This window comes from Antechinus flavipes, chromosome 2, assembly GCF_016432865.1.
Source record: "Antechinus flavipes isolate AdamAnt ecotype Samford, QLD, Australia chromosome 2, AdamAnt_v2, whole genome shotgun sequence".
Taxonomy (NCBI): domain Eukaryota; kingdom Metazoa; phylum Chordata; class Mammalia; order Dasyuromorphia; family Dasyuridae; genus Antechinus; species Antechinus flavipes.
In genome coordinates this window covers 4,043,147-4,325,986 of record NC_067399.1, presented here as the reverse complement: position 1 = coordinate 4,325,986, position 282,840 = coordinate 4,043,147, and the positions used below count along the sequence as shown (strand labels likewise).

At 51.9% G+C, this 282,840-nt stretch overlaps 5 protein-coding genes and 1 long non-coding RNA gene across 10 annotated transcripts; all 6 read right to left on the bottom strand.

Moving 5' to 3' along the window:
• Positions 1–50,458: 50,458 nt before the first annotated feature.
• On the bottom strand, positions 50,459–53,129 carry TTC32 (tetratricopeptide repeat domain 32). Of its 5 annotated transcripts, none has more exons than XM_051974103.1 (4): positions 52,879–53,129; positions 51,770–51,853; positions 51,240–51,401; positions 50,459–50,623 (listed from the first exon to the last, which is right to left on the bottom strand). In XM_051974103.1, the coding sequence occupies exons 1-4, from the start codon at positions 53,025–53,027 to the stop codon at positions 50,587–50,589; spliced, it is 432 nt and encodes a 143-aa protein (XP_051830063.1). In that variant the 5' UTR covers positions 53,028–53,129; the 3' UTR covers positions 50,459–50,586. The 5 variants fall into 5 exon arrangements, with proteins under 5 accessions (XP_051830063.1, XP_051830062.1, XP_051830064.1 ...); XM_051974102.1 differs by having other exon boundaries at positions 50,459–50,628; positions 51,215–51,406; positions 52,879–53,108; XM_051974104.1 differs by having other exon boundaries at positions 51,240–51,406; positions 52,879–53,104.
• A 2,548-nt stretch (positions 53,130–55,677) lies between these two features.
• Positions 55,678–103,485, bottom strand: WDR35 (WD repeat domain 35). Its single transcript, XM_051974099.1, has 27 exons — positions 103,300–103,485; positions 98,648–98,765; positions 95,594–95,665; positions 91,503–91,595; positions 89,583–89,711; positions 88,623–88,756; positions 87,256–87,421; positions 86,074–86,219; positions 83,929–84,054; positions 81,568–81,753; positions 80,395–80,455; positions 76,126–76,270; positions 74,553–74,622; positions 73,497–73,550; positions 71,267–71,376; positions 70,572–70,782; positions 67,801–67,881; positions 67,250–67,386; positions 66,791–66,994; positions 64,517–64,663; positions 63,874–64,006; positions 63,478–63,588; positions 60,880–61,044; positions 60,375–60,515; positions 58,883–59,039; positions 56,466–56,706; positions 55,678–56,311 (listed from the first exon to the last, which is right to left on the bottom strand). Exons 1-27 carry the CDS (start codon positions 103,321–103,323, stop codon positions 56,161–56,163), a joined length of 3,513 nt encoding a protein of 1,170 aa, XP_051830059.1. The 5' UTR covers positions 103,324–103,485; the 3' UTR covers positions 55,678–56,160.
• A 3,714-nt stretch (positions 103,486–107,199) lies between these two features.
• Positions 107,200–125,818, bottom strand: MATN3 (matrilin 3). Its single transcript, XM_051974098.1, has 8 exons — positions 125,515–125,818; positions 123,009–123,575; positions 113,585–113,710; positions 112,763–112,888; positions 111,996–112,121; positions 110,994–111,119; positions 110,431–110,541; positions 107,200–108,470 (listed from the first exon to the last, which is right to left on the bottom strand). Exons 1-8 carry the CDS (start codon positions 125,762–125,764, stop codon positions 108,415–108,417), a joined length of 1,488 nt encoding a protein of 495 aa, XP_051830058.1. The 5' UTR covers positions 125,765–125,818; the 3' UTR covers positions 107,200–108,414.
• A 10,797-nt stretch (positions 125,819–136,615) lies between these two features.
• On the bottom strand, positions 136,616–152,208 carry LAPTM4A (lysosomal protein transmembrane 4 alpha). The gene is made up of 7 exons (XM_051974097.1): positions 152,002–152,208; positions 140,525–140,645; positions 139,689–139,765; positions 139,185–139,307; positions 138,442–138,537; positions 138,060–138,158; positions 136,616–137,087 (listed from the first exon to the last, which is right to left on the bottom strand). The coding sequence occupies exons 1-7, from the start codon at positions 152,101–152,103 to the stop codon at positions 137,013–137,015; spliced, it is 693 nt and encodes a 230-aa protein (XP_051830057.1). The 5' UTR covers positions 152,104–152,208; the 3' UTR covers positions 136,616–137,012.
• Positions 152,209–220,487: 68,279 nt separating this feature from the next.
• On the bottom strand, positions 220,488–224,712 carry LOC127552318 (uncharacterized). The gene is made up of 3 exons (XR_007951326.1): positions 224,413–224,712; positions 222,694–222,822; positions 220,488–222,546 (listed from the first exon to the last, which is right to left on the bottom strand). It is a non-coding gene; the product is annotated as an uncharacterized LOC127552318 (long non-coding RNA).
• Positions 224,713–236,114: 11,402 nt separating this feature from the next.
• On the bottom strand, positions 236,115–252,916 carry SDC1 (syndecan 1). Its single transcript, XM_051973493.1, has 6 exons — positions 252,836–252,916; positions 252,273–252,578; positions 240,393–240,474; positions 238,951–239,372; positions 238,038–238,170; positions 236,115–237,481 (listed from the first exon to the last, which is right to left on the bottom strand). Exons 1-6 carry the CDS (start codon positions 252,914–252,916, stop codon positions 237,315–237,317), a joined length of 1,191 nt encoding a protein of 396 aa, XP_051829453.1. The 3' UTR covers positions 236,115–237,314.
• Between the last annotated feature and the right edge of the window lie 29,924 nt (positions 252,917–282,840).

Genomic DNA, 282,840 nt, shown 5'->3' with positions numbered 1-282,840 from the left:
GGTAAAGGGCTTGAATATAATTTTAAAATAGTCAGATACAATAAACTTCTGAAGAATATTAAATAGGTCAGAAAATCCTGGAAAGACTTACATGAATTAATGCTAAGTGAAGTGAACAGAACCAAGAGAACATGGTACATAGTAACAATAAGATCATGTGATGAGCAATCGTGATGGACTTGATTATTTTCAACAATGAGGTGATTTAAGGCAATTTCAATAGACTTGTGAAGGAAAGAGCCATCCACATCCAGAGAGAAAACTATGGAGACTGGCTGTGGATCACAACATGGTATTTTCACCTTTGGTATTGTTTGTTTGCTTGTTTGCTTGTTTTTTTTTTCTTTCTCATTTTTCTTCTTTTGATCTAATTTTTCTTGAGCAGTATGATAAATGTGGAAATATGTTTAGAAGAATTGCAAAAATAATATTAAATCAGAGTACAAATGAGTCTACCTAGATCAGTATGTCATGCAACTCATACACCATAATCAGGATGGATTTATATCAGGAATGAAGGAATGGTTCCATTTTGAAAACTAAAAACCTAACTAACCATATTAACAACAAAACCAATTAAAAAATCATATGATCATTTCAATAGATGCAGAAAAAGCTTTGCCAAAAAAAGAATATCCATTCTTATTTAAAACACTAGAAAACACAGGAGTAATATGGAGCTTTCCTTAAAATAATAAATAGTGTCTATCTAAATCCAAAAGAATTTATTTTCTATAATGGAGATAAACTAGAATCCTTTACAAAAAGATCAGAGGAGAATCAGGGATGTCCATTATCACTATTATTATTCAATATTGTACTAAAAATGAAAGGCAGAGCAATAAAACAAGAAAAAAGAAATTGAAGGATTATGCCTAGGCAAAGATGAAATAAAATTACCACTTTTTTGAAACTGGTATGATGATTTCTTAGTGAACCCTACAAAATAAAAAAAAAAAACAAATTCTTCAAAGCTGCAGGATATTAAATAATTCCACTTAAATCATCAACATTTCTTTATATTACCAACATGATCCAGCAGAAAGAGATAGCTTTTAAAGATAAATTCCATTTAAAATAATATAAAAACATAGTATAAAAGAGTTGAGTATTTACTTGATAAGGTAGAAACACCTTACGGGAACTTAAGAAACAAAACTAGAAAACATAATAAATAAAGACAGATTTAAATAATTGAAGAAATATTAATTGCCCCTGAGCATGCTGAATTGATAGAATAAAAATTACAGTATTTCTTAAATTTACTTATTATTTGCTGCCATGCATTTTATAGAGCTAGGGGAAAAAAAGATTGATCTGGAGGAATAAAAAGTCAAGAATATCAAAGAATTTTTTTTTAATTTGCAAAGCAGGAGGAGGAAAGAAGGCCCAGCAATGCCAGCTCTCAAACTATATAAGTTTGTTGTAATCATTAAACTTTCATACTAGGTAAGAAATAGACTGATCAGTAGAACAAATTAAGTACACTCTACTGTAGTAAATGTGTACAGTAACCTAGCATTTTGAAAAATCCAACGATTTCAGTTATCAAAAAAAAGAACTCAACAAAATTTAACAAAAGTTGTTGGGAAAACTGGAAAGTAATCTGGAATAAACTCAACATAGACAAACATCTTCATATCATATACCATAAAATGAGTTCAAAATTGGTATAATATTTGGACATAAGCAAATTAGTGAAACTTAACTGAAATTGCCTGTTAGATCTATGGATAGAAGAAGAGTTGGTGAAACAAAAGACAGAGAAATTCACAGGAGATAAAGTGGATCATTTTGGTTATATAATATTAAAAGTTTTTTGTACAAACAAAATCAATGCAGCTAAAATTAGAAGAAAAGCAGGAAAAAGGCACAGGAATCTTTACATTGAGTTTCTTGATAAATGCCTCATTTCTAAACGTTAAAAGAAGGTGAGTCAAACTTAAAAGAATAACAGCCAAGATATATGAATAGGCAGCTTTCAGAGGACGAAATCCAAGATATAAATAGCCATATTAAAAATACTCTAATTCACTAATCATTAGAAAAATATAAATCAAGATAACTCTAAGGTATCACCTCACACTCATAAATTTGTCCAAGATGACAAGAAAGGAAAATGACAAATGTTGAAGAGGATGTGGGAAAAGAGGTTCATTAATGCACTGTTGGTAGAGCTGTGGACTAGTCCAACAATTCTGGAAAGAAACTTATAATTGTGCCCCCAAAAGTTATTAAACAGTACATATACTCTGGCCCAGTTATATTGATAGTAGATACTACTAGGTATATCAAAAGATCAAAGAATGAGAGGAAAGACCCATAAATACAATGCTATTTACAGCACTTCTCTTTATGGTGGCAAAGAATTAGAAACTGAGGGGATGACCATCAATTGGGGAAAGGCTGAACAAGATATGGCATATGAATGTGATAGAATAATATTATGTTGTATGACATTATAAAGGGGTTGATTTCAGAGAAATCTGGAAAGGTTGTATAAACTAATGCAAAATGAAGTGAGCAAAACCAACAAAATAATTTATTCAGCAACATTGTAAAAAAAAAATCAACTTTTAAAAACTTGATAACTCTTATAAACATAATGATCAATGACAATTCCAAAGGATTGTTGATGAAACATGCTATCCAACTCCAGATAGAAAATTGATGGATTCAGATTGCAGATTAAAACATATTTTATTCTCTTTTTTTCCTTGCTTTTAATTTTCTCTCTCTCTCTCTCTTTTTGGTTTTAGAATATGAATAATGCAGATGTTTGTTTTCTATGACTATAGATACTTGTAATGGATTTTATTTTTTTCTTGCCTTTTCAACGGGTGGGGGGAAAGGAAGAGGAAGGGAGAGAATTCTGAACTGAAAATAAAATAAAATTGAATTTTTTAATAAAAAGGATCACTGAGCATGCACTTTATAAGCCATCTTGAAGTCATCAGAGACTATAACAATTGTCCTGCAGAAATAAACTTTATATCACATCTCATTGCAGGATTAAAGCTGTTTTCAATTTAACCTTAATCTCTCCTTATGTTACTATTCTTCTACCTGAAAATTTTTCAAATGAACTTGTTGGAAACACTGGTTAACTGTTCAGTAAAATTTCTGTGAGAGTGTAACAGGTGGGTTACTGTAGAAAAAGAGAAAATAACATTTGTAGAAATCATTTTCTTACTATAGTAAACATATATATGTGTGTTATATATATATACATGCATTCCTGCATATATATATGTATATATATATATATATATATATATATACATATATATATATATATATATATGCAGTTAAGAATGAAGCAATGTATGCCATTGGAATTTAAGTGCATTTATCATTTAATACAGTGCTTGTCAGCAGCCAGTAGAAGAGTAAATGGTTTATATTGTAACTAGATATTTATTTTCATTGTTTGGTTACATGGCTAAAAATAAAAAATGAATTTCCATCTCTCAGCAAGAGTTTATATAATCTTCTCTTGCCATTTTTCACTACATATTTGTATGAGCAAGCATTTTCACTTTATCCTTGTTTTAAATCAAATAAAGTGATGAACAAGACTTTTTGTTTGTGTTAAGCCAAATATTGCAAACCTTTGTTCAAATAAAAAAAAATTCAACATTGAAATTAAGTTTTTAAGTGATTATTATATTACATTAACTCCCAAGTTGTAACTCATTCAATTGAAAATGCTTTTGTATTCAACAAAATTTGTAAAATAAAGAAATTTAATAGAAAGTCTTGCAGACATATGTGGTCTTATTGGATTATTTCCTTTATTTCTTACAGAATACATGTGCCAGGATGGTGGAGCAGCAGGAAGAAATATAATTCATCTCCTCTGACACAACCTCTCCACAAAGATCTAAAAAATTATTAAACCAAGTCTGATTGAAAGAGATCTGTGGACATTGAGGACAGGGGTCTTTCCATGAGTTCACCACATAGTATATTTTAACCCTGGAGACTCGAGGATGAGCTACATTTTGTTTAAAGGAAAGAAGTTCTAGACCCATGCTGGGGAAATCCGTGCAGAGAATACAATGATGTACCAACTGACTGCACATACTCACTACTTAGATCTTAATCACAAATCTAGAATTGACTGAAGAGGGGATCTGCAACCGTGAGTGACTTTCCAGGGGAAGGCATTGGTTGTAGATCCTAGAGTGTGGACTAAGTTAGGAATAAGTTCAGAATTAAGGAACAATTATGTATCTGTGCCTCCAGGAGAGCAGCAGGGTCTCAGTTCAATCCTTCAGCCCAGGCTGAAGCCTAAAGTGGAATAATTAAGGCAGGAATACCAGATCAAAGGGCAACTATAGTATGTTACTCTGAACCTGAAGAACTCCGGACCTGGTAGATATTTACTGAGTAGACAGAAGTCTAATGGATCTCCTAACTAGGGAGAGGTCTACAAGAGTATATTTACTGAGACCCAAACCTGGCTCAGGTATTTGCTAAGAACAGGAGAGGAGTTATCACATATTACCCTGAATCAGACACTTTTAGGAGCATTGAAAATTTTCAGGTCCTCTGCCTGGTTTGTACCTAAAATCCCAAAAAAATTCAACATTCAATCTTCCAAGAAAGCAACAGGATCCAAGAGGATATGAGCTTAGACCATCCCTCCCATCCCCACAAAATAATGAAAAGATCTAGCTCTAACATAAAGTCTACAATCAAGAAGTAAGGTGGAAGAATGAGCAAATAAAAAAAGAATCTCTCCCCAAAGAACTATTATGGTGATAGGGGAGATCAACACATAAATCCAGAAGAAAAGACTTCAAAATACTTACAGGCAAAGCCTCAATGAAAAACATATATGGGCATAATTCCAACTAGAACTCTTTAAGGAGATGAAACAAAAAAAAAACTTTTTAAAAGAACAAAAAATGCTTTTAAAAACTAAATGAGAAAAGTATAAGAAAATAGGAAAATAAATTACAGCTATGAAAGAAACATTTGGAAAGAACATTAATAGATTGGAACAAGAGGTACACAATTTTACCCAATAGGAAAATAAACCTCCTCAAAAGTAGAATTGATCAAATATAAACTAATATCTCCATTCTACTTTTAAGGAAATCTGTTTTCCAGGTAATGTTAAAACTAAATCAAAATGCTGAATAAAATGGAAAAGTATCATAGCAAAAATAACTCACCTGGAAAACAGATTGGAGAGAGATAATTAAAGACTCATGGGACTACCTGAAAGCCATAAACAATAAAAAAAGAGCTTATGCATTATATTTCAAGAAATTACAAAGGAAAATGGCCAAAATTTCTTAAAACTAAAGGATAAAATATAAATAGAATCTGAACATTCTTCTAAAAGAATTACCAAAATGAAAGCTCACAGAATTATCAAAATCCAGAGCTTCCAAACAAAACAAAAAGCATCGTACACAGGCAAAAAGAAAATCTAAGTATCTAAGGAGCCACAGTTAGAATCATATAAGAACTAGCAGCCACTACTATAAAGGAACAGAAAGCTTAGAATACTTTAGAAAGAAAAAATTGCAGAATTACAACCAAAAATATCTTACCCAGCAAAACTGAATACAGTGCTACCGAGAGGAGAAATAGACCTTCAATGAACTAGAGGACTTACAAACAAAAAAGACTAGGGAAAAAACAAAAACTTGAAAAGATCAAAGTTGAATAGGAAATTTGAAATACAAATCCAGGCAACAAGAAAAGCTAAAAAAGGTAAACATAAGTAATCAACCATATGGGATGAAACAAGAATAAACTTTTTACATTCTAATATGAGGAAATGATTGGAGCAGTAGGTGACAGAGTGGATAGAGTGCTGGGTCTGAAGTCAAAAAGACTCATCTTCCTGAATTCAAATCTGGCCTCATACTCACTAGGCATGTGATCTTAGGCAAGTCATTTAACTCTGTTTGCCTTAGTAACTTATCTGCAAAATAAATGCACAAATAAAATAAAAAACAACTGGAGAGGAAAATGGCATACCACTCTACTATCTTGCCAAAAAAGCCTCAGATAAGGATATGTAGAATTAGACACTACTGAAAAACTAAAACGACAACGAATGGGAAAATGATACCTGTATCCCTTCATAACTCTATTATCATCAGAGGAATATAGTTAGAGAAACATGCTGGAAGTGTTTTTATTATGTTTTGATGATCTTTTAAAAAAAAAAAGAATGGAAATAGAGGAGAAGAGGAAAACTTGAAGAGGAGGAAGGGAGACAAAGAATGGAGTCAATTATCTCATTAAATGAGGTGCATAAGTATGAGTCTATACAAACAAGGGGAAAGAAGTGGAAGGAGAAAATGATACTTGTGCTTTACTCACATACGATGTGGTCAAACAAAGTAAGAGTATCTATATATGTACATACAGGTGAGCACAAAAAGTACATTTTACCCAACAGGGAAATACCAGGGGAAAGGAAGAAAAATGGAAGAATAAAAGGGAGTATGGATTAAGGGATGGATTCATTTTAAGAAAAATGAACTATTAAAGACTGGGTAGAAAACAGAAAGAAGGAAAAGCATAAGAAAATAAGATGTAAAGAAATATACAATAATCATAACTGTGAATGTGAATAGAATGAATTCACCCATATAATAAAAGAGGAAAATAGGAAGTAATAGAAACCAGAATCCAACAATTTGCTGTTTGTAAGAAACAGATTTAAAATGTAACAATGCACATAGACTTAAAATAATAGAATAGAGAAAAATCTATTATGCTTCAGCTAGAGTGAAAAAAAAAAAGGCAGGAGTGCAATGATCTGAAACAGAGCAACAGAAAAAATAAACTTAGTCAATAGAGACAAATAAGGAAATTATATTTTGCCAAAATGAACATAATAATGGCAAAATTACACTATACTAAAAATATATACTAAAAATATTTTAAAATAAATTTATTTGTGATTTATTATCAACAAATGTTAGATTTGTATAAGTATATACTTAGGATTGTATAAAATTTCGTGGGTGAAAAAAAGGTTGTGAGTAGAAAAAGTTTTAAAAGTCCTGCTATAGTCAATGAACTAATCGCAATAATAAACCTATTTAATATTTAGTTTTTTTAAAAAGTTAAATGAGTTACAGAAAGAAATATACAGTAAAGCTACAATAGTAGGAAACCTCAATTTACCCCATAACATACCTCAATAAATCCAAATTAAAAAAAATAGATGACGCATATGAATAGAACTTTAGAAAAGTTCGACGTGATAGACCTCTGGAGATTATTAAATGAGTCTATAAAGGAGTATTAAATATTTCTCAGCTGTTCATGGCATTTTTACAGAAACTGACCATGTAGTTGGGGGAAAAAACTCAACAAATGAATTCAGAAAAAGAGAAACATGGAAAATATTTTATATATTATAAAACAATAAAAATGATATTCAGCAAAGGATCTTTAAAGCTAAAAGTAATTGGAAACTAACTTAAACTTAAAGAATCAATGAATTAAAGAACACATTATTTAAAAAAAAACAATAATTTCATTAAAGATAATGAAAACAATGAGACAATATACTCAATTGGCTGGGGAAGGGAAGGGGGGAGGTGGGGAGTAGCCAAAGCAGGTATTTATGAGGAAATATATTATGTCTAAAGTTTTTTTTTTCAGCAAAAAGAGATAAAGCAGATCAATGAATTGAGAATGTAACCAAAAAAAAAAAAAAAAAGAAAGAAAGAAAAATTGAAAAGTTTTAAAAACCCCACTTAAATACCAGGGAGGGAAGGAGGAAGGAAGGGAGGGAAGGAAGGAGGGAGAGGAAAAGGGAGGGAGGGAGGAAGGAAAGAAGGAAAGAAAGAAGGAAAGAAGGGAGGGAGGGAAAGAAGAAGGGAGGGAGGGAGGAAGGGAGGGAGGGAGGAAAGGAAAAGAAAAGAAAAAAAATTGAATAAACTATAAAGAACCCCAGAAAAAGGGGGAAGGGGACACTTCAGGACTAGATGAAATTACAAGTAAACTCTATCAAACATTTCAATAACAATAAGTTTTAATACCACAGAAACTATTTTGAAAAAAAATAAGTAAAGAAGAAATCCTACTCAATTCCTTCTTATGTAAGTATAGCATAGATACCTATGTCAGGAAAAGTCAAAACAGAGAAAGCAAAATAATGATTAATATTCCTAATGAATACTGAAGCCAAAACTTTAAATAAAACATTAACAAGGATACTCAAGCAACCTATCATAAAGATTATATAATATAACCAGGCTGAATTTATGCCAGGAATGCAGCGTTGTTTCACTATTAGGAAAATGATAAATTTAAATGACCATATGAAAAATAACCAAATATATATATATATATGGTGATAACAATTGATGAAGAAAAAGCTTTGACAAGAAATTTTGCCCATTCATGCTTTAAAAAAAATTAGAAAGTGATTTGTTCATTGTAGAGAGCTGACACTCTTGAGTTATTGCACTGAGGTCAGTTCAAGCACTTAGGGCTAATTACTGATTGGACAATACTCTATGGGCATATGCTTGGAAAATGATCCTTCCCACTATCCTGTGCTGGCTCAATGACTGATGTATATAGAAGATTGTAGGAGGGATTAGGGGGTGGAGTAAGACTAGCCAGAGTCACTTTTTGCAGTAGACGAGGGAGAAGGTGGACACGGAGATTCTGTTTCCATCCTGTTCAATCCTGTGTTTAAAGACCAAGAATAAAGACTAAGGACTTTTGCTTATCCTGACTCCGGCTGATTCTGGGATGTCTGGGGTGCTAGCGAGGTCATCACAGTTCATGCATAGGAATAAATGATTCTTTCCTTAATATCATAAGGAGTAGTTATCTAAAACAAAGGACCAAAGTAATCCATAATGGTCATTAAGTAGTGAGCTTTCCAATGAGAAGAAAAGTTAAAACAGGGATGACCCTTAGCACTATAATGTCCTAGAAATGCTAGCTATAACAATATGTAAAGAAAAGAAATTAGAACTATTAATCACCATGCTAAATTAGATAACCATTGTTTTATCAATTTCACTGAGTTAATACCTTGTCAGAATCCTTGTTTCAGAGTTCTGGCCCATAACAATAAAACATAATAAATAAAATTTATATTAAAAGTACAACATGTTTAGTCTACCTACCAAGCCACATACAGAAACTATATGACCACAATTACAAAAATAAACTTTTTGCACAAATAAAAACATATCTTAATAATTAAAGAAATATTAATTGTTCATAGGTAGGCTAGGGCAAAATGATTAAAATGACAGTTCTGCCTAAATTCACTCATTTGTTCAGAGGCATTTAAAATATCAAAAGTTTACTTTTTAGAGCTAGAAAAAATAATAGCAAAATTCAGAGGAATAAAAAATTAAGATTATCAAGGGAATTACTGAAAAAGAGTGAGAAGAAGGGGTAGCAGTACCAGCCCTCAAACTGAATAACAAAGAAGTAATCTTCAAAACAGTATGGTACAGGATAAGATAGGGAGATGAACATGGTAGACTAATGTCTGATAAACCCAAACATCCCAATCTTTGAAGCAAGCATTCATTATTTAACAAAAACCTGTGGGAAAACTAGGAAGCAGTCTGAGAAGCCAAAATAAATATAGCTAAAATTATAAAGAAGCAAGGAAATTTGGAGGAAGGAAGGGAGGGAGGAAAGGAGGGAGGGAGGGAGGAAGGAAGGAAGTGAAGGAGGGAGGGAGAGAGGGATGGGGGGGGGAGAAAAAAATTATTAAATGTTTTTCTGAATTCAAATACAAGCAAGAAAAGAACAGTTCCTGCCCTCAAGAAGCTTGTATTCTAATGGAGAAGGTCACCATACAAAACAGAGATGAAGAGAGATATGGAGAAATGAAGGCAAGTTGGCCTGAGTTCCTTCAGATAAAAAAGGAGACTCCAGAAGGAATTCATTCATGAGAGAAGGCCAGCATCACAGAGAGATGCTCTGGGCTGAGCAGGTCATAGCTATGGTAGGATATTCTACCTTAAGCTTGAGGAAAGTTCTAAGAGGCAAGATTTGAAAGTTCAAAAAGTCAGGAAGAGGGCTGGGAGGGCCCACAGGACATAGATGTCAAAGCTGGGAGGGTCCTCAGAAGGCTGAATGTCAGAAAATGTCAGAAGTGGGTAAAAACTTCAAACACATGACATGTAATTTTAGAGATGAAAGGAACGATCTACTCCAATGTTATTTTATACATGGGGAAACTGAGGTTTGGCCAAGGTCCCATAAGTTCCTGAGCTAGGGCTAGAATCTGGGTCTTCATATTTGCAGCCCAGTGCTTCCCCATAAGGACCCTCCCTCTTGTGTTTCTGTCTAGGACCTACAAGATTAGAAACAATGAAATTTTCCATCATTTTACATGGGTTTCTTGGCTACTTTTTTAAAATAAAATCTTAAATCACTGTTGCCTGCTTCCTCTATTACCTGCAGCCCTGTCATGATGCCCGTGGAGTAACTGCTCAGATTTAAAGAGGTACCCAGGTGCTGAAAGACCTCTTCCATAGCCAGTGTATGTGTTGTCCTCAACAATCAGGCTTACACTTTGTCTGGAACACTTAAAATAATTGACTTATAAAAGAACTGGAAGGATTGGCTCTTGTCAGTTAGGACTTGAAGAGGACTGATAAAATGCCAGGTGATGGGAGAGACAAATAAAGTTTCTGAGTTAAAAAAAAAAGGGACACGATGACCATGGAAACAATAAAACAAGCCCCTGGCTCTCCTGCCAAGTGTGAGGAATGTTATTACAGCAATTAGTTCAATAATCCTGAGGCTATCGAAGGCAAGAATGTGTCTGACTGAGGAGTAGGATTCAGCCAGAGGAGCTTAAGGAAATTGGAAGGGTAAATCCCAGCATAGAGGCTCGAGGACCACTTGGGTTACAGGACATTTTGGAAAGAGTCCTGGGTTGGACACTGAGGACCAGGCTCTGATCTTGGGCGAGTGCCTTCCCCACTCGGGCTAAGTTTCTCTCTCTGAGCAATGAGGACCCCCAAGGTCCCTTCCAGCTCCAACTCCTACAATGCCAGTCTGGTTGGGACAACCTCAGTTTTGAGACCCAATACTGTGGAGAGGTATTCTGGTAGAACCCAGACCTGATTCTGATTCCAGAATCTCTGCTAAAGACCACATTTCCTCACAGAAAACCTGGAGCAAAGAGTGAAAGTTGCAAAGGGGGGAATTTTAGGTTATTTTTTTTTAGTTCCTAACAGAGATGTGTCCAAAAGTCAACTAATCAACAATTATTCATTACTGTGTGTCAGTCACTGTATAGACAAAAACAAAGAAGAAAACAATCCCTACTTGAAAAGACTGTACCGTGGACAGGCTTATATGAAATAGTTATACAGCCAAAGGACAATGTGAATAAATACAGATTTACAGTAAGCAATTAAATTCTAGGTTGTTTGGAACGGAGGGCACTAGTATTTGGATGGGGGTATCAGGAAAGGTTTCATGCAGCAGATAGTGCTAGAGCTGCTCGTTTAAGGTCAGTGCAACAGCATGTTAATGGACATGGGGATGCCAAGGTAAGGAGAAAGGAAAAGAGTAATTTGTTGGGCTGAATCAGAGAATGGGAGGGGAGTGGTGTCCAATGAAGTTGGAAAGATAGATTAGGATCAGTTTATGAAGGGCTCTGAGAGCTAAACAGAGGGGTTTCTACTTCATCCTGAGAGGAAAAGGTAGCCACTGGAGTTGTATAGGAGAGAAGGATAGTCAGATTTATACTCAAGGAAAATGACTTTAGAAGCTATGTATAAATGGACTGGAATGGGGAGCAAATTGAGGCAGGAAGATCAATAAGGAGAATGTTACAAGGATCTAGTTAAAGTATGACTGCCTGAACTAAGCTGTAGTCTTCTTGGGTAAGAGAGTGGGTCAGATGAATTGAAACAGAAATGGCAAAACTTAAAAATCAACTGGAATAATGGAAGGTAAAAGAGAAGAAAGGGGATAATGTTGGAGTTCTGATCTGAAAGAATAGATGGATAGTCCTGTCTTCAATGAGAACAAGAAAGAGGAAAAATTAGAAGTTACAATCATGTTTTAAATGTTCTGAGTTTAAGATTTCTTGGAGACACCAAGGTTAAAATTTCCAATAGGCAATTGCTGATATGGGAACCAAATTTGGGAGAGAGACTGGATCTCTAGATCTAGGAGTCATCTGCAGAGATGAGAGCTAAATCCGTGGAATTTGATGAGATTGTTAAGAGAAAGTGCATAAGAGAAGGGGAAGGGAACACCTGGATAGAACTTTGGGAACACCTACAAGAAGGAGGCATGATGTGGGAGACTGAAGAGTGGTCAGAGAAGATGGAGGAGAACCAGGAGAGAGTTGTGTTCCCCTCCCCCCAAAAAAAAAAATCTGGAGAGAACTGAGTATTCAGAAAGAGTGTTGGTTAGTTGTTGTCTCAGTAAAGATAGAATTCCTGCAGCCCACTGAAACTGAGGAACCAGTCTCAGTAGATACTTTTTTCATATAATATGTGGAAAATATAGATACAAAGTTACATTAGAATTGCCCTCCCCCCAAGAGAGAATTCATTGATTTCCCAAAAGGGGAATTCAGAAGTTACCTTGTATCTCTGGGTGATTACCTTATGTCTCTTGAGTGGCTACCTTGTATTTCTGGGTGATTACCTTGTATCTCTGGGTGGTTACCTTGTTTTTCTGGGTGGTTACCTTGTATCTCTGGGTAAGTATCCATGTCTGTGTATGAGTCACAAAGCTATTTGGAGTTGAAGCCAGCTCTTAATGACTCTAAATCCAGCTCTCTAGCCACTACATTAAGTTGATTCTCAAAAAGTAATTATTTCAAAGTTTTCAAAACTGTCTTGTAACGTTTCTTATTTTCATTTTTATTAGAGTTCTTGGAAAATTCTCTTCAGGGGGAACAGGGAGAGCTATTATTTAGAAAAGACCCCCTCCACTCTGCACTCACACATCGATAAGCCCCAAAGAGATGCTGTGGGGGCTGCCAGAAAGACTGGCAGAGAAAATGGCTCAAAATCTCAGCAAAGAGTAGATGAGCCCAGGGAGAGACAAGGGAAATCAGAGTAAATGAAAGCTGGAGGCAGCTTGACTCTAAAGGGGAGGCAGGACCCCCAAAGAGCCAAGGAGTAGAACTGGGATGGGAGGGAGAAGAAGATGAGACAAACACTCACAGACAGATCCCACCTCCCTGCTCTGTCCAGCTGTCTTCCTTTGTGGGATGTTGAATGGAAGCCCAGCTCATAAATTAGTCTCCTCTAGACTAGGCCCATGAAGGGAGGCAGCACTCTGGCCTGGAGGGCAAAAGAGCTGAGGATGCTAAAAGCAGGCAATCACTGGGAAAGCCTGGGCCCTAATCATGGGGATGGAACATCTGGCTGTCCACAGTCTTTTCTTACCAAGCAAATTAAACTCTCTCAGCCTCTCCTGGGAGGTGACTGGCGTCTAGACCAAGCATAGCCCTGGGAGGATCCCGAATCCTCAGGTCTTCTCCTTAGGCCAGTCTTGGGCTAGACCATCATGTACCCGTGTGAGGATGGCCCTGGCAATGATCCCAACAACCAGGGCACCAACCTTTGCTGAGGAGAGGCGACTCCTCCCATGCCAAGACAACTTTCGCTGTTGGGAAATCCCTCTGAACATCCAACCTCAAGCTAATTCTGCAATGTCCCCTGCTGCTCCAAAGCCAAGCAGAACAAAGCTAAGGCCCTTCCCATGAAGCCTTCAGAAAGCTGAAGACAGGGACCAGGGTTCCAGCCATCCGTGTCTTCTACAGCCAGAGCAAGATGAAGCTTAACATGAGGAGGGAAGGGGGGACAAACAGACAGGTCCAGACCAAGCTGTGAAGTAAGGAACCTGGGAGAGGAGGAGGGGGACCAGGAGGAGGAAGCAGCTGGAAAGCAGAGCAGAGGCTGAAAGCCAGGGAGGGGGAGGAGGGAGATGCAGAAGAAGAGCCTTAGTGGAGCACGGCTGTCATCTGCAGGAAGTTTTAGCCTGACCCCAGAGGACAGAACAGGAGCAAAGAGAAGAGTTACAATACGAGAAAGTCAGGAAAGTAAGATCTAGGCAAGGAGAAGCTAGCTCCCGGAGAGACTGGTCAAATCCTCAGAACCAAAGAGCAATGATGAGCTAATAAATTATAAGTTGTCCCTGAAGCGCAGGAGGGAGCAGGAGCCTAGACCACCAGCCACAGCAATGAGGGGGAGGCAGGTCACCAGGCTGGCCCAAGAATGAGCATTTTATTTTCAAAAATAGCATTGCTATGAATGTGGGTAGAGGTGGGTGGCCACCCATTCCACTTAATAGATTACAAGGAAAGGAGAAGCTGCTTCTGGAACATCCTCCTCTGTGCCTAGACTCAGCTTGATCTTGGGAGAGAAAAAGGAGCATTCAGCACAGCCCCAAGAAGCTCACAATCATCTGAGGAGATTAAAGTCCACCTCCTGCAGAGAAAGAAAAATGCCATCTGCTAAGATCCCTGTATGAACAGACTCAAAGATCAATGGACTGGAGAGATCAAGGGAGAGTGAGAGTCAGAAGGAACCTTCAAGGTCACCCTATCCAGCGTTTTATTTTATTGTATAAGAGAAGACCAAAGAGGAAAAATCACAGAAATACAAAATGAGAAAGAGGGGAAGTATCTTAGAGGTCCCTTGACTGTCCTGAAGTCACTGGCCAGGGCACAATGGGTTAACTGGAAAGCTGGGATCCACCTGGCTCCCCTGATTCCAGAGGCAGAGCTGTTTCTACTATACCATGCATGAGAGAGCTTGGGACCTTGTCAGTAGGTAGACTCCCTGCCCCATTCTCCTTTCATTCTAATCCCTCCTTCACGGAGCTGCCAAAAGGATTTTCTTTCCTAAAGCAAAGTTCTGACCACCCCATTCCCTTCCTCAATCAATGGCTCCCTATTGTTTCTGGGGCCAAATATAAACTCTGCAGTCTAGTTTTTAAAACCACTCCCAAGCTGATTCCAATCTGTCTCTCCAGCTTCAGTGGACATTCCTCCTGTTCCCACCCTCTGGGATGAAGCCTCACAGCAAGGCTTCCCCCAAGCTTCTACCTTTCATCCCTAGAGTGTGGCCCCTCCTCACCTCCATTTCAAAGAAGCTTTCTCCTGCTTTAAACTCTAGCTCCCCAAAGCCTTCCTCTTCCTTTTTAGCTACTTTGCATTGTTTGTATTTATTCTGTAAGCATCCTTGTCCCTCACACTAGAACAAAAGCCTGTTGTTTCTCCATCTTTGAATCCCAGTCCCCAAGTGCAATGCCTGCCACATAGGAGGCATGTAATCAGGGCTTGTAGACCGGACTGATGGAGGGCACCATATGTTTGCAAAAGAACAGCATGTGCAAAGAACCAAAAGTGAGAGGTGAGACAGCCCCATAAACGAAGACTCCAGCGTTGTTAGAGGAAACGTGGAGGAGACATTGGCAAGACAAATGGTGTGGAGTAGCAGGCTTCCTCTCAACTCTGGCTGGAAAGAATGAATGAACCCTAAGGCACTAGAGACATGAGAGTTCCTGTGAGCTAGTGCTGGCCCTTGGATTCATTACGTTCAAAGTCTGCTATGGATCTGATTGTCCAGGATGATTTCCCAGAGGGACAGCCTGGCTGAGAATTTCCCTCCCCGGGCTGGAAATCCAGGGCCAACTCTCCACTCCCCCAATTCTCCTTTCCTCCCTTCCTCTGTCTCTGGGTGCCCACAGCCCTTGGTGAGCTCCAGCAAAGCTGAGATGAGGGAGCCTGGACCAGCTCCCCCAAGACATCATGGGAGAGGCAGCCCCATGGCTGGAGCCTGGAAGCAGAACAGCTCTGTTGTAATTGCATGTTTCCAGACAGACATAAATACACAGATTAGCCTTTCTGCATTTTTCTCATAAAAATAACAACAGTCCTTCAGTCCTCTGGCATCCAAGCTGATACTAAGCATTGCAACCTGCTGTTGTTGGCACGGTACGGGAGAGCCGGCCCTCCCTCCTGTCACCCCAGAGGGGCTGAGCTTGGCTGCTGAGCACCTTTCCCCCCAAGCTGGACTGAGGGCTTCCATGAGAACCATTTTCAGGCTTTACTTGTTCTTTATCTGGTCTAAAAGAGTTACATAACTCAACATGCCAAGCCTGCTATCCCAGGGCAAAACCATCCATCCTCAGTTGAAAGAGGGGAGTCTGTATCCTCCATCCTCAGGTCTGTTCTCTGCTCTCCCAAAGGCCCGGGCATATCTCCTCATGAGATGGACTCTGCACCAAGGCTCTGACCACACCATGTGTGCCCTCCATGCATCTCCTGCTCTCTGGATGGATGTTCTCCCCCACTCTTCATGGGGTGACCTGTGGAAAAATGGACATTATGTATGCCTTCCGTGCATCCCATGTTCTCTGCACAAATGCCTTCCCCACTCCTCATGGGGTCAACTCATGTTCTGTACTCATCATGTGCACCTGGGAAACCTTGTTCTCTGTTTTCCATGTGATTTGATTAAATGTCTTTCTCTTTTCACTTCTGTGTCCTCTGGTAGGCTGGAAGAAAGAAAGAAAGAAGGAAGGAAAGAAAACTATCTAAGTCAGGGCCTGAGCACTATTTTCCCCAATGGCTGCTGGGTCTCAAGAGTCTCAGAACTGGATGACTCTTCTAAGCAGGGAGAACTGTGGGAACCCCAGGCCTTTCCCCACTATCCAAGATGCCCCCAAGGACACATGTGACACCATTCTGTGTCAGGCCCCAGCTCCGACCTCCTAAAGTGCTGATAACAAAATTTCTTCACATGGTCACTTTGTTCTTAATACACTGTGGAGATCATAAGCTCCCTAATAACAACTAATGATAATAGCGAACACTATGTAGTGCTTCTCATATGTCAGATACTATTCCGAGCTCTTTATAGCTAATCTCTCATTTGACATGTAGAGTAAGCTTCAAGACAAAGGGTTGTTGATTGAACAGATGATGTTGGGATGTTCTGCTCCCAGACTCTGTGAGAGCCTGATCACAAGATGGAGGAAAAGAGAGGCCCCTGTCACAGGAAGAGATGCAGTAGTGGTAGCAGATGAGGGAAGGGATATGGGGCATTGCAAGTTTCCTTACACAGAATAGCCACTAAGCTTCCTTCCTTGCCCAGAAGCAGCTGGCCAGAGTGAGAAGCCCAAAGGCCTTGGCCAGTAGCAGTCACCCCAGAAAGAGAAGAGCCTGGTCTTAGCCCATCATCTTTTGTCTGTTCCTTCAGGCCACAAGACGACCCTGAAGGCTCAGGTCCAGATTTTCCGTCTTCACCTAAAGTCCGTGGCCTTTTGGGAAGCCGAAGAGCAGCACCAAGTAAAAAATTCCCGAGTCAAGAGTGACCCTGTGTACTGCCTAGGGACTGTTGAGATCTGGGAGGGGCGGCAGGGATAGAGCTGGGTGAAAGAAGTGCCTCTGGGCTGAGAGCAAAGGGACCTGATAGTATGTCAATAAAGATGAATTAAGCACTTACTACATGCCATTATTATCTCCACTGATCCTCACAATCCTAGAATCCCCATTTTACAGATGATTTCACGTCTTCAGGTGAATGAAGGAAATGAAGAAAATAAAAAGAGGTTTTGACTTAGTCAGGATCACACAGCTAATAAGCTCTTGAGGCTGGATTTGAACTCAGAACTTCCAGATTGCAGGCCCAAGAGCTCTACCTACTACATCACCAGCTGCCTCTCTTAGTTTATCCCTAATGTCATATACATGAAAGGGCATCAAAAAAGGCTTCTGGTAGAAGAGGGATTATCACCAAGATATGAAGACAACCAGGGAAAATGAAGAAGGAGAACATCCTGAGTATAGGAGGCAGCCTGAGAAAATGGCTAAAATTTGAGGTTGGAGAGTCTTGGGGAAGAACAACTGGAGACCAGTGGCACTGAATCCAAAAATACATACTTAGTCAGAAGTAAGGTACAGGAAAACTGGAAATGTAGGAGGTGGCTTGTGAAGATTTGGAATACCAAGCAGAACATTTTGTATTTGCTCCTGAAGGTGATAGGGAGCCACTGAAATTTACTGAATTGGGATGTTTCAAGAAAATCATTTTAGTGACCAAATGAAGGATGGCCAGGGGTAGAGAGACCCTTGAGGCAGGCAGACCTCCCAGCAGCTACTGCAATGGTCCAAGTATGAGGAGATGAGGGTCTCTATCAGAGGGGAGGAGGGGACATAGTAGAAATGCTGCAGAAATGAAATCAGCAAGAGATGCTGCAGAGGTGACACCACCAAGAGATGTTGCAGAGGTGAAACCACCAAGAGATGCTGCAGAGATGAAACCAGCAAGAGATGCTGCAGAGGTGAAATCACCAAGAGATGCTGCAGAGGTGAAACCAGCAAGAGATGCTGCAGAGATGAAACCAGCAAGAGATGCTGCAGAGATGAAACCAATAAGAGATGTTGCAGAGGTGGAATCAACAAGAGATGCTTCAGAGCTGAAACCAGCAAAAGATGCTGCAGAGGTGAAATCAACAAGAGATGCTGCAGAGCTGAAACCAGCAAAAGATGCTGCAAAGGCGAAATCAACAAGAGATGCTACAGAGGTAAAATCAGCAAGAGATGCTGCAAAGGTGAAATTAGCAAGACATGCTGCAGAGGTGAAATCAGCAAGAGGTATTGCAGAGGTGAAATCAACAACTGATGCTGCAGAAGTGAAACCACCAAGAGAAGCTGCAGAGGTGAAATCACAGGCTTGGCAATAGATTGGATGGGACATAGGGAGAAAGAATAAGGTTTTTTTTTCCTTTGTCTTTCCAGAACTTAGCCCAATGTCTGGCACTTAGCAGGCACCTAATAAATACCTCTTAACTAGATTTGACTCCACACTGCAAGGCTTGTATTCCTTCCTCTACATTTCAGAGAGAAATGGGAATACCGCCACAAGCCAAAATTTCCAAAGGTCCATGAAAATGGACCTCCCTTTCCCCACACAGATCTCAACCCCTTGGGAAATGCTGTGAACACACCCCTATTCTCAGGTGGCCAGGCACTCATGGAGGTGCTAAGAATACACAAAAAGAGAATCCTCAAAGCCTTTCCAACTTTTCCCAAATCTCATGGGAGCTCAGGTAGGTTGGTCTTCAAACACTTCTACCTGCCAACATCCACACCACTCAGTGTTTCATTCCTTGGGATATTAGAATTTGGTCCCAGGAACAGTTGGCCCAAGCTGCCTTCTTTCTAGTTAGCTCTGGTTTTGTGGGAAGGAGGGACAAAGGGAGACTACCTTGCCTCTGGAGAATCCATTGCAATTCATGTGATGAGCTGCCCCAGCTTCAGTCTTCTCGCTGAGCATTCTTGAAATTTAAGCTGGATGTGTATAATGTTCTCTTGTTCAGTTTAGCCCCACGTTGGGCGCCAAAATGTAATGTTCTCTTATTCGGTTTCCCTCATTGATGGTAAAACATCACTTTTGTAAAGACGAAAATATCATTAAGGGAAATCTATAAGTAATTAACTTCTGATTTTGGCAGACTAGAAGGAGACAGACAGGCAGAGACAAAGAGATAGAAACTGAGAGAGTGAGACAAAGACAAAAAGAGAGGAAGAGGGGGAAGAAGGAAGCAGAGTAGGAAGATACTTCAATATCCTCATCACTATGCTGTGCTACTTCAGTGCCAGAGTTGCAGTCTAATTCCTGAACTCACCTATATGCCCTTTCTGTTCAGGTGATCTGTAGTATACTTCCATGATGACATCACTTCTACCTCTGCTTCCAGTGATTCTTACCCAAACAGGCTTTCCACTTTGGGCATCAAGATTTCCTCACATGTCATATTCTATGCAGTTCTCATCACTACTACCACCATCACACTCCTTCAACTAGCATGTTCCTTTTAGAAGAAATCTTTGCAGAAGCATGTTGTGATGAGGGGAGCCTGAAAGCTTCAAGGTCCCCCCTTCAGTTTCAGGCTCCCCTTTTCAGTCGCAGTCAGTGACCTCTTCCCACCAATCTCAGTAATGCTTATGAAGTCAGAGTTGCCTCCTGAAATTAAGTTCTCTAATTCATCTTATTGGTTAATCTTCCTTTGCATTTTTATTTACGAACATTTGAAGGGTAGTTTTTGTTGCTCAATCCTTTCTTGAATTTGTTTTCTATGAGTCTCTGATCATCTCTATTCTTACTTTTTTTTTTACATTATAGTTTTATAGTTATATCTAGTGGAGTGTATGTATTTAATTCATTTTCCACCAACCTTCTTCCTCTTCCATTTACTTATATTTTTAAGACTCTGGGAAAACTCATTTTTGACTAGTTTCTCTCTCAGACACATTGCCTTAGGGCCAAAAGCTCATCGTTGCTGCATTTTAATTCTCAGTTCCATTCTTAAACACCATTTTCTTCCCCAATTCTTCATTTTCCAAGTCTGCCTTTCTCTTCTGTAACCCTTGACTTTGTGGGAGGGAAAACACATGAATATTAATACTGAGCTCTGTGGTTTTCAGATCAAACCTGCCAGAAACAATTTTATTTAATTTGACATTAATCCACAATCAAACCATTTCTAGCCTCAGGAGACAGGTATCCACACTGACATAATTCCCTCATGCCCTCTGACATGACTTTCTACCTCAAGAATATTTCAGGTAATATTTATAGGAACCTTGAACTAGTAACAGATCACAATATGTTTAAAAAAAAATACAGTTTGGATTACCATTCCAGAATTGTTGAGTAACCTGGGTCAACATCTCATTCTCCCCCGGAATCCCACTTCCCTCACTCCTGGAGTTAAGCAAGAGAACCTGCTCCTGCTCACAGAGCAACCTGGAAATAAAATGAACCATGAAAAGAGATCACTGGGCTTTAAAATATGATGATCTCAGAAAAGGAAAGGACCTCAGAGGTCATATAGTCCAACTCATATCTAACCAAGAATCATCAGTATAATAAATCTAACCTCTGAATCATTCATTGCTTCTTCCTAGAGTCCTGGAGGGAGGGGAAACCTCCCACCTCTACCAAACTCAAGCAGCACTTAGCGTCTACTGGATTCAAAAGCCTGTGGTCAGCCCTAGGGGTAAGGAAGACAGCCATATCGATTAGGTCCTGAATGGTGGGTGTGGTTAGCAGAGAGAAACTGAAACATTAATAAAAGTATTCCCTGGGGCATGTAGGAAGAAGGCCCTGCTCATCCAGAGCAGTTTAGCTTCAGGGTCCTACTGCTATGGAGGTAATCCAGTCAGAAATCCAAGTTTTGGCCCTAAGAAATCCAAATTTTCCCTATAAATCTGCTTATGGCCCATGGCTTTCCCTTTGCTCTCTGGTCAGTCTGTCAGGACGCTCTGCCTCAGGGTGTCTTTCTCCTTACCCCTCCCCCTGCCACATGTTGTCTCTTAACCCCACCATGCCTTATGGTGTCTCTCCTCTTCTGACCCCGCCTTCTCCTCCTAACTCTTTTAGGGGGCTAAATCCTTTAGAGGATTTAGCCTGCCAGCCAAGGGAATGGCCCAACCTCATGGGATATTTCCTTTCTCCTGGTAAATAGCAAATTCCACTAGGGAATTTATTTCTTTCCATAAAGCTTTTTTGTATGCTCTCACAATTCTTTAGTATTTATCATTCCTGGTGTCTAGTGTCTCTTTATTTTGTCTGAAATAAACCTACTTATTACCAAAGACATGGGCCATCGTGAAGCCTTCACGTGACCGAACCCCAACATTTGCCTCCTGCCATCATCCGGGGTCCACATCAGTCACATGAACGGGAAAGAAGCTTCAAATAACTAACTAGAAGAAAGATGAAAATGAAAATATCCCTGAGGTTTCCCCTCACGTTCAGCAAATTGGCAAAGCTGACTAAAAATGGGAAGTCAATGGCACAGGAAGGGCGGGAAGAGAAGGCAGATGTAGAAAGATGGCGTCCCTTCTTCTAACCTCATTTACAGAGGAGGGAACTCAAGCCCCAAGGAGATGCCTGACTTGCTCACAGTCACACAAATATTGGGGGAGGGCCCCAAGTGGGCCCTAAGTCCCTGCCTTCCCAGTGCTGATCCATGGTGGCCAGATAGAAAGGAAAGTCAGTCCCTGGCACAAAAGAACCCCTGTGACCACACATTATCTGAGAAAGGCCTGCATATGGATGTGCTCCTCGATTCATTTTTATAATCTGGATCGGAACCGTGGCCCCTTGCAGCTGGCGGCCCCACGTGCAACATCTCTATTCCAAACCATCTAGTTAGAATGAATCTGCCAGGTGGGGGACCTGAGCATCTGGAGCACCCCAGTGCAAATACCTGTTCCTGGATCCCTCAGAAGGCTGACTCGGTTTCCCCTCAGTTTCTGAGGAGGCAACTCCACAAACTTCCCTCCCCATAGTCTGTTCAGGTCTCCCTGGATACTCCCACTGGAGAAATCCCACCCAGTTTCCCAAAGGCTGTATGAGTCATTGGAAGCCCCCGCTGGTAGCTGAGACCCCTCTACACTTGCCCCCCACAGTTAGACTCTGGCCTCTGAGCTGTGGTTCCTGGCTCAAAAGTCTCCTTTCACTTTGAGTGCTCTCAAAAGCCCCCAGAATAGGGGGTCCGGGGTCTGCACCTGCACTGGCCAGAGGATGGATGCTACTCCTGAGGGAGAGCTCCTGGCTGCAGCCAGAGGCCTGCAAACACCCCCAGGCCCCTGCTCTCACTGCCGTGGCCATGGTGCACTTGGGCCAGCCCTGGGGGTCTCCTCTGGAATACTCATGGGGTTCAGCCAGATCCCTGCGGGACTCTGCTTGTCCAGAGTCATCTGGCATCCATCTTGCCGCCTCCCACTGCATCTCCACACTTGGCACCCACGGGCTAGAAAAATCAATGGGCTGCCAGCCTGGGTTCGAGTCCGGCTCTCTCCTCCTGGCTGTGTGACCTCGCTGCCCCAATGTGGACCTTGGGTTGCAAAACAAGGAGGTCCCGACCCGGTGCTGAAGGCTCCAGCTCTAGAATTTGCTCCTGGGGCTGAGAGGGAGAAAACTGCAGGGGAGGGGAGAGACCTGAGTAGGGCAAGCTGGGAGGGAAGGAGGGAGGGAGGAGAGGGCCCGAGGCAGAGCAGGAAGGGGTAGCCAGAAGATGACATTCAGTCACAAAGTTCCAGTGGAAGGAAGGTGAACCCAAAGACCCAGCCGCTCCCTAATTGTGTGACCATGGGCAAGTCACTGTCCTAGCCTCAAGCTCTTCGTCTGCAGGATGGACACAATAATGCCGGCCATGAGGCTCAATAATCCCTCATCTCTGGCGTGTTTTAAGTTCACAAACCGCTGTTCTCCCCCAAGATGCAACGGGGACGGTTCTTTCGCTCCCATTTTGCAGACGAGCACGTTTCTGCGTTTCCGTGTCCTCGCAGGGACAGCTGTGGAGAGTCGTGGCTCACTGGCCTCCCTGCCCCTCCCTTTGGGGCTGTCCCCAGGGCCTGGGTGGACGTTAGCCCGATGGGAAGCTGGAGGTCAGCGCTCCGAGATCACATGGGAGCGAGCCGGCAGCCCTTAACAAGGACCACATGTCTCGGAGCCGAACGGAGACAGAATCTAAAGCCGCGGCGGGGCCAGGAAAACGGGCCGCCCGGCCAGCTCCGAGGGAGGCTGAGGGCCGGGCCGGGCTCCCGCCGGGAGAGACCCTCAGCAAGGGGCTTGGGGGAGAAGCCCGGACTGCCCGGATTTGACCTCAGTCGGGGGCTGCGCCAAGGAGAGGGGGGGAGGGGCGCTCCCCGCGTCCTCCGGGGTCACTGAGCTTGCAAGCGTGGACGGAATGTGCCTTCACAGAGTCCACTGGCCGTGGCGGGAGGGAGGGAGGGAGGGGGAGAGGGGGAAGCGGGGAGCGAGCAGAAACCGATAATCAACCAGGAACATCTGTGTCAAGGAAACCACGTGACCTGCATCATGGTCAGCTGACCAGTGCCCCATCCATGGAGCAAGGACAGCAGATCAATGACCATTTATTAAGCCCCTACTGTGTGCCAAGCAAAAAAGAAAAGCCAGAGACACTCCCTGACAGCATCCAGACCTCCCTGTACAAGCCATAGAAGGGCTCCCGCCAGGGCCTCCGGGGTCCTCCGCAGCTCGCCCCACCTCCCAGAGTTCCCCCCCAGAGGGGAGAGGGCGCCATCCCCAGATCCCCCGGCGCAGAACGAGGCGGCATCTGAGCCCAGGTCCCCCCGACTCCACCTGCACACACTGAACACATTCACGGGCGCTCACACCCATGGGCACATGCATACACACTCATTCTCATGTGCATGTGCACATTTACACACAATGCATTACACACTCACATACACACACTGAACACGTGTGCGCTCACACCCATGTGCACATACATGCTCATTCTCATGCACGTGCATGCATGTGTGCGTGCATTCATATACACACATGTGCACAATGCTTTGCACACTCGTGGTGCACCGAACATACTCACATGTGCTCACACCCATGTGCACATACACGCTCGTTCTTTGTACACATTCATTTGTACGCACATGTGCATAATGTGTGCACACTGAACACACGTGCATTCACACATGTACACACATACACACTCGTTCTCATGCACACACATACGTGCGTGCATGCACTCGTATACACACTGTATGCAAACCTACTCACCCACGTGAGCACATAGTCACATGCATGCACACACACTTGTCTCCTCTAGCTCCCACATGACTCAATGGCTGGAAGAGAGCCCCCTTTCATTCCTGCCTGGCTCGCAGCCGCTCTGGGGGCGGGTTTAAGAAGTGCCTGGCTCAGAGTCACCCCAAATTTGGCCCCTCGGAGCCAGCTCTGTCTCTGGGCAAGTCACTGAAAGTTCACAAGTTCCAGTTTTCTTATCTAGAAAACAGGGGGTGACAAATCCCGCCCCCCTGAGGGGAAGACCCCAGGCCGTGGGTATCTACGTGGAAATATAAAGCCGTCCTCGTGATCTCTCTAAGGTATGACATGCCCTGGCTCCAATGGTCTTCATAATAATCCCAGGGGATAAATGCAATTGTAACCCCATTTTACAGATGAGGAAACTGAGGCTCAGAGAGTGCCACCTGATCACCATATAACCAAGGAAAAGACGGGGCAGCTACATGGCGAGAGTGAGGGGACAATCCATGGTGGCCCTCGCATCCCCCTGCACATTGGCTGGAGCCCCTGGGGGACTCCCCAAGAGAAGAGATGGCTCAGGAAGGACAACCTGAATCACGACTGGGAATCCAGCCCTGACTCTGGGTTCAGATTCCGCCTCGGATAATCCCCACCTGGGTCTGAGCTTCCTCTTCAGCAGCTGCTGAGAGCACCAGGCTCCTCCGACTGCAGCATCTCTGACCGACCTCAGCTCCGAGCTGCCGCCATCCCTCCCTCCCTCCCACCACCTTCACAGAAGCCTGGACGTGACCCCGGGCTCTCGGGGCTCCCGGCAAGCCAGAGCGTTTCAGAACAGCCGGGGAAGGGCCGCCCACTCCTGCTGTCCGCGGGCCAGCGCTGTGCCTGTGGAAGGGTTTCACACCAGGGGGATGAAGCAGAAGAATTGTTTGTTCCTCTACAATTGTCCTCCAAGACTTTAGGCTGGGATGGAGACGTCACAGTCTACGCCGGGTGGAGGAAAGTCCCCAGAACAATGGGACCCTCACCTCAGGGAGGTCTGCCGTCTTCCAGAGCACTTGGCCAACGGCCAAAAGGAGTGTTCCGAGGACTGCCCCATCTGGCTAGGACCGGTACCCCGTCCAGCGTCTTTCCCCCTGCCTTGGTGGGAGTGCCCAAGGGAGAGGTGTGGGAAACCCAGGACATTAATACACTGTTGTAGTTGTGAACTGATCCAACCGTTCTAGAGAGCAATCTGGAACTACAGCCAAAGGAGAAGAGCGCTACTGGCTCTGGATCCCAAAGAGATCATAAAGAGGGGAGAGAACCCACACGGGCAAAAATGCTGGTGGTGGCCCTTTGTGTCGTGGCAAGAAGCTGGAAAGTGAGCGGCTGCCCCTCAGTGGGCAATGGCTGGATAAGTGATGGTGTATGAATGTTATGGAATATTATTGTTCGGTAAGAAATGAGCAGCAGGAGAGTTTCAGAGAGGCCTGGAGAGACTGACAGGAACTGATGCTGAGGGAAGGGAGCAGGACCAGGAGATCATCGTACACGGCAACAGCAAGACTATATGATGATCAATTAAAGTGGACTCAAGTCTTCTCAGCAGTGCAGTGATCCACGACAATCTCAAGGGATCCAGGATGGGAAATGCATCCACACGCAGGGGAAACAACGATGGTATCTGAATGCGGTTCCAAGCGGACTGGTTCCACTTCTTTATTTTGTTCTTTCTCGTGGTTTTTCCCTTTGGTTCTGAATCTTCTTTCACAACATAACTAATGGGGAAATAGGTTCACAATGATGGGATGCATGGAGTCTCCATCAGATCGCTCGCTGCCTTGGGGAGGGGGGAGTGAAGGGGAGAGGGAGAAAAATTTGGAACTCAATAATCTTACAAAGCTGAATGCTGAAAACTAAAATAAGATACTATGAAGGGGAAAAGAGATTGTTTCAAACAATATTAAAACAACAGTTTCCCCCTCTGTAAATGAAGGAGGGGAATACCCCAGATTGTTTCACCTCTGAGAAGTCAGGATTTGATTTGCTTTGCCTGGAACACTCTGGTCCGGGAGAGCTATGGACGTTCTCTCTGTGTGCACAAGAGTCGCCCGCTGCTGCCTCAGCTTCCCAGCAGGCTGCCAGCCCAGGGAACCTCGCCCCAGCTGGAAGGACTTCCTTGTAAGCAGGGAAGTGGGCAGGGCTGGCAGTCCTGCCCGGAACGGGATGTGCGGCACCAGGGACGGGGGAAGGAGCACGAGGCCCAGTCAGGAGAGGCTTGGATTCGGATCCCACCTCCAGCGCTTCTCTGCCATATGGTCTTAGGAGAGTCATCTGGAAAAGGGGCCACCGGTCTCAGCTAGATTTCAATAGGGCTCCGAGGACATGATCCCAAGGTCTTCGGGGCCTCGGGCGCCTTCTTTCTCGGAAATGAGATGGGTCAGCCCGGAGGCCTCCAAGGTCCCACTCAGTTGTGATTCTTCCGGCCCTTGGACTCAGAATGTTTCCTTTCCTTCCTGCTCTGCTGGGTGAGCAGGCCCAAGAGAGCCCAGCCTGGCCCTCACATGCGCCGGCCTCCTTCTGGCCATCCCGGCCTCCAAAGACGGGAGAGCCTCGGGACATTTCAGTCTCGAAGAATAAACATTCAGACTCTTTCTGATTGGAGGAGGGGTCCCGAGAAGCTCCAAGGCGGCTTGCCAAGAATGCCCCCCCTCCAATTTCTGAAACCGTGAGCACCTCCAGGGGGATTCGGTGCACATGGTGCTGATTTAGTCCAACTGAACTCATGGCGTTGGTATCTTTTCAGAACTATTAGGCGTCCAACAGCCCACGAGTCTCCTTGGAGTCCCTCCCCCACCGGACCCAGCAGTGGCCTGGGCCAGGACTGAGGGATCTCAGGCCGGGCGGCCACTCAGAACCTAGGCCTGCGTTTGCTAAACTCCCATCCCCCTCCTTGTGACCTTCACCCACAAAGGTCTGAGGCAGACCTGGCAGATGCCCTCAGATGGCAGAGCCGAGGGATTGGAAGGCACTGCCCGGGGTCTGGAGTATTAATTGTGCCTGAGCTGCTTACACAGCACCCCTCTGCACTCCTGTGGACAATGGACACAGGGAATTTTTCTGAATTCCCTCTCTGTTCTAGGTTCTAAGACCCTTATCAGCTCTGGCATTCTCTGTTCTAGCTTACACGCCAGGTCTTCCCCACTTGGACAAGCTCTGATTCCGTCGTGGGTTGAATGTGTAAAAACAATTAGCCAGCACATGAGTCATGTACAGAAAGTTGTCATCACCTCCCTCCCCGTGGGGAGCCGTTCACACAGCCACACTCTGAAACTCCGCGCAGACAGCAGAGCACAATGTGTGTATACAACATGTGCGCACATGTGCATGCGTGTTTGAAAGGAAAGGGTTGTAGACTGCAGCTCTAGGGATTGGAGGGGGATTCAGAAGCTCATTTTAAGGAGCAGGAAAGTCAAGCCCAAGGGGATTGATTCAGTTACCTCTCCTGGTCACTGAATCCTGAGGCAGGATTTGAACCCAAGCCCCTGGCTCTAAAATCAGCACTCGTGTCACCTGGGAGCCACTTGTGTTCTCTTTCTCCTCAGTGCCATTCAGTGACCATTTCCCCCCAAAGTGAGAAACCCAAAAAGGAGGCACTGGGTTTTCCCCCTAACCCACAGATCACATGTGTACAAACAAACAGATGCACATTAATTCATTCAACCCCGAGATCTCTTTGGGAGCTAAGTGACTTTGGACAAGGCACTTCCCTTCTGGGACTACGTCCAGAGCACTTTGGAAATCTTAAACATGCCATCTGAAGGCCTGCTATTTTAACCATTGTCTGAGCCTCGGTTATTTCTGATGTCAGATGGAGGTGAAAAAATCCTCCCTGTCCTTAGCCATGGGGGGAGGAATGTGTTTTGTGTCCCTAGGGTTCTGCAGGCAGTAAGCTGCCGTTCCAATCCCCAGGACTTTTGGAGAGAGGACAACTCGGTGATCAGTGGTGCCGGAGCCCACAAGTATGCTGGGAAAGCCTTCTGCGAGCCATCAGGCCTGGGACAGCCCAAAGGATGATAAGTTCCCATGCTTGGCTTTAGTAACACTGGGTCAGGAGCTCAGCATGGGCTCATAGGGAAACTCCAAAAGGTGATAAAGAAAAGGTGCTGATGCCAGGGGGCTTTGGGTCCAGACAGACCTTGAGCTACCACATAGCTTTTTCATAATCTTTCATCCAATGGACTCTGCAAGCCCGCTGACTATCCAGGCCAGATTCTCACCTGCAGCCACATTTTCCCACACACACATCCCAGGAATTCTGCTCCCCTACCAGAAATGCACAGGCTGAATCAATCACAGACTCTCTGAGCTGGGAAGGATGCTCAAGACCCTCAAGGCCAGTCTGTTTTCTGGGTCTAACCAAAAAAATAGCCAGTGAGCAGAGTCTACCAAACACTCTAAGAGAGTGGTTTAGAGCTGGGCATCCTTTGTACAAGGAACCAATCGAGAAGATCCAAATTCACCAATTCAAGCAGTTTGAATCCATCTAACTATATTATCACCCGGCCCTCTATCATATCACCATCTGGCCCTGTCAGTCAAGCAATACACTACTAATTCTAGGTACCATCAGAAACATCTGTTACAGAAACAGAGAAAGGCAAGAGACCGGCTCTCAGGGAGCTCACAGTCTAATGGGAAAAAACAGCATATAAACAACTACTCACCTACAAGACGTATGCATAATAAACGAAGGGTGACCTCGGAGAGCAGCAAGGTGTCTTGGAGTGGAGGGAGATGTCCAGAAAAACTTCCTGCAGAAGGAGACATTTGGGATGAGTCTTGAAGGAAGCTAAAAGAGCAGGGTAAAGAGAGAGAAAGGCTTCTAGGCATGGAGGCAGGATAGAGGCTGGGGTAAGGCAGCTGGAAATGAGTGATGGATATAAGAAACAGCAACAGATATGAATTGCATGGAGAGAATAAAGTCTAAGTAGATTAAAAAGATAGGGAAAACTGTAAAGGCCAAATTGAGTATTTTATATTTTCTCCTGAGGTGATAGGGAATCATAGAAGTGTATTGAGCAGAAAGTGACATGATCAGACCTGAGCTTTAGGAAAATCACCTTGGTGGGTGGATGAAGGATGGACTAAAGTGAGGAGAGACCAGAGACAGGTAGAACCTCACTCCCAGTAGCTATTTCCATAGTGTTGGTCTCAGGTGTTGAGGGCCTGCACCAAAGTGGGAGCCATGTTGGAGGAGAAAGGAGGGGACATATCCAAGAGATGCTTCAGAGGCAAAATTCACAAAAAAATAGTAGAAGTAAAATGATCAGTGATCAACCAGAGATGTTGAAATCAACAAGAGCTGCTGAAACAGTGAAATCAGCTCAGACAGGCCAGTATAGGTGAAATCAACAGGATATGCTGCAGAAGTGAAATCAACCAGAGATGCTGCAAAATCAAGATATGCTGCAGAAGTGAAATTAAACAGAGAGATACAAAATTAACCAGAGATGTTGAAATCAACAAAAGCTACTGAAAAGTAAAAATCAGCTCAGACAAGTCAGTAGAGGTGAAATCAACGAGATATGTTGCAGAAGCAAAATCAAAGAAGCTGCAGAGGTGAAATTAACCAGAGATGCTGCAAAGGTGAAATCAACCAGAGGTGTTGAAATCAACAAGAGCTACTGAAAAGTGAAATCAGCTCAGACAAGTCAGTAGAGGCAAAATCAAGATATGCTGCAGAAGTGAAATTAAACAGAGAGACACAGAATTAACCAGAGATGTTGAAATCAACAAAAGCTACTGAAAAGTAAAATCAGCTCAGACAAGTCAGTAGAGGTGAAATCAACGAGATATGTTCAGAAGTGAAATCAAAGATGCTGCAGAGGCGAAATTAACCAGAGATGCTGCAAAGGTGAAATCAACCAGAGATGTTGAAATCAACAAGAGCTACTGAAAAGTGAAATTAGCTCAGACAAGTCAGTAGAGGCGAAACCAAGACATGTTGCAGAGGTGAAATAGAACAGAGATACTGTAGAGACAAAATTAACTAGAGGTGTTGAAATCAACAAGAACTACTGAGAAGTGAAATCAGCTCAGACAAGTCAGTAGAGGCAAAATCAACAAGATATGTTTCAGCGGTGAAATAGAACAGAGATACTATAGAAGTGAAATCAAGCAGAGATGCTGCCGAGGTGAAATCAGACGGCCTTGACACCATATTGGATATTGGGTGAGGAGGGGGGCGGAGGAGAGGTGAGAGAAAGTGAGGAGTCCAGTATGATTCCTAGGTTGGGAGTCTGGGGGACTGAGAAGATAGTGGTACCCTCAACAGTAAGAGAGAAAATCAGAAAAGGAGAGGATTTGAGAGAACAAGAAAAGTCTGAGACACCATCAGAAACTTTGCTAAAATGTAAGTATACAATTTCTAACAGCATCCCCTTGACATACCAGGTGAATGATCTCATTTCACTTCCATTCTACAAATGATTATTGAGTGAGAGTTGTCGGGCCAAGTACTGAGTAAGGGGAGAGAGAATATACAAAAAAGAAGCCATTCACAGGGCTGGCTCTCAAAGATCTTTTCTATTCTGGGATGCAAGATGAACACAGGCAAGGAGGATGGAATGTTGTGACCTAAGCTTAAAAGGGGGGGCCAGTCAAGGGCTCGGAATTGTGGAGGGGTCATCTGGGGGAAGGGGGGCATTAGAGAATTTCATAGAGGAGAGAGCATTGGAGCTGAGCTTTAGGGGAAGGGGTGAGAACAGGAGGAGTCAGGGGAGTCTATTCTCAGTGTGAAAGTCAGTGTGAGGACAGGCTTGGAGGTGGGAGAAAGAAGGAGTGGTCCAGATTGGATGGGATCCAGATGACAGAAATGCAGCTATCTCTGCAGTTTCCCCGCCTGCCCAGCAAATGGACAAAGATGACAGATGAGGATGGGGCTGCGGGGAAAGCATCCTCCCTCCTCTTCCTTGAGGCAGCTCTGCCCCTGCCACATAACCCAGCTTCTCTGAGCCTGGGACACAGTGAAATTCTTGGCCCGTTTGAACAATCTGTTCCCATTTGAGGATTGTGTTTGGTTTGGTTTTACTGATCCTTGGCTCAGGGACTAAAGGCCAACTGCCCAGCACAGGGATGGAATGGGGTCCCAGCCACTGGCAGGGGCTTTCAAGGACACGCTCAGCCTTTGAGAAGCCTGGTGAGGTTTCTCCAGGGTGAGAACATGGACAGGTTGTGGTGAGGACCGTTTGGGATGTTCCCCACCACCCAGGTACCTGAGCTGACCTTCCAAGGGAACCCAGGAACAGTTGTTTGCTTTCGGATTCCTGCAAATAATTAGAACCCTGACAAAGCAGGTCAGTTATTCATTCTAGTGACTAGACTGCCTAGTCGGGAAAGAGGCAAGAGACAGGCCCGATTTGTGTGTGACCCCAGCAAGTCATATCTCTCTCTGTGACCTCAATTCTCTCATTTGCAGATGATGCAGATGTCGGACACCTCCCAGCTCTGCCAGTTTGCCAGCCTAAGGGTCGAAGTGTCTGACACACTGGGGGAGCTTAGCTGGGGAAGAGAAGTGGGGGAAGCAGAAGAGATGTGGTCTATTACACCCATTAAGGTGTGCTATTGGCAAAAAACGCCTAGTTGCCATTTTGAGGCCACACAACCCGTCCACATCCTATCTCTCCAGTCTCATTCCCATCACTAGCCTTTCTGCTGTTTCTCACCCCATTTCCCATCTTCACGAATGAACCTAGTCTGCCTCCAATTCTCCCTCACCTGCACATCCTATAATCCTTCATTCCCTTCCCCGCTCACCCGAGACACCCCATCCCTGCTGGAGAGCACAGGCCCCTCCTAGAAAAGCAGCCTTGGGACCGCTATGTGGGGGAACGAGGATACCTGTTAAGGGACCATTAGAAAGGTCAGGCAAGTGCAATTGGGATGCAAGTAGGCCAATGGTCTCGAGGTCCCGGGATGTGATTGGATATGAGTACATAAGGACTTCCTTCGTGGGTGGGACCTCCGGCCACAGTGGGAATCTTAATTACTCTGATCTCACCTCAACTTCCGGATGTAATCTCCATCATCCATTGGCTTGTGCCTGTGACCTCATAGACCCTATATAAGCTCAGATGAGGACGGACTTGACCTCTTTTCCATCTCCTTAGCTCGGCTTGGGGAGAAATACTAAGATAGCGCAGGAGGTCATAGAGTGAGGTGTAAATCATGTGATTAAAGTCTAAGCTTGCCTGTCAAAACTCTCGAGTGCTCGGTTGTGCTCAAACTACATCCATATGAGATGGCGGCCGGAGGATTCTGGAGACCTCAAAGCAGAGGTAAGATTTGGAATATTTGCCAGAGTTTCTCTGATTAGACCTAGGAACCAGGGTCGATTAGCGATAGTTGAGTGCAAAATAGCACCTAACAGATACCCATATGTGCAGCGTTAACTTCCATGAGCGCAGGAGCCGTTTCCGCTTTGCCAGCCCAGAGCTGGCCCCTCCCAAAAGGGTTGGGAGGTAATTGACTGACTGATCGATCAGGCCTTGGAGCCACAGCCATTCTCAAATGCAGGTTCTGAAATGATCCCGTTGGGCTGTAAAATGGGCTCAATTGGAACTCAAGCCTCCCTGATTCCGGGTCCAGGCTCTGTTCCGCAGCCACTGCCTTCAGACTGGGTCAGCATCCTATGGCCTGTAGCAGGGGGATGATGGGATTGTTCCAGTGGGCTAAACTACTCAGATGCCGCCATTTCCAGACACAGTCTTTGCCTGGGCAAGGTCTTTGGGACCCCTCCCTCACATGACCCGCTCCCCTGGCCTGCCCGGGACGTCCGGACCACCAGGCGATGGACACAAGGTGAAGGAGGGGGAGGAGAAGTGCGTTCATCGTGTGCAGTGCAAGTTCCAGGGACGCAGAGAGGGCATTGAATGAAATAACCCGTCCCTCCTTTGCCAAACAAAAAGGAAGACAATGGTTTTCGGCGTTGAAAAGGGCCAGGCCCGGGCCCGCTGGAGGTGCCGCGTTTCCCCAGCCTTTGGCTTGTCCGGGAGTGTTTTGTCTGCAAAAGGCCTTGGCCCCATAAACATGCACAGATGAGGTAACCAGCAGAGACCTGGGGGTCTGCAGCCCCGGGCCTCCGAGGCAGCCAGGCAGTCCGTCCGTCCCAGCCATGGGAGCAGAGCCCGGGCCAGACGGGCCAAGGCCCCGCCAAGGCCGGGCTGGAACCTGCAGAGTCTCGCAGGGTGGACCGCCAAGTCCCACATCTCGAGGGCTCCAAGATGGAGGGAGCCGGGAGGGGAGGAGAGGCAGCGGGGGGCGGGGCGGAGCCCCACCCCGGGCCGGCATTGCAGTGCCAGCTGCTCCCGGGCATCCTTGGGCACACTCTTGAGCTACTGTCGGGGGGGATCTGGGCGTCCTTGAGCTATTTGCCCCCCAAGGCTTGGGGAAAGAGAAAGCTCTACAAATTCTGAAATGTCCCAGAAAAAAGCAGCTGATTCTGTTGGAAGGAGAGAACATATCCCTGAGATCCTTGAGTCCAAGGCCCCTTCATAGCCAGAGGGGAAACTGAGGCTGAGGGACTCTTCCAATCAAAGCCTTGGCAGATGGACCTCTTTGCTCATCCCTTTGGACATAGAGGCAGACACCTCCCAACAAGAGTCCTTCCCAGAGCTCCCTAGGAGGCTCAGGGCAAGGCTGAAGCCCAGGGGGTCACCCAGAGAAGACCCACAGGCCTCTCAAGGCCCAGTGCAGGGACTTGTCCTGTACCTGCTGGGTGCTCCCCAGTCTGCCTTCCTGAAAGCAGGCCTGAACCAGGTCTCGGTCGAGACCCAAGGCTCCGCCTGACCCTCCGCCTCTCCCACAGCGAGCCGCTCGAGTTCCAGGAGCCTCAGTTTCCTAGTCTGTAAAAGAACGTGTGGGGCACTGTCCGTGGTGCTGGAAGCCATCCCTGCCCACCAGGCTCAGCCTTGTGGGATGGACAGAACCGGGGCATGGGGCCGAGGGCCCTCCCCCGTCCTCCCCTGCAGCCTCGAGTCTCGGAGGCGAGACTCGAACCCAGACTTCCCAGCTCCAAGGTTGGCAATCTGTTAGACTTCCTCGCGGCCTAGGAGAGCCCGAGGTGCCTTGGAGGGGAAGGCGGCCTTTCCTCATGCAGACCTCAGTTTGTTCACTCACAAATGGGGCAGCCGGGCCAGATCGGGGGATCAGGCCCCCTCTAGCCCATCTGGAGGAGCCCGGGGCCCCTTTCCAGAACACTGCATTTAGAGGAATAAAATAGCAAGGATCACAAAGGAAATGTTTCTAGAGAAATCCAGTTATCAGAGTTGTTCAAGCTTCCCAGATCCTCACGGAAGAGCTCCCGGACGGGCCCCTGGGACATTCTCCTCCTCTGAATGGGCCCCAGGAAGAGCCCAGCCCTCTGCTGCCCTCAGCCTCCGACATCTCGGAGCGAATGAGGCTGGAGCTCTCCGTGAGGACCAAGCGGGAAGGGGAATCAGGGCATGGAGGGGCCCAAGCCAGGGCTACCGGCGACTCAGCCTCCACAGCTTGCTCTGTTAACTTCCCGGCGACCCCCGGGGCTCTCCCCCCCACCCCCGTGCCCACACCAGCCCAGTCATGGCAGCAAAAGACCCACCCCCTCCCTCCAGCCCACAGCCCCGTGGGAGCTCTCGGGAAGGTGCTGGGTAACTGGCCCATAAAACACTTTGTGGGTCCCCACCCACTGCTCGTATAAGACTTTATGGCCCCCAAGTGGGGAAGATTTCATCCAGCACCACGCTCTGGAAAGAAAGACCCTGCACTAATTGTCCCCCAAGACACAGCCCAGGCACCCACAGGCTGGAGCTCAGCACGTCCGCAGCCCCCCCTCCCAAAACAGATGAGTCATAGCCCCAAACAGCAGAGCCAACGGTTCCTTCCCTGCCTGGTGTGGAGGGGCCTCCTCCGGGCTCCCGGGCAGGCTCCACGGGAAGGGAAAGAAAGAGGCCCACACACAGAGGCCCCAGGAACCTGCCCGGGCCCCCCAACGCCCCCTGCCCATTTGGGCACAGCCCCTGCACGGGGAGGCTCCCAGGTGTGACCTTCTTAGCTCCACAAGGGAGAAAATGGGTACAGAGACAAGGATCGCCGAAGCAGAGCTGGAAAGGACCTTGGAGGGGGTCATCTGGTCACTTTACAGAGGGGGAAACTGAGGCCCAGTGACCTCCCATATGCAGTAAACAGCAGAGCCACTCCAGTCCCCTAGCTCCAGAGGCAGAGCTCTCCACCATCCCAGGATGGCTCCCGAGGGACTTTTGGTCACTTCTATGGGGCCAGTGGGGGGGCTGCAGAAGGAGAAGCATTTTGTTCTATCCCCAGGAGAATCCCCTTGGGCACTCCCACCATCCTCAGCAGGCCATCTGCCGGGGCACCCAAGGACACAGGTCCCGGACGCTGGAGCCCTTAGGCCGGCTTGCCCTGTGCAGAGGCCGAGAAGGAACACGGGGAAAAGGCCAGTGGGCTCCAGTGGCCCCCACAGTCTGGCCTGCATTTCCTCCCCGGGGCTCATCAGGAGAGCGGGAGGGTGTGGTACAGATGACTGTGTCTCAAGGGACAGGGCGGGAGCCACCCCGGGAGGGAGGAGATGACGGCCGACCTGTCCTCGGTCCCGGGGAGGGCTTAAGCCGGACCCATTCCCAAGAGGCGGATGCCCGGCCACGGACGGGAGGCAGAGAGTTTGCCCGAGATCACCGGGAGGGTGGGGGTGGAGCCCCTGGCTCACAGACCCAACTGTCTGCACAGAGCTTCCCCGCGCTCAACAAGGGACCCCAGGAGCTAGAGACGAGGCCCGCAGAAGGCAGGAACGAGCCGGCCCCGCTGCTGCTGGTTCCCTGTGAGGAACCTGAGGAAACACCTCCCAGCCCGCCAGTAGGGCCATCATGTCCTTCAGGGAGCAGCCCAGCCAAGGGAGGGAACAATGCACCCAGCAGTGACATCCTACCCACTGTGCCCAATTCCCCTCATGCCCACTATACCCGTGTACTCATTTTATGCATCATCCCCATAATACCCATGTACCCCTCATGCCCACTGTGCCCATCATACCCATAATACCCACCCTACCCAACATAACCCATTGTACCCAAACTGGCAGGCAAAAGGAAGAAAAGGACTCCTAGGCCAGGAAAGGGGAGTCTTCTTCAGCCCCATAGGTTCTCCATACATGTGCCCAAGTACTTTTTTTTAAGTTTTCAACATTTACTTTTATAAGAGTTGGGTTTTCCATTTTTCTCCCTCCTCTTCCTCCTTTTCCCACCTCCTCAAGATGACAAGCAACATGATAGAGGCTATCCATGTACAATCCTATTAAACCCATTTCCACATTTGCCATGTTGTGAAAGAAAAATCAGAACAAAAGGAGAAAAAAACAAGAAAGAAAAAAAAGGAATGAAAATGGTCTGCTTGGCCTTGCATTCAGACTCCATAGCTCTTTGTCTGATGTGGATGACATTTTCCCTGCGAGTCCTTCCTACTGGTCTTCTTGGACCCTCGTGTTGTTGCTGTCCCTGCGTCTGTTCTCCTGGTTCACTCAGCATCGGTTCGGGTGAGTGTTTCGAGGTTTTTCCTGCTCCTCATTTCTTATAGCACAATTATTCCATGACCTTCACGGACCCCAACTCCTCCGGGTGATCCCCCATCGATGGGCATCTTTCCCAGTTCTTCGCCACCACAAAAAGGGCCGCTGCACACCCCTGGGCATGTGGAGTCCGAGGACTTGGGCACTTGAGCCCAGATTCATCTCCCCAGTGACCAAGTGTATGGAGGGGGAAACAGGACCTGTCTGGGGGACGTCTGGTGACTCGTGCTGTAACTTTTCAGGAAATATTCCATTAAGAAAGCTAATTGATAGCAACGGATAAATAGATTTCAGGGAAAGCACAGCAGATGGGGGCTCACAAGCAATCAGGAAGACTCATCTTCATGAGTTCAAATCCAGTCTCAGACACTAACTAGCTGGGTGAGCAAACCCTGGGCAGGCCATTTAGCCCCATTTGTCTCAGGAAGCAGCAGTAGGGAGAGCTACAAGGAGGGTGGGAGGAGTGAAAGGCGCCAAGTACTTCAAGAGCATCACTGAAATCGCAGCTCCCCCCCCCCCATTGCTGCTACCCTCGCTTGCCCCTCCCAAAAAAAGATTCCTTTGTCTTTTGTACCTGCTTATCTGTCCCCATATTGTCTCCCCCACCCCCAGCTCTGTAAGGGCAGGGCCCAAGTTTTTGGCCTTTGTGTGGCCCCTGTTTAGTTCTTTGGGTTCAGAGAGTAAGTGCTCAATAAATGCTTGTGGATTGTCCTGTATATACAAACAGATGCACATATTCTCTCGCCTGAAAGGAGATGGGGAAGGGAAAGAGAGAAAGCACTTATTAAATGCTTACTGGGTGCTGGATGCCGTGCTAAGTGCTTTATAAAAAAATTGTTTCCTTGAATTCTCGTAACAACTCTTTGAGGTAAGTGCTGTTATTGTTCCTTGGTGGAAACACAATATGTAACTTTACCTCTGGTGACCTTTTCTTCTCTTCTTGTGAGAGGATGACGATGATACAAGGAGAGGCCGTCGCTGTTCTCTGACCTCCCCACCGAGAGGCCGTTGCGTTGTCTGACCCCTCTCCTCTTCCCTCCGCCTCCAATTTATTTCGTTCCCAGTCCACAAGCAACACCTGCGTCAGCAACGGCTGCCCCGAAACTCCCTTAAGTATCACAATCCACAGCTGTGGAGGCTCTGGGAGAAGTGACCTGCCCTTTCACCCAGGCACGGCCCTTAACAGTTCCTGTTTTACAGATAAGAAAACTGAGGCAAGGTGAGATTAAGTGACTTGGCCATTGTGACACAGGTAGGAAGGAAGTGGCCAGATCGGAAGCCGGGGCTTCCTGACTCCAGGCTGAGAGCTCTAGCCCTTGAACTCCCCAGCTGCCAAGAAATGTAATGGAACGCAGGGATTGTTTCATTTTTTGTCTTTGCATCCCTAGCAAAGACTAGTTCTGTGCCTTGCATATAGTTGGTGCTTAATAAACACCAGCTTAAATGAGTGACCACAGGGTGTGGGGAAGTACAAGAACCCATCATGAAGCTGAGAATAGAAGGGCTTTAGGAAGAAAAAAGGCCCTGGAAGGAGGGGGGGGGGTCTGAAGAACAGGGATGGAGGGGGAGTGGTGGGTGAACGCAAGGAGAGGAAGCGTCAGGGTTTGAGATCCCTGTCCCTTCTCTCTCCCATTCTGGTCCCGCCCCCAGGGCTGTATAACCCACCTCCTTCCTCCCCCTAAAAGCCCCTTTTCAAACTGGAGGACACAAGGCCCCGGGATGTCCTCTTGGCCAGCTCCAGAGCCAGTCAGGTCTCCCTAGCCCATCCTAGGGGCTCCCCTGGATCCGCTCCAGGCTGTCAAACCCAATCGCTTTTCTCACCATTTTTCTTAAAGATCAGGACTTTGAAAGATTAAGCAAAGGTGTGGCTCAAACAGGACCAGGCTCCTCAGCCAAGCCGGTCGACCTCTCGGGGCAAGCTCACCGCCTGCCCCCTCTCTCCCTCACACTCGGGTCACCCCCTCGTTCGCTAACATGGACGGCCCAGGTTGCTTAAAGAAAGTTACCAGGAAAATCTGTATTTAATTTATGGGCAATTTATAATGGAAATCAAGCATAGAAAATGTATACAAGCGCATGAGCCTGCGCGTCCAAGCAGGGGGAGACAGGCGAGCTTAGCGATAATTAACACGGACCGTCTCCGCCATTGCCAGGTAGACGTTCCGATGGCCCAGACTCTCGTTAACGCCGACCCCGAAAGGGATGCGGGGCCCGGGGCCAGACATTCTTCAATCCGGCGGAGTGTGTCAGGGTGCTGGCCCAGAACGGCGGAGTTGGCCCCCGATTGCCAAGAGCTTGTTTAAGTTTAGATGACGCCTGGGTTGCATTAGTCGGACACCCCAGGCCAGCCGCCCACCCCGGGCAAGCTTCCTGAGAGACTCAGCAGTTCCTGTCCCCTTCACTTACCCCCTACCTGTCCCCCCCCCGGCCCCTTTGTTTGCAAAGCCAGCGTTCGGAGCCGCGTCCGTCTCCCAACTGCTTGATCCCAGCCCCCCCTCCCAACCAGCTGCCTTCCCCCGGGTCCCATCAGGGCCCGGAGCCAAGGAAGAGTTAAAAAGAACCAGGACCCGGCCAAAAGCTATTTCCAGGGGACTTTGATCAGGCGATGCTGTAATCTCTGAAGGGAAGCATACTTCATCCTGAAGGTATTCTCTGGTGTCGTTCCGAGGAGAAGGCGGCCTTGGGTTCTGAAGAGCAGCCCTTTCTCCCGCTATTAGCTTTGTCACCCGGACAGCTCCCCATTACCTGGCTCAGCTGGCCCGGGGAACATGCCGGTGGTTGGACAAGGGAGTGGGCTTTCAACAGCGCTCATCTGTAGGTCTTCCAGACCCCGGGTCCCGGTCAGGGTCCGGCCTCGGGCCCAGAGCCGCTCCTCCCGCCCCCTCGGCTGGCTCGAGGGTCCCTGACCTCACTGGGGAGCCGCTCTCCCACCTCGGCCCCAAGGGGAGTCCCAGACGAGCCCGGGCGGGGGGGGAGTCTTGTTTTCCTGAACTTCCCAACCGAGGGCACGTTGAAACATGTTTTTTCCTGGCATATTTTGACATGGTTCAGGTCAATTACCTCATTTTTCAACAATGGCGTGATTAAGCCGTTGTGCGGGTTATAAAATGATTTAATATGTTATTAACTGAAGATATAAACTATCAAAGGTTCAGTTTCCAGAGAAGGACTTAAAATATCAATTATGCTCAAGTCCAATTTGTATCCAGACCAGGACCTCCCTCCCCCCACCAAAAGAAAGCAAAAGGCCGGATGGTCAGCCCCGTTCCCAGGACTCCAGGAGAGCACCCGCCAGGCAGCCGGCTCACACGTTTCCTTGCTGTTGGCCAGTGGAGCGGGTGGCTCCGCCACGGCCAGAAAAACCAGACTTAACCAGCTCAGGGCGTGCCCCCTTCCCCAAAAGTGGAGAACAAGCCTAAAGGAGAGGCTGAGGCCAAATTCCCAATGCGGATGTGACAGTGAGCGTCCCTGATGGACAGTGAGTCTGAGACCGAAGGACACAGACTGGAGGGGCTTCCTGCCAGTCTGCCCCGGACCCCGGCGCAGAGGGCGGCCCCTGAGAAAGTTGGACACAATGAGACAAAATGAAAAGAAGAAAAAGAGGAAAAACTTCTTTCCTGCCTCTGCCTCCTCACCTGGGAAAAAGGCTGTTTCTTCAGTCTCTTCTTAATCCCTGAACAGCTCCATTTGTACCTGCCCCAGTCAATCCCTGCATCCTGCCCATGGTTGGTCACCCTTCCCTAGACAGAGGTGGTCCTTCCTGGGCCTCTTCCCCAGCCATGGTGGTCACACACCGGAGGACACGTTCTCCCCTCCGTGGGCCTCGAAGTTCAGTTCTCCTGGCCTATGCCCTGGCTTCTTTCAAGTGAAAGTCACCAACTCTAGGTGAGCTTGTAGAGAAGGCCTTTCCTAGGTCCATTCTTAGTGTGTATCACATATACACGCACACGTGCATGTGTATCAGGCGTGGTCTGTGCCCGTGTGTTATGTACGTACCCACGTTGCAGCGTGTTCCATGTGTGACAGTGCATACCCACACACGTGTTGTGTCGCCCGTGTGCCCACATGTACGTGCCCATTTCCCCCTTAGGCCGGGGCAGGAATAACTGCACTTTGGTCTTTTTGTCTCCACAGCTCGGGACACCTGCTCTCACATAACAAACGCTTGTTGTTTGGCCCGACGTGTTGGTGTACGTGTATAGGACGGATGAACGTCTGGACACACAGGTAGTTGCACACGGGTGGCGTAGATAAGGCTATATGCCCCAATAGAATGAGACTTTGTATAGAATGGTAGAGTTGTGAGTAACTAGTATTATTATTATTAAAGCTGATATGTCTACATGTTCAAAGTTTGAGACATCTCTCCTGTAAACCTCACAACATCCCATTCTCCCCATTTTGTAGAGAAAAAACTGAGACTTGGAAAAGTAAATCTACTTGCCCATGAGCAGTAAGGGCTCCCTCATCAGGAGGCAGCAGAGAGCCTCGTCCCCAGGTCTAGCCAGTGCCCTGAGACACACATGCACATGTGCGAGCGCGCGCACACACACACACACCACACACACACACACACACACACTCTCCTACCTGGGGATGACAAGCACAGGATTTCTTTCCAGCCCAGACCACCTGCTGGTAGAACCGTCCCCACAGTCCTCTGGGCCAAAAGCGCCGGGTTTGAACAACCCTGCCTGGCACCAGGACCCACCGAGACAGGCCGGCTGAGGGTCTCCCGGCCTTGGCGTGGCTCCAGCCCAGGCCTCCCCGCTCAGCAGGTAGGGCTTCGGCTCGGGACTAATGCTCCGCTCGATTCTTGCTTTTTACTTCATGACTATGAAAGATAAGGCTTTGACTGACAGACGCAGCTCGGTAGAAACCCCCCCAGATTGTGTCGCTCTGGTCTGAGGCTAAGGGACAGCCCCAGAGAGATGGGGAGGGCAGGACGCAGGGGCTGGGAGCGGCCCCCAGGAAGGTAGAGGGGCCAGGAGCTCAGAGGAGTGAGGTCCTGCTCCGTGGGAGCAGGTGAGTAAGGAGTGGACAATAGCAATCACAGCTGGCCCCGCTCTAGCTCTGCTTTGGCTAGCCCTGCTCCCCAACCGGCTGGAGGTGATAATGTTCGATTCTCCGCCTCAGAATAAAGGGCCGGAGCTGAATTTTTCCCCTTTATGAAGGGACTTCCAAGCAAACCCGGTAGAAAGCGCACCAAATTCGTGCATTTCTGCTGCTTCCTGGCCACCGTGACCCTGGAACCTGAGAGATGAGGGATGAGGCCGGGTCCTCAGACCTCAGTGGGGAGGAGTCCCGGAGCCTGATCCAAAGGGCAGAACCAGTCCCCAGCAAACCAGGTTTGTTACTTCAGGATGTTTTGTCTTGTTCGAGCCACCAATGATCCCTGATAGAGGGGCCCCGGCCTTAAAGGTTCTCTCTCCAAAGGCCTGATGTAGGGGAAGGAGGGCTGAGCATCTTTATGGTAGCTGGAATGCTGGCAGGGAGGCCCAAGGAGGCCCACAGAGGTCCAGGAAGGCCCAGGGAGGCAAGGAAACAGAGAGTCCCACAGAGGCCCAGGGAGGCCAGAAGGCCCAAAGAGGCCCAAGGAGGCCCACAGAGGTCCAGGGAGGCCAGAAAGCCCAAAGAGGCCCAGGGAGGCCCATAGAGGTCTAGGAAGGCCCAGGGAGGCAAGGAAACAGAGTCCCACAGAGGCCCAGGGAGGCCAGAAGGCCCAAAGAGGCCCAAAAATGTTCAGAGAGGCCCAGGGAGGCCAGAAGGCCCAAAGAGGCCCAGGGAGGCTCAAAGAGGTTTAGGGAAGCCCAGGGAGGCTCTCTTTTAGTCAGGAACTCCTTGTGGAGTCTGCTCTGGGAGCCAGGAAAGCCATGTCCTGACGAACACAGGCCACAGGCCGGGCCTCAGTGAGTGGGCAGCTCTTACCTAGAGGTCTGTTTGAGTCAGAGAAAAGAAGGGAGAGCCATCAGGGAGGAGCGCTCACCCCTGCAGCTGCTTATTTTATGGTCCCCAAAGATCCCGGGCAAAGACGGCAAGATGGAAATGTTTTGTCTGGTGAGCGGGCTCCGAGTCCCGGGGCGGCCACGGGGGTCCTTGGCTGGAGCAGAGCCCTCCCGGGGCGGGGCCCAGATTCCTGGGCTAAGAGCACGGCAGAATCCGAGGCCCTCAGGGGCAGGAATTGAGCAGCCCCAAACTGACTAGGGAGCCCCACGTGGCCAAGGGGCCACTCGGGCCACTCGGGGCTCCCTCCAGCCCGGACTGAAGCCACCCAAGGATGGGAGGCCACAGCAAGCCCGGAGGGGCCTTCCCAGAATTCCCTCCCTGCACAGCTTGTGACTCTGGGTCTGATCGCCCTCCGAGGGCAGCCCTGCCCTGCCCCAAAGACCCTGCGAGGGCCCCTCAGTCACTGCCCAGCATCCTCTGCACCTTCTCCAAGGACCCCCCCTTACTCTCCCCTGGCAGGTCCCTCAAACCTGACCTTTCTAAACCCCGTCAGCCAGACACAGAAAGATGTCCTGGGGGAGGCTGGGGCAGCCTGGGGGCTTCCAACCCCCACACACACTCACAGAAGGTGACAGCTTGGGCTAAAGTGAGGCTCTTTACCTGTTCAGTACCATGGCCCTATCGGACAATCCAATGGTGCCTTTGCTAGTTTAAAATACAGGAGCAACCCCACAGGACTACAAAGGAAACTGATTATATTTAAATGCAGTTATAAAAACAACTGAACACATTTACAGTCACCATTTAAACCCCAGCTCCAGAGCTACCGATACTAGGAAGGAAAAGCCACCTGCATCTATTAAGCACCTAGTGTATCCTAGGTGGGTACCAAGCTCCTCTATGAGAATATTCATGTGACTTTTTTGGAGAATTGACTGAAGAGGAAGTCTGATGTTAGAGTGCAGGGTCCTCGAGGCCCCTCCAGACTCCCGGTTCTGGGGTCTCTAAGGGTCCTCGAGGCCCCTCCAGACTCCCGGTTCTGGGGTCTCTAAGGGTCCTCGAGGCCCCTCCAGACTCCCGGTTCTGGGGTCTCTAAGGGCCCTCGAGGCCCCTCCAGACTCCCGGTTCTGGGAGACCATCCCTTCCATCTCCCATCTTTCCTCCAGACAGACAGCAGATTTCCAGCACAGACAGAGAAAGGAGACTTGGGCCCAGAATTCGGCTGTAGCTACATGTTGTTGTTTGCTTGTTTTTCCTCTCATTTTGTTTTCCTTTTTGATCAGATTTTTCTCGCGCAGCGTGATCAATGTGGGAATGTGTATGGAAGAATTGCACATGTTTCACCTATAATGCATTACTTGTCTAGGGGAGGGGGGAGCTGAGGAGGGAGGGAAAAATATGGAACACAAGGTTCTGTGAGGGTGAATGCTGAAAACTATTTTTGCATGGATTTGGAAAAATAAAAGGCTATTGTTATTTAAAAAAAAAAAAAAGCAAGGGCCTAAATCTCCCCCTAACTCTAAAATCCTTGACCTAACCTGGCCTGAGAAGGATGCCCACAGTGGGACCACCCTCCGCCCCCCCAAATTCTGGCACCTGAGGTTCCAACCTCCCTGTTTACAAGCTAGCGGTACAACTGACAGAACCCTGGAGCTGGAGTCTGGGCTCAGACACTGGCTCACTGTAGAACCTTGGGCCAGTCCCTTCACTGCTGACTGCCTCAGTTTCCTCATCTATAAAAGGGGAATAAAAATAGCCCTGACCTCTCGAGGCTGTTGTGAGGAGCAAATGAGAAGTATCTGTAACATGCAGCACGAGGTCTGGCACACAGTAGGTGCTGTAGGAATGCTTGCTGTTCATGTTGCTGCCCTCCAGGGAGCATCCTGCTCCGCCCTCCCTCGTTACCTCAGGCTCCCCCACTCCCCCTGGTACCCAGAGTGAGAACCCCGGAGGCGTCGCCACTCCCTTTCTGGGGCTCCCGACTCCCCGAGGCCCCGGCAGCCCCGGGGGCCACTTGTCCAGGCCCTCCGCAGGTTTGACTAAAACTTGGGCAAAACTTCCCACCTCAGAAACCTCCTCTGCTCTCCAGGAGCTTCTCCGCAGCTGGATCCTCTGAAGCAGGAAACTCCAGGGGAGAACTTCCTCAGCCCCGCCCTGGGGAGCCGGCAGAACCCAGGGAAGGTCGGCCCCCTGGCTTTGGCTTCTCTGTAAAATGAGGCGGTCAGACTTCTGACCTCTAACCCCAACAGCGATAGTAACTAGTGCTTATACGGGACTTGAAGGTGGCAAAGGATTTTACATAAAGCGTCTCATTCGATCCTCAAACTACCTTGGAAAGGAGGCTCTATTATTCCCCCTTTACATCTGAGGAAACCGAGGCAGGCACCTTGTAAGTGACTGCCCAGGATCACCGAGCCAGCTAATGGCTGAGGCCAGGTTTTAACTCAGAGCTTCCCGACTCACGATCTGGTGCTTTATCTGCTACATCCCCGGGAAAAATGAGAACTCGATGACTATGTCTCAGGGATGAAGTTAAACTCTCTCCACAGCCAGGTGAACGCTCGGGCACCTAGAAAACTCAAGAGAATCAACAAACAAATTACCGCCGGCAGCAAGACACAGGTGGGAACCCTATGATCGCACACAATTTCTCTGTGGCACCGAGGGACGAGGGCCCAACATGATGGACGTCGGGCATCGCCTTAGCCCGCCACCAGGTGGCCCACGTCCAGGCCCTTCTAACGACCGAGGCAGGAGGATCCTCTGCCCGGCCTTGTGTCCCAGCTCTCACGGACGGCAGCAAACTATCCCAGTGAAACAGGGAGCTTCGGAGGACTGAAGTTATCATAGAAGATCAAGAAATCCTTAGGTTAAAAAAATGTCAGGGATTGTAGCAAGTATCTCCCCCCCACCAACAGCCAGGAAGCTTTTCCTTCCCTCCCAGAACTTCCACCATTATCAGTCTGAGCAAACAGCTCTGCTGGGGGGGCAACTGGGGGGTCCCCTCAATGTGGATTAGCCACCTACTCCAGAGGAGGCCGGGGCGGGGGGTGCAATGGAGAGGGAACGGCTCTGGAAATCGGGAATAGGATTACAATCCTACCCTGACCCGAGGATGGGAAGGAGCCTGCTGCTCTGGGCAGGAACACTTACCCCTCAGAAACACACACACACACACACACACACACACATACACACAGTCTCCCTCTCTTTCTCTCTCTCTCTCTTCCCCCATCCCCCTCCTCCTCTTTTTCCTTCTTTCTCTCTCTCTCTCTCTTTCTCTGTCTCCCTCCATCTCTCTTTCTCTATCTCTGTTTTTTCTCCGTTTTCTTCTCTCTAAATTGAGGTAATAGGTGTTCTCCAAGGCCTTCCCAGCTATCAAGCCCATGTCCCTAAGGGGTCCAACTGAAGCCCCCCAAGCCCCCGCCCAGCCCTCCCCAGCCACGCTGACCCTTGGGTACTTTTTTATAGAGAGGAGCCTTGTCTGGCCAAAATGCAGGTGGTCTGTGCTCTGAGCGGGCCAGAGGGCTCTTGGGGAGACAAATGGGGCTGCAGGAAGGCACCCCCCACTCCCCTCCCGCTGTCTCTGCTGAGGACCTTCCCTGGCCGGGAACACGAGTCCCAGCCCAGCTCTCCCCACTCACGGAGAAAGGGAGACACCCACTGGACAAGTCAGAAAGTGTCGCCGGGGACTGACCACCCTCCACATGGGGCAGAGACCTCCGGCTCAGAGCCTGGCACAGGCAGCAGGAGAGGGGCAGGGGAGAGCCAGTGCCCGGGCCCCCGGGGCCAGCCCCGACCCAGGTCCGGGCCCCGCAGTGGGTCTCCCTGCAAAAGGACAGAGTTGTCAAACGCCCTCACTGTACATGTGGGGAAACTGAGGCCCAGGGAGAGGAGGGGCCCTAGGCCTCTGGACTCTCAAGCTCGAGCCCAGCCTAAGAAGTCCATTAGCTCCCTTTGCCTTGTGAAAGCCTCAGTCTCATCCCAAATCCCATGAAAAAGTGAACAAGACCATCTCAGAGGGATCTCAGAGGATCTGGAAGGGATCTTCTAGTTCTGACAGTCCATGTTCTTAGATCTCCCAGCTCCCAATATTCTGTGTCCTCTGTCCTAAAGTCCCTCCCAACTCTGAAGCTTTCTGTTCTAAGGTCCTAACATTCCAGGTTCTGTGTTCTAAGGTCCCACTCAGCATTGACCTTTTCTGTTCTAAGGATATAACACTCCAGGTTTTATGTTCTAAAGACCTAATATTCCAGGTTCTATATTCTAAGGTCCTGATATTTCAGGTTCTATGTTCTAAGGTCCAACTCAGCTCTGACATTCTCTATTCTAAGAATATAACATTCCAGGTTCTATGTTCTAAGGTCCTGATATTCCAAGTTCTATGTTCTAAAGTCCTGATATGCCAGGTTCTATGTTCTAAGGTCCAACACTGCTCTGACATTCTCTGTTCTAGGGACATCATCTTCCAGGTTCTGTGTTCTCTAAGATCCTGATATTCCAAGTTCTATATTCTAAGGTCCCACTCAACTCTGACATTCTCTGTTCTAAGGACATAACTTCCCAGGTTCTATGTTCTAAGGTCCTTTCCAGCTCTGACATTCTCTGTTCTAAGGTTCAGATATTCCAGGTACTATGTTCACTGAGATTCTCTGTTCTCATTCAGGGAATGGCTTCTTCTGCCAGGCATCTTGGCATCCTGGGCCTGGGGCCGGCCCTCCTCGTGCCCCCCAAAGGGTCTGTCAGAAGAAAAAAACAAAACTGGCCATGGTGTTTTCCCAGGCATCCATGGCTCCGGGCCCTGGGCGGCCCTTTAGTCAGAAGGCGCTGCCCTCAGTCAGGGGCTTCCTGACTGGCAGGGATGCCACCACCCGACCCACCATCCTGCAGAGTCCGGCAGAGCAGACAAGAAAATGGGAACAAGGCCTCCCTCACAGGCCGGCCCGAGGCACCAGAGGGACCACAGGAGTCTGGGGGCAACCGCCGGCCCCAAAGCCAAGAAGGCTGGACCCAATTCTTGTCATGGGTTTGTGGTTCTGAAGAGCCTGGTTCTGGTGTGGATGGAATTGGGAGAATGGTCAGAGACAGCCCAGGAGCGCGAGGCTGGGACTGGCAGGAGGGATGGGGAGGCCGCCCCCAACAAGGCTGTGGGGGCCGGGGAAAGCAAACTGACTAGTCCACCTTGAGTCCTTCTCACCCAGTCCTGGGGTGCCGCCAGCTCCACAAGCTTTGTTCTGGAGTACTATGGAACCCTAGAGGCGCAGGGGAGGGGGGTGTCCTGTGGCCTAGACCGGAGGTGCGGGGTCCAAGTTAGCTTCTCGACCTAAGGCAGGGCTTCTTAAACTACTTCCACTCATGAACCCTTTTCACCAGTAACTTTTCCATCATCCCCAGTATAGAGATAAATAAAATAGGTACACAAGTCAGACATTTACTGAGAAATCATCATTTTGAGACCCTTATATGTGGTTACACGACCCCATATGGGGTCACGACCCACAGTTTAAGAAGCTTTGTGTTTATGTAGTTAAGAACTACATAAAAATCTTTTTAAAAGAATTTCTCGAAACTCAAACAGGAGCTACTTTACATCTCTTCATTTGTTTCCCTTATGATTAAAAATTAAAAATTCAAACATAAAATGTTAAGTCAGGTCATTAGCAGCAGAATGTGAACTTATAAAGCCTGAAGTTCTGAAAGGAATAAGGACATCCTTTCACAAAACAAAGCTTCAAGCATTTCTTTCTGGCAAAAACGCCCCCAAGGACACCCCTCACTTTTAAAAACCCCACTCCTGCATCTGATCTGTCTAGAATAAAGATGGGGGGCAGAACTAGGCTTTTTAAGAGTTCCGTTTTTGTGCGTGGAAGGGACCTGAAGTTCTCCCAAAGTCTGCAAGTTTAAATAAACGGTATTTTTGAAATATGAAGTTTGTCGAGTGGTTTTTTCCTAACTCACTAATGCAACTTAAAAATATTTCCCCCAACATAAAACCTGGAAAGATGTCATCCTGGAAAAATGACTAATTCTAAAAATACATCCACCCAAATGCAGTTTGGGAGACCATCAAACTTAATTTCCTCTCACTCGACAAACCCGCAGCCCAAGTTCTCCACTGACTTTGCCAGGCCTTATTTATGAACCACAAACGTGGCCGCTGCTCTCGCCTCTCCGTGAGATCACCGGCTAGGAGAGCCACTGCCTCCATCAAATGACTCTGCCCGCGTGAAGGTGGCCGGTCACTGTGTCCGAGGGGCGGGCCAGCTGCTCCCCCCGCCCCCGCCCCCAGCCCCAGAGCCCAGGACAAGACCCCTCCTCTCTACAGCTGGGCCGCCCGGCGGCTTCTCGGCTCAGACCTCTGTTCGTTCTACAGCAGACCAGCTCAGACCCAGGCCCAGAACTAGGGGGAGGGCCAGGCAGGTTCACACCCATCGGAGGTCCCCCCCACCCCTCAATGCTCAGGGCTTAGACCTCCACCCTATGAGCAAAGGTCTCTCACTGAGAGGATGGTGTCGGAAAAGCATCAAAGCCCCCAAAACACCAGCAAGGGGGCTTTAGATGAGGGATGCCCCCTCCCACCCCCCCGCAAGCTGGTGAAGGCCTGAAACCCTTTCTTAGAATCATGTTCTTACGGTTTTTTTAATCTGAGAAGTGAAACGAGCTTCAAAATAGATTTTTCTATTGTTTTGTATTTTCTGAGGAGGCAAATGCCCAGGGTAAACCAGCTAGAAGTATCCTCCTGGCTCCAGGGCCGGTGCTCTATCCCCTACGCCATCCAGCTGCCCAAAAACACTTTTTTAAAAACTCACAGATTGATGGATCCCCCATGAAAGATCCCGTTTGAGTCTGTTTTCCTCAAACATCCAGCAGAAACTCAGGGCGGAGCGTCACCACTCCTGTTTTCGGACCTAAAGGAGACTGAATTTTGGTTTTTTCTATTATCAGAATGTCCGGACAAGTCTGTCACTCCAGACTACGCCGACCGCTGCCTCGCCTCTCTGGGCCGGTCCCTGTACAAAGTACCATGTGACACTAACCATGTGAGGAATGATACCCCCTCAAGAAGGTTTTTTTTATACCCCAATAATCTTCTTTTATCATAGACCTATTACAGGTAGTAGCCTCTGTAAATCTCAACTAGAAAAACAGTTTTACCAGTTCAAATACTCACTCTTAAAAACCCCCCAGTAACAATGTGGCCTCTGGGCACCCTGAAAGCACCACCCAAAGGCCCAGGCCGTGGCCCCTCCTTGCTCCCACCCACTTATCAAGCGCTTCTTGATCTTAAACCGGAATGGGAATATCTCCAAGGATTCTTCCGCTTTAGTCAATAACAAACAAAATCCAAGCTATTAGATGGGGAAAAAAATCAGCAAATGTTTTAATTTGGGGAGAATTTTTAATAATTCCTCTTTTGTTTTTCTTCCTTATCTAAAAGTGTCTGTTTTAAGCTCAGCGTAGCATCTTGAAAGCCGGGATTCAAGTCTAACACTTTCTGGAAATCTTCCAAAGCTTCGTCAAACTGTCCTGCAGCACAACAAGAAAGCCAGCGAGCGGTTACATCTCTGGCACGAGTGAGTTCGGAAGCCTGGGCTTCTGCCTCCTCCCCGTAAAGAAAACACATTCCCTTAAGCTGCCACAGGAAAGACACCCTCTTCTAAGAATAAAGAGGCCAGGTGGGGGAGGGGGCTGCCTCCTACTAGGGGACTGATTTTAACCGTAAAAAGCCAGACCCCCCACCCACCCTTGGTCCACCTTTGATAAAACTGCCGGGAATTAAGGGAAGGACTTATAAGGCCACGTGCGCCTCGAACCTGCTTTTTAATCTTTTAAAATGTTTTAAAAAACAGCGGCCCTGGCGACGTCCAAAGGCCTCGCGGCCTTCTCCTTCTCGCCTCCCTGGTCCTTGGGGAGTTTGTTTAGGAGTAGGTTTCTCTGGCAGCCGAGGAGCATCAAGCACAAGGCCGGGAGCTGCCGCGGGGTCTGAATCCCGGACACCGAGCCAGGGCCCCTCCTGTCCCCTGGTCATACCCGCCACCTCCCCCAGACCGGAGCGACCTCGGGGCCTCAGTCCGGACCGAGGACTCCCCAAGGGCAGAGCGGGGCCAGTGACCTTAGCGAACCAAGCGCCTCCTCACCCATCCTGTAAAATATCAGGCCTCGGTTGTAATAGGGGATCTCGTAGTGGGGCCGGGCGGCGATGGCGGCTGTGTAATCGTCCACGGCTTCGTAAAAGTCCACCCGAAGGTATTTGATCTGGCCCCTGTTGTTGTAGGCAGTGGCCAGGTCCTCCGGGGAGCCTTGGCTTAAAAACAAAATGGACAATTAATAATCCCCCCTCTGCCCTTCTCCAACTTTGTTTCTGAAACCCTGTGATCTCCGCTCATTTTCGCGCCCGGGGCTACCTCCGCTTCTCCCGGAACAGGAGAAAGATGAAAGATCCCAGTTTTCTCCAACGAGATCAGTTTTTACAGAGACCAAACGTTAGAAAACTGAGTTACCCTCAAATGCTGGGGATTGTGCTATAACTAGCTCATCTGCTCCAGGTTCTTTTTATTGATCTCTTTGCTTGGTTTTATGAATCCCGTTGGGAGAGAAAAATTGGAACAAAAGGGAAGCACCATGAGAGAAGAAAAAGGAGAAGCCCCCCCCCCATGGGCCCAGTCACATGATCTCCACGCTTCTTTTTCTGGGTGCAGAGGGCACTAAGTCTATGGCGGCCACGGAACAAACACTCGGTGCGGAGGAGGGGCTGTGGGAGCCACAAAGGCTTTCTCAGCAACGGCCAGATTGATTCAAAGTCAGAAAAAGTCCCACACTAGCCTAACTAAAAGCTGATCTTCCCCAAAGGTCAATCACTATTCCGCGGGCAGTTAAGCTTACAAGAGCCCGGAACCCCAAGGTGGGCCCTCTAAGACCCCCCTCTGGCCCCCCAGCTGTCTCCATAGGGGGCGGGACTGGGTTTAAGGAAGCAGCTTCAGGCGCTCTGTCCCGGGGCCCTTTGGGGTTGCCCAGGACCCTCTGGGGTTTTCTTGGCCACCTTCTCCCCCAGCTCATTTTACAGACGGGGAAATCCAGGCAAGGCCCGCGTTCAAGAAGAGGCGTCTCGCTGATTCTCCCTGCCCAGCTGCCCCGGCTGCCCTCGGCCCGTTATTTAATTGTATGTTTGCAGGGTGACTGCTGCCATGGTTACCGAGGGCACCTGAGGATGGGAACGTTTAATGGGAGACATTTTCGATCTGCAAAGTGGGGCAGTTTGCCCAGACTACACATCTGGCGACATTTCTGAGGCTGGATTTGAACTCGGGTCTGGAGCTGAATCTGGCAACGCCCCAAAAATGATGGGGGAGGGGCACGTCACAGACTTCTCCCCCGCTGCGGACGGTCTCGAGGCCAGAACTCGCTCAGCGCCCCCACCCCCAAAGGCAGATGTGTCTGCCCATGCCCATTCTACAGACACGGAGAGTGAGACAGGCGGGGAAAGGGTCCGAGGCCGGACGTTAGCTGGGGTCTCCTGGACCCGGAGCCTCAGTTTCCCCGGGTCTGACCCAATCTTGACAGCCTCAGAACGTGCTTCTCTCGCCTCGGTTTCCCAACATGTAAAACGGGGAAAGGTTCAGACCGAGGCCCAGCCTGCCTCAGTTTCCCTCCCGGTACGGGGTAGAACCGTCCCCGGTACACCGAGCGCGCCGCCAGGGCAGGCCTCAGTTTCCCCATCGTTCTGTCGATCCCTGAGCGTCCCCCTCCCCGAGGGCGCTCAGCTCCCGCGAGACTCACGGGGCAGTGCGCGTTCCCCCGTCTGCGCAGGCGCACTGACGAATGTAGGCCGAATAGAGTGCCTCGGCCTCGTCGTGTTCGCCCCTCAAGAAGTGCGCGTGGGCCTCGACCAGGGCCCCATCGCCGCTGAGTGGCGGCTCCCCATCCATAGCGGATAAGCTTTTCCTCTTTGGGAGGCGAGAATGGGGCCGGGGCTGGGGCTCGTCCAATAGGAGGAGCTGCGCTCTTCTCGCGATGTTTTCAGGGCGAACATCCCGGCCACCATAGACATCATTGCACGGACCTCTGGGTATTGAAGGCCCGTGGGAGGCGGGCCCTAACATTGTCTCGGCACTCTATTGGCCGCTTATCCCTGGAGGTGGGATGAATGAGTTCCATCCGACCATTAAGCAAAGCCTGGGGAAGAGCAGATTTTGGAGCTCGAACGAGAGCCGGCTTCCTGACGAGAGGCGCGTCCAATCGGCGCACGGCCGCCAGTTAGCGGGAACGGGAGAGTCACGAGAGGGCAAACAATCTCCCGCTCCTTGTAGGACGTCGCGCCCCCGTCTCTCCCGCGGGACGGCCTGTGACCTGGAGGCGGGGGCGACAGTATGCTCTTCCTCGGCTTCCCATTACTTCGGATTCCCCCACGCAGGGGCTCTTTCTCTGGAAAAAAGACAAACGTGTGGATGACTGACCAGCAGGTGGCGACATCCCACCGCGATATCCCACCCGTGGGATCCCGTAGCTCACGGGCTTTCTGTCCTTTGGGGTGCCTCAGCTGGGGAGGGGAGGCATTGGGGCAGACAGGGGTCCTTCTAGAAGGGAGAGCCCTTCTAAAGAGTAGGGGATGAAGACTCGGGGAGGAAAGCTCCCTACACAAGAAACCCACTGTCGGGTCGGGGCAGCCCCGGAGCCTATCATTGAAAAGCGAGATTTCAGAGCCACCGCCCCGGAGTCCACCAATGAGAAGAGATTTCAGAGCCGCCGCCTCAGAGCCCACCAATGAGAAGAGATTTCAGAGCCGCCGCCTCAGAGCCCACCATTGAAAAGCGAAATTTCAGAGCCACCACCCCGGAGTCCACCAATGAGAAGAGATTTCAGAGCCGCCGCCTCAGAGCCCACCAATGAGAAGAGATTTCAGAGCCGCCGCCTCAGAGCCCACCATTGAAAAGCGAAATTTCAGAGCCACCGCCCCGGAGTCCACCAATGAGAAGAGATTTCAGAGCCGCCGCCTCAGAGCCCACCAATGAGAGGAGAGATCTCAGCCGCTCCTATACATGCCTAAACCAAGTAAAGAATCCCTTCTCAGGAAAGGCTGCTGCAGAGGCGAGATCCGCAGGGCCTGCGCGGGGGCGTTGGGAGAGGAGGGTGCCCGGCCACCTCGAGAGCCCCGGTCCCTCTGAAGTCTGCCCCTCGGCCCCTTCCGTGGCGCTTCATCTGCAGCCTCCGGGCTCCCGGCCCTTTCCACCTTGTAGTCTCTGTGGCTTTTCTCAAGCCTCGCCTTTAGCCCCACTTCGGCCTGACCGCCTGTTTTCCCATCTCTGAAATGGGGGTGCAGCGCAGGGCGCCGGCCTCTGACGGTTATCTTAGGAGCCAGAGTCTGTAAACCCGGGCCCAAAGTCAGTCAGTGCCGGGAGCTCCGGGCATCCTCCCGCCGTCCGTGGCCCTCTCAGAGGCCGGGGTTTGACCATCGCGCTGACCGCCAGGCTTGGCGCCCCCCTCCTCCCACCTTCTGGAGATCTGTCCCCCATCATTCCCCTCTGGGACCCCTATCAGAGTGTGACCTCCTCGAGGTATCTGTATCCCCACAGTTTAGCAGTAACAGTCATCTCGAGCTGTAACCCCCCTCTCCCCCTCTCAAACCGGGGTGCTCCTTCATTTGGCACCCGAAGCTCTTCCCAACCTGCCCAGGTGCATCATGCGCCTCCCCTTTGTGCACACACACACACACACACACACACACACACACACACACAGGAGCCAAACTGCTGTCCACATCCCACTCTCTCTGGGTCTCCTATCACATGGGTTGCCCCCCTCCCCACTTCCCCACTTGCAAAGGGCTAAGAGGCCCCTCAGCCCAAGCCCCAGCCCATCCCTGAAATCCCCCTCACCCACCTCCATCCCCATTCGGGGTCTGTGCCAGGCCCTAACAGATGCTTGTTGATTTAGGGAAGATCAGGGATTGCTCGTGATAGGGACTTGAGATCTGGAGGAAATCACATTTTATGGAAAGCATCCCAGTACGCCCTTAAGTCTTTCCCCCCTCCCTGCCCAAGCCAGCCACTCCCCCATCCTCCCACCCCTAAACAAGTCCAGAGGCTATTCCTCCTGGAGGGAACGTCTGGGTCTCCTGTCCTGTGGCCCCACTCGCCTTTCCTGGAGTGCCCGGGCCCCTCCTTGGCCACCAGGTGTGGGTGATAGAATGTCGTCGGGTCAGAACCCCCAGGACTCGGCACCCTGTTTGTAACCAATGAGGGCCTCTTCCTTCAGTCACCACATCATGCAGGTTCGGCGGGCACTAACAAAGCTGGAGCCTTTATCTCCCCCAAACAGAAGCCACTTTGACTTGGCTGCGTGGGAACTCGGCCCTCTCCTGGATCAGGAAGCCACAGGTCGGCTCGGGGCTGGCCACCCTTCTGACGAGGCCATTCTGGGACACTGTCCGAGTGTCCGGGAGGCCTGGACGGCCCGATGCCTCCCCATGCCCTCCCTCACAGCCTGCCCCAGAGACAGGAGGGATTCCCCGTGTCAGAGGAGGCGTCTTCTCCATGTTTGGGCTGAATGTGACAAGGAGCTTCACACAAAGACAAGCCATTTGAGTGACTCTAGTTTATTTTTTCCATAAAAGAGGAAATATATAAAATAAAAATCCAAGATCTCTGATCTTAGAACAGAGCTAGGTAACTGTTAACCTCCCCAGTCGGCCCCTTTGTTCTGGAGTCCAGAGGCCTCCCAGCGCACACAGTCTCCAAGGACAAGGCTGGAGAACAGAGAAGGCACCCAGCCCTTCTGGGGGAACATCACTGCCTCACGGAGACTAGAGACAGACATTGAGCCAGATCGGGAAAGAAAATCTTAAGTCCTAAAGGTCCCAGAACTGTTTAGATTCGAGTGGAGCAGCATTTGGACTCCGCATTTCAAGCACGGCCTCATCCAATAGAGACTGGATGCTTCTTCCCTTGTAGTTTTCCTAAAACAGAACAGACACCTGGGCCCAAAGAGGGAATGTATCTCCTCTTGTTCACACACGCAGCTCAGGACTGGGCTCCTGGGTGCCCCCGACCCTTGCACCAGCTGCTACCCCACCGAGCTGTGGCACAAGGGGCAGAAGTTATAGTTGCTGATCTCCTGGGCCAGGACGCAGTGTTTGCACACGTTACACATCCAGAACTGGTACTCCATGATGGGGCTTCCTGTCGCCACACACGTCGGGAGCTTCCCTTCCCCACTGCAAGAAGGAGAGATTAAAGTCAGTCCCCAATTCTGAGCCTGAACCAGCCCCCGGCCCTTACATCATGCAAGAGAACTCTGGAGATCCATTCTGGGGTCACGCCTGTGACTTCTGGCCTGGGCTGGGTCCTAGAGTCAAAGGCCCCACTCACCCCTCCAGGAGACTGTCCAGCTCCGACTTGCGGTTATCCTTCGGGGTGTGCTTGGTGAAGATCTCCAGAGCCAGGTCCTCGTACTGCTGCTTCTGCTCCGTAGTCAGCGTCTCCAGGGACTCCAGCTTAATGAAGGCTTTGGAGCAGGTTCCAAAGGCCCGGCTGGCACAGCCACACAGAGCCAGCAGCGAGTAGATCTCCACGGCCGGGATGATGTCCTCGTAGTCCCGCAGGTGGAGAGCTAGGAAGCCAAGGCAGGCAGGGCTGGGTCTGGGGAAGCGGGGGCCTGTCATGGGGACCTGGGACAGACGCTAGGGGGAGGGTGCTGCCCAATGGGCGATACCTTAGAGACGAGCAGGAACAGGATGGAGGCAGACCCAACTACAGGGTGTGGATGCGCGCCTGGACAGACACACCTGACCAACACACGCTGACATTCTCTGTGCTGCTTTCTCAGAAGCAACGCAAAACTTGGAGGATTTATTAAGCAATTCTGTATCACCGTTTGCCTGTACTCAGAGGCCCCCCAACCCATGGTGGAGACCTTTTGGGAATCAGAGGACAATTCAAAATTGTCCTGCTGGACCAGCCTTGTGGGCAGCTCAGTATGAGATCATGGACACATGGGAGTACCCAAGAATAAGGGGGTTGGGGCCAGCTTGGCCTGCACACGCACTCTTTGGGGGGTTCTCAGCCCCATATCTAACAAACTGGAGCCCAACTGGCACCTAATGAATATGATCCAAATAATCTAAAGTACACGCGCGCTAAGCAAACACAAGAATGATGATTCCACAGAAGAGAGACCAACCCCGGAGGGTTCAGGTACGATGGGCTGCAGAGGGAATGTAGAGGCAAAAGACTGAGATTACCCAAGACTAGAAGGGGGAAAAAAAACTCAGTTAAAGACAAACCAACAGGGAAGATATTAAAAGAAAGAAGATGGTTCCCACACATGGAAACAAATCCAGACATTTATGAATAAATACTGCAAGACAGGAAAAGTAATCAACCCAATGTTGAGGCCGAGGACCTCACAGATTGCCATGAGAGCAACCTGAGGATGAATGAATTAGCAGAAAAAGGAGACCTGGGAGAGGAGAATTTATAGCTGGCCTTGCACAAGTAATTGGTATAATAAAAAATTTGAATCCAAGTTAGCAAATAACACCAAAAAAAAAAAAAAAAGAAAAAGAAAACAGATTAGGAATGTAAATACAGAAGTAATGGACAGCCTGGAACTTCTAAATGCAAATATGATCTCCGTATAAGCACAAAGTAATTGATCTGACAGACAGCATGTACTGAGACAATTGAGGATTATAGATTCTCCCAGAAAAATATGACCAAAAAACCCTGAATACACAAAGGTAAGAAATCTAAGAAGACTCTGTCCAAAAATTCTCAATACACACATATCACCACCAACACTAACAAAAGTGTCCAAAGAAAGAGCCCACAGATCCCCTCCAGGAAAGTATCAGAAAGCCCACAGATCCCCTACAGAAAGTGTCAAATGAAAGAGCCCACAAGTCCCCTCCAGAAAGTGTCAAATGAAAGCGCCCACAGATCCCCTCCAGAAAAAGCCCTTGATACTCCAAGAAACATAGGAGTTACATTTAGCAATTCCAATGACAACAAATTCTGCAAGTGACCACAATAAAAGCTTCAAATACAAAGAAAATGAAACCTGAATAAAACAAGAAAGCACAGAGGTGGTCATGGAATGATGTGCCTTAAAGATTACACACTGCAACCCAGAGTGACCCACCCTAAAAACCCGAGCCTAACAGTCAAGGAAAAATATGGATTTTAAATAAAAAAGGATTTGAAATATTCTTGCAAAGAAAACCAAATGTGAGCAGATTATCTGCTTTGTGAACAGAAATACAAGAAAGGTAACCCAAACAGCGATCAAGAAAGGCCTAGGTAAGTTGTCAGTAGAAGGGAATTAGCTATCGAGAGGTACTAAGCTGATGGCAACTTTCTCCCCTGCATCAATCAGAAAAGGTATGCTTGATTAAGCAGACCTTGACGATTCACCTCCTGTGGATTATAGGGCAATCAAATTACTTATTTCACAAATAAGATAAATAGGTCCCAAAATGACGAACACACTGAATTTTACAACCAGATTACCATCAACAATCTATGTCTTTTTGGTCTGGCTGCCCACGCATGGCTAGCCTCCCTGAGCCGTTCCCTTTTCTTTCCTGGTCCCTGGCCGACCCTCCCAGAGAATGGGGCCCAAAGGACTGCAGACAAGAGCTTCCCAAGCACACTTGGCCTCTTTATATTTTCTGTGAATAAATCAACACTCGTATAGTCACTGTAACAGCACTCTGCCTCAGCACATCCCAGATTCAACAACTAACTGATCTGAAGCCAGTCACCTCCTTGTCCTAAACCGCGCTCACCTGTTTTCAGAGCCGTGTCAACATAGCCCTCGTACAGCTGTCTCTGCGCAAGGATGAAGAAGTGGTAAGCTTCGGCCCCTCTCCAGGCGTTGTCCGTGAACCGATTAGCCGAAGACAGAACCTCCTCCTCCAGCAAGCCGGCTAAGGCGGAAGTGGCCTGCAAGCAGAGAGCCCAACATCGGCCTCCAGAGACTAAGGCCGCGGAGGACCAAGGGCGAACTCTGGAACGAGCCAATCAGAAGTCCCAAAGTTCAGGCCAAGTTGGTTTTTAATGATAAAAGTAGTGAAACCTCTTAGGCCCAGGAAGATAGGGAATTGTTAGCAGCAGGACGTCAGCCAGCCGGCCCCAGGCGAACTGAAACACAGTATTGTGGTTCTCACGCAAGTCAGTCTCCAAGGAACCTGATCCAGAGACCAGATGAACTGCCCCCACCCCAGCAGAGCCAATAGAGTCGGACCTTCTCGGTTCTGATACCAGATCTCCGATCCTGAGAATGAGGCTCAGCTGAGCCTTTCCAACTTTCATGACAGAAAAGCTAGGTGTGGAACTACGTTTTACCCAATTGCACAGGGTTTAACCTATATAAGATTGCTTGCCATCTTGGAAAGGGGGGGGGAGAAGGGAAAAAAATATGGAACTCAAAATCTTTCAAAAATTAAATGCTGTCGACTGTCTTTACACGTAACTAGGAAAAATAAAATGCTATTAAATAAAAAAGAGATAAATTAATTTCAGAGGTATTTCAGGTAGAGGAGAAAGGAAGGGAATAAAGATTTATACGGAGCCCCCTCAACCAGACACTGTCCTAAGTTCTTTAGAAATAGTATTTCATTGAATGCTCACAATGACCTCCTGAAGTAGCTGTTATTATTCCTGTTTACAGAAGAAACTGAGGCCAAAAAACAAACTTAGAGACACAGAGTTTAAAAGTGACTGAGGTTGGGCTTGAACTCAGGTCTTCTAACTTAAGGCCCATCTCTCTGGCCTTGCGGCCCCACCAGCTAACTCCATTTCCAAGATGAACTGGCTTCCTCACCTATGAATCTCTGTGCATTAGCTAAGCAATTATGGTTTGGACTTATGGTTTTAGGTTCTTGGGGATGAAGGGGAAATTGCTTTAAAAAAAAAGTTTCAGAGGTTTATACCTGAGGGTCACAGCAGCAACATGCTGGGCCCCAAGGAGAGAGAATGGATCATTTCAGAAACTTTTCATTAGAAATCAAGTGTTCCATTATACCACACATAGTTACATGGCATTATTTTGAAATCCTAGGTACGTTGTTTCCAAGGGATCTATTTGCTAAAAGATGTTTACACCCATGAAAATAAGATACTTGTTCTAAGGAAACATAATTATGCTGTATGTTTAAAAAGCACTCATTTCAACAATGACGTTTTTAAAGACAGTGAAGCAGTGAGCCAAGGACAGCCATCCCCATCAATGCCACCAAAGCCCAATCTCCATAACAGGAAGAGGGTGTGATCTCTCACCTCCGAACTCTTCCCTTTAACCTTTCCTCTCTGGGCATTCTTCATCTGCTCATGGTACTGCTCTATGAGAAGAGCCGAAAGCACGTAGAGCTTCTTGACCCGTAAAGGCTTGGTCCTTTTCTTGGCCTCTTCATCTGCAATCTTAGAACAAACAACGGGCTAGCTCCTCCAGGAGCCCCGCCAATGGATGCCCGGCTGTTTTCAGACCCCACAGAGAAGGTCTCTAACAGTTACTGCCCCGGAAGAAAGCTCCCAGAGGGTGACTGGGAACTTTCTCCTCCAGCCAAATACTAGTTCAACCAAATAAGCAATTATCTTGGTGGGGTCCACAGCAATGCTCCCATCCGCCCTCCTCTTACTATGGACCAGGAAGCCAGCCCCAAGAGGGGTCCAAAGGCAGATGGATTTGTGATCCCTGTGATTGGCTGATCTTCCCAGGAGGAGTTAGGCCTGTGGTCCACCCCCCATGATCCAGGACAGGCTTTCTGAGAGGAAGTGGCCATACCTTGAACATGAGTTTAGCAGCATCGAAGAAGTAATTGGCTTTCCGGTAGAGTTCTATGGCATCCAGAGTCTTGTTCTTTTCCAGCAGATGAGAAGCGTACCGAGCCAGCAAGGACCCGATTTCCTTCATGTTGTGATTTTTAGCCAGCTCAACAGCTTTGTTCCACTGAGGAGACACATGAGAAGCCATGACATTTGGATTTCCAGCCACTACAGAAAATAGACTTTCAAGAAAACGAGAGTGTGATGGGCCAAGATGCCAGTGCCCTGCTCAAATGGGCAAGAAGGGAAAGCAAGACCAGGGCATCTGAAGGAGACAGGGTAGACTCCCGGGAGCCACATTTCTTGTGACTATACCTCAAAAGTACAGGATGTCCTGTAGATTAAAGCTGCCCTGAGGCTGTGGAATACCTTGTATGTGCAAAACCAGAGGTTCCATATTTACAGCAACACTCCCCTCTCAGTTCTCAATCAGCACCAAACACAAGGAAACAAAGAGGTGTTTTCACACCGTCAAGCTAAGAGTGCTCTTTCTGGTGAGAACTGTGTGTAGCTCATCGACTTTGTTTTTGTAATGACAGCAGCATTTCCTTCTCCATAAAACTGTATTTACACACTACAATCCTAATCTATAAGCTGTTAACAGATCCCTCCCACCAAAATCCTGTGTTCATTTATCCCATTTCAAATCTTTCTACATCAAAGAGACCCGCTATAAAGGGAAAAGAAACAGACAACAGACATCAAGTGCCCACAGCTCCCTCCCCGGGCTGTGACCAAAGAGAAAGACAGACAAGTTCCTGATAAAATGCAGAAAATGGTGAAATGACTTCTGAACACAAAGCAACAAGACTAACATTCAGCCCAATTCAACAAGTGTCTTCTACATGCAGAAATCAGGCCATGAGCCGGAGCCCCGGAACCTGCTCTCAGCGCATTTATTTTCTATGTGGGAGAAACAACACAGACCCAGAGAAATACAGACAGGAGAGCTAGAAAATCAGTGCAAAGCCACCTCAGGAGGTGGGGCTAGGGAGGGGAGAAAAGGCCTCTGGTGACAGTGAAAACAGGCTCATCAAACAGAGAGGACAAGATTGGGTGAGCCGCCCACTGGCTTTCTGGAATCCCAGCTCCCCTGGGAACACACACATACACACATATCACAAACGCACATACACATGAGTGCATACATGCACACAGCATGAGGGACAGGAGAGATAGAGCTTATTTGGAGATGGTCTCCCTACCACCACTAGGAGGTGTTGCTTGAGGACAAGTAGATTATCTTTGTAAACTTCTACTTGAGTCTCTGTAAGATTAATCAAGAGGCACAGTCTTAAACGGGGTGGACACAAGTATTATTACTGCTTAGAACCTTGATTTAAGTAAGACACAAAAGAGAAGGAAATTAAAAGTAACACAACACAGTGGCCACCACAACAAACCAACAAAACAACAGACAGCATCCGTCATCGCCGCCCCGAGGAAGCACCAATATCTGGATTCCTTGCTGGGACGACTCACAGCTACTCAATGTCTCAAGCGGGAGCCATTTGCAAATCTGTACCAGACGTCCTAGCCCAAATCCTTTCCAATAAGGGGTTTTTATGACAAAGGAGGCACTACCCTGAGTACTCTCAGCTGACACACGGCTCCTGAGATGGAACAGCCTCCCAGGTCCAGGGCACTCCCTCCCAAGAGTCCACCAAGGAGAATGTTTGTTCATTGCTTTTGGAGGACTGTGTTTCCTAAAGGAACTGGCCAGGTTTCCAGAGTAAACACAGACCTGCAATGAAGAATACTCCCTGAGTAACGTACAAGCAAGCCCGGCCTTCCTTCCTTTATGTTTTCCTGGAATTCTGTCAGGTAACGGCAAGCTTGTTCGCATGTTCTCAGCAAAGAGAAGTTACACAAAAGACATGGCTGAGACTCCCTGAAGATTCCTTACTCACTAGAATTCCTTACCGACACAAAACAGGTTCAATGTGACGACCGCACTAGCACCCAGGATACCTTAGAATCAATCAGAGTCAGGATAAGCAAAAGTCCTTAGTCTTTATTCTTGGTCTTTAGGGGTAGAAGTGAAGGGGATGAAAGTAGCATCTCCACAACCGCCTTCTTCCTCATCCACGGCCAAAGTGACCCTGGCTAGTCTTCCTCCACCCCCTAGTCCTTCCTATAATTCTCTGTATACACCAATCATCGAGCCAGCACAGGATAGTGGGAAGGGCCATTTTCCAAGCCTATGCCCACAGAGTATTGTCCAATCAGTAGTTAGTCTCAAGTGCTCGGCTATCCTGACCTCAATGCATCGACTCAAGAGTTTCAGCCCTCTACAAGGTTCCCTTTTCTTTCTTCCAAGATGATTCAACCCTGGGACACATGCACAGAAATCTGGTTCTGCCCAGGGGCTCCCAGCTGGCTTCCCCAGATCTGCAGAGACTCCTCACAACCAGCGGCTGACCCGAGAATTCAGCTGTCACCTGCTTCACTGGGTCAAGTACCCCCTCTTGTCGGCAACAGTCCAATCCTGGGCCCCAGTGAAACCATGAATGGCGAGCAGGGCTGAAGACCCTCCACAAGTAGCCCGGTGTCTTACCTGGTTCAGGTGCACGCAGGTATCCACAGCTGCTTTGGGTTGATTACACTTCAAAAAGGCGGTCACAGCCTGCTCACACATCCCGACCCTCACAAACATCTGGGCAATCTCCTGCAGCCACAATATAAACCACAGTGTCATATGTGACTGCTGAAATTGGGGTCTTGTTGAGTCCCCTGACCAGATCCCTGAGAACTTTTCTGCTATGAAATGGAGGGATGAGAGAGCTGAGCCAGAGCTCACTGATGGTGGCAGCCCTGCTCTTAGCAGAACAAGGAACGTCCTTTGGTCATTCCCTGTGGACATGTCTATACAGCTCAGGGACCACCAATTAGAGGTGGAAGGGATCCTACCCTCCAGGGTCTTGCCTGGCAAAGGGCCCCTGAGAACACTCACAGGAAGCAGCTTGTTGTTCTCCGGCAGGGAGTTGGCCAGGTTCTCGAGACCTTCATAGTCTTCCAACATGTAGTAACACTCGGCCAAGCGCTCCTGGTTCCGACCTTGCACATAGTACTGGACAGCGTTCAACCTGTGCGGACAAAGGAAGAGGGCTCATGGGCCAGGGCTCCGTGCCAGAATGACCAGCTGGGAGCCCTCAATGATTAAGTGGGTCACTGGCCTGATCCCACCACAACTGTGTCTCCACACTACCTCCTAAACATAAGTAAATGGTCCAAAGGAAACCCTCACAAAGGAAGTGGCTGGGGATTCCTGGAAGGAAAACCAAACTTTTCCCCACTGAGAATGAATCCCACAAGGAAACCTTACACTAAGGTATTGAGGGCTTTGGACTTCCATCTCAGCCCAATCTTCCAAAACTCATGAGCTTTTGGAAAAGCCCAAAAGACCCCAGGGCACACGCTCCTTCCCTGGAGTCCTGTCACACGCAAAGACTGGGTCTGTCAAAGGCTTGGGAAGCCCCCTATCGGGGGAAAGTGAGCCCCGTTTTACAGGTACCTGGATCTTCCTGCCTCTGTGCCCCCCTGGCAGCCCTGCCACATCCTCCATTTACCCCCTTTGAGCAGCTCCATACAGATACCATTTTTGTCGATCGGCAAAGTAGTCTCCAATGGCATTGTGGGCTTGTTCGAGGAGGCTGTCGTCAGCATCGCCAGACCCCGTCTTCAGCAACTGCAGGACTCGGAACCAGTCTCCCAATTTCAGCCGAAGGCCGATGGCCAGGTCCCTACAAACAACGAGACCCTGAGTAAACACTACAACTGGGGAGACCCTGAAACGTCACTGCATGCTGAACCTGACGCAGGGAGCATTCTGCCTCTGACACATGTCATTGGAGAATTTAATTCTGCTCTGCGGGATGCCTGGAGAACCAAACTTTTGTCGTCCTTTCTTGTAAAGGTCTGTGAGCTTAATTTGTAAAAGATAAATAAGTTCCAGGAAAAGAGATGTGTTTTCTCTGCTAATCTTCAGGTACTTGTCATCTACTCTCTACATAAAGCAGATGATTTCAGAGAGACCTCCCCACTAGAATATAACTGTGAAGGACCAGCGCTATTTTTATCTGTTCTTAAATCTTCAGAACTCAGCACAGTGCCTAGCATACAGTAAGTACTTAATATATGCATGTCAACTGCTTATATCTGACATCACTCTGAATTTCAAACAATACTAAGTATGGATACAGAGATTTTACAACCATAAAGACCTACCGGTAAGTTTCATACAATTGATGAATGAGTGGTCAAGGTCAAATCTAATCTAAGAGCTACAGATATGAACTAGGATGAGAAATGTGCTCAAATCTGTTGGCTTTTTGCCCTACGGGCCAGAAACCAGAAGCAGAATAATCCCTCCATCCACCCAGCCCAAAGAGAGCCCAAAGGCTCTGGTTCTGCAGTAGTTCGTTGGCTTTTCTCTTTGTTTCTCTTTTCCTCTGTACAGACATCGATTTAAGCCATTATGGATATAGGTGGTGAGTTCAGAGCCATCTCCCCACTAGAATATAAGCGGGAAGGACCAGCGCTGTGTTTACCTCAATTTGCATCTTCAGGACTCAGCACTGAGCCTAGCACACAATAGGTGCCTAATATATGCGTGCTAACTGCCTGTATCCAACATCTCTCTCTGACTCTGTCTATGAAGATGACCTTGGTGTTTAATGTTAAGTTCAGACTTTTTGAAGTGAATTAAAAAGAAGCGGCAGGTTAGCATAGGCCTGGGTGGCCTTGAAGGTCAGCCCATGGGTCTGGGGAGCTGGCCAGGAATCTCAGAAGTGAGCCTGAAGGCTCCAATAGAAAAGAAGGAAGAGCGGCAAGAAGAGAAGGGGGAGCAGGCAATTATTGGTGACAAGGAGAAGGGGGAGCAGGCGATGACTGGAGAAGGGGGGAGTGAGTGATGACTGGCGATGAGGAGAAGGGGGAGCAGGCAATGATTGGTGATGAGAAGGGGGAGTGGGTGATGACTGGCGATGAGAAGGGAGAGTGGGTAATGATTGGTGACAAGGAGAAGGGAGAGCCAGCAATGACTGGAGAAGGGGGAGCAGGCAATGATTGGTGAAGAGAAGGAGCTATGAGTGATGACTGGCAATGAGAAGGGGAAGCAGGCTATGATTGGTGAAGAGAAGGGGGAGCAGGCAATGATTGGTGATGAGAAGGGGGAGCAGGCAATGATTGGTGATGAGAAGGGGGAGCAGGCAATGATTGGTGAAGAGAAGGGGGAGTAGGTGATGACTGGCGATGAGGAGAAGGGGGAGCAGGCAATGATTGGTGATGAGAAGGGGGAGTGGGTGATGACTGGCGATGAGGAGAAGGGGGAGCAGGCAATGATTGGTGATGAGAAGGGGGAGTGGGTGATGACTGGCGATGAGGATAAGGGGGAGCAGGCAATGATTGGTGATGAGAATGGGGAGTGGGTGATGACTGGCGATGAGAAGGGAGAGTGGGTAATGATTGGTGACAAGGAGAAGGGAGAGCCAGCAATGACTGGAGAAGGGGGAGCAGGCAATGATTGGTGAAGAGAAGGAGCTATGAGTGATGACTGGCAATGAGAAGGGGGAGCAGGCTATGATTGGTGAAGAGAAGGGGGAGTAGGTGATGACTGGCGATGAGAAGGGGGAGCAGGCAATGATTGGTGATGAGAAGGGGGAGTGAGTGGTGACTGGCGATGAGAAGGGGGAGCAGGCAATGATTGGTGATGAGAAGGGGGAGTGAGTGGTGACTGGCAATGAGAAGGGGGAGTGGGCAATGATTGGTGACAAGGAGAAGGGACAGCCAGCAATGACTAGAGAGGGGGGAGCAGGCGATGATTGGCGACATGCCCTCGGGCCCCCAGGGGCCAGCCCGGCCCAGCTCACCTCCTGTCCATGTCCAGGTACATCCTCTCGGCCTCCTCGAAGCGGCCGAAGTAGGCGGCCACCTCGCACTGCTTCATGGCCTCGCTCTGCAGGTTCCCGAGCCGCTTCACGAACTTGATGCCCTGATAGTCTTTGCAGCGCACGAAGGCCTGCTCGGCCGTCTGCAGGTCCAGCTTTTGCAGGGCGGCCTCGGCCAGTAGGCGCCTGTTCAGAGCCACCCACAGCAGGCCCTGAGCCCTCTCGGCAGTCCCTGAATGGAGCCTGGGCTCCGACCCTGGGGCCTAGGGACAACGGGCCTCCCAGGACCTCCCTCCAGAGACCGCGGGGAGGCTGTGAATGGCCTCCTGCCCTCGGCTGCCCAGAGACCACTGAGACAAGGAGAAGGATCGAGAGCCAAAGACCTCTTCTCACCCCCTCCCACCACAGATCTCGCGCCCAGGGACTGGGCTGGGCTCTCACCAAAGCCGGGGGTGGGGATTGTCTTCGATGAACTGGGAAGCGTCCTCAATGCCGACCTTCTCTATCAGTGCCCGACTGTCTCGCAGGGACCGGATCTCAAAGTTAATGATGTAATCCTTATTGGGGTGATCAGGATTCTAAAATGAGAAAACCACATTGGGAATTCCCAAGAGCCTCCTCAAAGCCGACCCACACCTGGTGTTTTTAAACAAGGGAAAGGGCCTGCAGGGGCCCAGGGAAGGGACGCCCCGCTCAGCCCTCGGAGACCTCCTGCTCCAAAGTCAACATGGACTCAGGCGGAGGAAGGGGACGGCCTGGCAGTAAGACCATTGCCCCCTCGCCCCCACCCAGGGACCAAAGCGCCAGGGTCTGAGGTGGGAGGAGGGCAAAGCCCAGGCACTGGGAGAGCCTCCGGCTGCTGCTGGCTGGTGGCCGGGAGGAGCAGCAGGCCGCTCGTGACACCGGAAGGGAACACACCAAGCAGACGCCGACTTTGGGTATGACCTTCGGTCAGACGGTGAGTGAGAACGAACATGTTAAAGACACGTCACCTTCAATATATCATCCAAGAGAACGGACTTAATTTCCAAATCTTCAAAGTTGCAAATATATCCAGAAGTCTGAATGGGTTCCTTGGAAAAACAAAACAAATCTGGTTACACAAGGTTTTCTTCATGTTTCATCTAAGCTCCCTGTGCTTAAAACAGGCCCTTGGGGCTTTTCACCGGCTCAGCCAAAGGGAGAAGTCTGGGACGCATCAGGCAAAAAGCAAACAAATCCAACAGCAAGCAAAGCAAAGGTGGCCCTGAAATGGGACGACACTCAATGTGTAAAAGCCCCCAAAAATCCAAAAGGCTCGTGGCCGGGTGATCACGTGGCCATGCACGTGGCCGTTGGCCATCGAATCTGCCCAGTACTAGGATCAGAAGCTAAGATTGCAAGTGTTACAGGTGCTGGAGTCACGGCCACATGATACTAGCGGCCACTGCAGTGCCACGAAAAAACAAATAAGAAATGCTTTTTCCACTCTTTCTGTTATTGTTTGCTTGCATTTTGTTTTCTTTCTCAGGTTTTTTTACCTTCTTTCTAAATCCGATCTTTCTCGTGCAGCAAGATAACTGGATAAGTATCTCTACATATATTGGATTTAACATAAACTTTAACATATTTAACATGTATTGGTCAACCTGCCATCTGGGGGAGGGAGTGGGGGGAAGGAGGGGAAAAGTTGGAACAGAAGGTTTTGCAAGGGTCAATGCTGGGAAATTACCCATGCAGATGTCTTGTAAATAAAAAACTATTTTAAAAAAAATTAAATTAAAAAAAAAAGAAAGAAATGCTTTAATAGGGTTCTCTCTGAAAGTTAGTCCCTCAGAATGCACGAAAAGAAAACCTGCCCCTCATGAGGAAGAAAGCCAGAAAAGCTCATTAAAACCAAGCAGCTCCAGGGAGGGATAGTTAATGTGGGTTTGGTTCAAGGAAAATTAGGGAGTGGGGCTGTATGCGAAGTTCCCGGAGAGTTACTCAAAGTGAAGAGAATGGGACCACCTGAGCTCCACCGGGTCTGAACTTTTCACCAAAATTTTTTAATTGATTCAAGTGCTTAAATTATTGGAAGAAACGTTGCCAAAATCCCTCAATTTCTCCTCAAAGAGGCTGCATAATAGTAAGATGGAGACACGCAAACAGGAACGACTCCTCTGGAGAAAACGGAAAATCGAGCAGCCAGTGGCTCTCCTGGGCACAGCGCACACACACATCTCAACGCCCGCTCCCCCTGCCCGGTTTTATTTGGGGTTCCGTGATGGTAAAGGAAACTAAGGAGCAGGAGACCACATGGGCAAGCACACAGGAGGGAAGAGCAGAGATGGAGGCTGGACTGGAACAAGATCAAGGAGGCTGCAAGAGAAGGGGGAGAATGCTGCCCCACCTCCCAGGGCTTCACACAGGCCTCCGCCTGGGGACAGCACTGGGCCTCCGAGCCACGGCCACATTGGGCCACTCGGTGACCCCCCGGACCCTCCCTCCCAGCCGGCTGCTGCAGATATCTCCCAGCCACTCCCGACTTGGGAAATGGGCCAGGTGAGGCTTCTGGAGCAGCAGCAGGAAGGCTGGGAAACCAAGAAAACTCAATCAGCCCCTTGAAGGGGCAGGAGGAGGAACAAGCTGAGCTCAAGAGCAACCAAGGGGATTTCAGTGGGAGGTCACAAGCGCTACATCTTCATCTTTTCTTCAGGAAAACAGAAACACCATTTCCTCAACCCTCAGTGGATAGTCAAAAAAAGCTCAGGACCAAGCACCGCCACCTCACCTAGTCATTTCTGGGGAAAGTTTCATGTGCAAATCAAGGAAAGAGCTGAGCTCAAAGATTTAAGAATAAGCACTTCATCTGGTGGTCACAGGGCACGGCCCCTCCATGATGATGTGCCTGAAATGTCAACAAGGCGGGGAGGAGGGACGCGAGCAGCCAGCGCCCACAGAAAGCCCCCAGCCCGGTCTGTGCCAGCGAAGAGTCCAGACAGTGGTCAGGAGACAGGAAACCCACCTCCCTCCCAAAGTCTGAGAGAGCCAGAGCCTGACCTGAAGCTCACGCCCCAGAAAGTCGCCTTTCTACAAAGCTCCCTGACAAACACTCTTGTTCCTGAGGAAGGTTTTACCTGATTGTGTGTGTGTGTGTGTGTGTGTGTGTGATTGTATGTGACTGTGTGTGTGTGTGAGTGCGAGTCCTCCACTGACCACATCTGAAAAAAGTTTGTCTCAACCTGTCCCAGGGTCCCTCACTTCTCCGTCAGCATATTTATTGTAGGTCCTTTTCAGAACTGCTTTCAGAGAAAGTCAGTAATATCTGAAGGAATTTAAAATAGGTGTTGCCCCAGGAAAATAGCACACACGATGATGAGATAAAGGGCAAGAATATCCCAACAAAAGGGAGCCCTGTCTGCCATGACTACATGAGGCCCTGGGGAAGAGTTGAGAAAACACATCCTCCCTTCACTGCCAGGGCAGAGGGCCAGGGGTGTGGAATACTGTATACCATGTCAGACCCGGTGGTATAGCAAGGGCTTCTTTTACTGGAGACAGTTTTTTTAATAAACCTATGTTATAAGGAAAGACTTACAGGAAAGGGGAGAGGAGGAGGAGGAGAGAGTGTCATGAAATAAATTCCATTTTAAAACAACCCAAAAGCACACACATAAATCACAGGGACACATTCTCCATTTGTGCTCAGGACCCCATGCCTCGGAGCACCTGGCAACCTCCAGCCAAACAGCAGGAAGGAGTCCAGGCTCCAACTTGCTCCCTCCCTCTTCCTTGTTTTTACCTCAGGATCCAAGTTTCTGAAAACATACATTCTTGTTTTTTCCATCATCGCAAACAAATCTGGATTATCTTTGGCCCATTTCATATCCCAGACATCTTTGCGCTCCAGTTTCAACTGCTCGCCTATCAGCTGCTGCCCCGTGCTATCTGTCACTCGAGCGTCCAGGTCAAAGAAAGTAAGAACACCAGAAATATCGATGATGGCGAGACGGCTGAGAATTTGGGAAGGAAGAGAGAACACCGATGGAAAAGTCACCGTTAGCACTTTCAGAAAGCATCAGCTGGCGCTCTTCAGAAAACTCAAGAAAGAAGGCAAAGGAGCTCCGCCATCACTAGTGGTTTTCCCAACACCGACTTTCATAAATCCTACTTTAAAAACTTGGCTACGTGTTGTTCAAAGTTCATGATGATTCCCTCTATAAAACCAATTTCTTTTAGTGATGGAATCACACAAACCAAGGTGTCCTGTGGTTCCTGAAATGTTTATCGCACAAAGTGTGTATCAGAAATGAGAGATGTATACCAAATGGAATATGGCCCCACTCTGTACCTCCCCACTAGACCAAACTTGTTTGCCTAATAATGTACCTTTCTATGTGAATACTCAAATTTTTGAAAATGACTCCAACTGCCTTAAGTGAGAAAGAGGCTCCTTTCCAAGTCAAACTTGTTTTTGGAAATGGCTAACACACTCACCTGGAGTTGCAATTCAAAGACAACTGGTAAGCTCGAGACATAAGGGAGTATTTTTGAATCAAACCAACATTGGGTAGACTGTATCTCTGAATGGTGCCAGATTCACGACCCTGAAAAATTACACAGAGACGGGTTGTGTTGACTGATTTCCGGGACCTGTGGGGTCTCATCTACACCTTTTCCTATGTTTCCATTATTAAAAGCATCTCAACTTCAAAGACTTGAATGAGTGAAAAGCAGCTCCCCCCAAGATAATGTTTCTCCAGTGACCCCGGGAGTGGTACAAGAGCCCTGTGAAGAGCCCAGCCTGGCCCACAGAGAGAGCAGCAGGGGCAGCAGATGCAGGCTGGGGGGGAGACCGAAAAAGGAGAGGAGCTGGCAGGAGAGTAGGGGTCCGGGCTGCAGAGGGCTTGACCGGCCAGGCGGCAGACTCTGTGCTCCATCTGAGAGGCACCGGGAGTCATGGGAGCTGAGAGAGCAAGGAGGTGACGTGGTCAGGACTAAGCTCAAAGATTTCTTGTTGACTCGTTTGCTGCTGCTGTTCATCACTTCAGTCGTGTCTGATTCTGTGACTCCCTTTGGGCTTTTCTTGGAAGAGATGCCATTTCCTTCTCCTGCTCATTTTACAGAGGAGGAAACTGAGGCAGAGTGAAGTGATTGCCCAGGATCACTCAGCTAGTCAGTGTCGGAGGCTGGATTTGAACTTAGGTCTCCTCCTTCCTCTATCCACTGTGGCGCCACCTAGCTGCTCCTGCTTTAAGTGACAGAGAGCTAATTCTGCCCAAAGGACCAGAGGGAGAAAACTCCTGTGGTTACGAAGATTAAATCAACTATTATAAGTCCATTTTCTCAAAGTTAAGAGACCCCGACGGTAATTATTTGAACTACACTCTAACTAGGTTCCATCCATGCAGAAAATTCATATTCAGTGACCCCCGCCCTGCAAGGACAAGCACTGAGGGAAACATTCATTTCTAAAATAAAGTCCAGTTCGCCCACGTTCAGCCAACGGTTTCCTGACACTCCTGGGGACATCTTTTCCACGTGACGATAGAATTAGTAATTACAACAAGGGCAGGAGCTGCCTTTACAAAGTCACGAAGCACCTTGCTCAAGTCGCTTCACCAGGGACAATAAATGCGCTGCCTTTCCATATCTGACACCATTTTGGGGCAAAGCGTTTCGTTTTTCATAACTTGTTTTTCAATAATTCGATGAAGACTTTGTGGTACAATTTGGTAAACGAATGTTTCATAAATAAACGATAAGCTGAAAGGGACCACCAGGCGGGCCAGACCGTTGGGAAAAAGGCGCTAAATAATGCTGGGACACTGGTTTGTATTCACTGGTAAATAAATCATTCAGCACCAATTGGAACTTGGGGTGAAAGTCAAGTCTGTAGCAGGAACCAGCCCAGCCCCAACCTTTGGCCCGTTTCTAGAGCAGGATGAGGGCAGAGTCCTGGGTCCCTGCCCCCTCCCTAGTCACAGAGGACCGAGCTGACCGCCATGCGCTTGCGCACTGTCGGAACACTGAGGTCAGAGAGGGAACCCTGGGCACTTAGCTGGAACCTCACCAATCGGATGGCAGTGCTCCTGGATGACTGCACACTAATTAATGCTTAATGGCGTTGGGCAGCACTGCATGACGAGCACAGACCAGATCCGGGGCTCTCCACCCTCTCACTCGTCAGTCAGCAGATGGACACCCGTGCCCGAAGATGCCTGCTGCTCCTCGACCACACTACTCTGTCACGTGACATCCCAGGACGGGGCTCCCTAGGTATCACACTAGGTATCTCCACAAAGTCCCTTGGCTGCAGGCCTATGGGAGTGGGGAGGCGCCAGAGGCAGATTTCACCCGCTATTCACCACCACACGGGCTCACTGAACCCAGATGAGCGGCCACGTCTCCAGGACATCACAGCCGCCCATAATGGGGAAGCAGGCAGGAAAAACCCTCCTCCCGGTCTCTTCGAGCTGCTTTGTGCTCCCCGAGGGGGCAAGTCCCACCCTATTCCATCCTCCAAGAGTCTGCCAGGCCCCCAGACTCAAACTGCTTCTGGTACCCAATGAAAACTGGCAGGACACATTTTCAAGTTTGGATTTTTCCATTCCTCCGTGGGTGAGAATTTGTTATGCGGAAGAACGGGTTACGGTGCCACATTTTAGGCTTTTCGTAGCTTTGGTGATTCAAACAATCCTCCCAAAAGAAAATGTTCAGCACTCACCACAATCAGTGTCTTATCCGACGCGGTTATAGCACAAATGGGATCCTCAGTGCCCTAAAATCCACAAAATGCTATTATTCACTGAGTCAACCACCAAGCATTTATTAGGCAACTGCCGTCCCCACAGATGAACCAAAGCTAACCCTGCCTTCGGGGAATCTGTCACCTGTTGAGGGGCAGGGAAGAGCCAGAGCGTGTCTGGGTGAGCCGGGGAAGTATTCGGCTCGGGACGGGAGGGACATGTCTAAGACCTCGCTGTGCGGGAAGGCTCTAAAGCGCTAACTGGGACGATTTTCAGGGAAAGATGGGAAGAGGAAGGAACGGCTGCCATGATAAGTTCTATTTCCCTGGAGCTAATAGCCAGGGAAAGCAGTAGTGGGGATGGAAGGCTTGGGATCTCCACGACATCAGGCAGCTGAATGGCACCACAGGCCTGGAGTCGGGAGGATTTAAGTTCAAGTTCTGCTTCACTTAACTGGCTGTGCAACCCTGGCAAGGTTACTTAGCCTGCCTGCCTCAGTCTCATCTGTAAAGTGGGCACAGTAATAATGTAATAACACCCACCTCCCAGGTTGTTGTGAGGATCCAATGAGAGGACGCTTACAAAGTGATTCCTGTCTGGCACACAGTAGGCACTCTGTAAAGCCTCATTCCCTTCCCTCCCCCTCATCCAGGCCCATGGGTGAAATCACTCCAGCGAAGCTGTCCACGATGATTTCAGCACCAGGAGGGCCGGGGAAAGTTGCCTCTGTGGGATGATCAGCAGGCCCCTAGTTGCCCAGTGCCGGCCGGCCGGGCTGTCCTGCTGCAAGAGGCCTCGGGCCTGGTGGGGGAAGCCCAACGGAGGGCTGGGCCGCTGGACCCCGCTTGAACAACAACCTCTAGGACGGGTGACCTTGCTGTGCCCTTTTTACAGATGAGGAAACCGAAGCTCACAAAGGACACACGGTCCCAGGGCTGCCGAGGGGGTGGCGGGTCCTGAACTCGGGTCCCAACTGCCCCATCACTGGACGACGAGACTTACCTCAAACTAGAGTGAGCGGGGAGGTCACCCACCTGCGAGGCCTTGCTGTAGTCCAGAGCTCCATCGACGGCTCCCGAAGGAGCATCGTCAACGTGGTAGATCCTGGGGGAAACCCACGACATGCTCAGTGTGAAGATTAACGCGCACCGAGTGCAATACATACAGACTATAACACACTGAGTGACATGAGGAACAGACACTGAGCAAGCGCCTACTGTGCACCAGGCACGGGGGATCTAACAAGAGGCCGAACCCTTTCCTGACTCAGCCCCCCCCATCAGGCAGCTCGGACCCCAAGGGGGCTCAGTCAGAGGGAGGGCAGGCCCTGGGCCGAGGGGCTGGCAAAGCTTGAGAGGAGCTGCGACTACAAGGGAGCCTGGGAAGACAGGAAGTGTTCCGGGCTCAGGGGGCCTTGGGGAAGGAGTGGGGTGTCCAGCATTTCTTTCACCACCTGACAGGAGGCTTGGTAAAAAGGGAGAAAAGAAACAAGCAGGACTCGGGGCCCAGCCTCCTACAGTATCATTTCACAGCCCTGAGAAGCAGGCGCTAATATCCCTATTTTACAACTGAGGCTGCCGAGGCAGACAGTAGTTAGGGGAATCGGTGCCTGAGGCTGGATTCGGGATCAGCCTCCTGCCCTCTGTGCCCCCAGCCACTTCCAACATAGGGGAAGTCCCGTTCAAGTGGGAGCCCAGACGTGCGCCCCTGACCCAGCTTCTCAGAGGCTCGGGCCAACCCCAGGAGCACACCCGGCGGACGTGACCCTCGACCTCTCCCCTGTCCACTGATCGACAATCCCAACCAGCAGAGCCGGGCACAGGAGGAGGAGCCCGCCAGAAGCCGAGCTCCCCAGCCGCCGACCAGCGGTCCTCTCCGTCAGATAAAGACGATGATAGGCCCTGGGAGGTGGATGGAGTCTCTGGCTCCAGAGTGCTGCCCTTGAAGGTATAAAGTTCTGGATTCAAATCCTGTCTCGGGGGCCCGTGGGGTGCTGGGCGGGAAGGTCTCTGCCCCTACCTAAGCCGTAGCGTTCCCTCGGTGACAATGACGGCAGCAGCTGATGGGACTATTAGCAGGGCAGAAGAGGCTGCTGGGTAAAGTGCTTTTCCCCGACTGTCTGGTGGGGACGGTAAGGAGCCTCCAGCAGCCGCAGCCAAGCAGGAAGAAGGGCCAGGCCCTCTATCCACACATGGACAGGCCCACGGCACAAACCCCTCGGAGGCCGGACCATGCCGCCCTTGCACCCCCGGTGCCTCAGCTGCTAGAACAGGCGGCATTGGAGAAGGGCCGGACCACAATTAACTTTCTAAAAAACCAATCTCAAGCTTCACCGAGAAAAGCAGCCTCTGCTTTACTTTCCACAGTTCCCTCGAGATCCTGTTCAGCACCCCGGCTCTGGGCTGGCACCCGGCTTGCTGCCAAGGTGCCCAAGACTAAAAGGGTTGCCAGGGCAGGAGGCCCAGAGAGAGCACGTGCCCCAGGAGCCCCAGCGCGTCATTCTGCAACCCCAGTAAGGAAGATCCCATGGTCCCCTCAGCCTTTGCCTAGGACCACGACACGAGACGGGGGCGCGCCCGGAGCCCAGCCGCAGTGCCGGCCACCCACCTTTCTCGCCCTTCTTTTCTGGACCGCGCCACCTGGTTGATTTCCAGGGCCGTCAGCTTCTTGGCCACGCGATACTGCCACGTGTAGAAGGCTTCTTTGGAAGCGGCAATCACGTGCGTTTTGGTCATGGTGACAAATAACGGCACTGGGATTTCAAGGAGAAAATCAAATTAATGACACACATTGATCCAAAGCATGCGCGCTGTGCGGTTCCTCTCCCTGCAGATCACAGCATCCTCTCCCTCACGTCACGTCCTCTTGGAGGACACAGTCCTCCCGGGTCTAGCCAAGCCGGCCCCCTCCTTCTTCAGGCCGTGGCTAGACTGTCTCCCGCACCTGCGACTCCCCCTCATCTCCACCTCAAAGACTCTGGCTTCCTTCAAGCCCAGCTGGAGGGCAACCTCCCCCAGGAAGCCTCGGAGGCTTTATTTAAGGGACAATGGGCAATCACCTCATTCCAATTTCCTTCCAAGGCCTCCGAAGCCCTGGCAGGCGGCTCTGCTGCAGCTGGGTTCTGCGCTTTACCACCTGATGATACATAGGAAAGGCAGGGCAGCAGGGCAGGGAGCACCTTGGTCTCTGAGCAAAAGCTCCAGGTTCAAGTCTACTCTCCAGTGTTTCCTGAACAAGGACCAGGCCCTCCTAGGATCTCAGCACCTGCACTACTGGAGCCCAAAGGTCTCCCCTCCCCCATCCCGCGGTCCGGTAGCTGCGGCTCCGTCCTGACCAAAACCCCCATTCTCTGCAACTGTCCGATCGCATGGTCTGCTTCCCCCCCAGGGGCCAGCCAGACACGTGTGCAAACGCGTGCACATACGTGTGCACATCTGCAGCCATCCACCAAACGCCTGCTACCCACAGGGGATGCCTCCCGGAAAGCCCCAAGGAGCCTCAGCTGGCACAGGCAGCAAAACCGGAAGGGCACTTCCCAGGCCTCGGCCGCGGGGCTGCTCTTTTTCCCTTTTAGCCTTCGTCCTTTGTGAGATCTGGCAAAGACGCTTAAATAGGAAGTTTACGGGCCCCACGTACAACACGACAGTTGTGCCCTTGGCTGCTTCAAGGCCAAGGAAAGACCTTTTTGTGAAAGCTTCCCCTGCCACACTGCAAAAAGGCCTTGGGACGCTGCTGAGCACGGGGCAGCCTGGGGAGGTCCAAGGAGGTCCGGGAGGCCGGGGAGGCCTAGGGAGGCCCGAGGAGGTTGGGGAGGCCCAGGGAGACCAAGAGAACTTCGCCAGCCAGCGGCCACCTGATTCCTGCTTTCAAGGACAAAGCATCCAGCCAAAGCTGAGCAAACAGCTCCTGAGATTAAGGCTTCACATGCTTTTAATAAGAAAAAGGGGAAAGAAATCCAAGCCACATAAAGGGAGCAGAGATGAAGCCACCTGGGACACAAAAAGAGCCGTGAGGGCCGATTCCTGTCGGCTGCTGTGCCTCGGAGCCCCAGCATCACAGACACGGAGGGATGAAATCAGTTGGGGAGCCAGGAAGGGAGCAAACGTAAGGCCAGGTCCGACCCCAGGCATTTAACAAACATTATCACATTATTTCCTTAACCAACCAGGGGAATGGGCTTTGGCAATCTTGTCCCATTTTACAGCTAAGAAAACTGAGGAAAGCAAAAATGAAGTGCCCTGCCTGGGAGCCCACAGCTGGATTTGCACCTCCAGGTCAGACTGTAGATGGGGCTCTCTTTTGTCCAGATGATCGGCCCACTTTAGAGGCCGCCACACTTCCAGAACATCCCTCCTCATTCCGAGGAGTCCCCTGGGGGCTCTGGGGGCTCTGGGCTTTCTGTCCAGCACTTGGCAAGCCTCCTGTAAGGATGGGAGGAGCCCTTTCTGCTCAGCCTCCAGAACAGCCTTCTCCTCCCTTGCTCAACATCGGAACACTGTGGCCTTTCTTGAGACGGCTAAAACAAGTCAAAGCCGCGGTCTGGGGAGGCCACGTGGGAGTCTGGGGTCCAAATCTTGACTGGGAGAAGGCAGCCAGATCGCTGCCTTTTCAGTGATGAAAAAAGTCTGCTCGAGACGCTCCAGAGCCTGGATTCTGAACTAACAGAGAGCATCAGAGGAACTCTGGGAAAGCTCTGCTCATTTTTATGAGGGCCGGAAATGTTTTTATTAAACAGAACTATTTACAGCTAGGCCATTAAAAATAAAGGGCCAGATTCTTTCTCCAGCTTGGGGGATCCTGGCCCGCTCCCAGCCTGCCTCCCAAATGCACATCAGGACTCAAAAAGGGCCCCTCCCACAGCGACAGAGACCCCCGGGTCACCCGGGGAGAGAAGAAAGGCCCAGAGACATCCGGAAGCGCTCGTGGCGGCCACAACGGAGAAGCCGCGGCGTGTGAGAGGACATAATGTGCGGCAGCCTCGGAACGAGGCACCAGAGAAGGCGGGACACGCGGAAGGACATTTGTGAACGAGGCAAAGCGAGGTAAACGCGAACAACACAAGCGGGGCCCACGGTGGGCCGAGGGACCCAACAAAAAGTAGAGCAACAAATGGACGGAGGGGAAATGCCCGCGCCCGAGGTGCCAGGGGACGGGCTGAGAAGGCGCCTGCAGCGAAGAGGGAAGGAGGGGATAGAACGGGGCCTGGAAAGTCGAGAGCTTCCTGGGCCACTTCTTCCTTCTGCTAAGCAACTCTCTTCCCTTAATCAAAAGGTCATCAAAACCATTTGGCGCGGGCTAAGAAACAGCGTGGGGATCAGGAGAGTAGTTAGATCCACATGGCACAATAATCAAGGTCGATAGCAATCCAGTATCTGAGAAAACCCAAACTCCGGCTCCTGGGACAAGAACTTACTATTTGACAAAAATTGCTGGGAAAACTGGAAAAGCTGGAAAAACTCAGCATAAGCCCCACTTCTCCCAACCAATGCCGAAATCAGGTCAGAATGGGTAGGTGATTAACGCTGCTACCACAAGCAAACTAGGAGAGCAAGGGATCCTTTACCTAGCAGGTCTGTGGAGAAGGGAGGAATTTCTGACCAAAGAAATGCAAAATGGACAACTTGGATGACATTAAATTCAAAAGGTTTTGCAGAAACAAGATTAAAAGGGAAGCAGAAAAGTGGGGGGAAGGGGGAAAGGGGCTTACAGCCAGTGTTTCTGATAAAGGCCTCATTTCTAAAATATATAATGAATTGTGTCAAATTTATTGGAATACAAGTCATTCCCCAAGTGATAAATGACTAAAGAATTTTGAGATGATGAAATTAAAGTTATCTATAGTCATAGAAAAATGCTCTAAAATCACTATTGATTAGAGAAGTGCAAATTAAAACAATTCTGAGGTACCACTACACACTTCTCAGACTGCCTAAGATGACAAGAAAACATAATGATGGATGTTGGAGGGGATGTGGGAAAACTGGGATACTGATACATTGTTGGTGGAATTGTGAATGGATCCAACCATTCTGAAGAACAATCTGGAACTATGCCCAAAGGGCTGTCAGTCTGACAGCCTGTGCACGCTCTTTGACCCAGCAGTGCCATTACTTGCATCTGACTCCCAAAAAAATCATAAAAGAGGGAAAAGGTCCCACATGGGCAAAACTGTTTTGTGGTGGCAAAGAATTAGAAAACTGGACAATGAGTAGATGCCCACCCACTGGGGAATGGCTGAATAAGTTATGGTATATGAAAGTTCTATGAAAAATGCTGAAGAAGCTGATTTTAGAAAAGCCTGGAAAGATTTACATGCGTTAATGCTGAGCGAAACAAGCAGAACCAGAAATGCATTGTACACAGCAACGGCAAGATTGTACGGCGATCAACTGTGAAAGACTCGTTTCTTCTCGATAGATGAGTGATCCAAGGCAATCCCAATGAACTTTGAATAGAAAACACCATCTGCACTCAGAGAGTGAATTACGGGGACTGAATGTAAATCCCCATATGCTATGGTCACTTTGTTTTTCCTTTTCTTTTGTGTTTTTTTCCCTCTCGTTTTTCCCTTTTGTTCTGATTTTTCTCTGCCGACATGATTCATAAAGAAATATATTTTTAAATGAATATACATGTATAGCCAGAAAAAATGAAACTTTTTTTTTTTAAGGATGCAAGGTGGAAGTGGAAAATGTATGTGATGGAAAAATAAAATATTTCTAAGATGAAGGTGAACACGGAAACTAGAGGAACGATCAAGCTGGATGACATGTTCCAGAAAACACTCCTCTCTCATCATATTATTATAAAATTCAAAATTAGAATTACAACCAAGTATTTCATCTGAGTAAAGATTAGGTTATAACATTTGCTTACCAATTTCAATGTATTTGGGATCCAAGGGAGTGCCGATGGAGTTGCAAAGAACCAACACAAACTGTCAGAAAAGAAAACAGTATTAGACCATCTATGTGTCTGCGGTTCAAAAAACATATGGTCTCAGTTTTATAAAACACATAAAATGTTTATCTTCTTTTTAATTATGATCAAATGAGAAAATGGGACCAGCTTTAAAGCAACATATAAATCACTGAAGAAATGGTTCAGTTAACCCAGAAATGATGTAATCCCCAGTGAATATTAAAATGACTGAATCACTAATCCAGAAGGGACATTAAAATGACTGAATCACTCACTAGGGCCGCCCAGCAAGAAGGCCAAGAGTCAAGGGGGATAAGCAATTGGCGTTATTTTATTTTGGAGGAGGAAGCAGGCTTCCTGGTGGGTCCCTGTCCTTGCTTGAAGAGGGTTCTGAATCATTCCTTAGCTTTTAATCTTAAAGCAAGACTTAACATAAACTGATACTCTCTCCAGCGTTTTGTGCAAACAGATATATTTGACCTTCTCATCTCTTATCACCATTTAAGGCGAACAAAGATATTTTTTTTACTTTCTCCTATCTACACACTGCACAATTTGTTTCCATTTCCAAAGGCACAATTTGTTCTTCCATTGTTTAAAAAAGTTTTGTTGCTTTCACAAAGTCTCCTTCCCACACCAAACCTACGACTCGGGTAAAATAATTTCTAGGACGACACAAGCTGCCGTTTGCATCTGTATTTTCATCTCTAATTTTAGATCCTCTTGAAAATGCACAAAGGTGTTATTTCTATCCCATGTCACTATGATGCAGTTATCAGCCCAACTCGCAGGGGAATCCTTTTGCCAGCTGAGCTGACGACCACCCGTCCCTGAACTGAACTCACACCCGACATCCGGACATGTCGTCTATAAAAGGAAGTCCAGCCCAGAAAAGGAACTTAGTAGTTCTAATTTATTTCAGAAGCTAAAGGCTTGATGAGGAGCCTAATCCCCTACTAAGCACAGCAGGGAAGACATCCTGAATAGCTGGCAGCCCACAGGACCCAGAAAGCCAGGAGAGAATGGATGCCAATGCTTTGTGTCTGCCGGCGCCAGGGGACAGCACGGCCCCAACCTGCAGAATGGACCTTTGAGTCCGAGCTGTCAGGTTTCAGAGAAAACTCTTACCTGGGGTTGATTTTCATCAGACTTAGTTGCCAAAATGCAGAAGTCACCACAGGTCGTGATGGACATCAGGCTTTTTACGTATTTCACGTATTTCTCATTATTCTTTGCATCCCAAAAAACCACACAGTACTCGGGGCGATCCGGCCTGGTGTACGCATAAACCACCGTGTTGGAACAAAAACCCCACTGCAAAGATGGAAAACAAACTGATAAACTGCTCTGCTGTCCCTTTGGTGGAGCTTTGCTTTGCCTTGGTTTTTTGTGGGGGAGATGGGGCCCTCTTCAAGAACTGATGAGGAATTCAGGTTTCTAGCCCTTCTCTCAAAAAAAAAAAAAATACTGTAAAGAAAAGTTATTTTGTTAACATAAATATGGAGGAAATTCAGAGATTAAAAGCTAGAAATGTTAACTAAATAAAAATGTTTTTGTTAAAATCCCAATTTTTTATTTGTCAGAGAGAATTTTCAGTAGCCAAAGTATCACTTCAAGTGTCAGAAGTCAGTACCCCCTGGGAGAAGGGGTTGAGAAAACTGAGGGTCAGCCGCATCACCCAATGCAACAATGCGGCCGATACCATTAAGTACCCACCCACATCCAAGGCTTAGCACTAAGTGCTGGGAACAACGGTGGGAAAGTTATAGTTCCTGACCTCCAGCAACCCACAGGCTGCTAACCAAGGGCCACAGGATCTTCCAGGAGCACAACGTGACAGGGGCAAAGGGGACATCAGAGAAAATGTTCTGAGAAAATTCAGGGATATCAAAACAAAAATCCAAAAATCACCCAATCTCCCTTTGGTATATTAAAGAGTCACAGATCAGCAGATGTGTAAGTTTTAAGCTATCAACACAAACCTCTTCAGAATAATGACTAATTTAACGAGCTGTACTTATGCCCCCAAAAAGAAAATCTTGATCCTATGGGAGAAACTGAAAAAACTGCAAAGAGAGAACTGATAAAAACTAAAGGCTTATTCTAGTCTGATTAAGAGAGAAAAGGGTAGAAAATCATATCAACAAAAAGTTTAAATGAGCACTTAATTATAACAGAGAAGAATTTTTTTTAATTTTATAATATATAGTTCTATACCAACAAAACTGAGGATGTAAAAGAAACAGCAGTTTAGCTACAAAAAGTATAAAATGTCCAAATTAAAAGAGCACCAAAGAAATACTAAACAACCTAATTTCAGAAAAGAAAAAAAAAAAAACCATCTGGTCCACATGTATCCATAGGTGAATTCTATCAAACTTCTGAAGGATAATTAATATTCATACCACACAAATTATTCTAAAAACTGAAAAAGCAAACACTCTGTCACATTCCTTTTATAAGACAAACACAGTTCTAAAAACCAAACCAGGAAAAGGATAAAACAAAGAAAGTGAACTACGCAACTGTACAACTAGTGAATGTTAACTGAAATTTTAAAAAGAAGATCCTGGACAAAAAAATTATCTACCACGATAGATTAAAAAAAGATTTTTAAAAGTAGCTAACATATGGCAAAGGAAACTCTCCAGTTTTCTGGGTAATTACAGGAATAAAGCTCTCTCCCTTTGCATAGTCCTAGAAATGCTGGCCAAAGAAAGTAAAGGCACAAATATAGGTCAAGAGGGGACAACATGATGCTTTATAGAAAACCCTAGGGAATAAGAAACAAAACCGAGAATTTTTCAAAGGCAGCAGGAGAATTCATTAATGGCTTCCATAATGTAGGTAACAAAAGAAAATCACAAAGAAGGGACTGTTGTACGTGACCTTCTGAATTCATGAGACTGTAACAAGATGGAAGAATCTTAGTATCACCCTTTCGTTTCCCAAGTGAGCTTCTTACTACAAACACTATTAGTTTAAGGAGCTGCAGCAAGAAAATAACCAGATAGGCCTGGGCCAACACTCTCTAAAGCGGACTCCAAAGCTTTGGATTTGGCCTTATCGATCATCGCTCCCAAAATCTCTCTCCTGCATCCTCCTCCCACATCCCTTTGCAGAGCCCAGTGGGACTCCAGCAAGCTCTGGCACAAGCCCACCGAGTCTCTGGTCAGCTAGGTCTGCTATAAGAGCATGAGCCCATCGGCTAAGCTCATCAGCTAGTTGGCTGCTAACTGAGGAAGTCATCTGGCCTGAGCAGTCCAATAACACCATTTCTTAAGGTGTCAAAGGTTTTCACACTCACCTAAGTAGCCCCAAAGAGCCTTATTCAAATTAGGGCTTGAGAACAAGTATCCTGAGACTCATCCTCAAACCTTTCCTGGTTTGTTTCAAAAATTAAACTTGCTCTGAATAAATAGAGAAATACTCTGAGCTGTGACAAAACCTATTTATAAAGTTCTCGTGATACCCATTCTTTGGACTCACCTTGTAATCAGGTCTGATATTTGCAAAATAGATAAAAGAATCAACAGCAAGACCAATCTTTAATCCACCTCCTTCCCAAGACAGTGCAGACATCTGCTTTCCAGGAACCTTCAATGTTCGCAAATGCTAAAAAAATAAAAATAAAAGTGATTAAAAAAAAAAAACTCACAAATATTTTAGACTATAAGTACCAATCACTCCAAATATAAATTTTGTATTTGGAAATTTTTTAAATTGTTTAAAATGTTACAATTGGTTTACTAAGATTTTTCTTAAGAAAAAAATAGTTGTGTCAAAACAGGAAAAGTGAACAAAGGAAAAGGGAAAGAGGGAACAGATTCATCATCCACCACTCTATGAACTAGTCCAGTCATTAGAGAAAGCAATTGGGAGCCATGCCAACAGGTCCCTGAAGTAACCCTTCAACCTCAATCTCATCTGAACTGGTTAAAGAAAGTTAGAGCATGCGTGCGCACACACACACACACACACACGCACGCACACACGCACGCCCACACACACTTACACAGAATTTCATCAACAATGAAGAGGAGAAGGTAGAAGGACAATTGGAGGGAGGGCAGATCAAGGCAGGGATTAGTCCTAACCTGAACTCCAACTCTAACTATGTATAAAAGCATTTCTAGCTCCCTCTTGGTGACGAAGAATTGGGAACTGATGGGGATGCCCATGGTGTGGAATGGCTGAACAAATCATGACGCATAAACGTGAAATTGTGAAGTAGAGGGTTTCAGAGAAACCTGGGAGGACCTGAATGAACAGATGCAGAAAAAAGATGCAGAAAAACCAATTTTACCACACAACATGGTTCAGGCAAACAACTTTGAAAGAGTTGACTCTAATCTGTTTAATGATCAAGCATGGTTCCGGAGGACTAGTCTCTGGGTAGAGAAGGTGAAGGACTCAAACTGCTTTCTTGGACATACCCAAGGTGAAACTATGTTTTGATGTGACTAGACCTGTTTATAAGAGGTTTTGTTTTTCTTTTTGTTCTCAATTGGAGAAGGGGGAAGGAGATGGATTTTTGCTAATTGAAAACAAATAAAATACAAAGCAGATAAATAATGAATTTCTTATATAAGAGAAAGTAAGCTGTATAAAAGAAAGTTTGCAATCCTCTTTTTCTAATCTCTTCTATATGGAAGTGCTCATTTATTTTGTTAATTTCAGAGTTTTAAAAATTGAGAGCTAGATTCAAAGTCCTTGATATCAGTTCCAATTCTAACTATACGCCCTACACATTATAAAGATCTTCTTTAATTTGCCCTCATCTGGCCTAGCAAGACAACTGAAATAAAGCACAACACGACAGCCATCTGGGTGTACAGCTGGGAAACGTCGATAACAACAGGCCACCGCAACACCCAATGCACAGCATCAAGGGGCGACTAATCACTCTCAAAGGGTCCCCATTTCACAGAGTAAGCAGATCAACAGCGTCTGAGGCCCCCTTAAATCCAGGTCATCCTGACTCTAAGCCAGGTAATCTCCCCACTTCCAAAAACTACTTAACAAGTTAGTCCATGTTCATCCAAAAGATCATTTGCCAAGAGTTGCTTTTCCCAATGTCAATCAGATTTTAAAGTCAGATTGATATTAACATTCTCTTTAGTATTACTTATCCCTTTATTAAGACTATCATAAAGAAAAGGGTGAGAAAAGAGAAAAACCGTGACTGTGGAGTCAGAAGACCAACATTCGGTGCCTGTTCTGTCACTCAAGTCACCCATAAAATGGAGTGGATCTTCCATTTCACAATGGAATCCAAATCTAATTCAATCTATCCAATTCACAAGTGCTTGTAACCTACAAAGCAGTGTGGTGCAGGGAACAGGGTCCTGCCATCTCCTGTCAAGAAGCCCCAGCACAAATTCGATCTGTGACCCAGGCCAGTGGTGGAACATCTGGCAAATCAGTCCTCCAGGTGTTCCCGCACAAGGAGTTCAATCTGCTGACCATCACAGAATCTTCATGCACTGTGTATCTACTTAAGCTTCTGCCATCAGCCCCAACAAACACGCCCAAAACAAAAACAAGGGACGTGCATCTTTGCCAATCTTTTCTCCCACTTTCCTCAGTACGCCTTTGAAAGCTTAAAGAGAAATGAATGAAAACTAATTTTACCTCTCCAAATGGAGTATAAAACTGCACCATGTTGATGTCTTTGTCCTGAGAGATGGCCTTCTGGGAGCCGGCCACAGCCAAGACGCTCCCAGTGTGATTCCACTGGATACTGACAACATTCATGCCGGTATCAATCAAAACAGGGTCTAGTCAGAAGAAAAAATTGAAAAACAGCATGCAAAGAATTAGAGCTGCAAGATCCTCAGAACCCATCTATTTTTGCATCTGAAAACAGCCTGTTCATATTCCTTGACCATAAACTTTGATTTAGTTCTCTATCTTTCTCAAATATAAAAATTATGTTTATCAGAGATACTTGCTGTAAAAATTTTTCCCAGTTTTCTGCCTTCCTAATCTTGGTTGCATTGCTTTTATTTGTGCAAAAACTTTTTAATTTGATCTCATCAACATTCTCCATTTTATGTTTCATAATCTCCCTCGCTCGTTTGGTCCTAAACACTTCCCTTATTCGTAGATGTGACAGGTAAACAATTTCATCCTCCCCTAATTTGCTTCTGGTAGCACCTTTATGTCTAAATCATGAACCCATTTTGATCTTCTCTAGGCATGTAGTATGAGATGCTGATCTATACCTAATGTCTGCCATGCTGTTTTCCAGTTTTCTGAGCAGTTTTTATCAAATAGCGAGCTCTTGTTGTAAAAGCTTAGATCTTTGGGTTTATCAAAAACTGATTGTAACATCATTTACTCTCCCTAATCTACTCCACTGATCCACATCTCTATTTTTTAGTCAGATTTAGTAGCAGATTGTTTTCACGATTATTCCTCTGTAATATGGTTTGTGATGTGGGACAGCTAAGCCACTTTCCTTCACAGTTTTTTTCACCGATTCCTTTGATAGTCTTGACCTTTTGTTCTTACAGATGAATTTATTCTACGTCTATAAAATAATTTTGGGGTAGTTTGATTGGCATGGCACTGATTAAGTAAAGTAATTTAGTCTTTAATTTAGAATTGTCATTTTTATTATATTGATTCAGCTCAGGCCCCTCATTTTACAGAGAAGGAAACTGAATCCTGAAGCAGGGGGTGATTTTCCAAGGCCAAAGTCTGATTTCGGTTCCAACTCTCTCTAATATGTGGCCTAAAAAACTTTTCCTTAAAGTCACAAGTAATTCTAAGATCCTAATTCCCAACATCATCCAAAGAAAACTCCTTTACTTTGGTCACTCTCCTGTCTCATTATCTGGCATCTTCCATTGTCAAAGCAGATGGCAAGGCAAGGGCAGTCGGGCTCCACGTAGCCCTCCGTGCCGTGGTACCAGTGGATCCCAGCAATGCTGATGGCTCCGGTTACATTCACCAAACAGTTGAGTTTCATCTTCATCTAAAAAAAAGTTTTAGCAATGTCATGATTATGTACATTGGCTTTGGGGTTTGAAGACCCCCCCGTCACAGAGGTTACAGCACAGGAGAAGCCCTCACCGAGCCTCCGGAGCCAAAATGACCCCAGCAGCGGTGAAATGCTAAAGGGTCCCAGGATGAGCCTTGGGCACCGACTCAAGACCCTGAGGCAGGTTTCTACCTGAACAACTCACTGAAGTGGGGCAAAGATGAAAACAATAAAAACTTTCAGGATTTCAGTCAGTGCTATTAATTATGCTTCTAGTCCAGGATTGAGAAACGAGAGGCCGTGGAGAGCCCACACACGTCCAGGCCAAAGCCACCCTGGAAACACCAAACGGAGCCGCCACGAACCCAACTGGTGAAGGGACAGACAGGAAATGACCGCGGGCCCTTTGTGGCCCGGCCCCCAACCCATGAGAGCAAAGATGAGGATGTGGGCAACTCCCACAGACCTGAATAAAAACAAGCTACTTATGCTGAAAAACGGATAACAGAGAGTGGGGACACAGGCTGGCATCCGCCCTAGGAGAACCAGAGCCCGGTCAGTGCCACGAGGAACCTGACCTCTGCCAACAAACGCGCCCGGCGCCCCCAGATTGGGAAGAAAGAAGCAACAAGGAGGGCAACAGTCCCTGAAGCCTGACCACAGACACTATGGAGTACGATCACCCAGAGGCTGGGGAGGATGAAGGTTCTCCTCCTAATCCCTTTCAACTGCCAAGGACCACACGGCCTGCAAGAGCTCCTAAGTGGGAAAACAGCCAGGACTCTTCCTCACTCCCTCCCCCCAACACCCCCCCCCCTTACTAAAAAAAAGGGGAGGGGCATGTGCTCGGAGCAACATCAACAACTTAATCAATGAATCTGAAACAGACAATGCCGAGATTTGGAAAAACTGATGATTAACCCCAAAGCAAGTAAAACAACACAAATAATCATCAACCCGAAGGTTTCTGTTGCCATCTACCCACACAAGGAGAAGTTCAGATAAAAACCTCTTTGTGTTCCATTGATTTCTTTTGTGACCGCCTCATTAAAAAAAAAATCCCATTCCCAACTAATTAGAAAATGCCACCCTGACCATATTTCTGAGCAAAGCCGTCCTAACAAACAGCGCCATCTTCTCCGCGCCCACGAGGAAGAGTCACGTCAGCTGCCACAGACCGACGGATGCGACTTACAATGAAGTTGCCCTGATTGTCATAGATGTGGATCTCCCCGTTGGCCATGCCGAAGAGCAGCGTTTTGCTGTCGGAGGACCACGCCACGTGGCACAGCTGGATGCCCTTCAGGTCTTTGCCCCAGATACGATTTCCTGAAGCAAAAATGGGCAGAAGATGGGCATTCGTTACGAGGCGCTCAGGGTACCCATGACGCGCCAGCCCCCCAGGTGTGAACAAGACCCTTTCATAAAGCTACTATGGGACAATGACTCTGGGAGACAAGAACTGGGGGGTTCACACCGGCCTCGCCCCGACTCAAGATTAGCTGGGTGACCTTTGTGACCCAAGGAACTCTCTAAGATTATAAATTCAAGGCAACTTTCCAATCTGCAAAAGGGGAGAAAGTTTTCATTCTAGGAGAGTACCCCCAACAGCAGCTGGAAGATGAGGAAGGCAAGGTCCCTGGATCAAGAGGAAGCTACGCTCTAACTTCTGGGCTTAAAAATCATGATTAATAGGTGGATGAGGAACCGCCAAAAACCATTTCCTTGGGAAAAAGTTCACAACCTCCCATTCTCTGCAAACCCAACACTGACTGCTCGTGTCACTGATCACCTGAAAGGCTGAGTCACAAACTACTCCAAGGAACTCATTTGTCTTGTTTTCCATATGACCCAGATGACAAAGCACATAAGTCTGCTGACCCAGGAAGCCCTGAGGAGAAGGGGCGGGGGCTGCAGGAGCAGAGTTCAGAGCCCCCTCGGAAGTGACCACCGGGGTGGCAAGACTCCACTTCCTCATCCGTGAAACAGAGGCAAGAACACCCAGGGGACCAGCCGCGGCCCGCCCCAGATCCCCGCAGGTCCTTTGTGGTGTCCCCGCTGGGATGCCCTAGTGGTAGCCCGACTCAGGCAGTCAGACCCTGGACATGACGGGCTCTGGATGAAAAGGAAACAGCCCAGGATCCCGGGGCCTTACCGTCCACGGAGCCGACGATCACGGCGCCGTCTTCGTACACGATGCAGATCTTCTGCCCGTCTGCGTTCCAGCTCATGCTCCGGACGACGGACTTGTTCCTATTGTTGATCATTTCCTCGTACCAGGAGCCTGGGGTCACAAACACAGTGGGTGGACACAAGGTCACTCGCCCTTTCCACCGGCTGACTCGGGCCGAGGCAGGCGCCCCACAGAGCCCCAGCGGAGGCTCACACTCTCCCAGGGAGACTCCCCGGTCAGCACAATTTTACAAAACATCCACCAGAACAATTAACGTGAAAAGGTGACTTCTGAGCGGTATTTATGAGAACTGCAAAGACCAACCCAGAAAACATTTCGTTTTCATTAAACACACAAACTCGTTGCTTTTGCAGAACTAACACTCAATTTCTTTCTTGTAAACAGCCTCTAAAACATTTCTGACTGACAGTTCAAGGGAAATCATAAAGGACCAGAACCATTATAGTTCTGGGAGTGGGGAGGGAGGGGGGAAACACTGGTTACTGTCATGGGGGGAATGGAGCCTTCACCCTGCAGCGGGCACCCTGTGTCCCAGAAATGCTCAGTGGGAGCCACCTCTGTCCCCCAAGGTCCCTCCCAGGTGTTTTCACCAGTTTCCTGGAGGGGAATTAAGCAAGCCGCTGCCCCCGTCCAATGCCCTCCGCCTGAGGGGAGGAGCCCCGAGCAGCGTCGGGTGAGCAGCCACAAGTTGTGGCTTTCTCCAGCTCCAACCAGATGCCCCCAGACAGTCAGAAAGTAGAGACAGACAGCTCTCGCTGCTCATAACTCGCACTATACAACGCGACTTTAACTAAAGGATCCTGAAAGAAGTTGCAAAGAACCCCCAGCTGTGGCCCCCATCTCTGTGCTCCGCTCCTCACACTGCAGCCCGTGGCCTTCCAGCCCCCACCAGGGAAATCCTAAAAAACTCCTCCGAGTGAGAGGTGGAGAATGGGCTGGAAGGGGGCTCTGACCCCTGGAGGAGTATCCATCCCTACGTCTCTCTTCCACCTGTCCAGACATGGTTCCCTCCATCCTCTCCAGTCCGTGTCCACATCCAGCCCCCCTCTCGGTCCCAGCCAGGCCCCCTCCTCCATAGCAGAGCCTCCTGCCTCCTCTCCCCCTCCCTTTCCCACACCTGTGGGCGAATCTGGGTTTCACAAAAATCCCTCATCATGTACATAAAGCAAGAACTGTCTGGATTCTGGGCCTAAACTTGTTCACCCTAAACTCCAGGGAAAAGGTCTGAAGCGACGGTCTGAAAGCAGCCAGACCTTCTCCCAGCCGGCTTTTCACCCAGAGCCCTGGGGATCGAAAGCCCACGTGTGCAAGAGTCCAAGGGGACCGAGAAAGGGGCAGCATTCGTGGGCGAGCGACGGCAGGACCCTCAGCGCTGCCTTGAGCTGAGCCCAGTCCCTCCCTGGGCCCCACCAAGCTCCCAGAGCTCAGCCAGAGAAGGCAGGGCCCAAGCAGCCCCACTGCTCCCCCTCTAACCATGTGAAGCCCTGGGGGTGACGAGGCCGGTGACAGAGCTCAGAGATGTCGCCTAGTGATGGAGCCCAGTGATGGAGCCCAGTGACAGGGCCAGTGACAGAGCTCTGAGCCCAGTGACGGCCAGTGCACCGAGGTCAGTGACGGGGAACAATAACAGAGCCCAGTGATTGCCCCGTGATGGGGCCCGATGACGCAGCCCTGGGTCCAGTGACCGAGCCCCCTCAGGCCCACGGAGCCCAGGGACAGAGCCCAAGGACAGAGCCCGAGCGCAGGAGGCGGGTCCATTTGTTCTCCTGCCACAACAGTCATGCTGAAGGCCCAGCTTGGGAGAGAATCACTAGGGGGCGTCCTCCCGCTGTGGAGGAGGCCGACCTCCACGACCTCAGGGGAAGCCCTTCCCATGCGCACCTTTGTACAGCATCCACACGATGATGAGTCCATTTTGGTCACTGGTTGTCAGCTTCTGGTACTGCTCGTTCCAGGTGACGACTTGGACAGACCCTAGAAAACATAAGCCACAGTGAGCTCTGTATAAATACCCCGCACCCCGCTGAGGGGACATTCGAGGCCCCGGCACGCTCCCCTTTCTTGCCCTGTGGCGGCTCTCTGCAGGGCAGGGGCGCAGGACCACCAGGCGTCCTCGGTGCCGCCCCTGCCCCCTCTGACCACCCCGGGGGCCCCACCATCAGGGGGTGGCTCTTCTGCAGGAGGCCCCAGAGCGGGGGGAGCCCCGGCCAGAGGAGAAGCCTTCCATCCGCCTCCCTCATCCCACTCACGCCCACCCTCCAAACCTACGCCCGGAGCAGCGGGACCTGACATCTCCAGGGGAAGCCTCGAGGGGCTCCTGTCAGATTGTGGGGAACAAGATTCGCAGCCATACGGTGTGATGGGAAGCACGCTGGGCGGAGAGATGGGGGTCTGGGTGTGGGGGAGCACCCCGACTTGCAATCTGCCCGTTCTCTTCCTCCTCCTCCCATCTGGCCTTCCTGTCCAGCTAGGGCACCAGGACCATGGGCTGACTCCATGACGCCCACACTGGATGTCGCGGGCCAGGACTTTGGAGGGGCTTTCTGATGGATGGTTTAGCGCTCAGTGGGAGGCCTGTAGGATCCTGGGACGCCTCAATGGGGAGCATGAGCAGCCCCCATCCCCCCATGGCCCCTACAGAACACGGCCCCCAGGCCTGGCGGGTCACTCGGAGTCAAAGAGAAGATGCTGCACAAAGGTTTCTGTCCAAAGATGTTCTTAAAATGTTCGAGGGAAATTCCCATGCAGGACAAGAGCCTTTGGGTTTGGGTTTGTCAAGTGAATGACTTTAAAATAATCAGTCCATCGACAAGCATTTATTAAGAGTACACGATCTACCCGGCAACGTCCTAAGTAAAGAGAATACGACAAAAAGCCGAAGCTCCCAGAGGGCCCCTGCCTGCAGAGAGCTTACGTGCTAACGAGGGAGGCCAGGGTACAAAGACACGGACACAGGAGACAAGACATCTAGCCCTTTTTTAAGTTAACAATCATCTCCTCTCTGTGTGTCTGTCTCTGTGTTTCTCTCTCTCTCCCCCTGCTGCACACACAGGAAAAAAGAAAAAGAAAACAGAATCCTGCTTATAAATCAGTATAATAAGCAGAAGCTCCCAACAAAACCTGGTCTCAATCAGCACGCGTCTCTGTTGGGGAGGGGGCCGTGGGCTTCATCAGAATCCTCTGGCACTGAGGGGATCCCCGCTGGGGCTTTCGGGGGACAAGTCTTTACAACACGCTTCTCTGCTCTCCGCTCCGGCGATCCGTAGATGTTTTCTCGGGCTTTCTGGAGCCATCTTCTTCCTCGTGTCTTTGGGCGCTCTGCTATTCACACGCCACAACTTGTGCAGCCATCACTCCCCGCCTGCTTAGCAGCGAATTTCCAATTCTTTACCAGCAGAAAAAGAGCCATTAGCCATATTTTTGTACCTGCAGCCGCAAGGGCACCAAAGGGGTGTCTGTTAGTGGCTTGGGGGGCATCGTTCCAAACTGCTTTCCAGAACGGCTGAACCGGCTCACGGCTCCGCCTAGAGCGTAGCAGGTCCCTATTTTTCCCCAGACCCCCTGGCATCTGTCATTTTCCGCTTCTGTCACTTCTGTCGATCTGCTGGCTACGAGGTGGCCCCTCACGGCCGTTTTATTCGGCACTTCTCGAATTATTAATAATCTCTTTATCACAAGGCTCTTGACAGCTCGGATTTCTCCCTCTGAAAACTTCCTCCTCATATCCTTTGACTATTTAAGATGTCCCCAGAGTGCAAGATGCTGCAGCTGGAAAAGACCAGAAAGGCCTCTGCAGGGGGATGGCCGGAAAGGCCTCGGCTGGGGGATGGCCGGGAAGGCCTCGGCACGGGGATGGCCGGGAAGGCTTCCACAAGGAGAAAGGCCTCTGCCAGGGGACGGCTCTTAAACTGGGTCCTCAAAAGCAAACCAGACTTCTCAGAGGTGAAGCTTAGGAGCGACGGTCTCCCACACCCGGAGGAAATCAAAAGCAGAGAAATGGAAGGTGGATCGTTGAGCGTGTGCATGTGCTCTCACCCACAGGAGCCTGGAAAGCCAGGAGGGGCCGGCTGGCCGACTGTCAGTGACAAAAGGCATGTTACAAGTCCTTGCTCCCATCCCTTCCGGCTTCTCCCTCTGCCTCCATCCCTCAGGGCCCTTTCCTTCTTCTTCACTCGGCAGAATTTTCCATCCCTTCCAAACTTTGGCGGCTCCTGCTCCTTCCTCCTCCTTCCTTCTGCCGGAGCTCAGCCCCAGCTCACCAGCCTTCTCTCCATTCCTGCCCTTCAGCTTTAATGCCCACAGAGGGTGAAAGGGGAGCAGGGCCTGACCTCTGACCTCCAGTGGGTCTGGAAAGGAGCAAAAATCAAGAGACAGACCAAGGAGTGAGTCGCGGGCTCAGGAGGCTGAGGATGTGGAGGGTCAGAAAACTTGAGGGAGCATCTTATGTGGGCAAGGGAACTGGGAATTCCCAACCCAGAAGAAGAAAAAGAAGGTCAAAATCGTTTCTACAGATATTGGGGGGAATGATTTTTAATCCTGCTCTCCCGGACGTTTCTGGCATAGTTCTAGAAATGCTAGTAATGGCAACAAGGCAAAAAAAAAGAAGTAAAAGGTACAAACTTCAGCAAAGTTGAAAGATACAAATAAACTACAAAAACTTAAGTATTTCTGCCCAGTGAGAGCAAACTCCATTAGCAGAAGGGGGAATCCTTTGCAAAATATCTACAGAGCAATCCCCGGGCTGGAGATTGTTCGCCAGAGTCCACAACAGCTTGGACCGGAGACGCCACCAGGTGACCCTGGAGCTGGAGCCGTCACCTGAAGGGGGTTCGGATCCGGCTGGAAGAAATGGTGATGGGGAGGTTTCTACAAACACTGCATGGGGGAGGAATGAAGCAGCCTGTTAAGACAGCCCCAACCAATCAGGCCGTAAGTCAGGAACAGTCTAACGAGGGTTTCCCACAGGAGGGCCCAGGCCCTCAGCCCATTACACCCGAGGCTGCTGGGTCAGTGACAGAACACAAGCTTTTTGCGGGCACACACACTTCGTGAACCCCACACAAGAACTCAAGACTCCCCAAAGGCGGGATCTCCATCTCCGAACGTGGGACGTACAACCCGGGAGGGGAAACCTGTCTGGGAGCGACATATCAGGGAGATGTAACGCGGAAGGGCCCGGGCCAAGCAGAACTCCAAAGGCAGGGACAGGACTAACCTTAGAGTAGAAAAGTGTTCTCCCTTCGGTCTGGGTGTGTGAAGTCAGAGGGAGCTTCCACCCCGCCCCTGCAGGAGCTAAAAGTCTAACTGCTTCCCTCCTCTGAAGCCTTTCTGGGGTTCAGAATTTTGTTTCCAACAAGACCAGGAGGCTTTAATGGTGCAGCCGGGGCCAAAATTCCACAGGCTGCCCACCCAGGGGGAAGGGGGAAGGCGCCAAGAGCGCCAGAGCGAGCGAGAGAGGCGACGTGCCCAGGGCGCAGCCTTCCAGGCCGGGCTCTAGTCCCCTTGGGCTTCTTCCACTCGCTCTGCAGCCACCTCTGACTTGTAGCTTAGAAGGAGAAGATGGACCAGGCCAACCCCCCTGCAGGAGGCTGAAGTTAAGGGCTCCGAGAAGGCCCGAGAGGAGCTGGCCACGTCCATCCCGTCCCTCTCCCCAGCTGGCTGCACTGGGGCTGCCTGGGACCCTCGGCCCTTTGTCTCTCAGTGGGAGAGCTCCTTCGTTCCAGTCGCGTAGGTATCCCCCTCCCCTCATTTCATCTTTGCTGCCGATGTGGATAAATGGGTTGGTTTTTTTTAATAAAGTAAGAAGAAATAACAGTGATTGACTGAGTCCGTCATTAGTTATTTCTTGAAGAGGACGATTAGCTCCTCCAGAAACAGGCTCACAAAGCTGCTGTTCGGGAGCGCGCCCTTCGCAGGCTCGGCGGCAGCGCTCCTGGGCCCAAGATCCCCAGGGACGACGAGCCATGACTCACCACTGTGGCCTTCCAGAGTCTGGTTCATGGAAAGGTTGCTGGGAGCTGCCAGGCCCCTGAGCTTGGAGTCATCTAAGGAAAAGAAGAGACATTCGAGGAATTACACAAAACTCACCAGACGGGCTGCGAGACGTTTCAGAGGGAGGGAAAATGGCCTCAGACGGCTCTTCTTTTCCTGAAAAGATCCAGCAGCGGCACTTTCCGCTCCCAAATCCAAGACTTACTGAGCACCTGCCGGGCCCTGGACCAAATAGAAGGCCCTGGCCCCCTCCCTGACATGGCTACGAGACTGCAGGAATGGAGGTACAGAGGGAAGGCCCCAAAGGCAAGGAGACACCCCGGCTGGGTGTCTGGAGGCAAAGCGTCTTGTGTATACGGGAGACGCCAAGCGAGGCTGGAATGGAGACTGCTGAAGGCAGGTCCTGGGAAATCCGGCAGAAGAGACAGTGGGAGCCGGTTCTCACAGGGCATTCGTTCCAGGCCCCTTACGTTCACACACATAGACAGAGTGACATACAGAGTTCTCCAAAAGTATTAGAGCAGTTTTAAGCTTTAGTAACTCAAAAAATAGAAATGCTACAAACTCACAAAAAATAAGATTTGAAAAGTGAATTATTTCCATTTTAAAAAACTGACATTTCTTAAAAATATTTAACATTAACTACTATCTTGTGCTAAACATCACTCTAGCCACTTTTTGTATTTATTTTTTATTTATTTATTTTGCTGAGGCAAGTGGGATTGAGTGATTTGCCCAAGATCACACAGCTAAGAAGTGTTAAGTGTCTGAGGCCAGATTTGAATTCAGGTCCTCCAGATTTCAGGGCTGGTGCTCTATCCACTGCACCACCTAGCAGCCCCTCGCTTTTTTATTTTTGTAAAAACTTCTCAGTGACTAGAAACACTGAATTTATGCTTCTAGTTTTAAAAATATCCAAGGTATAAGGTTTTCATGCTTACACTGTTAACTGACCCCAGAAAAAATTCTAGTGGACATCAATCAGGTGAACGGGGGGAGGGGCAGGAGGAGGGCAAGAAACTCTACTGACCCACCAACCTGAGAGAGGATCAAGAAAAAGGAATTAAAATTTTAAACTGAGGGGGCAGCTAGCATGGATAAAGCACCAGCCTTGAAGTCAAGAGGACCCGAGTTCAAATCTGGCCTCAGACACTTAACACTTCCTGGCTGTGTAACCCTGGGCAAGTCATTTAATCCCAATTGCCTCAGGGGAGAAAAAATTAAACTGATTATTCAAAATTCACAAAGCTAAATGACCATAAATAAGTTTAAATAATTAAACTTTTAAATGATGTTTTTGAACATTCCTGGCATTTATACTTCTAAGATTTGGGGGATACCTGCGCATGTACTCCAGCAGTTTCCCGGGTGGAAAGTCACCGAATGCAGATCTAATAATAGACCCTGAATCTGGGCTTGAGGACCATTCTAGCTAAGACAGAGGCCCATTGCTCTCTCACCTTCCAACAAAGTTCCCTCCTCCATAGGGGAGAAGCACCCAGACTAACACAGTCACGGGTGTCAAAACTCTCGTCACCAAGCATCCCAACGGCCACCACGGGGAGGAAGGACTCGACTTTTCTGCCTGACCCCACAGGGAAGGACCAAAGTGACCAGTGTCAACTTAATGTTGGGAAAGTCCTCCCAGCATCCCAAGCCATCCGAGCGGGTGGGCTGCCTGAGGAAGAGCGGTCTCCATCACTGGGGGGTCTTCAGTCAGAGATGAACCTAGAACTTTTGTCAGACAAGCAGGAGATTTGGCAGGGACAGGGCAGAGAGGCACAGAGCCAGGCGGGCACAGGCCAAACTCTTCCCATGTTGACATTCTCTGGCTTAACCCAAAAATTAAGCCCTAATAAAGTATTTTCAAAAAGTCTTTTACTTTTTGTCTTCGAAAATAAATGTTTTCAAGGCAAACCCAATAGAGTTTGGACATCCAGAAAAAGAACTTTGGAGACTGACTGTAAATCAGCACATGCCGTGTGCTGTGTTCCCTTCTTTTTTCAGTTCAAAAAAACTTTTTCATTTTTTTTTCCTCCCACGGTTTTTTCCTTTTGTTCTGATTTTTCTCTCCCAACATGATTCATAAAGAATGTGTATTAAAAATTAATTTAAAAGATTGAAAAGACATAAAGGTAGAAGAATATTGAAGTTGGATATTTAAAAATAAGCCACTTAAAAATCAAATAATGCAAGTAACTTTTAAAATGAAATAAATAAATGTAGAAATATGTTTAGAAAAACTGCACATGTTTAACCTATATTGGATTACTTGCTGTCTGGGGAGAGACGTGGGAGGAGGAAGAAAAATTTGGAACACAAGTTTTTGCAGAGATGAATGCTAAAAACTATCTTTGTATTATTTTGAAAAATAAAAAGCTATTATAAAGCATTTTCTTAAAAAAATGCTTGTATACCATTGGATTCATTTGTCTTGCTGAATTCTTTATTTTTTTCAGTTTTGTTCTCAGAGTTGGCTCAATGGATTGAAGAAAAAGAAGAGATAGATATAGAAATAAAGGTGATGTCAAAAAAGAAAACATTTTTGAGAGGAAAAGAAAAAAAATAAAAGTTTAATGTTAACCTTTGAATAGACAAATGCTACAAATACTGATGATTTTATTTTTTATTAAAGCTTTTTACTTTCAAAACATATGCATGGATAATTTTCAACATTCACTCTTGCAAAACCTTGTGTTCCAAATTTCCCTTCCTTTCCTCCACTTCCTCCCTTGACGGCAGGTAGTCCAATATATGTTAAACACCTGCAGTTCTCTTGTATGTATTTCCACATTTATCATGCTACACACACAAAAAAAAAAAAAAAAATCAGATCAAAAAGGGAAAAAAATGAGTAAGAAAACAAAATGGGAGCAAACAACAACAAAGAGTGAGAATGCTATGTTGGGATCCTCCCTTCCCACAGTTCTCTCTCTCTGGTTGTAGATGGCGCTATCTGTCATAAGACCATTGGAACTGGCCTGAATCAATAGAGATGATTTTAAAAACAATTCTTAAACCAAAATACAATTTACCTGTTTGTGTTTCTAATTTTAAAACTTTCAGAAGTCCATCTTCTCCACCACAAGCTATGAATCCTTGATCCTTATTCCAGGAAATACATTTCAATTTAACGTTATTGGGGATGGCAATCTGAAACCCACAAAGAGAGATAACGGTAAGTTTGTGGCCACTTTTCAGATAAGCTATGTCAGGGAAGGAAGTGGGAAATGAAGGGCAAAGTCTTCTGAGAAAAAGGAACATTGCTGGATAAGGGGGAACGTGAATAGTGAGCTATGGTGATCCACAGAATCTCCAGGGCCCAGGATCCTCCATACAGCTGCTGGAGGAAGGAAAGAAAGACTTATCACTTCCAAATCCTAGACCCGAGTGTGGAATTGACATGTTCAGGACTCAAATTTATAAGTAACTGAAACTAATAATGTCTAATTACCTAAAAAAATCTAGCTAAAGTTGAGCGGGTGCTACACTTACGAGCTACTGACTTATAAAACAAAATAGTCCATGTGAGAATTCTATCATATAGCACACACATGTGTGTGCAAGTGCACATATACAAATATCATCACAAGAAACTCACAATTTATATACATGTTAAACACAAAACTGTTGTCACTGAAATCTTGCAAGCTCCATCGTACCCACGTCTCCTCTCTGAAGTTCTAGTTGCTGCTAGATTTAACATCACAAAGTCTAACTCTGGCCTGTTTTCCTTTTCTGGGCAGTAAACACTCTCTTCCTAACTTGGAACTTTTGGTAAAACCATCAGGGCGAGGTTGACGCCAGGACCTCCCACGAAGATCCCAACGCTGCGACCCAGCTGCCTAGGACTAGACTGGGGTGCCTGTCACTAAAGGAAAGTCATGGTCTCACAACTGCCCCCAAACTGACACTCAAATGGTTATTCTCTCATTCTTTCCTCTCCCCAAATACTGTTCCTAATAGATCTTATCACTAAAAATGATTCGTAGTTTATCTTATTTATTTAGCACCGAGGGTCGCCGAGTATCAGAGCTTTGAACACCACAGAATGGAGAGGCAAGTACAAGATGAGAGAGAAACAGGGGACGTGCAAACAAGCTCCCCACTAAAACTCCTCCATAAAGATCCAAAAAGGGCCCCAGACCAAGTCCTATGAGGAAAGGTGCCCCAGACCAAGTCCTAGGAGGAAAGGGGCCCCAGACCAAGTCCTAGGAGGAAAGGGGCCCCAGACCAAGTCCTAGGAGGAAAGGGGCCTCAGACCAAGTCCTAGGAGGAAAGGGGCCCCAGACCAAGTCCTAGGAGGAAAGCCAAGAAGGAAAAAATCCACAGTAAGCTCCGTTTCCATCCCAGGACAGCATGGAGTGACTGGGGACACTAGGGGAGCACCACATGGAGGACTTTGGGGGTCTCAGGCCCAGAACAGGGACTAATGCAGTTCAGGGAGCAAGAAGAGGTCCCAGACTCACACAAGGAGACCCCGGCCTGGGAAAGTGCTGCCAACCCGCAGCCTCTGCTCTCCAGCCATTCCAAGGCTGAGACAAGGACCTGGGTTCGGGGGGGCATTCTGGGTAGGGGGTGGTCACAGACTTGAAGGAAGCAGCCCCTGTGCAGCTGTTGCGAGGAAAGGAGGGTTTTCATTTCTACCTAGTCCAATAACCAGGGCAGAAATCCCCAAACAAGGGGCAGCCTGCAGTTCTATCCCTTTGAACCCTCAGAGCTTTCCGTATGACTGAAAGTGGCTGAGACCAGAAACGTTCTCCTGGAACTCCAACCCGAGCAAGCACCGGGTGTGTGGCACAGACCCCAATCCAGGTCAGGGACCTGCAGAGCTCGGACCAGAAGAGCAGCAGTAAGTCTCTGCCCTGGATCGGACTCCTCAGTAAAAGCCTGCAGATTCCCGATCTTAGCTATCCCTTACAAACTCAAATAATATAAGACTCAATGTCCCAAGGAAGCAGGAAGGCAAAAAAGGGCACAGATCTTCCTTCCAGATGTGCAGAGAGCACATCTGGCCCTAATATAAAGAACAAAATCAGGAAATAAAAAGGAAGAATGAACTAACCAAAAAAGAATATCACAGCAAAGAGCTAGCAAGATTCAAGGAACAAACCCAGATTTAAGGACCCTAAAACATGTGCAAAAAAAACATCAAAGAAAAACACAGCTTAAGTACCTTTTCGATCAGAATTCCTAGAAGACACAAAGGGTTTTCAAAAGAACTAAAAAATTGTTTTAAAAATCAAATGAGAGCAATAGGGGAAAAGGGCAAGAGAGTTATAGAAGAAAGATTTGGGGGGGAAATGATAACTTCTATTTCTCTTGCTTTTTAAAAAAATAAGGGGGAAACATGTTTTGAATAATGTCATATGTAAAATGGGGTTTCCTTGCCTTCGCAGTGGGTGGGGTAGGAGTAAAGGAAGGCAGAGAATTTAGAACTGAAAAGAAAAATGTTTTTAATCTTTAAAATGATATTCCCCTAAAATTGACGATCTAAACAGAATGGATCAGCATTTGATGGTTGTTTTTCTTCACATTCAAAGATGGCCAGAGTGATATTAGTCAATTAGTTCATTGGGGCCAAGGTACAATATGTCCGACTGTGGCTGATCAGACCCATGGGAGCTCCGAAGGCTCTACCACAAATTGGGCCCAAATGGTCCATGCAAGCATTTGGGATGGAAACGTCTCCAAATGTGCATCTCCCACTTCTCCTGGGCTGCTGCAGTTCTGCCTGGCTCAGAGAGCGCAGCGCCTCCTTTGATGTGGGCACGCTGCGCTGGCCGGGGCCAGGTCTTCCCTGGCGACCATCAGAGATCTTCAGAGAGACTCTGAGCGTGTCCTTGTGCCGTGGGAGCCCCCGTGGGAGCCCCTGTGGGAGCTCTCTGTAACATCTGACAGCTGGGCAGCGTGGCCGCCCACTGGGGGAGAGTGTGAGTGACTGGCAGCAATGAAAAAGTCCTCGGAAAAGGGCCCTCAGAGAAAGAAGCGGCGCTTCACCTTGCTGGCTGATCTTCAGAAGCTTCCTAAGACCATTCAGAGGGAAGCGAGGTGGTTCCGGAGCGGCGCAGGGGTCTGTCCAGCACCAAAGGGAGGGGCCCAGTGTCCGTGGCGCTTCGGCCTGGGGGCCGTCTGATACCCCTTCTTCCCCACGTTTATGGCAGAGCCTCCCAAGCCACGTCATCACCCAGGTCAGGGGCAGGGAAGGCCGGGGAAACCACCAGTCGGGCCCTGCCAAGGCAAGCCCAGGTGGCAGCGCCGGCCCCACTTGCGCTCTCTGAGCTGATAACTGTCTATGTCCTGTGACTGACGTTATAAATGTTCAAACCCCCCCAAAAAAAAAGGTTCCCCTCTCCCGACAACCCCAGAAAGAGCAGCTCCAACTAAGTGCATTTATCCGCTGCCTCCTCTTGCTGTAACTGAGGGCTCCACGTGTGGACCGGACAGGGCGGGGACTGTCAGGCAAAATTAGCATAAACGGCAGAGACCCAATCCCGACCCTGCTGCCCGTCAGCCCCAGAGGCTGCACCGAAGCACAATCACCTGCAGACTGGGCTGGTCCGGGCGCAAAACATGCATGCACCCACACGTGTGCGAACACACACGCGTGTTATTTATAAAAACAAATGTCACATGTGTAACTTACAAAAATATGGAACCCTAGATTGGGGGATGGCTGTGGTCAGAAAGCGCTTATTAGGCCCCCGCCGTGTGCAGGTCCGGGGCCAAAGAACACAAAGGCACAAAACCAATGACCCGGCTAGAAAGGCCCATGAAAAGCATGAGCCGCAGCAGAGGGGGCGCTGCAACCAGGGCAGGGGCTCCTGGACAATCCAAAACACATTTATTAAGCACCTGCTGAGTGCCAGGAGCCGAGCTGGGAGATCCCACCGCCAGCTGGGGAACAAAAAGAGGCAAAAGGCCGAGTCTGTCCTCAAGGAGCGGGCAGGCTACGGGAAGGGCCGGCTCCCTGCGGGACAAGGGGGAAGGGGGGAGGCGGGGGTCTCAGGGGGGACTCGGAGCAGGCGGGGAGTCCGGAGTAGGGGAGGAGAAGGTCTCCAGGAGTGTCCAGAGCCAAGCGATGGGGGGAGGCCAGGGGCAGTGGGGGAATGCCAAACAAAAGGAGCGGAGGCCACAGGGGCCCGTTTGCAGAGTAGGGGGTGACCCGCCGGCTGCAGGAGGATGCGGGAGAGGTAAGACCCCCGAGGGACCCCGAGTCCCGGCGTGAACTCCCTGCCGAACGGGGGGAGGGGCCGTGGGGCCCCTGGAGGGGTGGGGAGAACAGCTTTGGGGCCCCGGGGAGGGCATGGAGCAGGAGCGGGCAGAGGCGGGGAGAGCTTTGCTGCCCGCCCCCACTAGAGTTCGAGGCTCCCTCCCGGATCTCCCCCACAGGCAGCATGGAGGGCGGAGCTGCCCGGTGACTTGCCGGAGACCCCCAGGACCCCGACCCCATCATCCCCGCAATGGAGCCCGGCCCGGGACCCCAGAAACCCCCAGACCTTTTCAGACCTTCCAGCAGAGCAGCTGCCGGGGCCCAGGCTCCAGGGGACCCCGTGGGGCCAGCCCCGGCCGATGAGGGGAGGGGACGCCTCGGGGCGCAGAGGGAGGAAGGGGGGATTGAGACTCCCCTCCGGCCCCAGCCCCGCCTCAGTTTCCCCCCGCGCCCCAGCCTCCCCTCGAGCCCCACCTTCTTGCTGAGGTAGATGAACATGGCGCTCGGGGGGTTCGGGGGAATCCGGGGGGTCTCGGGGATTGCGGGAACGAACTTGCTCCCGCCCAACTCGCCCGGGAGCCGCCGTCGCCTTGACAACCGCCGTCGCCGGCCCTGGCCCTACTCGCGAGATTTCCAGTGTTGTGAACGCGTCCGATAAAGCGTGCGCGTGCTTACGTAGCGCTGCGTGGGGCGCGGCGGCGCAGGCGCGAAAAGCGGAGCGCGGGGGAGAAGGGGGAGGGGCGATCGCCGGGGGGCGGGGCCGGGGCCAGTTTGACAGCGGCCGGGGCGAGGACCGGGAGGCGGGAGACGAGGCGGTGGGACGGGAACCGAGCTTGGGCCACTTGGCCCGGACCTTTGAGCGAGTGCGGGGGGGAGGGAGGGGGCGGGGAAGAGGAGAAACCCCGAGCAAGCAGGAGGATAGCGGGAGGTCGGGAAACCCCGAGAACGGAGCGCCCGGAGCCGGAGGATGCTCGGGAGGGTCCAAGGAGGCAGCAAAGCTCCAGAGGAGAGCCTCAGATCCGGCGGTGAAGGGGCTGCTGGGAGTCCGAGAGCCCGTTAACGGCACTGAGGGATTACACCAAAACCGAGAACGCGGAGGACTGGGGGGTGAAATCCCTCGGGCCCTCCCCGCTTTTTCCCTGACCATAATCCTCCGGCTTCCCTTACATGACCGTGCCCCCGCTCCCTTGACCCCAGTTCTCTCCCTGCCCGACTCCTTTCTCCTCTTCTCCCCATGACCCTTCAGTGAAGCAGCCCGGCTCCCGCTGGCTCCCTTATGATGTCGCCAATCACGCCCAAGCTTCAGCCTTCGATCACTCCCTCATTCACCGCCACACTCGCGCGGCCGGACGGAGATCAGTCCCTGTGACTGTATCCCTGACAAATTTGTCATGAAATCAAACCGGGTCCTCCCCGGGCTCGGGAACGCTACCTCCCTCTTCAGCTCCTCTGTGAGGGAACAAACCTAAGTGTGAAGGGGCAGCTCGAAGCTCCGAAAGCCCCAGCCGGGAACATCACCCCCCGAAGGAATTGCAAGTCAGCCCTTACCGGCTCCGAGGTTGCTTGTGGATTGGGAATGAAATAAATTGGAGGCAGAGGGAAGAGGACGGAGGTCAGACAACACAACTGCCCCTCGGTCTCCTTGAATCATCATCTGGTCAGGAGTAGATCCCCAGCAGCCACTAGCAAATGGCTCCTGTAACACCTTCCACCCTCACAGAGGCTCTTCCAGAGCTTCTCACCCCCCTCCGATCTCCATCCTTAGTGTCTCTGCTGAGAACCTAACTCCCATATTTTTAAGCTTTTTATTTTCAAAACATATGCATAGTTTTCAACATTCACCCTTACAAAACCTTGTGTTCCAATTTTTTCTCCCTTCCCCCACCACCTCCCCTAGCCAGCAAGTAATCCAATACATGTTAAACATGTTCAATTCTCCTATACACATTTCCATATTTATTATGCTGCACAAGAAAAATCAGATCAAAAAGGAGAGAGAGAGAACAAAATGTAAGCCAATGACAACAAAAAAGTGAAACTACTCTGCTGTGATTCATACTGGGTCCCCACAGCCCTCTCTCTGGATACAGATGGCTCTCTCTATCACAAGACTATTGGAGCTTGTTATCTGCTGCTCTCGTGGTTTCCAGAATCCAGACACCAGTACCTGGAATTGTTATCTTATGAGATGATGATGATAGAAGGAGACTGAGAGGCAGTTGCTGTTCTCCGACCTCCCCGCTGAGAGAGTGTTGCGTTGTCTGACCTCCTTCCTCTTCCCTCTGCCTCCAATTTATTTCATTCCCAGTCCACCAGCAACACCTGTGTCAGGAAAGGCTGCCCAGAAACTCCCTCAAGTGTAACAATCCACAGCTGTGGAGGTTCTCGGAAAATTGACCTGCCCTTTCACCCAGACGTGGAACTTAACAGGAACTGGCCTGAATCACCTTGCTCTTGAAAAGAACAGCATCCATCAGGGTTGATCATCACATGATCTTGCCGTTGCTGTGTACAATGTTCTCTTGGTTCTACTCATTTAGCATCAGTTCATGGAAGTCTCTCCAGGTCTTTCTGAAAACATCCTACTGATTGCTTCTTATAGAACAATAATATTCTATAACATCCATCTGCCATAATTTATTCAGCCATTCTCCAATTGATGGGCACCCATTCAGTTTCCAGTTCCTTGTCACTACAAAAAGGGCTGCTACAATATTTTTGCACATGTGGGTCTCTTTCCCTTTTTTATGCTCTTTTTGATAATCTGCATACAAAAAAATTTTGAGGCCATCCTCCATGAACTTCCTCTTCTCCCTTCCTTCTCATGTCCTGTCAGGTGCCTTCAACCCCTCTCCCCTCCTTTATCCTTGTCTCGTAATATGAGGTAACCAAGGTTGGCCCTCTACCTCACAAGAGCTTCTCTTCCAGATGATCTTGTCTGGCAGATCCTTTTCTCACTATCTTCAGCCTCTCCCTCTCTACTGATTTTTTTCCTCATGTCCACAAGCTTGCCCAAATCTCCCCCATCCTGAAAAAAATCCTATCTTGACCCTTCTATCCCTGCATAATGTGCCTTTTTTGGTTCTATGGTCCTCCTTCCCTCTGAAGTGAAACTCTCTCAAAAGGCAGCGCCTCCACTTTCTTCTTAACTTCTTACAATCTAGCTTTCCACCTTATCATTCCCCTGATATTGCTCTCCCAAAGAGATTGACAATGTCATTTGCCAAATCCAGTGGCCTTGCCTCAGTTCTCCTGTTCCTTGATCTTTCTTCAGTCTTGGACACTATTGGTCACTTTTTCCTCCCAGATACTTCTTGTTTCTTAAGTTTTCAGAACCATCACTCTTTCCTGTTTCTCCTCCTACCTCTCTAATGGTTTCTCCTCTTACTTCTTTGCTGGATCCTCATTATGGCCATGCCCATTAGCCATAGGTTTCCCTTAGGGTTCGCTCTTGGGCCTTTTTATCTTTCCCCTTGACAGTACTTCACTTGATGATCTTATCAACTTCCATCTCTATGGCACATAGGAAATGCTCAGTAAATGTTTACTGATTAGAGTATCATAGGAGTTATGATTTGCTGCATCCTCTCTTAAGCATTTTTCAGGTCACAGGTATGTGTTTATTGAGTGATAGAAGAATATAGAGCCACTTAATTAATATCCTCTGAGCTTTGGAGCTGAAGCAAAATGATCCAGGGAATTGCAGAGCCTGTCCTCTCCCTTTACAGCCAGATTCCCCTGATCTGGTCTGCTTTGGCCTTGAGCCAAGTGGATTAGGAGGGGACCATAGAAAAGGAATCCTGCCCTTGCCCTATCCTGGCTCACCTCACTCCACACCTTGTAAGAGAATGTATCAGGTATTCTGATGGAAGTGGATTTCTTTGACAAAGACTCAATTTCAATTGATAAATGATGAACAGAAGCAGCTACAACCAAAAAAAAGACCACTGGGAAACTAATGTGAACTATTTGCATTTTTGTTTTTCTTTCCAAGTTGTTTTTTACCTTCTGAATCCAATTCTCTCTGTGCAACAAGAGAACTGCTCGGTTCTGCAAACATATATTATATCTAGGATATACTGCAACATATTTAACATATATAGGACTGCTTGCCATCTAGGGGAGGGGGTGGAGGGAGGGAGGGGGAAAATCGGAGCAGAAGCGAGTGCAAGGGATAATGTTGTAAAAAAAAAAATTTACCCGGGCATGGATTCTGTCAATATAAAGTTATTATAAAATAAAATAAAATATTAAAAAGAGAGAGAGAGAGAATGCATCAGGAGAATCCAGGCTGGCTCTCTGGGAAGCCTCTATTCACCACACTCTTGATGATAGCAGTGAGCATCATGAGAAAGCACAAATGACATCTATGGCTCAAGCAAGTTATATGTTTATTCTTCTAAAGTTCATATAAGTTCAGGTGAGAATCCAATTCACTTGAAAAATAACAGACCAACTCATACAACATAATTAAAAATGATCTAGAATACTTTACAATATTCCACATACAAAAGATGTGGTCACAAAAATGCATCTGAGCCAATTTATACTAATAAAATCATAACAAGAGATTTTTTTAAATTATATTGGTAATAAGTTACAAAAAATGTTTATAATAACAGAATTTTGCTAGCCTGTAGTTATGAGGCAAAGCCACAAAGAAGCATAACTTCCATGTTATTCTTAGATTTAAAGGTTCTATCCAAGGAGTTTATGATTAGATTTTTTTTTTTTTTTGGATACAAGGACCGAGAGCCCCAATATCACAGCTGAACAAGTCTTATTGAGCATCATGATACAAGTGAGGGCCTGATGGACCACAAGAATGACTTTAGTGCAGAAAAACACTTATCTGTGTGTTTGTCTTCAGAATGTGTACAACCAAGCAATTATAGGAACAGACAGACTAGATGAAAAGACTGAGCAAGCTGTGTAAGCTCAGCAAACGGTCTAGGTTCCCTTTTGGAGTTCCTTCATCTGCTCAGATAAAGTAGACATTGAAATGTAGATAACAATTTAAAAAAGAAACACTTTAATAAGTATAGAGGACACATACTATCAAAACAAAAGAGATGAAAAGTTTCCAATGTTAAAGTGGCCACTTTGTTTTATCTTATTAGTATAATTGTATCATTCCAGAATTAAATGTCTCAAAAACTTGAATCTCTAGTGAGAACATTCTCATTGTACTATTTTGAAGCTTTTTTACTTTCATTTAGAGAGACACGGTTCTGGAAAAGAAAGCATTTGGCGTTTCTTTTTAAGGGGCTCGGTTATCTCACTCTCAAGAAATGGGAAGGGAGCTTGCCCCAGCATGGAGTAAAACTGAAAAGCATTTGGGCAACAGGCTGCTTTAAAAGCAGTGTTGCTGAATAGCAAACTCCCAGTTATTCTCCGTGGGTTGCTTTTTGCTTGAAGGAAAAAGGAAAGAAAAAAAAAAAAAAAAGAATTGGTCTCTAGAAATTCATCTTAATATTTACTCAATGATGTTTTTGGTGGCTGGGAAACGGCGCTGGCACGCCAGCGACCAGGGCCCCGTAATCCCCGCAGGCCCGCTGTCAGCCTCCTGAGGGGGCAAGGGTGGCAGCTCTAGCGGCGGACCTGTCTCAGATCGTTGACTTGTAACTTCTCCAAGATGTCGTCAAGTAATTCCTTGTTAAGGTCAACATCGTTTATGGCAAGAGCTTTGGAAAAGCTGAATTTATGATCACATTTTCCCGGCTGTTTGGTAACCCGAGTCCGCCTTGACAAACCACACTGGAAAGCCTCTGTTATTTTTACTACGTGACACCTGAAGAGCGCCTTTCAGTGGAGGAATGCAAGGAAACTCGAAGTACAGGCCGGCACTTCTCCTCTGCCAGCGCCAACCGTCCAAGTCAGACATCTGCCCTGAAGTGTTATACAACCTGCCAAGGGGAGAAAGCCGGGACCCCACGGATCTGGACATATAATCGGGACTGGGAAAGCAGAGGGCCTTTTGTCCCTGGAAGTCTCTCCATTCCATGTTCATCTATATTGACTTTCTAATCAACTCTCCTGAGGCTAGAGGGGATAAAAACCCCCAAAATGGACAGCGCCTGTCAACCTCTTCCTTGTGTCAGCATACCAGCAGTGCTGTAAACCCGGGCTTCTCGTAAGGGTGGGCTGGGGACCGGGCCTAAGTTGGGACGTTTGGGGAGGTGTCTGTGGGGTTCAGAAACAGACTAACTTAGAGGGGGCTCTCTGGACAACCTGCCACTGTAGGTGCCACGGCCAGTAAATGCCGCTGCTATGGCTGAACGTGAATGGAGCATGAACTATGCTATTTGGGAGTTTCCAAAGGGAGTGAACAGGAATGAACAGGAAGAGGACCCATTCTCCTGGGAGGTAAGCCTTCCTAGAATCAAAAAACCATTGAACTAGAGCTGGAAGGTGTTTCGGAGGCCATAACGAATCAACCGTCATCTTACAGATGTGACAAACTGAGGGCCGGAGAACAGGCGTGATTTGCCCCACAATGGCCCGGGAATGTAAGTGCCGCGGCCTCGTAAGCTTCCTGTGGGACTTATTCCTTCACAGCCTGCACAGGAATACCTGCAAAAAGCTAGCGCTCAGGAGAACCAAAAGGATCGGGATCTAGCACCTTCTGCACTAAGAACTTGGGGCACTGTGGTGTGGACCCTGCGGAATCTCTGCCAAAAAAAACAAAACCAGAAGACTCCTCCTCCCTCTCAGAAGGGGCTCCTTTCAGTGGACAGCTCCCGAACCATTTCCAGTAGCTAACCTGCCCCATCCCCCTCCCTCTGGAAAATGACTGTTTCGCATGTAATTGTCTTCGTCTCAGAGAAAGTAAACTCCCGGGACAGGAACTGTCCGCTGTGGCCTTTGTGTCTCCAGCCGCAGAGCACCCCGGAAACATCCCAGAGTCTCCCTTGTTTGACCTTTACAAGAGGCTGGGCTCCTGCCCCTCCCACCCCATGGCACGGCACTCCCTGGGCACTAAGGTCCAGACAAATGGCCCTTGGGCCAGCTCCCGGTTCCTGAGTCCCATCTCCCGGTTTCTGAGTCCCATCTCCCGGTTCCTGAGTCCCATCTCCCGGTTCCTGAGTCCCATCTCCTGGTTTCTGAGTCCCATCTCTCGGCTCTGTCTGGAATTAATCACCCCCAAGCACTGGGCAACCTGGCTCAGGCCTATGCTAGAGAGAAAGGCCGCGGGTCCTGCCCTCAGGGAGCTCCCATTGGGCCATTCCCAACAAGTGGTCCCTCCTCCCCTCCCCTCCCAGAGGGCAGAGCCTCCACCAAGACTCAGCGCCAGCTTCTATCCCAAGGCCTTCTGGATCCCCAAGGCTACAGGAGCCCGTTTCCCTCCCTCCCTCCCCACCTCCTCCATCACCCTGTCAGGTAGGCCTTCCTGCACAGCGGCCCCTCCCCAGCCAGCCCTCCCACGGAGAGAAAGGTTACATCGCCTTTGTCCTCCTATGGCACACAGTATATGCATACCCACCCCGTGCCCGGCACACATTAGGTGCCTAATAAATGCGTGTTGATCAGTCACCTGACTAACCGGCCAAATGAATGGCAGCCTCAACTGCATCAGAGGGGAGGAGAAGGGGACATAAAGGATATGTTTGGCAGAAAGTCTCTGCAGGTAGGAGGTGACCTTCTCCTGGAAGGCCAGGGTGGCGTCACAGCCGCAGGCATCCTGCGTGGAAATGAGTCTCCGGGCTTCTTCCACAGCTGTGGGCAAGATACAGGGCGGCCTTTAGGACTGGGCTGGGCACTCAACCATCTTTGGAGCCTCACAACAGCCCTGGGAGGCGGGTGCTATTTTCTCCATTTTACAAATGAGGAAACTGAGTCAAACTGAGGGAAAAGCGACTTGCCTAGGGTCAGGCAGCTAGTAAGTACCTGGGCTGGGATTTGAATTCAGGGCTTCCTGATTTCAGCACCCGTTTTGCTTTCCAGCCTCTCCTCAGACTAAATGGCTCCGAGTCCTCCACCTCAGGGCCATTCACTCAGAGCTCCCCGGCCTTTGGGGGGGAGGCGGGGAGGGAGGAAGGGGGAGCCTGTGTCTGCAGACCTGCAAGCCCGCAGACCTGGAGCCGCCCTCTCCCCCTCCCCCCAGCGTCTCCTCCTCCCCTGCCCCTCCCCCCAGGATCTCCTCCCCCCCCTCCAGCCCCCCAGCTCACCTGCGCACGAGCGCCCGTCTCCCTGCAGGCTGTAGCCCGGGCGGCAGCGGCAGCGGTAAGCCCCGGGCCCGGCGGGCACGCACTGGTGCTGGCAGCGGTGGGTGCCCAGGGCGCACTGATTGTCGGCTGGCCCGCAAGGGGGCGGGGGCAGGGAGAGAAACGCGGACAGGTGAAGCCGAGCCCGCCCCCCTGAGAGGCTGAAGAGACCCTCCCACACTCACTCCCACGCACGTGTCCGAGCCCCGCACACGCAACGCGCTCCCGCACTCACTCAGATACACGCACACGCGCGCGCACACACACACACACACACACACACATCCTCACACTCAAGTGGAGACAGTCTTCCAGGCCAAGCCCCCGCCCTTTTCTTCCTTGGACCCCCCAGCCGGGTGTGAGCCGGTGCTCCGGTCAGGACCATGGTGGCCCCCTCACTGTCATGGCGAAGAAGGGCTGTCCCTGTCCTCTGGAGCGCCCCCCTCCACCCTCTGACTGGGCCAGAACCTGCCCTTTGCTCCGGAAGTTCTCCCACTCAGGCTCATCTTGTTCCCTCTCATCCCCAGAGGATCTAGAATTAGAAGGGGCTGAGAAGTATTCCTGTCTGACTCCCCCCATTTTACAGGTTCAGAAACTGAGGCCCAGAGAAATAAAGGACCTGGACCCAAGGCGCACTCTCAGGAAGAGGCCTCCATGTTCTAGAATCATGTTCTAGATTCCCCAAAGACCTAGGCCAGAGAGGGACTGTCCCATCCATCACCCTATGGCGCCATCTTCTGGCTGTCCTGCTTCTTAACGCCTCAGGGCAGGGTCCTCCCAGAGCGCCCGGGATCAAGCCCCTCGGGAGCCCCGCCATGCTGCAGGCTGAGCCCCTGCCATCAGCAGCCTTTCACCCCCCAGTGCTTGGCCCGGTGCTGGCACACAGTAGGTGCTTAAGAAAGCCTCCTCACCCAGCTGAGGGGCCCCCGGTGAAGCTCGGGGAGGGAAGGAGTGGGGGGCTCTTACCAGAACACGTCTTCTTATCCTGATTCAAGCTGTAGCCTTCGTAGCACTCGCAGTGGTGGGCTCCCGCCCCGTCGCTCACACAGATATGCTGACACTGGTGGGTGCCCAGGGCGCACCTGTCCCGAGCTGCCACGTGGGGGCGGGGAGAGAAAGGAGCACACGATTGTCACCGTGGGGGGAGAGGGCGCTGGAGGCCGGGCACTGGCTGCGTGAGAGCAGCCGGGCAGAGACAGACCCGCTGACACGGCCGCCCCCGAGAGCCCTCCGACCCTGGGAACATTCTGACATTGGCTGCCCAGGACCCTCCATCAGTGGCCTGTGACCCTACATGGACAATCACACACACACACACTCACACTCTCTCTAAGCTTTCCTCATCCCAACATACTCCCCTCCCCACAACTGTGATGGAGGGAGGCAACTCCTGCTGCCCCATCATTGTGATGAGAAAACTGAGGCCCTCCAAGGGTCCGGGGCCACTGGTGATCCGGGAGGTGTGGGGCCCAGCTGAGGGCCCTCCTCTCTCCCGGCCCGAGCCCCTTCCCCACCGTCAGGCTGCCTTTTTGGATCAAGGGGCAGGGCTGATAGAGGGATGGGCGCAGGGGACCGTCCCTCACAGCCCCCGGGGAGCCGGGTGTCCCAGAGCGCACACATCCCCTTGCCGGCCCCAGCACGAGGTCAGCACGGGAGAAGCCCTCGCGGAGGGTGCGCAGAGAGAGCGGGCCCCCCCGGAGCTTAGGGGGCGCTGGCCCCGCCCGGCCCCTCACCTGAGCAGGTCTTCTTATCTTCGTTCAGGAAGTAGCCTTCGTAGCACTCGCAGCGGTAGGCGCCGGCACGCTCGCTCACACAAATGTGCTCGCACCCATGGGTGTTTAGGGCACACTTGTCAATAGCTGCCAAAAGACGGGCACGCGGGTCAGGAGGCAGCCACGAGGACGGGGAGCGCCCTGAAGTCGAGGGCTTTGTCCCGCCCATCACTGACCACTTGGGCACTGCCACCTCTGAGAGGGCCGGCTGGATGCCCTCCAAGTCCCTCCCAGATATGCCATTAGGGCCCTGAGTGATGCCTCGGGGTGACACTGAATAGAGCCTGGAGCCCCGAGTTCAAATCTGGCCTTAAACATTTACTAGATGAGTGACCCTGAGCAGCTTAACTTCTCTTTGCTCCAGTTTTTTCTTCTGCAAAATGGGGGCCATAGTATCACCCGCCTCCCAGGGCTGTTGTGAGGTTTGAGTGAGATACTGGTAATGCACTTAGCCCAGTATCTGGCATACAGTAGGTGCTTAATAAATCCTTGCCCCCCCCTTCCAATTCTGACTTCCGTTCTTTATTCAGAGGAGCCTCCCGGTTCTGACATCATCCCTCTCTCCCAGATGTCCCGTCTTCTAGAACCGGAGATGGACTGCATGGTTCCCGATCTCGGTCAACAGCACGAGATTCCAACCCTCTCCCAGGATTCCCTTGGTGCCGACGGGGGCAGACCTGGCTGCACAGCAGGACCCCACGGGAAGCTTCCAACTTGCAGATGTGCCCGGAGCAAGGGCCCCTCTTCCCCTCCTGCTAACGGAGAGTCAATCACGACTCTTACCTGAGCAAGTTCTCTGGTCTTCATTCAAGGTGTAGCCTTGGCTGCACTCGCAGTGATGGGCGCCACCTCCATCACTTACGCAGACGTGCTCACACTGGTGGGTGCCCAGTGCACACTGGTCCAGAGCTAGCCAAGAGAGGGGGGGTCTCCGTTAGCTATCATTAACAAGATAACAAGCAGTCCTTTGCTTCCTTTGTTCCCACGTAAGAGAGGTTATTCGGATTGTATGAGCAACAAAATGGCGGACGGGACATTTCCTGCGCTCCCCGTGACCTCTCAGGCCTTCCCCAAATAAAAGCCCCGCTCCCGGATGAAGCAGCCTCAGCTGGCTCCATTGCCTAGGAAACTGGGATTGAAAAGGTCTTACACGGAGCTCACTCAGTCCTCTCCCCACTGGCCACCTTATCAGCGTAGAGCTTGCTCTAGCAGCAGGCTCCCAACAAAAGACCATATTCTGATCCTCCCTCCCTCTGTCTAGCACCTCGGGACCCTGGTTCCAGGCTGGGACCTGCTCAGGCTGTGAAAGTCCCTCGGGAGCAGCACTTGCCAGGGTTCACCAGCCTGTAGCACCAGGACTGCAAAGTTCTGAAGTGCCGGTGCCCGGACAGGAGGCTCGCCAACAGAGCCAGAGCGACAAGAGCAGAACTGTTCCGGAGCAGACAGTCCTGGAGCATGAGACACGAAGCTCAGGCTGGGGACAGAGGGACAGGTCACCAGGACAGGGCTCTGGGCAGAGTGGGGGCAGGGCTTGGGCAGCACTGGCCCGAGGGGGAGGGAAAGAGCAGCGCAATGATCTGGACCAGTTCTAACTGCCTACGTTAGGAAGGAAACCTATAATCTTCCAAAGTGGGAGAAGGCTAAAACTCTGAGATCCAGCACCCAAAAACACAACTTAGAGGGGAAGGAGTCAGAAAGTGAATGACAAAGTCCTGGCGAGAGGGAGACTGAAATTATGGAAGATTTCAGGAAGAAGAGGACTCAAACACCATGAACATAAATGGACACATCCTCAGGGAAAACCGGCAACAGGAGGAAATCTGGCCTCCAGATGGAATCGATGAATTCGGGCATCTGCGAATAAATAAATACTGGGAAATGACGCAAGGCTTCATGAGGCAGAGAACTCTGGGAATCTGAGGTAAATGTGGAGCCACAACACACTGTTCCCGAGCAGTTCAAAAGAAAAATGAAGAAAATAGAAAAGAACGACCCTGAACTTCTGAATGGCAACTGAAAGAATTAATAATTACCTCCTGGAAAAAAAATCCAAGGCTGCAAATCCCAAGTCCTAAAAAGGCGAAATTTCACAATTCAATTCCGAAACAAGTTCTGCAAGCAGGAGACATACAAAGGAAAAGACACGGCAATAACCCAAGACTGTGCCCACCAGAAAGCACAGGAAGGGATGGAATGATGTGTTCCAAAGGACCATGGGCTTAGGCTGTTGTCCAGGGTGACTGCTCCCCAAATCTGAATTTAACCATAGAAGACAAAAGATTGATGTTCAAGAGATGCTGTTCATGTCTCAGGAGCTTGAAGGTCATTTAGTCTAAGGCCCTAATTTTATAGATGAAGAAACTGAGGACTAGGGAGATACAGTAACTTCCCGAAAATCACTCAGGATACAGCAGTTAGCACAGCTGAACACAAACCCAGATCCTCTGACACTTGATCCTCCTCTCTTTCTCTCTTTCTTCCCCTGCCTCCCTCCCTCTGTTACCTTCCTATCCGTCCCTCTTCTCTTCCCCTCCCCGTTTCCACTCTCTTATTCCCCCCTTCCCTTCTCCTTTTCCTTCTGTGTCTCTCTCTCCACTGTACCACGCTTTGTCCTCCGTTCCTCTCAAATTCTTCCCGTCTATTAAACAATCAGTCACTTTCCTTCCTCCATCTGAGACAGATGGTACATAAATAATTTGCTGATGGTCACCTCATGGTGAAGTGTCAGAGGCAGGATTTGAATTCCTCAACTCTAAATCAAATGCTCTCCCCACTACACCACCCTCTGAAGTCCCTTCCAACTTCAGATCTCTAGACAGTAAAGCAAACAGGGGCCGGGAAGATCTCTCTTGGACAGAGGAGATACAGAACTCCACAGTCTGGGATTTGCCAGGACCTCCCTGGGATCCTCTGACAGAGCGGGGATTATGACTCTGAACCCAGTTTGCCCCTCTCCCCATCTCCCTCTCAGCCTCCTTTATCCACTCAGCTTTACCATTTTCTTCTTCAACGACCACAATGCATCTGTGCTGTTTCTCTGGCTCTATTCATTTCAATTTAAGCTGGTGAATCAAGGTTGGATCTTTCCATATGTTCCATATATTTTGTTTTTTTCTTTCTAATTATGATTCTTCTATCTAATTTCCCCGCAGCCTGCAGGAAATCAAGCCATTCTTATCATCATCTCTTTCACAGATGAGGAAGTAGAGGCTCACGAAGGCAAGATCAAGCAATAGAAAAAATTCCGGGCTCGGGTTCAAGTCCAAGCTCCCACATTTGCTCTCTATGGAATTCCCCTGAGCCAACCGCCTCACTCATTCCTTTGATCCTCAGTTTCCAAATCTCCAACAGGGAGAGAAAGACAATCATCGCACCACTTTGCTCCCACTATGGCTCCATTAACCCAATAACACTGTATCACGACTGTGATTAGTGGACCAGAAGTCCCGAGAACAGAGGATGAGCTGACAGAGCTGAGCATTCAGATGGGGTCCAGAGCCAATCAAGAACCTTCAATCACATACCAGGGGACCCTGAGCAGGATCCCTTCAGCCCTTCCCTTACTGCGAACATCTAGATTTTTCCAGGTTTCTACAATTAAAACTACTCTGCCATGAATGTCTGATACTGTCTTTTGCCTTTCTTGGTATCCCTAGTGTTTCACACAGTAGGTGGCCCATAGTAGGTGCTTAATAAATGTTTACTGTCTTGGAAAAAATCTTGTTTTTACAGTTATTTTCATGTTGTCTTCCTTTTAGATAGACTGTGAGCTCTAGGAAGGAAAGGAAGAAAGAAGAGAGAGAGGGAGGGAGGGAGGAAGGAGGGAAGGAAGGGAAGAAGGGAGGTAGGAAAGGAAGGAGGGAGGGAGGGTGGGAGGGAAGGAGGGAGGGAGGAAAGAAAGGAGGGAGGGAGGAAGGAAAGAGGGAAGAAGGAAGAAAAAGAGGAAGGGAGGAAGGGAAGAAGGGAAGGGAGAGAGGGAGGGGAAAAGAGAAGGGGGAAAGGGAGGGAGGGAAGAAGGAAAGAGAGAGAGGGAGAAAGGAAGGGAAGGAAGGAGGGAGGGAGGGGAGAGAGGGAGGAAGGGAAGGGAAAGGGGTAGGGAGGGAGGAAGGGAAGAAGGGAAGAGAGGAAAGGAGGGAGGGAAGAAGAGAAGGATCTTTTTGGTCCATTTCTTTGTATAAAATAGTGCCTGGCAAATCATAGGGTCGTAGGTACTTAATAAATGCTTGTTGCCTCGCTAGCTTAGCAGAGTGCCTGCCGATTCAGCACCCATGGAACTCTCCAAACCAACCAATGCCCCCTCCTCCCCACCCCCCGCCCAGGCGTTGCTCGGCTGCCTGAGACTGGACCCGCCTTTGCTTTTTGCTGCTGTCCCGGCACTCGGCATTAAGCGATGCTTTTTCATTTCATTCCCTCCCTCCCTCCCTCATTCATTGTAAGCATCCGATAAAACTTCCTTTGGATTCCCTCGAACGCAATGAAAGAGGCTTTGAGTTTGGCGAGGCGACGTCAGCCTCTCCCGGTCCGGCCTCCTCGAGGGCCGGGGAGCGCCTCTGCGCTGGCCCGGGCCCAGGGACGCCGGGACACCTGCCTCGCGCTCAAGAGAAGCTTTGTGATTCCCAGCAGCCCCGGCGGCGGCTCAGAATGCCGCTCACGGGCCGGAATGCGGCGGCCCGGGAGGCTTCCAGACTTCGCACAGAAAACTCATTGACTCGGAGCTCTTGGCCCGGAGTGGGGGAGACGGCCGCGTGTGCAGACGGGAACGGAAGCGGGGCGAGCGCGCGCGCGGGAACGCGGCCAGTCCGCCAGACGTCCGCGAGCGGGAGGGCGCCCACGGGGACCTGTGCCGGGATGCTCCTGGGGGCGGCTGGGAGTCTGCGTGTGCGAACGTGGCTGTGGACCGAGCGCGTGCTGAGTGTAGAGTCCTTTGTGTGTGTGTGTGAGGGGGAGATGGTATGTGGGGTGTAGATGTATATTAAGTGTGTATGTGGGGGGGAGTCCACATATTGTGAGCGTGGTGTGAGGCATACTTGTGTATGTGTGTGTAAATAAATGCACTGAGTGTGTAAAAGAATATCTGTGTGTGTTTCTATGAATGAGAGCGCATGAGAGCATATGCAGGGTATGGATGAGCATGGATATATGTGTGAGCGTATGTATTTGAATATATGTATTGCAAAAGTGAGTATATGTGTGTAGGTGCGTATCAGTGTAAAAATATATACAGTATGTGTGTATGTGTGGGAATGTGTGTATTGTGAGTGTGAGCATATGTGTGCACGAGTGTGTGTGTGTGGGGGTACATAAATGTGTCAATGTAGGAGCATATGATCTAACTCAGTTTCAATTGATCAATGATGGACAGAAGCAGCGACATCCAAAGAAAGAACACAGGGAAATGAATAGAAACTGTTTGCATTTCTGTTTTTCTTATTTCTACCTTCTGAATCCAATCCTTTGGGCTCAACAAGAGAACTGTTCGGTTCTGCACACATGTATTGTTTCTAGGATATACTGTAACCTATTCAACATGTAAAGGATTGCTTGCCATCTGGGGGAGGGGATGGAGGGAGGGAGGAAAAAGTTGGAACAGAAGTGAGTGCAACCGATAATATAAAAAATGACCCTGACATGGGTTCTGTCAATAAAAAGTTATTTTTTTTTAAAAAAAAGAAGATAAATATGAAAGAAACTATATGAAAAAAAAAGAAAAATAATAAATGTACGTAGGAAGGAAATCTCATTTCATTTGTAAGAAGGTTCCTATTTCTTATTAAAACATATTCTGCTACTACTTTCACAGGCTCACCTGTGGTAGCTTGAGGGAAAGACTGTGACAAACCAGAAGAAATATGGCAAGTTGGAAAAATCGTTTCTTAATTGTGCATCATGCGCTATAGATTGTCTGACAGTTAAAAGATACCTGGGACTCCTGCATTCTACAGAACAAAATCAAGCCATGGAGCCCTGAAACAATTATTTTTTACAATAAATGTCACTAATGTTTAAAAAATGTATGCGCATATGTCCTGGAAGCGTGCGTGTGTCTGAGTGCGTGTGCATGTGACTTGTGTGTGTGAACATATGTATTGTAAGTGTGAGCATGTATGTGAGTGGGAGCCCACATGTATGTCAGTGTGTGTGAATGTACTGGAAGTGTCTGAGTGCGTGTGCATGTGACTAGATTAGGAACATACCTGTTATAGTATACGTGTGAGCACGTGGGAGTGCTGGACCTGGGGGGAACAAGCCCCTCCCTGAATTGCCTGGGGGGGAGGGGGGACGACCAGTGGGAGGGAGAGGCCCTGAGGGAGAGGCTCTGAGGGGGAGGCCAGCTGGCCCTCCTTCCTGCACCTGAACCTGTGAGCTGAGCCCGTCTGAGGCTGGCGTGCCTGTGGCGGGCGGGGCCCCGTTCCCCTGCTCCTGGCTCCCGGACAAGCCAATATTTGCCCAAGAAGAGGCTTTTCAGTGAGCGGGATTTCCAGGACACGGAGCACCACATGGTGTCCCGGCGGCGGACGGCGATGTCCTTTCCACACACAGAACTCCATTTTCTGTCCCTGAACAAATAGGCCTTTTGTGCCAGGGCTGCTGGCTCCAGGTGCTCCAGACCTGTAGCAGAACACTGAGCCACAGAGAAGCCGGGATTGATGCTGGCCTTCAAGGCTCCAGAGACAGGGCTGTCTACTGGGCGTGATGGTACCGGATAAGCAGAGAACTTTTCTTCCTTGTTCCCCAGAGACCTGTCACCCAGGCACCAGAGGAGCTAATGCTGGGGTCAGCCCTGCACCCCACCTGAAATCCTTCCTGCCCCTGTTAGCTGGGGGAAACTCACAAGTCTCTTAGGCACCCCGGGTCTCAGTTTCCCCATCTGTACAAGGGGAATAATATTGACACTACTGTACTCGTGGGATTCAGTCACAGCTCTGGAGACCTTCATGTGTTCTAGAAACATGAGCTATTGTTAGCAGTATTATCTCCGTCACAGTCCCACTAACCGTCCATTTAGCCGTAGGACGAAGGGAAGCAGGGGATGGCAGCGGGGAGTTCAGTGGCTCCCGGATCCAAGAACTTGGGTGCAAATCTCTCCTCTCCTGCCCCTGCAAGGGGAGCCCTGGGCAACTCACTCTGACAATCCTGGCTCCTTCCCCGTTAAGAGAGGGGAACATTCCACTAAATGATAATAATGGTCAAGCGCACTTTGTGGGTTGGTTTTCAATTTGAATGTCACTTTAGCCAAGTTACCTCACACCAGTCCTGTCAGGTGAAGATTTTACAGGCCTAAGTGAGTATGTGCATGGTTAGATTTTACAGATGAAGAAACTGAGGCCCAAAGAGGTTTCCTTGAGCTTTAGCCCCAAGAGCTTCTGACCAATCCATGTCTGATGTCATTTCTGTCTGTCTCTGTTTGTCTCTCTGTCTGCCTTTCTCTGTCTTTCTATCTCTGTCTCTGTGTCTCTTTCTGTGTGTGTGTGTGTGTGTGTGTGTGTGTGTGTGTGTGAGAGAGAGAGAGAGAGAGAGAGAGAGAGAGAGAAGAAGAAGAAGAAGAAGAAGAAGAAGAAGAAGAAGAAGAAGAGGAGGAGGAGGAGGAGGAGGAGGAGGAGGAGGGGAGGAGGAGGAGGAGGAGAGGAGGAGGAGGAGGAGGAGGAGAAGGAGGAGAAGGAGAAGAAGAAGAAGGAGGAGGAGGAGGAGGAGGAGGAGGAGGAGGAGGAGGAGGAGAAGGAGGAGAAGGAGAAGAAGAAGAAGAGGAGGAGGAGGAGGAGGAGGAGGAGGAGGAGGAGGAGGAGGAGGAGAGGAGGAGGAGGAGGAGGAGGAGGAGAAGAGGAGAAGAAGAAGGAGGAGGAGGAGGAGAAGGAGAAGAAGAAGAAGAGGAGGAGGAGGAGGAGGAGGAGGAGGAGGAGGAGGAGGAGGAGGAGGAGGAGGAGGAGGAGGAGGAGGAGGAGGAGAAGGAGGAGAAGGAGAAGAAGAAGAAGAAGAAGAAGAAGAGGAGGAGGAGAGAGGAGGAGGAGAGGAGAGGAGGAGAAGGAGGAGAAGAAGGAGAAGAAGAAGAAGAAGAAGAAGGAGGAGGAGGAGAGGAGGAGGAGGAGGAAGGAGGAGGAGGAGGAGAGAAGAAGAAGGAGGAGAAGGAGAAGAAGAAGAAGAAGAAGAAGGAAGAAGAAGAAGGAGGAGAGGAGGAGGAGGAGGAGGAGAGGAGGAGGAGGAGAAGAAGAAGAAGAAGAGAAGAAGAAGAAAAGAAGAAGAAGAAGAAAAGAAGAAGAAGAAGAAGAAGAAGAAGAAGAAGAAGAAGAAGAAGAAGAAGAAGAAGAAGAAGAAGAAGAAGAAGAAGAAGAAGAAGAAGAAGAAGAAGAAGAAGAAAAGACAGAGAGACAGAGAGAGGAAGGGAGAGGAAGGGAGCCAGCGCTTCTGCCCTCCTTTATCAAGCCGGGGAGGAGGACTATTACAGGGGAGAGGAGCAACTATGGGGGGGAGCGGCGACTGGCCACGACCGCAGCCATTTTCAGTGCTTTCCTCAGTTTGGCTGATCTTTCCCCTCCATCTCCGTCCCTTCCCTGGACGAGGGGCGCCTCCCTGGGCGGGGTCCGGGGAGGGGACCCTATAACAGCGGGAGGCGACAGAAAACCGAGGTACCCAAAGAAGGTTCCCCGCGGCAGAGCGATCGCGGGGGCTTCCCCTCCAGCCCGGCCCCCCGCGGGCCCGTTTCAGGGATACGTCGCTGCTGGGACGATTTCCAGAGAGAGGAGCGCCTTGGCTTTGAGATCCTTCCCCCACCCCACGCCCCCGCCTGAGTGGAGGCGCCGCTGGCAGGGCTGAGGGAGCCGCGGGCTCCCTGGGGCCCGCCGGAGCTGAGGGGCCGCAGCCTGGGCTGTCCCCCGAAGGCTCCCCCGTGCGCCCCCGGCCCCCGCCTCCCCCCCGGTGCCCCAGCGTTCTCTGCGTCTGACTTCCCGTAGTGCAGAAAGTCTCTCTTCCCCTCCCTGAATTGGAACTCGCTCCCCCGAGCTTGGGCGCGCTGGCCGGGCGGGATCTGGGCCGCCCCGGCGGTTCCTGCAGTATCTCCGGCCGGGCCCTGCCTGCCTCTGTCTCTCAGCCCGGCGCCCGAGCGGAGCAAACGCTGGATAAAGGCCGAGTACCGGACTGAGCGGCCCCGGGGGCCCTGGTGCTCCAGCCGAGGGTCCTGCCTGTAAACAGGAGGCGCGGCTGACTCCGCCCCCCCCCCCCATTTCTCGGGATGGAAACAGAGTTTCCTGCTCTAAGCGGGCCAGCAGCCGGGGCCTTGGGACTTCGCAGACGAGGACCGGGAAGGAAGCGCAGGGAAGAGAGATTTTCCTTTTCCCCTCGAAAAGATTGGGGGAGGGGGGAGGGACGGGAAGGTATAAAATCGGAGTCACTGCTTCAGGGCTGGCCAGACACCCCTTCTAGAAGGGGGCCCCCACAACCCAAAGGTATGCGCTTCCTGAACAAGGGGGCACCCCGAATTCTGGCTGGAAGGGAGGGGCCGCCCATCTCAAGTGGGGCCCATGGTGGGAGCTAAGTGTGTCATATCTGCTCCGAATCCAGTCCCCCTCCCCCCCCACCCCCTTCCGCAGGCTCCAGCCCTTCCTGAGCCCGACCCCTCATCAACATCAACAAGAAGGGACCGTGAGCGTTTCCACATCCCACAGTTGCCACTTCCTCCCCGTGTGGTCTCAGCCAGGTCAGTGAGACCCCAACCTCCTTCTCTAGAATGAGGGGGCTGGCTACTAGATGGCCCTTTCCACCTTCCAGTCCTCTGCTTCAGTGACAGACAGGAAGAGCCCGGAACCTGGAGTCACTGGAGCTGGGGTCAAGTTCTGCTATGACTACCTAAACTCTGTGGCCTTGGATAAGTCTAGTGACAACTCTGGACCTCTATTTCCCCTTCTATAAAATGGGGCCAGATGGTTTCTAAGAACAACAAAATGGATGGATCCAAAGAAAGCTCAGAAGACTTGTGTAAACTGGCAGAGCCAGGAGGAGCACGTTATTCTAAAGACAGGACGGACAGATAAACAGCTGGGAGAGACTTGAGAAATCTGCGGGCCCATTAGCCGCCCCGAGCCCAGAGGAGGGAGGAGCCCTACTGCCGGGGCTGGACCCAGCTGGTGCACTCAAGGTGCAGAAGGAAAGGTGGGGAATGGCCAACAGGGGAACTGCCTTTGCTTTGGGGTTACCAGGGGCTGAGCCTCTGTCTTACCGCAGAAAGTTTCCCGGAACTTCGAGGTCACTTTCTCGATCACCCCATAGGTCTCGACATAAAACACGTGGTCGTCGAGGGGCCTACTGGCGATCGTCCTCAGGGACTGCATGTCCGCCCGATCCACCCCCACGGCGTAAATCTCGATGCCGGCCGCTCGGGCCCGGGCCGCCACCTCCTCCACCTGGTCCTGCGGCCGGCCGTCGGTCACCATGATGGCCACCTTGGGGATGTTGGAGGGGGCCGCCCGGGCCCCGGCCTCCACGGCGAAGGCTTCGTCCATGGCCGTCTGGATGGCCAGGCCGGACATGGTGCCCGTGGAGAGCGGGCTGACCCGCGACACCGCCTGCTTCACGGAGGCCTTGTCAGAATAGGTCCGGAGGCCGAACTCGATCTTCACGGTGCTGGCGTAGTTCACCAGGGCCACCCGGGTGGCGCCGGCCCCGACGTCCAAACTCTCGATGATCTTGGCCACGAAGCTTTTCACTTTGGCGAACTCCTGGGGCCGCACGCTGCGTGAGCTGTCGATGATAAACACCAGGTCCAGGGGGCGGCTCCTGCAGACCTCTGCGCGGACAAGATGGAAGCCGGGAAGAGTGAGCGGCCGACAACACGGGGAGACATCGAGGACCCACCTCCCCCCCGCCCACCTCCCTCTGCGTGGAAAAGAAAAGTGGAAGCCAGGAAGACAGTGACCCACTGGCAACATGAAGAGACATCAAGCACTTACCTCCCCCCCCCCCGCCCGCCTCCCTCTCTTTGGACAAGATGGAAGCCAGGAAGACAGTGAGCTACTGGCAACACGGGGAGATATTGAGGACCCCCCTGCCCCCCCTCCCTCTGTGCGGACAAGATGGAAGTGGGGAAGAGTGAGCCGCCGGCAACATGGGGAGATATCGAAGACCACTCCCCCACTCACCTCCCTCTGCGAGGGCTCTTCCCAGGGGCACACTGCCTACCTAACCCTCGAAGTGGAGCCCAAGCCAACAGAACATTTATGAAGCTACTGAGCGCTCTGTCCCAGGGGGAGAGAACAGACACCCTTTAAAGCTGGAAGAGCCTTGGAGGGAAGAAGGCCCCGGCGCTTCAGAGATGAGAAAGCAGAGGAAGCTCAGGATCAGCAGTCGGGGTCAGAAGCAGGATCTGAATCCCGCTTTTCCTGCCTTCCTCTGGGTCAGCAGAGGTCCATGGCTGCCCTCGGACGCCTCAGAGGAGCTCAGGAGAGGGCTCTGGCTGGGCCCCAGGAGACCTTCAAGTGAGCACGGGGCTGTTCTGCATCCTGGTCTCAGCCCCCACCCCAAGCCTAAGCAGTGGTCTCTGAAGAAGGGGGGAGGGGCTGGGCTTCTCCCCACAGACCCTCTCTCAGCTGTTCCTCCCCCACCTCAGCAGGGGCAGTAACGGCAGCCAGGGTGGCAGCTCTGGGGAGCCAGACTCAGGCAGGGCACCTTGTAAGTCTCGGGAACCCGTCAGAGGCCTCTGCATGGGGCCCTCCAGGCAGCATCTCGGGCAGCTTTAGCTTACAGGGCTCCCGGTGAGCCAGGGTGAGCCTCCCTCCCACCAGCCCCCCTCAGGCAGTCCAGCCTGGAAGCTGGTCAGAAGTTTGGGCGGCCCCTGAGCCTCAGTTGGCCTCTGTGCGCCCGCCTCTGCCCCGGTCCTGGCTCTCCCCAGGCAGCACCAGAAGGCCGGCCCCCTCCTGTGGCTCAGTCCCTTACCCGCTTGAGCCCAGCCATGGCGCCCTCTAAGCCTCAGCTTCCCACCTTTTTGGGGTCCTGAATCCCTCCGTCTGTCTTAAACCCTCTTCACTCCAATTAATATGAAATAGAAAATCAGTTCTAGCGCTTCCCACCCACGTTCCCCTGAAGCAAACCAGATTGGTTTTTCCCACCACCCCCCTTGCCCTGCCACTATCCTGTGCCCTAAGGCTTCCCTTCTGGAGGTCACACCCCTCCCCCCTCTCTAGCCAGACCTCAGCCCACCCCGAGGTGAAAGGACCAGACCAAGATCCCACAGCTGGTCAGCGCGGGGCAGGAGCCACTGATGCAGTCAGCCACCCCCTTCCCCCTCCGCCCCCCCCCCAGCTGCTTCTCCTCTCCTGCCTTTCCCTGCTCCGCCCGACAGTCCCGGTGCCTTCGATGCCAGCGCAGCCGATGGCGTGTCTGTGCCCAATCCATCTCATCCTGTGCCCGTGTCTGTGCCCAGCCCGCCTCCTCCAGTGCGCCTATCCAGTTTTCCCCATCCGCTGCGCTCCCAGCCCGGCCCCCTTTCCGGGGCCGCGCTCCCTCGGTTCTCCGCATCCAGCCCGGCCCCCGTCCGTCGGGGCCGCGCTCCCTCGGTTCTCCTCTCCCCGCATCCAGCCCGGCCCCCGCCCGTCGGGGCCGCGCCCCCTCGGTTCTCCGCTCCCCGCATCTGGCCCCGGTCCCCGCCCGTCGGGGCCGCGCCCCCTCGGTTCTCCGCTCCCCGCATCCGGCCCCGGCCCCTGCCCGTCAGTCCGCCGCGGGTCCCTCACCTGCGCTCCTGCTGCCGCCGACTCCCCGGCGCGGGCTTTGGGGCTCACTGGCCCCCACGTAGCCGGGCGCTCCGAGGCTGCTCCCCGGGCTGCCCCCCGGCCTCCGCAGCCCCAGCTGGCGCCGGTCCCGACGAGCCGCCTGACCCCGAGCCGTGGGCACCCAGAGCAGGAGGAAGAGGAGGAGGAAAGGGAAGACGCGAAGGGGGTTAGCCCCGAGCCGGCGTCCCATGGTCCCCACGCCCTGATGCATCCCCGGCCGTCGGTCCCGACCGTCCCGAGCTATTGCACTGACTGCGAGGCTCCACCCGGCTGGAGAGCGGCCCCACGGCCGCCCGGCCCTTGGGGGAGGAGAATCCCGCCCCCCACCAGGGCCGGCCTCCCCCGCCCCCAGGGCTGCCGGGCATCTAGCCCAGCCTCCTGCCAGCCCGGCCCCTCCGAGCCCCTGCACCTCCCGGGCCGTAAACCTCAGAGCGCAGAGAGAGGTCGGCGGCCCGCTCCCGGTGAGCCCCCTGCTCCTGATGCTGACCGAGCTCCGCCCTCCGCAGCACCTGGCCCACCCCCTACGCTGGGAAGGGAAGGACACTAGGGAGGCCCCCGCAGGGGGGGGGGGGGGGGGAGACAGAGATGGCAGTTCCACAAACAGTCTTTGCACGCCTGCTGCGCCCAAAGCCCAGGGCCGGCAGAGCGGCCAACTGAGCACTGCTGCCCTTCCCAGTCTAGGGAAGAGATAACACCAAAAAAGACAACTGAGACATTCCTCCATGTGCCCAAGCCTGTGCATCTCACACCCAATACCCCCAGTCACTGAGCTCCAAGAGGAGAGAGAGTCCTTTAAGACCAATCGGGGAAAAACAGGAGAGTATCTCTGGAGATAAGGGGGTTTATTTATTGGTGGGCAATGGGGGTTAAGTGACTTACCCAGGATCACACAGCTAGTATCATGTTGAAAGCTGAATCAGAACTCAGGTCCTCTTGACTCCAGGACTTGTACTTTATCCACTGTACCACCCAGCTACTCTGGGCTGCCCTTTAAAGGATGGGGAGGAGGAACTGGGCAGGTGATGAGGGCATGGGGAGACACGCTGGGAACGGGTCTTCGTGAGCAAAGGCCAGAGGGACAAGTCTAGGGAGTCGGGTCCCTTTCCTTCCAGAAAGGGAGGTTCCCAAATGAAATCCTTTGCCCTGCTGCTATCGGGGCTCAGCTAACTGTGACTAACCTCAGGGAAGGGCTTTGAATTGTCTGGCCTTTCCGGCTCTCTGGATCCAAGATCAGAGGTGCAGCCCCTGTTCAGGCTCCCCTCATTAATGGAACACCTGCTGCAGGAAAGGCCCACCCATGGCGCTCTGGTAAATACTTAATCAGCCCTAGAAGGCCACGTGGTCTCCTCCATATTGTCCGTCACTCTTCCCTTGGGTAACCTCTTCTCCCCAGCTTTTCCTGACCCTGTCTCTCCTGGTTCCCCTCCTGCCTCCCCGACCTCTCCTCCTCAGTCTCCTTGGCCAGCCCCCCTGCCTCGCGTTCTCCGGGATCCTGTGCCTCTGTCCCTGCTCCTCTTCTCCCGGCCGGACCACGGCTTCTGAAACCTGCCCCTTCTCTCTCCGGATGTGGACGTTGCCTCGGGTATGTAGGTGTGTGAAACAGGTAGCAGCGTTTCCTGACAATACGGCAGGACTTGGTGACCCCGACCTTCAGGTACGACCCCAGGAAGCTGGGGTCTGGACTTCTCTCTCCCCCCCCCCCATATCTCACGGCTCCAGTGGATTCAGGACTTGTCTGTGCTGCTCATTCTCAGCTCCACTGCCCGGCCCCATCCTCTCGTGACCGCTAGGCTTCTATCTCCAACTGGATGCCCAGGAGAAAAACTAAAGTCCACGTGTCCAAAACCGAGGTCAGGCTCTGCCCTCCCCTCCACCAAGTCCTCCCTTCCTCGGCCCAATTTTCCTATTACTCCCGAGGTCATCTCCAGTTCTTCACTCGGACCCCCCCTCCCCCATATCCAAGCAGTTGTCAGGCCATGTTGATTCTGCCTTCTTGCCACATGAGCCTGGTGCAGCCTCCTTCCTTCTGGGCTCTGGCACTAGTTGCTCCAGTCTCTCCCCATTCCACTCCGTCCTCCACTAGCTATCAAAATAATCTTGCTAAAATACAGGCCAGAACAAGTCTTCTCCTACTCTATAAACTTCATGGGCTCCCCATTGCCTCCAGGATCAAATACAAAATCCTCCGTCGTTCAAAGTCCCACAGAACTTGGCTCCTTTCCCCATTTTCCATCCTAATGTGCTTTACTCACCCCCCAAACTCTGTGATCACCTGACACAAAGAAAAATTACAAAGAAAAGCTCTTCTTTGCATCCCCAGGGCTTAGAAAGTCCGGAGTCTGATTTCTCTAGCCTTAAAAAGTTTGGTGACTTAACTGGCTGCTTTTATGTCCCCTTAGTCCCCCACCTCTGCCTGAAAGAACAGAGCCGGGAAAGCTGGGCCGGATCATCCAGGATCCCCCAGAAGCCAGTTCCCTTGTCTGAGCTCCAGTTGTTTACCTTGGCCTAGTCCTTGGCTGTGGAGATTTGGATGCCCAGGAGAAAAACTAAACTCCACGTGTCCAGTGGAGTGATGAAGTCTCTTGGGCCCCACCTGTGCACAGTGATTTGATTAATCGGTCCTTGTGCATTTATTGGGTGTCTGCTGTGTGTCAGGCTGTAAACTGGGCCTGTCCCCAGTGTATGGGGCTGTACGTCGGGGGGTCCGCTGTGTGGGGGGCTGTAAGCTGGGGGCCCGCTGTATGTCAGGCTGTAAGCTGGGGGCCCGCTGTGTGTCAGACGGCCGTTTGATCCCAGGCTAACAAAGCCGGACACAGCCCCGGCCTCGGGGACCTTACGTTCTACAAGCGTCCCCGGAACAAAAAAGGGAGGGGAGAGGGGCGGATAGGTCAGAAGAGACGAGGGTTCGGCGCCCGCCCTGAAGCCTGCCTCCCCACTCCCTGCCTCCAGACTCTAACCCTAACTCTCCCGACTCCCGACGTGGCTGAGATTGGCCCAGGCTCTCGGGCGGGGCGGAGAGCGGGGCTCCTCGTCAGCCCGGGACAGAGGCCCGGTGTTCGGGCTCGCCGCCCCCTCTGCGCCCCGCCCCGGAGGAGCTGCCCCCGGCCCGGCTGCCACCCCCACCTCCGGCTGCCGCGCCCCTCCCTCCCCCCCGCGGGGGGTGCTGCCGGCCTCCGACCGCGGCTCTGCCTTCTAAAAGAGCCTCAGAAAAGGGAACGTGAGGGGAACGGCCGCTGGCAGCGTCGGGCCGGCCACAGGCACGCCGAGCAGCTGGAAAGACAAACAGGGGCGCCCGGGGCCAGACGGCCCGAGAAGGCGGCCGGGGAGCGGCCCGGCAGGGAATGTGCCCGGGGGCCCCGCGGGGAGGAACTTCGGCCTTTCCTCACAAGGACCCGTTGACTTCGGATGGAGGGGGGGAGGGGGGGAGTAGTGTGATTCCCATTTCCCGGGAGGGAAAGCCGAGACCCAGAGTCACCAAACACGTACAAAGTCCTGATCACTGTTCTAAAGTGCTGAGGAGATTTCTCCCTCGACTCCCCCTCCCCTTCCCCTAACAAAAGCAAGGCAACCCCTGCCCGAGCAGCAATGGGAGTGAAGGGGCCACCACGGGGCGCAGGATAGCACCAGGGTAAATGGGAGCTCCTCCGGAGGGGGCCTGGCGCTGGGCCGGGTTTTCCCTGGGGTTGGACAGGAGCCGGGGCTGCTGGGAAGCGGGGGTGAGGAGGGAGAGCGTTCCGAGCGAGGGGCACAGCCGGAGGAAACGCCCAGCGGGGAGACGCAGTGTCGGAGGAACAGCCCGGGGCCGGGGCCTGGGTTAGAGCAGAGCGCACAGCACGTGTGAGCAGAGCTAGCCCGAGGACGGGCGCCAAAGGGACCTGAACTTCAGAGGGTTCTAGGGTTGAGCCTGGAGGTAATAGGGAGCCACGGACGTTTATTGAATCAGGACGTGGGGTGGTAAACTTCGCTTTGACACTTGGGTGGAGGATAGAGCAGCGGGGGGAGGGACTCGAGGAAGACACATACGCCCCCTCCCCCGGCAGCTGCTGCACTAGTTGGGGGCAGGTGAAGGCGCATCAGGCTGAGGGGCAGAGACGGAAAGGGTCTCCCGGAGAGTTGCCTCGGACAACTGATTGGATGGGAGGCGGGCAGGCTTCCGTGCCTGGGAGGAATGGATAAAGCACCAGGCCCAGAGTCAGAAAAATCTGAGTTCAAATTTAACCTCAGATACTTCCTAGCTGTGTGACCCTAGCAAGTCACTTAACCTCTGCCTCAGTTTTGTCATCTGTAAAATGGGAACAATAACAGTCCCTACCTCCCAGGGTTGTTATGAAGATCAAGAGTTAATGAGTAAAATGGTTAGTCTGTTAGTAAACAAAAATGATCAGTTTGTTTATTTTTAAATTTTCAATAGTATTTTTTTCAAATATATGTAAAGAGAGTTTTCAACATTCATCCTTTTTCTTAAAGCTTTTTATTTTCAAAACATGCACGGATATAATTTTTCAACATTGGCCCTCGCATAGCCTTGTGTTTCAGATTTTCCCCTCTTGCCCCCATCACCTCCCCTAGATGGCAAGTCATCCAGTATGTGTTAAACATGTTACAATATATGTTAAATCCAATATGTATAAACATATTTGTACAATTCTCTTGCTGCACAAGAAAGATCAGATCAAAAAAAAAAAAAAGTAAATGAGTAAGAAAACAAAATGCAAATGAACAACAACAAAAAGAGTGAAAACGTTATATTGTGATCCACACTCAGGTCCCACAGTCCTCTCTCTATATGTAGATGGCTTTCTTCGTCAAGAGATCTTTGGAACTAACATCAGTCATCTCATTGTTAGAAAGAGTCAAGTTCATTAGAAGTGATCATCATATCATTTTGTTGTTGCCATGTACAGTGATCTCCTGGTTTTATTCATTTCACTTTGCATCAGTTCATATAAGTCTCTCCAGGCTTCTCTGAAATCATCTCGCTGGTCGTTTCTTCCAGAACCATAATATTCCATAACATTCATATTCCATAATTTATCCAGCCGTTCTCCAACTGCTGGACATCCACTCAGTTTCCTGTTTCTTGCCACTACAAACATTTTGCACGTGTGGGTCCCTTTCCCTCCTCTCTTTGGGATCAATAGTCATTCTTGTAAGGTCTTGTGTTCCAATTTTTTCTCCCTTCCTCCCCGAGACAGCCAGCAATCTGACATAGGTTAAATATGTGTAATTCTTTTAAACAGATTTCCCAATTTGTCATGTTGCGTTAGCTATCATTTAAAAAAAAAAAAAAAACAGGAATTTTTCAGAGAGGGCAATCATCCATTCATTTGTGGATGGCCACAGAGGTGGCTGTGAGGAGGGAGGTGGAGGGGAAGGAATGGTAGGAATGGGAGGGTCTGACCCATCTCAGGATGAGGAGGGGACCAGGACCTACCCCATAAACCACCAATGCCCTTCACCCTATTTCTAATTCCAGTAATTGGACAGCTCAGTATTTTACTCTGTGCTCCTGCTCAATGAATGAACAGAGAGGACCGTTCATTTGCCAGCAGCCAATGAATACAGGATCACAAGGCTCAGTCAATTTATGAGGAAACTTCCTGGGCACTCCAAACACCTCTTCTGAGATTGCTTGTTGTCCTTCGTGCTTGGAGAGGACCAAAATAACATTGCTATGGTGGGATTAGGGTACAGGGTGTCTGACTGTGGTTGCTCAGACCAAGAGAAACTTGAAATGTCCTAATCTCAGGTCAGGCACAAATGATACAGTCCAGGTAAACATCGCAGAGGAAACGTCTCTAAATTTGCATTTCTCACAGTTCTTTTGAGGTACTGAAATTCTGCCTTGCTCAGGGAGCACAGCACCTTCCTTGATGTAGGCACACCACACTGGGCAGTCCCGAGTCAGTATCCCCCATGTCACCAATCAATTCCAAAGTTGTTCAGAGAGCCCTTGAAAGTGGACTAGTGGGGACACGAGTTCAAATCTGACCTTAGATGCTTAACACTTCCGAACTGTGTGACCCTGGGCAAGTCATTTAATTGCCTCAGCAAAAAAAGAAAAGAAAAAAGAAAGTGAGCTAGCATTGCTTCTTCTGACCTCAATGAGGAGATATATATATATATTCATATTATATGTTTATATTATATTTAACAAGATATCTTGAGGTTTAAGGGCTAGATTTTGTTTCTTCCTTATTTATCTATTTATTCTATTACCACTGAGTTGGAGTTTTCCCCCCTGAAAACGGGGCAATTAATTTTTTTGTTTCATGAAGTTTTCATTCATGATTTCTTGAAACACAACTCCAGTAAACCAGGCTTTGATAAATCCAAATGGGATTCAAATGGAACCACTCACTCTGACTCACTGATTGGCCAATAATAGGTCCTAACCCAAATCTTGTTCATTGTATCTCATTTGGAGCTGGAATAGAATCAGCACCAATAACCAATTCAAGAGGGATTGATTTCAGCCTGAGGTAAAAGGTCAGTGGCTTCAACTTTGATTGATGGTGGATTGTTAAGAACAGTATGGAAGTGTTTAATCCATCTCTTCAGGATCATGTCTTTATCCTTAATCAATGCAGTCCCCTCCCTCAGTCCCCAGTAGATGGGAGGCACATAGGTCTTTGGCCCATAAACAGCCTTCAGGGCATCATAAAAGTATTTTGGAGCATCACCATCAGTAATTATCAGTATAAAAGTGAGTTTCATCTGTCTTCTTACTGAACCAAGGAATCCTGCATCCCTCTAAGCTTCGCTTGCCTTTAATGGAGTTAAATGTCAACTTCTTAGAAACAGATGAACTCTCTTGCTGGTAACTCTGGTACACTCATTAGCAGATTCTGAATTCCCCCATCATTTTCATCTTGATGATTGCAAGTGTTCTCACCCAGATGACAAAAGCAGTGCTTTACGCCAAATCTCTGAAAGCTGCCTACTCCTTTTCTGTTCCACTGTTGCCTACTGTGTTAGCTCAACTTTCTCTCCACATTAGCAGCAAACTGTTCTCTCTCGGAGAAGCATTCTAATCTGTTCACCTTAATTTTTCTGGCAGTCTTTCTGCATTGGGGCTTCTGCTTTTCTTGAATGTGAACACTCAGCTCGGAGAGGATAAGTCTATGATCAGTCCAGCATTCTGTGCCTCACATTGCCTTGGTCGCGCTTACATCCTGCCTGTCTCTTCTTACAATCACAGACTCTATTAAAAGTCATTGTTTGCTATGAGTTTGCATCCATGACATTTTATAGTGTTAGATAAATGGAATACAATGTCGGGGATGAGAAGGTCATGGGATGCGCAGGTCTTCAGCAGTAAGTGACCATCGCTGTTGCTGTTAACAACTCCCTTCCTCCCAAGGACTCCCTGCCCCATCTAGTTGTCTGAGCTTACTCTAGCATTAAAGTCACCCAGAATTATAAGTTCATTCTCTTTGGGCACATCATTGATGACAGTCTCCAAATCTCAAAAATTTTTTCTTTGACTTCATCAGAGTTCATCGTGGTGGGAGTACCAGCAACGATAATGATAGCACGACCCTTTCCCACAAGGAACAATCCTTTACTACATTAGTTTTGGATGTGAAACCTACACCAGCTTCACCCTGCTCCTCTTCACTTTGAGTACTCCAGAAAAACAGGTATTGATTTCAGTAAGCTGAGCTTCATTTGCCCCCCTTGTTTCACTCAGGACTGCTATCTGGATGGGACACCTATTGAGTTCTCTCACAACCGGAGCTATTCTTTCATTCTCCGGGATTTTGCATTGTCTATAAGTATTTGCACATGTATCGATGGTGAGTGGAATCATCTCGGCAAAAGATTTTTGTACACCAAAGGAAAAATAGCAAACATCATGAAATGTTAAATAGACATTACTTTAAATTGAAAAAGTTTTGCAGAAACAAAAGCAACACAAATGAGATTAAAAGGGAAGCACAAAGCTGGGGGGGAAGGGGAGAATTTACAGCCAGTGTTTCTGATAAAGGCCTCATTTCTACAATACACAAAGAACTGTTTATTAGGATACAAGTCATTGCCCAGTTGATAAATGATCAAAGGATACGAATAGACAATTTTCGGATGATGAAATTTAAGTCATCTATAGTGAAATAGAAGACCTCTCACACCTCTCAGATTGGCTAAGATGACAGGAAAAAATAATGCTAAATGTTGGAGGGGATATTGGAAAACTGGGACACCGATGCATTGTTGATGGAGTTGTGAAATGATCCAACTGTTCTGGAGAGCGATCGAACTAGGCCTAAAGGGTGTAGAACTGTGCACATCCTTTGGCACAGCAGCGTCAGTACCGGGTCTGTATCCTAAGGAAATCTGAAAGGAGGGAGAAGGACCCACATGGGCAAAAGCATTCGTAGCAGCTCTTTTTGTGGTGGCAAAGTACTGGAAAGTGCGTGGATGCCCATCCATCGGGGAAAGGCCGAACAAGTGGTGGCGTGTGATAGTAACAGAATATCATTGTTCTATTATAAAAAATGATGAAGAAGCTGATTTTAGAAAAGTCTGACAAGGTTTTCACAAACGGCTGCTGAGGGAAACGAGCAGAACCAGGAATACATTACGCACAGGAACGGCAGGATTGTGCCATGATCAGCCCTGAAGGCTTAGTTCTTCTCAGCAGTTCAGTGATCCAAGGCGATCCCAATGACTTTTGGCTAGAAAACGTCAACTGCATCCCAGAAAGAGAACTAGGGATATTATGTAAATCAGCAATGCCATGTTCATTTTTTCTGTTGTTTTGTTTAATCTGTCATAATTTATCCCTTTTGTTCTGATTTTTCTCTCTCAACATGAGAAATGAAGAAAGGTGTTTAACTTGTTAAAAACATCTGCCTCCCGAGAGAGAATTGTTGGGATTGAATGTAAATCAGCCCAGGCTGTGTTCATTTTTTTCTGCGTTTTTTCTCTTATGGGTTTTCCCTTTTGTTCTCATTTTCTCTACCAACATGATTCATGAAGAGATGTGTTTTTAAAAAGTCAATACGCCTATAAAATCAGAAAAAATAAAACGATAAACAGAGTGCACACGTTGTAGCTCTTTTGCTTTGACCACAGGGTTAGGAAAAGCAATTAAAAAAAATAATAGCTTTTAATTTTCAAAGTCCGTGCAGAGTTTTGCACATTGACCCTGCCAAGTCCTGGGTTCCAGACTTTCCCCTCCCTTCCCCCCACTCCCTCCCTTCGACAGCAAGTTACCCCACGCACGTGCAACTCCTCTGACTGTCTCCCCACACTGACCAGGCGCAGACAATTTCAGGGCACGTTGTGCAGCCCGTCCTCGTGCCGGGCGGGCGGCGCAGCCTCACAAAGGCCGCTCGGACACCGCGGGGCTTCAGAGCAGCAGCCGATGTCCCTGCGGCCTCGGACCCGCGCTCCGGCTCCTTGGGGCCCCCGGGGAGACTGGGGGAGGGGCAGCCACGGGGGAGGGGCAGTGCGAGAGGGATTTGGCAGCCCTGACCCCCCCCCCCGCACCCCCCCCCACACACACACACACACTCGGCCCTTGTAACGATCCCGTGGGAGGGGGAGCGAGGTGCCCTCCTCATCCCGTAGCCGGACCGCTCGGCTCCCGCGCCCCGCGCCCCCTGCTGGAGGCGGGTGGGGTCCTCCAGGTCCATCCCAGCCCGGGCTCCTCCCCCTGGATCTCTCGGGGGCCTTCCCGGCTCCGCCTCCTCATCGCCGGGGGCTCCGGACCACCTGGGTCAGCTCCCCGTTCCTCCCGAGCCGCGCCGCCCGCCGGCATCTCTGCCTGGGTGTCCCGGGGCAGCCCCGGCTCAGCCTCGAAAATGAGCGCCTGCCCTCGGCCGCTTCCTCCCCAGCCCCGCGCTCGCTCCCCGTACTCTGCCCCCTTGCTATTGGCCCCGGCCTCCAGCTCCAAGGAGGGCTGCCCCCCCCCCCAGGTCTCCCTGCCTCCCGGAGCGTCACCCACGCGCGCCTCGGGATTTGGGCCCAATGACTCTCCCCGGAGGCTCTCCAGGGGCTTCGCCCTCCCTCTGTGATGGGGGGGAGGGGGTTGGGGGAAGGGAGCAGAACGAATGTTCTGCGGAGGGGAGAGATCTCAAAGCGCCCAATGAGGGCGCCGGGGACGGGAAGCCTGGCAGGCGTCTGGGGGAGCGCGGGTCGGGGCCTCCGGGTGTGGAAGCCGGCGGGTGGGGGCGCCCTCTGCCGGCTCCCCCCTCCCGTCTCTCTCAGACTTATTCGGGAAACCCAAGTAAGGAGAGAACTCTTGCTGAAAGGGCCCCGGCCCGCCTCCGCCGCTCCTCCCCCGTGCACCCTCCCCTACGCCCCCCGCCCCGTGTTCCCGCTCGCGCATTCTCCCCGCGCGGGGCAGGTAAGCCCCAGGCTGCCTCGTCCTCGGGAGCCCCGCCCTCTCCCAGCCCCTCCCCGCCCCCGGGGGTTGCCCCGGTGATGGGGACCCGCCCGGGCTCCCAGAGTGAAGGCGGAAGCTCCCGGGCACCCGCTGAGGTCCCGCTGCCTGCAAGCGCGAGGGTGTGGCCCGGACCGGGAGCCCCGCGGGTGGGGGGGGGGGGAGGAGGGTTGAGGGGAGGGAGGGGGAAAGGGGGCAGGACAAGGGCCAACTGAGGCAGAGGGAGGGGCGTCCGCGCACCCCTCCTGCGCTCCTAGTAGGGCTGGGTGCGCCCTGGGGGTCGTGTCCCAGACTCCTCTTCTGCAAAGCGTCGGGCTCTCCACAGCCTCCGGCTGAGCCACGGGGGCCTCCAGGCCCTCCCAAGAGAATGGAGCCCTGGGGGGCCAGTACCCGGGTGCTCCAAGGCCCCTCCAAGGAGCCTCCCCGACTTGCTAAGAGCAGGCCGGGCCGATGCCTCCGGCAGGAGGGAGGGGACCCCCTGGGCACCTACTCCCGGGGGCTGAGCCCGGAGGGCCCACAATCTAACTGGGGGAAGGGTGGCTAGGGACCCGGAGCCGCTCCGGCCTCAGAACTCTGCAGCCAGGAGACACTGGGCGGCTGCAGCACCAGCTTGCCTCAGTTTCCCCAGACGAGCTGGGGAGACCCAGCTGAGCAGACATGACATGAGGCCGATTTTGTTGAAAAGGTTTATTAATGCATCTTGTCAGAGAGAGAGAGAGAAAGGTACAGACCCCAGAGTCCGGCAGGCCGTGGGCCGGGGCCTCCCACCAAGGCTGAGGGGGCCGGGTGGGCATGGGGAGGCCCCGGGGAGGCCCGGCTCTGGCCCACCCGGGGGTCGGCGTCCAGAGCCCCTTCTGTGAAATCAATGCACTTAAACCAAACGGCAACCACAACGAAGCCCAAAGTCCACTCTACAAATGCCCCCCTCCCCCCAACATCCCATAATACTCATAAAGAACAAGGGTTCAAGCAATCAGAAACAGGCCGTAGTGTGTGCGGGCGGCCGGGGAGCGGGGGCTCAGCCGGCCCAAAGGGGGCCCAGGGCGGGCGGGGCGTCCCTGGCAGGGCCTCAGGCCGGGATGTACGGAGGGGGCGGCTCCTTCTCAGGCATCTTCACGGCTGTCTCGTAGGTGGGCAGGATGTACTGGGGAGGAAGGAGACGGACCCATTAGTCCGGGGGGCCGTCCTGGGGGGCCCTGACGCCCTGAGAAGCTCGAGGTTGGGGGGCCAGGCAGGAGCCCCGTTCTGTCCCATCTCTGCCACCTCTCCTCCCCTGGGGGTCCCCCATGCCCTTCCACAGCTCTGCACACCCAGGGCAGGAAAAAGGGGGCTGGCTGTGGTCCAGGGGAGCCGAGCACAGAACGAGGCCCCGTCTGCGCCACACGGGGGCCGCACTAAAAGTGACTCCCGGCGTTCGGGAGTCAGAGCGGCGGCCGCCATACCTGGCACACAGCAGGTGCTTAATAGATGGGCCTTGGATCCGGAGAGAGGGTAAGGAGGAGCAAAGCCGGGCGGGGGAGGGGAGGCCACAGTGACCTCTGCCCCCAACTGCCCACCAGGGGGCTGTTTCCTGGGCCCTGGCTCCCCTCCCCCATCTCCTGTAGCCTCCCTTCTTTTGCCTTTGCCCGGCTGGGAGGGAGCCGGGGGCCCCAGGAGGAGGGGAGAGAGGGGGCAGGTGTGGGGGGCAGGACCAGAGCCAGGAGGGGAAGGTTTGGGGGAACGAGCAGGGGCTCTGCTCTGGATGTCAGGAACCCGTCTGGGACCTGGAGCAGGAAGATCGGGTCTGGGATGAGGCGGTTGGAGAACCCGGGGGAGATGGGAAAGGAGAACAGGGAAGGGGAAGAGACCCGGGGCACTTGGCAGAGGGAGCCCCGGGGGAAGAGCCCCTGGGCTCCGAAGGACAGGAGAGGCTGGGGAGGGGTCCCGAGGATGAGGGAGACTGAAGGCAAGTGAGGGAGGGGTGGGCAGCGGGTCAGCCTGTGGGGGAGCAGCCCCCGGGTCACCCTGACACGGACCCAGCTGGGAGGGCTCAGAGCCTCCCCAGCAGGCCATGGCTGCGCCCCACGCTTAGCACCTGCCCAAAGGGGGCCTGGGGAGGCCCCGCCCCCAGCCTCACCTGCAGAGAAGCCTCGAAGGCCGGGTACACTGCGATCTCGGGGAGGTTTCTGTGGGTGATGTACTTGTAGCAGTTCCAGACACAACTGATGAGATAAGCCTGAGAAGAGAAGGGGGAGCCCCATCACCCCAGAAGCCGAACACCCCCAATTTCTCGGGCCATCCTGAGGCTCCGGACTAAGGCCAGGACCTTGTCAGTGCAAACAGGCAATTTCTCAGGCTGCTCCCGGCTCTCATCCCTGCCCCCCCCTCGCCCCCACTCCCCACCCTCAGCCCCCCACTGTGCAGGGGTCATTTCTGGATGTGTCTCTTGGAAGAGACCAGAGGGCCAGGCTGGGCCACAAGCCCAGGGGCAGATGGGGGCGGGGGTGCCAGTCACCCACCTTAAAAACGATGAACAGGGTGAAGAACACGAGGATCAGGAAGAGGAGGCAGCTCGAGTCCAGAGCCAGCAGGTCGTCCTTGTAGGGGAAGGGGGGCTGTGGGGAAGGCGACCGTTGTGAGCGCCCCCTGCCTGGCGGGCCAGGGCCCTCCCCTTCATGTACCCAGGGGCCCAAGGGCAATGTCCCCGGCTTATGGGGTCTGCAGGGGGGAGGAGAGGGTCCCCACATGTCTGCAGGGGACGCCCCCCAGCCCTGCCGCCTTCCACCCCCCCATCACGTGGCCTGGCCCCATCTGCACCTCCTGTGCCCAGGAAGTCTCCGGCCTCGGCCCCTCCGGGTCCCTCTCAACCCTGGGCTGCCCTCAGCCTGCTCCGGCCCATCTGCCAAGGGCTTCCCCAGGGGGAGGCTGGGGCAGCTCAGGGGGAGCCCAAAGGTGGGCAACAGCCCCCCTCGCCCCCAGCGCTGGGCTGGCCCGGGACCAAAGTCACTGATGCCCTGGTCTGGCTCCGGGACTAGCCCAAGGCCACGGGGCCTTCTGGACCTCCGTCTCCTTCTCTACAAGGTCCCCACCAGCCCCGTGACCCAGAGCCAAGGACCGGCCCCCAGTGGGAGTGGTCAGCTCCCTCCCGGACCGTCCAGCCGGGGTGCCCTCATCCACTGAGGGGCTGGGGGTCAGGACGCAAAGAAAGGCCGAGGTCATTACCAGGGTGACCGCCGGTCCCACCCCCACCGCGGATACTCACGAGCTGGTCCAGGTAGTCTTTGATCTTGGGCAGGTAAGTGAGCGAGCTGATGGCCACCAGGCAGCTGAGGACAAAGTCAAAGAGCCGGTAGCAGAGGAAGGGGATGAGCCAGCCCACGCGATGCTGAGGAGAGAGAGGAGGGAGACGCGCGTCAGCCACTGTGGGAGGCTCCGGACCAGGGGCCCTCCCCTCCCCCCCGCACAGGCTCTGGACCAGGGGCCCTCCCCTCCCCCGGCACAGGCTCCAGACCAGGGACCCTCCCCTCCCCCCCGCACAGGCTCCGGACCAGGGGCCCTCCCCTCCCCCGGCACCAGCTTTGGACCATCCCTTCTCCCTGCACTCGGGACAGGGGTCACACTGACTCAGGGAGGCCCCTTCCAGCCCCGGGCCCCCAATGCCCCACTGTGGGAGCCGTGCACTCCAGAGAGCAGCCCCCACCCCACGCTCCCACCGCCAGCAGGGGCCCCAAGGTCAGTGACAGACAGAAAGGGGGCGGGCACTCACGGCGGCGGCTCCGTAGACCATCATGGCGCTAATGGTGAACATGAGCAGCGAGAAGGCGAAGAGGACACAGGCGTTCTCTAAAGACAAACACAGAAGGGTCAGCAAAGTGCGCAGTGCCCCCCACGAGCTTGGCCAGCCAGGCCTGGGCCCCTCCACTGCTCAGATGCAGGAAAAGCTCGGCTGCTCCCCGGGGCTGTGGTCCCTGAAGACCCAGGCGGGGCGTCAGGCCCAGCCTCCGGGGCCCCTCCTGAACGTCCGGAGGCCCCCAGACACAAGGCCCTCCCCCGACTCAGTTTCCCCAACTCTAAAATGAAGAGACAAAACTGCTCCCTCCCCAGTGGTTCAGCACTTGGCACAGGGCCTGGCACAGGAGGGCTTAGCTGTCAGTTCCCACCCTAACCCCTTGGCGTTCCTCCTCCACGGGCACTTGCTCGGGCCGTGTCCTGCTGGAGCTTTTCTCTCTCGGCGAGCCTCCTGCAGTCTTTCTGCCAACCCCTGGGATCCAGGACACAGACGCCCGACCAGTCAGATCACGGCAGAGACATAACAACTGGACAACAGGCCCAAGACCTAAGAAGTCCGGACCCTTCACTGCCACGTGTCTGCGCCCCCGGCCCTTGGCTTAGCGGGGTGCCACGGGAGAGAAGCAGAGCGCAGACTGGCAGGCTGCCAGCCCATGGTACCTGGGGAAGGAGCAGCCACTTGGGCCCCAACAATCACACAGACCTCGTCTGAAACACGCTTGGCGAGACAAAGGGGAGAAAGGCGAGGAGCCTCGGGGCGGCCAAGGCCCCGCGGGAGGGAGGGGCCGTGCCGGAGCAGAGCCTCCCACTTACCGGCCATCCTTTCCGAGGAGTAGTAGTTCCCGATGACTTCATACTGAAGGTTGACGGTGGCCACCGTGTTGGGGTGAGTCACCTCCACGGTCAGCAGGATTCCCACCAGCAGATTCACCACCTGGGAGAGAAAGGGCCGGCTCAGCTACCCCCAAACCCGGTCGGGCCCTCGGGGGCAGTGGGAGCCTCGCGGTCCGTGGCAGCCATTCCCTCTTAACTGGGGCCATTCCACGTGATCCAGGCCCAGCCGGGCAGAGCACCAGAACTCAGAGCGATAACCGGGAGGGCCCGTGCTCTGCCTGGCTCCCTGCCCGACCGGCTTCAGGCTCGGCTTCCTCCCCTGCATTACAAGGGAAGGAATGAAAGGGAGCAAGGGCTAACAGATTGTCCCAACGCCTCCAGAAGGGAAGTGCCTCCATGATCCCCATCTTACAGATGAAGAAATGAGAAATTCGGTGACTTATCCAGTCACTCGGCTAAGAAGTTTCTGAGGCTGGATTTGAATTCAGGTCCCCCAGAGGTATGATGTGAGGACCCAATGAGACAGTGGATCTGATGCCTCCTAAATCGCCCAGAGGAGCTGACAGCTGTTGCCATTTTGTTGCTGTCGCCAGACAGACACCCACACCCCACCGAACATCGGAAACTCCATGTGAATTGAGAGCTGACGTTTGTTGCGGGTCCTCGGCAAGGCTGGAGCTCAGTGATGGAGATGGCCACATCGAGCCCCCGAGCTTTGTTTTTCCACTCAAAAGCCATTTGAATTTATCTCCCCTAAATAAATATTCTTTATTAAAAAAGAAAAGGATTACGCACCCAGATGGTAGGTTATTACACTGCATGGACAAGAAAGTCATCTACTTGGTGGAGAATGTTTTAACTCTGAAGTCATGAGGATAAAAAAACATGAAAAAAGAACAATACAATAATTGCCCATGCATATGCTTTGGAAATAAAAAGCTTTAGTAAAATTTTTTTTAAAAAGAGCAATACAATAATTGCCCATGCATGTTTTGTAAATAAAAAGCTTTAATAAAAAACTTGTTTTAAAAAGAGCAATACAATAATTCCAGGGTGCAAAAGTTGCCCTGAAGACAGAGAAAAGCCAACAGTGAAACAAGGCCTGGGGATTTCATACTATTGCTCTCAATTAACGCCCCCTTTTAGAAAAAGAAAATGAACTACTCAAGTCAGATCCAAACCCTCGGGAGATGTGGAAGTGCTAAAAGCTGTATCCATTCTCTCTGTACATGATCCGGCGCAGAGACCAACGTGCTGGCCTGACCAGGATGCCCATCTCTGCCCCAAATGGGTCGCAGGCCCTCCCATCTGCAGCCCCAGAACCCAAGCTCCGATACCCCTGCTGGCCTGCCCCCCCATCTCCTAGGTCACTCTCGGAGCTGACAAATCCCAACAGAGCCTTGTGAAACTATAGGGACTGGGGGGTGGGCCCATTAGAATCGGGCGGCTCTGCTGGAGGTCCCAGGCCTTCCCCTTCACCACCACCCACAGGCCACTGTTCCCAGAGGGCCAGCTGGCTGTCCCCAAATGGCTCAAGGCAGGCTTCCCCCTTGTGGTCGAAGCTGAGCACACTTTAAATGATCATTCGTGCCACGTGGAGGTCCTTCGTATTCTCTACTAGGGGTGGATGCCATGAGACGCATCTTTGTGCCAGCCTAGCCAGCTTCAGCCCCTGGAACAGACAGGAGGCACAGTCTGTACTGCTGATCAGGCCTGCGGCCAAGAGCTGGAAGGCCAGGGCGGAGGGAGCCCCATGGGTCCCCATTCCTCAGGCTTGTTTCACTAAACTGTTGCCCACAGACAAGCAGAAGCCCATTATCAGTGCCATACTCAGCAACCGATGGGGGATTTTATACCAGGCTACATGCTGGACCCTGTGCTAAATCCTGGGGTTTCCCAAAGAGGCAAAACAGCTCCTGCCCCCAGGGGCTTACAATCAAGCAGGGACACAAGCAAAACTCTGCACAAATGAGCTACAGACAAAAACGGGAAGGTCTTCAAATGAGGAGGGGTCGGGGAGGCTTTCTGGAGATGGGCTCGAACTAGGACTTTGACGCCAGGGAGGTCGGGACTGGGAGCAGGAGAACACTGCAGGCAGGGGGAAGCTGGAGAAGGGCCGGCTCAACAGATCAGTGTCAACATGCGTTTAAGAAACACCTACTATGTGCCAGGCACGTACTAAATGATGGGAATACAAAGAACAGCCCTTCTCCCCAAGGAGCCTCCAGACTCTGGGGGAGATGATATGTAAACCACCAGACACACCCAAGATATAGACACGGTCGCTGGGGAGCAGTCTGAGAGAAGGCCTTTGTTCTAGGGGCATCCACAGGACTCGAATGCCCAGAGAAGAAGAGGAAGGAGAGCCTGAGAGCCTGGCAGCTGAGAAAACGAGCAAGGATTTTGGTCAGCGTCGTCACGGGGTGCAGGAAGCAGACTGGTGAGGAAAGGGACGCGCCATGAAAGGTTTTGTACGCTGGATTCTGGAGGGGCCGGAGGGGCCGGGGAGGCCGGGATCACTTCTTGCTCTTCACACTTGCTCTTCATACCACAATCTAGAGATGGAATGAAGGGGCCTCAACAACTAGAACAACTAGAAAGGAGAAAGGATATGAGGGATGAGAGAGAGAGAAATCCAAGAAAGGGACAGGATATGAGGGATGAAAGAGAGGGAGAAAATGAACAAAGATGTAAAACATACATAACAAAGCATAAACAGGTATTAAGATTGCAAAGGAAAGCTGCTCTGTTGAGAAAGATACAGAAAAGATGACAAGTAATTTCTAAAAACTCAGTGTTGGACCAACTCTGCCAAAAGTGACTGCAGAATAGAATAGAAAGTCAGAATGACCCCTCCTCCCACCTTGTAGTGGGAGTATGGGGGCGTCTGCCAGTGTTAGGAGAGGACAGCCTTGATGTCTGCCCATTGTCCCCTACAGTGGATGGAAGTCTTACGATCTAAGGTCATGGAAACAGTCTGTCTGGGCCCTGGTGACATGCTCACCTCAGGGCCTTGCCTTGGTGTCTTCATAAAAGCGAGTGGGTGCCTTGTATGTAGAGAGAAAGAGAGAGGGAGAAAATAAACAAAGAGTAGGATATGAGGAATGAGAGAGAGGGAGAATACAAAGAGATAGGATGTGAGGGATGAGAGAGAGGGAGGAATCCAAGAAAGGGATGGGATGTGAGGGATGAGAGAGAGGGAGGAATCCAAGAAAGGGATGGGATGTGAAGGATGAGAGAGAGGGAGGAAGCCAAGAAAGACAAAGAACGTGCAGGATGAGAGAAAGAAAGAAATCCAAGAGGAGATCTGGTTTATAAACCCGAATGACTGGCAAGTGACTTAACCTGTCTGCCTCAGTTTCTTCATCTATTCAATGGGGATCATAATGACACCTGTCTTCCAAGGTAGTTGTGAAAAGAAAAAAGAAAATATTTGAAAATGTTCAGTCCAGTACCCCAGTACACAATGAGCATGACATAAATGTCAGTTATTGGAAATAACATCAACTAGCATTTATAGAGTTTTAAGGTTTGCAAAGTACGTTACAATTTAACTTCATTAGACTCTCACAACAACCCTAAGAGTTAGGTGACATCATCCTTACTTACAGGTGAGGAAACTGAGGCAAAAAGAGGTTGACTTGCTCAAGGACACCTTGCCAGAAAGTGTTTCAAACTGGATTTGAACTCAATCTGGCTCCATATCTGGCATTCTGTCATGATGGTGCCAACTTAGCAGAGGTTCTGAGGAAAAGATCAGTTTAGTTTTGGCCATGTTGAAAGAGACTGAAGGTCAGGAGAGAGGTAAGGACTGGATAAATGGCTCAGAATCATCAGCATGGAGATGGCCTGATGGGAGGACAAGGTGGGCAAGTCAGAGCCCTGGACAAGAACAGGCTCGGGAATACCTAGGAAGAAGGCATACAAGGAGAGAGGAAGGAGCCTTTGTGTGTACGGCAGCTACCGTGAGGAGCTCGGCAGAACCATGTTAGGCACAAGTCTGGCCGAATGGAGATAAGTCAGAAAGCACTGACTGTCACAAGGCCCTTCCAACAGTATGCCGGGTGAAGAGCAAACAAGCCGCTGAGCCTGGGTGTCTCTTCCAGCCTGCGGGAAAGAGCCCCAGGCAACTGAGTATTCCCCAGTCTTTGGACACAGGATTGCCAAGCTGTACGGATCGTTCCTGACTGTGAATGTTCGGAACATTCTGCTTGCCCCCTTCTTAAGACATTACAGCCCAGTCCCAGAGGACTCATGATGAACTAAACAATCCACCTCCAGAGAAAGAACAAGTCTCTGAATATAGACTGAAGCATGCTATTTTCCCTTTTTTACTTACTTTTATTGAACAAAGTAAAATACGGAAATGTTTTACATTATTGCACACGTGTGACTAACATACACACACATATATATGTTTATACATACATATAAAACCTGTATCAGAGAGGGAAGGTAGGAGAGATAGAATTTGCAACTCAACATTTAAAAGGAAAAAAATGTTTAAAATTGTTTTTTTTCATATCATTGAATAGTATACTTTGGTTTATATTCAGACACCGTCAGATCTTTTTCATCATATTGCTGAGAATAGCTAAGCAGATCGAGTACACCCCTCAAAAACAGGCTATTGCCACAGTCCAAGGTAAGAACAGTGTCAAAGGAGAGAAAGAGGCCTATTTGGAAGATGCTGCAGAGATGAAATCCCCAAAAGATGCTGCAGAGGTGCAAGCTACAAGGAATGATACAGAGATGCCCCCCAGGAGATGCTGCAGAGTGCAATCTACAAGAGATGCTGCAGAGTGCAAGCTACAAGACATGACGCAGAGGTGAAATCCACAAGAAATGATGTAAAGATGAACCCCCCAGGAGATGCTGCAGAGTGCAATCTACAAGAGATACTATAGAGGTGTAAGCTACAAGACATGATGCAGAGTTGCAAGCTACAAGGAATGATACAGAGATGAAACCCCCAGGAGATGCTACAGAGGGCAATCTACAAGAGATGCTGCAGAGTGCAAGCTACAAGACATGATGCAGAGGTGAAATCCACAAGAAATGATGCAGAGATGAACCCCCCCAGGAGATGCTGCAGAGTGCAATCTACAAGAAATACTGCAAAGGTGTAAGCTACAAGGAATGATGCAGAGATGAAACCCCCAGAAGATGCAATCTACAAGAGATGCTGCAGAAGTACAAGCTAAGACATGATGCAGAGGTGAAATCCACAAGAACTGATGCAGAGATGAAACCCCCGGGAGATGCTGCAGAGTAATAATCTACAAAAAATACTGCAAAGATGTAAGCACAAGACATGATGTAGAGTTGCAAGCTACCAAAAATGATGCAGAGATGAAACTCCCAAGAGATGCTGCAGAGGTGAAATTCACAAGAAATGCTGCAGAGTTACAAGCTACATAACATGATGCAGAGATAAAACCCCCAGGAGAGGCTGCAGAGTGCAATCTACAATAGAGGCTGCAGAACTAAAATCTACAGGCCTTGATGACAGCTCAGATATGAGCGATGAGGGAAAGCAGGGAGACAAGCAAGTTTGGTGACTGGAAGGGCAAGCCTTCCTTTCAGCTTAGTAACCATCATGAGAACAGCCAGGGATAAAGTCCCAATTCTTTATTATTTCCTTCACAATCTAGTTTCCTTGTCTGGGGCCTGGGCCAGCTTTCTTGAGGTCCTCCGGAATGTGTCTTAGTTTCTGTGGAGGAAGCAGGAGGACCAGCACCATGGTCTCTGTCTTGAAGTCTGTCTCAGTCCAAAGGCTTGTGCTCCAGCCTCCAGCCACCACAAAGGTGGGAGATGAAATGAATCTCTCTGGCTCAGTTTGTCCCAACTTATATGCAGTATACTGAATATAAACTAATCATTATATCGTTAGGAAACCATTATTTGTTGTAAGATTAAATCAATCATACTGAACTAGTGCTAAACCACGCTAAACCAGATAACCATTGTCTTATCAATTCCACTGACTTAACACCTTGTAAGAATCTTTGTTTCAAGTACAGAGTTCTGGCACGTAACGGGGAAGTGGTACCCTTACCAGTAACAGGGACTTTTAAAAAGGGAGAGAGGACACTGAAAAATGAATGAAAATGTGTTAATACTTGAATAGAAATTCCTGAAGGCTCAAGGGCAGAGACAAGTTAAGGTAGAGCTGAAGGGGAAAAGGGTAGTAAAATTTCAGGAGCAGGGGGAGTTTATTTTCAGTCAACTGGGATTCAGTATCACTAAAAATAAGAGAATAAGAGGAGATGGGAGCTTTTGAGTCAATGGGAATAAATCTAGGCAGAGTAACAAACTATGGGAATAGTTCTGCCGATGATGGAAGATGACTGGAATGATCTCTCTCCAGACAATTAATTTATTTATTTCTTCAGTTCCACACCAAACTACCAAAGAACTATTTTGTAGTTAGAAAAAGTACAACAAAATCCCTCTGGAGGAACAAAAGGCCAAGAATATCAAGGCAATCAATGAATAAAAAAGTGGAAAAGGCACTAGAACCAACTATTATGAAGTGGTAATCATCCAAAAATCTAGTACCGGCTAAAAAAGAGTGCTGGATTAGTGAAATAAAATGGGTACGTGATACACAGAAGTAAACAGTTATGGTTACCTAGTGTACAATAAACCCAAAGATTTCAGCAAATAGGGCAACAACTCAACATTTGACAAACATTACTGAGAAAGCTGGAAAGCAGCTTAGCAGAAACTAATAGACCAACGTCTCATCACACATGCCCAGAGAAAGTCAACATGGGTACATGAATTGGATAAAAAGGGTGATATCACAAACAAATTAGAGGCATATAGAAAAAATTATCTGCCTGATCTATGGAGGACAGGAAAGTTCATGATCAAACAAGAGAAAGGCTTACAGGAAGTAAAGTGAATAATTTTGATCATATGAAATTAACAATTTTTCAAACAAAACCAATGCAATAAAATTAAAAGGAAAGTAGGAGGAAATTTTATTGCAAGTTTCTCTGATAAAGGTTTCATTTCTCAAATATATGGATGAGTGAGCCAAATTTGAAAAAAAAAGAGCCATATTCCAATTGATAAATGGTAACAGATATGAATAGGCAGTTTTCAAAAGAAGAAACAAAAGCTATCAATAATTATATGAAAAAATATTCCAAATCCTAACAATCAGAGAACTGCAAATTAAAATAATTCCAAGGTACTACGGTCCTACCTCACCCATCAGTTTAGCTAATATAATCAAAAAGGAAAATAACACATGCAAGAGAAAAAGGAAGTACATTCATCCATTGTTGATACAATTGTGAACCGATGCAACCACTCTGAAAAAGTTTGGAACCATGCCCAAAGTTTGCAAAACGCCATATATATCCTCAAAACAACACGAGAGGTCAGTGTCATTATTAGTATTATTACCCCCATTTCAAAATGAACAAGGCCAGTGAAAATATATGGTTTTAACAACCTGAGTCTCAGAATCCAAGTCTGAAAATTCGCTGGGAGGCCCATATAAAAGATGTGTAACATCTGTATTTTAATTACAGCGTTTCCTGACATGATCCTGAGCACTTCTTTTCCACAGGCCTCCTGACCTAGGATGCTGCTAAAAGCATTCATGTAAGGGCTAACCTTCAAAGCAATCTTGAACCCCGAAAAGCAGCCATCAGCTTGTGTTCTGAAGGAATTTCTGCAAAAACTACCCCCCTCCTCTTAGCTCTGCTGCTTCCTGTTCCTGACCAGCAAGAGAACTCATCACTCGGGGCAACCGTAGCTTGGTAGTATCTCCCTTCTGTTTCCCAAGGGCGTACTTTGCCTTGAGTTCAATGCTTGCTGTTAAGACTGAAATACAACGTAGGCTTGCTTCCTCTGTACCCTCTCAGGACTGGTCCTCGCAGACCAAGGATGCTGGCTTCCCGGGAGCAAGGCCATCAGCTTCTCAGACGTTTCAAACACCAAAAGAAAATGTGAGGAGACCAGCTTCCGCTCAGACCTTACTAGGAAAGTTTCTCTACTGAAATGTTTTCACATATATTACACTGGGATTTGACAAGCCAGTCCTTGTGGCACTAGTAATTAATGCAAAGAAAACAGATCTTTCAAAATTTCAAGCAACTGATAAGCTAAGTCAGGGGTCAGATAAAAAGGGGAAAGGAATACCGCAAGGGGCCACAGCTGTGAGGGGCAGGAATGGCGTCAGAGCGCTGACTTCAGGATCACGAGGGACTTCCTGCTGGAGGAAACTGCCGTGGAAGGTCTGCATCTTGTCAACATGGCCAGGACGACACCTTCCTGCTTCTACTCGGGACCCTAGCCACTCTCCTACACTGTCTCCCCGTGGGATGTGAAACATGGAAACTTAAATTTGGGGAGTTAGAAAATAGTTTGCTTTGTTCACCTTTTAAACAAACCAAAAGGATGGAAGAAGTCCCAGTGGGATGGATCCTGTTTTCTCCTTCATAACGGCTACAGCTTCCCTAGAAATACTTCCTCCTGACACTCTAAAATTGAAAATTCACATTGAATAAACTGACCCAAAAGAAGGTCCACCACAGCAAGGTGGAGTCAGGGGAGAGGCCATTCACCAAGTGGGCTTGGGGGAGAGAGCAAAAATGGAAAAGATCAAAAGGAAGGGGCTCCTCTGAAGAAACCAGCAATCCCGAGGTTTGGCTCAAACTCTGTCCACTTCACAATGACAAGAGTGCCCTGCAACGGAGGAGCCATCCTCCAGTTCCCATCCCCTCCTTTGGGCTTGAGGGTCCTTCCTTCCATCAGCAGAGGACGAAAATCAGGGAGAAAATGCCAAGTGTTCCTTTGGGGCACCACAAACTCCCATTTCCTCTGATTTTCCTGTGGGTGAACCTTTTTAAGTGGGTGTCTTCCTGACAAGAATGAAGGGCACCTTCCCCACTGGGGGGAGCCAGAAACTAGCCTTAAGTTAAACCTTCCAATCAGCTATAGCCTGCCCACCTTTTTCTTGGCAGAGAACTAACCCCAGGTGTGGAAGGGGAATGTGTTTACACGGTGCCTCCCCGATGCCAGGCTCTGGGCTAAGCACGGCCCTGGCCCCGCTCCCCACAAGCCGAAGGGTGGACGCCTGCTGCCACTGCTCTCCTCAATCCCCTGGCAGAGCCGTTTGGTACTTTTACCAAGGGCATCTTACCAAACTTGCTGATGTCTTCTACAAAACTGGAGGGGAGAGCTAATCTTGAGGCACTGATAGGACAGAGAACTGGGCTGAACTGGAAACTCCTCAGGGGGAAATGGCAACCTTCCACTTCGGCCCTGTGAGTCAGCAGAGGGAGGTCCCGATAAGGCGGCTTCGAGGACACAGGAGGGAAGACAAGACGTCCCTCGCCAAGCTTTAGCTGACCCACAGGAGGCTCCAAGCCAAGGAGGACCACTTGCCGGGCGAGCAGGGACTCACACATGGGCGGCATTACATGGGGGGAGGTGGGCCCCAACATCTCTCAATTCTATGGTACAGGCCTCAGAGCCCAGGACACAAGCTGCCTTCCCGGGGCACACTAAGCTCATCCCCTCTCATTTGAGCCCTCTCCGGCCAGAGGCAGGATCTCTGGGAAAGGGCCCGGATGGCTTGTCCCCTTCTCAGCATAATTCTCAACTACTTCACACAACCTGAGAACGGCCTAACCCTGGCGAGGGAGAGTGCCAAGGTGCCCAGGAGTCCCCGACTTCAAAACAAGGAAGGCAAGACCCAGAACGCTGCTAGCAAGTGTGTGCAGAGGCGACAGAAAAGGCCGGGCCGGGGCCCCTGCTGGTTCCTCCCCCCGGGAGCTCCCTTCCGGAGCCCTCACATCTGCCCTGGGAAGGCTTCCTGGGTCCACCAGGACGAGGCTGTTGCTGGCAGGGCCCTGTCTTTTTGCTTCTTGCATTTCCACATTCATTCTAAGCAGGATGTGGGGGCGGGGGACAAAGGGACAAAGGAGATGTCCAGCCCTATGGGAACTTTCAGAGCTTTGGAGGAAACAAGGTATAACTTACTATCATTTGGGGGAGGGGGAGGACATCAGGACAGGGCTTTCCCTTCTTGGAATCAATGATGGCGAGGGGGGTGGAACCTGACCAGGGCCCAGAAAGATGCTGGGGAGCAGACCTGGGGACTGCCGGGGCAAAGGCACAGAGATGGAAGACAGAAGGGGTGATGGCAGGAGAAGCCGGCCAGTTTGGCGGCCCACGGAGCCCAGGGGAAAAGGCAGCCGGGCCAGAGGGAGAGATGGTGCTTTATGGAGCACCCAGGAGCCGGCCCTTAATTCTGAAATAGAAGCTCATAAGCAGGGAGAATCTGACTCTGTCCATCCCCCTCAGAACTGAGAACCTGGCCTCCCATGGCCCGGCCCCCTGCCCACACCCTCCACCTGTTAGTTTTCTACTAAGAAACCACACAGGTTCGGAGCAGAAAGGGTCCAGGGCCTTCGTCTGACAGACAAGGGTAACTGAGAAGGGTCCAGGGACGGACCCAGAGTCCCACGGCTGTACCTATGGCAGGATTTGAGGTCGGACCTATGCAGGGCCCGGGGCCCCAACCAGCCAGGGCCTCTCTCCCCTCCCTATCCCGGTGACGGCCTGGCCAAAAACAATCATAAGTTTATAAACGAGCAAAAAAGATCAGTCTCTGGCCGACAGTAACTTTGGTCAGCAAAAGAGAATCCTCCCCCCGCCCCCCCAGCTTGTCCAGGAACCTTTCTGTTCCCGAAGATATAATGGAGGAAAAAGCAGCCACGCAGAACGCAGCTGGCAAGGCCAGGCTCCAGAGGGGGGAGGAGGAGGAATGCCGACAGGACACAGGACCCGAACCCGCCCCCTCCACACTCCAGAAGGGGGGAGGGGGGCGCGGCCTCCTGGGGGAGGGGCAGTCCTCCCTCCGCCCTCCGTCGGGGATGACCAGGCTGCGGCCCAAGACGTCCCCCCCACCAACTTCGGTGAGAGCCCCCTTGGGGAGCGCCTCAGCAGCTCGCCACCGGGGGTTCAAGGCCTGCCAAGATCACCCACCAGGCTGAGCTCCCGGGCTGACCTAGCCCCTTTTAACCCCAGTCCCGTGCCCGCGGCTCTGCCCCCCCCCCTGCATCATCTCCCACGGGGATGGGCCAGCCCTTTCGACCTGCGGGCCTCGGAAGTTCTCTGCCTAAAGTCTCAAACCCCAGGGACAGACAAGCCCCGACCGTCCTCAATTCACCGAGCCCTCCCCTCCTAAACTCAACTCATCCAACCCCTTTACGCATGTGCTAGAATCCGCGACGTTTAAAGCGGGGCAGCCCGCCGCGGCGCATGCGCGTTCCCCAAAGGGCCTACCGCCCACATGGCGCACGCGCGATGCTCCGAGTCATTACCCCTCCCTTCCTCCGGCTCCGAGCGCATGTGCACAAGCGCAGAGGCGTTAAATTTCTCCCACACATACACACGCCCACCCCACCCCCTCCCCTCCGCGGGCTCACCATATACCAGGTCCCCAGGATGATGGTCCCGGTGCGGACATGGCAGCAGCCGCAGCACCAGGTGCTGTAAAATCGGTCCCCGCGGCTCTGTTTGAACGTCATGGGTGCGGTCGGTCGCCTTATCGGCCTCTCGCCAAAGGACCGGCTTCCCCGACGTCGAGCGAGCCGACACTCTTAGCCTCCTCAGCAGCTCTGCCTCCGCAGTTCCTCAGGCCACCTCCTCCTCCAGCCTCGGCCCCTCCCCCAAGTCAATGGACGCCTGCGCACCGGACAGCCCCGCGAGACCGCCCCATCGGCCCCGCCCCCAACCTAGGGCCCAATGGAAGAGGGCGTGAGGATCCGGAGGGGCGGGACCCACGCGCCTCGCCCAATCCAGAGAGGTCTCGTGCGCTTTGCTCCCCCTCCCCCCGCCCTTTGAGCTGGCGTAGCGGGGCGACGGCGGTCCGTTAGCGTACGTGAGGGACGCTAGGCGTCTTCGGGGGCAAGATGGGTTTATCCCGGCTGCCCCGAGGTTCCCCATTCTCCAGCTCCCGAGGGCTGGGGATCCGGGCCAGCGAGTTAGGAATCCCAGGGGAGCTGTGGCTGTGGCGAGGCGGGGCTGACTCGGCGGGAGGGCCTATGACTATGGGCGGCGCCTTGGGTGACGTCTCCTCGAGGGCGGGGCCGAGGGAGCGCGAGAGGACCATCCTTCTCAATCCCTAAGGGATTGAAGAAAGAAAAACCTGGTCAGGAGCCGCCAGGAGCACTGGCCTCCGGCTCCCGCAGCCTGCCTCGGTTTCCTCTTCTGTGAAAGGGGGCAATGCCAGCCCCCGCCTCCCAGGGTTATTGATTCGCAAGATCCCACTTTGTGGGCGCCTAATCAATGCCTGTTCCCTCGGCCCGGAGTGCGCCCTCCTCGGGCCCCGCTGAATCCCTCCCTTCAGGACATTGATGGACCCCCAACCAGCCTCCGCGCTTCCCGCGCCTGGGAGCTGGCGTGGGCCCCCGGCCCTCGCCTCTGCAGCCCCTGAGGGTCTCACCCCAAATGGGGACCAAGTTCGGGATTCCCGCTGTTCACGGCCCGAGGACTTTGGGGGAGGGTCGTGGGAGCCCTCCGCGTTAGACATAAGCTGACTCCCCAAGTCGGGAAACAAAGACGTTTCCTGAGAAATCCCCAGGAATTGGGGGCAGAAGCAGACCAGCTTTCTGCGGCTAGTTCCCTCCCCCCAGAGAAGGGATTGGTCAGTTCCCCTTGGGGTTACATCATCCCTTACTTGCGACTCCTAAACATCTGCCCCCTCCTTCGTCATCCCCCACACGTTCTGAGGTTCTAAGGCGATGCGGAGCGCGCGGGCTTACGTGCATGACGCCAATAACGAGGAGCCTTTCCCCGTCCTCGAATCTGGTCACTTTAAACCAGTTTCTAGCCTGGACATCTTTATCGATGGATAAAGCCCAGTGAGTCTCCTTGTCTGAAAGCTCATTGGTCAGAGACTTGTATCTTACTTTATAGCTTACATTACTTTGAGGCTTGAGCTCAGCGTTTCTGAGGAACTGAATTTTCTGGGAAGTTCTGTGGAAACTTAACCCTAGTTTGTCTCACATAGAGCACCTGGCTGAGAATCTGGAAGACCCGAGTTCAAATCCACCCTCAGACACGTCCCTGGGGGGCGTCACCCCTCGGCCTCCCCGGGTGAGCCGTGGCTGCGGCTCCGGAGGCTGCTGGCCCGCGTTTGGATTCCTCGGGAGTCTCCTAGGTCTGTCCCGGGCTCCCCTCCTGAGATGGCCCCCCCTCTTTAGAGGGGCCTGCAGGAAAGGGCCGGGAGCCCCGTATTGTTTCCTTGAGCAGGTCTTTATAATAAAGTTAATAGACTAAAAATAGAATATAGGCAATATAATAAATTTATATAGTGCATAAAACTGTGTGGGTCAGAAACCATTAATAAAACAACTGGCTGGATCTCTAGAAGCAAAGCAAAGTTTATTACACACTCTCAGGAGTCCTAGCCCTGGAGCAGACAATGGAAGGGAGGAAGCACCGTAGGGGGCAGGGTGGGAGCTTTTATCCCTAAGGCAAATTCCCCTCCCAACACTGACCCTCCTCCTTATTGGCTGAGGATCTTACATTCTAAAGGCGGGAACTATCCAAGAATTTGGCTGAAATAGGGAGGATAATAAGAAGGGGGCTTAAGTATGCCCTTAGGGAGATAACAAGGAGGGGGGATAACAGGGAGGGGACTTTAACTATGCCCTTAGGAGAATAGCAGGGAGGGGACACTTTTAAGTATGCCCTTGACTTAATGCTTAAAGTCCTTCAGGCCTACTCAAACTTAGAAATAGATGAAGCCTTACTCGATTTTCACAACTATCTTGAAAGATCTCACTTTATCTCGTTCAAAACTAATATAATGACTTGTTCAATATTTTTGCTTGAATGGAACGCAGAATAGAGAGATGGGGAAGAGCCCAAATGGCCAGAGAGGGGTTACAGAACCTCGAGGGTTCGCTAATGCATTTCTGCCTGGGGACTCTGGGTGAGGGAATGGCCCACAGTCCGCTGGAGGGGAGAGGAGAGAGCTCCAGAAGTAACACTGTGTGTCTGCACAGGGAGGAAGGAGTCGGGGTGTGGGCAGGAGGTGACCCCTTCTCAGAAAGAGCCAGGAGACTGGACACTCGCACACACACCTCTGACAGGGGCTCCAGAAAGGGGCAGACTCTACCCGGGAACCAGGAGATAAGGCAGCAGGGAGACAACCCTGGAGGAGACGGTCACAAACCCCCACTGCGAGGGAGACATTAGAAGGAAAAGGAAAGAACAGGCATCTCAAGCAATGCCAACCAATTAGGGAATGGCTAAACGGGGGCATCAGTGATGCCCCCTGACCCCTGTCTGCCCCCTACCTCCACCCTCATCCTGACCTGGACTGGCTTTTTCTCGTGTTTCCTTTCTGGTATATTCCCTAGATCTCTTTGGAACACTTGTGAAGATCTCAGCAATCCCTGCACCTCCGTCCCCCTTGAAATGTCTGCTGCGGCGAACCACGATGTCCAGAGCGCTGGCTCGGGAGTCAGGAAGACCCAAGTTCAAAGTCTGCCGCAGACCCCATGTGACTTGGGGCAAGTCGTGTAACTACCACCTGCCTCGGTTTCCCCAACGGTATAATAGAAATAGTAACAGCTCCTACCTCCCCAGGTGTTGTCAGGGTCAGCGGAAGAACCATTTGCAAAGCACTTACACAGTGCAGCCCCAGGAGGTGCTTAACAAGTTTGTTTCCTCCTCCCGTGGAGCATCTTTTCGGGGTTCCTGTCCCTAGCCTGAGAGCAGGCTGAAGTGTTCTGATTCCTTCCAGGGCAGCTCTCCCCTCCCCCGAAGACAAGTACTCCAGTATCTTGGTTCATAACCGATCCCAAAGATGCTGCTCGTGGAGGCGTCGCCAGCTCGCCCATCGGGACTGATCAGGGACTTCGGGGCACTTAGTGAAAGCCTCCAATTGACCGATTCGCCTGAAGCATCGAGACTTTGCTGAGACGGAGTGAAAAGCCAGGGCCGATCTCCTGGGCGGGCAGGGCCCTCGTGGAGCCGAATAGTCGTGTGGGCGGCCCCGCCCTCCCCGTTGTGAGACGGGGCCGGGCAGGCGATTGCCAACATCCCCCGGCACCAAATCGGGATTGCCCAAGTCGGGAGCCTCGCCACGCTCTCGGGGGTGGGCAGCTGCCTGTCAACAAAGCACAAGATGTGCACCCCTGCAGGGGCGGATCTGTCTGGGGGGATCAGTGTTCACACACGGGGCCTGCCACAGAGCTTGTCCTTGCCCCCGGCGGGAGCGCGGCAGAGGAGGTGGAACAGCGGCAGCCGCCGGGGTTGGGTAGGAGGCCTCCTGCGCCCTTCCTCTCCCCTCCTTCCCTGCTGCTAGTCTGGCTCACCCAATGCTGTCATTAGCCTCTCCTTCACTCTTGTGCTTCTAGAAGACCCTTGTCTACATCCTCCATCAGCTGGTCACAGGGGCTCACCATCGCTCCTCCTTGCCCTGATGTGGAAGGGACGACGGGGACCCACATCCAGCACCACTCCGTGGCTCCGAGCCGTCTCCCCGTCACTCAGAACCTTAAGCGGTCTGTTCCGATCCTGGCTCCCGGCTCCCCTTGTTCTGGAGCTGCACACATGCTCCCTCCGTCTCTCCACTGCCCCCTGACCTTCACCTTCAGTTCTTTGGAAACTGTGGGGTTCTATGACTCACTGTCACCTCATGGGTCCAAAATGTCTCCACCGATTAGCCCCAGTGCTAGGGGAAACTGAGCACACAGAATGGCGAAAGCATTGAGAACTTTGTTTTTTCCTTAAGTACAATTTCTGAGAATTTTTCTCAAATTGTAATGCCGGAGAAACTGAGGCAAGATAGTGATTAGAGAGTTTTTAATATTTTACTTGAGTTTCTGAGAGGGAGAGATTTTCGGGGGGGGGGGGGTAGATCAGAATCCATTCTCCTCCCCAAGGCTGAATTGGACTTTCATCTCAAAGAATTCAGCATGTGAGATCCCAATGATTTTTATATGGTTTTAGAGATCAGGGGAGACAAAGGCAAGGGGTGGAGTCCAAACACTGGTGAGTACGGGAATTTTCAGGAAGGGACCTTTAATTCGGTTCTGACAGGTTGGGGGGTGAGGAACATAAATTCTTGATAACTTAGAAGGGCTTAGGAACCAAGATGTTTGAAATAGCTTTACAATTTATGACCCTAGAGTAGCCAGCCCTAAGTTATATCAGTCCTAATAGTCAGGAAGAGAAGGGTTGCAACCAGGGGGATTGAAGCAGAACAATTTAGGGAAACTGAGGCAGAGCACTTTAGGGAAACTGAGGCACAACAAAATGAGCTCGATGCTTTCATGTGACTGGCAAAGAAACGAAAACAAAAAGAGAAACAAATCTGCTTTACGAACATGCAAATTTAAGCTTGATAGCAGGAAAAGCTTCCTGCTACTTGGAAATTATCTGAGAGTGAGATGGGTCATCTTGAGAGGTGGTGAGCTCACCGTCCTTGGAAGTCTTCAAATAGAAGCTGGATGACTCCTTCAGGAACTGTTGTAGAAGGAATTCCTGTTCAGAAGTGAGATAGATTCAATGGTAACAGTCTCCTCGAGCTCTGAGACTTGGAGATGGCCTCTTCCAGCCCTACTGATCCAAATGGTCCTTTTGATTCCTTTTACTAGATCCAGGAATAACCCTCTGTGGGCTGGGCCGAGCTTACCCTAGAGCAGAACTGCACAGCAGTAGCAAATACAGTGAGCCCTTTCTCTAAGACCACTCTTGGAGACCCACTTTGGTCCTGGGTATCTCTGAGGGGACGGGGGGACTCTCTTCCACTGCTGCCAGCTCAAATCTCTACTCCAGGTGTGTTCTCCAGGGAATAGTGCCCCTGGAACCACACACTGACTAGCTTTCACAAAGGGCTTTATACTTTGAAGATCTGTCTAAAGCAGAAATGCAAATATTTCCTACCCACAAAACCCTCAGGGACACTCTATACCAACTTGGTCTCAGGGGGATGAGCTCAGATGTAGCAGTTTCTACATAACAGCGGTCCCATCAACTTCATATCCAAATGCGACGTTGCAGCTAGACAAGTGCCATTCTCAGTTGCTCTTGGATTCGCCCCATGGAGCACCAACGTTGGGTTTGGTTTTGGAGTCCCATGTGATTCCAAGACTCCATTTGTCTCACTTCCCTGGAAAGGCACTCACAAGGTTAAGAGCCCCTGACTTCTTCACTTGAAAAGCAGAAAGGAATATGGAAGCGACCAAAGAAACGATGGGCCCCATGTTGGCCTCCAAGGCAGAGAAGGGGTGAAGTGTCCGCCTTTGCAGCTCTGTTTCTCCTTGGATTCTGTTAGCCAGAAGGAAGGCAGCTGAAGAAAAGAGAGGACATCTTTTAAATGAATTCATTTTTGTAGTAGAGTCTATCTTATAAAAAGTGTTATTAATTTCTTAGCAGAATCTCATCTTATAATAAGCGAATAAATAATGTCAAGTGTAAAAATTGGGTTCTGACTTTTTACTTGCATTTGAATTGCCTAAACATATCAATAATGGATGGAACTATCAATATAATAATCAAAACTACAATTGACGCACCTAAAAATAGAAATTCCCTGCTCCCAAAGTTTCTAAATCTGATTTTCTAATAATAGAGACATAAAGGTTGAGTTAACTTTCGTTATTTGACTGGTTATTGGCAAAGTAATTAAAGTTGTGTTAAGATTGATTTTGTAAGAGATTTTTAAGAGAGAAAGAAAATCTTTCCAAGCGATTTGTCTGTGAAGACAATCGGCCGGAAACTGCTTCGAGACACCCAGATCAGAAAGCGCCGTCAGATGGCGTCCTAAAAATCAGACGACTGGAGATGAACCTTCTCAGCCACAAATGGATTTTTTTTTAACTCCTTACTTTTTCCCTTTGCATCTTTTGCTGTATAAGATTTATTTACCAAAGGGAACTTCTCTGGCTTTGTCAATGTGACCATCCATTTCTCCCCTTTCCTCCCTCACTTTGTTACCCGGCATAAGTTTCATAGTTAGGAACCTTTGTTCGTTGTATCAGTTAGTGACTCATTAAGGAGACTGTCTTTCAATTAGAATCAAAAGGGAGAATATGAAAGGAAGAAATCAAAACAAAAGGGAGAAATGAATATTTCTCTTATATTTAGTAGCTAATTATTGTATCAGGGCCAAGGTTTTCCCCCCTTTCTACTTCCTCATCCGGAAACCAGCCAGGATGGGAAAGTTCTCTTGAAGATTTACCGAGACCAAGAGCTAGTCAGACAGTAAAAGAAACTGTAAATATTGGCTAATGGGTGTATTCCTACTCACTGTGTTCACTCAGAGCTGAAGAAAAGCTGCTTCTCCCTATTATCAAGACTGATAGGATGGAAAATAATATACATTTGACCAAAATTTGAGTGAGCCAAGTCACATACCCCAAGACCTTATTTTGCTCCGTCCCACACGGGTTTTTGTGTTAACCAAGGTGAGTTGATTGCTGCCCCTCAGGAACACTTCCTCTTCAGAAGGCATTCCTCTGTGACCTCATTGGTGTAAGAGAGACATCCAAATGACCATCTTTATATTAATAACCCGCCTGCCTTATTAATAAAATTATTAAATTACCCAGAAACTATGTCTCTCAAAACTTTTACAATGTCCATTGGGAAACTTCTTAATTTCCTTAGTTGTCGATTCTTTGTTCATCTTCAAATGATATTGTATTTATTCAAAAGTCACACACCACAAACAGAATGTTAACTCTTTTTCCCACCTTGGTATTTCCTGTTTCTAGCACACAGTAAGTGTTTAATATATGCTTGTTGAACTGAATTACACACAGAAGGTACTTAATAAATGTTTGCTAAATGTCATTGAACTGAACTGAATGTTTATTTTGCAATTTTCCTGACTCTTGTTGCTTCGACTATCAATTATACATAGAGAACTCTCAAAACTTAAAGGGAAGGAGGGAGAAAGAGACAGAGAGAAAAGCTAGACCAAGGCCCTGGCAGGCCTTCAAAAGGCAGCCCTAGTTCTACTTTCATATTCTTGGCCAATGAAAGCAGCCGCTGCTAACCACTTGGCGGCAGCCCCCTACTACTTAAGGAACCTGGAGGCCCTTCCATTACATACAACTGTGACTGTCCTGGGAGGCTCCTCAATCTCTGGCTTGGCTCACTGGCCAGTCCCCCCTTATACCATCCCTGCACCTGAACATTTTGCAGGCCTTGAGTAAGTCAGGTGGGTGTATTTCACGTGCAAGGAGTCCAAACTGTGACACTTATCTCCCCCCAGATTTTCCTTTCCTAACCTGAACCAGCTTGCCGGCTGCCTCCAGCCTCTCCCCACTCATTCAGTTGAAAGGAATTTTGGTCTGGCCCTGTCCCCCCCCCCCCCATTCAGAAAATGGCTGTGGTCTCCAGGGGGCTGGGGGCATGGCCTCAGCTGGATTTGGAGAAGGATAACCAGGAGAAAGCTGACGGCTTCTGTCAATGGCACCTGTGACTGGCCACAAAAGGAGAATCCTTCCTGGGGGAGTCAGAGGGATCGAGGGGTCCCTTAAAGGGCTGCCAAAGAAAGCAATGGGGCTAGACTTAGATTGAGGGAGAGATTATCAATCGTTACAATACTCTATGTCTGGCATTCTCTCCCTCTAAGAAGCAATTCTTCTTAAAAATAATACAATAGGGGCAGTGAGGTGGCTCAGTGGATAGAGCCAGCCCTGAAGTCAGGAGGACCTGAATTCAAATTTGACTTCCAACACTTAACACGTCTTAGCTGTGTGACCCTGGGCAAGTCACTTAACTCCAATTGTTCAGCAAATAATAATAGCTTTTTATTTTTCAAAATATATGCAAAGATAGTTTTCAACATTCTCCCTTGTAAAACCTTGTGTTCCTCCCTCCCCACCTTCCCCCTTCCTTAGACAGCAAGTAATTCAGTATAAGTTAAACATGGGCAATTCTTAAAATAAAATAATCTGAATTAATAAATTGGCTTGGGCAGGCTTGTGCCTAAAATACAGACGACAGAATTTCCTGACCCGGACAGGGCATGTCAGAATTGGAAGGGATCTTGAACTTGGGAACCCCCTTTTTTTCTGAGGATCCCCCAGCGGAATATATGGCAGAAGGGAGAAAGAGGATCTTCATTTTGTCCGCCAGACCAAACTGAGGCAACAGTGGGGCTAGATCTCCTCACAGGAAGGGGTTTCCCACGTGGCCAGGGGACCGGAACCTACCTCTCCCCTGTGGGTGGCTGGAGTCCCCCGGAGCAGAGACAGGAGAGTCCCGACCCAAACAGAAGCATCATTACTTTCAGAGTGAGGAAGATGACGTTCCCCAAGGGGGGGGGCTCACCACTGGGGCCCAAGGGCAGGTCTCAGGGTAGTGAAAGTGGGCCGGATGAGGACGTGATTTGTTCTAGGCCTTGAGTTCCTGTTCCCGGAGCCCTCTGGCAGCAGGACTGCCCCAAGCTTGGCCATCGTGCCCTCTCTACCAGCACAGAACCAGAGTTCTGGGATGGGAGCAGGAGAGCCATGAGGAACAGCCCCCTGGGCTGTTTGGGGCGGCCCTGGGGGAGCTGACTCGGTGACTCCCCGCTGCTGGTCCAAGCCAGGCACTCTGCGGGGGGAGGGGGCACAAAGGATCACCGTTACGCCAAGCTCAGGGCACAGCCGCCGGCTCTGGGCACGGGGGTCTCCGAAACACTGACGCCAGTGAGGCCCTGCTCGGGGTGAGGTGTTGAGGGGTCGGGGAGAGATCGTGTCAATATGGCAGAGCCCCCAAGAAGGCCCCTGTGTCCCCCATAGTAGCAAAGGCTCCTCCTCAGGCCCTTGGCTCCCGAGCCGAGCTCTCCCACCTTTCCGGAATCCCCGGAGAAGAGGCCCACGGACCCTCTCATCGCCAGCGGCTGCCACAGGGCACAGCGAGGGCGCGGGAGCTCCCAGACTTCCAGCCCGGCCCGGGCTCTTGTCGGGGGGTCTGGCAGCTCAGCTGCTCCATGCCCAGGAAGGAGTGTTCAAAGTCCTGCCCAGGGTCCAAATCTGAAAGTGGCGGCTCCTCAGTGGAAACAGCCGCAGGCAGAGGCTCGCCCCGGGGCCTTCTGCCTGACCCGGATGTGAACTACTGGAGGGCAGGCGGTGGGACTCTCAGCACGGTCTTGGGCAGGTAGGGGGGGCACCCAGTGTAATGCCGGAGAAACTGAGGCAGGAGAGAGATTAGAGAGTTTTTAATATTTTATTAATGGGAGAGTAAGATTGACTGGACAGGACTCTCTTCTCAGATTATCCAGTCAGACAGAGATAAGTATACTAGGACCAAGGAATTCATGTTGGTCCCAGGGCTGGAGGAGTCCAGCATACAACTGCCAGCCGCCATTCTCCAGCAATGAATGGAGGAACCCCAACTTCTTAAATACCCTTTTGGAGACAAAGAAGAGAAAGGGAGGGAAAGTTTTTATCAGGGAGGGGAAGCCATAAAACCCTAAAAGATCCGGAGACAAAGAAGTAAAGATATCGTGGGTTATCTTGGAATATTCTAAAGGAATATTATAAATCCTTGAGGACACAAAACAAGTCAGGAATCTACTCTCTTATCTTGCTAATTTATAAGAGATTGAGATAGAACAGTTAAGGAAACTGAGACAAGGGAAACTTTTACAGGGAAACTGAGTCAGGACAGTTAAAGAGAACTGTGGCATAACACCAGAAAGTGCTTCATTCACATACCGGCTTTTCCTTCATAGGTTACTAGCCTCTGTCTGTCGGGCAGTCAGTGACCTGGTGCCTCCCATGTGTCTGTGACAGCCCCCTCCCTCTCCCCGCCCCCAGGACCATCCTCCCCTCCCTCTGAGTGGGACCAGCCCCTGTCTCCCCTCTCCAGCCCCGCCCAAAGCTCGAATTCTCCTGGGTGTGTGGGCCAGCCCTTCTTCTCCAAGGAAGGAGACCCCGGGAAAGAGCAGATGGCCCGCGGGGGAGGCCGGCCCACTTTAGACCTCTTCCCCAGGGGCTGGGACGTGGGAGGTGCTTCCTCCCCAGTCTGACAGCTTAGCAACCACTGCCCTCACCTGGCACCCGCTGGGCATCACGACGTGCTCCGTGCCCTGCCCTGGGCCCGCCCTAGGCCCTCCCAGCGTGCTGGGAATGCAGAGCCACAGGCAGGTGGGGGCCCAGGGACCCCGCGGCGCTTTCAGCAAGCCTTCTGGCCCGCGCTGTGCGCGCTGCCCGTGCTGCCCGGGACCCCGGCCCCGCCCGCCCTCCTGGCTCCTTTTTCCTACTTTTTGTGACTTAGCCCGATCCCAGGCTCCTGGCGGGAAGGGCCCGGGGAGTGTGCGACCTCTGCCCGAAGGCTCCGTTGCCCTGGGAGGGCCGGGCTCCCCTTCCTGGGATACCTGGGTCTCTCCCCGCGGGGAGCTCCCAAAGCGGGCGGGGCGGCCACTTGTTGGGGACGTTGTGGACCCGATTTCCGTTCAGGCGTAGACCGAGGTTCCTGAGGGGCCCCGGGCCCAGCCCTGACTTCCCCACGGTGAGAACAGCTCACCCGTGACTCTGCTGGGCTCCCCTTCCCGGCCCGCGGGATCCCCGCGCACCCACCCGCCACAGAGAGCAGAGGGGCAGCAGGAAGCACCAATCAGCCTTCTAACGGCTTAGAAGAAGCTCCGGAGCTCAGCGGGGGCCCGGACAAACGGCGCCGCGCTCCTACCGCCTTGTTCTGAGCCCCGTCCGCACCAGGCTGCCCTGGGCAGCGGGGCAGTCTCACACACCCAGCTCCGCCGCCGGGGGAGGCCTTTCCTTCCGGACCCTTGGACCAGGTCCCGCCCCGGGCCCGAGCAGGCTTGGGGAGCCGCCGTCCAGTCAGGTTCCCTGGAGCCCCGCAAGGGCCCGATTCCCAGCCCCCGGGCTCCTCTTTTCCCTTCCAGGCCCTCCCCGGGCCATCTCCTCAGCTCCCGCATGGCAATGACCGTCCCACAAGCACGCCCCAGCCTGGGCTCCCGCCTGCCTCGCTCTTTATGCCCCCGCCCCCACTCATCCTGAATCCGCGCTCCCCTTCCCCATCCGCCCCTTCAAACCTCCCTCGCCGTCCGGAGGCCGGCCTTGGAGGCAGCCTTGTCTCGCCCGTCCCTCGGCAAGCGCCCCGTGCCGGTCCCTCAGCAAGCTCGCCGGTCCCTCGGCAAGCGCCCCGTGCCGGTCCCTCAGCAAGCTCCCCGTGCCGGTCCCGCAGCAAGCCCGCCAGTCCGTGGCCCAAAGCCCGCCGGATCCCCCCGTTGCATTTCTCAGATTGCCCCCTTCGCCTTCCTGCCCTCTTACTCCCTCGGGGCGGCTCTGCCGGCAGCTTTCCCGACTCCCTCCTTCCCTGAGCCCGCAGGTGGCCCCACTAGAGCCCGCTCCGTGCTCCTGCTCCATCAGCACCTGTGGCTCCCCATTTCCTCTGGGAAACCTGAAAGAAGTTTGGCAGAAACTAGGTGTAGACTAACACTGACACCACATACCCAGATAAGGTCAGAATGCGTACAGGAGTTCAACATAAAAGTGATACTTGGAGGAGCGTGGACTAGTTTACCTGTCAGATCCACGGAGAGGGAAAACTATATTCAAACAAGAGACAGAGTGTATCGCACCATGGAAAACAGATCATTTTGATTACATTGAATTTAAACGGTTGTACACAAACAAAACCAATGTAAGCAAGGTTAGAAGGAAAGCAGAAAACTGGGGCGTGGGTGTGATGGATTTCGCAGCAAGTTTCTCTAACAGAGATTTTATTTTTCAAATAAGTAGAGAACTGAGTCCAGTTTATAAAAATAGAAGTCATTCTTCAGCTGAGAAATGATCAAAGGATATGACTAGAAGTTTTCAGAAGAAATTGGAGCTATCTATAGTTATTTTAAAAACATCATTATTGATTAAAGAAATGCAAATTAAAAGAAGTCTGAAGTATCACCTCATACCTAGCAGATTGGCTAATCTGACAAAAAAGGAAAATGACAAACGTTGAAGGAAAGGTGGAAAAACTGGGAGACTAATGCACTGTTGGTGATGAACTGAGCTAAACGTTCCGGAGAGAGAAGTCCTCAAAGCTTTATCAAACTAGAAAGACCCTTTTGAGCCAGCAATACCACTGCCCGGTCTGTATTTCAAAGAGATGAAAAAAACAAAAGGAGAGGGACCTATAGTATAAAAATACTTATAGCTTTTTTCTCAGAACAAAGAATTGGAAATTGAGGTGATATCCATCCATTTGGGGGATTTTGCGATTTTGAGGGAGTACTATTGTGCTATAAGAAATGAGGAGCAAGATGTTTTCAGAAAAAGCTGGAAAGACTTACATGAACTGATGCAAAATGAGAAGAACCAGGAGAATACTGTACACAGTAACAGTAATATTATGTGATAATCAGCCGTGATTAAGTTAGCTATTCTCAGTAATACAATGATCTAAAACTAAAATAAATCTAAAGGATTTGTGATGAAAAATTTTAGCCACCTCAAAGAAAGAACTGATGGAGTCTGAATGAAAATTAATACTTTTTTAAAAAGCTTCTCTTTCACAATATAAGTAATATGGAAATACACTTTGCATGACTGCATATCAAATATTCAATTGCTTGCCTTCTCAGTTTGTGGAAAAGGAAAGGGGAGAGATGATTTGGAACTCAAGATTTTAAAAATGAATGTTAAAATTATTTTTACAAGTGATTGGAAAAAATATTGTAAAAAAAAAAAAGAAACGATAAGTCTGTTCCTTCTATTATTCCTTTTTTCTGTTATGGACCCACAACCTTTGGTCCTAGAGTAACCATTTCATATGGGGTTAGAAAACTGTTTTCAACTCCTGTTATTTCCTCGATTAGGAATAAGTATGTCCCCAAAATCCATTCGGAGAACTCCGCCCAAAACAATCCTGTGGGAGCTTTTTGCAAAGTGGATCGTTGAGGGTGACCTTGTTCCTAAGGGGAATCCTATAGAAGATGGCATTTGAGCTGAATTTTAAGGAAGCAGAATTCTAAAAAATGTAGAAATGCAGCATTCCAGGTATAAAGGAGAAACCAAGACACAGCGGTGGGAAGTGGAGCCTTGTGGGAAAGGAACAGCAAGACGGCCAGTGTGGTCTGAACAATTGGATGCCTTGAGGAGAATGAAGTAGAAGAAAATGTGAAAGTTAGGCAGGGGCCAGATGACCAAGGGCTTTAAATGGCAAATCATGGATTTTATAGGTAATATTTGGAGCTGATTGGGAACCTACTGGAATCTGTGGAGTAGGGTGTTGACAAGATTAGATCTAGTTTTAGGAAAATGACTTTGGCACTTTAGGTAGAAAATGAAGCGGGAGGAGATCCAAAGCTCAGAAATCAGTTAGGAGCCTGTTGCAATAGATCCTGACACAGATAGTGAGGACCTGGATTAGGAAAGGAATTAGGTGAGTGGAGAGAAGGGGTTATCTTGGAGAAATTTAGCAAAAGAAATGAAGCGATCTGGCTCCCGATAGGGATGCATCCAGGCGAAAGGTCCAGGATAGCAGGGGAGGCTACGTGACTATGAAGGTGACGCCTTCACTAGAGATAGATAAATTAGGAGGAGATTGGGAGAAAAGACAATAAATCTGCTTTTGAACATGATGGGTCTGAGGTTTCTCAGAAATTTCCAGCTTGAAATGTCCAGGGGGCAGCCGGCAATGGAAGATTGGCCCTCCGCAAGAGAGGAAGTGTGAGCTACCTACATAAGGATGATTAAACTGATGAGGTCACCAAGACCTCCAAGAGGAAAGAAGAGGAAGAGCCCTTGCTTGGAGAGGTAGAAAGTAAGAAGAGGCGGCATCTTAATTCTCAAGCCAATGCATCTTACCCACTTCATCTCTCTTCTCTCCATTGGCCCATAAATCACCTTCAGGTGCTTTTCTGGTGTTAAATTGGGGGATACTTTCAGATAGAATTCCCAAACTGCAAGTCCGTGTAACCGCACCCCAGCAGCACTAACTGAAGCTCTGAAGCCCTGGGGGGTCCTGACCTGGAGGCTCCTGACCTGGAGGCTCCCCCTAATGAGGGGCGGGGGCCCTGACCTGGAGGCTCCTTCTGATGAGGGGCGGGGTCCTGACCTGGAGGCTCCTCCCGATGAGGGGCGGGGCCCTGACCTGGAGGCTCCCCCCGATGAGGGGCGGGGGTCCTGACCTGGAGGCTCCCCCTGATGAGGGGTGGGGCTCCTTGGAAGCCAAGTCTGGATCGTAGGACATTCTGGCATTGTCGGGACATGATCAGCATCAGATATGCGTTGCTGAATTGTAAAACTGCACACAGTTCATGTCTTATATGTGTCATCCTGTGTCCTGGAAATAGAAAAAGACCAAATCCAGAGTCGGGAGGATTTGAAAACCACCTGCTCTCTCCTATTCCAGCCACTTCATGGTTTTCTAAGTAGAGCTCTCAGGACCCTTTGAAAGCATGTAAGAGTCCTGAGTCAGGTCATGATAAGGGCTAAAAGGAACCACAGATGCTTGCTACTTTTTCTTGCTTTCTCATATTTTTCCTTTTTGATCCGATTTTTTTTGCCGTAGCATGCTCATTGTGGAGATACTCTAGAAGAACTGCACGTGTTTAACACATATGAGATTACTTGCTGTCTAGGGGGATAGGATGGGGTGTGAGAAATGGCCGGGCATTTGGTTTCCACAGTAATGAAAATTAAATTGTGAAATGAAACTTAAATAAGGAAACTGAAGCCCACAAGGACATCGAGGAACAATCAAGGGGGAAGGTTCTCTTCCCTCAAAAGAAGGTAAGCTCCTTGGGGGCAGGGACTGACTTTTGTAATCATGGGGGGGGAGCCTGAGATTTGAAAAGCATCTTTTGTTCTTCGCCTTTACCCTTCCTCTGTTACCTTTCCCCTCCTAGAAGAAAGGGGCAAATAGATTTTCCTTCATTTTTTCTCTCAAGGGAACAGAATTTCTGGGAGTTTGAGGATTTCTTCTGGGGGAGAAATAGAAATTATTTCGATATGATGATTTGAAGTCAGAACAAGCAGAAGATGTTAAGGGTTAGGCCGGCAACGTGAAATCAAGCTGCTGTTTCTAATTGAGGCACGGCTTTGGGAAGCTCCTTGGGAGCGGAGACTGACTATGTAATGAGGGGAGCAGATTCATGTCATTTCTGTCAATCCAGTTAGTGGGGAGTCAGGGAAGGGACTTGTGCTTCAGGAGAGGAAATCAAATGCTGCCTTGGGAGTATGCAAAGTGTCTACTAGCCGAGGCCCCCGTGCTTGCAAGAAGGTGAAACGAATGTCTCCTGCACTCATCAGAGAGTCAGTGGAGCTCTGGGGAAGATATTGGTTTCTTACAGGGGGAAGGGAGAGAAAAAAATGGAACACAAGGTTTTGCAAAGGTGAATGTGGAAAATGATCTTTGCATGTATTTGGAAAATAAAAAATCTATTTAAAAAAAATTACAGAACACTACTCTCAGGGAAAATGCCCAGCAGAGAGCCTCAGCGGAAGTGCCAGATTTTAGTGGAGATACTAGCCCCCAGAGGGGGACCAGCTGCAAAGGACCATGGAGAGTTATGGGCCAGAACTCTGACCTTGAAACAAAGGATTCTTACAAGGTGCTAAGTCGGTGGGATTGATAGAGACAATCGTTCTCTCGTTTAGCTCGGTTCAGGATGATTGAGCTGAGATGTTATGGGCCAGAACTTGAAACAAAGGACTAAGTGGAATTGAGAGACAGTGGTTAAATCTAGTTTCACACTGATTTCATCCTACAACAAATAATGGTTTCCTAGGGATGTAATGATTGGTGTGTGCTCAGTGTGGAACATAGAAGAAGGAGCTCTCAGGGCCAGGAAGGGCAAGCGCACTAGAGGCTCTCGGAGGCTGAGCCAGGATTCAGTCGGGGAGATTCAGAAGCCAGAGAAGGCGGGTGGGAGGGAGCTCAAGCTCTCAGAACCAAGGCCAGACTGAAAGGCCTCCAGAAAACTGCCCCAGGGAGGAGATAATAAAGGATCTGGACTATAAGAAAGCTAACCGGGCCCCAGGAAAGGAGACAAGACTTGGAAAGAGACAATAAAGAATTTGGACTTTAAGCCCTGGCTGCTCGTGTGGTGATTGCTGAACTGAAACGAAGCTGCCTCTGGAGACCCCCAAGGAAACCCCAACAAGAGAAGATTACATTTCAGAGAAGAATATTACAATAGAGAAAGCCGTTGTCTCACTAGCATCATCATCGCTGGCTCCACCAGAGGCACGAGCGCTGACCGTGTATGGGCCCTGGAGGCTTATGCTCCTTTTTTCATATGTTCTCTGACCATCCAAGTGTGCCCCCAACGCACAGCCTGTGGTCCCGTGTGCCCCCAACGCACAGCCTGGGGTCCCGTGTGCCCCCAATGCGTGGCCTGGGGTTCCGTGTGCCCCCAATGCACGGCCTGGGGTCCCGTGTGCCCCAATGCACAGCCTGGGGTCCTGTGTGCCCCAATGCACAGCCTGGGGTCCTGTGTGCCCCAATGCACAGTCTGTGATCTTGTGTGCCCCCAATGCACGGCCTGGAGTCCCGTGTGCCCCCAACGCACAGCCTGGGGTCCTGTGTGCCCCCAACGTGCAGCCTGGGGTTCCGTGTTTCCCCAACACACGGCCTGGGGTCCCGTGTTTCCCCAACGCGTGGCCTGGGGTCCCATGTGACCCCAACGCACGGCCTGGGGTCCCGTGTTTCCCCAACGTGCGGCCTGGGGCCCCACGCGCCCCCAACGCACAGCCTGGGGTCCCATGTTTCCCCAACACACAGCCTGGGGTCCCGTGTTTCCCCAACGCGCAGCCTGGGGTCCCGTGTTTCCCCAACACATAGCCTGGGGTCCCGTGTTTCCCCAACACATAGCCTGGGGTCCCGTGTTTCCCCAATGCGCAGCCTGTGGTCCCGTGTGCCCCCAATGCATGGCCTGGGGTCCCGTGTTTCCCCAACGCACGGCCTGGAGTCCTGTGTGCCCCAATGCATGGCCTGGGGTCCCGTGTTTCCCCAACGCGCGGCCTGGGATCCTGTGTGCCCCCAACGCGTGGCCTGGGGTCCCGTGTTTCCCCACGTGCGGCCTGTGGTCCCGTGTGCCCCCAACGCACAGCCTGGGGTCCCGTGTGCCCCCAACGCACGGCCTGGGGTCCTGTGTTTCCCCAACGCACGGCCTGGGGTCCCGCGTGCCCTGCATGTGCCTGGTAACCTGTAGAGGGGCAGACCCTGCATGAATAGCTAGCGGGACCGACTTCTTATCACTTGCTTCATTATATCTGTAATTAAGTCTTTTGCTTTGAAGCAGGCGCTCTCTGGCTCCATGAGAGTAAAGACATCAGTGGGGGCTCATCAGCTGGGGATTGAGGTGCCCGCTGACCCAGAAGGCTCGGAATCAAGAGGAACTTTCGGAGGGGTCCGTCTGCTGAGGCTCCGAAGAGTGTGTCGGACTGGGAGAGAACTCCAGCATTGCTCCCTGGGGCCAGCTGGCAGCAGGCTCTGATGGACATGGGTTTAGCTCCATGGTCCCACCCTCTGGGGAGGTCCTCCAGTCTGAGATCCAAGTTATGTCACATCCCTGAGACCCTCCCCCCCATGGAGGTCTCAAGCAGCGTCACCTTGCCCTGCTCTGTCAGGAATCCCACTCATGTCCCCGAAGTGAAATTTTCCCTATAAAATCCACTTCCGCGCCATCCCGTGGCGGCCACCTTTGGGTCTGCCCCCCACGGCTCTCTGCATCGTGGTGTCTGTCCCCCTCCCCTCCCCCCATGCCACGTGGTACCGCCCCTGACCCCACTGTGCTTCCCAACCCCCTTCTCCTCCTTCTAGCTAACTTTTAGGGGGCTTTAGGCTGCCAGCTAAGGGCGTGCCCCAGCCTCACGGGGGCTCCCTTTCCGCCGGGTACTTGTGAGTTCCACGGAGGAGCTTGTCCTTCCCCCGCTCTCCCACTCTGTTTCACATTCACCACTCCCGGCGCCTATTGGACCCTTCGTTTTGTCCGGGACCCCTTCCCCTAAGTGAGTCTGCCTTTTCCCAAGGAGAATGGCCTTGTGAATTCTTCCCGTGACCGAACCCCAACTTTTGGTGCCCGCCATCATCTGGTGTCTACACCAGCCACGTCACATCCCTGGCTAGAACCTCCTGAGTGTGACTGAGCCCAGACACAGCCAGCGGCTAAACGAAGGGATGACTCTGCGAGGGAAGCATGGGGCTTCCCTCAGATGGGGGAGGCGGCGACGGGGGAGTGAGGGACAGGAAATGATCGTGGGCAGCTGCGGTCATAGGTCACGGAGCACAAGATGGAGGTGACCTTTCTATAATAAGAGGGGATTTAAATACTCTTGCCAGAGCCAGAGATGAAAGACGGGGTGGCGAATGGCACCTGCTCTGGGCGCTTCCCCGTTCTGCTCACGGGGTCATGGCTGTTTCCAGACATTTTCGGTGGTGGAAGGGGGGCGGCCTGTGAAGAGACGAGCCTCTTTTCTGTAGATGGGCAACTTTTCCTCAAACCCGGGCTTGAGGGATTGGTTTAGTTCTTACTTCCTGAGGCCCATTTTCTGAAGAACCTGTATTTTAGGGGCAGCCAGGTGGCGCAGTGGGTAGAGCACTGGCCCTGGAAACGGGAAAACCTGAGTTCCAATATGCCTCAGACACTTAACAGCTGTGTGACCCTGGGCAAGTCATTGAATCCCCATTGCCTCAGCAAAAGAAACAAAAACCCAAACAAAAAAGTTGTACCTTCGGGATTTTATCCCAATTCCCAGGGCCCCTCAGGGAGACCGCCCAGACTGAGGATGAGCACGCAGTGAACTGCATTGGAGACCTGGTGCTTTTCAGTGGTGTCCGCGGGAGAACTAGGATTTGTGGGTGTGACTCAACAGTGACCCGGCCAGGATCGCCCCGTGGGAATGAGCCACTCACAAAACGGGGTCTGGTTTCCCAAGTCCTTATGGCCAACGGCTTCTCCCTACGCGGGGAACACGGGGAGGAGGGAGCTCACGAGGCGAGGGCAGGAGGTGGACCCTGTTTTCCCGGGCCTGGGGGCGCAGCTGGGATGTGGAGCTGGGCCCAGCCTCCGCCCTCTCTCCGCCTGCCCCGGAATGGAGAAATTTGCACTCAGTCCCCGACGCCCCCGACTCCTCACTCCGGACAGCTCCGACCAAGGCGAGATTGCTGAGCTGCACCTGGGAGGGACGGGCTGCGCCCGGGGAGGGACGGCTGCACCTCGGGACGGCTGCACCCGGGAGGGTTGGGTTGTCCCTGGGGCTCAGGCTCAGAGGGTCAGTGTTCCCGGTGGGGAGGAGGGACTGGGGAAGTTCGCCAAGATTTTCCGAACCTCTCTTCTTCCTGGATGTTAGTAGAGGGACTTTCCTGCAAGGAGTCTGATCCTCCCATTCAGAGGCTCTCTTTCCGGCCTCCCTTCTGAAGGCCGCCCCGAGGAGGGGCCCGGGGAAGGCGCTGGGGCTCCGGGCAGCTCCGGGAGCCCGTGCCAGGCCAGGTCGGTGTCGCAGCCATCCCCAAGTACCCGACTAAGGCTGGCCGGAGCTCCGGGCCCGGAGGCTTGTGGGAAAACCAACAAAGGCCAAGAACTGAACATTCTGGGAGCTCGGGGCAGGAAGATTCTAGGACCCGCGTCATGGCGGCAGATTCTGGGCTCCGGGCTCCGGAGAGCAGAGGGACTGGGCTGCCCGCGCCCGCAGGGGAGGAGCCCCGTTAAGCCCCAACTCCCCGCGCCCCCAGGCCAGCCTCTCCCTCCCCCCTCCCCCTCTCCCCCACTCCGCCATGCTTCCTATTTGTCCACAACCGAGGGGACTTTTGTCCCTCTACCTCGAGGAACCCCGGAGCTTGGACAGGAGGCCCTGGCCTCCCTCCGCCCCCTCCCCCCAGCCCCCGCCCAAGGGGACTGACGAAGGGACCCTCCTGTCACGGGTCCCAGAGGGAGCGCCACATCCGTGGGGGAGCCATGTTCTAGAAGCGGGCTCTGCCTGAGCGCGCGGGGAAAGGGGCGCCTGCGCCAGCCGAGGGACTCTGGGAGAGCCCTTCCCCTCCACCGGCCTCCGTTTGCTGAGTAGCCAAACGCCCGCCAAGGCTGGGCTCTCTACCTGGCCGGCTCCTGGTGCCTCGAGGACAGCCGCTCCACAGCGCCACCTGGTGGCCCCCAGCTCGCACCCTCGCCTAGTCCGAATCACAGGTGAGCAAGGGAGGCAGCCTCCGTCCCGGGAGCCCCGGCTCTCGCACACGGTCTCGGATCGCTGTGTGGCTGAGAAGAGCTAAGGCTTTCCCCGCTGAGGGTCCCAGAATCTTGTTCTTACCGCCCGGTATTCTCCGCGCTCTGCCCATCTCCCGCTTCCTTACAGCACAAAGCGTCCCGTCCCCGGCTTGTTCCGCCATTCCCCGGCTGATGGATCCCCCCTCGGCGTGGGATGCTTGGCCGGGACTGGCAGGGCGGCCCCGCGCCCTTTGTTCTGCCCTCTGGGACGCGGAGCCGGCGCTGATGCTGCCGGGCCCAAGGCGAGGCAGTTCCCAGCCGGGCGCACAGCTCCAAATCGCTCCGGTCATGCTTGGATTCCTTCACGACTCCATCAACAACAAATTCGTGTCTCAGTTTCCCCACAAGTTCTCCAATATTTGTCGCCCCTCCCCCCCTTTTTTGGTAGATTAGCCGGAGATGCGGTAGCTCAGAGTTGGCTTCTGTGCATTTCCCTGCTGGACAGCGGTTTGGGCCGTTTTTACGACGTACCCGGCTTTAATTTCTTCATCTGAAAACTGCTGTTGGTTTCCTTTGATTAGCAACTGGAGAGCACTTGACCCAGTTCTTTAGACATTTAAGGAAGGAAAATCTCACTGCCGGCTTCCTGGAAACCACCTCTGGGGTGGGGAGGAGGCAGAGTCTTTGGGAAGCCTGGAGGACGCCTGTTTAACCCTCCCTTTATCCCAGAAGGTTCAGGCCCAGAAAGGGTGCTGTGGGGGCAGGGCGGGACTGGCAGGGCTGAACCAGGGACCTGAGGAGTGGGGGGGGGGGGACCACTCACTGCTTCTGGCCTCAGGCTGCCCCCATCCCACATGAAGTTTGCCTCAGCTCCAGGGCAGAGCCTGAAATCTAGAATTGGAGGAACCCGGTCCCGGGGGAAGCCAGGGGGGCGGGGAGAGGGGGTTTCTGGGGCCACTTGGTTCCTGCTCAGCTGGCCAGTCCACTCTCAGCTCCCACCAGGCACTGACTGAAAGACTTCCTCTCGCTTGGTTGTCATGAACTTCCGAGTGAGAGGAAGGGTAGGGTCACGGTCAGAACCCGGGCCTTGGGCTCAGCCAATGACTGATCGTTAGCTGGGCTCCGAGAATGGGACCGTGAGAACTGCAGTCTCAAAGCCTAGTCCCCCCGGAACACACAGCTATTAAGTGCCTGGGGTGGGATTTGAACTCGGGTCACTCGGGCTCCACTCCCACCTTCTACATCATCCCGTCTCCATCGGGAGTCCGGGACTGAATTACTTGTAAGAGAATTCAGAAATTGCCTGGGGATTGAGAAGAGAAAACCTATTCTTTGCTGGATGCAGTCGGATTTCCCTTTGCTGGGGATGCAAATTAAGCAGAAAGAGACAGTTCCTGCTCTCAAGGAGCTCACAATCTAATAGGAAAAGATCCGGCTTTGAAAGGAGTGGGAAAGTGGGGGTAAGAAGTTACCCGATCCCCAAAAGTTAGAAGGAAGTGAGGCTCGAAGGAGAATGAAAATTGGCCCCTGAACAAAATGGGGGCTCTCAGCAGTAGAGGAACTCACCAATGGGGTCTACGTATGGGGACAGGTGGTCCAGGGTTTGACTTACAAGCATTGAGAGCTGTCCCAAAGGGAGTCAAATTGTTCTGGGCAGTCTTCGAGGGGAGACTAGATGGTCACTCAACTGGTACGGTGTGAAGAGGATTCTGGGACATTGCCGGTAAGCATTTATTAAGCACCTCTGGTATGCCAGGTACAGGGTTAAGTGCTGGGGATATGAAAACCAAAAATAACATCTGCCTTCAAGGAGAACACAATCCAAAGGGAGAGGGGAAAGGCAGGGGAGATAACATAAAAAGTTTATTCATACAAGATCCATACAGGGCAAATTGGGGGACGCCAAAGAGATGGTGCTAGTATTTAGGTGTATGTTGACCTAGTATTTAGTGCTAGTATTTAGGTGTGAGGTGGCTGCTGGGGTCCTTCTGGCCCGGACACTCTGCCCTTAGGTTCTGGAGCAGTGAAGAGTAGCCCCTACGGCACTCTCCCCTGGAGGGAGTGGGGAGAGCTTAACCGTGCCAGAGATGCTGGTCCCCCAACCTTGGTCCATGTATCTCCAAGCTCGTTCCCTGACCCAGACCCCCATGTCTGCTTGTGCTAATGAGCACGATTTTTGTTTCACTCAGCTCCCACCACCACCTGACCACTGGGCTTCTTGTCCAGCAGCAGTCTCCCAATTTGTCTCACTGTCAGTCTCCGGCTCAAACATCTGAGACTCCCTATTGCATCCCAGGACAGAAGACCAATCTTCTGGGCCAACGTGCACTGAAAACCCTCCACAATCCGCCTCCGGCTAACCGTCTGCAAGTCATATTTCACCCTTTCACACACTCCATACTCTGACCAAATTGGCGGTTGTTTCCACATTCAGTGTTCTATATCCCAGGCTCCTGATGCGTCTTTCTGTCCCATCCAGATGAGCAATAATGGGTCGCAAACACAGCATTCCTTCACCTTTTGTCCTAGCAAGAGAGCAGAAGGTGTGTGTATGTAGAGGAAGAGAGAGAGTGACACAGAGAGAGACAGAGAGATTAGAGCTGTGTTTAGGAAAATCATTTAGGCAATGGGGGGCAAAGGATGCACTGTTCTCCATTGCCACCCAAATGCCAAAGAACCCATGTTCTTTCCCCTCGTGCTTGGATCTTTCCTCTAATCCACTCTGCCTCAATTTTTATTTCCCCGGTTGTTTTGAATAAAGTACATTCCTCCAGAGTTAGATTGTGGTTGTAGGTGTTACCCACCAAATCTCTGAAATGCCTGGGAGATCAGGCTTGAACACTCAGATCAGGATCTACAATTCATCTTGGTTGTCACCCATCGTCTTCAGTGCATCCTTTATGCATCGACACCGAAGACAATGGTTTTACTCCTGGTCCTTTTCTTTAATTTTAACTCCTGAGAACTTCTGTCTCTATCTCAGTTGCTCCATCGCTCTGACAGCATAACTACTCTGGATTGTAGCTGGGCAGATCCGCATAGGAAGTTTTCTGCCTCTATCTTCCTTTTCGGGGAGGATCCCTTTTGATTTGCTTTTCAAGATTCCAGATAAATATATGATCACCTCCCCTTTTTAGGTGCACTCCATCCCTGATCAGGAGATTGTCATTCCTGTATTTTAAGCTGTGAATCAGAGATCCACCATCTTCTTAACAAGCTATCGACTTCCCAGATTTGCCTCTTTCCTAAGACCCTTGTTCTCATTTGGCAGCAGCAATAAAATGCTAACCCTTTTGTAGTGGCCAAAAGGGCGAGGAACTGGAAACTGAGCAGCTGCCCATCAGGGGGGATTGGCTGAATAAGTTATAGTATATGAATATAATGGAATATGATTGTTCTGTGAGAAACGATCAGCAGGACGATTTCTGAAAGACTTGGAGAGACTGACAGGAACTGATGCAGAGGGAAATGAGTAGAACCAAGAGAACATTGTAGGGGGGGGGGAGCAGCAAGATTATACAATGATCAATTCTGATGGGCGTGGCTCTTTTCGACAATGAAGCGATTCAGGCCATTTCCAAGAGACTAGCGATGGAAAGAACCGTCTGTACCCAGAGAGAGGATTATGGGGACTGAATGTGGGTCATAACACAGTATTTCCATCTTTTTTTGTTGGTGTTTGCTTTTTTTTGTTGTTTTCTTTCTCATTTTTTCCTTTTTGATTTGATTTTCCTTGTGCAGCAAGATCATTGTATAAATATGTATGCGTATATTTGATATATATTTTTACCATGTTTAATATATATTGGATTACTTGCTGTCTAAGGGAAGGGGTGGGGGGAAGGGAAGAGGGGCAAATTTGGAACACAAGGTTTTGCAAAGGTGAAAGTTGAAAACTATCCTTGCATATATTTTGAAAATAAATGTCATTTCCTTTAAAAAAAATAAACGAAAATGCTATCTATGCCCATAAAGTCTTTAATTTGTTGCCTAAATCTCTGCTACCTTTAGAAAGACTTTTTTCTTTTTTAAATGTAATGTTTTTGTTTTTACATCACAGTTATTTCCCATGCTCCTTTCAGATTCAATCTTTCCTTGTGATAAAAGAAAAAGCAGCAAAAATGCTTCATATAGAAACCTTATCTGGTGGCAGCTAGGTGGCGCACTGGATAGAGCACCAGCCTTGAAGTCAGGAGGACCTGCGTTCAAATTTGACCTCAGACACAGAACATTTCCTATCTGTGTGACTGTGGGCAAGTCACTTAACCCCAATTGCCTCAGTAAAAAAAAAAAAAAAAAGAAAAGAAAAAGAAACCTTATCTGACAGTGTACAACAACAATAATAGTAATGACAGCGCACCAAGAACATGCTACACACTTGACTAAACACTTTGTAAATATTATCCCCTTTGATCACCACAACAGCCCTGGAAGATAGGGGCCATTATTATCCTCATTTTAAAGAGGAGAAAACTAGAGTCAACAGGGGTGAAGTGACTCGCCCAGGGTCACACAGGTAGGAAGCCTCCAAGGTCATAGTTGAATTTAGGTCGTTCTGACTCCGTACCAACCACTGAGCCTCCTCACCTTTGCCATGAGCTTGGAGGAAGCCTATTTCTCTCCCAATACTCAGCATTCCACTTCCTTTCATTTATCGTCACTCATACCAATGTATCAGGACCCGTCGTTTTCCAGGTTCGGCTTATTATTCTCCGCAGCAATTCACCTCAACCTCCCCAGATTCCTTTGAGTTCCTCCTACTCCTCGTTGTTGTGCAATGGCGCCCACCACTCATCAACCACACGGGACGGGCCCCTCTGACCCCAGGCCTGAGCCACCACGGAGAGCACCGCTTGTCCTTGGGGCCCAGGAGTGCCGTTACGGGTCAAAGGCTAAGGCAATTTGGTCGCTTTTTCTTGTATAATTCTAACTGAAATACAGACCGGGCGGCCAGTTCCCAGCGTCACCACCGGTGTCTCAGCCCCCCCCCCCACTTTCCCCGGGCCCCAGAATCAATTACCGCACTTTCTAGAGTCCTGTGCCCGCATAACCTGAGCCTCATGAATCACCGAGAGTGGGTGGAGGTGATGCGTTCCAACAGGTCTCGGGTGTGTTCCGTAATCCCTCCGCTACCCGCCCTGGAAAGAGCCGAGCCCTGCACCGGCTGACAAAGAGCTGCCTCGGTCCTGCTCAGCCAGGAGTCACGAACCCCATTGCTCAGATCTCCTTCCCTCCTGCTGCCCAATGGTGTCTCACTTGACAGAACTTAGGGACCTGAATCACCATTCCTCAGGGATAAACAGTAACTTCCTTTCCTCCTCCTCCTCTTCTTCCTCCACCTCATCTTCCTCTTCCTCCTCCTCCTCTTCTTCTTCTCCTTCTTCCTTTGTTTCTTCTTCCCCTCTTCTTCCTTTATTTCTTCTTTCTTCTTCTTCTTCCTTTATTTCTTCCTCATCCTCTGTTTCTTCTTCTTCTCCTCCATTTCTTCTTCTCTTTCATTTCTTCTTCGTTTCTTCTCCTTCTTCTTGGTTTCTCCTCCTCCTCCTCCTCCTCCTCCTTTTTCTTCTTCTTCTGGTTTCTTCTTCTTCTCCTCCTCCTCCTCCTTTTCCTCCTCCTCCTCCTCCTCCTTCTTCTTCCTCCTCCTCTTCCCATGGGAGACACAGCCCAAGAAAGAGCTACAACTGAGAGATGCAATGTCTTGTGAGAGGGACAGCCAGGAGTCCGGGGTCACTGAGTCACAGGTGTGTGTGTATTGGGGAGGAAGAAAGGTGTAAGAACATGAGAAAGGCAGGAGGTGGCCAGATCATGGAAGGCTTTAAAGTCAGAGGATGTTGAATTTGCTTCTGAAGGTGATAGGGAGCCACAGGAGTTTATTGAGCAGGGGGTAACATGATCAGACCTGAACTTTAGAAATAAGCTCTGTGGTCAAATGGGGAGCGACCTGAGGCAGGCAGACCCCCCCTCAGTGGCTACTGCTGAGGTCCAGGTGTGAGGTCATGGGGGTCTGCACCAGGACAGGAGCAGGGGAGGAGAGGAAGGAGCACAGAGACATTATGGAGGTAGAGATGACAGCTCTTGGCAGTCATTGGCCCCGGAAATCCAAAATGACAAGCAGCTTGTGAGCAGGTGACTCAGAGGAAGGCAGTCCAGCTTGTAAAGGGTTTGAATTTTGACATCAGTGTCTTTGTCCCTCCCTTCCTTCCTGTACTTTCCCCTCCCCCCACACCCAAGGAACACGTGGACAAGAATCCCCCAAAATGAAAGGGTGGCGGTTTGGGTCCGACAAGGCTGAAGCCTGGGAACTGAATCCTTAGCCACTTCCTGACTGGGTCATCAGGCCCCCACTTTCCTATCTGTAAAATGGGACAATAACTCCTACCTCTCAGAATTGAGAGGATCAAGTAAGTTGACCTCCCTTAAGTGCTTTGCAAACCTTAAAGCCCCTAAATCCGGGTGCTGTTCTCACCTTCATTATCCGAGGGCTGCTTTGGGGCTCGGATCTTGCCAGGTTCTCTGCCCTCTCGGGATGAGTTTCCTCATGTGGAAAGCCAGTGAGTCAGACTGGGTTCTGCTTCCTTCTAAGCTGTGGTTTCGACATTTTAAAAACTGTGTTTCCTGATGTGGAGAAGAACTGCCCGCCTCTAACCCTGAGTGGATTATCGGCGTCTCCAGGGAGGGGGGTTTGGAACCCGAGGTTTGCAGGGGTGAATGCGTGGACTCTGAAAAATAAAAGGCTGCTAGTTTTTAAAGTGTATCTTTTTCGGGTTCTTTCTCCAGGGAGCCAGACCTGCCCGAGTGTTCCACGATGCCAAAGTGGGTCACGTGGGAGACACCCACGGGTGTCTCGGAGCCCTCACTCTGTCAATAATGGGAAGAGGCAGGTGGCCGACTTGACCCAGAGAGCGAAGCCCACTCTCTGAGGGGGGCACCTGAGGGGCTCCCATGAGGGCAGCGGGTCATGCTAGGGAGAGAGACCCTGAAGAGCTGCTGCTGGGAGGGGGGTTATGGCTGCCCTGAGGGGCCGTTACCCACAGGGGGTGGAAGCTTGGGGGGAATGTCTGAAAGGGGGGTGCTTTGGGAGACAATCACACAGTTGACCCCGAGGTCAGGCTCTAGTCCCCCTGGAGATCCCGGTTTAGCGCCCAGCTTGCATTGCAATACCACTGGGCACCGGCCCTCCGATCCGGCCTGGGGAGGGCAGCAGGACAAGGCTTCTTATCCCTCGACAGATGGCCAACTGAGGCCCGGAGAGGGGAAGGTCTTGGCCCAAGTCCCCAGGGAGGCGGCAGCTGAGCCAGGCCCCAGCCCCAGGCCCCCTTTCCAAATCCAGGGCTCCTTCCGCCGGGGTCCCCAAATTCCCAACGATACTGGTGCCTCTGTACGGAGGTGGGGCTGAAGGAGCCCCTCACAGCCAGGGGTCGGCAGGGCACCACGGCCATGGTCAAAGCTGGGGGGTTCTCACGGGAGAGGCCACGGGCTGGGGGAGGTTGCCATAAAGTATATGGGGATGAGGGTGCGGCCGCCTCTGCTGCTGAGGCCTGAGGGGAGGAGGACGGCTTCCTCTCCTCGGGTTCGGGGGCTGGGCTGCTCCAGGTGTGGCCCCAAGGCCTGGCTCCCTGAGGGCCGGCAAAGGATGGCAGCGTCCCTGGCCGTCGTAGACCACGGACCCCATTGGCTCCCGGACAATGTCAGAGCTGGACCCGAGCCCCTCCTGACAATGGAAGCTCCCTTCTCCTCCCTCCCCTTTCCCAGCTCCGCGGCTCCTGGCCGGCCAGGTCCGCCCCCCCCCCTTCACCTCAGGGCAGGAGGCTCCTGACCCCTGAGCACCTTCCCCTCCGGCTCCGCTGCTCTGCTGTCTGAGCGCCCACCCCTCTCCCGGCCCTTCTTAGCCCTCCCATCGCCGCCCTCCCATCGCCCCTCCCCGAGACCCCTCAGCTTCTCCAGGGCAGCGACTGCGCCGGGGCCTTTGCTGCTTTTCCTGCCTGCAGGGGCTGGGACACCGCGGCTCTTGGCAAGTGGCCCCCAGGCCGGGGGCTGTCAGGGTGGGGGGAGAAGGGACCCTGCGGGGACCTCAGAAAGGGGCCGCTCCCAGCCCGGGAGCCCTCCTCCCCTGCAGGAGGCACCACACCGGTCACTCGCGCCCCCAAAGCCCCGCCCCCGGGAGACCTTCACCTGCCGGTCCATAAAACGCTCGAGTCCCTTTAATCTGCATTCCCCATTCCAAGGTAATTGCTACAATCCTATCAAAAGCTCCCAGCCCCGTAATCAAGGAGCTGCCTAATGACCCTCCTCGGCTTAATTAGGGGTCAAGGATGTGGGGCTTGGGGTTCAGCCCTGGGAAGAGCCCGAGGCAGACCCGGAAGGAAGATCCGGCCGCTCTGAGACTGGGTCAGGGGAGGGACCCAAGCGGCAGCCCGGCTGCCCTCTGCCCCCGCCTTCTGATCCCTGGGCTCGCGTTCTGGTCTCCTTATTTCCCCAGAGCTTCGGGGTGGGACGGGCCCTTCCGGTGGGTCATTCTCCCGCCTCTCCTTGGACACTTCCGGTGAAGGTGCGCTCGTTCCCACAGGTGCTGGACCCCTCTGATGGGTCAGAAATGAGACCCTGTGGCTGAGGCACCTGAAACCGCTACAATTCAATTGCGCGTGGATTCAATGGCCCCCGAGAAACGTAGCCCCGAAAAGCAGCCCCTGCCTTCTGGGAGCTCCCGCGCAGAGCTGGGCCGGCCCTCTTCCGGGCTCGGGCCTCCCCTGCAGCCCCGGGGGCTCATGGGCAGAGAGTGGCCGGGGGTGGCCCGGCTTTCAGTGGGAACCAGCCCAGGCACTGACGTCACTGAGGAGTCCTCAGGGCCCGGCACCTCGGGGAGGAACCGGAGCAAGGACTCGGCACGGAAGGGGTGGAAGGAAGAGAAAGCCCGAGGGCCGCGTAGAACCAGAGTCCAGGAAGGTTACGGACCGACTGCTTAAAAACATTCCCTGACTTACGGGCCGCGGAACCCGGGGGGACGTGACGGCCGGAAGCTCTGCCCGCTCTCAGCAGGGAGGGGGAGATGGGGGGCTCCGAGCTCCTCACCCCGCGCCCCAGGGATGTGACCGACGGACAGACCGGCCGGGAGCAGAGGCCCGAGGAGCCGCTGGATCTCTTCTCTCCCAGCTCCCCTTAGGAGGCCTTTCCCACACCCACCGCGAGGGGCGGGCTCTGGGACAAACGGGGCACGTGGAGGGGGGGAGGGGTCTCCCGCCGGCCTCTGTCTGAGGCCGCCCCTCCTCCAGCCCTCGCTGACTCCCTCCTGTTAACTTGTTCTGTCCTAAAATCCTTTTCCTTTGGCTGGGCGTTTCTCACAGGGCCCGTCCTGGCGTCCTCCGCGGGTCCGCCGACAGGCAGGAGCGAGCTCGCACAGATAGAGGGAGCGCCGAGCTCAGTGAGGAGCTCTCGGGTTCCAATTCTGCCCCGAGAGTCTAAGCCTTGGCGAGTCCGGGACTCTGGGTCCTCGTCGGAGAATAATGCGGATTCTGCCCGAAATGCTGAGAGGAACGGTTCCGAGCTGTAAGAGGGAGGTAGTACCCCGTCGGGCCGCTAGGTGGCGCCATGATGCACAAGTTCTGGAGACTCCTCCCGAGCTCCCGGGTGACCCCGAGCCCCGCTTAACCAGGCTCGCCTCAGTTTCCTCATCTGTGAAATGAGCTGCCGACGGAACGCCAGTATCTTGGCCAAGAAAACCCAGAATGGGCCCAGGGAGAGTTGGACAGAGAAAAAGGGCCCAACAGCCCGAGGGGTTTAAGACGCCCTCCTCAGCTTCATCCCAGTCCCCTCGGGATTGCCTTGTGCAGCGCGCCTTCCCTGGTGCCCCGCCCCCTGGTGGCAGGGGCTGGGAGCACCCCGACACGTCAGCTCTCTTTAGAAGAGCCGCAGCAGCGGGCGCTGGGGGGGAGACCGCCGGCTGAGGATCGGTCCTCCAGCCTGGGGGAGCCGGGGGCACCTTGCTTCCCCTCCCTTGTGCTTCCCCACAGGCGAGGTGGGAGCAGAGTTTGCGGCCGTAGTTAATGGTGTCAGGCTGTTGGCTGCGGCTGTGACAGCAGCCCCATGCTCCCTTCTGCCCAGTTTTGTTCAAAGCCACACGGGGCAGGGAGGGGCTTTATGAAAGCCACTGTCCGCGCCACACAGTCCAATCCTGCTCCCCAAGCAATTATCAAGCACTTCCCTGGGCAAGGCCCTATGCCAGGAGCAGGGACGGAACCAAAAAGGAAGAAAAGGAGAGTCCCTGCCCTGTGGGGACAGTCTATTGGGGAAACATAATCAAGAAGTGGGGGCCTCAATCTACCAACGTGGGGATAAGGGAAAGCCTTCAGTCTCCTGCCAAGACCAAGTCAGGAAGTAGGCGAACACAACTGCAAAACACCCCCCACACAATCAGATCCAAACAACCGGAAGAATATCACGTGCTCATGGGTAGGCTGAGCTAATAAAAGTGACAATGCCACCGAAACTAACCTACTTATTTAGTGCCATGCGGATCAAACTGCCAACAAATTATTTTATAGAGCCAGGAAAATGGTGACAAAGTTCATCTGGAAGAACAAAAGGTCAAGAATACCAAGGAGATTCATGGGGGGGAAATATAAAGGAAGGCGGCCAGTTTTGTGCCAGATCTAAAGCTACATTAGAAAGCAGTGGTCACCAAAACCACTTGGTGCTGGCGAGAAACAGAGCCATCCGTCAGTGAATAAGTGAGGTTCACAGGACAAAATGGTCAGTGACTGTAGTCATCTAGTGTGTGACAGACCCCAAGACTCCGGCTTTTGGGATAAGAATTCACTTTTTAACAGATTGCTGGGAAAATTGGAAACTAGTATGGCAGAAATTAGGCACTGACCCACACCTAACACCTATATCAAGATGAGGTTGAAATGGGCTCGTGATTTAGACATAATGAGTGATATTATAGGCAAATAGGAGAACAAAGGGGAGTTTACCTCTGTGGAGAAGGGAGGAATTTGTGTCCAAAGAAGAACTAGAGTACATCATGGAATGCAAAGTGGATAATTTTGATTATATTAAGTTAAAAAGGTTTTAAATAAATAAAATCAATGCAGCCAAGATTAGAAGGGAAACAGAAAACTGGGAGGGGGGGCAGGATTATACATCCAAGGGTTCTGATAAAGGCCTCATTTCTAAAATATATAGAGACTCTATAAGAATTATAAGCATTCAAGCCATTCTCCAATTAAGAAATGGTCAAAGGATATGAACAGACAATTTTCAGATGAAGAAATTGAAATCATTTCTAGTTATATGAAAAGCTGCTCTAAATCACTATGGACCAGAGAAAGGTAAGTTAAGACAACTCTGAGATACCACCACACGCCTCTCAGACTGGCTAAGATGACAGGAAAAGATAATGATGAATGTTGGAGAGGACACTAATACATTGTTGGTGGAGTTGTGAACTGATCCAATCATTCTGGAACACAATATAGAACTATGCCCAGAGGGTTATCAAACTGTGCATACCCTTTGAACCAGCAGGGTCTCTACTGGGTCTGTCTCCCAAAGAGATCAGAAAAAAGGGGAAAGGGACCCACGTGTGCAAAGATGTTTATGGCAGCTCTTTTTGCAATGGAAAGGAACTGGAAACCGAGGGGACGCCCATCAGATGGGGAAGGGCTGAGTAAGTTATGGTATGTGAATGTTATGGAATATTATTGTTCTGTACGGAACGACCAGCAGGAGGATTTCAGAAAGGCCTGGAGAGACTGACAGGAACTGATGCTGAGGGAAGTGAGCAGAACCCGGGGATCACTGTACACGGTAACATCAGTATTATACGATGATCAATTCTAATGGATGTGACTCTTCTTAATGAGATGATTCAGGCCAGTTCCAATGATTTTGTGATGGAGAGAGCCGCCTGCACCCAGAGAGAGATTGTGGGGATTGAGTGTGGATCCCAACAGAGTTTTTTCACTTTTTTGTTGTCATTTGCTCGTATTTTGTTTTCTTTCTTGTTTTTTTCCCTCTTGGATCTGATTTTTCTTGTGCATCATGACAACTGTGGAAATACGTATGCAAGAACTGCACATGTTTAACATACATTGGATCACTCGACATTTAGGGGAGGCAGTGGGGGAAGGGAGGAAGAAAATTTTGGTACACAAGGTTTTGCAAGGGTGAGTGTTGAAAATTATCTGCATATATTTTGAAAATAAAAACCCATCATTAAAAAAAAAAAAAAGAAAAGAACAAACCAAAAAGGAAAAGCCTCTATTTTGTAGGGGATGTTGACCAGTCCGAGTATGTGACAGATTGGAGTAAAGGGGGGCCAGTTAGAGGCTATTCTAATGGTCCAATGAGAGTGAGCCAGTCCCAGATGTGAAAAGGGTGAAAGAACATCAAAATGTCCAGATGGAACCACTGCCGGGATGGCTTGTGGGGACAGTGAGGAGAAGAGAATGGGAAGGAAGCAGAGAAAAGGAGCACTGGCCCTCCAGGAAAGCCTCTGGCCAGCAGGTATCTGGTTTTTCCTTTTTCAATCTTGTCTTCTGAACCAGATGAAGGTCCTTGAGCTCAGGGACCCAGAGTCCATTCTCCTTTGACTCTCCCCCCTCATCTAAGCATAGGTGTAGGCACATGGGGAGGGGAAGAGGCTCGGTGGAGCCTTGGGGACACTCGCCTGGCTGCCTTGCTTGAGGAGGGATGGGTGGTTGATAAAAATGATGAAGCATGAGAGCACCAAGGGAGTGCATGAGAAGCCCAGATTTGGCCTCCTGATTACAGGTCCAGGACTTTATTCACTCCCACATGTATCTGTCCTTATTTCCTCATTCTGGACCGAACCTATCTCATGTCTGTCCCACTCCTGTATGTCTGTCTCCCTTCTCGTCTGTCCCACTCCCATTTGTCTGCCCCGCTCCCAGATGTTTCTTTCATTCTCATTTGTCTGCACCACTCCCGTATATCTGTCTCCCTTCTCGTCTGTCCCACTCCCAGATGTCTTGTCTCACTCCCATTTGTCTGTCCCACTCCCAGATGTCTGTCTCACTCCCATTTGTCTGTCCCACTCCCAGATGTCTGTCTCATTCCCATTTGTCTGTCCCACTCCCAGATGTTTGTTTCACCCCCATTTGTCTGTCCCGCTCCCGTATGTCCATCTCCCTTCTGGTCTGTCCTACCTCCTCAGTGTGGCACAGGCTTTGAGCCGGGCAGAGAGCTCCCTGTGCATCCACATTAGCCTTTTCGGGCAGCCTAATTGGCCAGCTCCAGCTTGTCTTTAAAATGTCCTTCTCCAGTGTTTCCCAGCCTTCTTGGAGCCTATGGAATTTCAGTGTGGGCTCCTCCCTTCCCCCCTGGAACCCCTGAGACCTGCTCTTCTAAAACCTTTGTCTCTGGTGGATGGCGAATGGCTTTCCTGGCCTTCTTTATCATGAAGTCCCTGATGGAAGCTTCCCTCCCTCGCCTCCCCCCCCCTTTAAGACGGGCTCCCGTTGGTTGGTCAGAAGCGGAGCGCTCTCCCTGGGACGGCCGGCAGGAGGGGGCTATGTGACCTTAGGCCGGAGCGGCTCAGCGGGCGGGGAATCAGCTGTGCCCCACGCTGCCCGGGCTGCCCCTGGAGAGTCTGGCCAGTGCCGGGGGAACTTTCAGACGGGCATTGATGGATGAGCCGGAATTCCAGCTCGGTTCCTCGCCCAGAGGAGGCGACCGGACGCACAAAGGTCTCAAGTCCATGCCCCACGAAGCCGGGTTGGAGGAACGGGAAGGGAAGAGTTGGGGGAGGGGTGGGAATTCAGTCTTCCACAAAGCTCCCTCCCCCCAGCGACCCCGTGGGATTGTGGTGCTGGGGCTTTGGGTCCTTTCGGGCAGAGATTCAGAGACTGAATTGGTTCCAGGTGTCCCTGCTTCTCCCTGTCCGACTCTCGGAGGAGGGAGGAGGATGAAGATAATGCAGTAGGGAAAGGCCCAGATGAGGTGGAGCCCTTCCCCTTTCAGAAGCTCCCCCCTCGGGCTGGGGGGCATTGGTCTCCAGCCCCAGGTCCTCTGTGTCCCACAAGGAGGCTGCGGCTCTTAGCGGACGGGGATTCCTTCAGAAGCGGCGGGGCCGGGCTTGGGAGGCAGCCTGGACTCGCTGGTGCCGCCCCGGAGGCTCTTTCCCAAACAGCCGTTGGGTGACTCGTTCCCTCGGGCTGCCCGACCCTCACCCCCTCCCCCACCCCATGCCCGGGGTTTCCCTTGGGCTTCAAACTGGAGGAGACCAGCGGCCCAGCTCACCTCCTCCCCCCCCAACGGCCAACCCCCAGCTCAGGGGTCTTTCCACCCTCACGCCCACCCCCGCCCCCTCCTCCCAGAGGCGGCACCGGCACAAAGCAAACCCCCGGCCTTGGGAGAGGGACCCGGAGTCAGGATAATGGGGGCAGATGCTCCCTTTGATCTCCTTCCAGCTCAGCTTCCTCCCCTTCCCAGAGCGCGGGAATGGCTGCCTGCGCCCTTGTACGGTGTGAGTGTGGGTGTGTGAGTGAGTGTTAGTGTGAGTAAATGTGTGTGTGTGTGTGGGTGTGTGTGTGTGAGTGTGAGTGTGTGGGTGTGTGTGAGTGAGTGTGTGTGTGTGAGTAAATGTGAGTGTGGGTGTGGGGGTGTGTGTGTGTGAGTAAATGTGAGTGTGGGTGTGTGTGTGGTGTGTGTGAGTAAATGTGAGTGTGGGTGTGTGTGGGTGGGTGCGTGTGTGTGTGTGTGTGTGTGTGTGTATGTGTGTGAGTGTGTGTGGGTGTGAGTGTGTGTGGGTGTGAGTGTGTGTGTGTGGGTGGGTGGGTGTGTGCTCTCGCACTCACACCGATCCACAGCATTCGGCAGCATGGCCAAGCCCGAGACTGGGAGAGCAGAAGCAAAGGGGGGACCCCGGCCGGACCCTGGCCGTGCTCTGTCGCCCGCTGGAAGGCTGCGCCCGGGCTCCCGCGCCCGTCCTCGCCCTCACCCGGACCAACGAGCCGGCCGCCGCGGTGCCCCCTTTCCCTGGCCATTCTGCCAGACCTTGCCCTCGGCCCCTTCACCATGCTCCGGCGCCCACCCCCTGGCCGTGGGCACAGCGTCTCTCACTTGGACGGTGCAGGAGCCTCCTGACCGGCCTCCCCCTTCCGCCTCTGCAGCTCGCGGCCTCCCAGGCCCGGCCTGACGTGTCGCGGATGCTCCCAAGCCAGAGCGCGCACGGCCGTGGGTGGTTCACAAAGCGCTTCGCACACTTTGGACTTTTGTGACCTCCCTGAGAAGTATCTTACCCTGATTCACAGATGGGGAAACCGAGGCAGAAACTGTCACCGTCACCCCCCGGCTTCCCCCGGTTTCTTCTTTCCGAAATCTCGTCTGTTTCCTTCTGTTCCCTCTTCCAGTAACAGCCCCGACCCAGCAGCCACCGGGGGCGGGGCCAGGGGAGGACGGAGGGGAGACGCGGGAAGTGGGAGCTGGGCCATTTCGCCTCCAGGACCTCAGTGAGTGAGCGGCCACCGGACAGCGTCTCCTCCAGACTCGGGAGACCCCCAGAGGTCCGCTGTCCCCTCAGGGGGCTTGGATGGAGACAAGGGAGACCTGGCCCTATCTTGTCCAGCCCAGCCAGGACTTAGCCTGGCCACTATTACACTACAGGAGTTTAATAAGTGCACAACAGGAGCTGGATGGATGTGGATTCGAGGTTGGAAGGAAGGGAGGGATACCAGGTGCTGCAGTAGTGAGAGTCAGGGCAGAACAAACACACACACACAATCACACACTCAGTCACACACTCACACACTCACTCACATACACTCACAGTCACACACACACTCTCTTACACTCACTCACACACACACTCACTCAGTCACACACACTCACAGTCACACACACTCACACACACACTCACTCACACACACACACTCACACTCTCACACACACTCTCTCACACACACACACACTCTCACACGCACTCACTCACACACTCACTCTCACACACACACTCACTCATACACACACTCTCTCAGACACTCACACACACACTCACTCACACACACTCTCACACTCACTCACACTCTCACACACTCACTCTCACACACACTCAAACTCTCACACTCACTCTCACACACACTCAAACTCTCACTCTCTCACACACACACTTACACACACTCACACACACTCACACTCTCTCACACACACTCACACACATGCTCATTCACACACACACTCACAGTCACACACACACACACACTCAGTCACACACTCACACACTCACTCACATACACTCACAGTCACACACACACTCTCTTACACACTCGCTCATTCACACACACACTCACTCACACTCACTCACACACACACTCACACAGTCTCACACACACACTCACACTCTCACACACTCACACACACTCTCACACACTCAAACTCTCACTCTCTCACACACACTCTCACACACACTCTTACACACACTCTCACACACACACTCACACACACACTCACTCACACACACACTCACACACACTCTAACACACACACACTCTCACACACACACACTCTCACACACACACACTCTCACACACTCACACACTCACACACTCACACACACTCACTCTCACACACACTCACACACTCTCACACTCACACACACACTCACTCTCACTCACACATACTTAAACTCTCACTCTCACACACACTCACACTCTCACACACTCACACTCACAACACTCACACACACTCAAACTTTCACTCTCTCACACACACACTCACACACACTCACACTCTCACACACTCACACTCACAACACTCACACACAAACTCTCACTCTCTCTCACACACACACACACTCACACACACACATCCCTCTGCATGTGCTGCGGTGCCATTGGCTGCCCCGGCTGTCAGTCAGCAACAGCGCAGCCCACCCTCTAGCACAGACTTGGGGCTGGCCCCAGGCCTGGTGCCTAATAAGTGCAGCTGGGGCGGCTTCCTAGGAGAGAAGATGCAGGGATGTCGGAGCCCACCTTGCGCACCCCCATTGAGGACCCACAACAACAGGCCATCTGGACTTTGCTTGGGAATCTCAAGTGATGGGGAGCTCACTACCGCCCAAGAGGCTTTTGGACTCCAGTGGTCGGGGCTTTTCTCTTACGAGGAGCAGACCCCTGCACTGAGCCCAGCTGGGGGCGCGATGTCTGGGTGGGGCCCGAACCTTTGGGGCAGCGGAAGCCGGGGGGCCGAGGAGCCTCAGGTGGGTCCGGGAGCCCTGGGCATCCCGGGGGGCTCCAGGGGGAGTGAGACATCCAGCTGGGGCCCAGGCGGGCAGGCCGGTGGGGGAGGGGCCCCCTCGAGGACAGCTTCCCTTTGCGTGACGTCTGCGCCCGATTCTGCGCCTGCCGGTCTCCTGGGTCAGAACGGGAGCTTTTGCCTTTTTTCGTTTGTACCCACAGTGCTTGGCGTGGAGCAGGTGCTTAATAAAAGCCTTGTCGGTGACCAGCTTAGTCAGAATGCTGACTTTGAACCTGCTGTTTCTAAGCTCTGGGAAGCATGGGGGCTGCAGACCGGCAGCCGGGTGGGCCCCGGCTTCTCCAGGCCAGACTCCGGCTTCTCCGGGCCGGACTCCGGCTTCTCCAGGCCGAGCCCCCCCGGCTTCTCCAGGCCAGACTCCGGCTTCTCCTGGCTGGGCCCCCCGGCTTCTCCAGGCCGGACTCCGGCTTCTCCAGGACGGGCCCCGGCTTCTCCAGGCTGGACTCCGGCTTCTCCAGGACGGGCCCCCAGAGACGCAGCGGGCACTGGCTCCCACAGCCAGCCCGGCCCGGGCTCTGCCCACACTGGTTTGCGTTCGGATTCCCGGCTGTGCCAGGGCCCGGCAAGCGGGCCAGGAGGCAGGGGGCAAAGTGCGGCCTGGCAGGCGGGCATCCGGGCAGCGCTGGCGGGAGCAGAGGGAGCCGGCCTCTGTACCAGGAGTGGACTTTGTCTCAAGCCCAGTTCAGAGAGTGCCCTGGGCCTGGCTCTGCCACTGGGGAGAGGGCGCCAAGGGGGCAGGTCCCTTCCCGGCCACTGTTGGGACCCGGCTCCCAGCCCTGCCTCCCTCCAAGGGGCCCCGAGGGGTGAAGATGGGATCGAAAATGCCCTTTAGAAAGCACAGAGCGGGCAGGAGGAGAGTCAGATAGTGGGGCAGAGGCTGGCACGGAGATGGCAGAGAGACGGCGACAGGAGGAGGAGGGAAGGGAGGGGAGGGGAATAATAGGGAGAGGGGAGGGAGAAGGCCGGGGAGGGAAAGGAGGGAGAGGAAAGAAAAGGGGAAGGGAGGGAGGATGGGGAGGGAGGGGAAGGAGAAGGATTCTAGGGAAGGGAGGGGCAGGGAGGGAGAGGAAAGAGGGGAGGAGAGAGAAGGGAGGGGAGGGCAGTTTTCATGGGCCATTTAGCTGGGAGGCAGCGAAGAGGAGACTTCTTTTTCTTCTGGATCCCTTGAGCCCCTGGGGGGGGGGGGGGGCTTTCCGGGTTGAGCAGCGCTGGAATGAGCGGGGCCAACGGGGCTTTGGCTTAGGGCAGCAGCATCTAGAGGGGCCATTTCTTCCCCGAGGGCCCCAAGAGGCTTGTGGCTTTCCTGGCGGACAGCAGCCCCTGCATCACGTGGTCCCTGGGGGGTCCCGTCCAGGTCCTTGCCACGGGACCCCCCTTCCTGCCCCAGCCTGGGGGATGGCGCCCTGGCTGCCTCTGCCCCGTTACTGCTCCTCGGCGCTCCAGAATGTTCCCGGCTGGGCCTTTTGCGTTCCTTTAAGCACCTCAACTGGTGAATTTGGATCTTCTCTTTCCCTTGGGAACAAACCTGCCCTACGGGAGCCGGAAGGGGAAACTGAGGCAGGGGCAGCGGAGCTCAGGGGAAGAGGGACGCGGTCCGGAGGAGGAAGCCGGCGGGGCTGGGGCTCGGGAGTCGGAGGCCCTCGTGGCCCCGATAGGACGTTTGTTCCTGAAATGGGCCCCCTCCTCTTGGGCTCAGTTTCCTCCTCTGTAAAATGAGGGCGTCTCTCCCAGCCCGAGTGGCCTCGAGAGCCAGGACTGCCGCTGGTTCCCTGCCTGGGTAGGAGACGGGGCTGTCGGGACACGCCGGAGACCGAGTCACAGCCAGCCCGGAGCCCTGACTCATCCTTCCTGCTCCCTGGGGTCCCCCGCCCCAAGCTGGGTCCCAAGCAGGGAAACCAGGCCCAGGGAGACCCCATTCGGTGGGGACACGGGGGGGGGGGGGGGGGGGGGGGCGCAGCTCCCGGAGGTGGCCCCTCCCACACTCCCCCATGGGCGTCCCCTCCCCCACGTTCCCCATGGGCGTCCCCTCCCCCACGTTCCCCATGGGCGTCCCCTCCCCCACATTCCCCATGGGCGTCCCCTCCCCCACGTTCCCCATGGGCGTCCCCTCCCCCACGGTCCCCTCCCCTCCACCGCCGCTGCCCCTGCTGGCTGTCAGCGGCCGCCCTGGTTTCTGGGCCCTTCCTCCCCAGGCGGGCGTCCTCCCTGAGACGGGCCCATGAGTGGCTGGTTCAGGCTCCCGCTTTGTCCCAGTCAGGCTGAGTCACGCTCCCCTCCCCCGCCCCCTCCCCCATCACCGCCCCCGGGCCTTTCCTCACACTTGCTCCGGCTGAGAACCTCACCTCCTCCCGGGCCGCCTCTTCCGGGAAGCCCTCCCCCAGCCCAGCCCCGAGCAGGGGTCTTCTCGGCAGAGACCCCGGGGCTTGGCCGTTTCCTTCTCCGGCTCATTTTCCAGCTGAGGAGACTGAGGCAGCGGCCGGGGTTGGGGATTGCCGCCGCCCCGCTGGTGTGTCCGGGAGAGTTTCCCGAGTTCCACAAACGATAGAACCCAAAACGCTTCGCCAGGCAGTGAGCGGCCGCCTGCGGGACCCCCCTTCCTGCCCCTCGCCCACCCAGGGCCCTCACCTGTGAGGCCTTTAGCCCACCCTCACCGCTGCCTCTCTGCGCCTTTGGATGCTGGGAGCCCCCTGCCCCCTCCCCCCTTCCTTCTCCCCTCCCCCAGTCGGGTCCGCCTCCTCCCTCAGAGGGGGGACATGGGGGGCCCCAGATTTGGAGGGGCTTCCCCCCCCCCCGGCAGGAACCAGCATTTCTGTGCTTCTGGACTGTTTGCCCGACTCTGGGCTCCCGATTCCTTGGATCCCCCCAATAGTCCTGGGAAGTGTCCGCTTCCCCGTTCATAGAGGAGGAAACTGAGGCCGGCAGATAGGAAGTGATTTGCCCGGGATCCCACAGGATCACACAAGGGGCTTCCGCCTCCAGCTCCAGGGCCTGACCTCCTCCGCCCCTTCCCTCGGTCTCCATTTCAGTCCCAGCCTCCCCTGGAGGGTCCCCAGCCTTCCTACCCTGGCACAGGCTCTGCCATGTGTTCCAAGCGGGCTCCCCTTTCACCTGCCCCTCCCAGAACTCTTAGCATCCTTCAAGGCTGGGCTCCGTCCCCCCTCCTCCGGGAAGTCTCTCCAGATTGCATGTTCCGCGTCTCCCTCCCCCGCAGGTTCCGGACAGTGGGGTTGGAATGTTCCCGGGAGGAGCCCGCGGCCCCGTCTCCCAGCACCCGATGCTCAGAGAAGGAGCGGCTCTGGTTCCGCGGGAAGACTTGGGGGAAAGTGGGACCAGAACCGGGACTCCTGGCTCCCAGCCCGGCACTAACGGGGGCTCGCTGAGCTGTGGGAGGAGCTTGGGCCCCTTCCCTCGTGGGTGGGAGGGGGAAGGGTGCCAGGTGCCCCGTGCCCGGAGGGCCGGGCTGCCAGACGTGAGGTAATGCCCGGGCCCTGGACCAGGCTGCGGAGGGGGGGAGGGGTGCGGGGTTCTGCTCCCTGGTACTGCTGAGAACGGGGCTCCCTCAGGATGGAGTCTGAGCCAGCTCAGAGCCGGAGGGGCTCGGGAGGGAGGGCCCGGGAGGGAGGGCCCGGGAGGGAGGGCCCGTCCCCGGGACACATGGGGGGTCTCCCAGGAGGCTCCTTCCCAGGCGCCAGCGGCGCGAAGTCCCAAAGCAGAGAATGAAAGAAGCAAGTGGGGGCTGCCCGATGGAGGACCCAGCAGCAAACAAAAGTCCTAATAATACTTAATACATACGTTGTCATATATTATACGTGCAATATAGAGAATTAAAGGGTCTAGAATAGAATTGCTTTTTATTTTTCAAAATATGTGCAAAACATACTTAACATATATAGGACTGCTTGTCATCTTGGGGGGGGGGTGGAGGGAGGGAGGGGAAAAAACGGAGCATAAGCGAGTGCAAGGGATAATGTTGTAAAAAATGACCCTGGCATGGGCTCTGTCAGTGCAAAGTTATTATTAAATAAAATAAAATTTAAATTAAAAAAATATGTGCAAAGATAGTTTTCTCCCTGAAAAACCTCAGGTCCAAGTTGCTCCCTCCCTCCCCCTCCCACAGACAGCAAAGCACCCCAGAAAGGCTCCCTGGGGCAGTTCTTCCGGTCAGACCTCCGTGTTCCTCGTCCGGCGCAAGAACAATCGGATAAAAGGAAAAGAAAGAAAACACGAGAAGAGAAAGGCACAAGCCTGTGTCTTGTCGTTACTCGGTCCTGCACTGTTCTGGGCACTGAGGGGGCCGGGAAAGGCAGGAGGCGGCCCCTGTCCTCAAGGGGCTTCCGGCCTGGCTGGGGAGGGGGGGACAGCTGTCAGTCAGAGAGGGGAAAGAAGGGAGCCCTGGGGAGGAGGGCACAGCAGCCGGGGAGCATCGCAGCCGGGGAGCACCGCAGCCGGGGAGCACCGCAGCCGGGGAGCACCGCAGCCGGGGAGCACAGCAGTGACCTCCTGGGAGAAGCTGCTTGAGCCAAGCCCTGGAGGAAGGCGCAGTCCCAGGGCCGGGGAACTGGGACCTTTGAGGCTTGGGAGCCAGGAAGCGCAAAGGCAGAGACGAAAGGCGAGGGTCCGACGCAAAGGGCGGGAGTAGAGCCCTGCATCTGAGTCTTAGGGTTTGGGGAGCAAAGGACAGGACCGAGGAAGACGGGAAGGGCTTAGAGCCCCTGCAGTCCCACGAGCAGGAAAAGGCCAAGTGGAGGATGAACAGGAGGGGGGGAGTGAGGGAAGGGAGCCAGTCGGGAGGCACAGCCACAGGTCAGGCGGGAGCGAGAACCTGGACCAAGGGAGAGACGGGGAGAGGGGAGTGTCAGAGAACATGGACGGAGGTGAACAAGGGCTTTCTGGGAAAAAATCCCCCAATCGAAAACAAGAAGAGAAATAAAGAGAATAATAGTAAAGAAATAAATAACGAGAATAATAAAAAACAAATAAAGAGAAAGAAAGAAAGCCGCTCTGGGGGCCCATCTCCCACTTCTCAGCTGTCGAAGATGGTGATAGAGGAAAATGGCACTGGCGGAAGGGCCAGGGGAAGGGAGGCACCTGCTGCCCTGTGGGTACAGAGGGGAAGCCGGCGGCTCTTCTGGAAAGTCCGGAAAACGTGCCTACCCTCGCACCCTCCAATACAACTATTAGGCACCAGCCCAAATGGGCTCGGAGACTGAGCTCCAAAACAACTACTCGTTCCCCAGTGGATAATGAATCAATGAACATATATTGATTAATGAGAAATATTAAATCAAATGGAAATATATTGAAATTTAAGTTAGTGTTCAAGTGTTAAATGCATATATTATGTGAAGAGAAATAAAGAATAATTAATTAGCGCCCACTGTCCCCCAGGCCATGCTCAGCCACTGCAGTTCTTGAGCGAGGGGTGGGCAGTGATGCTTTAGGAAAATCACTGGCGGCCGAGGGGAGGGTGAATCTGGAGAGATGAAGGCGGGAAGGATCTCCCCAGCAGGGAGCCGATGTCCAGGGAGGGAAGGTCGGGAGGCGGGAAGGGTCTCCCCGGCAGGGAGCCGATGTCCAGGGAGGGAAGGTCGGGAGGCGGGAAGGGTCTCCCCGGCAGGGAGCCGATGTCCAGGGAGGGAAGGCTGCCTCGGGGCAGAGCCGGGACCGGGAGAAGAGATTCTGGGAGAATAGATGCGGGAGCAAAAAACTGTCCATAAAGTGCGCGCTCCTCCCTGGGCCCGGCTGGATGAAGCTCTCTACGTACACGATGCTCTGGGGCCCTGCTGTGCTACAGGAGCTGATGACCGCAAAGCAGTGGGCGCAAGAACCCGGGAAGAGGCAGAGCAGACTGCCGGGACCAGGAAAAAGAGCGCAGCCGCGGGAATGGGAAAAACAGGCACCGGAGGGGGCTGATAAACGCGGCCGAAAACAGCTGTCGGGGAGGTTCTGCTAAGCTTGGCCGTGAAGGGCCCGAAGAGCCCCTCCCCTGCTCTGGACCCACGGGGAGCCTCGGAGGCGGGACCTTGTGTAGAATGGGGGCTTGGCGAGGGGACCGGAAGCGTCACCAAACTGCTGGAGCTCCTCTTCTCTGTGGGGAGGGCTGGTTTTCTGAAGGGGAAAGGAGGAATACAGGGGGTAGTGGTGGCCCCTGGCCTTGGAGGCAGCCGAGCTCCGGGTTCCAGGCCCAGCTATATCATCCCGGCCTTCCAGCTCCGCCGGGATCTTCCCACTGGAGGTGCCTCAGTTGTCATATGTGGAACGGAGGCCTCGGACTCCATGGTCTCGTTCAAAAAAGGCTCGTTTTATAAAGGGAGGGAATGTCACTGTACCGTGTCCGATGTGAAATCGGGGAAGACTTGTTTGAATTGATGAGCAGAACCAGGAAGGAAAGGGGTGGGGGGAGGAAAGAGGAGGAGGAAGAGATAGAGGAGCAGGAGGAGGAGGAGGAGGAAGAGGAGAAGAGGCAGGAAGAGGGGGAGAAGGAGGAGGAAAGGAGGAAGAGGAAGAGGGGGAAATGGAGGAAAAGAAGAAGAGGAAAGAAGGAAGGGGGAGAAGGAGGGAAAGGAGGAAGAGACAGAGGAGCAGGAAGAGGAGGAAACAGAGGAAGAGGAAAAAGAGGAGAAGGAGGAGGAAGAAAGGACAAGGAGGAGGAGGAGGAAGAAGAGAAGGAGGAGCAAGAAGAAGAGATCTACTGTGTCTTTCTCGGCAAGTCAGTTCAGTTTCAGACCTACTGTGCACAGGCTCCGGACCCTGGGAACACAAAGCCCAACACAAAGCAGTTCAGGGTGTGCACGTGGGAGTCCGGACGGACACGTGTGGGGTGTATGTGTGTTGGGGGCGTGTTGGCTATCTCGTTTATCAGCACTGCACACAATCCACAGATCTGCCCTTCCTCTTCCCCTTGCTCCAAGTGCACCAAGCGAGAAAAGGCCACAGGGAAGCCCTCTTCCAGGGTATCCGGCGGGAGAACAGACAAGGCCGTTGGCCCCTCCTCAGACTCGAGGGCCGCGCGCCCCCCCCTCGTTGCTCCCGGGTGGCAGTTGAAGGGTCTGGCCCGGCGTTTCCTCGGGATGGGTCTCTGACGAGATGACAGTCGGCTCCCTCCCTCCTCAGGAAAGCGCTCTTAGACCTCTCTGGGCCTCAGGCCCTCAGTCAGTCAGGGACTGTCCCCCGTGACTTTCCTTTCTCTCTCTAAGATTGTTCCCTCTCAGTCTACCCGGCAAACGCCCTCTTAAGAAAAGCCTGTCGGATTTAGCTCTGCTACCTAAGGGTGGGAAAGAGCTATGTGCTCGCGGGCATCGGGACCAGGGTGATGAAGAGACTGGAGAAAGTGGGGAAAGACCAAAGGTTAGAGGAGAAAGGATGGAAGAGGGGAGCTTCTGGGAAAGAGGTGGGGAGGGAAGGGGGGAGAGGCGAGCACAAGTAGAAGGGTTGACCTTGGCAAAGAGAAGAGACCCTGGGGCAAAAGAAGAAATGATGGCGGGGATGTGGATGGGCTTTGAGACAGTTGTGGAGAAAATGGAGCCATTTATAAATGGAGCCTTCCATTTTCTGGATAATATATGGTGAAAGGAGGAGTAGAATCAGTCAGCGAGTCAATCAACAAGCATTATTCGGCACCTACTGTATGCCAGGCACTGTTCTAAGTCCTAGGGACGACGCAAAGAAAGGCCAAAATATCCCCTGCCTTCAAGCAGGTCACATTCTAATGGAGGAGGTCCCTGGAGATGGCAGCGCTCCCCAAGCCCGAAGGAGCCATCCCCAAGATTGGATGAATGCTGTCCAGGCTCTACACACACTGGCTAGAAGGGAACACACGGCTAGGCTGGCCTAAGAAGCCGACGGGAGGCTGGAGCATTCCACACCGGGCTTCAGTCGGGGCCTGGAGGCGGAGAATTGTGGGAGAAGGGAGGTCGCGAACAGCCTCTGGGGGCAGGGGGAGAATACAAGGCTCCTTGCCCGGTGGGGACCAGATGAAGCCTGAGGGCATCCAGCTGTAATACATGAAATACACAGCGGGGAGTGTGGCCCAGCCAGTCCAAAGGGTGTTCGTCTAAGCCACAAACATACACGCATTTACAGATTCCCACTTGTATACCCAGAAATCCCTTTGGTTTGACTGGTTTGTGTTTGGTTTTCTCTTCCTCCTCCTCCTCCTCCTCCTCCTCCTCCTCCTCCTCCTCCTTCTCCTCCTCCTCCTCCTCCTCCTCCTCCTCCTCCTCCTCCTCCTCCTCCTCCTCCTCCTCCTCCTCTTCCTTCTCCTCTTCCTCCTCCTTCTCCTCCTCCTCCTCCTGCTCAGTGTTGGGGCCTCTGTTGCTGTTTGCCATTTGGCCACGGTCATCCATCAGCACTTTGTTACAGTCTGTCTTGTTCCCTGGGGTTATCTTGGGTCTATATCTTCCCTCCTAGACTGAACTGGGGGCTCCTTAGAGCCGGGAGAATTTCCGTCTTTCCCTGGCACATAGTAGGGTCACAGTAGGGTTCACCCAAACCTGAATCTGACTTTGAAACACACCCTTGGATCCCTCAATTTGGGGGAGGGGGTGAAGTCTGGCAATTTGGGGGCGGGGAAGGGCAGCGCGCAAATCCTCATCACCTTAGAGAAGAAGGAAGGAGAGAGAGAAAGAGACAGAGAGAGAAAGAGAGAAAGTGGGGGAAGGAGGCAGGGAGGGAGGGAGGGGGGAAGGAAGGAGATGGGGGGGAAGGGAGGGAGAGAGAGAAAGAGAGCGCATGTGGGTCAGGCCCCCAGGCTTCTCCCCATTCAGTCTCTGACTGTGAGCCCCGGGGAGGGGCTCTGTGAGCTCCTTCCCCTCTCTGGCGCAGTCCTGCTCCCCCCACTCCCGCCCCAAGCCGAGGAGGGGGCTCCCCTGCTCCGACGCTCCGGGCTGCCTGTGCCGGGGAAGGGAGCCCAAGCCTGCCTCCCTGGGCCTGTGCTCACTCACTCGCCCTCCAGGAACACTCTGTCCCGCTTCCCACAAGCCCCAGGAGTTTCCCTTCCGCCCCCACGGGCTATTTTCTTCCCTGGCTTCCCCCTTTGTCCCTTTGCCAAATCTGACAGTGGCAGGGCCCGGGCAGGAAGCTCTGCTGATCCCTGCGGCCGAGGGCAAGGATGCTCAGCGCAGGCTCCGGGGCCAGAAGCAGCTCGCCTTCCTCCCAGCAGAGGCTCCCGGGCTTGGTGCCCTCGGGCACCTCGGGGCCTTTCTCCTCCGGGCACTGCCCCCCATGACCTTCAGCCCCGATTTTCCCCGCCCACAGCTTCCAGGACATGAGGGCACAGTCTCTCTGCCGGGGCACTGACGGGCACGGGCCAAATGAGACCCAGAGCCATCGGCATGGGGGGGGGGGGACCGAGTTGCTGCCCAGCCCAGCTGCCCTCGCCTCCCACTGAGCCTCCGCCTGTGCAGGGGCTACAGCAGCAGCTCCCGGGCCCGCCCCGGGCCGGTATAAGCAAGATGCTGAGGCTGCAGCGGCTGCTGCTCCTGGTCCCGCAGCAAAGCTTTGTGAAGTCAACACAGGCCATAAGCGCCAGGAGAGATGAGGGCAGGGCTTTGAACGGGTCACGGGATCGTTTGTCGCAGTCACCCCGCATGTTTTCCTGAGATAACTGAGGTTCAGTGACTTGCCCAGGGTCACACAGCCAGGAAGTGTGACGTGTCTGAGGTCACATTGGAACTCGGGCCCCCCGACTCCAGGGCTGGCCCCCCAGCGGCCCCCGCCCCCCATTTCTATGCAGACGCGCATGGATGATTTCTCAGCACTGACTCTTGCAAAACCTGGTGTTCCAATTTTCCGCTCCTTCCCCCCTCCCCCCAGATGGCAGGTAGTCCAACCTATGTTAACCGAGATAAAAAACATGTGCTGAATCCCATAGATGCAGAAATCCGGCTCCTCTTGCTGCACAAACAGAATCGGATCAGGCGGAAAAAGGGAAAAGAAAATGCGAGAGTGAGAGGGCTCTGTTGGGCCCTCAATTCCCACAATCCTCTCTGGGGCAGACGCTCTCTCCGTCACAAGAGCATTGGAACTGGCCTGAATCCTCTCACTGTCGGAAAGAGCCGGGTCCCTCAGAACTACCAGCTCTCGGACGGGCCGGGATGCCAGGAAAAGATCACGTTGGCGGGGATGCGGGAAACCTGGGGCACTGATGCATTGTGGGAGGAGCTGCGAACGGATCTAACCACTCTGGGGAGCAATTTGGAACGACCAGACTGCGCGAATCCTTTGATCCAGCAGTGTTACTACTGGGCCCGGATCCCAAAGAGATCTTAAAGGAGGGAAAGGGAGCTGGATGGGCCCGAGCGTCTGCGGCTGCCCCTGTTTGCAGGGGCCAGAAACTGGAGACTGAGGGGATGCCCAGCAGTGGGAGAATGGTTGGGTAAATTGTGGAATACGAATGGGATGGAATATGATTGTTCTGTAAGGAATGAGCAGCAGGAGGATCTGAGAGAGGCCGGAGAGACCGCCAGGGACCGACGCTGAGGGAAGGGAGCAGGACCAGGGGATCATTGGACACGGCAACAACTGGACTCTACAGCATCAACTCTGATGGGCGGAAGATGAAGAAGAGAAGCCGCAGTGCGAGGGGGCGAGGGGAGCAGCCTGGGCCAGGTCTCAGAGGGCTAAGGGGCTGTTGTGGGTGAGGAACAGGCTGGGTGAAGGGAGGCAGAGAGAGGGGAAAAGCTCTAATTGGGGTCAGGTAAAGGGAGGAAGGAACTCTTGAGGGTAATGCAGGTGACCCATTTGTGGGTGACGGCAAACTGAGGGCATGACCATCCTTGTGTATGGGAGGAGGAGGCCCCCAGAGGCGAGCCGGTGGGAAAACTTGCGGGTTCTGGTGTTTGGGGGAGTTCAGTGGGCACAGTGCGTTCCTCTGGTTTGAGGAGGGTGTTGGGGAAGAGAGGAAAGTGGCAGTCAGAAGGAAGCCCCGGAGGCTGCCGCTCCCGGATTGTGATTGGGCAGCAGATGTGAGTAGGAGCTCAGAGGGGGCTGGATGGAGGTGGCCCCGGACAAGGCCGGTGTTTTGGTTTGGTTTGGTTTGGTGGCTGAGGCAGTTGGGGTTAAGTGACTTGCCCAGGGTCACACAGCCAGGACACGGTAAGTGTCTGAGGCCAGATTTGCACTCAGGGCCGGTGCTCTGTCCGCTGCACCATCAGCCGCCCCGATGGTGGTTTTAGGGTTAGTGATTCCCGGTCACCGAGAGTCGGGAAGCCTTGGGTCTGGACTCGGCTTCAGATGCACGAGGGGCGTAAGATCCGTTCCCAACCTCACCTGTGCCTCAGTTTTTCCATCTGTGGAATGGAGACAATACTAGCACCTTCTTCCCAGGCTCAGCTCCTCCAGCCCCGGGCTTTGGGCTCGAGCTGAGCTTTTCGGGGCCTGAGACCGGGAAGAAGGCTCACTGACCGAGGAAGCCCGAGGGCCGCCCCCTGCGGCCGAGGGCAAGGATGCTCAGCGCAGGCTCCGGGGCCAGAAGCAGCTCGCCTTCCTCCCAGCAGAGGCTCCCGGGCTTGGTGCCCTCGGGCACCTCGGGGCCTTTCTCCTCCGGGCACTGCCCCCCATGACCTTCAGCCCGATTTTCCCCGCCCACAGCTTCCAGGACATGAGGGCACAGTCTCTCTGCCGGGGCACTGACGGGCACGGGCCAAATGAGACCCAGAGCCATCGGCATGGGGGGGGGGGGACCGAGTTGCTGCCCAGCCCAGCTGCCCTCGCCTCCCACTGAGCCTCCGCCTGTGCAGGGGCTACAGCAGCAGCTCCCGGGCCCGCCCCGGGCCGGTATAAGCAAGATGCTGAGGCTGCAGCGGCTGCTGCTCCTGGTCCCGCAGCAAAGCTTTGTGAAGTCAACACAGGCCATAAGCGCCAGGAGAGATGAGGGCAGGGCTTTGAACGGGTCACGGGATCGTTTGTCGCAGTCACCCCGCATGTTTTCCTGAGATAACTGAGGTTCAGTGACTTGCCCAGGGTCACACAGCCAGGAAGTGTGACGTGTCTGAGGTCACATTGGAACTCGGGCCCCCCGACTCCAGGGCTGGCCCCCCAGCGGCCCCCGCCCCCCATTTCTATGCAGACGCGCATGGATGATTTCTCAGCACTGACTCTTGCAAAACCTGGTGTTCCAATTTTCCGCTCCTTCCCCCCTCCCCCCAGATGGCAGGTAGTCCAACCTATGTTAACCGAGATAAAAAACATGTGCTGAATCCCATAGATGCAGAAATCCGGCTCCTCTTGCTGCACAAACAGAATCGGATCAGGCGGAAAAAGGGAAAAGAAAATGCGAGAGTGAGAGGGCTCTGTTGGGCCCTCAATTCCCACAATCCTCTCTGGGGCAGACGCTCTCTCCGTCACAAGAGCATTGGAACTGGCCTGAATCCTCTCACTGTCGGAAAGAGCCGGGTCCCTCAGAACTACCAGCTCTCGGACGGGCCGGGATGCCAGGAAAAGATCACGTTGGCGGGGATGCGGGAAACCTGGGGCACTGATGCATTGTGGGAGGAGCTGCGAACGGATCTAACCACTCTGGGGAGCAATTTGGAACGACCAGACTGCGCGAATCCTTTGATCCAGCAGTGTTACTACTGGGCCCGGATCCCAAAGAGATCTTAAAGGAGGGAAAGGGAGCTGGATGGGCCCGAGCGTCTGCGGCTGCCCCTGTTTGCAGGGGCCAGAAACTGGAGACTGAGGGGATGCCCAGCAGTGGGAGAATGGTTGGGTAAATTGTGGAATACGAATGGGATGGAATATGATTGTTCTGTAAGGAATGAGCAGCAGGAGGATCTGAGAGAGGCCGGAGAGACCGCCAGGGACCGACGCTGAGGGAAGGGAGCAGGACCAGGGGATCATTGGACACGGCAACAACTGGACTCTACAGCATCAACTCTGATGGGCGGAAGATGAAGAAGAGAAGCCGGCAGTGCGAGGGGGCGAGGGGAGCAGCCTGGGCCAGGTCTCAGAGGGCTAAGGGGCTGTTGTGGGTGAGGAACAGGCTGGGTGAAGGGAGGCAGAGAGAGGGGAAAAGCTCTAATTGGGGTCAGGTAAAGGGAGGAAGGAACTCTTGAGGGTAATGCAGGTGACCCATTTGTGGGTGACGGCAAACTGAGGGCATGACCATCCTTGTGTATGGGGGAGGAGGAGGCCCCCAGAGGCGAGCCGGTGGGAAAACTTGCGGGTTCTGGTGTTTGGGGGAGTTCAGTGGGCACAGTGCGTTCCTCTGGTTTGAGGAGGGTGTTGGGGAAGAGAGGAAAGTGGCAGTCAGAAGGAAGCCCCGGAGGCTGCCGCTCCCGGATTGTGATTGGGCAGCAGATGTGAGTAGGAGCTCAGAGGGGGCTGGATGGAGGTGGCCCCGGACAAGGCCGGTGTTTTGGTTTGGTTTGGTTTGGTGGCTGAGGCAGTTGGGGTTAAGTGACTTGCCCAGGGTCACACAGCCAGGACACGGTAAGTGTCTGAGGCCAGATTTGCACTCAGGGCCGGTGCTCTGTCCGCTGCACCATCAGCCGCCCCGATGGTGGTTTTAGGGTTAGTGATTCCCGGTCACCGAGAGTCGGGAAGCCTTGGGTCTGGACTCGGCTTCAGATGCACGAGGGGCGTAAGATCCGTTCCCAACCTCACCTGTGCCTCAGTTTTTCCATCTGTGGAATGGAGACAATACTAGCACCTTCTTCCCAGGCTCAGCTCCTCCAGCCCCGGGCTTTGGGCTCGAGCTGAGCTTTTCGGGGCCTGAGACCGGGAAGAAGGCTCACTGACCGAGGAAGCCCGAGGGCCGCCCCCCGCGGGTCGGGAGGAAAGGGCCAGGGCACAGAGGGTGGAAGCGGAGGGCCGGCGCCGCCGTGCGTCTGGCTCCCACTGCCCCTTGGGCCGGCGGGACCCTCTGAGGCGGCCGTGCTGCCCCGGCTGTTCCCCAAACCGGACGCTTCATCCCCCACTTGACTCCCCGGCCGCCGGCCCCCTATTTCCTCCTCATGGCTCCTGGACTTCCTCTGGCTCACTCCCCTGCCACGGTTTCCATCATCAGTGCGTCGGTGAATACCCTTTTATCCCAGGGAGCTTGCGCAGCGGAGGCAATGTGGCCGCGGGTGTTTAACACCGGGGTCCCCGGGGTTCCTGCCAGCGGGAGCCTCGGGAAACGCGATGGGGAGGGGCTTGGGCAGTGGGGCGGGACTTGTGAAACAGGGCGGGACTTGCACATCGGGGCGGGGCTTGTGCAATGGGGCGGGACTTGCACACCAGGGTGGGGCTTGGGCAGTGAGGCGGGGCTTGCACAATAGGGCTGGACTTGCACACGGGGGCGGAGCTTGGGCAGTGAGGCGGGGCTTGCGCAATGGGGCTGGACTTGCACACGGGGGCGGGGCTTGGGCAATGGGCGTGGCTCGGGTAATGGGGAGGGGCTTGGGCAGTGGGGCGGGGCTCGGGCAGTGGGCCCGGGAAAGCCCCGCTCTCTCCCGGCTCTCCCTGGGGCTCTCTGGGAGCAGTAGCCCGCTGGTTTGGATCCCCGAGCACAGGCGCACCCTGACTGGGGGGCGGGGGGGAAGTGAATCAGAGCTCCCCAGTGGCCGCCCCCCTCGCCGCCTCGGACCTTTGCACAGGCCCCACTTCGTGGCCGAGGCCTTTGGGCCGGCCTCCCGGACCCCTGCCCTCCCACTGCCTGCAGCCAAGCCCTCCCCACGGCCCTCCCTGGCCCAGCCCTGGAAGTCCAGCTCGCCTCGGGGCTAATTTGCTCCGGAACTTTGAACTAGTCTCTTATCTCTCCCCGGCCTCCGTTTGCTTATCGAGAAAATGGGGTAATAGTCCCAGCTGCCTCAGTCCGGGAGAGCCGAGCGGTCGGAGCAGAGATAAAATTCCATGGGAATGAGCTGGGGGGGAAGCGCTGGCCCGGGCTGGAGGGCTCCCTCCCTGCCCCTCCCCCGGCCCACGAGCAGACTGGTTTAACCGGCATCTATTAAGCACCCGCGGTGTGACAGAAAGTGAGAAGCCTCCGGCCTGGGGGAGTTCGGTTCCGCGGTGGGGGTGGGAGAAAGGGAACGACTGCCCGGCGCCTTGGAAGGAAGGAAGGCTGGGGGCAGGGCCTGGGTTCAAATCCAGCTCAACCACTTGGCGCCCTCGTGGACAAAGCCTCGCGCTCTCCTCTCCAAAACGCGAGGGCCGAGGGGCCGGCCCGGCGCTAAACCCGCGGCTCCCGGGCGCAGATGCGGGGATCAAGGGGAACCTGCACGGGGGATGGGCAAGGAAACCCTTATTAAGCACCAACTAAGTGCGGCGGGGAGCGGGGAACCTGGGGAGGCAGGAGCCAGCCCCGTCTGACAGCGCCCGGTGTAACGGCGGCAGGCGGACTCCTACACTCAGGAGGAGGCTGATCAGGGGAATCACCTGCCGCCCCGAGGGAGGCCGGGAGTCAGGAGGGAGGGAGCCGGTGCCCCGGGCAAGGGACCAGGCAAAATGGGGCGGGGGGAGGGGGGCACAGCGGGCAGAGGGAGTGTGTTCCAGGAACAGACCGAGACCCCCGAGACCCTCGGCGCTGAAGCTCAGAGCAGTGGCGGAAGGAGGCTGGAACCCTAAAATGTGCCATTCTCTCTCTGTCTCTGACTCTCTCTCTCTCTCTCTCTGTCTGTCTGTCTCTCTCTCTCTGTCTCTGATTCTCTGTCTCTCTCTCTCTGTCTCTGTCTCTATCTCTGTCTGTGTCTCTCTCCCCTTTTCCCTCCCCCTCCTTCCTTTGCCCCCCTCCCCTCTCCATTGCTCTCAGCTCTGTCCAGCAGATGCAATCCAATCTCTCTCCCACGTGACACCCCCTTCTGACGCTCATACCTTCCCAGAGTCCTCTCTTCTCCCGGCTAAGGGTGGCCGCTTCCTTCAGCTGCTTTGCCTGGGGCGGGTTCCCAGGCAATGATCTCGGATTGTGCCGCCCACAGGAGACGCCCCTCCCACCCCAGGTGGCCTCTGGGGGCCCAGGAGAGCAACACCTATCCCTGGGCCACCACTAAGGCAGGTCAATCAGGCCTTTGTCCAGGGCGCCAACATCTGGAGGGACACATTTCCTTCCCTCCTGGCCCTGCCTCCTTTCTCACCACAAACATCCCTCAGGCCAGCCCCCTCCTGGGGTCAGTGCATGTGCTATGGCTCTCACCTGGATCTGCCCCGAGTTCCAGAGCCCTCCTTCCAGCTCTGTGGCCCCTCCCTCTTTCTAACGGCCCCCCAAGGCCCCCCAAGCCAGAACAAAGGCCCGTCGGAGGTGCCAGGACATCCCCCATACTGAGGAGAGCCCCTCTCTCCAGCTGCTCACACTCCCCCTTCCCAAGGTCTCAGACAGTTTGAGCAACGCGGGGCCAACGACATGAGGAAGCGGACGGCTTCCGAGGCTGGTCCTTGGGGCAATCTGGCTTTCTTCAGACCCAAACCCAGAGCCGGGCTCCGGAGGGGCTAGGGCAGGCCCTTCCTGGGGGGGAGGGGGGAGCTGGCCCTTTATACTGGGGGGTAGAGAGCTGTCTCTTCCTGGGGAGGGGGAGGCTAGAGCTGGCCCTTCCTCCAGTTCTGAGAGAACTGTGGGAATGTATGGCGCCAAGGGAGGGTGATCTTAGGGGTAAGGAAGTCCCTGGAAACTCAGGGGCCAAAGGTCACCCAAAACGAAAGGGGCGGCTGGGGCTGTGGAGAAACCAGAGCTGGGGCCAGCGCCTCTTCCTGGGCTTCCCCGCCAGATGTTACCTGTTAAAATTCCTTCAGCCAGGGACTTGAAAAGTGAGTGGGCTGGAAGTATTTACTGCTGCCCCGGGGCCTCTGCCCGCCCTCCCCCTCCCTCCCTCCTCCCCAGGAAGGCCCACAGTGGGGAGGGGCCAAGAACTCCTCAGGACAGGGAAGCTGGGTCCCGGCTCCCCATTCCTGCCCCTCCCCCCCCAGGGACCCCTGCCCCCTGACCAGCCCCAGAGAGCCATGGGCTGCTGCCTGGGGGAGATGCCCGGTGCGGTTTCTCCCAGAGGCTCCCAGAAGTCCTGTTTTTCAGCTGACCCTGAAGCCCTGTGCCCATGGAAGGCCCGGGCCTCGTTTCATGTTTACACTGGGGTCTCCGCCTGCAGGTGAGCCGAGGTCAGGGTTAGGAGCTGGGAATTCTGGATCTCGATTCTCTGATCCATCTGCCCTCAGCCCACTCCCATCCCTCCCTGCGGCCACTGAGAAAGCTTACTGCATCACAAACACTTGGCAGAGCTGCCCGCCCCACGCTGGGAGCTCTCCTGCTGGCCCGGAGCAGGGGGCCACGAGAAGACCCCACCCTTGTTTACACAGCACAGGCCTTGTAACCTTCCTGGGAGGTGGGGGGGGGGGGCTCTAGAGCTGGCCCTTCCTCCTGGGGGAGCTGGACCAAGCCACCTCCCCACCAGCTCTGAGGGAGCCCCGGCCCCAGGATGGGGCTCACAGGGGCATTTTGCATGAGGCCCACAGAGAGTAAGGGGCTCAGCCAATGTGAACGGGACTTATTGGCAGACCGGCGCCCACCTGTGGCTCTCCAGGGCTCCAGGAGGAGTCAATGGATGAGCCTTTCACAGTTAGCCGCTGATCAAGCAGCGGCAAGAGGCCCTCGGCCGGGCGGCTGTCACCGCTGCAGCGCGCTCCTTCCGCTGAGGGTCGGGTGTCCGGAGGTGGCCATGGCCCTGGGGCTCTGGGACTGGCCTCCCGGGGCAGCCGTCACCGCTGCAGCGCGCTCCTTCCGCTGAGGGCCAGTTGTCCGGAGGTGGCCACGGCCCTGGGGCTCTGGGACTGGCCTTCCCAGGAGCGGCCCTGAACGAGTCCTTGGTGCCGGGGTGTGAGCCCCACTGGGTGCTGCTACCTCCCACTGAGAGCCAGTCAGTTGCTCAGCCTTAAGGGACTCGTAGAAAGGGACCATCTTTAACCTTGGCAGAGGGCTCGCTGTCCTGGGAAGGGGCGGGGAGAGAAACTTGGGACACAAAGTCTTACAGAAATCACTGTTGGGACGGACAACAAGGTTTGTGGCGCCCTTGGTGGAGGCGCGAGGAGCGGGAACCGGAGCGGCTCGGTCAGGCGGGGACAGCGAGCTACGGTGCATGGGGATGATGGGATATTGTTGTTCTGTAAGAACCGAGCAGCAGGAGGATTTCAGAGAGGCCTGGGAGACCCACAGGGACTGATGCTGAGCAAAGGGAGCAGAACCAGGAGGTCATTATACACGGGAACCACAAGACTGTATGAAGATCGATTCTGACAGCCGTGGCTCTCTCCAGCAGTGAGGTGATTCAGACCAGTTCCAATGACTTTGTGATGGAGAGAGCCATCGACACCCAGACAGAGGCCGCGGGGACTGAGCGTGGAGCACGGCAGAGCTTTCTTACTCTTTCTGTTATTGTTTGCTTGCATTTTTATTTTCCTTCTCAGGTTATTTTCACCTTCTTTTTAAATCCAATGTTTCTTGTACAGTAAGAGAACTGTATAAATCTGTATACATATATTGTATTTAACATGTACTTTGATATATTTAACATGTATGAGACTACCTGCCATCTAGGGGAGGGGGGGAGAAGGGGAAAAGTTGGAACAGAAGGTTTTGCAAGGGTCAATGCTGAAAAATTACCCATGCATATGTTTTGTCAATAAAAGGCTTTAATAAAAAATGTAAAAAAAAAAAAAAAGAAAAGAAAAGAAAAGAAAAAGAAAAAGAAAGCTGCCCTTCTAGTGCTACAAAGTTGATTTCTGTATCTGGGCTGCTAAGTAGAAAACAGAAGGACCCCTCATACCTCCCCATCCTTTCCCAGAACCTCAGTTCTGCCTGACTGTGCTGATGATTTTCTGAGTTCTGAGGCTCTGGGAGAAAGAGAAGGCTTGGCTGTGAAGCTGGGTTCTATTTTAAGCCCAGATGAATCTCCTGCCCTTGCTCCACCCTTCCCCACTTCCTATCGAAATCCTTTATAGCACAGATTCTCTCCCTTCTCCCGTTGGCTTCTCGGCTTATACCCATTCGTGAACAATATCAATAATAGATCCTGATCCTCTACTGCTTTCCTCCTGTAGGTGGGAACGTAGCATCATTATGCTTATTTTACAGATGGAAAATCTGAAGCTCAGAGGGGAGAAGTATTTCATTCAGGATCAAGTTAGTGTCAAATCAGGCCTTCACCTAGGTTTTCTGCCTCCCATGTTGCTTCCATGCCCACCTTAGAGGTAACGGCTTTCCTTCATTGGAGGGCTTCTGGTAGAGGTTGGGTGACCACTTGTTGAATAGGGAAATCCTTTTTCAGGTATAGGTTGCAGGGTTTTTGTTTTATTTTTCCAAAGTAAGGACAAAGCTCTGCTCATCTTCCTCCCCTAAAAAATCACCTTCTCTAGCTCCTTCGTGCCAATAGGACAAAGTTCCCATTCTTTAGCTTCCCTTGCCCTTCCTTCTCCTCCATTGTTTTCTCTTGCATTCCCTCGTTCCTCCTGTCTTCTTTCCTCCCTCTCTCCCATACTGCCTTGCTCTGGGCTGCTGCTGGCTGACAGCCTCGAGAAGTTTTGACCCGGCTGGGTCCAAGTGGTCACTCTTGCTTTCCTCTGTGCCTTTGTCTCATAGCTGTTGAGAGGGGGCAAATACAGGCTATAGAAGGAGGAGTCTAATGAAGAGATCCAGGTCTGGTGAGGGTCTGGGCTGCTAAGTAGAAAACAGAAGGACCCCTCATACCTCCCCATCCTTTCCCAGAACCTCAGTTCTGCCTGACTGTGCTGATGGTTTTGGCCCTCACCATATGGCATTAACTCTTATCTATGGAAAGGAGGCAAGGGGAGAGAACTAGGGCAGCTGTGAGCCTCAAGAGTCTCTCCCTTCGTGGCTGAAAGTCAGCCCTGGGCCTTTCCTGATGGCTATGGAGCTGCTCCAGGCTAGTTTTCCCAGACCTCATAAGGCTTCAAAGACTTTGATGTTGGACAGCCACCATCCGCTGGGCTTCCATGTGTTCTCAGCAGTCACCATTTACTTATTTTTCAATCATCTCCTTCAGTCGATTCTCTGTCGTGCCAAACTGGGAACCCAAAGGAAAATAAATTACCAGGAATTTTTCAGGGAAGGAGAAGGAAAAAAAGGATGGGTCACTAAGAAATAGGGTTCTAGCTGGAGCTAACCTCCTTCCAAGGGCAAGCTGGCTCAGATAGTAAAATCCTTACACATGGTCCACTTGTGGGATCAATGTCACATATGAGTTCTATGTAGATTCTTTGGGGAATCTTATGGATAATAAAATGAAGCCATAATTCACCTGGATTCCAGATCTTAGAGTCTACCAGTGTCTTCTGTCTGGAGATTCTAAAGTTAAAATGTACACAGAATCCGAATCCATGGATTCCAAAAACATATTCCATGGGGGTCAAGCAGTATCAGGCTTCAAACTAAATTATCAAAACAAGATGGCACTGGGTAAAAACAGCTACTGGTAGATGTTGATCAGTGGAACAGATTAGGTACACGATATATGGAAGTAAATGAGCTCAGTAACCTAGTATTTGATAAATCTGATGATCTCAGTTATTAGGATAAGAACGCACGATTTGACAAAAACCATTGGGAAAAATGGAAAGCAATCTAGCAGAAATTAAGCATAAATCAAAATCTTACTCTGCACATTGAGATAAACTCAAAGTTGGCACATGATTTAGATATAAAAGGTGACAGGAACCAATTAGTAGGGCATGGAAGAAATGACCTTTCAGATCTATAAATAAGAGGGAGGTTCATGGGAAGTAGAACACATAATACAGGTTACACAAAACTAAAAAAGGTTTTGCATAAATAAAACCAATGCAGCTAAAATGAGAAAAAAAGCAAAAGATTGGGGGAAATATCAGTGGCAAATTTCTCTGATAAAGGTCTCATCTCTAACATAGAAGGAAAACTGAGTCAGATTTACAAGAAAAAGAACCATTTCTCAACTGATAGAATGGAATTTTGAGAGGAAGAAATCCAAGTTATCAATATCCATATGGAAAAAAATTGAAATCACTCATAATTAGAGAAAGGCGAATTAAAACACCTCTGAGGTGTTACCCCAAACCTATCATCGGCTAAGATGATAAAAAAGAAAAATGACAAATGCTAGAGAATGTGGGAACTCCTTTTCCAGTTCCGGAAAGTAATTTGGATCTATGCCCAAAGAGCTATAAAAACTCTTTTTTATACCCTTTGTGCCTACCCTTTGACCCAGCAATACAACTACTACATTTATATACTGGAGGATCAAAGAAAGAGAAATCAAAGAAAAAGGACCCAGAAATACAGTGAGATTTCTAGCAGCTCTTTTTGTGATAGCAAACAATTGAAAACTGAGGGGATGCCCATCGTTTGGGGAATGGCTGAACAAGTTATGGTGTAGAATGCTATTGCATTATAAGTAATGATGAAGGGGATGGTTTTAGAAAAACCTTCAGAGACTTATAGGAACTTAAAGAAAGTGAAGTGAAAAGAACCAGGTGAACAATGTATACAGCAACAGCAATATTGTAACTGTAATCAACTGTAAAAGACTAAGCAGTTCAATCACAATGACTCACCACCACTCCAGGGGACTCATGAGGAAACCATAATGCTGCCTTCGGAAAGACAACTGATGAATTCTAAAAGTGCAGATCCTACCTTCCTTCCTCTCTCCCACCCTCCTTTTTTCCTTCTCTCCCTCCTTCCTTTCTTCCCTCCCTCCCTCTTTTATTCCCTCTTTCCTTCCTTCCCTTCCTCTTTCTCTCCACCTTTCTTTCTTTCCTTCCCTCCTTCATCATTCCTTCCTGTAATGTTCTTCTCTAAAATAGAATGTTCTCTGGGAGCAGGTTTCTTAGGGAGCTTCTAGAGGAGCCTTTCTTTCTGTTCAGTATAATAATCACCTCAAATGTAGCCAGGAATTAAAGTCCAAATCCTTTATTTTTCTCTTTCCAAGTTTTGTCTCCTTCCTTGGGCCTGGTCAGCTTTCTTAGAGGCCTGTCTTTCTCCTTGGTTCCCAGAGCCCCTTGCTGCTAATCCTTTGCCTCTGCCAGCATCAGCCTCCCAGCCAGAACAAAGGTAGAAAATGGAATGAATCTGTCTCCTCCTCCGAGAGTGGGCTTGTGTGTCTGGCCCTGAGAGCTTCTTGCTTATATGCCCCACACTGAGTACACACCAATCATTAAATCACTAGGAAACCATTACTTGTTGTAGGATTAAATCAGTGCTAAGCTACATTTAACCATTGTCTCCTCTGTTCCACTTAGTACCTTGTTTCAGGTTCTGGCCCATAACGTCTCCTCATAGGAGACCATACTGAACCGTGCTGAACGAGATAAGGTGAGATCTTTCAAGACAGGTGTGAAAATCGAGTAAGGCTTCATCTATTTCTAAGTTTGAGTAGGCCTGAAGGACTTGAAGCATTAAGTCAAGGGCACACTTAAAGGGTACCCTCCCCACTATTCTCCTAAGGGCATAGTTAAAGTGTCCTCCCTGTTATCCCCGCTCCTTGTTATCCCCCTAAGGGCATACTTAAGCCCCCTTCTTGTTATCCTCCCTATTTCAACCCAATATGGGCAACTGTGTACTTATTGGTCAAGTTCAATTTCTTGGGTAGTTCTGGCGTTTAGAATGTAAGATCCTCAGCCAATAAGGATGAGGGTCAGTGGTGGGAGGGGAATTTGCTTTAGGGATTAAAAGCCTTGACCCTGCCCCCTAGGGTGCTTCTTCCCTTCGATTGTCTGCTCCATGGGTAGGACGCCTGAGAGTGTGTAATAAACTTTGCTTTGCTTCTAGAGATCTAGCCAGTTGTTTTATTAATGGTTTCTGACCCACACAATGCTAAATTAGGTAACTATTGTCTCTATCAATTCCACTGACTTAGTACTTTGTAAGAATCCTAACACCTTCCTTCCCTCCTTCCTTTCTTCCCTCCTTTCCTTCCCCTACCTTCCTTTTCTTCCTTCCTTCTTTACTTCCTTTCTTCCCTCCTTCCTTCCCTTCCTTGCCTCCTTCCTTCCCTCCTTTCTCCCCTCCTTTCCTTCCCCTACCTTCCTTCCTTCCTTCCTTCCTTCCTTCTGTCTTCCTTCTGTTTTCACTCGGCTAAAGTAAAGGTGTTTTTTTGTGTGATTATAAACATCTGTAACAGATTTTCTTTATCTTTTCATACTTAAACAGTTGGGGGAAGGAGGGAAAGATTTTGAAACTGAAAATAAAATTAAACTTTACAAAAGACCAGATTCAGTCCTGGGAGACTTTCACAGATTGGTTGATGGATTGATTTTTGATGCATGCTGCCTTTACCCTGGAAATAGCAGAATTTGGTTTTTTCTGGGTCTCCACATTAAAAAAGAAAGAAGGAAAAAGGACACTCAGCTCCTCTGCAAACAGACAGGGTAACAAGAAACACAGATTATAAGCAAAAAACAAAAAACAAAAAACAAAAAACAGGAAACACCAAGAACCAAGAAACTCCCAAGCCAATAAATTGTCAAGATAATCATCTTTTCCAGGGTGATAAGCCCCACCTCAGCCGCAGACCTCTGGATGCATCTGAATGGCAATCTAGTCCAACCCATATAAAAAAAAATGTCCTTTACAACATACTTGACGCTGGATCTGATTAAATACTTCCCATGCAGGAGCTAAGAGGAAACCCAGCACTGGGAAGGTCTGTTCCCTGTGGAGGGACTCGTTGCTGGAAGTTTTTCACACACCCGCCTTTGCTTTTCACATTTAAACGTTGCCCTTAGTTCCATCCAGCCCAATTTTGCTTCTTCAACAGTTAAGCAACCAGCGCCCAGGAGTGACTAGCTCCTTCTTCAGTCCCTAACTTCTGAGCCGAACCCGAGGCGGGAACCCTTTGGCAAATCCCTCGATGGCTTCAGGGAGACGGGACTTGCCGGATAAAGCTCATTTCTATTTTTGACTTTACTAAACCTGTAGTTCAAAGGGAGTTTTTCTTTACGTGATGGGATTGGCTCTAGACCGGCTCCTTCAAGGCCAGGTTTAGCCACCTTGGGCTTTTCTGGAGGCCGGAAGGACTGGGAATCTGTCTTCTCTGCATTGGATCAGCCCATACTTAACAAGGATTTAATCCCAGAAATGGGGCAGGCAAAATAATGAGCAATGCAGTGTGAATGATGGGATTGGGGGAAAGTGGGAAATGAGGTGACACGGGGTCCATCTCTGTCAGGCAAAGGAACTTAATGCAATAGGGAGCCACTGTATGTTCTTGAGTAGGAGAGGAACCACACTTCAAGTAGTTAAAGCAACCACAGACGTGCAAAATGGAGACCCAGGCCAAGGAAAGGTGCAGATGTGCACCTGGAGCACCTGGAAACTAGTGGGGTCCACACCTGGCACCGACACTTTCCAGGAATGATGATGATGGTACGGATGTAGCACTTTCGGAATATTATCTCATTTGATCTCAACAAGGCCGCTACCATTATTATCCCTCTTTTACAGCTAGGGTAACTGAGGCAGACAAAGATGAAGCGGCTTGCCCAGGATCACTTAAGGGAGTGAGCCTGGGCGTGTCTCCCTGACTCCAGGCTCAGCCCTCTGTCCACTGCGCCTTCTGGGACTGAACGTGACCTTGGAGATTCCCTGGATCTTATTCCACAGGAATAAGGAGCAGCTGCAACAACAATAAAGTTCTCTGGCTGCTCAAGGCCGACAGAAGGCGCCTCCCAGCAGCCCCCGCGGGTCGTCCCTGGCCCCACTCACAGAGGGCTGGACGGGGCATTGGCTCACGGCCCCCGGGCTGGCCCTCTCCCCCTTTGTCCCCTGGCCACCTGCCTCTGCCCCATGGCCTTGAACTGCCCCGTGTGCTGTGCCGGGCTCCCGCCCTCTCCCCTGGGCAGCTCTCCCACGTGGCCGCACAAGGCGGGTAACAGAAAGGGCCATTTCTTCCTGTTGGAGAGGGTTGGGGCAGGGGCCGGGCCCGCCTCCCGCTCAGCCCCGGGCCTTCTTTCCCCCGAGGAACAGGAAAGGCAGGTTGGGCCCGGCCTTGGGCTGGCACGGAGCTGGGCACGGCTGGCCGGGGGCAGTTTCCAGGCTGTCCTGGGGTCACCGGGGGGTGAGGCACCCACGAGGCATCTGTCCCTGCTGTGACTCGACCTCTTTGTTCTGTGAGCACAGCCTGGGCCGGCCCAGGGCCCGGTTAATCTTTGACTCCATCTCAAACACTGTCACTGGGTGGGGGCCGGGTGGGTGGGGGAGGAGAGGGGCCCGGCCCCCTGGCAAGGCTTGGATTCTCTTCCCCTTCAGGCCCTGCTCTGCTCAGTCCGCCTAGGTTCCCCCAAAAGCGCTGGAGCTCGGAGCTGGAGCTCGGAGGCCCCCGCCTGCCCAGGAAGCACGATCCCTCTGCCTCGCGGGCAGCCCCCGCTCCGCCGGGCTCGAGCTGTCCTTGCAGCTGGCGGAGCTGCCCCAGGACGGCGAAGGGCAGCCAGGGCTGCTGGGGGAGGAGCCGGCTTCAGACCTGGCTTCGATGTAACTGGGGCAAACACCTTCCCGACAGGCTCGAGGAGAGGCAGGGAACCCACAAGGACCGAGCACCTGCAAGGGCCGGGCTGGGGGCTTCCAGGCCCAGGGGAGGCAGACCAGGACTGGGAGAGCTAGAGAGCCAATGAGAGGCTGGGGAAGCTCCAGGGACCTAGTGGCCCCTGCCCACCAGCCACGAGGGACTCAGAGGCCATTCCAACGAGAAGGTGGGCCCTGAGGGTGAGCCCAGGAGTCCTCCTAGGGACGGGAGCCCCTGGCACCTGGGAAACCTGGCGACATCAGCCTTGGGGGGAAAGGCAGCCAGCCCGTTGGTGTCTTAAAGGAATGGGGAGAAATGGGGAGTTCCCCTGGAATCTTCAGCCCCCACAGAGAGGCTGCTGGGCCCTGATGGGCAAAGCCTCCAGGCCCAGCTTCCAGACCCTTCTGCCCGCTAGACTTAGGGCATCCTCTCCCTGTCTCCTACAGATGCCGGAGGAGACGCAGACCATCAGCTTGTTCAGATAAGAAGAAGAAAGGGAGGGAGAGGCAGGGAGAGAGGAGGAGGCCTCCGAGGCCAGTCCTGGGGTCCGGGGTCGGCTGACTGAAAAGGGCTGGACCTGGCCAGGCCCCTTAGGGAAGGCCTGCAGAGTGGCGAAGCCTCCTGGAGATGGCTCATGTTTTTAAAACATTTTGCCTACCTGGGATCCCGCGGACCAGACTGAGGGGCGCTGTGGGCCCCTGCAGACCATGAGCATGTTGGAGACTGAAGTGCCCGGCTCAGGAGTCCCTCGGGACCCTCAAAACTCAGGGCTGGGTCCTGACTCAGCCAGAAAACAAGTCTGTTGGCCCTTGGCCCCCGGCCCCTCCCAGAGCACAAGCCTGTGTCCGCCGCCCGCAGCCCCCTTGGCCCCCGGCCCCTCCCAGAGCACAAGCCTGGATGCCCGAGAGGACGCCAAGGCTGCAAGAAGTCTCTTCCTTCCCTCTTCCATCCAGTCTTCCCCAACCCTTACGCTCCCAACATGGGGGTCATCAAGGCTGGCTCTGAGAAGACCAAGGTGAGGGACCCTTCCCTTCCTGGGACACCAAAGAAACTAGTCCAGTGGGGGGAGAAAGTGGCAGGACCACCGAGCTCAATGTATCTCAGGACAGAAAACCCTTCTGTCACAGGGCCAAGGAACGCCCCCCAGTCATCAGTCCTCTGCTTGAAGACTCCGAGGGGAGGAGTCCGGTACCTCTCCCTGCTCTGGAAGAAACCTGTCCAGTGTCACACGCCTTGGGAGTGAAGGGCGCTGACCTTCCGGACTCTGGGTCCAGCGCACTGCCCACGGAACCACTGGCAAGTGCTGCGTCCCCGCTTCTTGGGGCTTCCCTCTGAGGAGCTGATAATAAAACCGAGGCGGGATGGCTCCGCAGTCATCGATGATGGAAACGTTGCCGGGTCTTTTCCATGTCGTGTCTGCTGGGTGCTGCCCCCCACCCCCATCATGCTCTGAGAAGCCGGCCCCTTCAGGTGTCTAAAACTGTTTCTCCTTCTGCAGATTCCCACCGTTGCACGAGGCAATGCTGCTCATAATTTCCCATCAGCCTCCTCCAAAAGATTTTATGACCAAACTTATACCATAAGTCACTGTTGCCTTTGGCTGATGCACCTCTCCCCACCCACCCACCCCCGCCCCCCGCAAAGAGATCGAGCCCCCGCTGGCCGGTGCGGTATCTGGGGCCTTTTTGTCTCCCTGTTGCGGCGATGGATTAAATTAAACTCCCTTGGGAAATGCAAACACTCTGTTTCGATATCTGTGCTTTTATCTGTTTCCCATTTTTTGAGATTATCAGCTAGTCCAAGTAATCGGGTCAGGTTGGAGTTGTTTTGATTGGCTGGCTCCACCTTTTCATTTTTTCCTGCTTTGTATCGATTCTGATCTTTGCTCTAACAAGTCAACAGGATTATTGTACACGGGCAACGGGTTTGGAAATGACTCCCACGTCGGCAGCCAGTTTTTCCCGTCTGTAAAACTAAAGTAAAATCCCTTTTGTGGTGAGCCTTGGCTCCCGGCGTGGCCAACACTCCCAGCCCTCCCCGGGAGACACTCACGTCGCACAGCGCGAGCTTCCATTGGGCTCCCGGCCGTTGCCGGCTCCCACGTCTCACTTCTCCACTGGGTTTCTCACCAGCTTCCCCTCTTTCTACCCGTGGGACCCCGCGCCAGTCACCTGCCTCCACCCCCAAGAATCCCTCCCTCCAACTTCTGGCCTCTCCCATGGAGATGCCGGCTCCATCCCTTCCATTATAATCACAATACAATATATTCCACGAGCAACAAGAGAGGCTCCATCGTGGCCCTGAGAGAGACATCGGGGAAGGCTGTTTGCAGAGGTTTGGGAGGTCAGGGGGGACTTCCTGAAGGAGGTTCTCAATGGGCAGCTGAGCGGAGAAGCAGATAGGATGTCCCGGCGTGGAATCAGAAAGAACCAGCTTCCCCACTGGCCTCGGACAATTAGCAGCTGCCCTGAGCCCGAGCCAGGCACATCACTCTGCCTCAGTTTCCTTTTCTGTAAAATGACTTGGAGAAGGAAGTGGCAAACCGCTCTGCCAGGAAGACCCCCAAGGGGGTGACAAAGGCTCGGCTGTGACCGAAGGGCCTAGGATCAGACAGAATCCCGTAGCGAGGCTGCCCGGCAGGGACGGGCCCACGCCGGGGCTCTCTCAGCAGCAGCTGCTCTCCGGGCGTCTGCCGGCCTCTTGGCCATTTTCTTTGGGGCTTTTGCGGGTGAGTGAGTGAGTGGAGTCTGGCACCAGATGGGCTGTGACTCGCATAAGTGACTGCCCCCAGTGCCACCTGCACCAGGAAGCCGGGCTCAGCTGGCACAGAGGGGCCCGCAGGAGGTGGAGGCAGGAGCGGGCAGGCGGGCGAGCAGGAGGGCGGCCCTGACTGGGCAGGCCTGAGCACTTGCTTCTCCCCAGCGGGGAGTCCTAGATGCCCAGGAGAGCCCTCGGAGGGCATGGCTGGCTTCTGGGAGGAGTCCCGCCTGCCTCCAGGGAAGGGACCTGCTGCAAAGCGGCCTGGGGTCGCCCAGAGGCAGAGAAGGCTCCAGGCCCGAGACTAGCTCCTTCCCCAGCTGGGGACCCAGCCCAGGACCCAGCCCAGGACCCAGTGCATGGGAAGTCCGCTGTGGGAAGCCCCCGGGCCCAAGAGGAGGTTCTGGGCAACGTGGGCTGCAGCCGTGGGTCCCTGCAGAAGGCTCCGGCCTCCTCTGGCAGGGGTGTCTGGGGTGGCTCAACAACCCCTCCTGGGGGCAGCTGCCACTTTGGAGCCGGGGATACTCCAGCCTCCGAGTGAAAGGTCCTGTCCCGGCTCAGCCGCAGTTCTGCAGACCAGAAGATCTGGGCCAGAAGCTGCCGTCGCCTCTCCCCAGCCCGGGGACCCCGGGGGAGGGAGGGGTTGGTCCCTGACCCTCCTGGCTCCCTTCAGGAGGGGGAGCCCCTGGGACTAGCCCCACAGCCAGACCAGCCAAGCCTCCCAGGGCCCCACCCTGCAGCTGAAGTCATCCCGCGGCCTCCCTTCCCACACAAGCTGATTCCCCAGCGCTGAGTCAGGGCGCTCACTCCTGTCCCCGGAAGTCAAACATCCTCCGGCTTGGCCCTTTGGCCCTGCGGCCTCGGTCACCCCCAGCCTGGCTCTGGGAGCAGCAGGGCCAGGCCCCAGCCCCCTTCCGGCCAGGCCTGGGGGGCGTGGCTTGTCTCCTGCCCACTCCCTCCCAGACTCCCTGGTCACAGAGTGTCAGCGCCCCCTCCTCACACCCCCCGCATGGAAGGGATGTCAGGGGTCACCCCAACCCTCTCCTCACTGACAGGGGAAGAAACTGAGGCCCTGGGGGAGGGGCGGCCGAGGTCATAGGGCGTGAGCAGCTAAGGCAAGGGGCAGGCCTGCAGACTGGGACGGGTTGAGGTGGGCCTCGGAGCCCCCAGTTATTACCGACCCCCCAGGCCGTGCAGGATCCGTCCTCCCCCCTTCCTGAGCCCTCAGCCGTCCTCTGGCCTCCCTTCCCTCCCCTCCCTCGCCCTCCCGGCCCAGCGGCGGGTCCAGCCGTCCGTGGGCATCCTCAGGCAGGCGGACGGTCCTCCCAACAGGCCGGGCTCCGAGCCAGCGCAGACTCGGGTCAGTGAGGGAGCCCCCCCAGCCGGGAGGATCGGCCGCGGCCGCACAAACCGTCCGACTGGACGCTCCTTCCAGAGAGGGTCCCGGCCGGGTCGGCTGAGCAGGGAGGGAAGGAGCCCGAAGGACTGAGTCTGGGGTCTCCTCCGGGCCCCTTTCTTCCTGTTCTCACTACCAGGAGAGGCCCTGGGCCGCTCTCTGCCCTTTGGGGACAGGCACATGGCGGGGATTTTCCCGAGGGACAGAAGGCAGAGGGTAGGAAGCTGGAGGGCACCGCGCTCACCCCGGGTGCCCCTTCCCTGAGGTCCCCGACATCCCGGGACTGCAGAGCTGAAAGGGACCGGGGCAGCCGTCCTGGCCAACCTAGGGACAAAAGGACTCTTCCCTCTGTGTAGCCTCCACAACTCCCTCTGTGAGATGATTGGCTCTCCGCTCCGTCCCGGTGCTCGGACCCAAGATCTCGCCTTCTCTGGTCTTTCCTCACTTCTGCCTTGACGGCCAATGGGCGAGCCCCGCCCCCAGATGTTCTCCCTGTGTCCGTTCTTGTGGAAAGGGGGCATCTTGGGCTTGCTCTGCCCGCTCTGGCTCCCTGTGGCCACCCGCCTCTCCGAGGCTCCCCTTCCTTGCTCTCTTCTGCTGGACGGGGGTCAGCTTCCACTGGGGCCTCCCTACAGGGACCAGGCGGCAGATTCTGGGCCCCCGAGCTAGAGGGGACCTCAGGGCAAAGCCCCCAGAACTCGCCGGGGAGAACCCGGGGGGAGGTAGAGGGGGCCCGGGTAGCCTGGGCTGAGGCCCCGGCCTGGGCTGCCTCCTTCCCGGGCCCCGCGGCCACAGCTGTTTCTGCTCTTTCCATCTCCGGGCTCCGGCTCTCCCCACATGGTCCCCAGGAGGAGCAGCGCGGGCCCAGTGACGCCAGCCCCCCGCCCCTGCCCTTGAAGTCTTAAGATCCCGATCTCACTCAGAAGGCCCCTCATTGTTCCCTGCTCCCCCTCCCCAGCTGGCTTTAAAAGGATGCCTGAATGGGGAGGGAGCGGGGAAGGAGCGGCCCCAGGCAGGGATGCAGCTGTGGGGGGGGGGGGGTGGAGAGGAGGCAGGGAGCCCGAAGGCAGGCGCTGGAGCCCGAAGGCAGGCGCTGGACGGAGCCCAGCCCTGCTCCTTCCCCCCGGGCTGTCCTTGGGGCTCCCCTGCAGGAGTCTGGCTGCTGGGAAGGCCCTGGCCTGGGGTTGCCGGGAGGGACCCCTTCTTGGAGCCGCCCAGATATCTCCTTCAGGCCATGGATGGGGGGGAAGGGCAGAGGGAGCCTGGAGCATGCAGGGGGGACCAGGCGACCCCAAGGAAGCCAAACCCCAGTTTTCTACTGTTTAGAGTGGGGGGAGGGACGGACTAGCCAACCTCTGGGGTCCCTGGCTCCTCTGAGTACCCAGCCCCGCGGAGCTCCCTGTCTGGTCGGCGCCCAGCACTGCCGGCACAAAACCACCGCTGCCTGATAAAGCATTAATGGGAAGGAACACCATCCTGGGGGAGGCTGGTACCCGAACAAAGCCTCAGTCTCCCCACCTTAGTTCTTCTCTGACTGCCTCGGCTTGTCCCTGCTGCACTCCCAGGACCTTCTGTGGGGGAGCTGAGCTGCCTCTGGGCAGGAAGCCCCTCCCGGATCTCCCGCAGAGGGCTTTGGGAAAAGCTCCCCGGCCAATACACGCAGGGCCCAGCCTCCGGCCCAGCCTCCGGCCCTCGGTGAAGAACAATCATCCTCTGGACCGAGAGAAACACGGCCCCCAAATCCTCGCGTGGGGCTCCCCGGGATGTCATTGGTTCTCTTCGAGAATGAAGGCCGAGCATTTCTAAAATGTAGGGGGGACTGAGTCAAACGGATAAGAATACAAATCATTCCCCAACTGTCAAAAGATCAAAGGATACGGACAATTCTCAGGTGAAGAAACTGAAACCATTTCTAGCCATAGGAAAAGATGCTCCAAATCTCTATTGATGAGAGAAATGCAAATTATAACAACTGTGATGGACGCCCATCAATGGGAGAATGGTTGAGTAAACTGTGGTATATGAATGTTGTGGAATATTATTGTTCTGTAAGGAATGACCAGCAGGAGGAATACAGAGAGGACTGGAGAGACTCACAGGAACTGATGCTGAGGGAAATGAGCAGAACCAGATCATTATATACCCCAACAACGATACTGTTTGAGGACGGATTCTGATAGAAGGGGATCTCTTCGATAAAGAGGCTAATTCAGTTTCAATTGATCAAAGATGGGCAGAAGCTGCTACACCCAAAGAAAGAACACTGGGAAATGAATGTGAACTATCTGCATTTTTGTTTTTCTTCCCGGGTTATTTCTACCTTCTGAATCCAATTCTCCCTATGCAACAAGGGAACTGTTCGGTTCTGCAAACATAGATTGTATCTAGGATATACTGCAACCCATTCAACATGTAAAGGACTGCTTGCCATCTGGGGGAGGGGATGGAGGGAGGGAGGGGAAAAGTCAGAACAGAAGTGAATGCAAGGGATAATGTAAAAAATTACCCTGGCATGGGTTCTGTCAATAAAAAAATTATAATTATTAAAAAAAAAGAACAAGAGATTTATATTAGTTCAAATGAATTAAAACACAAGAACAATTTAAAAAAAGTAATTGTGTAAAAAAAAAACAATGAGGTTCCACCATATACCTCTCAGATTGTGTAAGATGACAGGAAAAGATAATGATAAATGTTGGAGGGGATGTGGGAAAACTGGGACACCGATGCATTGTTGGTGGATCTGTGAACAGATCCAACCATTCTAGAGAACAATTTGGACCTATGCTCAAAAAGTTATCAAACTGTGCGTCCCCTTTGACTCAGCAGTGCCATTTCTGGGTCTGAATCAAAAGGAGGGAAAAGGACCCACATGTGCAAAAGCGTTTGTGGCAGCCCTCTTTGTGGTAGTAAGGAACTGGAAACCGGATGGATGCCCATCAGCTGGAGAATGGCTGGATCAATTACACTAAAATAAAAAAAAAAAAAAACCACATTTCTTTATGAATCATGTTGGGCGGGGAAAAAATCAAAACAAAAGGGAAAAACCACAAGAGGAAAAAAAAAAAAAACAGAAGAAAAAGGAAAGAAACGAACATAGTATGCGTGGCTTTACCTTTATTTTCCATAGCTCGTTCTCTGGATGTAGAGGGCGTTTTCTACACAAAGTCTCTCCGGATCGCCTGGGATCACTGATCTGCTGAGAAGAACCTTCACGGTCGATCATCACACGATCCTGCTGTCCCTGTGTACAATGTATTCCCGGTACTGCTTGTTTCCCTCAACATCAGTTCCTGTAAATCTTTCCAGGCCTTTCTAAAATCAGCTTGTTTATCATTTTTTTTTTTACAGAACCACAATCATTCATTACTTTTATACACCACAACTTATTCAGCCAGTTCCTATGGTAGGTGATTATTATATGCTTTGTTGAGTGACTTAACAACTGGCAAGTGTTGTCACCATTTTACAGATGGGAAAAATGAGGCTCAGAGACAGGAAGGAATTGGCTTAAGGCCTTGGTGCAGGAAGTAGCAAAGCCAAGACTTGAGCTGCCTCCTAATCCACCTCTTTTTGTAGGGGCAAGAAACTAGAAAATGAGTGGAAGCCCATCCATCGGGGAATGGTGGAATCATTTATCGTACGCGAAGGTAATGGAAAAATATTGTTCTATAAGAAATAATGAGCAGCCTGACTTCTGAAAAGCCTGGGGAGTGGAAGTGAGCGGAACCAGGAGAACAGTGTATGGGGAGGTCCCAGCAGGGACCTATGGGAAGCCAGGAGGTGGAAAATGGCAGGTACGGGCACAGTCAGCGCCCTGGCGTCAGGAGACGGAGGGTGTCATCGCACGGCAGGGCATGGGAAAGGCTGGACAGGTGGGCGTCAGGGAGAGGCACTTGAATGTCAGACCCGGGATTTGCTATGTGACCTAACTGTGATACGACTGATTGCCTTTGACACGGCCAGACTTTGTGCTAGGGAAATCCCTTTGGTTTGTAGATCGGAGGAAGGGTAGAGTTGGGGAGACTTGGGGCAGACACCCCCCAGCAGCTGCTTCACAATTCACAAGCACAGAAGGTCGGCACTGGAGTGGGGCCGGTCCGAAGAGCAAAGGGGGCGTATCTGGGAAAGGTTGTGGGATGAAATGAATAGGACCCCACACCTGATTGGGCAGGAGAGTGAGAGAATGAGGAGCAGGGATGACTCTTGCTTGTGAGCCTGGGTAACTGGGAGGATGGCCGGACTTGGCCGGAAAGTTAGGAAGAATTGGCGGGGAAGCTGGCATCCAAAATGGATGCTTTGAACATAAGGTCTCTCCTGGACTTCCAGTGCGAGATGTGTGTTTGGAGGCCAGCGGAGAGCGTAGGGGGATCCAAGGATCAGGAGCATGGAAACAGCCCCTAAATCCAGGGGCGGGCGAAAACCCAAGTGAAGCAGTAATAGAGGGGAAGGAGGAGAGAGCCTAGGACAGAGCCCCGTGTTTGGGCATCAGACCCTGGAGGAGAGTCAGCCAAGGAGGGAGGGGTCGGAGGGGTGGGAGGAGACCCAGGACCGTGGGGGAAGCATCCTGACAAGGGAAGAGAAGGGCTGACAATGCATGCAGCCCTGGAGCCTTTCCCAGGGAGAGTGAGCACTGTCCCAGGTTAGAATGGACCATCTCAGGAAGCTGAGTCTTTAAGGAAAGGCTGAATGACAACTAAAAGGGAGCACGGGAGCATGTGATCCCCACTCTAATATGCACTGGACAAATGGTCCTCCAGCTTTTGCTCCGAGACCTTCAGGGATGAGAAGCTCACCCCCTCTGCCTTTCCCAGCAGGGGAGATCCCCATTCACCTGTGGGTGAAGCCTCTGAGGTCCCTCGTTGCTGATCCTGGGGTTCAAAGCTGGGGTCCTTTCTGCTGATTTTTGAAGGTTTTCTGAACAAGCACTGACCCAATCATGGGGAGCTCCCTGGATGCTTCCCCTGACAGTGCCGAGAGACCCTCCCAAGCTGCCTGGGGTCCCAGAGATCCTGGCCCCTCACCCTTCTCCTTCCCTAGCTCACCAGGAAGGGCTGGGGTCCCCCGAGGGGGTGGGAGCACAGCAGCAGCTCCCTGCCTGAGGCAGGCCTGCACTTGCTCTGGCCCTGATTTCAGCTCTCTGGAAGGCCCCACCCTGCCTCTCCTCTCATGTTTGTGTACCCGGTGACCATGGCTCCCCATGGGCTTTGCCAGGAAAAACACAGGTTTTATTGACTTTAGAGCTGGTAGGTGTGCTTGTGTGTGTGTGTGTGTGTGTGTGTGTGTGTGTGTGTGTGTGTGTGCCTGCTGGGGGCGGGGCACAGGGGGTCCTTGGCACCCCCTCTCCCGCCCAGGCTCAGGGCTGATGGGTCCTGAGCCCCAGGCCCTGGTTTGGAGCCAGCCAGTTCAGAGTTCAGCCTGCTCAGATGGCTCTGGGCCCCACCAGGCTGGGATAGCCTCCTTATCTCCTAGGGCCCTTTCACTTAAGGATAATTGCTTCCACTTTCAGGGCTGTAGAAAGTCCTTTCCCAGAGTTCCCCAGGCTGGAGGGAGGCTGGGCTGGCAGAGCTTGCTCTCTTACCCACTGGGAGCTGGAAGAGACCTTGAGGGCCAAACAGTCCAAGCCCTCATTTGACACATGGGGAAACCGAGGCTGGGGGAGGGAGCAGGTTGGTTTAAGGGTACCCGGCTTACAAGGTGCCAAGGTAGGGTTAGAATCCAGGTCTCTCGGCCACTCCAGGGATGACTCACCGGAGGAAACCTAGGAGCTGGAGAGGGAATTGTGGGACCAGAGCCGCACTTTGAGCCTGGGGGAAGGAGACCTAGCCCACACCGGCTCAGATTTGGAGCAGAAAAGGGAACTCAGAGTGCAGCATCTGGGTAACAGGACCCGCAGCAGAGCCGCCCTGTGGCGGAGGGACTTTCCCAAGAGCACCCAACAGGGCTGAGCCAGAGCTGGGAGAGCCGGTTCCCAGCCTCTTGTGGCCGGCTCTCACCCATTACTCACTTTCACGGAGCTAGGCTGGGCCCCGGAGTGGGGGCCGCCTCAGGGCCTCCCCTGCAAGTTCCGGGTGGAGTCGGCAGCTCCACCCGGGGCAGGGCCAGCAGCCCCGGGCAGCGGGTTTGGCCATCCTCGGGAGGAGCAGGACCAGGAGGTCCCCAGGGCAGGGCTCACCTGCCCAAGTCGTGGGGAGGAAGCAGGCCCGGCCTCCTGACCCGGGGGTTGGAGGAACCCTGGGACAGGGCCCTGCTTGCCCCACCTTTGGGGGGAGAGGCGGGGAGGGGGTCCTGGCTGTGCCACAAAAGCTGCCTCTCCATGATGGCGCCCAAAGGGGGAGGAGGAAGTTTCCCTTGGGGGCTTCCTGCGGGCTCGGAAGAACACCTGCAGAAGCAGAGGAAGGAAATGCCTCAGGCCCAGGAGGGACTCTGATCTAAGCGGGTCCAGAGACCTGAGTTCAGATCATACCGGAGAGAGGTTTTGTAGCCCCCCCTCTCTCCTGTGGGACCCTGGACAAGGTGCTCTCAACCCCCAGCCTTGCTGCCCTTCTGTCCATCCAATATTGTAAGTCTGAAAGACCCGCGGGAACCAGAGAGTCTGAAACTCGAGAGCCGAACACCGGGAGATGCAGGCACCAGGTGGCGCTACTGGCCACTCACCTGATCCCGCTCAGGCGGCTGGTTCCTAGGAGGGTCCGGCACTTCCCCTGGGGGGCTGGCTCAGATCCAAAGTCCTGAGGCCCCCCAGGGAGAAGCCATGTGTTCCGCCCTTGGCAAGGGCGCCTTGTGGGGTCTGCCCGATTGTTTTTGCTTCTCGAAGTCTTATAACCAGAGGTTAAAAAAGACACGTTTGGAAATTCCAGCCGTGGAAAAGCACCGATTTCTAAAATGAAAGAAACAACTGAGCTTCATTAACAAGAGTTGGGGAGGACTCCGGGAGCGGCTTTGTCTCTCCGCGGCTGCACCACGCCTCTGGCTGGAGAGTGGTGAACATGAACTTGCCCCCTCGGAGCTAGCTCTGCAGCCCCCTCCCATGAGAAGCCCCTCCCTCCTCCAGATGGGTTCCATTTCACTGCTTCCCAGGTGGACGCATGGCAGAAAGGAGTAGACTCCGCCGGCAGTGGGGGGCTCCCGCCGTCAGTGGGGGGCTCCAGCTGGCAGTGGGGGCCTCGGGCCGGCAGTGGGGGGCTCCCGCCGGCAGTGGGGGGCCTCGGGCCTGCTTTTAACATTTTTTGGCTCCTCATCCCACTTTTGCTTCATTGGGAAAGTGGCTCATTGCAGCCATTTAGCTTGTGTTCTAGTCTAGAGTAAGGGGAGTCACAATCAGAGTTCCTTCCAGAGCTCACCAACCTTTCATTTTTTTAACCAAATCGCCGCTAGGGAAATGGACTCACCAAAGGGGAGACAAAGGTTGCCGGAGCTCTTCCGGACGAGGCTGCCGCCAGCTCCAGCCTCTCTCCTGGATAGCTGCCCCTAGGAGCCGCCGCAGCCTTAAGCTGCCCCTGATTCTGCAGCCGGACCCTCCTCGTCCCACCGGCCGGGGAGGAGCGTGCAGGAGGGGGAAAGGCCACGGCAGGGGAGACTCAACACCGCGGTGACTCACGTAGCCAGAAGCCCGCGGAGGAGAACTGTGCAGGCTCATTTATCCCCCCCAGGCGTAGGCTACGGGGAGAGGCTGGGACATACCCAAACGCTGACAAGTCCTTGGATTTTCCATCTCTCCCTTTTCTGTTCCTTGTGTCTTCTGCCCGGAGGAGCTGAAAAGTGGTCGATCTAGGCTGGAGCGTGGGGGACATTTCTTAGCGCTGAGCGCTGTCCCCAAAGAGAAGCGGCCACCAGAGGAGGCGGCAGGTTCGTCCTCCTTGGAGCTCTTCGGGAAGAGGCTGGAAGCTCCCTTGGCGTCAGGACTACTTTGTGTAGAGGGAATTCTTATTCAAGAAGGCCCAAGTCATCTGGCAGAGTGAAAATGTTAATAGGATCTAGATAGGGCTTTAATTTGCAAAGCAGTGAGTGTGTGTGTGTGTGAGAGTGTGTGTGTGTGAGTGTGTGAGTGTGTGTGTGTGAGTGTGTGTGAGTGTGTGTGTGAGTGTGTGTGTGTGTGTGTGAGTGTGTGTGCGCACCTGCTCTGTGGATGGTAAAACACAGGACCACGCTACTGAAGGAACGGTCCCTAGGATTTGGGGCCGGGGTCCCCCCAGCTCACCAGCGGCCCAAGCTCGCTTCCTCTGCTGACAGGGGCACTGATGGAGCAGGCATTCAGAGAAGGCTTGGACTACCCACCTCGTGAGGAGCTCCCGGTCATGGAAGACCAGGAAGAGAAGAAACCATTGCAGCGAGGACCCGCGAGCACCCTGGAGGACGGCATTTTTGGCCTCCAGCAGCAGGTTGGGAAAGGAAAGGGAGGGCCAGCAAGTGGGGCAGAGAGCAGAGGGGGAGCAGCAGGGGGAGGAGGCTTTGCAGGAAGCAGACTCTGACCTGCGGGAGCTTGACTCGCTCCCCTTAGCTCACCACTCAGCTGGTTAAGAACCCAGCAGAGAGACACAAGCAGAACCAGGAATACACTGTACACAGTAACAGCAAGACTGGGCGATGATCACCTGGGAGAGACGTGGTCCTTCTCCGTGGTTCAGTGATCCAAGGCGATCCCAATGGAGGAGGGTGCCATCTGCATCCAGAAAAAAAAACTATGGAGATTGAATGTAAATCAACACATGCTGTGTTTATTTCTTTTTTCTGTTCCCCCCCTCCCTTTTCCCCCCTTTTCTCTGATTTTTCTCCCTCGACGTGTTTCATAAAGCCATTAATAATAATAAAATAAATCCCGTCTCAAAAATATATCAAATTTTGAAAAATTTTTTAAAAGAACCCAGCAGAGAGTGAGAGAGCTCTACTACTTGGAGAAACCATTGAAATGAGGCTGAAATGACTCTCTCCATATCTCCTCTTTTGTTTTTATTGTCATATATAATTAAGTGACCTTGTTAAGCACTAAGTAGGCATTTGATTTTTAAAATTTGCTTACTGGTTTTTTTTTTTTTTTAGGTGATACTTTTCTAGATAAGATCAAATTAATACCTTTGACATAGAGAACATAAGTGAAGGAAAAGCCAGTGATTAATTGTATACAACAAATCTGACTGGCTAAAATGCCTCATTTCAGCCTGTCAATCAAAGGATTACCTGAAGGCTCAAAGATTTTATAAATTTTATTAATAATCTGTATTTTCATCTTTCTAAAGGTGTCATGTGGAACCTGGGGCTCTGCAGACCAGGGGTTCTTAACTTGGGGTCCACAGACACTCCTCCTCCATCCAGGCATCATAGAGGAATACTAAGAGATCTGTGTGTGAATAGGAAAAAAAAAATCACAGCTTTATTTTCTCTAATCTCTAACTAAATTTTAATATTTCCTTCTATTATGAATTTTTAAAAATATTCTGAGAAGAGGTCTGAAGCTAATTTATACTAACCTGGCAAAGTGTTCCATGACCCAGAAAAGGTTGAGAACTCCTCCTCCAGACTGAAACCAGCCTGAGCTAATCTACTTCTTTTCTGACCCAGGAACTGCTTGGAACAAGGGCCTTTGGGCTTTCTCTACCCCCTAAAGGAGAGGAGGGAGACAAGAGGTGGAGACCTCAAGAAACAGGCATAGCCTGAATTGGCATCACCGGGTGGAGACAGGTGTGGCTGAGGAAAATCAATTCTCCCCGAGGGAGAAGGGCTCTTCAGCAAACTTCCATCCCCAACAAGACTTCTGGGTTTCACTGGATTGTAAACAGTGTAGATAAAATTCCCCTCAAGAGATCACTTAGAAAAGTCTCCCCCATTCCGTAAAAGCTTCCTGAGGGCAAGGAGAGTCCCCAACACTTAGCACAAGGCTTGGCACATAGTAAGCATTTAATAAGTGATTATAGATTGATTGAGGATGCTATGGAAGTGCTTGACCCATCTCTCTAGGATCATGTCCTCATCACTAATCAATGTGGCACTATCAGCACTAAGTGGCTGAGATGTAGCATAAGTCTTTGGCCCATAAATAGTCTTCAGTGCATTGTAAAAATGCTTTGGATTGTAACGATCAGCATAAAACTGAATTTCCTCTGCCTTCTTACCGAGCCGAGAATCTTGCATCTCTTGATTGTACTTCACTTTTGATGGGATTGAATGCTACCATCTTAGATATGGATGGACTATCCTGCAGATTCTGAAGGTCACCGGCAGGAGAAAGGACCTTGTGGAGGTCTCATTTTTCATTTAGCAGCTTCTGAATTTCCCCATCATTTTCATCAAACCAATCTCGATGAATACAAGTGTTCTGAATCAAATGAGTAAATGCAGGTTTGTACACCAAGTCGCTGAAAGCTGCCCAATGCTTTTCTGCTTTACTGTTGCCAACTGTGTGTTGGCTCAACTTATCCTCCAAGTTGGTAACAAACTGTTCCCTTTTAGAGAAGAGCTGTAATCTGTTGACATTAATTCTTCTAGTAGTCTTTTTGCCTCACGGCCGCCACTTTTATTAAATATGAATATTCAGCTTGGAGAGGATAAGTCTATGGTCAGTCCAGCACTCTGCACCACACATTGCTTTGGTCATTCTCATATCCCATCTGTCTCATCTCCTTACAATGGCATAGTCTATTAATGTTTGCTTCAAGGGTGCATCCAGGAAGTTTAATGCATTTAGGTAAACTGGATACAGTGTTAGTGATGAGATGCACAAGTCTTCAACGTCCACAACGATAAGGTGATTGACACACATATTGTCAGACCTAATTCGGTGTTTGGGAGGCTTTGAAGGAAAGTGTGGGAGAGGAGCAGCATTAGAGTGAAGGTCCGCAGAGCCATGGTACCGACCTCACTGTTGTATACCCATGAAACCTGACAGTTGGCAGCACCGTGCCAGGAAACTGACTTGCTCCATTTGAATTGCCTTGGCAAGATTCTGAAGGTCACCGGCAGGAGAAGGGACCAGACGCTGGGCTCCTTTCTCGAGCTAAACTTCCCAGCATTCCAACTCTACTACAGAGAGCAGAGCTCCAGGGGCCTGGCCACGCTGTTCGAATAGCAAATGTACGCTTGCCCAAAAGACTATTTTACAAAGAACTTACACGGGGCAAGCGCTCACAAGGTGTAGAAAAAAGCAATACAAGGACACTTTTAAGGTCTCTCTTAAGAACTTTAGAATTGACTGTATGACACGGGAGACACTGGCACTAGATCGCCCAGCGGTGTGCCCTCATCAGAGAAGGCTGTGCCCTGTAAGTGAAGCAGAATTGAATTATCTCTGAAGAAACATGACATGGGCAGTTAGAGAAACCCCCACGTGTTCATAGGGATTCTCCATGTCCAACCTGTGGCAGAGCATCCCAAGCTCTCGTTGGTCTGATCAGCCACAGTCCGCCACACTGCAGCTCAACTCCAACATAGTGATGTCGTGCTGGTCCTCTGCGACAAAGGACAACAACCAACCATGGATCCATCGATTGATTGATAGAAGGTGGGGGCAAGAAAGCTGTCTTCTTGGATGTGAAGGGCTCTCATGGGGGATGAGGACCAGCCTAGCTCAGCTTGGCTCCAGAGGGCAGAACCAGCAGCCTCAGGGGGGACAATGCAAAGACATGGATGGGAGGTGAGAAGCTTCCTCTCCAAAACTGTTCCTTCCTCTCCCCCAACAAGTACTGTCTCCTCCCTTGGCAAGGGGAGTCCCAGGACTGCCTTGAGGGGTGTGGGCTGTTTCTCTTCCATAGTCATGAACTCAAGCCCCATGTCTGCCATTGCACTGAACCATTTCTATCCATTTGCTTTTGCTAAGGGACTTTGACTTAGAAGAAGTTGCAGGAACAAATGCTCCCTCCCCATCCCTCAGGGGCACAGCCGGCTCAGCTCAGCACAAGGTTTACAGAACCGTGCTCCCTCCAAGCACCACGTCCCCACCAGATGTGGCTCTGTGACCATCTCACTGCTGACGGGCAGGATCCCCAAAGCCCACTTCTCGGGCGGTGATGCTGGCCTGTCTCTGACTCCTGGACTCCTGACCTCTCCAACTCACAAGGTCAGTGCCATCAGATTAAATCTTCTTCCCCTAAGAAAGAAGAGCCAGTGAAGCAAAGGACCAGGGCTCGTTTTACCAGGCCACATGTCCCCTTTCATCAGAGAGAAGAGGGTCCAAGACTTCTCCCGGGATAATGTTGTCTCTCCTCAAGAACAGAGCCCTTTCAAGAGAAGGAGAAGGTCTGAGAGATCCCCCTCTCCAGCTCTGCGGTCAACTGAAGAGACTTCTCCTGACACCGCCGTGAGTCAAGGGAAGCGGTTGCAGAATGTGTACAGTGCTCTTCACAAAAGACATTTCCACTGTGTCATCCCAACTTTCCCAGTAGACCCCCTGCCTCTTCACCATGGGGAGCAGCATGTACCAGGGCCCCACCAGGAGCCAAACCCCTTTCCCATCTCCACTTCTAGAGCATGTTTCCTTCTGAGGTGGTGGAAATCCTTCTCTTCCTCTAAATCCTTCCTCTTCCATGAAGTGTTCCTTGAATCCCCCAATTACCAGGACACTCACACAGTTTCCTTCACAGCCTATTTTTAATTTTATACATGCCGTCTTATCCACAAATAGGTTGTGAGTGCCCAATAGAATGGGAGCTTCTTGAGAGGGCTGAGCCATGTTTTTTTTTCATGTTGATATATAACCAAAGGGATGTTCAGAGTGGCCCTTCCCGCTTCTGGCCAACCACGAGGGCCGGCTCGGAGCTTTGGGGGTGAGGAAGCTGCCCCTTCAGCTTCCCGAGGCCTTGTCTCCTCCCGCTCAGGGTCCAGGAAGGGGAGAGATGGCTTTGTGTTCCCAGAGAGTCCACACAACGCATTAGGCACGTGTCCATTCCACGCCAAACATTTGTCTCACTGGGGGCTGAGCCAAGAGTCTATCACGTAATAGATGCTTAATCCACAACTTCAGAATTAATCTGTCTTGGTGAATTCTGACTGGGGAAGAGCCAGGAAGCCTGACAAACCAGCTTTAATGAATGGATTAGGGTCATTCAAATTAGCTCATTATTATGGGAACAAAAACTGGGCTATTAAGATCAGTCGACCTTGCTGAACACAAATATTTTCAGCTGGAAACAAGCCATTCATCCAATCCCTGGGTACTGCCGGATAAATTGTGAGGAGAAGAAAGGCAGGGGAGACAAAGTCAAGCTTCAAGTCAGGAGGATTCGAATTATGGCCTTGTTCCTGGAACAGACTGGCTGGGAGATAGTGACCTGGGCGAGCCCCTCCATTACCTAGGCCTCTCATTAATTATGTACCTACTATGTGCTAGACAGACTGAGTTCCCATTGCACCTCTGGCACATCTTTAGTGTATGGCCAGGTGCCCAAGCCACTTCTCCTCTTGATCAATACCTTGGGTAATTTTATTTATGGAATTGACTGCTATATTGGAAGGAGTTTTCTCACCACAAGGAATAGCCTATATAGAAAAAAAAAGTCACAGGTCTGGCTTTTGAAAAAGGAAGAAAGAAAAAGAGGGAAGGAAAAAAGGTTGGAGTAGAGTGAGGGATGAGGGATGAGGAAGGAAGGAAGGAAGGAAGGAAGGAAGGAAAGAAGGAAAGAAGGAAGGAGGGAAGGAAGGAAGGAAGGAAGGAAGGAAGGAAGAAAGAAAGAAAGAAAGAAAGAAATAAAGAAAGAAAGAAAGAAAGAAAGAAAGAAAGAAAGAAAGAAGAAAGAAAGAGGGAGGAGGGAGGGAGGGAGGGAGGGAGGAAGGAAGGAAGGAAGGAAGGAAGGAAGGAAGGAAAAGTCAAAGAGGGGCTCAGACTTCCTACACATCCTCCAATCAAAATTTAGAAAGAATACCAAATTAAACAATGATCAAGAAATCCAAGGGGGAAGCAGAAAGGGGCTGCTTTCAGACCAGGACTTCCGGAGGAGCCTGCAGGCACTGGGGGAAGGATCCCGCCTGGAAAGTCCGCGGGAGCCCAAGAGGATGGCCCCAAGCTGATCAACATGCTTCCCTATGTGTGTTCTGCACGTGAGTCTAACTCAGACTCTGGGTCCCCTCGCGTGTCCTCTCTCCCGCTGCAGAGTGGGCACAGTTGTGAGAAAAGCCGCCCGGAATGACGGCAAGAGGGCTCTAACTTTTCTGACTTTTCTTGCCGGGCTATTTCATTCAATGCCTTTGTTATGAACTGCTCAGACTTTCACTGACTAGGAGAAGGAAACCCACCAGTGGGGGCTCGTGAGCTGGTTCTGAGTGCGTGGCTCCCATGAACGCGGGGCAGGGATTCTGGGGCACTCGCGGGGCCAGTGGGGAAGGGGAGGGGCCCCCCACGGGCGGCCCAGAACTATAACGTCAGGGAGGGCCTCAGGAAGGGGCTCTCTAAGGAAGAGAATATCGGAGGCTCAGGAGGGAGACTGCCGCCCCTGGTTCCATTTTTTTCGTCCTTCCCCCTTTGTTCTGTTTCTTCTTTCACAGCATTAACATGGAAGTACATGACTGCACACCCATAAGGAATCTTATAAAGACAGAATGCTAAAAATTGTCTTTACGCGTGGTTGGAAAAAAATCAAATGTTATTTTAAAAAGAAAAAAAAGAATAAAATGTTAGGGCTGGGAAGGACCTAGAGACTATCTGGTTCATTGCGCTCCTCGGAAAGAGAGGGAAACCGAGGTCCAGGGGAAGGAGGCTTTGCTCTAGTCCCACACAAATTAATGACAGAAGCGGGTCCTGACCCTGGGACAGGACACTAGGGAGTGCAGAGGGATGGGAGCCCCAAAGATGGCCGACAAAAGGCACGTTCAAATGAACGAACGGGCACCTCAACCCCCGAGGAAACGGGAATGAGCCAAGTCTGTTCATGGTGGAAGCTGGCAGAGGGCGGGACTGCCCATGACCCCACGATCCCTGCCCATCATCTCTCGGCTATTTCCCTGTCCTCCTCCCCCAGGCCAAGAAGTTGAACAATTATCATTCTGCCTTGGGGGGGCAATCAGTGAGGGGCAGCCGTGGGAGGGGCAGTAGGGGGCAATCAGTGGGGGGCAGCCATGGGGGGGGCAAACAGTGAGGGGCTCAGCCAGTAGGGGGCAATCAGTGGGGGGCAGCCAGTGTAGGGGACCTTGTGGCAGGAGCTGGGTGGGCTGGGCTGGGGCAGCCTGCAGAGACGAGGATCCCCACAGCTGCAGAAAATGGGGGGCAGGTACACGCCACCCCTCCCCCATCCCTCCATATTCCCACAGCCATCTGTCTGTCCAGCTCCCTGACCAAGTCTTGCTCCACTCCCTGGAAATGGGTCTCCAGGAGCTCCCCAGGCCGGATCTCAGAAACAGTCCCAGCCCCTTTACAAGGAGGCCTGGGGGTGGGGCGCGGGTCTGGCTGGGAAATGGCGCCCTGAACATTTCCTCTGCTCAAGCACCTCGAAGGGCTCCCCAGTGCTGCCTGTGTCTGATCCACTCTGCCCCAGCTCCTCAACCTTCTTTCGGCTCCCCCCTTCCACTCCCCACGCCCCCAGGCTCTTCCTACCTGTGCAAGCTGGGGACCAACCCAGGAACACTTTTCCTTGTGCTGTGGGAGGATTCACAAGCATGGTGGGGGCCCTCCCGCAGGGTCGGGACCACGCCCGGGGATATGGGCGATCCTATTGCTCCCATGGGAGCCCCCCCCACCAGCCCAGCCCCACTTTGTCCGAATGCTTCATCTGGGGAGCACAGACTTAAACCGCTGCCCGGAGGCAGGATCTGAACCCAGCACCTTCGATCCCCTGAAGCCTTGCTGTCCCCTCCAGGGCCAAATAGAAAAACCTGGCATTGAAGGCTCCCTTCGGCCCTGCCCTATATTCCTGCCCTCCCCCCAGTCTCCATCTCCCATCTCCCAGCCTTTGCTCAGTGTTCCCCCCCCTCTCCTCCATCCCTCGGGATTCCCAAGAAGCTTCAGTGCCGCCTCCTCCTTGAAGCCTTGCCTGATTTCCCAGGTGTGGGGCTGCCCTCCCACCCACGTGAGCCCCCCGCTGTGCGGCAGGATGCATCCAGGCGGGATTCTGTGGTTGCCCTACCTCCCCAGCACCTGGGAACGGGGCGCAGCCGCGGGCACCTAACCCATGTTCCTGGCCCCCGGGGCGCCCCTGGAACCACGGGCGGCCTTGAGAAGGTGCAAGCCAGGGCCGGGCCGGCAGCAGAGGGGCCCAAGGCCAGAGCAATAGCGGGGAAGCGGGGACTGCCGGGTCCTCGGGGACAAGTGGAGCGGCAGCAGCTGGCCGAGCCTGCCCTGGGGGGATTCAGGGATGGAGCAGGGAGCCAGCTCGGCAGCACCCCCCCACCCCCCCCCCCGCCTGGGGCAGGCGGTCTCCGAGGCTTCTCTGCCAGGTCTGCCCAACAGGGCCCGAGCTCCAGGGGCTCCATGCCCGTCAGCCCCGGCCGCCACTCGGGTGGGCTCTCAGGAAACCTCCCCATCCTCCCCCCCACCAGAAGAGGATTCTGGGAGGGAGCGAGGCCGCCCGCAGCCATCCCCGCCCCAGCGCCGAGAGAGTCAGAGGCGGGAGCTCCTGCTCCTTTATATTAAAAGTTTATTACATTATGAAAATCTACTGTACACGGAAAAGTCCCTCGGATGCGGGACCAGCACTGGGGGAGGGGCTTCCCGTCCCTGGCCCGGCCTGGGGCCAGACGTCGGCCGGGGCTCCACGAGCTGCCCAGTCCCAAGGGAGGCTATGGCGCGGCCGTGGCCTCCGGAGGAGGCAGCGGAGGCCCTGCGCGGCCCAATCCCCAGTGCCCGGGAGCGGGGGCTCAGGGCAGAGCGCCGGACCGGGCAGCGCGCTGCCCCCCGGGAACAAACACCAGATCATTCCTACCCTGTTGTTAAGCGAGGGACAAAGAGCACAAACAGAAGCTGGGTTTGGACTTCAAATTTTGCTATCTTGGGGGGAGGGGGAACAAGCATGGTCTCCCCCCCACTCCAAGGCTGGGGCTCGAGGACCTCAGACCGGGCTCTGTGGGGGGCGAAGTTAACTTATGTCCAAAGTGCCGCGGCCCGGCCCGCTCTGGGCGGGCCCAGACGTGAGGGGCGGGCCCGGGGCCGCGGAGGGATGTGCAAAAGAGTCGGTGGGGGGCGGGGGCGTGCCCACGGCACAAAGTGAACGCAGTCATTGCCCGGACCGGCGGGGGGCTGCCGAGAAGCCCCCGGGGCCCAGTCATTCTCAGGGGGCACCAACCCACGGTGGGGGGGGGGGGCGGGAGACACTGCTGGCCGAGCCTTGGCCAGCTGAGGCCCCTAGGGGAGAGGGCTGTGCTGAGGGCCCTGGGAAGGAGGGGGGCCTCGAAGGAGAGAGGGGCTCAGGAAGTGGGGAGGGGGCTCAGGAGGTGGAAAGGGAGACTCAGGAGATGGGGATAGAGGGCTCCGGAGGAGGGAGGCTCAGGAGGTGGGGAGGGAGGATTCAGGAGGAGGGGAGAGAGACTCAGGAGGTGGGGATCGAGGGCTCCGGAGGAGGGGAGGGGGACCGACTGGCACGGCCATAGTCAGAAGAACCAGGGGTAAAGTCTTGTTCTTTTTGAAAGGTCACGGGTAAGCCTTCCCCCCACCCTCCCACCCCAAGTTGGCCGCCAGAGCCCCGCCCGAAGCAGTGAGGTCTGAGAGCCCCGGGCCAGAGTGGAGGAGGCCCGAGCCAAAGCCGGGCGTGGGGGGGACCCCGGGGTCTGCAGGCGAGCCTCCGGGGCGGGAGCGCTCCCAGCACTCTCGGGCCCGAGTCGGCCTCAGGCGTAGAACTCCTCCTGGCGCTGAGGCTTCTGGTAGGCGCCGTTGGCCTGCTTGGGCTCCTCCAGGGAGTAGCTGCCTTCGTCCTTCTTCCTCATCCGGTAGAGCATGAAGCCGACCAGGACTGCGGCCAAGACCAGGCCCACCAGGCCGCCGGCGATGACCCCTGGGGGGCAGAAGGGGCGGGTGCGCGCGCCGATGCACGCAGGCAGGCACAAGGATCGGAGCACCCGGACACGCAGGCGGACACACAAGCGCAGGCGGACACAAACAAACAAAAATTAGTTCTTGGAGAAAAAGAAAGCGCCCGACTTACCCCCGGGGTGATCCGCAGGGGAGGCTTGCGCATGGGGGAGGGGGCTGAGCCCCGGGCTCCCATCCTGCCTGCGGCCTCCCTGCTCCCATCCCCCCCACTGCCCTCCCCGCGGGAGTGTCCCCGGGAGCACCAGGAGGGAGATTGGGGGACAAGCCCACTTGGAGCCTCCACTTGCTCTTGGGGGAGGGAGAAGTCAGGGGCCGCCAGGGAAGGAGAATAGGCGGGAGCAAAGCTGGGCGTGGGCCACATGCTGGCCACGTGCTGCCCAGCAGGCGAGGCTTCCCTCTGCTCCCTTCAGACTTGGACCCCCAAGCCGCCCCCCGCAGCTGCCCTTCCAGTTCCTGGCACACAGTAGGCCCACCCTCCAGCATCCACAGTAGGCCCTCAGGGAAAGACCAAGCCCCACCTCCTAAGACCTCCTTGCGGTCCAGGATGCCCTGGGAGGCTCCCGTGGCGCCCTTGGGCAGGACAACGTCTTTCTTCCTCTCCAGGGAGGTCGTAGGGTTATCTCCGGAGGGGGCAAAGGTGAAGTCATCGCTCTGCGAGAGGGGACAGAAAACGGGGGTCAGCTCTCACAGGAGCCTCCGCCAGGGGCGCTTTGCTCTCACCGCCCCCAGTGATTGGGAGCCCTCCCCTCTCTGCCCCGCACCTCGGCACAGGCCCGAAACTCATTTAAGGGGGGAGCTCAGCCTCCTTCCAGTCCCGCGGCAGAGGCTCAGGCTGTGCTGCCCTGCTGAGCCCCATGTCGCCTTCCTGGTGAGGGTGCCCAGGAGCTCGAAGGCCCTGACAGCCCCCCCTCTGAGGCTCTGACTCTGCCTCCCTCCCCCCTGTCCCCCAGGTGTGACCATGGGCAGCCTCTCCTGGGAGGCCGGTCACCGGGAAGGGCCCAGGAGGACAACTTAGCCAGGAGCCTCCCCACAGAGACCTCGGGCAAAGCCTCCGGGCCCTTGTTCTGGCCATTCAGAAGCTCCTGCTGGCACCTGCCCGATTATTTCCTGCCTGTTTGGGCAGGAGGGTCACTAGGATGGCACAGGGGGCCATGAGATTGGGGAGCACAGTGAGTGGGAGACTCCCCCAGGAGGGAGCTACCGCCCCCCCAAGCCCCTATCCTGCCCTAAGGCAGAGCAAGGAAAGGGGATGGGGGTCAGGGGAAGCTGGGTCCCATGGAGACGCTGGGCAGTCACTGCCCCCGGGCAGCTTCTCCCTCGGGGCGAGGAAGTGCAGGGGGGCCTTCCCACTGTCTCCTGGGAACTCGGGCCCTCTGCCGCCACCCTGTACGGACCCTTCATGCCCACAGTTCCCCGGGTGAGAATACTTGCCCCGCTTCCCGAGCTCTCCTCCACTGGATGCTGGTTGAAGCTTCCCTCGGGCTGGCCGCTCCCTGGGGCGCTGGCCAGGAGGCCTTCGTCTCCAGAGCTCGGGAACTCGGGGGAAGGCGCCATTGGGAGCCCCAGAGCGGGGTCCAGGGCCCCGGTGGCTCCCACTGTCAAAGGCCAGTGGGTGGGGGGGTGAAACGTCCCGGCCGGAGATGCGGAGAGGGTCTCCTCCTGGCTGGGGGCCGGCCGGGGCTCGGGCAGCCCTCCAAGCAAGAGCACAGATTCCACCGAGGAGGCTTCTGGGGCTGCTCCCCCCGGGCTGCTGGGCGGGGGCTGGGCCGGAGCGCTGGTCAAGGTGCTGGTGAGCACGGGAGTCTTGCTGGGCAGGAGGCTCAGGCCGAACACTGAGGTCCTAGGGAAGGCCCCTGCAAAACAAGAGCCCAGAGGCGTGTGAGGGGGCCCAGCTTCTGTCCCCAGTGCGAGGGGGAGAGAATGCCCACCTTGGCAAGGGGGGCACACGGAGCAGGGGGGCACACGGGGCAGGAGGCACACAGGGCAGGGGGCACGTAGGGCAGGGGGGCACACGGGGCAGGGGGCACACAGGGCAGGGGGCACGCGGGGCAGGGGGGCACACGGGGCAGGGGGCACACAGGGCAGGAGGCACACGAGGCAGGGGGGCACATGGAGCAAGGGATCACATAGGGCAAGGGGGCACACGGGGCAGGGGAGCACATACGGCAGGGGGGCACACGGGGCAGGGGGCACACGGGGCAGGGCCTTCAGCTAGAACTTTGACAGAAAGGGCTTCAGAAGGGGGAGCCCCCTATCCCGGGGCTCTCCTTGCTGCAGGAACTTCCTCTCCTTCCCAAGCTTCCTGGGTTTCCTTCTCAAGGTACCTCCCCCCCAGCAGCAGGAAAGCTCCTGGGCAGCTCCAGGGCTCGGTTTTAGGAGCAATGAGTGTCCTTATTCTTGCTAATGGAGGCCAGCAGTGGGGGGGCAGGGGGCTCCCTCCCTCCCACAGCAGCCCCTCCAGAACAAAGAGCAGGAGAAAGTGGCTGCCCCAGGGGCAGAAGCACCAGCCTGCCCCCTTAGAAATGCCCAGTTCCAGAGGCCTGGGCTCCCAGCCCCCTCCAGGGACCTGCCCTCCCCGCAGAGCATGAAGTGCCCCTCCCGGCTGCCCCCTCCCCACGCCTGGTCTGGTCCCAAGGGGCCGCCCCGGCCTTCCCTTCTGTGGCTCCCCGGGGCCGGGGTCACAGACAGCGGCCCCGGACTCCAGGCTCCGGTCAGGGAGGCAGCCTCTTCCCCAAGCTGAACCCGGAAGCCCCTCGGGGAGGGCCCTTCTAAGCCTCGAATGCCGGCAGTAAGGGGGGGGAGCCTGGTGCCCCCAGGAGCGGGGAGGGACAAGAGAAGCATCCCCCCCAACTACCGGGGCCCCAGAAACTCACCCGCCCCGGAGCCGGAGAAGCCGTCGTCGTCATCGCCAGAGCCGTCCAGGTCCTCCGGAGGGACGCCCGTGGCCAGGGCCTGCTGGAGAAGGTAGCGAGGGAGGCCGTCAGTTCTCGGGCCAGGTGGGCTCCCTCGAGCCCAGCCCCCACAGGCCGCCCCCACAGAGCAGATGGACGCGCCCCATAAGCCCCGGATGGACACAGGAAAGAGACGAGCAGTCTCTGGAAAAGGGGCCTCCTCCCATTGCGGGGTCCCCATCAGCCCCCCAAGTGCGTCGGCTTCCTCCTCTGCGCCACGGGAGGGCTCCCGTCCTGCTGGGACCCCCCAAGCCCCCAGAGGGCCGGCCCCTGTCCAGTAACTCCCCAGGGGTTCCTTGCCAAAGGCAGGAAAAGAGCCCCCCAGGAGCTGGGCAGAAGGAACAACAGCCCCCTCCAGCCAGGGCCAGAGGTCACAAGCCCAGGGTTGGGACTTGGAGGCGTCTCAGCACCCGTTTCTCCCAGGCTAAGGGGGAAAGCTCCCTGCCCCCAGGGTGCCAGAGCCTGTGTGTCCGCGCCAGCTGGATGCCAGAGGCCCGGCCTTCTCCCTCAGCCATCCCAGACCCCCAGCTGCAGCTGGGGGCCCCCCAAGGCTCTGCTCATTTTAAAGAGGAGGCAGACATTGGGTGGCACAGCTGGCACTTGAACCAAGGGCCAGACCCCCCCCCCCGCCCAGTCTCTGGCCCTCCCCCCTCACCGGGTTCCCCCCCCCCCCAGCCATCGCCCTTCCCAGCCCAGCCTCCAGCCCCCCCCCCCCAGCCCTGGGCCGTGGCCAGAGGCAGAAAGGGGGGATCTGGGAGAGCCACCTGGCAGCCCCACCCTCAGCCTCCAGGCTATTTCGAGGTCACTTTGCATAACCACCTGAAACCTGCCTGGGGGCCCTTCCTGCTCCTGGGGGAGAACCCGACCGGGCGCCCCCTCCACGGAGGCCAGGAAAGGCCAGGCGGGGACCAGCACAGAGCCATGTTGCCAAATGAGCCTCCGGTGCCCGTCGGGGCCCCAGCTCTGCCCGCCGGCCCCTCCCCCGCAGGAGCCCCGGCAGCTCAGCCTCCTCTGGAGGGCCCTCGGTGACCGGTCCAGGATCGCCCGACGGCCGAGTCCGCTCTCCTCCGGGGGTCGCTGAGCCGGTGGTCCCCCGGCCCTCCACGTGTCGCTCTGGACCCAGATGGAGGAAGGGCAGGACCCCCTCCCCCAGCCCACTCAGGCCCCACGTGCCACGGAGGGAGTCGGAGAAGGTGGCCACTGGGCAGCCGCCCGACTGCCCGTTCTCAGCCTGTTTCCTTCTCAGTAAAATCAGGGAGGCGGGTCAGGGGCCGCCCCTCTGCTCCCCCAGCCGGGACTGACGGGTCTCAGGGAGGCTTCCGGGGGAGGGGAGCCCCAACTCCTGGGGGTGGAAGTCATCTGAGAAACGCATCTGGTGAGTCAGGCATTTTGGGGGCAGGGCCCGGCCGAGTGAGGTGCCCCGCGGAGAGGAAACGGGCTGGGCAGGAGTCTGTCGTAACCCATGCCAGGGTGCTGACCCACATGGGAGCAGCAGCTACGCCAACCCTGCCTGCCTGGTGGCCGAGTGGGCACAGCGCGCCCTGGCAGCCAGGGGCCGAGCGGGCACAGCGCCCTGGCAGCCAGGGGCCGAGCGGGCACAGAGCTCCCCGGCAGCCAGGGGCCGAGCGGGCACAGAGCGCCCTGGCAGCCAGGGGCCGAGGGGACACAGAGCTCCCTGGCACCCAGGGGCCAAGCGGGCACAGAGCACCCTGGCACCCAGGGGCCGAGCGGGCACAGAGCGCCCTGGCAGCCAGGGGCCGAGCTCTCCAGCAGAGACAGGGGGCACCCAGTGGGAACAGGGGGCACCCATGGACACCCCAGGAAGTCAGAAGGTCTCTGCCCTTTCTCCCCCCTCTGAAACAAAACTGGCCTGTTGGTCAACGAGCATTTATTGAGCACCTCCTGTGTACCCAGAACTGTGCAAAGCACCTCTGGCTTCCGGTCTCAGAAAAAGGGTGGAAGCCAGATCCTTATGACATTAGGCCGGCCCCCCCTCCAGGAACTGTTTCCTCCCCAAAATAAGGAGCCACCCGAGCCCTCCCGCCGCGGGCCACTCGGCTCTTTAGCCGTCCTTTACCCGTCCAGGCTCGAGGGGACCCGAGGCCGAGTACGTGTCTGGCTAACAGAGCCCGGCCCGGCCCCAGGCCGCCCACCAGCCCCTCCCCCTGCAAGTGTTCTGGGGGGCCCCTGGGCCCAAGGCAGGCTCCTGCTATCCAACGCACCCTAGAACTTAGAGGGGAAAAGCAGAGGCTGCAGGGAAGGACCCAAATCCTGGCAACTCTGGAGTGGAGCATCAGCCGCCCTCTCCCAGGGCTGGGCCACGCGGCCCCCGCCCCCCTCGCCCAGGGCCGGGGGAGAGACCACCCCGAGAACTCGGGGCTCGGCCCCCTGAGGCTCCGTACAAGGGCGGGCGCTTCCAGCTGGGCCCGGCCGTCCCCCTGCCCCCGCCCGTCAGCGGCCATCCGGCAGACCCAGGCCTCGAGCAGCTCCCTCTCCTCCCACCGAGAATCCAAGGCAAGCCGGAGCGTGCCCGGGCTGGGCGAGGCTGCAGGAGGGAAGGGCAGGGCAGGGTGGGGGTGGCAGGAGACCCAGCCCGGGAGGAGGGGGCCCGAGTCATCTCCAAAGGGAACCGGGGCATCCATCCGGGGCAAAGAACATGGACCGTGGACAGGGGGCGCAGACAGGGGGCACGGGCGGGGGGCACGGACAAGGGGCACGGACGGGGGGCACGGGCAGGAGGTGCGGACAGGGGGCACGGGCAGGGGGCACGGACAAGGGGCACAGACGGGGCACGGACGGGGGGCACGGGCAGGGGGTGCGGACAGGGGGCACAGACGGGGGGCGTGAGCAGAGGCACACCCTCTCCATTGGTCTCAGGCAGGGCGCCTCGTGTGCTCTCCTAAGTGCGGGCGATACAGAGACACAGCTACACACTCCCCCCCGCCCCGGGCCTGCTGGGGCTCTTGGGAAGGAGGCGTCCCGGCACTCCGGAGCTGGGGGAGCCGCAGGGGGACCCTCGGAGCCAGGAAAGCGAGGAGCAGAAATGAGGCCTTTTAGGGACCCCTGATTCCCACCCCGGGCCTGGGGGGAGGGAGAGAGATCAGACAAGCCAGGACTCGTCCCCGAAACAGGCCGCGGGCAGCCGGGCGCTGGGATAACGGGCAGGCGGGGACCAGTTCCTCCACTTGCCTTTCACCCGGGCGTGGGAGGGCGAGCTCACCCAGCCCAGATTCTTGCTCTCTCGCCCACGGGCCCAGGTCTTCCTGCCCCTCCTCCAGCCTCCCGAATTCTGCAGCCTGCTTGGCAGAGGCCCCCAGCGGGCAGCGGCCCCCACGGAGGCTTCCAGCTGCACACAGGGACCAAGCCTCTCCTCCCGCAGAGCCTCCTGGACATCCCCGAGCTGGGCGCCCCCCTGCTGAGGGCAGGGCTCTGCTTTTGTCATTGTTCGGTGACTCCCATGATGCCATGGGGGTTTTCTTGGCAAAGACCCAGGAGGGGTCGCCTTGACTGGCTTGGCCCTTCAAAGCGCCGAGGGCCATCCCCGGACACCGTGCCAGGGGGACCTCCCTGCCCTGGCCAGGCTCACCTTCCGGAGGATCTGCTCCCGTCTCCCGCTCGCTCAGGGGCCTCCCAGCCTCTCTGCCCACACTGGCCGTATCTGACGAGTCAAGGAACCAAGATGGCGCCAGCAGGGGAAGGATCCGAACCCGGTCCTGCCAATGCAGGATCCGGTGCCACCCCCTTCGGCACCAAACGCCCTCTCTCCAGGCTACCAGCCTGCACGGGGGCAGGAAGGAGCAGCAGCCCGGTCGGCGGTGGGCACCGCAAGGCTCCGGCCCATCTCACTGACTGTAGGACATATGCACATCAATGTGCAATGGGCAATGTGCCCTTGGTCACAGCTCCTCAGAATGGGCATTTGTGGCACCAGAGGCAGCAGGCTAAGGGCACTCAGCCTCAGTTTCCCCATCTACAAAAAGGCAGCACGAGGTGGGGGTCAGTCTGGGATTCTCGGATGGGCTCCTGGCTGGGGCAGTTGGCAAGATGGGCTAGACCTGGTTCCGTGAACTTTGGGCTGAGGGAAAGCTTCCTGACATCAGAGGGAAGGTGTGGATGGGCAGAGCTGACTCACCAGCAGGTACTGCCCCCACCCTGGTGGAGAGCTCTAGTCCGTTCTAGTAGGGGCCTGTTCCACATGGTATCTGTTCTAGCAGGGGCCTGTTCCATGTGGTGCCCATTCTTGTAGGGACCTGTTCCACATGGTATCTGTTCTAGCAGGGGCCTGTTCCACATGGTATCTGTTCTAGCAGGGGTCTGTTCCACATGGTGCCCACTCTAGTAGGGGCCTGTTCCACATGGTATCTGTTCTAGCAGGGGCCTGTTCCGTGTGGTGCCCATTCTTGTAGGGGCCTGTTCCACATAGTGTCAGTTCTAGCGAGGGTCTGTTCCACATGGTGCCCACTCTAGTAGGGGCCTGTTCCATGTAGTGCCCATTCTAGCAGGGGCCTGTTCCACATGGTATCGGTTCTAGCAGGGGCCTGTTCCATGTAGTGCCCATTCTAGCAGGGGCCTGTTCCACATGGTATCGGTTCTAGCAGGGGCCTGTTCCATGTGGTGCCCATTCTTGTAGGGGCCTGTTCCACATGGTATCGGTTCTAGCAGGGGCCTGTTTTATGTAGTGCCCATTCTAGCAGGGGCCTGTTCCACATGGTATCTGTTCTAGCAGGGGCCTGTTCCATGTGGTGCCCATTCTAGCAGGGGCCTGTTCCACATGGTATCGGTTCTAGCAGGGGCCTGTTCCATGTAGTGCCCATTCTTGTAGGGGCCTGTTCCACATGGTATCTTTTCTAGCAGGGGCCTGTTCCATGTGGTGCCCATTCTTGTAGGGACCTGTTCCACATGGTATCTGTTCTAGCAGGGGCCTGTTCCGTGTAGTGCCCATTCTAGCAGGGGCCTGTTCCACATGGTATCTGTTCTAGCAGGGGCCTGTTCCATGTGGTGCCCATTCTTGTAGGGACCTGTTCCACATGGTATCGGTTCTAGCAGGGGCCTGTTCCATGTGGTGCCCACTCTAGTAGTACAGATGCTGCTCACTGCAGTGGCCCCAGGGAGCCGGGCCGAGCCTCCGTTTCCTCCTGGTAACTGGATCACCAAGGTGACCCCCCCCAGCTCTAGATCCTGGAATTTTGAATGGCCCCCATCTCCCAGGGACCCCCAGTCTGGGGCTCCATCCCCTCAAAGGGAATGAGGATTCAGGGGCAGATCCAGCCTTTGGGACCCAGACCCGCTGGACACTGGGCCGTCGCATCCCCAGCAACACAAATGCGGGCACGCACCAATGTGGGCGCACATGCACATGTCCTGGCTGGGCCTCCCCTCTAGGAATCCTGCCCGTCCTTCCCAGGGGCTGGGGGGTTTATCTGGCGGGGACTTTGCTGATGCCCCATCCCCACCCCCCAGTCCACTCCAGTTTACAGAGAGAAAATGAGGCATAAGCAAGGAAGGGACCCGGCCAGGCAGCTTAAGGGGGAACCTGCAGGATTCGAACTCGGGGGCCAACATCCTGGGCCCCGGTGCTGCCCAGGCCACCCCCAGGGAGGGTCCTCTCCTCCCTCCTCCTTGCAGGCCAGGGCAGCAGGGCCCGGTGTGGGCGGAGGGGGCGCAGCTCTCTAAGTGCCTGGGGCCCCACACGGCAGAAGAGCTCGGAGGACAGAGCCCCCCCCCCCACTCCCAGGCAGCCCTGCAGGAGCCACCAGGAGGGGCCCCTGCCCTGGGAGAGACCCCTCCCCCACATCACAGACACCTCCTTCCCCCAGTGAGATCTCAGGGTGACGTCAGCCCCAAACGGGTGAGCCGACGTGCTGGGACTCGTGGCCACATCCGCTCCGGGCCGGAGAAGCTGCCAGCGGGCACTCGGCTTCCAAAGGGGCTGCAGCAGCCCGTGCGCCCCCTCCTCCCCCCCTTTAGAGAGGAGGAACTCGAGGGGAGGGGCTCCCCCACGGCTCGGGCCCTGGGAGGGGGAGGGGCTCCCCCACGGCTCGGACCCTGGGAGGGGGAGGGGCCCCCTCCCCCCGGGACCTCTCCAGCTTGGAGACCCACCCCAGCTTGGGGTCAGCTCTAACTACCAGGGCAGGAGAACATAGTTCCATAGTGATCCAGAACCTCAGGGCCTTCGAGTCGGACCAGGTTCTGCTGGGAGGGACGGAGACAGGCTCCTAGAGTTTGCCTAGTCAGGGCCCCCTCCCTGCCCCCCACCTCGCTCTTAGCGCTCCCTCTCAGCCCCTCAACTCCCTCCTCCCAAACAGAAAGCTTCTGGGGGGGGGGTGCCCCGTTGCCCCACCCCCCACGGCCCAGAGGGCAGCAGTCTGGGCTCCAGAAGGTTCCTGGGCTCTGCCCGAGAGCCGCGCCTGGAGAGAGGACGTGGCCCAGCCCTCCCCTGGGCCCGCACCTGGGTGGGTCTCAACACTTAGAATTAGCCTCAGAGGCCTCTGGGAGGGCCTGGGGCGGGGAACCCGATGCCAGGGGTGGGGGGGGGAGGTACCTCCCAGGACCTCGGCTCCTGGGGCAAGGTGGGAGGGGGCTGCGGGGGCCGGGCTGGGGCAGAGGGAGCCGCTATTATCTGGCTGCATTCGAACCCGGCCCTCAGTCCCAGAGCCACACTCCCAGCTCCCGCCCTCGGCCCGGACCTGTTCCTTCTCCCCTTCCCTCATCCCACTGCCCCACAAGCCCCCAGGTGGCTCCCTCAGGGGGATTCTAGCTCTGCCAGAAGCCCCCACTCCCCCTCCCCCCAGTGCCTGGGGGGCCGGGACCCCTCCGGCCTCCCCTATCGTCCCAGCCACCTTCCACGGCCCCGGTGAAGGAGCATCTCCCAGCTCCCTCAGGAGCTCTCGGGAAGGGGCTCTGCGGCTTCCCCGTCCCCCTTAATCAAGCCTCCCCCAGAGGCAGCAGGCTGGGGGACTCCCACAGAGTGACCCTGGGCCAGTCACAGGATCCGAGGACCTCAAAGAAGCACCCCCATTGCACAGATGAGGAAACCGAGGCCTTTGGTCAAGTACAGGGGAGCAGCGGCATGTAGGCCCTCGGTTCCGAAAGCCGAGGCTTCCGGGGCCCCTTCCCCAGTTTGGGCGCTGGCTTTTCACCCAGAAAATGGGGGAAATTATAACATTCCTCCCCGCTTTTAAGAAAGGCTGTAAAGGGCTTAAGTCCCGCCCATAACTATCGCCATGTCACCGTGGAAAGAGCCAAAGCTCGGCCCGAGGCTCACGTTTGGACCCCAGGCCCAGGTTTGGACCCCGGCCGGACCGCCCCGGGCAAGAGCGGGCTCTCGGTTCTGGACAATGGTAATAAAGCCCCCGCCTCCTTGGCCCGCCCCCCAAGGCTGCCCTGCAGGGAAGGGGCCCGAGCCGGAGAACTTTGTGGGAGCCCCAGTCACCGTCCCTCTGAGGGGCTCGCGCCCCCCGACCTCCATCTTCCAGTCAGCCGAGCCACAAACATGTATTAAACACCTCCTGTATGGCAGCCTCTGTGCCACGGGCTGGAAGGGACTAACGCTTCTGTAGCCTTGGGGGGGGGTGACTGAGGGGAAGAATCCAGAGGCTGGAGGGAGAGGGGGGCACCGCGCCGCAGCTCGGCCCGGGACGCAGCCGGAAGCCCGCCCGGGACGCTGGCCCAGCCCACAGGGTCTCCCTCGCCCGGCCACCAGCCTGGCGTCGCCCCGGGACTGCCCTGCCCAGCCCCCCTCTCTGGGGCTCCGGCCCTGCCCCACGGAAGCTCGAGCAGCCGGCTCCAGGGAAAAGCCCAGGCCCGACTGCCACCAGAAACCTCGCACTGGGAGCTCCGGGTCCTGTGCCCCTCCGAGGGCATCGAGCTTCTCCCAAGACCCCCCAGCTGCACAGGGAACAATCACGACAGGGAGCAGGAAGGCTTCCCCACTGGGAGAGCCGAGACTGTGCCTGTGAGTGGCTGAGAAGCCAGTCGGGCAGGTTCTCCCAGGGCAGAGGGGGCTAAGGCTGCCCTCCAGCCCAAAGGGACCCCACCTCCCCCCGGGTGCCATCTTCTCCCCTGCCCTCCTGCCTCCCACAGCAGCCCAGGAATAGCGTCCTGGCCCTGGGACACATCCCCACACACCCAGCCCCAAAGCTGCCCCTCATCCCTCTCCCCCAGACCCAGGCAAGGAGGAGAGCGAGCCGGGCACAGCAGAGCCGGGCACAGCAGAGCCGGGCACAGCACAGCTGCCCCGCCTGTTCACAACTGCCGGCAAGCTCAGGGTTTGCTTCTCTGGGAGCTGTGCTGCTCCCCTAAGCCAAGGTAAGCTCCAGGAGAGCGGGAACGGGCTGGGCTTGGGAGCCCGAATCCAGGACTGCCCGAAGAGGAAGGGGACCCCGAGCACCCGAGGCCGGCCACGAGGGCTGGGAATGCTCCTCTGAGGGGAGGGCGGGGAGGGGCCCAACCCCAGAAGGGCCCTTTACGTGGCCAGGGGAGGCTTCTAAGGCCTCCCGGACTTGCCATCAGGAAGCCTCATCTGCCCAGGAAATGAGCCCTGATCTGCCGTGGCCTCCGACCCCAGGGGTCTCGTGGGCCCCGTGTGAGCCGGGACCTCGTCTCTGACAAAGCTCAGAGCAGAGCGTGGGCGGCCCGGGCATTCTGGGGCTCCCCCTCGGGGCGAGCTCCCTGCTCCGCCAGTGGGACTCCCGGGCTTCCCGATCTGCCCCGGCCAACCCCCAACCCCCAAGCGGGGACTGGGCAGGGCCGGCCGGGCCCAACGAGGAGGGGTGGCCCCAGGTGGCTCCGTGCTCCAGCCTCCCTCTGAGTCAGAGCTGGGCCCCCTCCCCCTTCCCCAGGTAAGGACCGGAGAAGGGCTGGCCCAATGTGGCTTCCCAGGAAAACGGGAGCCCAAGCCAAGAGTGACATCAGCCCTGGGAGGGCGGCCCGGGAGCCAGCTCCCGCCCCTCCTTCCCTGGAGCCCCCGAGCATGCAGGGAAGGGTCTCTCCTGGTCCCCAGCCTTCGGGACTCCTCTCTAGGGCTCTCCTCAGGAGAGAAACGGGCAGAGGGACCGCCGAGTGAGGGCAGAGGGACCCCCGAGCGGGGGCAGAGGCCGGCCCAGGACGGGCGGGCAGCCTCAAACCCGTCCCCGGGGACGGCCCGTTTCAGACAAACCTGTTTGGCTCTCCTGGGGCTGGTTCCAGAAACCTCTCAGAGGCCCCCGCTGGGGACCGAGCGGCGCTCCCCCCACCTGGGAGTGGGAGGTGGCAGCGGCGCCCTCTCTGTGCTGCCCGTGGGGCTCCCGGGGCCCCCGTCCCGTACTCCCCCCACCGGGCCCCGTCCCGTACTCCCCCCACCGGGCCCCGTCCCGTACTCCCCCCACCGGGCCCCGTCCCGGCTGCCCACGTAGCAAAAGGCGTCTGCCCAGACTGCTGGAGTCAGGCCAGATTCACATCCTGCCCCAGACAGCTGGACCCCGAGCAAGTCACTGCCCCCATTTGCCTCAGTTTCCTCATCTGTCACATGGCTCGGAGAAGAAAATGGCAAGTGTCTGCCCGGATAAGCCCAAAGGGGGTCAGGACCAGACTGAACAACAGCTCCTGAGGGCCGAGCGGCACCCGGCTCTCCCCTTCCCCCCAACATCGCACCCAGGTGAGAAGGGCAAGAAAAGTCATCGTGTCCAAGCCCGTCAGACCAGGTCCCAGCAAGTTTCGAATCCAGGTCCTCGGGCTCCTGACATTGCCAGGAGGCGGGGCGCGCTGGAGGTGAGGGCTGGGCCCCGCTCCAGGAATACGAGTTCAAGGTCATTCTAAGTGCCCACAGCCCCCGAGCCCGTGAGCCCCGGGGACACCAGCGCCCCCTCAGTACGTGTCCATACAAACGTCAGCTCCAGCTGGGAGAGCCACTTGCACGGGGAGGTTCGGGGGACCCCCGGTGCCCCCCACCCAAGAAGGAGAGCTGCCCCCAGATGCCCAGCTAGGCTGGCACATGGCCCCGAGGTAGCCCAGGTGGGGAGAAGCCCAGAGGAGGCACCAATCACGGGGCAGGGCCAGGCCAGCGGCCCTATGGGCCAGTGGAGACAAACTGGCCCCCGGCCAAAGTCCAAGGGCTGGAAGGGAACCCAGGCACCTTCTCCCGGTGGCCACCATCATTCTAATCTTTCTTGCTCGGACCCCAGGCTAAGCTGCAGTGGACTGCAGCTACCCCCCGAAGCCGAGGTCAGAGACCAGAAAGGGTCCCAGAAGAGGGGCCTTCAGGCTGTGGGAGAGGCTGCCCCCCGCCCCAGTCTCGCCCTGCCTCCCATCCGCCTGCCCGTAGGGGTGCCCGAACACCTCCTGCCATCTGGGGGGCGGGCCCAAGGAGGCCCCCAAGCAGTCCTACCTCTCATCCCTGCTCATTAGGCTGGCTGGGTGGGGAACAGTCCCCGGGGCCCTTCATTTGGACTCCCAGGCCCAAGATAGTCCCGGCACCCAGGGCACTGGGGCACTTGGCCGACAGAAGCCGCAGGGACGCCCTGCAGGGCATCTGCTGCCCACCTGGCCTGGCTTCCCTTTTTGGTGCCGGGCTTCCCTTTTTGGTGCCGGACTTCCTGTGGGACCTCTCTGAACCTCAGTTTCCCCTCTCTGCAAGGGGCCCCTTCCTTAACTCCCTGAGCCTCGGTTTCTCCAGCTGGAGAAGGCTTGGCCGGTAGTTTCTAGCGCCCTTTCTGCTTCTCGTGCTAGAACCCGGCGGAAGTCTCCTCCAGCTGTGGCAGGCTGGGAAGGTTCCCGATTTGCTCTGTGCCCAATGGGTCCACCTGGCGGCCATATTTGCAGGGCCTGCTGAGGGGACTGCAAAGGGCCCCCTCTTGGCCCGGGGCCTGATGGGCTGGGGGGGGGGAGGGAATTTGTTTTGCTTTTTTGTTGTTAGAAGAACAAAGCGAGGGGAGCTCTCCAACCAGAGAGCTCCGGCCAGCTCGGGGGAGGGAGCGGGGAGCTCTGAAAGTCCAGCTGAGAATCGGGGGCTTTCTTCGAAGTAAGGCAGGGAGAGCACGGGGAGGGGGGGGAGAGGGGAGGGCAGTACTGGAGGTAGGAAGGCCGTGGTGGCAGGCGCCCCGATGGGGCTCACCCGGCAGTTCAGCCGGGTCCTCCTTCACTCTCGCTAGCAAACAGGCGTCCGGGAGGGCACCTGGTCCTGCCACAAAGTCTGGGCCTCCAGTGCATGGGACGGGGCCCAGCGGGGAGCGGCGCTCCAACCCTCCTCCCCCCTCCCCCCAGAGCCGCTCCTTTCCCTCTGTGGGACAAAGCGATGGCCTTGGGGTTGCCCCACCTCCAGTCGGCCCCCTCCCTCCAGGACCCACAGCCCCCCACCCACAGTGGGGGAAGGTGGAGGCGGAGGCAAGGAGGGGGTCCGAGGGCCGCCTCCCGGAAAACTTCCTGCCGCAGGAAGCAAAGGGAAAGTCGGCCCGGGACGGGAGGGTGTATGCAGAGGGGGCGGGGGCGGCGGGGAGGGGGGGGAGGTTACTGGCGCGCAAGGAATCCGATCTGCTCTGGAGGAGGGCGAGCTCCAAGCCCGGGTCTGGTTTGAATTAGGGCTGGCGCAGGGGGGAGGGAGAGCGGAGCGGGGGCGGAGGGGCCCGGCGGCGGAGGTGCCCCCGGGGGGCCCGGGCCGCCCCCAGCCCGGCGGCGGAGGGGCGCACGTGCGGCCCTTCCAATAACTGGAGGTGGGAGGCGGAGGCAAGCGGGGCCGCGGCCGGAAAAGCCCCCGCCGCCCGGGCGAGGGGGGAGGAAGAGAGAAAGGGGGTCCCCCACGTGTCCCGGGGCTCGCGCGCACACACTCACCGAGCGAGCCGGCTGCCCGCAGAGCGCCAGGGCGCACAGCGCCAGCAGCGCCGCCGCCGCGCCGGGCATGATGCTGGAGCCGCCGCCGCCGCGCCGGGCTCGACTCCGGGCCGAGGACTGAGCGGGGCCGCCGCCGGGGTGGGCTCGGGGCTCGGCCGCTGCCGCTGGACGCCCGCGCCGGGGCCGGAGCCGGGGGAGCGCCTGCTCGGGCTTCGCGCGCTGCTGCAGCCGGCCGGGGGCGGGCTGGCGGGGCCGGGGCTCCTCGCTCTCCGTGCGCTGGCGCTGCTGGCTCGCCTCCCGGAGCTCCTAATGAACGCGAGCCGGAGCCGCCGACTGCCCCGCGAGCTTCTGGCGCTGGAGCTGCAGCCCGGCCTACCTCCCTGCCCGCCGGGCCACGCCCCCCGCCAGGGTCCGCCCCGCAGCGGCCCCGCCCCCGCGGCTGGGCCCAGGCCCTCCTCCCCCGCGCTTCCGAGGCGGGGCCGCGGCCGCCTCACCTGGCCGCCATCCCTCCTGCCCGGCGCCCGGAGGCTTGGCTAGCTCCGGGGCAGCGAGCGCGAGGGGGCGGGCGGGGGCGAGCGGGAGCGGGCAGGCGGGCGGAGGCGCAGCCGGATCGGGGTACGGACTCCTAGGGGCAAGCGGGCCATCCCTCCCTGTCTAGTGCCCCCACCCTAATTTACTGAGCACCTCCGGCCGTCTGCCAGTCGGGCTGGCCCATGGGCCCCCCCTACTGTGCGCAGGAGCCTCGGCCGAGGATCGCAGCTCGGCCGGACGGGCCAAGGGCCTGCGAGAGCCGAACGCTGCCCTCGGCCGTTCTGGCCTTTGCGCTCTCCGCCCCAAACCCAGGGGAATCCGGGCCGGAACACCAAGGGAGCCTGGACCCGAGGGCTCCAAAGCGGGTGGGAGCCCGGAGTCCCCCCTTACCTGACAGACGCCCACAAAGGAAAGGCCTTTGTCCACCTGCCCCAAGATGCCCAGAGCCCTCCCTCGGGAGGGGCTCCTCCCCCCTCCCCCTTCCTCCCTTTCCCTCTTCCCCCTCCAACTCTGCAGCGGGAACCCAGGTGCACCCAGACCTGCGGCCTCGGGGCCGGGCTCCCTCGCGGCACAATCGCCTCTGCCTTTTACAGGCTGAAAAGCAAAGATAAATAAGCGCTTTGGTGCAGGTGGTTCCCGAGTCCAACTCCCCCTTCCGGTGCCGCTTCTGAGAACCCGAGGGGGAAAATCCCTAAGCTCGCCCCCGTTCAATCAACTGATAATCAAGCGGCCCCAAGTTTGGGGGCCGCGGGAAGAAATCGGGGCGGTTCCCGCCCTCTCCCGCTGACAAGGTGCTCCCGCCACGGACGGGGCAGGTGGGAAATAGGGAGCGAAATCAAGCCCGGGGCAATTAGGAAGCGGCAGAGACCGGGCGGGAGACGGGGTTTCACTTGTCAGTCCCATTCAGGAAGTGGCTGCTGGAGCCAGGGCTGGCTCCGGCTCCGCCGGCGCGCCCCCAAACTGGATCTGCCGGAGCTCCCGGGCCAGGGGGAGCCGCCGGGCCGGCAACGCGGGAAGGAGATAGCGGAAAGGGGAGCAGGGGAGGGAGGGGCGTGCGGCCGCGGACCAAGCAGAGGGAGGGCGCAGGGGTTAGCGACCTGGAAAGGTACGCGGGCCCCTTTAGGCTCCGTCTCAGGTCAAGAAGAAAAATCAAAGATTTCCACTTACGTGACGAGAGAGAAAAGCTTCACAAACTCTATATTGAAGAAATTCAAAATAATAATAGAGTACTTTGTCTTTTTTGGTAAGTCGATACTAAGGTTCAGCTGGGTCCAGCTCGTCAAGATCTTGTGTCTGACAATATAAAGATGGTAGGGGGCAGCTGGGTGGCGCAGTGGACAAGCACTAGCCCTGAAGTCTGGAGGACACGAGTTCAAATCTGACCTCAGGCACTTAACACTTCCTAGCTGTGTGATCCTGGGCAAGTCACTTAACCCCAACTGCAAACATAAAAAAAGATGTCAGGTAAAGGACGCAGCTTCCAAAGAGACTAGAAACACTCCCTGCTTCCTTTGGGTTAAGCTGAGACGGCATCTCCTTGTGCTCCTCCAGGACACATTGAGGGTTAGGGTTAGGGATGAGGATGGTCAGGATGGGAAGGTGAAAGTTGTTGAGCTCAAATTAGACCACCGAGCTGTAGACCCCGGAGGGAGAGCCCCGTAGGGACGCGTCTTCTCGTCCTTGGGACCTGCGCCCTTTCTTCCTCCCTGTCTCGTCTTCGACCTTAGAGAAGACTCCTGCGTCCCGGAGTCCTGCCCTTCTGGGGTTACTGAAGTTCAGTAAGTCGCAGCTCACTCTGGCTGGAAGGGAGCTGTTTATCCCGCCGGCTGCCCCAGCGAGCGGGCGGAAAGAAGATGGAGTTTCTCCGGCTCTTTGTCTACGTCTCGCACGGTTTGTGTGACCTGGTGACTCGAGAAAGAGTTCTCCTTAGCTGGTTCTTGCGGCTGATGTAGAATGCCAGAGATCTGGAAGTTCCCGAAGGGGCCTCCCGAAGGCCTCTCTCCCGCAGCTTTTCAGTGCTTTCCCTGCTTGGACTCTCGGGGGCTTTTAGACGTCCGACTCTCGGTGACCTTTAGGCGTCCGACTCCACCCTGGTCCTTTTCCGATCTTAAACCGATTAGTTGTTCCACGTTCTTGACTCACATCCGGGTTCCTCCGACAAAACTACGAGTACTCCCCTCTACTTGTGGACTTGCCACTTTTTGTTATGATCCACATCCTCCAAGGCTTTTGTGTAGGGGATGAAGCGCAAGCAGACGTTTTTCCCAGACTCCCTTGCTTTCTCCATTATCCGGTCAATGTTGACAATTTGGCCGTTGGGTTTCTCTGCCTCTTTGATGTTTTAAAAATTGTTTGAATTTTTTTTTTTGGTCACACACATTCATTTTAATACACATTTTTAAATGAATCATGTTGGGAGAAAATCAGAATAAAAAGGAAAAACCATGAGACGACCCCCCCCCCCCAAAAAAAAAAAAAACAAGAAAAAGGAAAAAAAAAAAAATGGACATTGCATTTGTTGATTTACACTCTGGATGCAGGTGGCGTTTTCTATCCAAAGTTCATTGGGATCACCTTGGATCACTGAACTGCTGAGAAGAACCAAGTCTTTCTTAGTCGATCGCTGCACAATCTTGCTGTTCCTGTATACGATGTATTCCTGGTTCTGCTTGTTTCGCTCAGCATCAGTTTGCATAAATCTTCCCAGGCCTTTCTTAAATCAGCTTGTTCATCATTTCTAACAGAACCATAATATTCCATAATATTCATCTACCACAATTTCTTCAGCCATTCTCCAACTGATGGGCATCCGCTCAGTTTCCAGTTCCTTGCCACTACAAAAAGGGCTGCCACAAACATTTGTGCCCCCGTTCTCTGCCTCTTTGAAAACCAACCTGTTCTTTTGGAAATTCTTGGTTCACATCTTGATGAAGCCTCAGTTTCCAAACCTTAACTGTAACCTTGGCCGGTGTGTGAGATGAGGACAATTGTTCAGTAATTTGAACGTTCTTGAGCATTGCCTTTATTTAGGGTGGGGATTTAAGCTGATCTTTTCCCATCCAATGAGCACTGTGGAGTTTTCCAAATTTGCTGGCACACTGGGTGCTGCACTTTAACAGCATCATCTTTTAGGATTTTAAGTAGCTCAGCCAGAATTCCATCACCTACAGTAGCTTTATTGTTAGCAATCCTTTCTGAGACTTACTTGACTTCATTCTCCAGGACATCTGGCTCTAGATCAGTAAAAAGACCATCATAGTTTTTGGTGATGGTGACATCTTTCTTGTAGAGTTCTTTTGTGTATTCTTACCACCTCCTCTTAATCTCCTGCTTCTATTAAATTAGTATCATTTTTTTTTTTGCCTTTTATCATTCTCATTTTTGCATAAAATGTTCCTTTGATAGTTGTGACTATCTTGATGATATCTCTTATTTCTTATTCTATTGCTTTCTTCTATTTCTTTGCTTTGCTCATTTAAGAAAACCTTTTTTCTCTTTCTTATTCTCTGGAATTTTGCAATCCTTTGGGTATAGATTTCCCTTTCTCCATTCCCTTTTCCCTTTCCTTCTTTCCTCATTATTTGTAAAGCCTCTTCAGACAGTTATTTTACTTTCTTGCTCTTCTTTTTCTTTGGGATGCTTTTTGTTGCCGCCTCCTGCATAATATGGTCTGGCATTCTATCTAGCAGATCTAACCCCTTAAATCTGTCTATCACTTCCTCTTCATATTCATAAAGAATGTTATTTAGGTCATCCCTATATGGTCTGATGTTTTCCCCTACTTTCTTAAATTTAAATCCAAATTTTGCAATAAGAAACTCATGATCTGAGCTACAAGTTATTCCAGATCTTCTTTTTAATAATCATGGGGAAGGGGAGGGGAATGGGGGGGGGGGGGGAAGGAGAGCCAAGATAGCAAAATAAGTTAAAATAAGAACTCAGCTGAAATTTCCCAGAGTCATCTCCAAACAACCATAAAATGATGCCTCAAAATGAGTTCTGGAGCAGCAGAATCAACAATGTGGCAGAGTGAAAAAAAAATTTCCAGTTCCTGATAAAAAGAACCTAGACATCATCTTTCAAGATGTTATCCCAGAAAGCTTCCCTTATATGCTAGAACTAGAGGGTAAAACAGAAATTGAAAGGATCCATCGATCATTTCTTGAAAGAGATCCCAAAATGAAAATTTCTGGGAATATTATAGCCAAATTCCAAAACTCCCAGGTTAAGGAGAAAATATTGCAAGTGTCCTCAAGAAATAATTCAAATATGGATCCGCAGTCAGAATTACACAGTAGTTAGCAACTTCTACGTGAAAAGATCAGAGGAATTGGAATATGATATTCTAAAAGGCAAGGAGTCAGGAATACACCTATCACCTATCCAGCATAATTGAGTACTATCCTTCAGGGAGAAAAATAAAGATTTACTGAAATAGAAGATTTTCAAGCATTATTGATGAAAAGAACAAAGTGCAAGAGAAACATAAAATGGTGAAGAGGAAAGATAAATCATAAAAGATTCAATAAAATTAAACTATTTACATTTCTACCTGGGAAGATGATACTTGTAATCCTTCAGAATATTATTATTGTTATTATTAGGGTAGTTAGAGGGAGTATACATAGATAGAGGGTGTGGGTATAAATTAAATAATTTTAATAAATTTAATTAAAGGATAATATTTAAGACAATAAGGAGTACAACCAAATACTATATCAGTCCACAAGCAAAGATTTAAATTGAACATATTAATCACTTGGAAGGCATTTATAGAACTCACTTAGATTCTTCTCTTAATATTTTCCTCTTAGTATGCTATTACATTAATCACTTTCAATTGAAAATTAGGTAGAAGCTTCTCAATTGCACGGTGAATGGATTGTGAAATAAGAACATTTCTTTTGCACTGACAGTAAGATCTGATAAATGCTGTTGGAATTGTAGTTTGAGCTTAGAAAATATATCCAAATGCAAATTGGTGTGGGGATGAAGATCTCACTTCTCTTTTTAAATTTTGACAACACAGGAAATGTCTAGAGCAACTTGACATGTGTGATTCAGATGTCCATTGTCATCAAATTGGCTTGACTGCGGTGTAAGTTTTGTATATATGTGCTATTTGGCCTTGCAATTTTAGGTTGAATTCAAAAAGAAATGTCAAGTCTCTGAGTTGTTCAGTGTTGGTAACAGTAGTTCTCATTCAGAAAAATTTCAGTCTTGGCTCTGAGCTCAAAAACAAATAAACTAAAACCTTTTCTTCCTCTTCTTTTGTGTTTTGACATAATGGGTAAGCACTGGTAATTTTTTAAAAGTCTCAGCAAAGCAATATGCGTGGCACTTGAAATGCTGTCAAGGTATAATTGTCACTGTGATTTATAGTTCACCAAGAAAGAGTGGGAATCAATGAGAGAACGAAATGTAGTTACTCTGTTAAAGCTACTTGGCTCTGCTATTGAAGCTTGAAAACAGAGACAATATTTAAGCAAATGAGTTTGACTATGTTCCAACAAAACTTTATTTATGGACACTGGAATTTTAATTTCATGTAATTTTCATGAAGAAATATTCTATTGATATCTATTTTTCCAATCATTTAAAAACGTAGAAAACATTCTTAACTCAAAGGCCTACACATTTGACCACAATTTGCTGACTCTTGTGCTTTTGCAGTAGACCAGGTATGGAGTGATAAGGACCTGTATTAGAGTTGGGGCAGTATCAGAGGAGAGGAATATTGGGAGATGATGTTGAAGTGAAATCATGAAGAAATGTTGCAGAAGTGAAACTGACCAGAGATGGTGCAGAGGTAGAACTGACCAGAGATAGTACAGAAGTGAAACTGACCAGAGATGGTGGAAAGTTGAAGCTGACCAGAAATCCGGCAGAGGAGAAACTGACCAGAGATGGTACAGAGGTAGAACTGACCAGAGATGGTGCAGAGATGAAATCCACAGGCCTTGATGATGCTAGGTTTCAAGCCCGGAGGACCAGCAGTATAGTAGTGCCCTTAGCAATTATAGAGAAAACAGGAAGAGGAGAAGTTCTGAGGACAAAAATAAAGTTTTATCTTGGACATGCTAAATTCAAGACAACTAAGGGACATCCAGTTTGAGATGTCCAATAGACAGTTGGAGATGTGAGAGTGGAGACCAGCAAAGAAGTTAAGATTGGAGATGATATTTGAATCTATGGGAAGTGATGACATCAGCAAGCAAAACAATATAGAGAAAGAAGAGAAGGGAATCTAGGGCAAAGCCCTGTGGGACATTCATGGCCCATAGGCATGATCTAAACAAAGAGCTACAAAAGAGATGATACGGAGAACCAGGAAAAAGGGGTCTGGAACACCCAGAGACAAGAGAGTACTCAGGAGAAAGTGATTAACAGTGTCAAAAGCTGCTGAGAAATCAAAATGCATGAGGATTAAATCTTGCTTAAGGCCATTAGATCTGGCAATTAAGAGCTCTTCGGTAATTTATGGAAAGAGGCTACTTGGTAGAATGATAAGGTAAGAAGTCAGGCAGTAGAGAATCAAAAAGAGAGCAAAAGCAAAAAAGCAAAAGAAAAGACACCTATTGTAGACAGTCTTGCCAAAGAATTCAACCACAAAAGTGGGGAGAAATACAGAATGCTAACTAGTGAGGAGCGATGAGGTCAAAGAAAACTTTTATGGAGACCCTTATCATCAATGTGCCAAAAGTGGACAAGCTTATAATTCTGGGTTATTTTAAAGCTAGAGTAGGCTTGGAAATCAAACATGTCAAGGAGTCCTTGAGACGAATAGAACTGGAAACAACAGCAATGGTCATTTACTATTGAAGACGTGCATCTCATGATCTTCTCATTACCAACACTGTAATCTGTTTACCTAAATGCAATAAAACTTCATGGATGTACCGTCATAGCAAACATTGGATGAATAAAATGAGTTTTGGGGAATAAGGGTGACCTGGGTATATATTTAGCAGTAGGAGAAAAGAAATGATTCTGTTTCCTAGAAGGTGCTGGTAGACTGTCCAGGTTTCACAGACATAGAGTGAAAGGTCAGCACAATAGTTCTAGAGACCTTCAGTTGGGCAATCAGTCTGTTATCTCTCTTCTCCCACACTTCTTTGAAGCTTTCTAAACACCGAGCCGGCTCTGGCAATGAGTGCGGCAATCTCATTGTCTATGTGGATATGTCTGGAAAATATACTGCCAACTGCCAAGTAAGTGAACTTATCCACAGCATTCAGTATTTCTCCATTTGTTGTAAGCAGTAGTTCTATGTGTGGTTGGGTTTGGTGCTGGCGGAGAACCTGTTTTCTTGGTGTTAATTATTGGATGAGAGTCAGCAAGCAGCACAAGCAGAGAATCGACCCACACTTTGTTACATCTCAAACTCAAAGGTTACGTCGAGTACTCAAATATCTGCAATCAGTCTACCGGAGCCCCAAGAAACCGAATCGCTTCCATTTTAATTACCTTAGGAAGATTCTGAAGATAATGTCCTGGACACTGAGGTCTTTTCTCAAGCTAAACTGCCAAGTATTCTCACTACTCTAGAGGACGGAACTCTATTGGACTGGCCACATTGTTTGAATGCCAGACATACTCTGGTCTAGAAGATTATTTTACGGGGTGCTCACATGGGAGAAGTGCTCTCGTGGTGCTCACAAGTGATTCAAGATCGCCCTCAAGGTCTCTCTGAAGAGCTCTGGAATCAACTGTGAGATATGGGAAACACTGGCACAGGACCTACCGACGTGGCGTGCCCACATCAAAGAAGGCCCCATGCTCTCCGAGGAAAGTAGAATCGCAGTATCTCAGAAGTGGAGATGCACAGATTTTGAGACCTTTCCATCGCAAATGTCACACAAACTACTTGTGCCTCTGTGGTAGAACCTTCCAAGTTCATGTGGGGCTGATCAGCCACAGTCAGACCTGCTGTGCCTTGACTCCAACAACGGGATACCATTTCCTTGGAGCATGAAGGACAACGACCATCGGGGAGAGGGAGCTAGCAGATAGGCGGGAACTGGAGGTAAGTGATGGTAAAAAGGGCAGAGACCCGGATGGAGGGGTCCCTCATGTACACACAGGGATCACAGAGGCAAAGAGAAGGCTCATGGGAGATGGGCAAGGATACTTGACAAATTCTCTACCCACTGATGATCCGAATTCTTTTTTTTTTTTGGGGGGGGGGGGATGGGAGTGAGGAGTAAAGAGACGGCCAATGCAGACTTTGTTCCTGGCATCCCTCGTTCTACGGGAGTGGCTTCCGCATCCTTTCCCAATCTTTCCCAGACTCCCTGAAGCCTCATAAGCTCCAGTAAACTAAGAGTTTACTGGAACCAACACAGACTGGCTCCAAGAGCCATTGTCTAACATCCCTTGTAAAGTCCGGACTAGCTCTCTGGAGGATCTCTGGACGAGCCTTGGGCTTTGGTGAGGGAGTGATGAAGGGAGGAGAGCCACTAGGAAGATTTCTGTTTCTGTCTCTGTCTTCTGGGTCCCCCCTGTGTTCAAGTCCTCTTCTGAGTCTGCTCTGGGTCTGAGTCTGAGTTCAAGGTCGAGAGCTCTCAGCCCTTAAATACCTTGGTCTGATTACATCATTCTATCACACTAAGTATATGCCAAACTAGATCGATTACATCATTAGATCACACTAGATCGATTACATCATTAGATCACACTAGAGTGATTACATCATTATATCAGACTAGAGTGATTACATCATTAGATCAGATTAAATATATGTGAATTAGAGAACCATTATTTCATCAGTCAAACACCCTGCTATAAGTCTCTTTGCTTCCTAGAGTTCCCCCATTATCTGCGGCCCTCTACAATCCCTCTCTTCCTCTTTCTCTCCTTCCCTCCCTCTCTTTATTTCCCTTCCTCTGATGCTCCCTCTTTAAAAAAAAATCAATTAATGAGCGTTTCTTTTCCTTCCTTCCCACTCTCCTATTTAAAAGAAAAAACAAACCCTTGTAACAAATGTTCTTCGTCATGCAAGACCAATCCCCACAATGACCACGTCTCTACCTGCTCTGGCTCCGGGCCCTTTCGGAGGGGGCAGGAGGTGGGCAGCCCGCCTCCCTCTCAGTCCTCCAGAGTCCCACCGGTCACGCGTCCATCAATCTGCGTCTGAATTCTCTCCTGTGGCCTCCCTTGGGCTTGGCATTCTTCCCTTTGGGAAGAATTGTGGGGCCCAACTGTCGGGTCCCTCGAGAGGAGAGGAGCTACGGGGAACACCCAGCCCACCCCTCTGGCCTCCCAGGGGGCAAAAGAGGCTAAGGGACCAGAGAGAGACTCCAAACCCGGATCTTCTCCACGCCAAGTCCACTGTGGCCACTGTTTCTCAAAGCCTGGGCGGGCTAAATGGAGAACACCTAGAAAAGGAGGCAGGGGTCCAAAGTGCCAGCAATTTCCAAACAGGTCTGGCCAGACTCGGCTCATGCCTCCCCTCCGCCCCCAGGGTCATCGGAGCTAAGGGGAACCACAGGTTATGGATTCCTCGACCTCAGGAAAGCATTTAACAAATCACAAGCTGTTCTTAGAGAAAAGCTGGAAAGGTGTAGACTAGACTGGACAATGGCCAGACAGATTTGGACCTGGTCGAATGGCCCAGCTTCCGCGAGTCCCTGGTGCTTCGGCGTCAGCTCGGCAGGAGGTCTCCTGTGAAGAGCCTCGGGTTCCGTTTTGAGCCCAGCACTGTCGCACCTCGAACACGAGGCAGCCCTCCCAATTCCCTTCAGACGGCCGCTGACTTTTGCTGCTTACGGCTCCAGAGATAGCCCTGAAGGGCTAGACCCTTAGTACCGTCTCTCATGGGCCCCCATTGATGTGCTCGTCATTAACATCATTTAGCTCCCTCCCTGGCACATAGTGGGCACTTTATAAATCCTTGTTGGTTGAAAAAAGGCATTTACTAATATATGTCTAGTAAGAAAATACCCTCAAAGGACTGGAGCAAGCTCTCCAAACACACAGGAATCCTGGGGAGGACTTCTCCAGTTCATTTTACAGATGAGGAAACTGAGGCAAACTGGGTGATCTGACTTGTCCAAGACCACACAGCTAGGAAGTTCATATTTGAACTTAGATCATTTAGCTTTTTTAAATTTTCAGACCAGTATTTAATCAATTTGATATCTCAATATTTTAAAAAATATCTATTTTACTAGATTTTATATGAAAATAATATTGCAGAAGTGTAACCTTGAATTGAATTTTTTTTTCTGAATATGATTATTTTGAGATGCCTTACTGCTCAGTTTTATATGCTGGGATATTGAAAATTTATAGCAGGCCTTTTCATGTATTATTCAAGGATTTTCAAAGATCAAATACATGACAGTCTCAGGAAGGGAATCTTAGGCTATTGACACGGGGATTTGCTATGGTCCCAATGCTTGTTTGAAATACAACATTTGACTGCTAAAAAGTACAAAAATGTCTTTAAAAACAGGAAAAAAAACATTCTAATGGAGAAAAACATAAAGGATAATGGCAGACAGAGGACATTTGGTCCAGAAAGTTTCAAGGATATCAGTGGGAGCAGAGGGAGTCGACCGAGTCCATCTAGGAATAATGGCGGGATTGATTCGGCCTCGTTTGTGGTTCCTTAAGTGCAGGTAGGGATGGAATGGGGACGGAGGAAGATGTTCATGGGCAAGAGGGAAGAGGAAAAGATGCTGGAGGAGGACGGCCGGAGAGCAGGAAATGAAAGGATGGCGACGGGGACTTTTCTGAAATTGCGGTTGGGTCGCCCAACAGGAAGTCATGGGTTGAGATAACTTAGCGGGTGAAGAAGACAGAAAGCACGTTGTGGCTGCCCACGTGGGGATTTGTGAAGCGCTCAGACGAGATCCAGGGTAAATAAAAAATCCTCCTGGAAAAGTGGGATCTGTGATCAGCTTGTTTCATGTTTATGTATTTTGTCAACTGGCCCAGAATCAGCCTGTCAGCTACAGCTCATAAAGCAGGCCAGAGACAAGAGAGTTGGGACCCAGAGCTTTAATTAACCTCAGAATCAGGAAAATGACATCTGCAAATGAGCCCGGCCTTCCTAAGAAGAAGGGCTTATCTTGTTGGGGGAAAGGCAGAGCTTATTATAACGCATTAGGCCGGACTATGACCAATCTTTCAGTAGCTGCTTCCACAGGGGCCTATGGGAACAGTACTTAAGTCGATTGTTTCAAGTCTTGGGGGGTCGTGAGTACTCCGTGGGTCACAGAGCCAGAGTTCTGTGATGGGAACAGGAGTGCGGTATTGTGAGCATGCTTGGCTCTCAGGTCTCTGGGAAACAGGGGGAGCTAAAACCATACTTCCCTTCGTGAACACCCCCGCTGATCCAAGCAATGGTCTTGTCATCCAGAGCGCAAAGGATTGTTGTTATCCCAAGCTCCGGGTGCAGCCTGCTGGCGCTGGACGTTGGCTCCCGGAAGCCGGGTAGCTCCAAAATACTCTGCTGGTCTGTTGTGTGGTAGGGATGTCTTTTCTGGTAGAGGAAAGGGAAAGTTGTCCTGTATCTGATGTCTACTTTGGACAATAGGCTCTGTTAGTTTTTTTTCAAGGAGACGCTAAATATGTCACATATAAATTGTATTTAAGGACATTTCCTTGGAAATGTGGGGCCATAATAAACCGGAGAGTTCTGGGAAAACAATTCCCCTTCTTTGCATCAGGCCACCCCCGAGGTGAATCCAGGCTTGGCTTAAGTTGAAAGGCAGTCCTCCCACCCCCACCCCCACTCTAACATCATAAGAAGAGTATACAATAAAAATGCAATGTGGAGGGGAGCAAGAAGACGGGACTGTCCCCTATGTCACAGAGGAAAGAGGATCATCTCTGAAGCCAGAAGATCATATTCCGCCTCTGATTTAAGTCTCAGTTTCCTCAGCCGGGAATAAAAGGATCGAACAAGATGACTCGCTGACAGTGTCACTGAAATAAGTGTCTGGTCTTCCCGGGGGCCTCCTCTGCTGGAGCCATTCCCAAATATGGGCCAAACCCAAAGCTCCATTCGGCTTGAGCCATTTCCGAGAAAACCCATCGGCCTGAGGGCATCTGACTGTTGGCATCCTGGATGATGACGTCTAAGAAGCTGACTCAGCCCCTGGGAGCACGGTGACGAATCACGGAGACTCAGGAGGGACTGGGCTCTCCCATCTCTCATTCATCCTTCCCAGAGCCGCCCAGTACGCTTTCCTACTGTACAGGCTGACACTAACCTGGCCTCCAGGACAAAAGAGAAACCAATGGACTCCCCTGTGCTATGGGACTGGCCATACAAAGAAGCAAGACAACCCCCACCCTCAGAGAATCTACATTTTAACTGGGCAATCGGCGTATCCAATACATGGATACATACAGGATACACTGGTACATACACAATAGATCGAGAAATACACAATAAATTGATATATACACAAAATGATATATACGCACTATTTGGATGGGTAACATTGATACATACAGAATACATTGACACATAAAATGACACATACACAAAACTGATACAAATCACTGATATATACACAAAACACTGATACATACACAATATTGATACATACACATTACATTGATACACAAAACACTGATACATACACAAAACAATATTACATACATAATACACTGATACATACACACTATTGATACATACACATTACATTGATACACAAAACACTGATACATACACAAAACACTGATACATACACAAAACAATGATACATACATAATACAGATACATACACAATACACTGATACATACACAAAACAATGATACATACATAATACAGATACATACACAAAATGATACATACATAATACACTGATACATACACAAAACACTGATACATACACAATACACCGATACATACATAATATGTTGATACATACATAAAACACTGATACATATAGAATACATTGATATACAAAACAATAATACATACACAATACTTAGATGTGTAACACTGATACATACAATATACACTGCCACATACATAAAACAATACATAATACATCGCTACATACACAAAATGATACATATACAATACTTAGATGTATAATGTGGATATATACAGAATACACTGCCCCATGCATAATACATTGACATATACACAATGGATTCTAACTACCCTCTAGAGGAAGGAGGAGGGGAAGAGGAAGAGGGAAAGGAGGAGAAGGAACTGGCAACTTTCTTTACAAGAGTTCATTCCATGGGAACCACTTGGAACTGAGTCTTAATGAAAATCAGGGATTCCAGTTCAGGTTCTTTTTGTATCTGTTGGGTTTTAAGCATTTCTTTTCTGGTGGAGGAAATTTTTAAAAGCTGCTTGTTCTCAAATAACCACTTTGTCCAATGAGTCCCCTTTTCTAGAAGGCGCCCTCTTAATCTCTTTTTAGGGGAGACTCTAGACATGTCATACATACATAAGTTGGTTGAAGAGATTTTCCTTGAAAGTCCAGGGGAGGGCTTCCTTCGGTGAGAGGCAGAGTATTCCAGGGTTGGGGGACAGTCAGAGTAAAGTTATGGAGGCGAGAGATGCAGGGTCTGGTGTGGGGAACAGCAAATGTCTCCTTATGGTTAGCATGTGGAGAGGACTAATGTGCAATGAGTTTGGCACCTTATTACACAGGGAGTAAAGAGCTCTCCATGTCGGACATAGGAGTTTATATTTGACTAAGTAATTGAGAACCAGTGTAATTAGGTGTAGGGGAGAAGACAGCGCATCTGTGTTTTGGGAAATCATTTTGGAGGCTACATGGAAAAGAAGTGGAAGTGGTGAGAGATCTGAGGCAGGGAGGCCCATTAGAAGACTATGGATAAGAAAGGTGATGGTGGAAGTGGAGAGAAGGAGGCACAGGAAGACATTGTGCCAGTAGAGACAGCCGGATTTTGTAGCTGGGAGGGAGGGAGAGAGAGAGGAGAATGAAGGGGAGAGGAGGGGAAGGGGAGGGAGGGGAAAGAATGCCAATGAGATTACAAAGCTGGGTGACTAAAAGGATGCTGGTGCCCTCAACCATAAGAGAGCTCAGAAGAGTGATTTGGGGGAAAGATGAGTTGTCCTTGGGACATGCCTTGTTTAAAATGACTATGGAACTCCAAATGATTAAATGGGCAATGATACAGTTCTCATGTTTACTATGCAGACGATCTCCTGATTAGGTCCATTCCACTTTGGGATCACGCTGGTAACAGTGAGATACGTTCCTTTCTTCAAGTTTCAATTGAGCACTCAGCCCCTTCCTCCTCTGGGTCCTGGTTCTACAATCTGGGTCAAGAAGAAGGAGAGAAAGAGCTTTTCCAACCCTTCAGAGACCCCCAAACTTAGTGCTGGATAGGATCTCAGAGACAGTCTTCTCATGTCCTTCATTTGACAGATGAAAAACTTCATAAGGATCACGAAGGTTAAGTGATTAGAAGGCTGTTGTGCTATGTCTCTCCCCTCCGCACCCCCCACTTTTGTCCCAGACATCTTTTCAGCAGGTTTCCCACTCCTCCTGGACCTGGGCTCTGCTGTAGGAGCAGACCCTACCAACTTGCTTGCCTGGGCTGTTTCCTCTTGGAGAAGCTGGGAAGTCTGCTTGGAGGGGAGGCAAGGTGGTGTACATGTCAGGGGAGTGTCCTAGAGAGAAAGTTCCAGGTAGATAACCAGGTAAGGTTGGGAGTCTTTCTGATTGGCTGCCGAGACACTCAAGATTCTCTCTGTCCCCCATTGGGGAAAGAAGGGCTGGGAAGTCCTCTCCCCCTTTGAGGCCATGTGCCACCCCCCATTCTCCCTCACCCCCCCCCCACCCCCCACTATTCTGCCTGTTCTTTTCCATTCTGGTGAGTCTGGTGAATCCCCAGAGTCCGGGGACTAGAGCCAGGGCAGTAGCTATTCCCTGAGAAGCCAGTGTGACCTTCGGGGTGATCTTCAGGACCCCACCTCAGTGCTAGTGGAGCCCAGGACCCATCTCGGAGTTGTGCTGCATGTGGACAAAACTTGCGGGAGCCAAGGGAAGGAACCTAGCTAAGCGACACTGCCTCCCCCTAGAGGCTGTCTAGAGTAGGGGAGCATCCACGCCAGTGATCCTGGAAAATGTGCCTCCATTTGTATTTGCTCTATCTTCAAAATAAATAGTCCTTTGCAAAAGCTAAAAATGTTCAGGAGATCGATGGAATCGGAGGCCGCGTAACTGGCCCCTAACTACACAGGGAAACCCGGCTTGGGGGTCGTGGTGCTTGAGATGCTGGTGGTGAACTAACAACCCAACTCTCAGGGCCCCAGGGACACGACTTGGCTCTGTGTGGGATAGCCAGCCAGAGTGCGCACTTATATGGCCCCACCCCAAACATGGATGTGACCACGGCTCCTCCCCTGACCCTAGTAAACCCCACTGGTTCCTCTACGGGAGGCACTCCACCTTAACAACGTTCTCCTGAGACCCAGATGCCCAGAACACCAAGGGGCTCCAGCTTAGTCCTGAGCCGGGCCATGACTTGGGTTTCAAAATCGTTTGATGACTGCTTCAGCGGAACTGATTTCCCTGGTAATCTTGTATTTTATTTTAAACATTTCAAAGTGTGATTCTGAAAATGGGCTCTTAGGTTTCAATAGACTGACTACTCAAGCGATCGATCCATAGCACACGGAGGAAAGCCATTCCTTGACAAAGGCAGAGGGACTAGGGACCCTTTTCTTTGCTTCCTCGGAGATTTCCTTTTGCTTTGCGCTGTACACTTTTTACATTATTCTTTCCCCTCCTTCCTCCCCCCACCTCTGCCAAGATTACAATCAAGTGCAAATATATTTATACACCTATATGTGTCTATGTACGTATATACATGGATATCCATAATCACACACATATGCACAGGTACATTCATATACATCTATGTAAGGCCATACTCTGCTCATTTGTCTTCTGTTTTTCTGAAGGTAGATAACATCTTTCTTCCTAAGTCCAAGTCTTTCCATATTTTTCTAACTCCATCATTTCCTACACTACAGCAATATTCCATCTTTCTGCTGTCTTGTTATTTTAAATAGTCTAAAATGATATTGATGAATATGGCTGACATATAGCATAGTTTCCCTATTTTTTCTTTTTGATTAAATCTTTTTAACTTTAATTTTGTCTAAGATCAATGATTATTATCCCTTCTTTATTCTAATAAGTTCTCTTAATCATTATTATTCTCTTTGCATGTGTCTCTTATTTCCTATGCCTTCTGACTCCTCTATTTTATTTCTACCCACTACCTTGCCTTGTTATATTTAATCTACCCCCCTACCAAGGATCCATTCTTTATCCTCTCCTGACCCTTTCCTCCAGTCTTTCCCTCCCTCTTTATCCATTGCCATTAATTTACATATCCTTCTATATTCTCCCTTATCCTATTCCTTCCCTCTTTTATTCCTCTATACATTTTAAAGATTTTTGTAGCTTTCGGGATATATATGTATTATTTCCTCTTCAGCCCATTCCCAAGGAGAACAGGATTCCCAGAACCACCAACCTTCCTCCCCCCTCTAATCCTCTATGTCAATTCTTCTTTTTGCTCCTATTTGTGTCACATAATTACTCTTTTTCCTACATGATTTTGCTTTGTAGAACCCTATCATCCTCAGCTCTACCCCAATCTTTCTTTAAACTACCCATTTACTAAGGGCAGTTTTAGACATTTATATTTCCATATACAAAATATAAACAAGCTTGAGTTCCTGTAATTAGTCTCTGATGTTTAATATATTTATGTTGATTTTATCATATTATTCTTTATATTAATAGTTGCAAAATATTAATATTTTCTATTAAGTTCAGGTCTTTTTGCAACAAAATCCTGAATGTCTGGCAATTCGTTGAATGTCTTTTTTTTAATCATTCAGGATTATGCTTAACTTTTCTAGGTAAGATCTTTTTAGTTACAACCCCAGTTCTTTTGCTATTTGATAAAGTGTTCCAAGACTTGTGATCTTTTAATGTAACCGCTGCTAGATCTTGTGTGATTCTAATTGCAGCTCCATCATATTTGAATCGCATTTTTGCTTGTTCATTAATATTTTGTCCTTGATCTGGGAATTTCAGAAGTTGACTATGACTCCTGTAGGTTTTCCTTTTAGGATATCTTTCATGTAGTGATCAGTGGCTATATATATATATACATATACATACACACTTTCATGTTTGAACACTTCAGTACATTTTCTGTAATTATTTCTTGTATTATCAAAATTTTTTTCAAGCAGCCTAGTTATTTTATATTTTCTCTTATTGTTCTGTTTTTTAGATCAATTGTTTTTGAGAGGTCTCATTTTTTTATTTTTCTATTCTATTTTTATTATTTCTTAATATCGTATAACTTCTGGCTTCCCCTTGTCCAATTCTAGTTCTTAAGTACTTGTTTTCTTGCTTAATACTCTGGATCTCCTTTTCTAGTTGGTTGATTTTTTCATAATCTTGTTTTTCTTGGATTATTTTTTTTTGGGGGGTTGTTTTAATTTTCTTAATCTCTCATTTGACCTTGTCTCTTTTGGGTTCTGTGAATTCTTTTGGGGGCAGGTGACCATTTAACATTATTCTTTGGGATAGGAGAGACTTTTAAAAAATTTTCCACATCCTCCTCTGAAGATGAACCCCAGTCTTCTCTATTCCCCTAGTAACTTTCTATGGTTGGGTTCTTTCTCTTTTGTCTGCTCACTTTTATTTCTAACAGACTGTTAGTAAACCTCTAATCCTAGGTATGGGGGACGATGCCCCTGGCCTCAGGTCTTCCTTCAGCCCTCCCATCTGTCTTGAAACTCCAAATCAAGAACTCTGCCTTCTTAGAAGTGCCCACAGCCAACAGCATCCCTGCGCCACTGCTGGGGCACTATTTCTTCTCATCCAGGGCTTCATCTTGTCATCAGAGGTTCCCTCTGTCTTCCTTGCCCAGACACCCAACTCCCCACACGGTCTGGGAAAATTCCTGAGGCTATGTCAGCAGAATTAGCCTGGAGGTGTTTCCACCTCATGTAGACTAAACCTTGGTCCTGGGGTTTTTCTTCAGATTTTCTCTTGTCCAGAAGGATCTCTGGCCCCAACTCATTTCTTTTCATCATTCTATATTCATCCTGAGGCTCTCTTTTATCTTGCTTGTAGGGAAAATCTGGAGAGCATGGAATTTTATCTCCTACTCTTCCATCTTCCTACAATTACTTTAATTGCTCTGTCACACTCTGACCCATATCGAAATCTCAACGATCTACAATCCTTCGAGGTCTTTTTCAGGCAAAATGCTCTCTTATCTTGTACTTGTAGAGCTGAGATTTTTTTTTTTAGACTAAAGTGTAAGATTTTGATCTATTCCTATTTATTTTCATCTTATTATACAGTAGCACTCCTCTGGGCTACTCCCTCAAACATGCAGTTGCCCTGGCAGACTGGCTACCTCAGTTCTGGGCATTATCCTGTGGTTGAGTGCCACTAACACTATTTGATGGACTCCCACTAGTGCGCTCCCCGTTGATGATCAATCAGCCAGTGGATTTAGTCCTTGTGAAGAGGAGACCCCGAAACTCTGAAAATCCTTAAAAGAGAAGATCTCCAACTCTGCCTCAGCGAGGGACCCTGCCCCAAGGACAAACAGCTGCATCTTTGTTATCTGGGTGGTGTCCCCTCAGTCCTGAAACCCACTGAATTCAATTCAAATTCCAGCTCGAAGCCGAAACCCAGCTAGGAGCCGACTTGGGACTCCACCCGCGGGCCCCCTTCAGCTTGTAGCCAAAGCCCCTTATTATAAAAGAGCCAAACTAAACCCCTCTCTTTGCAGAGGTTCCAAGCATGCCAGTCACACCATGCTTGGCACCCCAAGGAACTTCCGCCCACTGGAATACTTTTCCCAGTGCCCCCTTCTCTTTACCCTCACCTATTTCCTTAACCGGACTTTCTTACTTCCAATCCCCATAATAAACCTCTTTTATCAATCTAGGTTTTGGGGTCTGTAAGTTCCTTTACAGAGAACTATGCTTGTGCCAAATCCCAAGGGGTTGCAGGGGAGACGAACCCCTGCATTCGATTCCCTGAACCCCGAACCTGCCACTAGATCTCATTTAACTCCCTGACCACCAGAAACCCTAATTTCATTTGAGTTCCCCAAATCGAAACCTCACCACTTGTAAAAGATTTTATTCAATTCTATAGCAAATACAGTAGCCACAAAATGATTTCTCCCACAATCTCTCATTTACAAACACACGGAAGCCTCCCCAATTACTACACTGTGTCCCCTCTGATCCAGCAATACCACTACTGGGCCCATACTACAAAGATTTTTTTCAAGTGAGGAAAAGGTCTATGCTAAAAAAATATTCATAGTCATGGTCATAGGAAATTAATGATACAGACATTATCTTGGGTACCGATAGTGTACAAACATAAAATATTGTTGAATTGTAAGAAACAAAGGAGATGCTTCAAAGAAACTTGAAAGATACATAAAATGGAGTGGACCAAGTAGAACCAGGAGAGCCATTTAAATATTTGTTTAAAAAAAACCTTAAAGACTTAAGAGCTTTGATCAATGTAATGATCAATCCCATTATCCAGAGGACAGAAGATGAATAACAAGACACCCTCATGACAAAGAAGTGATGGAGAATGAGACAATTTTTGATATGATCAATTTAGAAATTTGTTGTTTCCTACACATTCTTAATTTCTTTTCTGTTCTTTGCTTTTTCCCAAGCATGGGGTGGAGATGTAAAGAAGAACAAATAAATGCTTGATAACTGAAAGAAAATATTAAAGAAAAACACTCAGTTGGGGGAACAGAGAGTAGTCACAAACTTAAAGCATAATGGTAGTGATGCATTCATGGAAGTAGCACAGGTAGCTAAAGTGACTTAAAACTCTCCAAACTTGAGTCTTCAATTTCCTTTCTCAGTATGTTTCAGGGTAGGGAATTTTGGACAGTAACAGATGTGTGGCAAACTCCAATTGAGAAATACTCAGAGACATCTCAAATCGAACAACAGAAGCTTTATTAGGATCTCATGAGAAACGGACAGTCCTCTCACTGGAGTCCCAGAGGAAGGAGGGTCTGTTTCTCAAAGGCTGCAGGATAATTTAAATAGTCAGTGAAAAAAAAAAAATACAGAAACTACGCTCACTCACTCCTCTTAATCCTCCTAAAATCATTGGCAAACTCAGCCTTTATTCCTTTATTGGTCTCTGAAATATAGGTGGGCTTTTTTGGCACGAGGGTCTTGGTTATGCCAGACTTGTATCAAAAGAAACAAAAAGTCTGTTCTGCTTCTAAGGTTAATGATCAATTAAGTTTAAGGAGACTTGGTTTTACCTCAGGCTTTTCTCAATCAACAAAGATTAGCCAGTTGCTAGACTTCTCTAATATCTCCAGGCCATTAAAGAGTCAGATTCTTCTCTAAGCAGTTTTCTCTTGGAAAGTCTCTGTTCTTCCCAGAGCCTAATGATTAACAGACCCTTAGTGCTAAATCTGGAATTACCAAGGGGTCATTCTGAGAAGTCCTCAGTTTCCCGTTTCGCTCAGAGATAAGTTTCTCTCACACTGGCCAGAGCTCCCCACCAGGCAATGTCTCTACCGCACTATTGGGCAGGTCCCCGTCTCTGTGCTGGCTCTTGGAAGAGACTGGATTGCTAGAGAGGTCTATCTACTGGACGTTTGTTTTGATGGGCAGCTTGCAGTCTCTGCCCCCTCCAGTTCCAGCATGATGCTGGGGACTTGTGCCGGCTCCTAAAGCACAGAGACCCTCGCCATGGTAGAAGCCTTTATGACTCAGCTCCATCAGAACCTCTGTTCTCCTTGGGAGCTTTTGCTTTTTCCTATTTCTCCACCTAGTACACTTCCCAATTTCCTGTAGATCTGTGCAAGTAGGAGGGGGGAGGTAGTGTGTTAATGTGCCTGGGGCAAACTCACTGTCTCTTTTTTAACTTTATAGCAAGCTACTGTGATAGACGGGGCAGCGAAGCGGTGCAGGGGGCCGAGTGCTGGGCTTGGAGGCAGGCTTGAGTTCAAATCAAAGCTCAGATACTTACCAAGCTGTGTGACCCTGGACTAGTTTAATAATCTGTCTCAGTTTCTTCAACTACAAAATGGGGGTAGTAATAGTATTTATCTCACAAGTTGCTTCAAGAATTAAATAAGATGTTTTTAAAGTGATTAGCCTTGGCACACAATAGGGCCCTTAAAAATGTTTTCCTCCCTTCCTCTTTTCCTCCCTCCCTTCCTTTCTTCATCCCTCCTTCATTCCTTCTTAACATGAAGTGATGAGAAGCGGCAGCAGGGTAGAAGCAGTTATCAGGAGAGGAGACATACTGGCAAGATGGTACAGAGGTGAAACTGGCAAGAGATGTGGCAGAGGAGACTGGGCATGAGGGGGTAATAACTGGGGAGTCCAGGATGATTCGTGGCTTGGGAGTCAAGAAGACTGAGAGAATGGGTGCCCTCTCCATTCATGAGGTGGGGGGGCCGGGGAAAGGCGAAAGATCGTGAGTTCAGTTTTAGACATAGGAGTTTCAGATTTGAGAGGTCTGAAAGGCAACTGGAGATGCAACTGGAGGTTAGCTGAGAGTTTGGTGCAGAAAAGGTAATTTGAATCATCAACTTAGATGAATAAGAGAACGAAGATGGCAGAGGGGATCAATCTGCTTGAAGAGATGAACTGGAATGAAATCTCTTGCACATTTAAAAGGTACAGTCTCTTCAAGGAGAAAGGCCAGTCCTGTGTGTAGGGAGGGTAAAGAAAGGCATGTGAGTGACAGATGAGGAAGAGGAAAGAAGAGGAACTCAATAGTTATGGTCTCAATGTTTTTAGGAATTGATCGATGGATTTTTCTATTTTCATTTTGCCCATTGATTCTAATAAGTCCAGGCATTCTTCTATTATGCTCTCTTAACATAGTATACCTAGGTAAGTGTTTTGTTTGTTTTGCCATGGTTTATCAGGAAGTCTCATTAATCTTGGGTTTTCAAGATTTTTTTTTACCTATTGTCTAAGATTTTTTGTCAGTTTTTCTTTAAAGGATCAGACATATTTTTCCTATTATTTATTTTTTAAAGTCTTTTGTTTTTGTTCTATTATTTCTTGCTGTATCATGGACCGTGGAAAGACCATCAGTCTTTTTTGTTTATTTGTTTTCAGGGAAACCATTTCTTAAGTAAGATGTGCCACTTGCTCTTCTGATTTCTTCTTTCCAATTCTGTTCTTTTTGAAATTTTACTTTATCCTCTTTATTTATGTTTAATTAATGTTTTGTTTTTTCAAAATAATTGCAAAGATAGTTATCACCATTCATCCTTGAAAATCTTGTGTTCCAAACTTTATCTCCCTCCCATCTTCTCTCCTTCCTTAGACCTAATTCAATATAGGTTAAACAGGTACAATTCTTCTAAATATATTGCCACACTGATCATGCTGCAAAGAAAAATCTGATCAAAAGGGAAAAAAAGATAAAGAAAAAAAAAAAAAACAAGCAAATACCAACCAAAAAAGGTGAAAATACTGTTGTGCTCCACATTCAGTCCCCATAGTCCTCTATTTGGATGCAGATGGCTCTCTCTATCACAAGTCTGTGGAGTTCTTTCCAAGTCTGCTTTCCAGTGCTTTCCTAAACAAAAGTACTTCTATAAATGTCTTTTTATAAATGTGGTTTGTTCCCTTTTTCTTTGATCTCTATGGATGTTTGTTCATGGTCTTGCTGAGTCTTTTTCACATTAGTTCCAAATTGGAGTGGGTCGTGGTCTGGCCAATAGTGTATTTATTTGTCTTTCCCCTTCCCCCTAACAATGCTGGTCATTTTTTTTTCTTTTTTCTTTATGAGTGATTTAAGTATGCTTTCTACTTTGAAGGATTGTCTCGCCCTTTGACCATTTATCTCTATTGGGAAAAGCTCCTTCATGTTCTGACATATTTGAATCCAATTCTCTGTATTTATGTTGGCTATCAGATCTTTGTCAAAGAAGTTTACTATATTTGTTCCCTAGTGACCTGTTTTCCTTTCAGTTTTAATTGCTTTGATTTTGTTTTTGTAAAAACTTTCCTTCTTTGTATTAAAATTTTTTTTTATTTTATCTTTTCTGATTCTCTTTGGTCAAGAATTTTTTTTTCTCTATCCACAGTTGGGAAAGATATTTCCTTTCCTGTTCCTCTAATTTGTTTACGATATGATCACTTATATGTATGTATATCCTAAATCCATTTGGAACTTATTGTGGCATGGAGTAGGAGATATTGACCTAAAACTAGATATTCTTTTTAATATATATTTTCCCCCATGACATATTAAAACAATTTTTAACATTTAAAAAAAATTTTTGAGTTCCAAATTGTTTTAGTATCTCTTGCCCATGGTTATTCATTCCATTTCACTTTCTCGTTTTGTTGCTAGAGTTAGAATTTTTATAACTATATGAAAAAGGTTGTAATAATAGACAATTTTGGTTTAATCCAGGTGAGAAATTATATATATATATATATATATATATATATATACACACATACACACATACACACACACATATATAAAATTATAACTCAATCACAGATGGTATAATAGTTAGCAAAAAAAAAAAAAAAAATCCCCTGAAGCTGGGGATACATTTGCAGTACCCACACTGTTCCACTGGCAAAGTAGGCTCGAGCTTACAGAGCACATTCAGTTAGTCAAGAAACATTTAATAAGCACCTACAATGTGCCAGGCACTGTGCTAAGCACTGGAAGGACAAAAGAGAGGCAAAAAGGCAGTTCCTGTCTTCCAAGGAGCTTACAGCTGAATGAGAAAGATAACAGAATAAATAGGAAATTACTAAGAGAGGGAGGTACTGGAATTCAGAGGGGTTGAGAAAGACTCTCCAGTAGAAGAAGGGATTTTAGCTGGGACCTGAGGAAAGCTGGGCAGTCAGAGGCAGAGATGAATGAGGAAAATTCCAGGGGGACATTAGGGTTAATGGTTAGTGATCAAAGGAATAACTCACCGCTCCGGGAAGACCTTAGGCAGCCCTCAGGAAGTTCCCCTTGGGATCAGGGGTGCTTCTAGCTGCCTTCCTAGGACAGGCTGACCCTTCCTTTCCTTGGTCGGTCTGTTTAATCCTCAATTCCTGCTGTAGTCATAGCCATCAGCTGGTCTGGAGACTGCTGGGATACCAAGGAAAAGTTTAAATGCTCTGAGCCAGTGCATGAAGTGATCCTGTAGTCAAGGGCAGGGAGGCAACAGGGGAGGCAACTCTTCCTCTCCTCCCAAAGCGATTCCACTCAGAGACCAGGCCAGAAACTGCCAGAACGTTGCATGTTGGAATCCAAACAGGTCTCTTGTTCTTTAGAAGACCCATAGGATATGAGAGGGACTATCTCAGTATGATTCCTTTGGTTGACTGACTAAAAATCTTCTCACTCAGAAAAGGGATCAATACTAGAGTACCTGAATTACAATTAGTTACTCTTAAGTGGAATGGAGTTACTGATTGACTCAATTTATCTCCACATTTACAAAGATAATGCTAACCTGTACCTTTGGATTTACTATTTATTATTAAATCAAGGTTCCTTTAGTCTTGTTTTTTTTCAATGTCTGGATTTTTCTTTTAAACACAAGGGGGTATTATATATTTTAGAAGATTTTTCTGAATGTGATGATGACGATCTTTGTTACTAATGTGGTTTCATATATCTATGTGTATTCATACATACACACATATACGGACTCACATATAAAGTTTGGCTAATGCTGAATTATACCATTACTGTCATAACTCCAATCTAATCACGGAGTATGATCTTCTTTTACATGGTTTTTATGGCCTATTTGCTAAAATTTTATTCAATTTTTAAAAATGATATTCATTCAAATATTGATCAATAAAACATACCACAACCCCTTCAGGGATTCCCTAATCAATGAGCATCTAATCTGTTTCCAGCAGCAGTTAGGTACAATGGAGAAAGGTCTAGGATTCACATTTTGCCTTAAACATTAGCTCTAAGATGCTAAGCAAGTTAGACTTTTTTTTTCTCATTCTGTAAAATGTGACAATAGCGCCTACTCAGAGCTGCTACAATGAACAAATAGGGTAACTGAGGTAAAATGCTTTGCAAACCTTAAAGTTCTATAAAAAAAGTTAATTCCTCTTTGCTAGTACCTATTTATAGTCACCTAGTATGTATTTTCTGTCATGCCTACTTAACATTTTTCTATTTCCCTCCTGGTTCCTTTTTTGTAAATGTGGAGGGGGAAAAAAAATCTAAGAAACAGTGTTTTCATTTTAACTGTTCCTCCTTCCCTGCTCCTTTCTCGACCAAGCCTGGTCTTTGTTATTTCTCACACTTTTTTCTCTTTGATCTCTGCTTTATGAGTTACTTCTGAAACGAATGTTCATTAATATGATACTACATGATGGTGGGCAACTAGGCCCGAAGTCGGGAAGAGCCGAGTTCCAATGTAGCCTCAGACACTAGCAGTGTCTGATTATTCTGCATTCATTTCCTCATCTGTAAAATGAGCTGGTGAAGGAAATGGCAAACCACTTTTTTGCCAAAAAACTCCAAATAAGGTCATAAAGAAGTGGACATGACTGAAAAATAAATGAGATGACACAATGCTACATAAAGTGATATGTCACATTACATTCTATATTGTGCTTATTATAATGATGATAGGTGACATTTAAACACCTACCGGATCTCAGGTGCTGCACCAACCTTTTACTGTTATCTCCCAGGAACTCTAGAAGATAGATGCTGTTATTGTACCATTTTACAGATGAAGAAACTGAAATAAATAAGTAAAGTCACATGCTTGAAGTAAAAACCCCCTCCCCACACCAGTCCTTTCTTCAACCCTCCCTTTCTGCTTTTCTGTTCCTGGTTTGTTTTTTCCTATATTGACTCTAATGCTTTTTTTTTTTTTTTTTTTTTTAACACTTGTGTTTATCCTTCCTTTATACAAGTTAAATAAGTAAGGTTTCTGAGATGTCTGCTCCCCGTGCTCCCTTTTCTATAGATGGCTTTGCTTGTGTATCCCAATTATTTGAAATACTGAGATCCTCTCTTCTTCCTCCTTCTTTCCTAGTATATTTTTTCCCTATTCTTTTCTAGTGAGGTCCTCAAACTTTTTAAATAGGGGGCCAGTTCATTGTCCCTCAGACTGTTGGAGGGCCGGACTATAGTAAAAACAAAAACTTCGTTTTGTGGGCCTTTAAATAAAGAAACTGCACAGCCCTGGGGGAGGGGGATAATCGTCCTCAGCTGCAGCATCTGGCCCGTGGGCCGTAATTTGAGGATCCCTGCCTAAGAGAATCAAAGAAATTGAGGTTATATCAGGTCTGAGTTTGCACAATTCTCTTTTAAAAATATTTCCCCCCAATTACACGTAAAAGCAATTTTTAATGTTTTTTTGTTTTCAATTTAGAGGTTCCAAATCCTATCCTTCCCACCCCCTCCCCCTTCCAATGACAAAATCTTGCCATGGTAACAATTCGGATTTACATTATGACGACTTACATGCTGCTGCTGCTGAATATGAGGAAGATGCCAGCTGGTGATTCTGGGAATGATTGTGACCGGCTCTCTCTGTGCCCGCTGTGCTGCCCAACCATCTCAGGCCAAAGGGCGCAGCAGAAACTCGGCATTGTCCAGTGGCCAAAACTATACACGGGGCAGGGGGAGGAAGGAAAAACAAGCCAATTTACCATCGGCAGGGATCCGAGTTTGCTTATTTTTATGGACCTCTCACTGGAGAGGAAGTGACTCTCTACAGAACATCTGAATTCTTTTATCCCGGTATCACAACTTTTGAAAAAAAAAAAAAACAAACAAAACCTCTTGAAGAATTAGTCTCTCATTTTTAAAAAAGGGGGGGATGAAGAGAGGGAAAAAGAAATGAAGGGTGCCTTGAGTAGTATTCACCCTGGAGCCAGGGCTGCATTTTTAAGATGCTAAGATCTGTGTCCCTTGAAGGCAGCAGTAATTCAGGAAGAAGGCTGACCACTTCTCTTATCTGGAAGAGTAATTTTTCACTGCTTACTACCATCCCCCTTCCATTTGCTCAAATGTAGTATCCTACCTAGCTTTTCAAATCTTGTGCTTGCATCTCAAAACTACTAAATTCTAGTCTTTTCATCAAGATTATTTGAAAATCCTCTATCATGGGAGTTCTTAATCTGGGATCTGTGAACTTAGTTCCTTTAAAAACTTTGACAATATCTAACTATTGATTTTCTTTATAATCCAATGATTTTATATTAATTAAAAAATATATTTTTTATATATAAAAAGTCCAGAGAGCCAAAAGGGTTATCAAGCTAATCCAATGGTTTTATTTTATATAATTAGGAAAAAAAAAAAAAAAAACTTTTTCCCCCTAAGGAGTTCATAGATTGTGATTTATCACAGAGGCAAAGGGGTCTGTCACATATCAAGTAAAGATCTATGTTTTAACTTGTGTAGGATCATATCTAGTTTTGGAAGGTAAGTTATTCTTATACACAAGCTCCTTTCCTTTGCCTTTTGGAATATTACATTCCAAAGTTATCTTTCCCTTTTCATTAACTACCCCATAGTCTTATAGGAACATGACCAGTTCTTTGGTCCTTGAATCTGTTCTAGCTGGCTGTTGGCAATATTTTATTTTCACCATAAAACTTTGGAATATTGGCTAATATTTCTGTGTATTCTTAGTTTGTAGTATCTTGCAGGTGATTGGAGGGTTATTTTCATTTTTTTCTCTAGTTCTAACCAATTTGGGCAATTTACTGATTTCTTAAAATACAGTATCCAGATTTTGTGTTGGATCGTGACTTCTTGGGAAAGCATGATGCTCAGAAATCTCCCCAACTCCAACCCTAGTCTATTTTCTAGGTCAGTTATGTTTTTTGGCAAGTACGTTTTTTATTCTAATCTTCAATTTTTTGATTTTGTTCTAATTTTTTTTTGTCTCCTTGAGTCATGGAGCTCTGATTGTTCAGTCTCGTTTTTTCAGACTCCATCCCCTGGTAAGACTCTCTGCTTTGTGCCTAGGCCACCTATTTACATTCCATTTCCCCCCCTTCCCAAGCTCTTATTTTGATTTCATTTTTTCCCTCTTGCTTCAGTTCTCGTGGCCCTTGTTGCCACAACTTTCCCCCTTCAGTTCTGTTCACGCTTACTGTAGAATCACTGTTCGACAGGGATCAGCTGCCGTGGAGTCCTCGGTTGTTTGGCATCTCCAATTTTCCCTGTGCTGTCTTTCAGCATTACTCACCTTTTTGCTGTGGGTTGCTCTGGCTTCCCTTTCCCAGCATCCACTGGGTTCTAATGACTCTTTGCTTTGTTTTTTGTGTTCATTTTTGGAGACTGGGTAGCTCCCTCTCTCACCAGGCTGGAAGTGCATGGCCCCTGAAAAGCCCAGTCCCACTCCTGATGGGCCCAGAAGCCTTGTCCTGACCCAGCTCTGCCCTGGGCAGATTTGCCCTTCCTTGGGTAGCCTAGTGAACCCCTGGGGCTTATTATACTGAGGCTAGGGATAAAGTGTTCCTAAAGAATAAAAATACCCAAAGCAGGACTGAGGATGAACCTTTACCTCAGACCACCATTTTTTGCTGTAAGGGACCCGAGAAATCACCTGGGTCAAGCTCTCCCTTGTCTCCTGGGACCAGAAGGGATGATGAAGGCACTTCGGAGGGGATCCCGTACCATGGATCACGAAGTAGGAGACTGACCCAGTATGAGGCTTCCACTGTGCAAACTCCTGCCCCAGGTTCAGCACTAACTAGAACCCTCCTCTCCCCTGAGACCCCTGCCCCCTTACTGCCCTTTCTGAGTCAACCTCTCATCCACTTCCCCACCCCCTAAGAAAGCTCCTCGGGGGCAGGTACTTACATCCTCACAAACAGGCCTGGTTGGTCAGGGGACTTAAGGGTCAGCCCCTGCAGGGGGACACCCGGACTTGGGGTCCTCCATGGCTCTGGGAAGCTCCACTAGTACGGAGATATCCAACTTTGGATATCCACCCATTTTCAGGCTTTCCTCTTCACTTCTATTTAGCTCCTTCTTTGTTTCAAACGTGTTAACAGTTCCACGGACAAAGGAGTAGCTTTAGCTCCATGAGCCTCCCTCCTAGAAGCCGAGACCAGCGTGAGAAGCGCGCCCCTCTGAGTAATGGTTGCTGTTCGGAGGGGCTCGAACCTCTTTTCCTTCAATCGCCACAAATCCCAAGCGGAAGGAAGGCCCCACATGCCGGGGACGCCAATTCCGCGACTGCCCCAAAACGTCTGCCCAACGGCCACCTTACCTCTTCCCCGCGCTGACCAAAGCTTTCTTCTCGGGGTCCCGGGAGTGGGGCGGCGCCGGCCTTTCCTACGCGGAAGCCGTTCTGCAGACAGGTGCCCAGTGTGAGCATGTGTGACTGTGTGCACATGTGAACATACATGTGCGCACACACGTGGCGGTGAGCCAATGTCAGGGATCCAGCCCAGCTGGACACGGAGGAACACAGGGACACAAGTGACCAGAATGTGGGGGGACACTGATCCACAGGGGCAAGAGGAACTTTGGGGTGATCCAAAGAATGAGGCTGGACCAAGGATGACATCAGCCAAGAGGCCCCTTTTGGGCCACAGGGGGGTGGTTACCAACTGTGAAGAGACTTTAACAGGCGGACGAGGGAAGCCCCGAGCTCTGCTGACAAATGGACAGATAGGGGGCGAGGGAGGAGGATGGCAGATGGGGGGAGGGGATGCTGCAGGAGGGTGCCAGGGAGGTCTGGGACACAGCCAGGTATCTCCTGACTCTAAGGAGGCGGCTTGGAACAATCCTTCTGCTTCATCCCTGGGTAACATGAGACCAAAATAGGAATGGAGAATGGTTCCCAGAGGGGAAATCTTTCTGGGACAGGCCAATTTAACCTCCTGTCCTCAGTCAGTGGAAGGTACCCGTGTGAAAAGCCAATCATGTTGGTTCTAGAGCAGGGGTCCTCAAACTTTTAAAATAGGGGGCCAGTTCACTGTCCCTCAGACTGTTGGAGGGCCAGACTACAGTAAAAACAAACACTTTGTTTTGTGGGCCTTTAAAT

What these genes read in the sequence shown, in the direction of transcription:
- MATN3 (XM_051974098.1), bottom strand. Translation starts at nt 125,764, where the DNA reads ATGCATCAGGGCGTGGGGACCATGGGACGCCGGCTCGGGGCTAACCCC. An exon ending in GTTCCGGGAAACTTTCTGCG is followed by an intron (nt 113,711 to 123,008) that starts GTAAGACAGAGG and finishes TCTCTTGGCTAG; the next exon opens with CTCTGGACCAGTGTGCACTG. An exon ending in GCAGAGACTTTCTGCCAAAC is followed by an intron (nt 108,471 to 110,430) that starts ATATCCTTTATG and finishes ACAAGGAATTAC; the next exon opens with TTGACGACATCTTGGAGAAG.
- WDR35 (XM_051974099.1), bottom strand. Translation starts at nt 103,323, where the DNA reads ATGTTCATCTACCTCAGCAAGAAG. An exon ending in TCTTGGATGATATATTGAAG is followed by an intron (nt 67,387 to 67,800) that starts GTGACGTGTCTT and finishes TTCTCATTTTAG; the next exon opens with AATCCTGATCACCCCAATAA. An exon ending in CTGCTAAACTCATGTTCAAG is followed by an intron (nt 60,516 to 60,879) that starts GTATGGCCACTT and finishes GTTTGTTCTAAG; the next exon opens with ATTGCAGATGAAGAGGCCAA.
- LAPTM4A (XM_051974097.1), bottom strand. Translation starts at nt 152,103, where the DNA reads ATGACGTTCAAACAGAGCCGCGGGGACCGATTTTACAGCACCTGGTGC. An exon ending in TGGTCTACGGAGCCGCCGCC is followed by an intron (nt 139,308 to 139,688) that starts GTGAGTGCCCGC and finishes CTCTCTCCTCAG; the next exon opens with CATCGCGTGGGCTGGCTCAT. An exon ending in AAGACTACCTGGACCAGCTC is followed by an intron (nt 138,538 to 139,184) that starts GTGAGTATCCGC and finishes CCTTCCCCACAG; the next exon opens with CCCCCCTTCCCCTACAAGGA.
- TTC32 (XM_051974100.1), bottom strand. Translation starts at nt 53,027, where the DNA reads ATGGATGGGGAGCCGCCACTCAGCGGCGATGGGGCCCTGGTCGAGGCC. An exon ending in GGGGGAACGCGCACTGCCCC is followed by an intron (nt 51,854 to 52,878) that starts GTGAGTCTCGCG and finishes TGGCTCCCACAG; the next exon opens with CCCCTCCTCCGCACCGAGTG. An exon ending in AAAAGAAGCGTGGAGATCAT is followed by an intron (nt 51,407 to 51,769) that starts GTGACTGGGCCC and finishes TTTGTTTTTAAG; the next exon opens with CCAAGGCTCCCCGGAGGACC.
- SDC1 (XM_051973493.1), bottom strand. Translation starts at nt 252,916, where the DNA reads ATGGCCCGCTTGCCCCTAGGAGTCCGTACCCCGATCCGGCTGCGCCTC. An exon ending in GCGGGCAGCCGGCTCGCTCG is followed by an intron (nt 240,475 to 252,272) that starts GTGAGTGTGTGC and finishes TACCTTCTCCAG; the next exon opens with CAGGCCCTGGCCACGGGCGT. An exon ending in AGGAGAGCTCGGGAAGCGGG is followed by an intron (nt 238,171 to 238,950) that starts GCAAGTATTCTC and finishes CCCCTCTCGCAG; the next exon opens with AGCGATGACTTCACCTTTGC.